The 274174-nt window shown below is 38.5% G+C and overlaps 5 protein-coding genes, 1 non-coding gene and 1 pseudogene across 6 annotated transcripts; 2 read left to right on the top strand and 5 right to left on the bottom strand.

Moving 5' to 3' along the window:
* Positions 1-89489: 89489 nt before the first annotated feature.
* LOC119783662 lies at positions 89490-91960 on the bottom strand (annotated as a pseudogene).
* A 54711-nt stretch (positions 91961-146671) lies between these two features.
* gna12a (guanine nucleotide binding protein (G protein) alpha 12a) lies at positions 146672-188142 on the top strand. The gene is made up of 7 exons (XM_038285332.1): positions 146672-146806; positions 147014-147439; positions 161663-161881; positions 182863-182913; positions 182996-183196; positions 186453-186659; positions 187786-188142. Exons 2-7 carry the CDS (start codon positions 147122-147124, stop codon positions 187945-187947), a joined length of 1158 nt encoding a protein of 385 aa, XP_038141260.1. The 5' UTR covers positions 146672-146806; positions 147014-147121; the 3' UTR covers positions 187948-188142.
* Positions 188143-201333: 13191 nt separating this feature from the next.
* Positions 201334-226083, bottom strand: ern2 (endoplasmic reticulum to nucleus signaling 2). Its single transcript, XM_038285296.1, has 24 exons — positions 225784-226083; positions 221928-222045; positions 221810-221843; positions 218584-218656; positions 218437-218509; positions 217971-218093; positions 217795-217896; positions 216134-216193; positions 215838-216054; positions 213566-213644; positions 213271-213421; positions 212932-213074; positions 212654-212839; positions 208967-209120; positions 208681-208785; positions 208446-208545; positions 206723-206912; positions 206545-206641; positions 206245-206444; positions 206006-206153; positions 204593-204720; positions 204371-204494; positions 202741-202808; positions 201334-202650 (listed from the first exon to the last, which is right to left on the bottom strand). Exons 1-24 carry the CDS (start codon positions 225847-225849, stop codon positions 202468-202470), a joined length of 2922 nt encoding a protein of 973 aa, XP_038141224.1. The 5' UTR covers positions 225850-226083; the 3' UTR covers positions 201334-202467.
* A 1671-nt stretch (positions 226084-227754) lies between these two features.
* Positions 227755-240351, bottom strand: LOC119783669 (carbohydrate sulfotransferase 12-like). The gene is made up of 6 exons (XM_038285297.1): positions 240251-240351; positions 236123-236721; positions 232565-232707; positions 230895-231023; positions 230610-230802; positions 227755-228428 (listed from the first exon to the last, which is right to left on the bottom strand). Exons 2-6 carry the CDS (start codon positions 236603-236605, stop codon positions 228156-228158), a joined length of 1221 nt encoding a protein of 406 aa, XP_038141225.1. The 5' UTR covers positions 236606-236721; positions 240251-240351; the 3' UTR covers positions 227755-228155.
* A 3713-nt stretch (positions 240352-244064) lies between these two features.
* Positions 244065-260919, bottom strand: eif3ba (eukaryotic translation initiation factor 3, subunit Ba). Its single transcript, XM_038285293.1, has 19 exons — positions 260690-260919; positions 256975-257167; positions 256761-256880; positions 256620-256677; positions 256414-256542; positions 256183-256340; positions 254641-254772; positions 253267-253333; positions 253133-253179; positions 252842-253052; positions 251608-251680; positions 251022-251144; positions 250856-250934; positions 250524-250662; positions 248582-248707; positions 248424-248501; positions 247234-247342; positions 247024-247136; positions 244065-244595 (listed from the first exon to the last, which is right to left on the bottom strand). The coding sequence occupies exons 1-18, from the start codon at positions 260787-260789 to the stop codon at positions 247036-247038; spliced, it is 2043 nt and encodes a 680-aa protein (XP_038141221.1). The 5' UTR covers positions 260790-260919; the 3' UTR covers positions 244065-244595; positions 247024-247035.
* On the bottom strand, positions 250735-250815 carry LOC119783721. Its single transcript, XR_005280842.1, has one exon. It is a non-coding gene; the product is annotated as a small nucleolar RNA SNORD60 (small nucleolar RNA).
* Positions 260920-261054: 135 nt separating the features above from the next.
* brat1 (BRCA1-associated ATM activator 1) lies at positions 261055-269772 on the top strand. The gene is given in 12 exon segments (XM_038285295.1): positions 261055-261337; positions 262283-262431; positions 262507-262654; positions 262746-263157; positions 264247-264369; positions 264472-264588; positions 264590-264749; positions 264839-265025; positions 266227-266300; positions 268426-268510; positions 268587-268861; positions 268947-269772. Coding segments are annotated over 12 exon segments (2664 nt in total). The 5' UTR covers positions 261055-261210; the 3' UTR covers positions 269754-269772.
* The last annotated feature ends 4402 nt before the right edge of the window (positions 269773-274174 follow it).

The raw sequence follows: 274174 nt of genomic DNA, 5'->3' as shown, positions 1-274174 counted from the left end.
ACAGGAACAGGCAGGTCCAAGGTTTCAAGAGTCCAACAGAGGTTTCAGGCAGAACGTTCAGATGGGAACAGGTAAGTTCAGTAGTTGAGAGGCAGAACAAGGCATGATATCAGGAAAAACTAAAGAATTAAAAAAACTAGCTCCCACCACTGAGCCAAAACTAGGAACAGGGCACACTCAGTGGATAAGAGGCAGGACATGATAAGAAACACTAAGACAAAACTAAAAACCACTGGCCTCCGAGAACGAAAACATCAAAGTCAAATCTCAGAAACAATGCTCTACAGGTGATCTCAGCAACAAGAGTCAGAAATAGCAACAATCATGGCACTGATAGCTGAGCTGAGCCCTATATAAAGCAACAGGAACAGGTGGATGAGATCCGTGATCATTTCTGACTGGGCAGAGTTAAGGCTGGTTAATGCTCAGAAACCAGGTTGTCTGCGTGTTTCTCGCAGTTAACGCAGAATGCCCCCTACCCTTCCGTTATGCATACACTCTGGTGCACCTTTTCAAAATTGTAGGTGGCTGCAGAGGGTGCCGCAGACAGGAGGCATCTGATCGGTCAAATCTACATCCGCTCTACAGTATGCGCATCTCCTATTTGGTACCTTAGCAGCTTGTTTCGTTTGTATGACCGCCAGTGTGGAAAACGACTTGTGAAGATGTACCAGCTAGAAGACCGAGGTGCGCGAGAACGCTGGGATCCTCTTTCCACCTGAATCTCTGCTCTTTTTCACCCTCATGTCCCTCCGTTGTCCCAAAAACTTGACCCCTGGGTTTTTCCACTTCCTCATCGCCTTGGCCATATCTAGACCCGCAGCTAATTGTCCCTCTTGAGTTGTGGCGTGGAATAACATAATGCAAACCATGCTTCAAAATTGGGGATAAATCAAAATTATCTGTGACAAGCTCACTGCAACACAATGCTGCAGGACTATAACCAGACCTTTAGGCAGGACAGTGAAATTAGCAATTAGGTCAGCTATCAGGGAAGATCATGACAAGCCTAACTAAATCAAGGACACACACAAAAATATATAAACAAAATCTGCTTTATTTCTTGGCATTTATTTGGATAGATTTAATCTTGAGTTTATTTACTTAACCCAGATAGTAGACTTGACATAGTCAAGAAAAAAAATTAGGAATAGCCCCAAAAAAGTACCTTTCACAGGGCCTGTAAAAGAGCTAAAAAAAAAAACACTCTAATTATAAAAAAAAAGTTAAAGAAACAAATAAACAAACAAGATACATCAGCATAAAGTCTTCATGCTAATGATCACAAATGGTAGTGGAGCGTCATAACATTGGCTTAAAGACCCACAGTCTTTAAATCACCCAAGAACCAAAGTATTTCAATGTGAAATATGACCCTAAATGTTTTGTTGGGATATGGAGAGAGCTTTGGATGAGCAGTAACCCACAAACATCAAAGAAGTGAAGCAGTATGGTTGAGAAGAGTAAACCAAACTTTCTGCACAATGTGTCAAAGCTACACAGTCATACTGTACTGAATGGGAATTTTTCCAGATATTGCTGCAAAAGATTTTATATAAGTAAGTGAATTATGGGATCTACATTGGTTTTCTTATACTGGTTATTTTAGCAATCAACCTCTTAGTTTGTAGCACAAAAAAAGAGTTTTTATACATAAATCAAACTGAGATCAGAGATAAGTTCCTCAGCATCCCGACCTTTACAAGCTGATCTGGCTCCATAAGCTTCATCGCAATTAATTTACCAAGTTTTAATTATTGTGCAGGGCATGCTTTCATTAGTCTAGATCATTATATTGCTTTCATTTTGTTTGTCTGCAGTCAATAAGCTGTCAAACAAACTTGAGCTCGGAAGTTCTCTAGTGGGAGGCTTGGAACTCATCAATCCAAATGCAAGACGAAACTAGAATGTTTAAAAGTAGTTTGAGATGGATTTTCAATAATGAAACTATGCTCCAAACCTGACTTTCAGTTTATAGAAATATAATCACTTGTACTCGAATTCAAACCAAAACGTAAGTATGAATAGTGTAATTTTTTTTTTCCAGTAGTGTCATTTTGGATAGTAATACCTGTAAGAAAAACAGTTTGGAATGATAACGAGAATGTGTATTTATTCTATACTTGTGGGTATAGGCTGACATTTTGAAAAGCTGCAAAGTTTGATGAGACTTAAACCTATGGTCTGTTCCCATGGTGAAGATCAGCCTGCTGCGAGCAGCTGGTTTCTGTAGCCGAGTATAAACATTAGAAACTAGGGAGGTGGTAAGGCTGAGTCCAAATGTTATGAAATCTCCCAACTAGCCCCTCTAAATCTAAATATTCTGTAATACTTGCCATCATATTCCCTAAATGTATTGCTAACAGTTGGTATAGAGCAGAGGCTGCTTATTTAATCTGCCTTCAGAAAATGGTTAAATACTGTAGGTTGATTAAAAGATGCAGCACTATTGATTGTTTCCGTTTTGTCGCAAAAGATACAATTTTAATCTTTTAAGTTGGAAAAATAGATCAGAGGTCAGGATTCCAGCCCAAATATCCTATATATCTGCTGTTAGTTTAAAATACAGTGTTGTGACTCAACTTTATTTCTATAGCACTTTAAAATCCCATAGTGCATTGTTACACAACCTAAATACAGCTATTAGGTTAGAACATGACCCCCCCCCCCAAAAAAAAAACAACAACAAAAAAACAAAACAATGACAAATATTATCAGTGTTCAACAATAAAAAAAAAATTCAACTGTGTTTTGCAGTTGCAGCTAGAACACGGTAGAATAGGCGTCAGTACATTTATTCAGAAATTTCATTCCTGGCTTTGTTGATTACAAAGCATAGCATAAACACAAGGCAGAATTTAGTTGTGGTTAATGTTTTCTTTTTTTTTTTTTTTAGTTTCTGCTGGAGATTTAATAAAGTCTACTACAACATATTTCCCCTTCATATTATATCTGTTATCGTCAACAGTTGAACTAGGCTAGACATCTTTTACACTTTTTAGATCCTTATCACATCTAATTTATTTTACGGTGGAATTTAAATAACCGTTTAGTTTAAGGAACATTTTGAACACTAAGGTTATCCAGTTACCACCACTGGTTCGACAGTTCCACAGCCCTGCTATCAGAGGATACATGGTACATATATATTTATTGGTTCACCTGACTGAGCTGGACGAAGTTGTGTTCGCACCCCTGACATGCTTTCTACATGCACATCTGTGACAGATGCACAACACAGCTACATACCAGCAGACCCCATTGTTTTCTTACCGTCTGTGGGTTTCTACTCCTTCAACCTACCTTCATTACAGTTGTTGGATGGAAAAAAGAAACTCAACTGGGAGTTGGGCCCATGTCAAATACTCTGCAAAGTGAGCAGCAGAGGCGAGAGCAAAAAGTGACAGCTGCACGCTCTGCTGGTATAAAAGAGTCGATGGAATCCATCAGCGGTAAAGATTATATTTCATAGTATGATTTGTTATTATTGTGAAAGGCTGTCGTTTGTATTCACGGTGCAATCTTTGAATGGGAGTCTTACATACAGTAGGATGGATGTTCTCTCAAAGGTAAAAGCGCTTCATATGCAGGAGGCACAGAAGCAAGAGAGTAACACCCAGAGGTACTCTTTTAAAGATATGCATTTTACTGAAACACAGCATAGGGTCCTGTACCAGGCAATTCCACCATGCACAACAGAACCACACTGCCCCCCTCAGGCCAGCCAGTCATACCCACATACACGACATTAACATCATGAGTTAAGACAGGGGGACAGTTTCCATCTTTGTGCATAAATTTATCCATATTTTTTTTCAGAACAGAGACATCAAAACTCAGAGTCCAGCTCAGAAAGCGGACTTTCATCCTTCTGAGAAGGAAATACAAATAGAGTTTGTATTTGAATGTGATTTGGCTTCCCACCTCTTAGCCTGGTCACAGGAAACCTCCCAAAGCCCTGTGTTCAGCAGATGACCTGACTCTGGCGGATTGTTATCTGTCGGATGACTGACTAATGGCTGAAGTGTTTTTTACACTCCATTACTTCAGATGCTTGTGCACACCTATGCACACAGACACACACCCAAATTAGCTCCCAGTCGCAGCCAAGAACCTGCCTTCTTACCCAATAAGAGATATGATTGGTTTTGTTTTTAGGTTACTATGCAGCTGGAGAATAAGGGACCCTCTCTCCTTGTGTTTATTTATTCTAAACTGCTCCGGTTGAACATTTATTAACCAGAAACACTTAATCATAATTTGCACCACTTCCTCCCTTTTGCTCTGTTTCATTATGCATTATGCATCTTTTTTTCAGCTGCCATTAAAGAACACACAGGTGGGAAAGCTTTTTATCCTGACTGCCCACAGTGCCTCATAGATATAATCATAGACCATTAAATTTCAAACATTCAAACTCATTACAAAACTGCAAACTTCAGTGTGTTTTCTTTTAAGTGTTCTTTTAAGTGTGTTTTCAATTTGAAGTAGTGCATGAATGGATCAAAGAAGACGATACATTTTGTTTGGGCAAATACATTTCTGTAAAGGGTCACATGCAAGTGTATTACACCCCATTTATTTTGATGTCCAGGAGCCCCGTAATTAGTATGTACGGATCACCATGTGTAATTTTACATTAAACATAATTGTAGAATTGAATAGAACTCATTAATACCCAGATTGGTACCCCTTTCTTCTACAGTACATCAGTAACCATGTAATAAAATGGTAATAACATAGCAAGTTACATTCTATTACTAGGTAACAAGAAACACTTTATGCACTATATTGGGTAATATAGTGCAGCCTGTTATGTTACTACCATGTTATTACATGGTTATTGGTGTACTGTAAAATAGGGCATTACTGAAAGATGTGAAAGTGAACAAACAAGATCATAAAGAGCAATGAATTGAGCAGAAAGGTCCTATTCTTAAGACAGGCTGAGCAAGGAAAGAATAAGTCAGAGAAAAATAAAAGATGATGCCCACAGTAACTCTGGAGGAGCTGCAAAGATTAAGTTTTTAAAGATAATCTAATAGGCCTTGAGTAGAATTAGCTTTCAGGGACTCTTCCTAGTAAAACACCCCAAACAGAGCTTAAGTATACATTTAATGGAATCTGGGAGAGGCAGATGAATTTAACAAGCTGAGTGTAATGGGGACCAGGAGTCCCATTACCCCATGAAATGTTATTATTGATTTTGTGTTATATAGTATTAAGTTGGAAAAAATATTTGGGTTGTTTAAGTTCTTTATTGTAGATTTGTTTGGAATATTTTAGTCACCTAAACATCAGCTTTGTCTTGTCTCTCAGTTAAATATTGGATTTTTAAGCTGACATTGAGCTTATAGGCAAAGAGAAAATATGTTATAAGGAAGAATTAAGCCTTTAGCATCAATTGTAACCGTGCCATGTAATTCAAACAATGAAGAAAGATTATTATTCTGCATTGCGGCCCAGGGCAGCTGTGGCTACAATGTAGCGTGGCAAATCTGTGTGAATGGTTTGAATACTGAGTGTAGTTTGAGGAGCTTTGGAGTCCCCTACTTAAAAAGTGCCATATAAGTATGGGATATTTACATTCAAAGAGATGTGGATCAGAAACATAACATCACCCTGGATATACCATGCCCACTTTGAAGCGTGGTAGTGGCAGCATTAGGCTGTAGTCAGCCCTTCTATCAACAGAAATCTGGCCAAAGTTAAAGGTAGGACAAAGCTTTATGCGGGTACATCTTGAATAGTATAGTATTAAGGAGTGGAAATATGTCCTTAAAGCATAATGAACATTCATATTCTACACAGGGACAGTCAAAGTCTAGATCTATTTCAAAATTAGAATGTTGGTAAGGCCTAAAAATGGCCTTTTAGAGATTTTTTTAAAGGAAGCTGGACTGAGCTTGAATAACTGAAAAGCAAAAAAAAAAAAAAAAAAAAAAAAAAATAGGAGAAATTTCACAGCTTCAGATCATGGTGCTGTTTCTTTGTGAGCTTTACTGCAAACATTGGTCAATCCAGCCAAACGGCTAAATCCTTCTCGAACAGTTTACCCAGTAAGGCTTTGCTTCTTTATCTATAAACTGCAGTTAAAGCTGGGTATTTGTATAGACTCTGCTATGAGACACAAAACCTTTTTTATTTCCTGACAGTTTCACATTGAATTAGACAGTGCACTCAATAAGAGGCATGGCTTACAGTCATTCTCTTTATTTTAGAATATGCATTGTGATGAGGTTTGCTGGTCAGATTATATATTTTACAACCTTTAAGCAAGTATTAATGTAAACATACCTTTTCTTTATGCCTAAAATTCTGCATAAGAAGTGTTTTTGTTGCTCTTTTGCAGTATTTTTTATCTTAATGTGTTTTCATTAGCTGTAAGGGTCGAAATTGTCATTATTAAACGAATAAATGCTTTAAAAAAGCAGTTTGTGTGTAATTATAAATAAAATTTATTTTTCTTATCAAGCAGTTTCAAATTAATTGAAAATCCCACTAACATTCAATGTCATTAAAATGCACATTTAGAATTCTAATTTTGAGGCAAACAATGTTTTGCCTCTAAAATACATAAAATGACTGGTTTATTTCTATCTAAAATGTCAGAAATAAACCATAAAAAATACCACTATGTGAAATGTATTTACAGAATGAAATATATAACTATGATTTTTTTTTTGCTGAACTACTGAGGTCATTTGAGATTTATGATATTCTCACTCATTGTGGTGCAACTCCATGCTTTATCACAGAAGACAGAATTCAAAGCCAACCACTGCCATGACAACCTTAACTTTAAAGTATGTTATGAGAATAAAGAAAGCTTGATTATTCAGTAAATAACATACCAAACTCAACATTTTCAAGAAAAAAACACCTCCTTTCCAGACGACATAGCTCGAGGCATATATTGCTTAAATGAGCTTTCCCTCTTGTCGTTCTTTGACATCATTAACGAGGAGCACAGTCAAAACAGTAGCTGTTAAGCTGCATGTTAAGTCCACAGCATGTGATTTATGTAATTTTCATATTCAGACAATCCTTAAATGTGCCTTTGTGCCCTGCGGATTGAACCTTTGCCATGGAAGAGGGCTGAAATGTTTCATCATGGTGTGGGGTAAGAATAATCACCCAGATTAACTTTCTATTGATTTTTGGCCATGCTTTTTTCTTCTAAGAAGACAAGTGATCTCAGGGCATGCCAGTAAATTCCATAAGGAAGCACATTCATTCATTTAGGTTTCCCTTTAATTTGTTACTGGTCTATCGATCATCATCTGCTGTTGTGGATTAATATTCCTCTTTGAGCCACGATGACAGGCAAAAAATATTAAGAAACAATCCTTAATAGCTTTAGTGGTTGATTGAGTCATTTTTGATTTTTAATGTGTCCGAGGCTATGTGTTTTTTATTTATTATCTTTAATAATAAAGCTTCCTGTAGTTTGTTTCAAGGTTTATCCTCTTCCGGTGGACCTCCTTTCTGCAGTACAGCTGGTTGTGATGTATGGTGCGACTACCTGTATTAGAAAGTGTCAAGAGAAAGTGATGGAAGGCGTGTTTAGATGATTAATGAAACATTGCACAGGATTAAGAATCACTGACCCTGTAAGCAAGGAAAGGACATTTAACTTTGAGTTGCTCTTATGAAAACATTGTGCTTTTTAGGGGGTATGGGTATTTGTTTTCATCCCTGGTTTATGAGGTTTCTCTTAAACTAACCTCTTTCTCAGCATCTCTACTGTATTGTTTTAAACTTAGTTTTGTTGAGAGCCATCTATTCTGTTTACATATTTTTTTTTCTCTTTTTTTTAATACTTTTGAATCAGTCTTTTTACTAGGTAATTTTAATATATAACCCCTGATACAGATTATCAAAAGGTTAAAAAACAATAATTTATATAAATGCACACACACGCACACACACACCCAAACATGTCTGGTTCTCTATCCTTGTGGGGACTTTCAATTGACTTCCATTTATTTCTAACCCATTTCCACAACCTAACGATTACAGCTTCATACCTAACCCTAATCCTAACCTAAACTCACTCCACATCTTTGTCCTAAACCTAACACCCAAGCCTAAAACAGCATATGTACCCATGGGGACCAGGCATTGGTCCCCAGTAGAGCACTCGATCCCCACGATGTGTTATAAATCATGGAAAATGATTCCTGCCATGTAATAAATACACCTTCCCTCCTCGCGAATACAGAATATTGGTGTAAAAAAAGTATTTAGTGAGCCTCTGACGTGCCAGTTATCCTATGTATGCAGGTTAGAGAGGTTTTTAATTTTCATCATTCTGTAGGTACACTTCATCTTTAAAAAAAATCCAGCAAATCATATCGTAGAATTTCTAAAGCATTTGATTTTTCAATTATGGCGGAAAATAACAAGTTGGTCAATAACGAAGTTTAGCTCAGGTGTCTTTGTTGGCAATGACAGAGGTCAAATGCTTCCTGTAAGTCTTCAATAAATTTGCTCATACTGCAGCTGGTATTTTGGTCTATTCCTCCATGCACTAGAGGAGCAAACATCTCTAGACCAATGATGTTTTTTGTCTGTCGCTGGGCAATATAGACTTTCAACTTAATTAATTCTTTACCAGTCCAACAAAGAGATTTCCTGGATTTTCTTTGCCTCGTTTAGTTGATGAAAATTACAGACCTCTCATCTTCCTAAGTAGGAGAATTTCACAATCAGTGGCTGACTAAAAACTTTTTTGCCCAACTGAAAGAGCCTACAGTAAAGTCAAAAAGATCAAATTGGTCAAGGGTTTAATCAGTCATGCTTTCTGTGGCAGCACATATAAGAAACTGGTTGACTAATATGTCGTTACTACAGCGGCCCTACAGTAGCATTGGTCAGGACCAGTTCAACTGGGACACTCACATTGCTTAGAATTACTCATACTCTAAATGTATACATGTTCTTGTCAATCTAGATAAATTAGTTACTCTTTTTTTCTCACTATACAGCCAAAGATAGTCCTGTGACTATGCCTCATCGTGTTATCTAGGGACATTTTTCAGTCAACATTGGAGACGTTTGTTTGAATGCTGTTTCTTTGTCTAAACTGGTACTCCAGTATCCTCCAGCTCATGATAGGCAGAGCCTTAATAGTTTTTGGTTGTTCTTGAACATCCTGACTGTTTTGTTTTTCCAGTTGTAAGAGTTGGTCAGATTATATAACTTTGACATAACTGGATGCTCCAACAAAAAAATATACTAAACAAAATGTTTTTTTAGATGAATACATCATGCGACCATCATTTTGTGACAAAAAACTGGGACCAACCAAGGAAAAAAATGCACTTTAAATTATTTTTCCTGATCTTCCAGTGGAGTAGTTAAAAAAAAATGACATTGAACGGTTCCTTCTGGTATTCTCCTCTAACAGGTTCCTTTACTCGGGTGTTCTCTTTCCCCTCATTTTTAACTTTATACCACAAAAATTGTTACAGTGAGCACATACAGTACGGCATTACATTATAAAGTTAGCTAATGATTCTGTTTATCCTCAGCAGTGATTAACTTATCAAGGCATGATAGTTAGAAATTTCAACGACCATTGGGAGTTGTCTTTTTTAAAGGGAAATATCTCAATACAAAAAATATTTATTGATTTAAAAAAATAAAGTACTGTCACCTTACCTGCAGTAATTTCTGGTGAATGTTGTGATTTTAAAGCAATATAAATAACCTGGGAAAAATATTCTAGATGACAGGCTGACCTTTGAAGTCCACGTGATCTCGTTCTGTAAGAAGTTTAATGAGGTTATTTTTATCTGAAACGTTGTGGTGTTAAAGTGAATCGAATTTCTGCATGATTTTTTTATTTTAATCTGACTTCTTTTTCAGTTTCAAGCTTTTAACTTAGTAAACAAAAACAAGATGTCTGGAATTGCCAAAGTATGAGACAAAAGCAGCCAAAAATTAGCCACACACACACCAAGTTTAGCCTTAATATGTTCAACATCTCTGGTGTCACCTCAGGGTCCCCTCAGAGCAGCTGGAGGAAGTGTGTCTGGATAAAGCAGAAGAAAATGGTTGGATGGAAGTCCAACAATTCCTAAGCATCATATTTTGAATTAAAGTATTTATCAATCAATATAGTAATGGGGAATCTAATAAAAATTGAATCAGATCTTTAATAGCACCATACCTAAAAATGTAGATTTCAACATGCCCTTATAATGAAAGTCAGCCGCATAACCTGTTACAAATTTAAGTGATTATTAATGAATTGAGTAAAAATAAAGCTAACTACACCAGAGTCATCTAAGAACTTTTAAAGCTGGCAGTTGTTGATTAAGAAGTCTGGAGTCATCAGGAAAAACAGGAATGGAAACAATTCCTTTGGGTGCTGCCCTTATGCAGACTTCCACACTGCAAAAACAATCCAGAAATAAGTAAAAAATGGCTTAAATTAAGTATATTTAGCCTTAATTTGAGCAGGTAAATAAGATGATTTGCCAATGGAATGAGTATTTTCACTCTTAAAATAAGACAGTTAGATAATATTTACTTGAAATAAGACGATAAAATAGTTTTTTCTTATTTTAAAAGGAAATTGTCTTGTTCCATTGGCAAAGTGTCTTACTTACCTCCTCAAATCAAGGAAAAACACACTTATTTTAAGAAAAAATAACTTATTGAGATTTATATTTTTTGCAGTGCAACCTTCAAGCCCAAATTTTTTTTTTATTGATTTTTGACAAAATACATCTTCCAAGGAATGGATCTCCAGAGCTCTAGAGAAAAATGACAACATGGTTTATAGTAAACAAACTTACAAAAATGAGATAAAGCCAGGGATGAACAAAAACAGGAATCCAAGGTGTGGCAAGGAGCAGGGAAAATACCAGGTTGACTACAACAGAAACCAGCGAAGAGTGAGAGAAGAAGAGGAGTTTAAATACTGTTTCACAATGTGGGTTTACTGAAAACTCAGAGTTTTGTAAACCTGAAATTGGCATTAAGTCTCAGAGAATATTTATAGGAAGAAGGTTCTCAGACACATTCTTAAAGTTATCTTTATGAGCATTAACGTTTCACCTCACAATCCATCACATACTTCCACAACCTCATCTATCCTAACATTAGCAGCATTATGCAGACTTCTTTGACGAGTATCTAACAGAATTGGAAGTAGATGACAGAACATTGATGAGGGAAAATAGCACTATAGAAAACAACTGCACAGTCAAAAGGCAAATTAGTACTTATTGTGTGATGGAAGACAGAATCAAAAAGAGGAGGAATGCCATGAGATGATGCACATGTCCTACCTGTTTGAAAATGTTTTTATATTTCGTCTTCACCTGCTGCAAGGTGAATTTTTCCTCCTAGGCATTCACCTAAATAGAATATTACTGCAATTCTCTATGGCAGGCTGTTTTGATATGTAGTAGTTTGAATGAATATCTATTTCTAATATTAGAAATACTTTATTTTCCTTCTCAAAAAGACAAGGAAATTAATTTCATATCACCATACTCCTATGGTTACTAGTCATCATTTGTATTATCTTGACACAGAAGAAATTTATTTCAAATGTCATGAATACATATTCAGTCAAGCTGATAAATGTCAATTTGTATATGAAACTTAATTCTTACCAGTACAATTTTGTTTTTTAACTTACTGAAATTCAGCTTCTGCTGCCAATATCTAATTTAGAAAATCTTTTATTATAGTTCCAACTAGGAGTGTGATTTTCAACAGGAAGAATACTATTTTAGTATTTTAACAATGAGCCATTGTTACCTGAATATTGGCTAAAGTAGCAGTTAAACACAGCATCTGGTTTTCTGCATTGGTTTATTTTTGTTGTTTTGGGTCAAGTGGATTTGTTTGGGGAGCGGTTCTTTGGTTGGCCACATCTTGTTTTCATTTTTGTAAAAAAGTTAATTGATTTCACTTTACAATATTTTGTTTTTGTTTAAATCTTCATAAAATGGAAATACGTGGATTAAAGAGTTGAACTATCAAAACTCATTGTGAAATACTCACCTCTGCTATTTCACTCTCCAAGCAAGTGTGTACAGGACTGCACCATTGGAGAATTGAAGGGGGAGGTTGAGCTCATGTATGGTGTTTTCTATATTGAGTTTGAATTGAATTGAAATATTTGTTTTCTGTATTTATTGGCAAAAGTATTTCTTAATTAGCTGTTCATTTAAAACAAATGTTGTTTTCTTGTTATTGTGCAGCTGAACATCCTTTAAAAAATGGTTTCCTCCAATTTAGTTTCACCTCTATATAAGAAAAATGTCTGCCATGGTTGGTGTGGTTTGGTTGATGTCCTGCATCAGAAAAAATAAATAAAATAAATTAAATAAAGATTTGTTAGCCGAAAACTCTTTGGATCATGTACTTCTTTCAACCGGTTTGGGTCCCGGTGACAAGCATGAGAGAGGAGAGTGCTTTAACCACATGTCAAAATGGCCTGCCATATAATATATATATTTATGCATTAACTCAAACAGCAATTTTATCCTACTCGTTCTTCCACTCTCTTTTTTTGTGGGTTGTGGAGCCCCATTATCCTACATACAGTAGGCCTGGTAAAGTTATTACAAAGGCTTTTGCTTTTTTCCTACAGTACTTTCATAACATTTTATATGTTAACATAGTCCCCATGAGTCTAATAAGAAGCTACTTAAAAAAAAAAAAATGTTCTGACCTTTACATCATCCGACCTTTGAATGAATTTGCTTGGAAACACAAGCTGTTTGAAGGTTTATCAAAACTGTGAATTGTCTTTTTTTACTGGACAATAACAAAATGTATGAATAAATAAAAAATAAAAGAAGAAAACTGTCATCTGCATAGCCCTGAATATCTTATGCTTCCTTGTCTGCATTTTGTTCTGAGTTTTTAAATCACCTTCCTGTCAAAGACTTCTCAACATTTAATTAAGTTGCACTCCCCAGAGCATGCAGGTTTCTCTCTGTATTATTTGCTCCCTCATCACGACACTCACAAAAATAGTCGCACACATCAATGCTTGTTGTTTACATTTTCTCTCTTAGCTTTGGCTGGTATCTTCTGTTTGATGTAATAAAATGCTTTTCAGCTCAGTAGTTGTGCATTTACTGTGTGTCTACATGCAACAGTGCATGTTTGTGTATGTGTTCAGTCTGTTGATGTTTGAAATTAACTTCTTGCCTCTGGGGAAAAGTAGCCTGCTGAGAGAGATTAGTTTACGTCAATGACTCTTTCAGCCTGTATCACACACATGCGCGCTCAAACGCGACTTGGAAAGAGCATGGAGGAGACAGATGATTTTGGATTAGCTACACATGTGGATCTTTTCTTAGACTCTTGTGCAAGTATCTGATATCACTGCATGAAAAGTGAGATTTTCGTCGCCGTAAACCCCCGTAAACTCCCGCAGATCTGCCTGATTTTCGTCAGTTTCCGACAATTTGCAACCCGTGCTTGTCCGCGTTTGTCGTGCCACAAATTGTCGAAAACGTACCGTGACGTATGTGGAGAGCGATCAGCTGTACTAATGGCCCTAATTAGCATATGAATGCAGCAAACCCGCGCGGCTGGCCAGGTCTGGCTTGAATAACCTTCTCAGTATTGGCTGAAACCACTATTCTCAAACAAATGAAATCGCTCGTGATTGGCAGCAAAACCACACGTGGCCACGCCAGGCTTTAATTTTCTTACTGAGTATTGGACGAAACCACTTCTTTTTAAACAAGTAAAGTCGCTCGTGATTGGTTGGCATATATATATATTTACATATATATATTTATTCATATATATATATATATATTTATTCATATATATATATATATTTATTCATTCATATATATATTCATATATTTATTCATTCATATATTTATTCATTCATTCATATGCTGTGTATTTATGTTATCCTACACTACTACACAATTATTATGCTACCATCAAGGACATGAATGAATTTATACAGGAAATGAACATTTGCCAGGAAGCTGTTTATGCAAAGAAAGAGCTTTATTGAAACACACACAACTATATACAACGCGTATCCAAACACATGCGTTTCTAAAAATTAAAACTCCGTGAACGGTCCGTTTGCTTCATCGGGGTTGGAGGTAACTGGCAGCATTCCCTCCGAGGCAGGTCCGATGTGCAGACGCATACTGTGCGTGGCCCTGTACTTCGGCATCGCTTCTAACCGGGACTGCAGCTTAACACAGAGTTCAGTGAGATCCGGCCTACGAAATGGCGGCGACCGTACAATCCATCCAGAGACACCGCCGACGACGCCGCCATCTTCTTCGTCGGACATGAGGTCGACGGTGGCGGACTTCCAGAGTTCCACTTCCTCATCTGCCAGCACACTCTGCCTCGCCTTCAGCAGCTGAAAAAAAAAAAAACTATGAATCAGCGCACTGCATACGGACACAACACATCTATCAATACACCTGAAAAATAGTCACCAAATAAAGTCTTACCCTCTTTCTTCTGGCCCGACTCCGAGCAGATAGCCTGGCAGCCTCCGCACGCAGCGTGCTGGCTAGCAGCGTGTATCTGAAGCTCCTGCATACCGTCTCATAATACCTCTTACAGGCAGCTGGAAAACAATTAAATGAGAGAGGTATGAATTAAAAAAAAAAATCAAACGCAAGTCACAGTAACAAGGAAGGAGAAAACATTAAAACAAGTCACTTACACACAATGTCGTCTTTATCAACATCGTGCAAATCCGAGCAAATAGGAGGTCACCGCCTCATTGTGAGGCGACTGTAGTCTGTGAAAAAAAAAAGTACAGCTATGGTCGGTATTTATCCGTATCCATGTCCTTTTACCGCAGAATGAAAGCATATTCTTTAAACCTTACCCCTGCTCCGGTTCATAGCGCCTGCAATTAGTCTCCGAGTTGTTAAGACGGCATACTGCATCCTGTGAATCACAAAAAATACACTTTAATAAAGCTTTAGGCTAGGCTGCTTTTAGCTTACCTAGCTAGGCTAGGTTGTCTTTAGCTTGCCTAGCTAAGCTAGGCTGCTTTTAGCATAGCTACCAGTAATCGAACTTATATTTACCACTAGCGTGGCGTTGTGCACCCGTCTTCTCTTCCTCGAGTTCGTATATCCCGCAAAGTTGGTCGACTGCAGAGCCGCCATCTTGTCCTCTAAGGACTACAACCTGGAGTGCATCGAATTCTCCAGCGCTCATTCATGTCGGCAGTATGTTGAGCAAGCTGACAAGACAGTCCGCTGATAGCAATCAGCAGTTTCTTCTCGTCAGTCTGCGGGCTGGCCGAAAGTTGTGGACTAAGAGCAGTTGGAGGCGAGTTGAACGCGAGACGTCGTGCAGCCATTGTTCACGTAACAACAAAATACAAACACGGTAACTGGAGATTAAGTTCTTCTAAGTGTAGTAACACAAACATGTCTGCTAATATGCTGGTCTCGCGAGAAGTCGTAGTGCACAAAAGCTCACACGTGATTGGACGATGGGGCCGAAGGCTCATCAGGCTCCTCCAATCACATACGACGTCATTGTTATACGGAAGGACTCGCGAGAAGAGCTCGCGTCGCTCCTATAAATTGTTTGCAATTGCAATTGTTTGTCTCCATAAGATTGAATTTGAGCAGGTGGACATTAGAGATAATAAATGCAACAACAAGTTTTTGAATGAATATTCTATAAATAATATGTACCCAGGAAGAACAAAAAGCACAGCTCTCTTACAAAATTTTAAGAAATCTATGATAGTCAAAATTAGGACAAATTATTTGAAATTCCCAATTCCTCCTAAATATAAAGAATTACAATTTAAAATAATAAATAACATATATCCTTCAAATGAGTTTTTAAGAGAGAGATTTAAGTTTAATGTTGAGAATTGTGACTTTTGTACAACTCAATTGGAAACAACTAAACATCTTTTTTATGAATGTAAAGAAGTATTAAACTTATGGGATCAACTTCGAACCTTTCTGTCTTCTAAAACAATAAATTTAGATTTTATTTCCTGGCAAAACATTCAATTCGGTTTATCCATTAAAGAAAAAAAAATGGAATTTTTAATCAATATTCTAATAATTGTAACAAAGTATTATATCCATAAATGTCGCTATGCAAAATGCTCCCTCTCAATCTCTGCTCTCAAAAATGAACTTTCCCTTTTCAAAAGATGTCTGAGAAAGATGCAGAATTTAAATGCAATTAAATTGTTTGAGTTAATTGAAGAATTTCAGTTGGTAGTCCCCACTGATTAATTTACTTTAACTACTATTATTATTTTATTTATTTTTATTTATTTTATTTTATACTTTGTTCCAGCCTGTGCATTTAATTTTATTTTTCAAAAGCAGGAGTTGTGATATTTCTTCTTGTATTGAAATATTTGTTATTGACTTGTTATTTGAGATTGTTATTGTTTTCTTATATATTCAATAACAAAACAAAAAAAAAAAAAGTGGAAATCTAAAAAAAAAAATTAACCATTACAGCCAACTGATTCTGATTAAAACTAATTTTTGAAGTAAATTATTTTGTGTATTTTTTTTACATAACATTTGCATACACAGTAATCTAGCGTACTTTAATTAAATAAATCAATTCAAGCTAAAATGTAAGAGTCTATAATTAGGCTATACTGAGCCTGATCTATTTCTACCATCTATTTGGGGGATATTTATTGCCACACTTTGGGCCACTTAAAACCAATTTAGCATGCTGACCTATGTCCTTATGACCACAGTGTACCAATCTTCTGATGGCTACTTCCAACAGGATAATGCGCCATGTTATAAAGTGAATCATCTCAGAATCATTTCTTGAAACTTTTCCACTTAAGTAATTGTGAATTGAGCATATTGACAGACAACATTTTATTTTTTATCTTAAATGCAAATTTAAAAAAAAAAATTACTGCTCTAAATGTATTGCTCTGTCAGCTAAAGATCTGTTTTGGTCTCTATACTTTAATTAAATAAATCAATTCAAGCTAAAATGTAAGAGGCTATACCTGATCTCTTTGTATCAGAGATTTTCTTACCCAGGGTTGCAGGGGGGGTAAAACCCCCTCCTGCAACCCTGGTTTGCATTTGTATAGCTCACAGCATGTTCATTTACATGTTAAAGCCTCCCCTAGAATTCCATGGGGGGGAGGCATGGGGGGAACACTGCCTAAGAAATTCCACGTCAATTTCTGACAATTTCCGGGAGTTTTCGGCGAAGGTTGCAAATTGCCGTAAACTGCCGCTAACCTGAAGTTCCACGACAATCTACAGTGCCGTATATTGACGAAAATCCCACTTTTCATGCAGTGTATGACAGTGTGCTGTTAGGGGTTTTAAACCGCGGGAGGTGCAAATGACGAAAGAAAAGGAATCGATTGGACAACAACTAGGAAAGAAAGGCAGATAGAGACAAAAATGTGAGAGGGCTGGTTTGTGTAAAGAGGAAGAAAAACTTGATTATGCTCAAAAATGATAGAACATGCTAACATTGCATACTCAGAGATGGGTGGTATTTACAGATCCGAGCTTAGTTATCAGAGAAAGAGAATAAGAAGAAGCAATCATGCTTTTTTAAGCATTTTTATTCTCATAAACTGAATGAATGCATGTTTGTTTCTGGAAATCTATTTTCTGCAGGTATTTACTGTACCTCTGTCGTCACAAAATCCATTCAGCTTTCAGGGTCAACATTAAAATAGAGCCTTTAAATATTAGTCTTTTGAATGGTTTTGTTTATTAATTACATTCATTCCAAAGGAACCAACTAAATAACAGATCAAAGAGCAACATTTTTACATGACCTCCATTTTGAAAAAAAAAAATGCCTCAGAGCCTTATTTTGGAATTAGGCTGGTCTTTGAAGACCTTGAACCTTGACGGTTCATGCATAATTGAGAACTTGCTGTAACTTCTTTATATTTATGACTTTTCTTTGCATTTTCTGATACCTTAAGTGATGGATTAAATATGTTAAAGCAAACACTTGCAGACAAAAAGTTAAATTAAAAATGTTGTTTATACAATTCAAATACATTAAATGTAGAGACTAAAAAGGCAATAGCTGAGACAAAAAAAGGCTATCAATAACACCATGAGAACCAAAATCAACTGAAGGTTAACCTCACACTATGTTGCAGTAGATACACAGAATGATGTGTTAAATCTAAATAGCAGTACTGTAAGTGTTTTAATAATTTAAATACTCAAAACAACTCAATTCACAAAGGTTAAAAGTGATCTGGAATGAGATTTTCCCAAAATTCATCTTCACTAGGCACCAAATAAACAAGTGGTATGCATGTTTTTGCAATATCATTTTTATGTTACATTTGCAAGTTATTAAAAAAAACCTAATCAAAACCACTGAGGGGTTTGTCTTTCAAAAATGGCCATACTGTATTTCTCTGAGAAGAGAACTTCAAGGCACAGATTGTGTTTACATCTAAAATGCTATTGTTGTTTTTTTTTTTTTTTTTTTTTTTTTTTTTTTTCTTGTAATGCTTTGATACAACAAAGATGCAGGCATGCTAAATCTAAACTAAAAGTACCCTTTAATTTTGATCTGAGGATGTTGACAGAAAAAGGTAAGAAATAATCCATGTTGACGTCCAACATGTTGAATTAACGAACAGGACAGCCTTCATATTATTGCATGTAAATATTTCAACACTCAATAAACTTAAAAATATACAGACTTGATTTTGTGAATGACTAATTTAATAATAAACAGCTAAAAAAATCTACCTGAGCAACATTTAGAGCTAAAAAGATAAAAAGCTGGTTGAATAATAGAGTGTAATTGTACTGGTTCAGTTTAGGAGAATGATCTTATGTTCATCCTCTAAGGATTGTAAGAGGAGATAATTTGGTTCCTAAAACTCTGTGGGAGAGTATTTCAGCATTTTGTTCACCATTTTTCCCACTTGTCCTGCTTGCATTAATTTCCTTCTTAAAGATTATTTTTCTCTCTGTCTTTACCTATCCCTGACTCTAACCTCTTTACTGCTTGAGGTTTATGAGAGCAAAATCACTTGGCAGGCCGCTCCAGTTTTGCTTAATTGGTGATATAATGACAAGTAGGCAAGGAAGTTACAGTGGCATTCATATAACCTGCTTAAGTCGAGTGTTTTATGTTCAGTATCTTTTATGAATAAGCTCTAAGCATACCATTGGGAACCTCTCAAGGCTCGTGTTATGAAAAGGTGATTTTGGAGGTTTGAATTCTTCTCCCCTGTGCTGCAGCTTGTTCACTCAGCTAGCAATCATATATATATAAAATAAGCCTTTACCTCCTCACCATTCTTCAGTCTGTGCATGTCTATCTTCAGTCAAGTGCTTATTTGTTATTACATATGTAATCCCCCTGCGTGGGAGATATGTCCCATATGTCCTATCTTCTGGGAATTATCAATGCTTTTTAATGTATGTAAGGAAAACAATAACCAGGTAGGTTTTTAATCCTCTTTTTCCTTTAAATGCAAAACATGATTTAAGATTACATGGCTACATAAATTAGACCCGTGATGAACTCAGTGTGGATGGGGCTGCGGCAGGTCTGCTGGGAAAACCCTGGTTGTGGGATTCTCAAAAGATGCAGTCACACATGTGCTTAGTCAGCAGCAACAGTTCAAATCAAGATGTCACCATAAAATACAACCATAAAACTAGAATTATAGTTTTAAGAAGCTGTTAACTAGACAGAAATTTTTGGTGGCTATGAACTTTGGTGGTGACTTTCAGTGAGTTTGGTGTTTGAGTGAAGTAGTTGTGTACAGACTTTTATAAATTATATATATATATATATATATATATATATATATATATATATATATATATATATATATATATATATATATATATATATATATATATATATAATTTATATATATGATGGCTAACCAACCAGACATCGTGTTGATCGACAAACAGCAGAAGAAGGCAGTAGTGATAGATGTGGCAATCCCAAGCGACAGCAACATCAAGATGAAAGAACACGAGAAGCTTCAGAAATACCAAGGACTGAAGGAGGAGCTAGAAAAGATGTGGAAAGTAAGAGCAGCAGTGGTGCCAGTGGTAATTGGAGCACTGGGGGCTGTGACCCCCAAACTGGGAGAGTGGCTACAGCAGATTCCAGGTAAAACATCAGAGGTCTCTGTCCAGAGGAGCGCAGTCCTAGGAACAGCTAAGATACTGCGCAGAACCCTCAAACTCCCAGGCCTCTGGTAGAGGACCCCAGCTTAAGGATGACACATACCACCCCATGAGGGGTGAGAAAACAGTTTTTTATATATATATATATATATATATATATATATATATATATATATATATATATATATATATATATATATATATATATATATATATATATATATATATATATATATATATATATATATACAGTATATTAGTATATTAGGGATGGGACGATTTATGAAAACCGTCCGAACCGTTCGGTTCGACTGTCTCGGTTCGATTCGTGTGTGTTTCATTCAGTTCATGCGCTGCTCCTTTTTCTCATAGGCGAAGTGTTTACACTCCAGAGCAGAAGGTGGCGGTACTGCGACCAAAGCCAACCACCAGTAGTAAACAAGAAGAAGAAGAAGAAGCGAAGCAGCTTAGCCAGGCGTAGCAGGGAAAAAAATTAGTTGTTGTGGAGAATTGTGTCGGAATGGCAAGTGGGAAAGAACTGGAGTTGGAAGACGCGCCAGCAGCACTTTATGGGACCGCTTTGCGTTTAGAGTGACCTACGATGACGGCGGAAAGAAAGTTGTGGATAAAAGTGCAACAGTGTGCAAGCATTGTGCAACACGTTTTGTTTATGCTAACAGCAATATGTCATGCTAACCCCGAAATCCCTCATATTCCGTCAGCAACCCCTGCTCTGCCCTGCTTTGACCGGCTGCTCAAAGCAAAGCCTACAGCCTCCACTGTGGCTCCCTATATATATATATGTATATATATATATTTTTATTTATCTGTTTTGAGCCAAAAGTGTTCTCAACGCAGGCACTGTCAGAACTAGGATCCATTAATTTTGTTCTGAAATAAAATCGATCTTCATTTAACATTATTTTTAGTTGGATATACGTTTATGTTGATTATCACAACAATTATCGCAGAGCTACAGCTGACAAACTGTTATGAGCCAAAAAGGCTGTAATCCACCAATTAAATCCTCTCCCATTAATAGATGCACAGTCACTGCAGTTGGGATCTCAAACACCAACTTCCTGTTACCCTTCACCACCAGGGGCATCAGCTGACCCAATACTATACAGGGGCACAATGGGACCCAAAGAAAATGTGAGCATGCGAAGTGCGCGAGCAAAATATTATGGGGGCAATTATTTATAAAAAAATAAATAAATGGGCACAGATAATTAATGCAAGCATGTGAGCAAATATTTTATAGCACTTATTTATTATTATAAAGCGTCATAAATAAATTGTACAATCAGATTGTTATTTTCTGCATCATAAATATCTACCTGAACCAAACTGAATTGAATTGGCCCATTTGTGAACTTAACTGTATATCTCTAATCCACTACTGATGAAGGCACAATTTTATCTTCATTAAATATCTTTCAGCAAATATGAAATAAATTTGAAAACTGAAAACTTGAAATGTGAAACTGTTAAAGGAAAAACAAACAAAAAAACACTTCCAAATATATACATGTCTGTGTTTATCATTTCTATTTGGGTCCATCCCATGATGGTGTGATGGTGAAGATCCTATGAGGTGTGTATATCATGGCCAGAAAGAAAAACAAAAAAACATTATTAAAACAAAACATAATTTCATGAACAGCTTTACATTTTGTACATAAATCTTGCCCTGCTAAGACTTAGAGAAGGTAAATCTGTGTCCCTATGCAAACCTACGCCCATACTTCAGTGTTTGACCAGGATTCCTAGTCAAGTCGTCTAGTCTTTACAGCATAAAACCTAGTTGAGTCAACAGCCTTATTTCTGCATTTTAAGAGCCTTGGTTCCCAGTGCCTTGGGAGACAATTCTGTCATACTAAATCTTTATTTTCCATAACAAATTCCACCTTGAGTTTTTTCAACAAACTTCCTAGTATTAGTCTCAGTTGACAAAAGAAAATAATTCCAGTTGAAGACTCATTGGAATTCAGCAGCGATTTCTCATTGACTAGGGGGGTCGCTAAACTTCCCTTGTAAATTTGGTAAAATAAGCTTACTTTATTAAACAGTATTTACACAATCAACACGTAAAATTTAAACAAAAACATTAGTTGTTTTACACATATCTTAAGTAAGTGGGGATATAAAAGTACACACTATAATATACAAGAACATATATAGGTGGAAGGGGTGGTATAAAAATGTCCTTGATGAGGAGAGATTTCTGGCCCTCATAGGTGAAGCAGGTTGCAGAGAGCGTGGCCGTCATATGTGGCAATGCAGTGACCTTGGTGGCCTCGGCAAATGGTGCAGTAACCTTGGCGGCTGCTAGTGGTGGTGTAGGTACCTTGGCAGCTTGGGCTCTGGCCAGAGGTCTGATATCTTGTGGCATAAGTCTGGAGGCTGTGGACGTTCTGACTGGGGTGATAGCCTTGGGAGATTTTGGAGCCTAAAACTGTGATTGGGCCATGATTACACCGAGAATTGGCAGGGCACCTGAAAAATTTTGCAGGAGCTCTGATTAGGGTTAAGGGGCTGTAAGAAACTCCACTTGGTCACAGACCTCAATGACTTGGCTCAGGGCACCATGCAGCCCCCTGCTGACAGGAGTCGAGGCTTCTGGAGGACCTCCATTGACCAAATATGTGGCGTCTGTGTGAGGCAGTTTCATCGAGGATCAATAAGATGAACCATTAAAAAAAAAGCTTGAGCCACAGGTTCCAGTTTCTCTGTTGTCTTTTATTCCATTTCAGTCTGAAAAAACATTTTCTTGAGCTTCCAACAGCTCAGTGCTTATATAATCAAGTTGCAACACACCTGCACTTGAGTGGACCAAGCCTCAATTTAACAGGTAAAAAAAAAAAAAAAAAAAAAAACAACAAGCCTAAACAGAGAAACAAGAATAAAATTAATCTAATTTACAAGCTCATCTACATAAAGAAAGAGTCTGCAAAATAAACAGTGTGATACAAGATAACTCAAAAACTCACTAGAAAAATAAATTCCTACTTTACAATTTCTACTTGTGTCATTTACTCAGTTGGACCTACAACAAATGTTGGTGACAAATGGCTTAATTACCTGGCTAGCAGCCATTTTAGATCCATCTTTACTACTTTAGGCAGCAGTTGTTATGCAAACAAAAAACATTGTCTTTGAAAAAGGCGCTCAGTGGGCAAAAGATAGTTGTATAAAATCATGTTAGGGGGGTCTCACTTATTTTCGGAGAGAAGAAAGACCAACTAATTCCTCTGTGCTAAACAGTATGGTCTTAACAAGCTAAGAATGTCAACTTTTTTTGCAGAAAAACTCAGAAATGTATTTTGTTCCAGTGAAGAGATTGAAAATGATCTATTAAGAGCATTCAAAGCAATTTTGGTCCTGTACTGTATTTCTTTAAAAACGTAGAAATATTTCCTTATTATGGGTTTGTCGGGTGAATCTGGATTTAATTCTGTCAAAAAATGTATGCTGTGACAGGCATCTGCTTCCAGCTCTGCAGAAGGGAAGACGTCGGAAAGAAACTCAGCTTGCTGGAGAAAATTTGCAGTTGGGCTCAGATTGTAGGCTCACATGGTAACGAACCCTGAATTTAAGTTTGTTCCGCCTCTGGAATGGGAAACCCAAGAGCTGCCTTCATCCTAGGGTTAAAAATCCACCCTCTGGAAGAGACCTCATGGGTACAGAGCCCAATTAACAGGCAAAAGGTCAAAATGAAGGCGAGCTGAAACAAGCTGTAGAAGCACGAACAAGTCAGCAACTTAACTTTCTGGCAAGAAATGAAGGCAGTGAACTGGTGCGAGAAGTTCATCGCTGACAGGGAATGAAGCACAGCTGGGGAGAGCTCTAGTGACTGTGGAGCTACTGAGAAATCGGTAAAGGTGCGCGGACAGGTCGGGTTTTCATGTGGTGAGGTCTGAAACTAGTCTGAGCACCATGGGTGGAAGCCAGAGGAGTTTCGAGTCTGTGGAAATAAGGGGAGCAATACAGGGGAGAAGTGAGCAAAGGCTGCAGAAGGGGGCCATGGGGAAATGAGAAGCAGAGTACATAGCAGTCAGAGGTGTCAATTTAGTGCTACACTTTATGTCAAGGCCTTTGCAATAATATTTAATCAGTTTATGAGAGAATGCTTAATAGGGTTGAAGACTAAGTGGTTGGTTTTGCAAAAATACATTTTGGATAACCTCAGTATCCTCAACAAACTCAGTACAGCCAGGCAATAAATCACATGCAATGTTCAACATTGCTGAAATAGCTTTAACTTAATTTTAATTTTGAATTCCAAACAGTGATGGTGCTGCTAAAATGAATTGCAATATAAAAAATTAAATAAAGGGTGATAGTAATTGAATAAATACAATTGAGTCCTTCAGAAAAAAGGGAAAAAAACGTTACATACTTTTTCGATTTTCCTGAACTTAAGAAATCTCATGAGTACAAATAAAACACTGTTTAAGTACATATAGATTAATATCGTTAAACAACTTCTACCATCCTTCCATCCATCCATCCATCCATCCATCCATCCATCCATCCATCCATCCATCCATCCATCCATCCATCCATCCATCCATCCATCCATCCATCCATCCATATAGATCGTAGCATAGAGCTTGGAATCCTGAGTTCAAACCCAACATACTGCCACCCTGGGTCTCTGACTAAGACCCTTAACCCCACACTGCTCTCTAGTCGCCCCACGTTGGCAGCCCACTGCTCCCCTGGGGGATGGGTTAAATGCAGAGGTAAATTTCTTCAATGTGAGATCAATAAAGCTCTATTATTATTATATTGATAATATATTGATAATATTATTATATTGTTTTCAGCGTCACTCCAGGAAAGGGTATTTTTTTAAAGTAATGTCACTATTATGCAAGATTTTTCCAGCTCCTTTTGATCTTTTTTTTTTTTTTAATCTTTCTGCAATCTTGGGTTTCAGTTAAATGGTGTAATCCTGAATAAATATGAGGGACAGCATAGAAAGACAGCTGAGCTCTATTTGTGGAATAATCAGATTTACAATAATTGACAGCAGGTGTGAACACAAAGACTCAGATGATATAATTACAACACAAAAAGCTTTGAATAAGTATTAGTTTATGCACATTTATGCACATCTTCCACCTGGAAGGAGTAAAGGTTTGACATTCTTTATCATAATTAATCATGATAGGATTTTTAGGTCTGAGAAACCTGCCATTATCAGAGGGGAGTGTGCAATTTTGAAATTCACTTTATTTAAACCGTGTTGTATTAGAAAGTCCAAGCATACCCAGTTTTAGATGGAGCGAATATCCTATTGTGGTTAAATGAGCTATGAGAAGTAGTTCTGAAATAGTGATAGACTTGAAAAATTATACTTTGTTTAACAGAAAAAACTACCAAGTTTTAAGATGTTAACTATTTAAATATAAATAATTTAACTGTGATTTGTCTCTAAATGATTACATTCAGTTCTGTGCTGTTTTCCACCTTTCGAGGTCTTAATTAGTTTTTTTTTTGTCAAAGTGTTTATTCCTTGGTATTTTTTTTTTCACTAAAAAGATTGAACAAAGTGTGTTTTTGCATGCATGTGTTAAATAACACAACATCCATCCATCTATCCATTATCTGACACGCTTGTCCCGAGTGGGGTCACGAGGGGTGCTGGTGCCTATCTCCAGCTGTCAATGGGCGAGAGGCGGGGTACACCCTGGACAGGTCATCAGTCCATTGCAGGGCAACACAGAAACAAACAGGACAAACAACCATTCATGCACACACTCACAACTAAGGAGAATTTAGACAAGTCACTTAACCTAACAGTCACATTTTTGGAATAACAAAACAAAATTAAAAAATATGCACAATAAACTTTTAAAAATGAGAAAATCTAACTCTATGGAATGAAAGTAGTACAAAAATATGGATAAATATGGAGATTCAAGCCGGAGTATGAAGTAATGATAATTTAGATACATTTTCACACGTGTGTTTGAGTTTGAATGACAAGCAATTTATTATCTGAAGCTTTTGCTTAGTTAAAAAAAAAAGTCCAGCATGTGAGCATACAATGATTTACTTTTTTCTAAGCACAAAGGGATATTTGATGCTGAAAACCACTCAAATCGCAGAAGGCTTCAGTCACTGACGTAACTTTCTGAAGGACTTTGGCATGGAGGGGACAGTACCCACCAATAATTTCTGCTTTTTTCCCCACCTTTCCGCTGATTTACTTCAGCCAACAGTAACTGGGGTTGGGTGCAACTAATTGTGTTCAGAGCATTTTGAGTCTGTTTTTTTCTCGCTCTCCCGCTGCTCTCGAGTCCCACCTCTTGAAATATCATGGGATCTGGAGCTTTGGGACATAATATTATTTGGTGCTATTCATTGCATACAGAGTAGTTACGAGGCAGAGGAAAGACACAGCAGCACTCAGTGAATTTTAACCAGCAGCTGCTTTGATATATGTTTCCGTAAAAGTTAGAGACGGGTTGGTTAGAAAAATTTAAGTGCCACAGAAAAATTCATTCGTTACACATACGGAGCTTTTTCAGCTAAAAATAGCAACAGAGTATACATTTATATAAGTTAAAAAAGCTGGGCTTCTCAGAGGAACATTACTCAGAGTTACAGATCAAAATGAACACATATGTTTTGTTTTCTTATGAACAGAGAATCAGACTGCAGAGCTTCTAGAGATCTTGAAAATTAGTTTTCTCTGGCATATATTGGTAGACAGAGACACAGCAGAGACACAATTAGGGAGATCTGCAGATTTAAAGGTGAAAGAGATTTACTGGGATATGCAACATGCAATAAAATATATCCCCAAGTTTACAAGAAAAAGTATGCTATGCTATAATAAGATTCAACATATCTTTTTGTCTTTTGTAGTTCAACAAGACTCAGAAATACCTGTTCCAGCAACCCAGAGACAGCCAGACTCACAGGACACTGACTAAAAATTTAAATATAAGAAACCTGCAAGAATTAAAGCACAAATATTAAAAATCAGTGTATAAATGATTTTAGAAATATAAGTAAATTGTAATGGTAAATGCCCTGTACTTATATAGTGCTTTTTCAAGTCAGAAGACTTGACCAAAGCGCTTTAGACTACATTCAGTCATTCACCCACAGTGGCAAGCTACAGTACATTGTAGCCACAGCTGCGCTGGGGCTCACTGACAGAAGCCACTGACACTTCAATGCAGGTGAAGTGTCTTGCCCAAGGACACAACGACACTGAAAGTCGGAGCCAGGGCTTGAACCGCCAATCCTTCGATTTCAGGGCAAACTCCTACATCCAACGGCACAAGGTTCAATACATAGACTTTGGCTGTCAATGACTTATCAGACAAATTTTTAAATTTGATTTTGCTGCTTGTGAAGGAAGATAATCACTGATGCAGCTGAAAGGGAAGCCATGCATTGATGGATGAATGGAATTGAAGTTGTGTCCATACTAGGGATGCATGATATATTGCTGTTGGCAACGGATATCGTCTGTTATACGTCATTTTTTATACATTAATGTTTTGAGCCCTTTATAAATAATGCACTAAAGGCAGGCATCTGTCTATAACTATAAATATCAGTGTATTGTGTTTCTCTTGTGTTCTCAACAATAGGAAAGCATTCAATAAATATATGTTTGAGCTAATTTTTTGGAAAATATAAACCCTATTGAAAGCGTTTGGGTTGAGTAGCTGTAGGTCCATCAGCCACTATCCTTAGAGTGTCCCCACCAACTTTTATCGCAAAGTCACACCCTTGGCTTCAGTAATACAGGCAGCACCTGCTGATCGCTCCTCAGAGACTTTCATGTCTTTTGAATTCCAACTTTTGATTTGAAAAAAGTCAGAGGCTTTTACAACAAAAGAGACTGATAAAATGTTGCTGATACAAGAACCCGCAAAGCAGCAAAATTACATTAATAATGAAATTTATTCCAATATAGAACAACCAGCTCAAATGTCAGGATGAAAACATTGAAGACAATGGAGTCTCTGCAGAGACACTCCCAGATGTTCAGAGGGAGGAGATAATCAATGGCAGCCCGCACTCCACTATGAACTCTTTCTTCCACACGCGCCCCATAAACACACACATCCCATCATTTCCCGATTATCACTGCCCCCAACCTGCCTCTCTAAAAGCTCAGATTCAGATAAGAGTAGCCTGGATGAACTTGTCTTTGAACATAAGTGGACTGAGTGTGTGCACTGCTGGGCCTTTCACTGTCTAACAAAGATGCGTGGACACACACACACCACACTTCCACTTCCACAGCAACAGGGTGGTAATGGAACAGAGGTAACTTTATTCTATCTCTTCCCTTCGATCAAAGGCTCTTTCACTTCTCTTCCTGTTTTGAATCCCCAGTTTAACCCTTTCTGCCTTCAATTCTTCACATTCTCTCTCCATCACCTCTCTCTCTCTCTCTTTCATCCAAGTCTCATGTTATTTTTCTCCATCTGCGAAAACATGAGTGACATTTATAATAATTAAAACTTGAATAAAATGTCGAAAAATGGCTACTCTTTTTTTGTGTGTGTGGTCTGCCTACACAATATAACAAACACAAATTATCACTGCTGGGATTGCCGTTTATAATGACCAATATAAAGAAGGCACACAGAAGTGTAAAATATGCTTGAACAGATGCACTCCTGGTCACTATACTGTCACTAACACAGCAGCGCCCCCATCATCTTAATGGATGAAAGCCACTGGAAATCTAGAGTGGTTGTGATACACTGCGTCAGTCATTACCACTTCAACTCATGGATTGACACTGACGTTTGGAGTTGATCCCTCCCCCAGAATCTCCAACACCTTCATGAGTTCTATAATGAGGCAGACATCCCACCTGTAGACATTTTGTGACCAGAATTAATGCCTTCTGGCCAAACACTTCCCCACCAGTGACCCTGCCCTACGGTTTCATCGGAGGCCTTATTGATCGCAGCCAAATCCACATGAGTCATTGTTTCCCTCTGCAGCAGTGAGGGATCAGGTCTGCAGGATTGGATCTGTAGAAAATGGAAACCAGCAGCTTAAAAAAAGGGTTGGAAACCTTTTAGTTTTGTAGTTGTATATCCCCCCTTTGGTTACAAGAGTCCATGTAAAGTAAATGTTTTGTAACCGTATCCTAACTAAATATTTTTAAAGTTAACATTCAATTTTACTTTTTATTATCCCCTTTTCAGGTTCAGTCAATTAATAAACATAAAATGAATTCATTTCTATTAAGCTTTTGTGTGATATAGTCCAAGAGGATGGACAGAAAACAAAAAAAGATTGTTTGCAATAAAAATCCAAAAACATTGGTTCTTTGTTAAACCTGAAAAAAATATTCCAAACATTTCTGCAAACACCTAAGTAGTAATCAGAGCCAATTTGTGTGTGATTTAATCTCAGTATAAATAGAGCTGCACTGCTAGATCCTGAAAATGGCAAGAAGATTAAGGAACACATTAGACAAGTTGTTGATGAAGTTGTGAAGACATTAAAGATAGGATTAGTCTAATATATATATATATATATATATATATATATATATATATATATATATATCAATCAGCATTCAGTGAGAAGTTATTATTGATACTATTGTTGCTATCATAATTATTAGCAAATGAGTTGTAGATAAACAGATAAAGTTTTATCATGGATTAAGCTGCTTTCATTCAAAGGCATTTTTAGACTGAAAGAAGCACTTCAATAACCTCCCCAAACATAAAGATGGCCTTACTGGATGGCCTCCTGCATCTAAGCAGTATACCTCTGCATGCGGTGAAAAAGAGGAACCCCTCCCATATGTGCGAAATGAAGTTTAATATTCAAGCTTGACATCAGTAATGAGATCTTGTGTAAAAATAGAAACCTTTCTCATAAGAAAACGCATACACTTGCAAACATTCATTATGCACAATTGCACACACAACCACGTGCCTGCACCAATCATTTAAACTCAAGTTCTCTCTTAAAGAAAACTGCTCTTCATTAAAAAACTCCTAACCTCTCCGTGCAGAGATAAAGGGTAATTACGTGGCTATCCTCTATTCAAATGTCTCATTTTTCTGAGCACAGGGACCACAGATAAGGTTGCTTAATTAACTTAAGTGGTTCTGTTCCATCACCTCTCATACAGTCGCCCTCCAACCGCTGATGGGAGAGCAGAGGAGGGCTCTTTTATACAGCCATATTCAATCATCACCATTGTCTCATCTGCTCAGTTTCACAGTTAAAGTTAAGAGTTCAGCTTGTTCACCGAACACTTTTGAGTTGTGGGGAGCAGATCAAGGCCAGAAAGTGTTTAACACTAAAACAGGGTGTTAGGGGCTGTGTTAGCGAAGGTGTGATCGTAAAACTTACATTATGGGTATGTTTTAAGGGCATAAAACTCAGCATTTAAAAAAGGTTAAAAGGTAAACTGCGATATTTCCTTCAAACAAAATTGATTTGTTTATAATAATAAAACTGTAAAACTAAACCAAAAAGAAGTATATCTATACCTGTATACAAATGTTCTAAAGTAGGTTTATATGAAATTACAACTTTAAACTGCATCAAAACAGTTTATAAATAATACCTGTATTGGAATAAAATGTCAACATTTTCTGCAGAAACTTATTACATTACATTTTAAATTTTGGCACTGGAAGTTTTTGCCACATAAACGCTTCATAATCACTTTCAGGCTGTACAAACGAATGCCAGGCAGTGGGAAAGGCCTGCGCTAATGGCCGGGTTTGATGGCTCTATCAGTAAGGTCACCAGATTTCTGAAATCAAATCTAGGGACATTTCCAGCTTGTAGATAAAAAAACAAAAAAAGTTAATTTAATCAAGATGAAATTAGGAAACGGGGACAGTAACAGTTTCATTTGTTTTTACAAGTTTAATATTTAATATTTAAACAACAAAAATGAAGTGTAAAACCCAGGAATATGTCTCTTAACACTGGTAGTATTTTCTTAAGATTAATAAAATGAATATATAAATAGTGTTTTTTAAAGAAAACTAGAACTGTCCCTCTGGGTTGGGAGTTAGAGTGAAGAGGTCAAGGGTGGTTAACAGGGCTTTCCGATTTCCGGGGCCTTAAAATCCCCCTGCTTCCCCCTAAGGGGAGAGTGACATGAGGAAAAGAAAAATCAAAAATCAAATTGTTTTTTCTTTTTGTCATTACACTGTCACAAGTACAGAGCAACAAAATGAATTATATGCATTTAACCTATCCCCTTGGGGAGCAGTGGGCTGCCATTGTGGGGCGCCCAGGGAGCAGTGTGGTGTTAAGGGTCTTGCTCAGGGAGCCAGAGTGGCAGTCTGTGGGAGTGGGGCTTGAACTCAGAACCTCAGGATTCCAAGCAGAATGCCCTAACCACTAGGCCACCACTCCCTTCTGACTACTGTCTGCTCTCTTCTTTACCCTTCTAGGTAGATTTTTCTTCCTTCTCTTCAACTGTTCTCCCCATCAGTGTTCCAGTTTTCCTCCACTCTCATTCAGTCTTCTTTCTATCAGTCTCACACTATTCTAAAACAGAGACATCAAAATTACTTTCAAAAATATTAGAATGTACAACAGGAAAACATATTATTATCTCATCTGATTAAACACTAAAAATTAATATTTATTTTGGATAACATTTGGAGCTAGAAGCAAAAACAGCATAATCAATTAACATTCGATAGGTAGTTATCTCTTACTCAATCATTTTCAGATCATGCAGATCGTGTCTGAATTTTCCTGTGATGGACTTCTATTTTTCATGAGAAATGTTCTTATATCCAAACTAATTAGTAGAACAGCACACCTATGATCATAAATCACAACCATAAATGAGAAAAATAACATATAATAACTAACTTTCTGAAATATAAACTAAAGGTCACCAATTAGTTCTAAAACATCTTTAAATTAACTCTTTTTGAACCCTGGAGAACCACTGAACCAGATTAGTGCATTGCAAAGAGTTTTCAATCGAGTCTATTTTACTCATACCAGCAGTAAACCGAGTTCTTGTCTTACTTGTTTTTATTGATTATTTTTTAAACTGGACATGAAGCAAACATTTATCACAGGATCAGCTAAATCCAAATAAAATGAATCGATTAACACACTCACCATAACACAGGGCAGCTCCCAATCAGTTGCGTCGGGTTGTGATAACAAACCTCCACCTTTACTTCTTCGTCTGTTTAAAAAATGGTGCGCTCTTTTTCTTCTTTGTGTCTTAATGGCAACATGCTGTGCCTGCAACATGCTCATGTGCTTTTCTTCCGTAATAACAGTCAATTCCGGTGACAGGTTTAGCTGGGGACAGGTGGCCCATAACTGTGACTGTACCTGGAAATCGGGGACATCTGGTCATCGGGATTCCTACAGCTACCACTGAGTGGTTAGTTTAGTTAGTGTCCTATCAGCAGGGCTCTCCAACTCTATAAAAGTAAATTAAAAAGTAATCAGAATTTTGAACATATGAATACACAGATAACATTTTGAAGTGCACCTTTCAGGCTCTGTTGTTTCAACATTGTCCGGTTGGGTGGAGGGATATGGAGGACCCAAATGCAGCGACTGAAGCTGAAGTGGTTTCTTGCAGATTTCCAAAGGTACCAACTGAGGCAAAAATCACAAATAACAAAATACAGAAAATCCAAAAACTTGGAGATGTCAGGGAGAACACATGAGGATAAAGAAATGACGAGGATCAAGCAAAGAGTGACTGAACAGGAGGTGTATATATGGTAGACAGAAACAGTGGGAGGACTAATTAGCAGACGAGGAGCAGGTGTGGGCAGAATAATCTAAAAGGGAGCTAAGAGAAGAAGGCTGACTCAAGAGGGTAACAGAGGGTAAACAAATAATACATAAGAACTTAAATACAATCAGAAAACAACGCAAAATGGAAATAAAACCCATAAAACTAAAAAAAAAATCTTAAACACAAACATATAATTTACAATAGACTATTTCCTAAAAAAAAAAAAAAAAACTACAATACAGATACAGTTTTGGGGTGTACTTTATACTTTAAAACATCTCTATTTTGTGATAAACTTATTGTATGTGAACAACATATTTGTACACTCATGTTCATAGGTTACTTCCAACGCTGGTGAAACAAAATACCGAAGCTGCAAACAGTCCATTCTCCAACAAACCCAGGCTTTTCAGTTGCAGTGGAACAGGGGCCATACTCTTTGATCAAAGGTTTAAAGGAAGTAAAAAACTAAAAACACTATAATCTATATCATTTCTTTAAGGGTATTGTGGAGGATTTTCGGGAATCTTTTTAAGACTCGTCCTCTCCACTTTAAAAAAAATGCGCATGCGAGAGCATACACAAACCCATTTCTCCTCGTGCACGCTCTGTTTGTAAGGTGCTATTCTCATAGCTCATAAAAGCGTACTGTGCCTTAGTGTCCACTCTAACCCCTAAATCCATCAATCACTATTTAGAGCAGGGACTATGTAGTGGACTTTATAATGAATTCAGTTAACTTACCGTTCAGACAGATGATCACTCCTTTTTGCTCCCCGTTGGTTACGTAACTCCTCCTTCAATGCGCGGTGGCTACGCCATCTTTGTTTTTAGTCGTTGCTGTTGGGTAGCGACACAGGCTTCTGTGACAGCAAATCTCATGCTTTGCGTGGAGAGTTCTCCGCGCAAAGTACCAGAATGCTTTGCACGGTGAACCGCGTGGTAAAGGACATTTTCAAAGAACTGAGCTTCAGTGACTATCTAAAACCGTAGCTCACCACACGCCTGAAAGTGCACATGCACAGAAAAAGATAGCTTATTGGGGACGAGCACCTAGGACCACCTTACATAAACATATCACCAGAATGATTGACAGTAAGGAGGACCACTTATTTAGATGATCCAGCCGGGAAAAAAAAGATGTCCTCTATACCTGGAGCGGTTTCAAGGCAACATAATTTACAACACAACATATTATAATTCTTAATGCCAAAAGTATGATTGCATTATTGTGGCTAAATCATAGTTGGAACTCCAGGGATTCACAAATAGTACTTGATTTTATCCAGATCTAGTCACAGACAGTACTTGCTCTGGTTGAAGCAGACTTGAATGGCATTTCTGCTCCTATGGAAAGGTTTTCACCGAGCACTAACCTTTTAACCCAGTTTAATATACAAACTGAGCCTGAAACTGTAGAGAATTTCCACTCTGTTCTTTCCACCTTTCAGAGCATCCTTTCAAGCTTTTTCAAATGTTGATGTATCACACAGGAAGATTCAGGAAGACTGCAGTGTGTGCTACAAATTGCCTGGAGACTCGTTAGACTACTACTTCCTACCTTAAACATTTTGAAAACATGCTGTATAGTGAGAAATCACTCTCACTCTTCTCGTGAGCTGGTAAGCATCTTACCATCCAAAAGACAGCATGACACCATTATATCAAGAACAAAAACAAGGTTCCCGAAAAAGAAATCAAACAACACAAATATAAAATTTCAGAATAAAAACTTATCTTTTCTAAAGTAAAAATATATGTTTGTATTTTCATGTTGTACATGGCACCGTAGAATGCTGATGCAATAATGCAATCACCTAGTTAATAAGATCCAACTTGACTTTAAAGATTAGACAGATCATCAATAGTGTCTCCATGGTTTTTCAGGATTGCTGTGGTACATTCTGAGCGTTCTGTCTGTTCCCCATTACACAATATGGCACATGAGTCTATCAACACCTTGCTGCAAATCTTCCAAACAGATTATTAGACATGGCTGACACTGTACTCCACATGCTTTCACTGTCATAATCTCAGTAAATTGGGGCATATTTAGGAAGGAGCAGAACAGGAGTTTAACATTATGGATGTGAAGCTGACTAAGCGCTGTGAAGACATGTCAATTATGGACCAAAATCTCTGAGGAATATTTTCATCACCTTGTTAAATCTATGTTGTTAGAACCGATGTAGTTCTGAAAGAAGAATGGTCCAACCTGGTGTGCTAAGTAGGCTAAAGAGGCCTCTGTTTGTGCTTTAGTATTCAGGAGGCAGATTCAATAGATGGCGAGGCTGTTTCTTCATCTGGAAGTAACATATTTATGTTTCAAGACAATCTGGTAGCAAATCTATAAAATGGGAGGCTTCATAATTTAGGATGAAATTGTCAAATTCATGCAATGCTATGGTATAATAAATGTCTCCTTAAATTTGTACTCATTCTTTTGTTTTTGCAATCTTGTTTATTTTCTCATGTTTATACATGTCTTTTCATTTCACATCTTTATTATATCTTATCCCAAAGTCTGTCATATGAAAATATTATTCATTGTGTTATTGTTGCAATGCCTGATAAAACACCGCTCTTCTCTTCCTTGGTTTTGCTGTAGGGCTATAAGTTGTAGTGAGGTTTTTTATTTTGCTTTTGATCTCAGTGCTCAGCTGTCTCTGTAGCTGAGATTTTAAAGGTCTGAACTGAAATACAAACATTTACTGATATCCAGCATCTAAACCTTTCTGATGGTTTGTTTGTTGTTTGAAAATGTCTCTAAATCCTGATTGGATTACAGAGTTTGAACTTGGATAATGTAAAAGAAAAAATATGAAAAAAAAAACATGAGTATACTTTTTCATCAGCTGTCAGTGCTGAGGCACAACAGGCTCATCTGATGTTGGAGGGATTCAGGGTCACAGCTCAGTGTTGATTACCAAGGCTGCTACTTAGCTAAACACTGTTACTCTCATAGTTTCTGAGAAAAATGTATATATTTTTTCTACCCAGAGGAAAAGCAGCTATTGAATCTTCAAAAGAGCATACTTGACTTAAAATAAGCTAATTGGCTTTATATTTACACTACTACCTGTACGTATAAAGACCTAAGATGGTAGCAGGTATATTTTTTAAACCATTTTTCATTAATTACATGAGAAAGTTTTATTTATTTATTTATTTAGTGGCTTTTTATGCACATGCAGTCATAATTTGAAGATATATATATATATATATATATATATTTTTTTTTTTTATGTGTGCATTTTTTCTATTAACTGTTCTCCTTAAATCTGTCCTTGTTTATTATATATATATATATATATATATTTTACAACTGTTTATTTACTTGTACAAGAACTTTTGTTCTATTTCTTACTTATATTATTTTATTTCAATGTCAAATGACGCCGTTTTTAGATGCATTGCTTTGAAATGTCACTTTTTTTGGTAAATTTACTGTACAACACTTCAAATTCAAAATGTATTTTACAAATATGATCCATTAGAGAACAATATGCAAAATATTCTTTAAAGTTATTTATGTAGATATCTGCTTGTGAATCCCTCATGTTTTCTAGTTTCCTTTATGTGTTAAAGGCAAGGCAGGTTTATATGTTTATATCAGTGCATGGACAATTCAAAGTGCTTTACATGAATTAAACAATAAAAGAAGAAAAATAACTGTTGGACCACAAACTTAAACTAACGATACATCAAATATTAGTTTAATTTCAACAGTCAAAGACAGTTCTAAACTCCATCTTTGGTTCTAGTTCTGGTTGAACAGAGTAGGCTGGAACTAGAAGACCTGAGTGGTCTGGGAGGTTGATACACTGACAACAAACCTGTTATGTATTTAGGTTCTGAGCCATTCAGTGATTTATAGTCTAACAGAAGGATTTTAAAGTCTATTCTTAGGCAACTTTTTCATGACTTAGACAACTTTTATCATGATCATTTTGTATACACAGAGTGTATAAAAAACAAAATTTTGTTTTGTACTCATGACATTTCCATCCATAAAATGCAGCAGTGATCAAATGTACACAATGTGGGGGAAAAAAAACATGGTGCATTAAAAAAGACATATGTATATATATATATATATATATATATATATATATATATATATATATATATATATATATATATATGTATATATATATATATATATATATATATATATATATATACTCGTACATGGTGTAAATATGCATTGTTTTGGTTTGCTGTTTTCAGTGTGATGTTCCGAGTATTTGACATCATTTTAAATTTTTTCAACAGCTCAGAAGTCTGATGAAAGTGGTGTAGAAGCTGTTGCAGCTTCTGCTGGACCTGCATCGAATGCTTTGAAGCCCCTTCTCAGACGAGAGCAGGGAGAACAGTCCATGGTGGGGTGTGAGGGGTCATTTATGATGTTATGGGCCTATGGACACGGAGCACTAGGATGAAATGTGTTTTATGGAGGGAAGAGGAGCCCCAATGAACTCTGCTGTTCTGACCACTCTTCTCACTTTCTTCCAGTCTGAGACGCTGCAGACTCTCTATTGTGATTCTCTAGAAGGTTGGGAGGATGGGTCGAGGCAGGTGGGCTCTCCTCATCCTCTGTAGGAAGTACATGTAACTTTGTGCCCTTTTGACCAGTGAGGTGGTGTTTACAGACCAGGTGAGGTTGTCATTGATGTGCACCCCCAAAAATTTGGTGCTGCTGACCACCTCTACAGCTGAGCTGTTGATGGGCAGTGGAGCGTGGTTTGGAAGATTTTTCCTGAAGTATTCTCTGAGAAAAAAGGAGCCAGTGGAAGGACCTCAGAACCGGGCTGATTTTCTCTACTTTCTTAGTTCTAGTGAGAAGACAGGCAGCAGCAGTTTGGATCAGCTGCACCTGTCTGATGGACTTTTGAGGCAAACCTATTAAGAAACTGTTGCAGTAATCAATTCTACTTAAGATAAATGCAGGAACTAGTTTTTCTTTTGGAGAATAGTTCTTTAATCCTGGAAAATGTTCCTCATGTGATATAAGGCTGACTTAGTAACTGCCTTTATGTGCCTCTGAAGGTTCAGGTCTGACATTTCAGCCTTAATCATTGGTTTCCAGCTGTAGTAGATGAAGCTGTGACCTATCTCTGCATCTCTCCTCCTTTGGTCAGAAGATTATTACCTCAGTCTTGTTTTTATTCCGTTGGAAAAAAGGAATTAAATAACTAATTTCTCTTAAATCGACTACCTTTGCTGATAAACTGCAAAATAGATGTCTTATAGTGCTGTCTATATTTACCAGGCATTATTTTGAAAATGAACTGTACATTTGTAAAAAAAAAAAAATCCTGCTCATGCGTCTGAAGCAGCCTGTTTGGTACAACATTGTATTTTTGCTATTGGCTGAATCTTGGATATATTGTAATCTAAGACAACTGACTTGAGCTCCTCCACCCTAGGCAGCTGTGGTTTGCGTAAGGATTGAAAGTAAATTAAATGACTGTTATGGGAAATGAAAATAAATCAAGGTCCTCTCTCCATTTTAAGGTTAATATAAAAATAATTAATGCATTAAAATTTGGATTTAAGCAAGGCTGCATTATCTGTGCAGTCTGATTTGATAGGTTTTGTGTCAGTCACTCACATGAGCTACAAGTTATTGGAAAAATAATTAATTTTGAAAAGAAGAATTAATGAAAAAAGTACATCAAAATTACAGAAGGGAGAGCTTAGTCTTTCAAGCCTGAAATAATGATTTAGCTTCCCTTTTATGTCAGTGGTTCACAAGACATGAAAGTTGTTAATGTTTTGTTCAAGGGTGTTTTGTTGGGATACATATTGACTGGCCTCATGAGAATGTTTTAAACCATTACAGCACAGGGCTGTGAGGGAGGGGCAATAGTGGTAATATCCCCATGGGTAATTAGCGGTATGGTCAAGACTTTACCATACTATGGAATGTAAGTCAACATATTGACTTCATATTTTGCATTTCCTCATTTTACCTGTATTTAATCAACCTGTTTCATGGACTATAACCTCCAGATTTGGCTCAAATGACCAGTGTGTTATGCCAAGATACAAGTGGCTGGATGATGAGATGTCCAGAGTTTAACCCAGGACCTAATTTCTACAAGGCAGTAAATATAACGACTGTTGCATCATGCATTCCATGGTGAATAATGAGAACAACTACAGTAATACAGGCTGGAAAATTGATGGTTTTCCATCTTGTTTCTTCTCCTTACCCACAAGCTGGATGTTAACTTATTATCAATAACATGGATGCAGAATCAAACATTATAAAATAACCCAACAGTTTTAGAGAATACTAAAAAATACCCACAAACCTTACTGGAAAAAATACCCACTTTCTGGCTTTGAGAGTTCATTTCATCCCTGGCAGCTGTCCTTTAGGTGCATACATGGTGGGACCAAGTGGTGAGAATGGGCTCATCAATAGTCTGTCTGCCTGGCGATAACTCTCAACAGTAGTGGTGGGTGATGCGGGAGTTCTGCAGTTCCCATCATGATTCCTAATAACAACTTGGCCCAAAATTATTGATGCAGTGTCTCAGTGATAAACGCTGCCCATTCTGTCCTCCTTGGTTCTCTTCACATAATACTTTTAGGTGTATTACTGATGCCGAGTTATGTGAAAATCCAGGCAATGTTCCCAGTGTTCTCACTTAGAGGTTTTTTTTCGCAGCTGTACAAAAGGGCTGTGCTGTAAAAAAAATTCCTTTTTCCTCTATCGGGTTTCTTCAAATTTTCCTTTTTTATTTCATATGATCATATATATTTAATAGCTGAAAAAAACGAGGGTAAATACAAAATGCAACTCGCAAATGATGATCTCAGTTATTGATAAAAAAAAACTAAAAAAAAAAACTAACTAAACTAGCCTTTCCAGTTTAGTAGGAGTTTGTATTTTGTAATATTTACAACTGTCAAGGAAGTTACGCTCTCTGTAGCTTTGTTTTTTTGGGTAAGCAAGATTATGGAGGATCATGGACGATTGCTAAAATTTTCCCCACCTCAAAATCCTTTTCTTCTTATTTAAATAATTCTTCAACATCATGACGAAAGGCGGGGCTTCTCAAAGTTTGAGGCGCACCAGAGGTCAAGGTAAAGAAACTATAGACATTAAAACAAGGGGAGTGGTGGCCTAGAGGTTAGGGCATAGCGCTTAGAATCCTGAGGTTGTGAGTTCGCAATCCACTCCCACAGACTGCCACTCGGGGCCTTGAGCAAAAACCCTTAACCCCACACTGCTCCCCGGGGGAAGGGTTAAATGCAGAGAGTACATTTCTTTGCTCTGTACTTGTGACAGTGGAATGACAATAAAAAAAACGCTGAAAAAAAAAAAAACTTAAGGTAACATATGACAACCTTTACCTTCCCTGCTAAGGACCCACACTAAGATGTCTCTCAATTCTCCAATCAATCTTATCCACTTTCCATTTCACTAAAATCACCTCCTCGGTAGTTAGCTTCCTGGTTTTTCAGAGATAACTTTAAAATATTCACTCATCATTTAACTAATTCCTTAAATTTTGCGGTCTAAATTATCCTGTCAGGGTCGCGGAGGGGCCAGTGCCTATCTCTGGCAGTCTACAGGCAAGAGGTGGGGTACACCCTGGATAGGTCACCAGTCTGTCATAGGGGGGGCTTAAATTACTAAGAATTGTATTTAATTCAGTTCATTAATATAGAGCCAATTCACAAAATGTTATATTAGATCTTTACAGAGGCAATTGTACAGACAAATTGGTAAAGTTTTCTGTCTACTGTAACCCAGCTGATTGCATCTTTTATTTATATTTATATATATATATATATATATATATATATATATATATATATATATATATATATATATATATATATATATATATATATATATATATATATATATATATATATATATATAAAAGATACAGAGAACAGGAACCTAGGAAAATGGTAAGGGTAGCGAAACATTTATGACTAATTTGATTAAATCAAAACAGAGGAAATATTGACAAAAAGGCTTCACCTGGGTCATTATCTGTAAATAGAGTGTAAATTAATGGTTTATTTTGGGCAGGGTTTAGAGTTCCTTTGATAGAAATGAAAGAAAGTTCTACATTTTCTCTCATCATCAAGTAAGACATAAGCTATTTTCTACATGGCAGATGGTGTTGATCACCCACATATAGTTTAATTACCAAGAGTAGAGACAGTCGAACAATAAGCAGGTTGAGGAAAAAACATTCCTACAGCAGGTTCAAGGCTTTCTAAAAGAATATTGTGATTAACTGTATAGAATCCAGCACTAAGATCTAACAGGACAAGTACAGACAAGTACAAGCTTTTTATCTGAGGTTATGAGAATATTGTTACTGTGTTTCACTGCTATGATGAGCTCTAAAACCACGGGCTGAAAGACCCAGGCTTGACTTGGGAAACATGAAAAACGGGATGGACCCGAAGGTGAGAAGGGAGCTTCAGGCGGACAGTGGTAGGACTGATGAAAGTTTACGGGAGCACCCCTTAAGAGGGAAGTTCTTTGATGAGAGCCAGACCTGTTGTCCAGGGGAATAGACTGGAGCAGGGACACGCTTGTGGTCAGCGATCTTCTTGTTGAGGGCAGCAGTTCGGTTCAGGGCTGCCCTGGTCTGGTCCCAGATCCGGCGGCAAGCCTCCATGTGGTCCTTCACAGAGGGGATGACGGCATCTGGAAAAGAAGAGGGGATGAGGGATGGCTGATAGCCAAGAGAGGCTTCAAAAGGGGACAACCCAGAGGCAGCAGAGATGTGAGAATTATGGGCATACTCAACCCACGGTAAATGTGTACACCAGGAGGAGGGGTGGTTGGCACAGACGCAACGAAGTGCGTTTTCCAGTTCCTGGTTCAGTCTCTCACATTGCCCATTGGTCTGGGGATGAAACCCTGAAGTGAGGCGGGGTTTGGCTCCCAAGATAGAGCAAAAGTCTCTCCAGACCCGAGAAACAAATTGAGGACCCTGGTCTGAAAGAATTTCTAAGGGGATGCCGTGAAGTTTGAATACATGAGAAAACAAGAGGCGAGCAGTGGCAGCAGCAGATGGAAGCTTGCTAAGAGGGATTAAGTGGCAGGCTTTGGAAAACCTGTCGATGATTGTCAGTATAGCCGTCTTATTTTTGGAGACAGGAAGGCCAGTGACAAAATCTAGGGCAATATGCGACCAAGGCCGGTTAGGGACAGAGAGAGGTTGCAGGAGACCAGCTGGAGGGCGGTGAAGGTTCTTTCCACGAGCACATGTGGAGCAGGCTGAGACAAACTCCAACACATCTTTGTTGAGAGAAGGCCACCAGAAATAGCGGCGGAGCAAACCAATAGTACGGCTTGTCCCTGGGTGGCAGGAGAACCGTGAAGAATGTGCCCATTGAATGGCCTGTGAACGGGTCTTAGCCGGAACATAAAGGCGGTTGGGAGGTCCCCCCCCTGGATCGGGATCGGCCTTCGAGGCTGCTTCAATGGCCTTCTCCAAGTTCCAGGAAAGCCCCCCAACCACACAGGATGGTGGAAGGATCGGCTCAGGGGTTTTGGAGACGTCATCAGAGGCAAACTGTCTGGACAAGGCATCCGGCTTAATGTTACGGGAGCCAGGACGATAAGTGATGTTTAGATTAAATCTGGAGAAGAACAAGGTCCAGCGGGATTGCCGGGAGTTCAGTCTCTTGGCATTTTGGAGGTAGGACAGATTTTTATGGTCAGTCCAAACCACCACTGGGAGTTCTGAGCCCTCGAGCCAGTGCCTCCACTCTTCCAGTGAGAGCTTGATGGCTAGGAGCTCTCTGTCCCCAATGTTATAATTTCTCTCAGAAGGAGAGAACCTCTTTGAAAAGAAGGCACATGGGTGGAGCTTACTGTCTGCTGGGGACCGCTGGGAGAGTACAGCCCCAACACCGGTATCAGACGCATCCACCTCCATGATGAATTGAGCCGTGGGAACAGGATGGATGAGGAAGGGAGCCTTTGAGAATAGGGTCTTCAGCTCGGAGAAGGCCTTCTGAGCTTCAGGGGTCCAGATGAAAGGTCTTTTGGTGGATGTTAAGGCAGAGAGAGGAGCGGCTATGACACTGAAGTTTCTTATGAACCTCCTGTAGAAGTTGGCAAACCCAAGAAACTGCTGGAGCTGTTTTCTGGTCTCTGGGGTTGGCCATTCCAACACTGCCTTGATCTTGGCTGGGTCCGTCTTCACCTGTCCACCCTCAAAAACAAAACCAAGGAAAGTGATTGAAGAAACATGAAATTCACACTTTTCAGCTTTGACATACAGGCGATTTTCTAGCAGACGATGGAGCACCTTTCTTACGTGGACCTTATGTTCCTCCAGATCTCTGGAAAAGATCAGGATATCGTCAATGTAAACAAAAACAAAGACATTTAGAAAGTCTCTCAGAACATCGTTTATGAGAGCCTGAAAAACTGCTGGGGCATTAGAAAGGCCAAAAGGCATGACCAGATATTCGAAATGACCAATGTGAGTCTTGAAAGCAGTTTTCCACTCATCCCCCTCCCGAATACGAACCAGGTGGTAGGCGTTTCGGAGGTCGAGCTTGGAGAAGACGGTGGCCTGGCTTACGGGTTCAAAAGCAGCTGATATGAGCGGAAGAGAGTATTTGTTCTTGACCGTGATCTTATTTAGGTCCCGATAATCTATACATGGGCGGAGGGTTTTGTCCTTCTTCTCGACAAAGAAGAAACCGGCCCCAACTGGAGAAGAGGAGGGGCGGATGATACCTGCTTCGAGAGAACTGTTTATATAGTTCTCCATGGCCTGACGTTCAGGTCTAGACAAGTTGTATAATCGGCCAGAGGGAAGTGGGGCGCCTGGAAGAAGATTGATGGGACAATCATAGGGCCGATGAGGAGGCAAGGAGAGGGCTAAATCTTTACTGAAGACACGTTGCAAATCGTGATAATCAGGTGGGACCTTAGAGAGGTCAGCTGGAGGTTGCTGAGGATTGGACATGGAGCTCTGAGGGGGGAGAGCAGAGCGGAGGCAGCAATTAGAGCACTCAGGGCTCCAGGACTCAATGCGGGAAAGAGACCAGTTAATTTGGGGGTTGTGTTTAATTAACCAGGGGTAGCCCAAAACCACTGGGGAGTTCTTGGTGGGAAAAACTAGAAATGATATTTGTTCGTTATGGTTGCCTAGAGACACAAACTGAAGAGGGACAGTCTGATGAGTAATGGTCTTGAGAGCGCTACCATCTAAGGCAGACACAAAAATTGGAGTAGGGAGTCTTTGAACTGGAATCTTGTATTGGTGAACAAGATCTGGGCTTATAAGATTCTGTTCAGAACCACAATCCACCAGGGAGAGCACGGGGAGGTTTTTATGATCAAAGCAGATGGACGAATGAATAGTTAGACGGAGGTTGTTTTGAATCGTGGTTTTGCCCGTCAGCACCCCCAGATTTACTGACGGGCAAAGGCTTTTGGGCGAACCGGACAGGCGGAAATCAAATGACCAGGGTGACCACAATACAGACAACAGCCAGATGACAACCGCCGTTGGCGTTCCTCAGGTGAGAGCCGAGCTCTACCGATCTGCATGGGTTCGGGAGACGGGGGGCGAGGCTGAGGCTGAGGCTGAGGGTCTGGCGTCATAGCATAAGCATGGTGTGAAGTTGCTACATTTCGCTGACGGTTTCTTTCTCTGAGCCTATTGTCAATCCGGATGGTGAGATTAATTAACTGGTCCAGGGCTTCTGGTTCCTCTCGGCAGGCCAATTCATCTTTTAGCCTTTCACTGAGAGAATGTTGGAACGCCCCCTTGAGGGCTGTCTCGTTCCAACCGGATTCTGCTGCAAGAGTACGAAATTCATTTGCCAATTCTGCTGCTGACTTGTTTCCTTGTTTTAGAGTCCACAATTTTTTGGCTGCTTCTTCCTCTCCAACATGTAAGCAAAATGTCTGTTTAAATAATTCTAGAAATTCTCCAAAGGTGTACTCATAAATGTTTGAATCATCAATAATTGCTTCAGCCCACCTTAAAGCCTTATCTCTGAGCAAGCCAATGACGTAGGAGATTCTGCTGGCGTCATCCGGAAATGACTGCGGGGACCGCCCGAACACTAGGGAGCACTGTAGCAAGAATCCCTTGCTTTTGTTCAGGTCGCCGGCGAATGGCTCAGGAGTGGGCAAAACAACGTCTCTGGAGATGGGAGACCTGGAAGAGGCAGCAGAACCAGCAGATAGGTTAAGTCTAGGAGGAGGAGGAGGAGACGGCAACTTGCAGCTAAGTTCCTGTACTTGGAGTGACAACTGGCTAAGAGTCTGCATGATTGAGGTTTGTTGTTGAGCTATTGTTGAGATAGCCGAATCATGACGGCCAAGGAGAACTCCTTGTTCGGATAAAGCGGTTCGTAGTTGTGCTGCAGAGTCATGCTGGCCAGTCGGTTCTGACATGATTCAAAAGTTGACTCTGGCGCAGACACAATGCGAGTAGGGAAGCAGTTAGATAGTTTATTGAAAAGTTTTACAGAATAAAGTTCAGCCTGGCGTGATGGTTCGGATAACAGCGGCTTCTTCAGGAACTGCACGGAGAGAGATATAAGTTAGATGCAGGCAGGAGGATCCGAGTTATTTAGAGAAGATGCTGATTTCTTACAGTTCTTGGAGAGCGGTGCAGCTGGAGGGGAGGTTGGAAGAGCCCACTGAGATTGAGTCTTAGACAGAGATGGAGGGCTTCGACTTGGGAGCTCCAGAGGGTGGACAGGCAGGCGAGCAGTCGAGGGGAGGATCCAGGAGGACTGAGAGGAGGACCGGCTTAGAAACAGCAAGGCTTCACTGTGTGGAACTTTAACCGACTGGCGTCCGTCCCAGGGAATCCACTCCTCTAAATACTGCTCCCTGATTGCGTCCAATTGGAACCAGCTGGAGGCTCGTCAGGACTGGAGTCTAAGGAGGAAAAGGTAAGAAAGAACCCTAACACAGCTCAGCACACAATCCAGTGAGCCCAACAGTACCTGTAGTTGGGTTGCTGATGTTTACAGGTACTTGGAGGCCCCTCCTCCCAAGGAACATTCCAAGTCAGATACAAACCAGTGACCCATTTCTCCTGGGTCATTGGAGTCTCTTTTTTTGTATGGCTTTTGTGTTTGGCCATATAAATCCTGATGAGACTGCCTATTTACTCTCTATGAAATGAACAAATTCCAAATGACCAAAAGGAAGACTATGGAGGTGGAGGTTAGAGAGGCCTTGGGTAGGAGAGTAAATTACCAGGAAAAGGGTTAGAGTTAGGAACACAAAAAAACTATTACGGAAAATAATAGCAAAATATTCATACAACGAAAGAATGAAATGAGAACCTAATCCATAAATCAAATTTAGAGCAAGCAGAAAACATAAACAACAAAGAAGAAGAAAAAAAATATTAAGAAACCCAATAAATCTCAAACAAAGGATCATGAAAAAGGTACAATAACTACAAATCCAGGAGGTCAGAAAATAACCAACATGTGAAGCCCTGCATGTCTCACTTGCCACAGCTAATGTCAGTGTTTGTAATTCAGCAGTCAGAAAGAGACTTGACAAATTGGTCATGATGCTGAATGGTACATCTGTAAACAATGAAGAATCAAATGTACCCAGGTCAGTCATTAGGGCCATGCAGCATAATGATACACGAGTACATATTTTTATGCATTTTCTTTTAAAGTAAAGTTCTCCATACAGAATAAAGACTTAAGACCATAAAGACCATCTCCATAAAGAGTTGGACTGATTCATTGCCAGCTTATTTCGAAAGCATTTAAGGTGGCTAATGATCAACATCTTTTGTAAATTTGGACCCACGTTGTGACATCCAAAAAAAACCAGTTCAACCTTTTTTAAGCCACAATAGAACTGGCAGATCTGGAAAAAACATGCATGTCAAACAAATCAGCATTTATTCTTCTTTTCTTTTTTAAGGAATTAAATAAGCAAAAAACAATATTAACTCATAAGTTAAGCAATGTTTTTTCTGATGGATTTTTCTCTGCCATATCCTTGCTTTGAGTCACCATCCTTTGTCAAGTGAATAAAAGCTATATTGAAGCATTAAGAATTAGTATTTTTAAAAATATATCCTAATTCTAATGTGATTTAAAGGTGGAAATTAAATAGATTAAAAATTCCTAGCATGTATTGTCTTAATATTTTCATGTATTTGGACGTCAGCGTCTCATTAAAGTCAACCCTTGGCTGAGCTTGTCACTCAAAATCTGAATACCCTTTAACAATTTTCTTACTCATTTATATTCATGCACAACTGGTACAAAAATGTAATCTTTGTTTTTTATTTATTCTAATTTGCTTGTGGAATTCCTAATGTAGATTTACACAGGATCAACTTAAGATTAGTAATGCTGTTTTAAACCAAATCATTTTTGGTAAACACACTTTCTTGCAGCTTGTTGTGTATATTGTTTCCCCTTTCCCTTCTTATTTGCCCCTCAGGTAACCTGTAGAAAAAAAATAAAAAGAATGATATACAATTAAATGAAACAAATTTAGATTAAATACCATTTGGATAAAACCAAAATGTTTTGGGAAAGAATCTTCTATTTTTCCTGTTTATTTTAACACAGTAGATTTTGGATCATTATCCTTTCAAGTTTCAGGCATCTAGTTCAGGGGTTTTTATTCCTCCCCCTCAACCCACAATCTCACTCAGGTTTTACACGTCTCTACATCTGATTCGAAAGATCTTTCCATAATTAGAACCGGCCTAACCACACTCCACTGCTCATCAGCAACTCATCTGTAGAGGTGGTTAGCAGCACAAAATTCCTGGGGGTGCACATCACAGACAACCTCACCAGGACTGTAAACACCACCCCACTGATCAAAAGGGCACAGGGTTTGTACTTCCTGCTCAGGATGAGGAGAGCCCACCTACCCCAACCCATCCTTACAACCTTCTACAGTAGCATGATAGAGAGCGTTCTGACCAGCTGTCTCACTGTGTGGTGTGAGGGCTGCAGCGTCTCAGACTGGAAGAAAGTGGGCAGAGTGGTGAGAACAGCAGAGAAGATCATCAGGGCTCCTCTTCCCTCCATTAAAGACATTTCATACCAGCGGTGCGTGTCTCGAGCTGGAAACATCATCAGCGACCCCTCACACCCCCACCATGGACTGTTCTCCCTGCTCCCCTCAGGGAAGAGACTCCACAGCAACCGCTGTAGAACGAGGTTCTGCAACAGCTTTTCCCCCGCTGCCATAAGACTGTTAACACTAGAACTCCTAAGGCCGTCATTTTGAAGGTTCTGATATTTTAAATGGAAAGAACTTTATTTACATTAATATGTTGCTCATGTTAACTGACTTTTCCTATTTCTATATTTGCTTTATTTTCAAGGAGTTTTTTAAATGAAATAAAAACAAAAAACAAAAAGAAATATGGTTAAATTTACCTCGATCTCCCAAAGCTTTTGACAGCATTTTGATGACTCTATTACGGTACTTGCTTTATACATTCTTCCTACAGTTGATTGACATTCAGCAATTAACATTTTACCTAGAACTCTTTGGCTAATATGGAAAAATGTCTTTCAGAAGAAATCTAACTGTGAAACAGGTTTTAGAAGTGCTTCAAGATATCGATGATAGAGATTCGGGCGGAGAGGGAAGGACCGAGGAGGGCGACTGGGTAGGAAGTGGCTTAGATTCTGACAGCGAGTCCGAGGATGATCGCCCACCCTTGGGAAAACCCAGATGTATCAGTGACCCATCAGACAATAGCGAAGCTTTTGTTCAATGTTATGAGCTGGTACACTCAGCGACCAAAAGCCAAACCAGAGCCCGTGGGCGACTATAATCACACAAAGGTTGGTGTGCCGCCCACATGCGCTTGCAGGTTATCAGCCCCTCCATTACTGAAGAGCATCTTCTGCGAGGAGAAGAAAACAGCTCCAGGTGTGTTACCGCTGCACAAAACCTGCCCATATGATGTTTGTCACAAATGTGAAAAGGTTGTGTGGGGGAAATGTTCGGTGGGGTCAATACATTTCTGTAAATAAAACTGTAATTTCAAACTTTGAACCTGTGTGAAAAACTGTGTTATCTATTTTACGGATTTATTTTGAATACAAATTTAGACCACAAATAATAATATCATACAATACAGCCTTTAAAAAATTATATTAGACAAATAAATTTGCCTATACAAATAAAAAAATGTGCCTATACCATTTCAGTTGATGACATCATCACTACTCATGCTTTCCATTGGGAAAAATGTCACCCGTCAAATTGACGGCCAGTGGGATTTCTAGTAGGATCAGACCTCTGGGTGTCCTAGTGTTAAACTGTTCAAACTCTAATCACACCTCCAAACATTATAATTGCACTTGTTCATTTCACTGTTATAAGCTGCTAATTCACCGTTGAAAAGCTGTATGCCCAGATATTTCGTTATGTATACACCCTGTGTTTACAAAGTGACAATAAAGTTTGAGTTAGTCTAAGTTTTAGGTTTTGACGGTTCAGAACTGGGGGATGAAGGAATGCGTAGGTTGCCATGTAATCAATAGCATGGAGTGGTTTTGTTTGGAGCAAACAGTTTCCTTCAAACCGAGGACTGAGTGTATCTCTTTGAAAAGGCACAGACAAAAGCATGAAGTAAAGAAGAGGAACCATGGATCCCTAAGAAAAAGGATGAATGGACAGAGAGATGGATGAATGTGCTGCTACCACTTTAAGACAGCACAATAGCAAAACAATTGAAGATATTGCATTGTTTTACTTATCCAGAGATGTAAATATGTTCTCCAGACGTTTCCATCCCCCTTCGTTGAGTGTCCAACAGTTGTTCTACAGGTCCCTGTTTGGTGAAACTTTGACACTAGGATTCTATACTGTAAGATGAAGTGACTAATATTCAAATATTAAATAATTATAAATTGAGTTTAAGAATGTTCTGAATTGAAAATCAAAAGAAAACTGACAGTTTTTTTTTGTAGCTGCCTGCTCCTCAAATAATCCCACATAATTAAATTTCTCAACCAACTGAAGTCGCTCTGCTTTTCTTTCAGAAATCTAATTTGATCCCTCTCCTAACCAGCCTCTTTGTGTTAAGTCCACCTTTGTATCTCCCTCTTTTTGAATCTTCGGTGCACTTATAAGGAACAGGTGGGATGACAGATGCCATTGCTCCATTTTATTCATTCCGATTCAACTCATCTTTTTTCCACCTCCCCCTGTCACCCCATCTCTTTGCATCCTAATTCCTTTTGCACCTTCTGTCCTTTCATTATTCATCATGCCACTCAAGGCTCTTCTCTCTGTCTTTTTTATGTCCTTCCTCCCTTGCTTGTTACTTTTCAATTCAGATGAATTAACTGCAGCCACTCTTGTCTCTCATATCCCATCTTTCCCTCTATTATGCTGCCTTTTTCCGCCTTCCCACTTTACCACCTTCCTTCCTTTCATCTCTTCCTCAACACACCACGCTGCTACCCTCAGGTTTTCTACCACTGTTTTCCGTTGTACTTCATCTTCCCTAAGTCTTTTCCTTGTCTCTGTATCCAACCCTATAACTCCTCCCCACCAGCATATTTTCTTCTCATCCACCCACTCCAGTCCATCCATTTGATGATGATGATGTGTGTGTTCATCATTGTTCTCACATGTGAAGAGATGTAGGTGTGTGTGTGTGTGTGCGTGTTTACACATGTGTTTTCTCTTCGGGCAGATTGCTCATTACTGTGGAGGTTAGAGTGATGACGGTGGTAATAAAGGGGAAAAGTCGTCAGAAACATACTGATCAAACACTTCTCAGAGGCAACGTGCATGTAGGTGTGTGCAGAGAGTTTGTGTGCCTGAGTGGGTCCCCTCGCTGTTTTGCTTAAGGCCAAATATTCCCCTGAAAGGACAAATTTTCAAAGCAGGTTCTTTTTTTTTTTTTTAAAGCATCTCAGATTTTACAGAAATGTGCACAATTCTTGTTTGTTGAGCTCTGCTGTTAATTGGAGCTGCTCCAGGCTATCCTCAGGCTACGGGAAAGTGTGTATGAATTCATAAGTGTATGTTTGCCTCCATGTGTACAGTGTAGAAAACACTGTTGCCTTCTACAGTAGTCGATTTGTTCTGTTCTTGCCTCTTTTTGTCAACCTAAAATGTTTAAGATCATCAAATACATTTTGATATCAAATCATTTCAGCTATGTAGCTGCATGTGAAAAAAAAGATTCTGTAATTTCCATAAGCCTGGGTTTAGTTTAATTAGCCATGTCTGAAAGAAGATCCTTTATCCTTTCTGATATAAAAATTCAAGCAAAATACCCACATCTACACTGCAAAAAATAGAAATCTAAGTAAGTCATTTTTTAATAGCTAATAGATAATGGAGACACTTGCCAATGGAATAAGACACAATTTAGATTGAAAATTGTGTGTGTGTGTGTGTGTGTGTTGGGGGGGGACTCTTACAGAGTTTTACTGCAGTTCCAAGAACACATAAATCATCAAGAGTCACGAAAGAACACAAAACAACATCTACAACATGTTAATGTTAAGTGATAGACTTTGAGACTCAAACTAACAAGTCTTATTATCCCTTTAAATAGAACTCAACTCTATGTTCTACTGGGTTTTGCACTATATTTATTTATTTGGCTCTTCACCGAGCCTTTCCATAACAATGGCTTTTGCACCAAGTCTCAGAACCGGTTTTCCTTTTTTCCTACACTATCTACATTCTGATCAGTGCTGCACTTTATAAATCTAACTGTGCATTTCAATGTTTTAAGCTGCTCCTTCAATGTTTAAATGCTGTATGCATCAAATTTTCTTTTGTATACACTCTGTGTGTGCAAAATGACAAATTTTGCCAAAGTTTTGTCTAAAACTTTGGCAAAATTGTCTGTTTAAGTTTATTAGAGAAAGAATCATTATACTTACAGACACACATGATTCGAGTGTGATGCGTTTGGACTTTATTGCTTCTTTCAAACCTTCCAAAAACATCCATTGGACTTTGTTTCCAAGTTTGAAGACGTTTTGCTTCCCATCCAGGAAGTTTTTTTTTTTTTTTCAAATGTCAGAATTAGTGTTGAGTTGGAGACTTTATAGAGTGGAACCAAACAAAGCATCGGGTTTTACTTCCTACCAAAGAATTGTGTAGAAACAGATCCAACAATCCATTTCATGAGCTTGAGCTTATCCACATTTACTGTAGGTTCTGCAGCGGGAGCCCAATCCAAAGCACAGCTACATAGGTATATCAGAAATACACAACTGAACCACTTGGTGTGGCCTAATTAAAGTCTGGACTAAATCTAATAGAGATGCTGAGACCTAAACTTCAGCAATTTGTTTTCAAAAAAATCTTTAAATGTGGCTTAAACAAAGCAATTTTGCAAAGAAGACAAATAGCAAACAACTAACTGCCCATTATCAAAGAAGAGTAGCAATACCAGTTATTATTAGGTAGACAGGATCTCTTTTTTCATTGGATCGGGTTGGTTTGGTCGCTTGTATTCTCTTAATTAATTAAAACCCTCTCTACATACTGCATTTTTTTTAGCACCTTCATTTGTTGATCTTAAACTTGTATGTGTGGAAAATGCGTAAAACAAGAATCCTGTAAGGGGCAGGTAAATCTTTCAGCACTGTATGCATTACACAGAAGCTGATACCAGGCAATGCAAGCTTTCACAGTGAGGAATGAAAGTACGGGCTGCTGCTGTCACCGCTCCTAACGCACTAATGATAGCACTATAAGAGGACTTGCAGCAGTGAAAATTGAATTAGATAAAAGCACTCAAACTCATAATTGCAAAACAAGCTTGCCTTAAAAACATTAGCAGCACAGAGCAACAGGCATGTGCAAAGTGATGTATGCCGATATAGAAGGTAAATATTTGCATTTGCTGTTATTTACAGTTGGGTGGGCAGTCATTTTTACATGTTCACATAAGTGTCTTTGTTGGCTGTAAAGCACACCCAGACACATCAAACAGAGTCAGGAAAGTTTCCTCGATATTGTGACAGATAAAAAAAATGACTGAGGGGGAGAAAGTTTGGTCGACGGAAGACTGCGGGGGGGTGAATGCATTTTTATGGAAGGGGAACGGGTAGGTGGCAAAAGACCTGATGGCAGAGCAGAAATGAGGCTGAGTTGGAGGAATGACAGAGGAGAGTTTGCAGGGAGGCTAGGTAAATTGTGACCAGTGGAAAGGGAAGATGGATTGCACATACCATGGTGGAGGTGCAAGCAGCTTTTTAGAGGCAGGTGGGTGAGCGACCTGCCAAAGAGGAAACTTTAGCCCAAGAAGTAAAAGCAGGGAATAAACTTAGAATAAAGTTTGGCCTGAACGCATATAATTACCACATGAGGTGACAGTGATGTCATGCCCCATTAGCTACAGAGTGGGAAGCAGCGCCCTCATCTACAGAGATGGAAATGCAGAGAAAAGCCCAGCAGAGACAAGAGTGTGGGGTAAGACACGGCAACGAAGGGACACAATCAAGAAAACAACAGAAGAAAGAAAATACTGAATTTAAAAGTTCTAGCTAATTAAAAAATGCTATTGGTGATGTCCAAAGCTTAAAAGAAAACATTGCCATATAATTTACAAAAGCTCTTTGTGTTTTTGTTCAATGACAGTGATAAGAAAAGATATTTAGGAATATATATTGAACTCAGGGCTGCTCAGTGGTGCAGTGGGCAGCACTCCTTCCTTGCAGCAAGAAGGTTTAGGGTTCGATTCCCAGGGTCTTTCTGCATGGAGTTTGCATGTTCTCCCTCCCAAAGTCCAAAAACATCACTGTTAGGTTAAATGGCTTCTCTAAATTGTCCTTAGGTGTGAGTGTGTGAGCAAATGGTTGTTTGTCCTGTGTTGCGATAGGCACCAGCACCCCTCGCGACCCCACTCGTGAAAAGCGTGTCAGATAATGGATGGATGGATATATTGAACTCATTAAAGCTGAGATTTAAAATTATTGAATTAAAAATACATTTACATTTTATTTCACTCAACTTAGTTTGTTTATATATGCTGACTGATGATAAACGTGATCTCAAGTTACTCTACAGCACCAGCAATCTCTGTTTCTATACAGGAATTTAATTTAAAAATGGAATTTTTTAAATTCCAATTTAAATTAATTTTCATTTATGACCTAATGACATAATCTTTTTCATAATATATCAAATACCAACCAATTGCATTGAGACTCTTAAACCAACATGTCATGGCATTGGACTAATTAATACATGTCAAGCCTTTGGTGAGACTTATCTACAGTACCTGTTTGTTTTCCGATTGCCTGATCTTGACCAGTTCTGCCTTTGAACATCTGATCCTGTCCAATCTGCCTGACCTGTCTTCTGACTCCTCCTAGATTCTGCCTGTTTACTGAACATAGAACTGATTCCTCACACAATCTCTGATCTCCTGGCCCTGCCTCCTGAGCACGTCTTTAACACTGGCTATGGCTTCGCCCTCTGTATTATCCTGCCTATCTTCGTCTGTTCAGTTTTGTTCTCCTGCCTGTCCTCCGACCTTCAGAACTTCAGCATCTTGAAATCTCTGGGCGGCGCCCGCTGCATCTTGTTGTCATCCGACTGGCTGAAACCAGCCTCATCCTCTGGGATTTGACTGAACTTTAATACCAGAGGTTCCTGCCTCAGACGCTGATGCAGTTCTCTACAATTGGGTCTTAAATAAACATTTTTTGTGAAATCCAACGGTCTCTCCACCTCGAAATCTGGGTCCTCTTGTTCTGAACTTGATATTATGTTGAGTTGATAAAGCTGTAGAAAGCCCCTATGGTTAGCTTGCATGTTTCAAGAAATAAAATAAATTCAACTAAATTAAATATCAAAGGGATACCAGTTTGTATGTATTCTATATATAAAGGTAGGACTTGTTTTTCCTCCTTTCTGCCCATTTTTTTCCACTCATTGATTTATTTGTTCTTATTTTACTGTTATGAGTTTGTATGTATGTGTATTAGAGTAAAATGATACCAAATAGAATACATTCAACTTATCAAAGTGTGTCTGAAAGACACAAATGGATGCTGTGCTAGATTGTACATTAAAACAAGGAAAAATTGATTCACCGAGCAAAGAAGGCTCCTTTCTTAGGAAATCTTTATTGGTCTGAATATGAGCGATTCACTGGAATCATCATAGAGAACATTTTTATGTAGGAGGTTTCTTTGGCAGCGAGGATTGATTTGTTCATTTTTATGTTCAATGTCTGCTGGGATGACATTAACATTTTAGAAAAACAACCTTGTTAGACTGTTCACAGGTTGCAAAGTTCACATTGTTTTTATTCTGTATTGAACATGAAGCAACTGTCGAAGTGATGACAAAAGGATGAGCATGGGGGTCCACTTACAGCAACACATGCCACCCTGCACGACCTGGTAGATAATATGTAGTATCTTGTAAAAGTAATCACATTCATCCTACTTTTAAGCTATTTGTCACATCACAGCTGTAGTCTGCAATATATTTCATTGCAATTTGATTTGATAGAACAACACAAGTCCTGAATATTTAATGAGTGGAACAACAGACTTCTTGTTTTATTCTTTCATTTTCACAGAGAAATATAATTTGATCAAAATCATTATATTGCAGCTCTGACTGTATGTTAAGAGTTGTTCTGAGGAAATGCTCAGCTTAAATTTTTTGCAGAACAACCCAGACACTCACCAGTGCCTGGAAGGAGGCTGAACTAAAACATGGAGTGACCGGTATGAGAGTATAGCGTTGTGTGATGCCCAGCAGTGTCAGGAGTGAGCTGTGAATGGCGCGCAGATTTATCTTGTAATGCTCAGGTCAAGGCAGGCCAAGAAGTGTTACAAGTGAAGGCCAAGATGGACACCGTAATGGCTTGTTGGCGAGTTGAAGGCTGGTATACACAGGCTGAAGAGAACAGGTCCAATGCACAGAGAGAACCGGAGATCATGACATGAAGGAACGATGTCCGAGCGATAAGCTGAGAGGCGGAACCTCCATAGGAAGACAAACTCTGTGGTCACCTGCTGCTACTTCCATGTTTTACTTGCATATCCAATACTGTAAAAATGTCCATTGCTGCTTATTGATTATTATTCTCAAGATACACCACAGTATTTATAATGTAAAGCACTGACCAGTACAGTATTTTATTTGTTTATTATCTTAATTCTGTCACTTATTCTGTTATTTTCATATACTTTTCTAAGGTCCACATTGTGTTACCACTTTTACTTTAAAATGTTGCTGCTGCTGTAACACCACAATTTCCCCATTGTGGGACAAAAAAGGGATTTTTTGATCTATTCTATTCCACTTTGTGGATAGTTTTTATGTGATAATGGCAAATAATTCTCTCAGTTCATCCATAAAGGTGAGTATTTTTTTCCGGCCACAGATTATCCCACCATAGCCACACATCTCTGCAGCTCCTCCAGAGTTACTATGGGTGTTTAGGCTGTTCTGTTGGCCCAGGCCATCAGCTTGCTTAGGAAGCTGTGACTTCTTATGCTCATGGATGGCTGACAACAGAGATGTCACATTCAAAAACAAGGTAATCATTTGTGTCAAAACATTATATTTTCTGCTCAGTGTTACATATCACTAAATCAAGCTACTGTAAATTACCCACCAAACTTAATTGGATCTTTTAGTAATATAAGCCAAGGAGTTGGTGACACTAAATGTCACACATTTCCACCTAAATAGTTCTTCCAACTCCCTTTCCTGCTAAAATCAGGCAAATAATAAATATTTTATAAAGTAACAGATACTTCTTAAGGGGAAAACATTGATATTTTTTCTCCAGTAGGCATATTTTGACTCTGTGGTGTTATCTGTTGGAACAGTAGCTTATCTACAGCTCAGGGGAAATGATTAGATAAACTTAAAAGGAAGGCACCTCTGCTCTAGGATGCTAAATACAATAGAGATAGTAGGAGGCAGACAAATCTGTACCCTAAGTGCAAAAAATGGCATTATCACATATTTCTCTTTCCAGTTGCTAAAGTTTGAGTTTTCATAACCATCACTGCTCCCTACAAACTCAAGAGTTGTTTTAATACCTCGAAGCGGTTCTTTTTATACAAGGCCTCTTTTTTTGAAATATAATAAAAGCATGCATGTACATTTAGTACATTATCTTCTTCTCAGTTGCACAATTTTTTTGATAGGAGTATATAATTTTTGTGACCATATTAAAGTATTTTTCTCATGGTGTAAACATTTTATGATACACCCAGATTTTCTTAATGTGTTACAATAAGTGATCTATTCTCTTCTATAACAATAAATAAAGACAGTGAAGATAGTAGAACTGGCTTAATGCTGAACCATTTGTTTCTACACCATTGTGGAGAAATTGGGGTGTTACACTGCATTATATATCTATTTAAGTAAGGGGAGCTGCAAACAGCCATAAAAGTGGAAAAGTGAGAAAGTTGCTGTACAGGAAATAAGTAAGGGATTTGCTGTGCTGGATTCAGTCACTAACTCAATTGTTCTTCCATTCTGTGTGTGGTGCTACTCTACAGGGTGGTTTTATTTCACAGCTTGATGCAAGAAAGAGACGGGTGAATTGAGCTGATTTTCCAATTGGATTTGGACACTAGTTAATCTAAAAATATAAGTATTTCTACAACTACAGCTGAGTGTTGCTGTAACAAGTTAACATAGGTCTTCTTAAAGATACCCTTAACAGAATAGAATCAGGGAATAAGTTAATAGAGATAATGAGTAATGATTCCAAAATCAGTAAGTGATTAATGAGTTTTATACAATACAATTATGAATCACCCATCGCTATATGGGAAGAATGGACCATTATTCTGATGGCCTAGAATCAATTATTCACCATGACCCTGATGGCAAAGACTTAACAAAAACTTTTATAATAAAGAAGGCAGATTGCAGTGGTACATCGAAATGATAAGAGGAACAGAGACACAGGGAGGCTAAATTAAATCGAACGTATCAAGTAAAAAGTGAGAAAATGAGCAAAAACTGAAAGAGGAGAAGCATGGGTCTGCAAAGCAAAGTGTGAAATTAGTAAAGGAAAATACCTGTCAAAGCAGGGTGAACAAACATTCTGCACAGACAGCTGTGGTTTGGACCTCAGCAGTTCATTTAGGTATGAAAATAAATATGGCTTTGGGAAAAATAGTACAGAAAAAAAATGCTTATCAACACAGATGTCATTCCTAATTGCTTAAATTTGGCTGAAAGCAAAGGCTCCCAGAAATACTACATAAAGAGCCATTTGGGAGATGCAAGAGCTGGGTTTATGAAAACAGCCAGACCTCCCATCATTTCCCTCCTCAATGATGCAATGATGCATTGTGACTGTATGATCTGGTTGTATTGTCTCTGTCTCTGAAATGACATGTGTTTGTATTGGGCACCATATAAATAAACTTGTCATGATTCTGTGTTCTGTGCTCTGCTGATTCTCTTCCACAGGTGGCTGTTGACAGGTGGGCGTGGCCCCGCACCTGTGGCTCATTGGGGCTGCTCTGGCTGGAGCTTAAAAGGAGTGTCAGTTAGCTGAAGGATTCCAGAGTGTTAGACCGCTGTGGTACGCCTAAGCCACTGTCCAGTCAACAGTTCTTCGTTCCTGTGAGTTAAAAGTTTTGGATTCCTAGTTCTCTGTTCTCCTATCTCTCTCAGTTCGTCATGCTTTGGATTTCTCACCTGTCGTGTCCCCGTGCGCTGAGGACTGGTTCCTGAATCTCAGCTGCTCAGATTCTGCTCTGGTGTTGCCCTCTAGCCCCCTTGGTGTTACCAAGCCGGACAAGAGTCCCCCGTTCCTGGATTCACTCTGGTTCCTTCAGCCGCTCCTCAAACCTGTCTCCACTGTGATGCTGTTTAGGCTCCCACCTATGTTCCATCCACTAAATCAGCTGTCGCTCAGCCATCTTCTCCCATCGGAAAAAAGTGAGTCGGAGAATCCCTTCTTCCATTCACCCTCCCCGGATAGGTTATCCGTACCTGGCCGTATGCGAAGCGGCATCAGCCCAGATCTCCTTAACTTTACTAGTGTTAATCTGTTTGCTCTTTCCTCCCACAGTGCTCCTAACTCTGACATTCCGAACCTCGCCGGCATCTTGCCTGTGTCTGCATGTTGGCCAAACACCTTAAAAACCATGACAAAACTGAATCTAATTGAATTGATCAGTGAGGTTCAAAGATTAGAATGTTTTTTTTTTTTTTATAAACTAACCCTCCAATATTTCTGGTCTCCATGATGTTGTTAGTTCTCATCCTAGACTTTGGACTATCTTTTTAGTGCTTAGTCCTGTTTCATTCTTGGACATAACTATAGAAACACCTTTTACTATGACTATGACTACTGTGTGATTTCTTCCATCCTTCTTGGCATGAAAACCAATTCAGAGCTTATCTTCTTAAATGTTTCTTTCCTTGACAGAGCCACCTACAGTATGGAGCTTATTTGCTGTTTGCTTTCATTGCAACTCAAAATTCTGGGGCTTCTGAAAGCCTGGGTAGCGATTCTTTACACATTTACCCTTGTAATTTCCTTTTCCTTGGGCTTTACTTTGCGTCTACTACAGACATAGTGCATTTCAGCTTTCCCGGGACTTTTGAATGGTGGGGTTGTCTAACGTACAATACTTTTTTTTTGTATGTTTCTCCTCATCATTATGCAGATCATATTCTAATGATCAAATCAGCAAATCAATCAGTGGAGGATATACAAAACTAGCCTGACGTAGTCCGACTCAATTCTAGTCAGAATATGAGTCTGATACTGCTCCATAGAGCTGTGATTATGGGGCGTGTTTTGAACGAACCAGGAAAAAAATGCCTCTGCACTCAATTGGATAGACCTACAACCAATAAGAGCAATGGAGTGCGTGACGTATGTTAAGCGAGGCATAGTTGTTGTCCACAAAAATCAAAGCGTGCAGATTCACGCCTAGAATAAGAAGATGAGACTTGATCGCGTTTCTCTGTTCCTCTTTTAAAATTAATTTGCTGTCGATATCTTCTAGAACAGACCTAATAGCAGAATCTACTCACCCAAACTCTCCAGCGGCAGCCATTATTGTTGTCACCCAAGCGCGCTTTGGTCACGTGGTTGATTACGTTACTGTTGATCATCTGTCCATCATCGTATAAAGCCCGCCCTGACAATTTGATTGGATCGCCTGACAGTGGGCTTTAATACTCGCGCTACTATGGAGCAGAGCCAGACCGAACTTCCCCGAACTCAAACCTTGTGGGCGGGACTAAGTTCGGACTGGCACCCAGGCTAATACAAAACACTAACCAGGTGAAAACTGATTTTTCCAAATTGGTAATGCAACTGCTCCACAGTAATAAACATATTGAGTTTTTACCTTTTTCTGAAAATCAGGTGTAAACAGAAACACGGAAATATCTGCAGTCATTGTTTTCAGCACTGGTGCGATGACAGATAATGGAATGAGATTCTGTGCACATATAAACATATTTGGGCCATTAGAAATAACAACAGAAGAAAATATTAATTAGGAAAATAATAAATTCACAATACACAAAGTAATTTTGGCAAAAAAGGCAGACAATTTTTACTCAATTAGAATAAAACTGAAAAAAAAAATGATTGAAATGAATTTTGTGGCATCCTTATAAAATAAAAAGAGCAAAAGAGACTTAGTATGGTGTGGGCTGGCTACTCCACCAGGATGTGGAGTGGGACTTCCAGCTTTCCCTCCTCAAAGCTTTCCCCCCCTCCATTTTAATTGAGTCATGATCTGACAGAGTAATCTCCATTTTGTCAGAGAATGTATGATTCTTGTAGAAATAATAAACATACATTCTCCTCAGACTTACTTTTCATGTAAACCTAAACAGAGTGTAGTTTATACACATCTATAAATATATATTTTTCCTAATAATTCTATTTACCGGTATACTACTACTACAACTACTAATCATCTTCTAAGTCCTTCTTTTTGACTATTGAGCCGATGTGACAAGTGGATTTCTCCACTGTGAGATCAATAAAACCTTTCTTATCTCATCTTATCTACTACTACTACTGGGGGCAGGTAAAACTGACATTAGAAATAAAACAAAATAAGAAAAAATAGTTTACCTCATGAAACTTGCCAAAGGGAAAACAAGTGTTTCTGTAACTTTGTTTTTTAAACATGTATAGAGCATGACTGCCTGACATCTGAAGAAAGACGGTTCCTAAATATGAGTACCTGAGAAGAAAAAGCTTTCTCTCTGACCGTCTTTTTCCTGACCTTAGGCAAATCTCTGAGAAAGCGGGGCACAAGAAGGTACATGATAATGATATCAACAAATCACATGGTCTTTAATGAGTTAGCTCTGACACAATTTCAAGGGTTTTATAAAGCAACTTAATATGCTGTTTTGGTTTTCCAAGAACTCTGTTAAGTACTATTATTTAGGTCAGACATACAGTAACTGGTAATAGCCATTAAATGCATTGTTATATTACTATTACATATTATAGAAGACAGTCTTTACTCACATTTGAAAATCATGTTTAAGTCATTCAGGCCTTTCTTCTCCTCTGACTTTTTGATTTGTAATCAGACAAACCTTCCTTATTCCCCCTGCAGTGACTGGTTAAAATAGATCTGATAAACAATAATACAACGCTGTAGTATTAGCAACCACACCTGCATTATGTTGCATGGAGCATCTCAGATAACCTCTGATTAGTTAAGAGCAGAAGCAGAACCTCTCATGCATCTGAATTGTTGGCATATTTTCTTTGAAGTGGAAACAATGCACTTTACATTTTGAAGAGCCTAAAGAAGAATAAGAACTCCTACTAATAAAACTAACAAGAATTGCTGTGAATACACAGAAAGGTTTGGTGTCTGAGCCTAAATTCAAAAATCCAGAAGGAGGAAATACATATCAAAATAATTTTACCTCTTCTGAGCTAAACTAAAACTCTGAGAACAATAAAAATTTGAAAGCAGTCTCGAATTATCAAGATGGTAAATAGCCTGTACCTATATAGCGCTTCTTTAAGTCAGAAAACTTGACCAAAGCACTTTACACTACATTCAGTCATTCACCCATTTGTGCAAACACTGATGCCACAGCTACCCTGGCACCATCAGGCCCTCTGACCACTATCAGTGGACAATGCAGGTGAAGTTTCTTGCTCAAGGACACAACACTGAAAGCCAGAGCCAGGGCTTGTACCGTCGACTCTTCGATTTCAGGGCTAACTCCTTCATCCAATGCCACTTTGGCCCCACTAAAGACAAGGACTATACTTTTTAGGAGTGACTGATGAATGGCACTAATAATAAAAAAATGGGCCTGATTGTGCATGGTCACCTTCTACCATGCCATTATTCAGACTATTTTGTATATATCCACCACAGAGGGGTTTGGCTAATCCAAAAACAGCACAGGTCCAGACTACAATGAAATTTCCGGCATAAAGAAGGGATCATAAGGGATAATACTCTTCCTCCATCCAGGACTAGTGCAGGTTTAGGGTCAAGAAATAGGCAGCTCACATGCTGCAGACTCCCCATATCCTGTGCACAGTCTGTTCATTTATTTTTTAACCTCAGGGTGGTGCTTCACAGTATAACTTTCAAAGACAAAGTCAGTACTTACAAAGAAGAGAAAGTGAGAAAAAATCATATGTGTGTGCCCCAAAAGAGACAAGGTAGGTAAATAGAAAGTGAAACTTGTTGTATACATGGCCGAGGCAGCTACTATCAGCGATAACCTGCATATTATCAGCCAAAAACCTGCTAGAAGGTAGTGGAGGCGCAGTCTGAAGCCATTCCATCAGACTAATACCCGCTAATAACGGCCATTTAATGGTCGATCACATCTTAAACGGGTGCAGCCCAACGGGTGAAATTTAGAGCAATTGGTCTGTTTGTTGATCAGTTCTGCAGATATCTAATATGAATATTTCCATGTGAAAGTAACATGCAACTGTAACTTGTTAGAAGGCATTATAAAAAGAGGCACTGCTCCTGCACCATCAGTCTTTCCCTTTTTGAATTTGCTATGGGGATAATTTGGTTCAGAGGCATCCTGGGACTCCAATTTGGAAAAACAAAAGATCCCTTTTGTTTGAAAAGATGATAGTTTAAAGTTTCATCCAACCTATTTATTTCCTACAAGGCCTTGTGGGGTTGCGGTCTACTGTATCTCAAGTGGGAAAGAGGCAGGGTACACTCTGGACATGTTACCTGTCTGCCACAATGCAGGGCAGACACCCCGAGGGCAAGGGTCCATTTATGTGAACAGCATGCTTTGAGACTTAAGACCTGAAGAACCTAGAAATAAAACATTACATTGGTCAAAAAATACCAAAAATTAACCCAACTTACGTTTCTCTAAAAACCTATTTTTGCAATGGCTGTCATTTCCTTAACTCTGCAACTTACCACCAAACCTCCTTTCCCTTACATTCTTGGAGACATTATGTAAGTGTTTACTGAAAAATATCTTTAAGGTAACCTTTTTATTTTACCCTTTGGGACTAAAATATCTTTGGTGACCAGACTCAGTAGTTTAGTGCTGATGCATCTATAAGTCTCTAGCCTATTTTCCTGAATGTACTTCGGGTCAGAAGTTCTGACACTGTTCAGCGGACTTTACATCAAGCATGTACGTCCATGTTAAATAGGTTCGACCAACCAAAGAATTAGAACGTTATAATCAAGATGGATTTTGTGGATATTGAGAGGCGACAAGCATCCACCTCAACTCAGACAACAAAGGCAACTCCACGTAAGGTGAAAAAAGTAAAAAAAAAAAAAATGGAAAACCTGGGCATGTGTGAATGCAAGCTACAACAACAGGCAGAAGAGTGCTGCAGTTCGGTGTTTTGACCACAGATGGCAATACCATTGGAAAACGAATGCCTCTTTAATGCTTGACTTAAAGAGCCTTTCTGTGCCTAAACATGTAAGTTATACGTTTATTTAAAACAAAACTACCATTATACTGCAACGAAAAGAAGAAAAAATGTGAAGAATTACAGATCTGAGAACCTAGAGCAACAGTGGCATGTTGATGATCAAATCAAAGAATTCTGCCGAAGCTATTATCATTATGTATTAAATCAGAATCAGAATCAGAATCAAGTTTATTGCCAAGTAGGTTTGCACTTACAAGGAATTTGACTTGGTGTTGTTGGTGCAGACAAAAAACAAAACAAAATAGCAAAATAAGATAGAATATATATAAATATATAAATATATATATATATATATATATATATATATATATATATATATATATATATATATATATATATATATATATATATATATATATATATACACACAGAAGCTATATACAAACAGTAGACTGTGCGTTAATGTAACGCAGAAATCCTGAATGGGGGAGAGAAACATTGTTCAGTTTCACGGGCGGGTTAATAATAATAATTAAAGGGATAGTTCGGGATTTTTGACATGAATCTGTATGGCATCCCCATCACCAGTGTCATGCAATCACACTGACTTACCCCTGGCAGCATCCTGTGAGCAGAGTTATCGTCCAGCTTTGGTCAAGCCGAAAGTAGTCCGGCAGGTTTGCTAGACCCAGCGAAATAAAATGTTTCTCTTCCCAAAACATTATGTGTTCAAAAGAGTGATATTTTTGCATCCCAAAAACATTGTAGTGGAAAAAGTCACACGTCGTTATCACTTGGTCCTATTTTCTCTCTGTTCGTATCAGTGCGCGCCGTCATTCTGACAGCGAGCTCAACTTTTCCAGCTCATTTCAGTGCTAACTTAGCAGCTGCAGACAGCAGCTGCTGCAACTCCGACATCCTCATCAATGGAAAGGTTCTGTATCTTGGGCATTACTAAATCCCACTCGTGGCAACAGTAGCATTCCACCTCTGTCTGCATTAATTCGCACTTGAAACAAGTGCACCATGATTTGTCGGCCACCCTGGATATCGCAGCTCCAGCTGTAGCTCCTGCGGCTCCGGCTTCAGCTTCCATCACTTCTCTGTCCACCCTCTCTCTTTCTGCTCGATCTAACTCCATTTGTCGAAGTTCATCGTCAGTGTACTCGGGTTCATAAAGATATCCCTTTGGCTCTAAGTGGAAGTCGATGTTTTTCTCATCGCTCTCGTAGTCAGACATCTTCCCCAGTAGTAAACAATCGCGAATCAAACAGGTAGGCCCTAGCTGTCAGGTCCTGGTGTCGCGCGTACTGATACGAACAGAGAGAAAATAGGACCAAGTGATAACGACGTGTGACTTTTTCCACTACAATGTTTTTGGGATGCAAAAATATCGCTCTTTTGAACACATAATGTTTTGGGAATAGAAACGTTTTATTTCGCTGGGTCTAGCAAACCTGCCGGACTACTTTCAGCTTGACCAAAGCTGGACGAGAACTCTGCTCACAGGATGCTGCCAGGGGTAAGTCAGTGTGATTGCATGACACTGGTGATGGGGATGCCATACAGATTCATGTCAAAAATCCCGAACTATCCCTTTAATTGATGATTTTGCAGTCATGTAAAATACAGCAGAATTATACCCACATGGCTGTTTAAAGGGATGGGAACTCCATCATTATCCTATTAGAACACCCAGTTGTGTTTACATGATATTTTTTAGCTTCTTTATACATTTCACTGTTCCCTAGTTTTGGACAAACAACCCAAATTGTTACCCTAACAAGATCAGTAAGTTGGTACTCTACTTCCATGGTGCTCACAGAGCCGAGGAAAACAGAGGAGGCAACAACCACAGTGTTTTTTTTCCCAAACAGCAACATCTAACAAGGTACCATTGCTTTATTTTCAACATTGATATGGTGTTAAGGTATCTTAATGTTTACAGATCCTCTCTTCACACTTAAATAAGATATGGATGAATGGTCCTTTGAAAACTAGCCCCTTGTGTGTCTTACTGTACTGTATATAGTTTGGTCCTAGCTCCTTTATTTATTCACTCTGGATAGATAACTTGCCTCCCAGCTTTCTTATACACATATTTGATGCTATTAATAGTGATAATTGTACTTTTGTGAAGTCTCTTTTTTTGTCCCCTGGCATTAATAAAAGAAGAGTTTTGGAGAGTCCCCAACTACTTTCGGTTATTACATCAGGAACAATTACATAGCAGTTTGGGAATTGTGTAGTTGCACCTCATTAATATTGTGCAACAGCAGGTGTGATAGCCCAATGGTTAGAACAGGTTGATTTTGTCCTAAGAGCTGCAAAATCCCTGCAAAGTAAGACCACTACTTATGGTGCCTGAGCAAAACCCCTGACCCAGAATACACCCTGTGTGCTGCACAATGGAAACCCACTGATGAATTGAATATAGAAGAAAAGTTGGTTATAATATATACAAGTTCTGGTGATAAACAATGATTATTATAAAAGGTTAAAAAAAAGACTCCCATACAACTCCATATTTGAACGTGCGCATAGACACATTGTCATACTAACCCTCCACCTCAATCAATTATTATGAGATTTATCTCTTTTAGTGTCTGGACAATTTTTGAAAGATGCTACATCGTTAAAAACAAAAAGCTGCTAAATCAATAAGACTAATATGTGGTGTCAGTATTTTTGTCCAGACTATTGGCAAACTGATACATCTCATGTTAAGGTTATATTGAATTTGGCCTTGTTTGTTTCTCCAGCAGAGCTGACTACGATTAAAACAACTGTAAAGCACAGCTTGATTTATTTCACTGTCTACCACCTGGTGTACTGCGGTGAAGGCTGGGGCTTTAAAAGGAAAGACAAGTCAGATTCCATCAAGGCAGAACAAACAGTGATTGAGTTTATAGCGGGACGGTCTAAATATCGACAACACTGGCTCTGAGTTTCCATGAAAATGGGCTGTAAAGATGGTAAAACGGTCCATTTAATGTGTGTGGGGGGGTTTGTTTGTGTCTTTCATATCTAAAGGTCCATCAATTTCACACAGTGCATTATAAATCTCTTGAGTTGCTGACACTTTGTTCACTCATTTAACATGGTTCCTGGGTCAAATGCTCTATTTCTCTTTTCTGCAAGTTGAAGAATGCCATACAGTGCGTCAATGGAAAGCAATTTTGGGGCAAACTACATTAAAAACCTTACACATCCTCCTCCAACAGAAGGACAGGGAGGAGGGACTGTAAAGACTTTGGGAGGTAGGCGGAGTGGGGATTGGTATAATCTGCAATTGAAAGATTCCATTAGACATCTGAGCAAGGACAATCAAATCACATCTTCCTGACCAGTGTTTATATCACAGACTGTGATAGACTGACATATATACACACACACAGAGGGGATTGTTTTTCCTATACTGTGGAGATCAATGAGATCACTCCATTGCTCAATTTAATGCCCTCGCCTTCCCATGCACACACAAATAATACCTTTCACACCTGGTGATGATAGTACAGGGTAAGTGGCCACACAGTAGATGGGAAGTGTTTTGTTGCCCCCCTCTGGCGACAAAAAAAGCTGGGAAGATTAACAATTTCCTCCTGTTCACTCTTTTACTCACACAACATCCACGGCTCGAACATCCACGACTGTTCCACCCAGGTCCGCTGATCGTAAAGCGGGTCGTTCTGTTTTCTGAAGTCATCGCAGGTCACTCTGGAGTCCTGACTATGCGTCTTCTTATATAGTGTATGTGTGTGTCAGAGGCATTGAGCCAGAGTAATGGGTTTGTTCAGCAGGCCGTTGCAGTTGTTTTGGCATTGAATGATTCAGCAAACTGGTCAGAATCACCAATTATGTCCACAGACACATTTACCCACATACATTCAATGCCAGTCTCATAGCCAGCCAGCTTAGCCGGTTTTTAAATACAAACACTTATGTGCATGACAAAAAAGGACAAAAGTAACACATCTAGGTTTTTAATGGCTGGAGGCTGTTCAATTTTTTTTATAAGATACAGCAAATTATACTCCCCCAAAGTAATGTGTTTATACAGGCACTGCGTTCAGCCAACTGTATACTGTGCAGTGTGCTTGATTTCACAGCTTCTTCAGGAAACAAGTAGAACAAAGTGACATTGAAGGTGTATTTGAGGAATGACTGCATGGTGTTTATGGATATTGTAAGATTAAGCTCCGCTCTACTCTGTGGATGTATTTTCTTCCTGGATCTGTATAAAATTCTTCTGTGGCTATGGTTGTGTTTTGTTAAGCAACAATTTAGTACAACAATAAAAGGTTTACCTGGAGATACCTGGAGACAAGAGAATAAATATTATGTTTTTCTGTGTTCAGAGAGTGAAATCCAGAAAACACTGAGAAGAATAGGTAGGTGATACTTAGAGGAAGAACTATATCACTGCAAAAAATCTTAATCTAGATAAGTCATTTTTTCTTAAAATAAGTGCATTTGTTCTTGGATTGAGGAGGTAAAAGAAACATTTTGCCAATTGAACAAGACAACTTACACTTAAAATAAGAAAACAAGTGCATATTATCTAATTATCTTATTTTAAAGGGATAGTTCGGGATTTTTGACATGAATCTGTATGGCATCCCCATCACCAGTGTCATGCAATCACACTGACTTACCCCTGGCAGCGTCCTGTGAGCAGAGTTCTCGTCCAGCTTTGGTCAAGCCGAAAGTAGTCCGGCAGGTTTGCTAGACCCAGCGAAATAAAACGTTTCTCTTCCCAAAACATTATGTGTTCAAAAGAGTGATATTTTTGCATCCCAAAAACATTGTAGTGGAAAAAGTCACACGTCGTTATCACTTGGTCCTATTTTCTCTTCGACAAATGGAGTTAGATCGGACACTGGTGATGGGGATGCCATACAGATTCATGTCAAAAATCCCGAACTATCCCTTTAAGAGTAAAATTACTCATTCCATTGGCAAACTTTCTCATTTACCTGCTCAAATTAAGGGTGAATACACTCAATTTAAGAAATTTTTTACTTATTTCTAGATCGTTTTTGCAGTGATGATATATAGATTTATAGAAATGTATAGAAAAGGAAAACATTTAACTGCTGAAGAGGCGGTGAAGTTCCCAGGGATCAGCAGGTGATGGTGAATTGTGCTTATTGGTGATGGATTCTTTGTTCCTCTAACTGGGAGGAGACAGATAGAGAAGTTGAGCATTGGAGGGTGAACAGTAAGGCGGTAGAATGTTGAGGAATCCAGACAGGACTTACTAACAGAGCTGCTGTTGGAATTGTAATGTTATAAAGGGAATCTTAAGGCAGGCTTGCCAATGGACCGTTGAGAGCAAGTAGGCAGAGTGCTGGAATCAATGAATGGAGGGTAGACTGGAATGTTTTATTCTCATGGACAAAACAACCTGGCACCTGCCACAGGGAATCTGCTCCACTTTAAGATGAATGAGACTGACAAGCTCCAGATTTAAGGATGCACATGCCAGTTCCACCTTGTAGTCACTGAAGGGGAAGGCACAAAGACAAGCAAAAACCTACACATCACCCTTATTTAAACACTATTAAAAAAAAACATGGAAACATGGACATTGAAAACATGTGATAACCATGTAACATATGTAGCTCACATAATCATTCTGTTTCTAAACTTATCACTAAGGTGGAATGCTTACTTACTTTATCATAATATACCTAAAGCAACCAGTGCACATATAAGCGGATGAATGATATTATAAAGATTTTTATGCAATGAATCATTTATTTCATTCTTTAAAAAAACAAATATGAAATGCTCAAAAATTTTGGTTTACTGCAGAATGTTAAAAAAAACTGAACACTCGATTTTAAAAGTACAAAATGAATATGCCTGGAATTTGTGTCATTATAATGTTGCTTTTTTCATCCTGAGTTCATTTCCTGGCTAAACTTGAATGCGGATTTAATTTAATGCTGGGGAAATTCCACCCAGTTTTAATTTCTTTATTTATCCTTTCCTTTGTCTTTTAGCCACAACATCAGTGGACCCATGACCTATAAGATATAAATGAAAAAAAGAATTATTTTTTATTTTGAGTATTATAAACCACCTTTTCAATTTAGGCTCCTGATAATTTGTCAACCTAATAAATAATAAACTTACGTAGTAAATGCAATTGGTAATGATATTGCATGTTGTGAATGGCACATACTAATGTCTAACTCTCATACACTGTGTAAAAAAAAAAAACTGTCAATAACGGCAACTCATTTTAACTAAATCAAATACCATAAACCATTTAAAACAATTTTACACCTTTTAATATGTACATTTTTTACTACTGGTTCTTTTTTTTTTTTTTTTGAGGTTTCAACACTTTGAAGCAAAATGAATGCGAAGCAAAGGTGAGCAGAATTACTTGTTGAATGTGCAGGGAAATGAAAAGCAGAACTTGGTTTTATGTAAAACTTACTCCAGTTATTTGGGTAGTGAGAACGATTTACTGATTTAATTTGGCAGCTATAATTACACTCCTAATAAAAATGTTAATCCCAGTTAAGAAATACTTGAATGTGCAATTTGTTAGATCTTACAAAGGTTCTAAATAGAGCTTAACAACAAAAAAAGGAAGAAATGGAAACAATAGTCCAAAAGTTGTCAGTTGAGAATTTATTGAAGCGAGTCACTTCAAACAGGCTATTCATCACATGTTCCAGAGTTGAAGACCACAGCTCAGAAAACTCTGAAAACCTGATAAAACATTAAAGTGTCAAAAACAGACTAAGACAGTAGCTCCAATATTGTTGATCTTTAAAAATTCATGTTTCTAAACAGCTAGTGGAAACGTTGATTTGACTGGTGAGGATGGTTTCACAAAGGGCATCCTCTGTCAGGAGCAGATATCTGTTTTTGTAAACCTGCCTTGCTATCCATCATCAAATGGGCGATGGTCCAAAACAGTGATGTTATTCTCTTGGAAAAAGTCTTGGTCAGATTGGCATTGTGAATTTTACCATTGTCCTGATAAATAATCCAGACATTGCCACTAAGATGAAGGCCCTCAGTCATGAGGGATGCCAGCTGCAACATCTCCACATAGCTGCCTGATGAGCCCCTGTGGCGCCCCTCCACTCTGCCTCATTGAAAATATCTCAGGCGGTATTTTCTTGTCATGGCAGACATGTTGGAGCCATCAAGACCGACAAGGTTAATTCATTGTCAGTGAATTAAAGTTTCTTCTACTTCTAAAATTTTACATGTATCATTACCTGCTCTAACATACAAAGTATTTATGGATTAATGTTTCTGTGTTCCTTTTGTATTTGTGTCGCTGTATTCTCAAACTCCAAGGATTTAAAGTTTTAAAACCACAATAGATACGTATCAAAGGAAATTTCAATCTATAAAAAATGTTTTAACTGATCCATGTAGTATTAACATGGATACAGATTCAGTCAGGGTAATTCATACAGTATGTAGTTGTGATGGAACAAGTTTCTTCACATAAAGATCTCACTTTAGACTAATAGTAAAACCAGTTTGAGATTTAATCTGGTGTATTTGCCTAACATTTGCATGGAGGCTGGGTAAAAGAAAACAATTGCTTATCATCCTGTGTTCAAAAAGGACATCCAAATTGAGATCCAAAGAGCCATAGAAGATGAGACCTTGTTGAGATCACTTTTTTAATCGACATGAAAAAATAGGAATTTACTCAACTGGTTGCTGCTGAGACAACAAATAAACAGTGTTTTAAAATCATGTTTTTATCATCTCCATCTTTTATTTAAAGTAAAACCATTTTTATCTTTGAACCTCTCCGAGCAGGTTTTACAGGCTTTTATTTTTGCCGTCTGGACTATTGCAATGCACTTTTTTCAGGCATTAGCCATTGAGTTTGCTCCAGTCTGCAGTTAGTCCAAAATGCAGTGATACATCTTTTAATGGGGACCAGAAAACATCAACACATTACACCAATTTTTGTGTCTCTGCACTGGCTCCCTGTAAGTTTTAAAATAGATTTTAAGATGTTATTGTTTGAGCTTTGAATGGGATGGCTCTCCAATACATTACCAACCTCCTCCAGATTTACTGTCCGGCTCGTGCTCTTAGGTCTGAGGGCCATCTTCAGCTAATAGTGTCTAAGAAGAAGCTAAAAACCAGAGTGGACAGGGCGTTTTCTGTAGTTGGCCCCAGGGTTTGGAATACTTTGCCCCTCCATATACAAACAGCCTCCACAGTGAAATGTTTTAAGTCTCATTTTAAGATCCATTTTAATTATTCGGCTTTTACACCACATAATTGTGTGGTTCTCTGTATCCTTTTTATATATTTTTTTTTAAATTTTTCAAACTCTTACTGTTTTTTTGTACATGTGTTGTTTTTTTCTTTGTTTTTGTGTACAGCACATTGGAAACGATAAAAGTGCTACAGTACATAAATAAAGTGGATTGGATATGATTAGATTGAGCATGGCACATAAGTAACAACCTCCAGTCTCACTTTGGACTCATGTTGATCTCATTGTTGTCCAGAAGAAACAATAGAGATGCTTTCCAGATCTTGCTCCCAGTTTCATTTTCCACAACAAAACGTAAAGCTTATGAAGACCAATATTAAAAAGCAAAAGCAATCATAAGGGCAATACTGTTTTTTTTTTTTTTTTTTTTTATAAAATGAATGAGAAAAATAAGAAGTATTCTGGAAATATTAGATGTAAGCTCAAAGTAACAGAGCTACAAATCAAAATTACCAAAATGAACCTAAATCCTTTATATTCTAACAGTATAATAAAATGGTTCTACGTATTCTTCTGCCTACATCTGGTGCATTTTGCTGTATGTAAAATAATTTTGTGAACTGAATCTGCTTAAAAGAAATAAAACTGAAAGTCCCACTGCTTTTAGCTCTTTAGCTGCTTTAGAATGAATAAAGACAGTGTTTTAGCATGCATGTGTTTATGACTTCTTCAAAAGGCAGCATATAGCAGGATAATAGTTCCTTATTGTAAATTCAGAAACTACCAGTTACCTTCTGGTTCTTTTTACTTTTTGCTTCTTTATTTAGTTCCTACTCTTTCCATATATGAAATAGACTTATTTTTATTTCTTTGTTCAGCCTTACTGACCATTCAAAGCCCTTTTTTTTTCATAATAGCCATGTTCACCTATTCATAATAGGCAAATATGGCTATTGGAGGGGGAAGGAGGAAGCTGGAATCGAACACACTACTTTAGGTTTTACAAGACAACTAATCTATAGTTTAAGCCTCAGTTGCTGCTTTATATTCTGTCTGTCTCTCATCCTTGTATATTGTTCATGCTTTGTAGTTTCTACCTGACTGCACTTTCAATGTTAAGTCATTTGTTTCTGTGTGAGTTCTTCCTATAAGAGGGATTTCCAATGCTATTATTTTACCTGGATTTTAAAAATGAAAATAAATTAAATTGCTGGGACTAGGCAGTGAACATCTCACATGTTTTTTCTTTGTATTTGTTTTTTGTAAAAACAGGTTTTAGCTTTGTGGCTTGCCCTGGAACACAACAGGCTCCCCCAGAGGAGGAGGAGGAGTTTTCTGTGTAGAGTGAAGGTCAGTGGGTCTTTGCTAAGACTGGTGCCCTCGTGACTGAGAGGAAGATGAGTACGAGTAAGAGGTTTGGGAAAAACCTCCTGCTAAAGGAAGAAAATGATTCAACACTAACCCATCGGGAACAAGCAACATCTTGGTTTTAGTTTTCATTCAATTTATAGATTTAAAAGAAGAAAAACAAAAAAAAGATGACTTCCAATTGACGGCTATCTTTCATTATCCTTCACACTCCAGTTGACAGGCTGCCTGCCACAGGCAACACACCACTCTAATTAATATCCCCTCTTTCCTGTTCAGGGGCATCTGCTGTCTGACACACTCATATGAGATAACACCAAGACCAATCAATGTTAGAGTGAAGAATATAAACAGGCAAATATTCACACTTAACCAAAACCTCAGGGGAAATTTGGAGTTTTTAGCTGACCCCCTCACCTGATTTTGCATTCACGGATTAAGATTCATTTTCAGGGTCAACCTGATGAGAACAGTGAAATTAACTAAAATCCTCTTAAATGTGGAGGGAATCACTCACTGGCCAGCCACATTTTTCATGTATCATGAACTGGACTCTAAAAAAGTCTTTCACATAATGGTCAAATTTGTATTGAGGTTCCAGCAGCTTGATGCAGGATAGTAAAATAGATATATTATAGTGTTCATCTGATTTTTTTTTTATCAGATGAATACATCTTTTTTTTTTTTTTTTTTTTTACCTTTATTTAACCAGGAAGTCCCATTGAGATTCAGAATCTCTTTTTTAAGAGAGACCTGGCCAAGGTAGCTTATGATTATCACCAACTGGAAATCTATTGTACCTCACCTAATAGAAATGCCAACGAGTTTTATCAGTTTGTTTTTATTTAGTCAGCTCAAGTAGATCTCATTACAACAGCCCGTTGTGGGTCCTGGTCACAGTGTAACCTTTTCCAGCTTTTGCTTAATTAATTAGGGCTCCTCTAGGTTGGAAATACATCACCAATCTGACAAAAAAAAAGAACCAGCTTTACTCATTGTCATAGATTAAATATTTATCTTGCACGTCTAAAAATATATATCAATATATTTTGAAATTTTTTTTTCAATCATTTCATGATTTAATTCTAATTTGTTTTTAACGTCTTAATCAAACTCATTGGGTGGGTGGCCAGCTGCCACTGGATTAAGGGGAGCCATATGTTTTGTAAAATGCTCTTACAGTAATGATGGGCAGAAGTCCTCCTCTGTAACTCCCCTAGCTTGCCAAAGAAGATGGTATCAGACATACATAGGAAGATATCATCTGGTCGAGGATGCACTGATGTATGATGTTTATGACCAGCCATTTATAGGGATGAAAAGCATACATAAATAAACAAATAATTTCTGACCAGAAGCAATTAGAAACATTTTGTTGTCCAACAAACAGAATTGCTACTGTACTGTGAGGTTTTCCACCAATATTTCATAAAGAGGCTCTAAAATTTGATGCATATAGTGCTGATGTGATGCTTCAGTCCTTTTTTCACAGCCAGTTTTATTTTTACAAACTTACTCCTGCTTGCATTTGTGATCCAGGAAAGAATCAAGGAGGCTGAAATGCATCTCTACTTTTTCGACTGAAATTGGTTTCAAAAGAGGTTTAAGGTGAAGCTTTCTGGCATCCATCTTTGTTGGATGTGTTCAAAAATACCTCAAGCTCACTGTTGTGTATGGTGGCGTATCTATGATGATTTGTGTCTATTTGTTTTCCAAGGTTCTGTGAACTCTGTTGGGTTGCATGGCTTGAAATCTTTTAAACACCAAAACATTTTTCATTAAAATTCTGAAGGATTATATCACCAAACTGAAATTGGGTTATCATTATGTCCCTTAGCAGGAAAAACATAAAAAACAACGTTTCTAATCAACCCCCTTCCACATTGTCTCAGTTCCTAGAACTGAACCACAATGAGAATTTCGGGGTCAGCCTAAGAAAACGGGTAACTAGAAGCCTGACTTATCTGCAGCAATTGTACAAAGAAGAAAGATCAACGATTTCTAGAAGTGTTTTACTACTTTGTTTTCACTATCTCTACTCTATAATTTTGCATACAATTAACTCTTCAGGGCATATCAGATCTGTAAATATAGCTGCCCATGGCCAGCAAAAATAACTATCAGTATTGCAAGCAAGCAGTGGTCCAGGAAGACAAACTGAAGAAAAGACTTTCATTGCAGGTTACAGTTTTTTTTTTGACCTCTTAACTGTATATTCAATAAGCAAAGGAGAAACCTGACAGGTTCATCTTTGTGCCATGAGCTTTTATAGATGCAGGGATGAAGATTTTGTTTGGGGGCATTTTTCCTTTTATTACATACTGTCAAGTTTAGAGAGACAGAACGGGGGATGACATGCATTTAAACTCCGACCCGAATCGAAAATGAAAACTCACTGCTGACAGCAATTGTGCTCAAACTGCATGCACCTTAGCTACTAGGTCGCCTGATGCATGGACTCAATTTTAACTTTAAGACATGTGAAATGAAAGTATTTACAGATGCACACTGAGCTGTGGCAGAAAGCGAATGACAGAGGAAGAGGGTGCCTAGCAACCCGTTCTTATAACACACACACACCAGCTCTATTGGCAAAGTCGTCTTATTGACTCTGATAGCAGCTCCTCCATTCACTCTGCACAACAGCTCATTTGACCCAGAGTGCCTCTCATCAGTCACAACACTTCCTCTGTAATGATTAGCAGTCAATGGGACAAAACAACCGTAATGCCACATAATCAGTAATATTCTTTTGTCTGAGGAAACAAGTGACATTTGAAGAGAAGCTTTTGGATGTTGCAAAAAAAAAGTGCACAAAGATGTGACACAACTATTTAATTTAAACTGGTAAATAATTCCAAGGTAGCATTTTGCATTGTATAGATGTTAGCCAGGCAACAGTTGTATATTATTGTCTGCTGCTAATACATCAGCTTACTGTACATCTATATGCAGGAATGTTGCAAACCTGCATATAACAAGAAGGGGTATATGTGCTACTTTTGCAGTCCAGATATTTATTTCTTTGTTTTTGTGCAGGTCTAAGTGTGGGTGTGTGTGTGCCGGTGTGTGTGTGGGAGAGCGTGTGAGTCAGTCTGCACGCCTGTCTGAAGAGGTGTTGTCTTTGACTTGTTTGTAGATGAGTAGGTGTTACATTAAAGACATTCCTTGCTTCACTCACTTTGTCTCTGAGCTCCACTAAAACATGTCACAACATATTACATCAGTGTCTCCCCCTTCGAGCGAGTATGTATATGTGGTTGCAAGAGAATAGTTGAAAGCTGTTTATCTAAAGAGCATGAGTAAAATATGAGACATGTGAAGCAAAAAGGAAAAGAAAAAGATTTTAGCACATTTAATTTTACATTTCTTCCCTAAATTAAGTCATGTGCAAGTTTAGTATTTTTAAAGTTGTTTTTTCTCCAATTTTTCTCATTCTATTCTCAGTGCTTAAAAGCGTTGATCATGGACTGATGGAGGATAAGAGTTTAAAATAATAATGATATTTCATGTCATCAAGCTTATCGTCCAACCTGAAAATGACTTTTTCCACAAAAATCAAGTTGATCATTTAATACCAACAGTAGCACATGCCAAAGTTATTAATCTAATGAAATCTAGTCAGATAGTGTTGTAGAGATCATTTATCTTGAGCAAGCATGTTGTGACAGTGGAAAGGTTGATATTTATAGGAAAGGAACCAGAGTACAGAGAGTTAATGGCAGATGTAACTTTGTCAGTTATTTCAAAAACCAGGAGAGAAACACAACCATACAATCTGCAAAATGAAATATTGACCATGCTTTATTTAACGGTTGCATTGTCAGGTTTGGTGGATGTTGTTATGGATCCAAACCCAGAGTAGATGGCAGTAGAAGGCAGAGGTTAGTTTTTGCAGGTTTGATGAAATGTAGAAGGCAACAAAAGCAAAAATCCAAGAGCAGTTACAAAAAACCAAAAACCAGGGGGCATCAGGGGAAAACATACATGTGGAGCAAAGCAATGAGGAGAAATCAGCACTGAGGAACTGCACAAGAGGAGTATAAATGGGAGACTGAACAAAGACAGCTTATCAGCTGAAAACGAGCAGCTGTGGATGGAAGCAACTAGAAGCTAGGGAAAAGGAGACTGGCACAAAGGGACAACAGAGAACAAGACAAAAATCAACACAACACTGCCAGAAAACAACTAGAATGACACAAAATAACAGTGAAACCTAAACAAAGAGCAGAACCATAATATTTATGGTGAGATTACCACTAAATACCATTCAACAGGTAAGTCTTTATAATTGCAGAAACACTTGGTCAGCAGCAGGGATGAAAGTAAGGGAACGGACCTGTACTGCGTACCAGTAAAATATTTAAGGGTGGTGCACAGTTGTGGGAAGATGGAACATTGGAACAGTTGTAGATTATATCAGAAAACAAAGAGAATTAAAACATCTTTAAGTGTTAAAAGATTTTTTTCCTGTGATGTTTAAAAAAATCATTGATATAAGCTTAAATGCATGAGGAATTCTTCACCTTCTTTGTCTTAGAGCAAAATGGCCCAGATCTCAGGGTTTTTCATGTATTTATCTCACAGCTACAACCTCAAGGACAGTTATCTGGGTCTCCAGAGTCTAAGAGTTGCACAGAATCAACACTACATCCCTCCCCAGACCACTAGGTTTCCGAAACAGATCACAGATACCAGAGCACACAGATAACATATATTAACATTTATCTTTAACAGGAGTTTTTGTAGTATTTTACTCCCAGAGTGGCATTGTTTATCCAAATTAAAGATGGGTGAAGAGTTAATTAGCAAGAAAAAGAAAGCTTTCATTTGTTTCCCAGCAATGCCTGGATAATTATTAACGAATGGCAAAAGAAGAATTTCACATCATTCAGCCAAATCCAAGAACGAACCATAGCAACCACCTTAGAAACCAAATGCTTTGACTCTAGTCACAAAACCAGTGACATTATACCAGGACATAGCTCTCATCTTGCAAAACATATAAAGTTATTGCTTTTATCAATGAATGCTGCTATCTGCTGGTAAGGAATCTCAGTCATCTAGTTCATAGTCTTTCAAAAAAAAGTTAAAAAGCAAACCACTGGACATTGTTTTCCAAGTTTTAAGAAGTTTTGCTTCCCATCCAGAGAGTTTTTCAATTCAAAATGTAAGAATTAGCGTTGAGTCCTAAGCTTTATAGAATAGCTCGAAAAAGCCTTGTTTTGGCTTGGAAAACCAGACAGGAGGACCAGAATTTTCACATTTTGGACAAAGAAAACAAGCTGTTTGAAAGGGGTGTGAAGGAAGCCATTTAGGGAGGGGGTTGAAAGAAGCCAATTATGTTAAGAGAGAGAAACCAACCTCAAACAGAGGTGGTGGACTCAGGTTTCAGCGCTCAAAACCCTACAACGCACTGATAGAGTTTATTCTTTCCCGCTGTTATAATCCTCATTGCCATGCCGGGGACCAAGACATCTTGCCTGGTCAGCCAGTCCAACAATGCCCCTAATGGACCCCCTTTTCAGAGGCATAGACCAGTATTGGGTACTGCAGGCTAACAAAGACCTCAACAACCCCCCATTACTAAGTGGCAAACCCGTTCTTCCAGTTCAATTTGCATGTTTTCTAACCCAAAACAAGGCTTTGTTGGGCTACTCTATAAAGCTTGGAATTCAATGCTAATTCTAACTATTTGAATTGAAAAAGCTTCCTGAACGGGAAGTGAAACATCTTCGAACTTGGAAAACAAAGTCTAGTGGTTTGTTTTTCAACTTTTCTGTTATGCTGCTATCTGTAATGTCACTGAGATGTGTTGCATTGCGTTGTTCTAAAGAGTATAGTGGCCTCTTTGAGTGGTCTAAAAAGAAGTCTAGAGGATGGATCTGGACAATAACTATGCATTGTCTGAGGCGAAGGGAGACGTGGTTACAAAGTAAAATGCGTTCTCTTTTGGGGAAATGCAAAAAGTCTCAATTGCAGTGGAAAGGTTTTTGCTCCACGTGGAGTCACACAGCGTGCATATAGCTGTGTGGTAGACTGACATAAATAATCAATAAAACAATTCAATAAACAGAATACCTTATCTAAGAAAAAAGGAGTTCAGAAAGACAGAAAATGGATAAACGGAAATAGCGGCCCTCTTTGAGTCTCAAAAGAAACAAGAAGCGAAAAGAAAAAAACAGAAAAAGGATGGACAGAGTTCTCTCCTCTTAATGAAAAAAAAACCCAACAAATTTCCTAGATCGCTCTCTGTGAATTTCCTCTCACCACCTCACCCAGTAGCCTACCTATTTATACCATCCCACAGTCTATATTGCTGGATTTTCATTTTGTTTAAAACATAGTCCCAATTATATCTACAATTCTCTATCTGCTCTACTCAGACCATGCTGCAGCAGACTGGTCATGGATTCAGGCTTTGCTTAGCAATTGCACCAACTGTTGAAATAAAAAATGTCATAGTATGAAGCTGTCAAATGCGGGATAATGTTTCATTTTGTGGAGCGCTGTGACAGAAATAAAAATATATTTGCTTGGAAGGGTGATCTGCTCATGCTGTGTAGAAGTCTATGCAACCTGTATGACCCCCACTCTTGTGTAACAGAATCCAATAGTTTAGAATATCCCTGCTGTAAATTATTTTTGAATAATGTCTTCAGTCATTTATGCCATGCAAAGTTTTAAATACGTACAGTAGGTCTACAACAATTTGGTTAATACATTGGTCTCCAATATATCAATACATAGCCAATGTCCCAGAGTGATGTCACACTATGGGCTTGGTATGGGCAAAAAAGCATAACCTGAAAAAGAGCATTTTCATAGTTTTGTTTTTTATGCTTTATTTTTAATCATTAGTATCTGAATATTGCAAGATTCTAGCATTAAAGGCAATTAACAACAGGAGAGCATTTTCAATATAACCTCTAATCCCACCTTTAAGAATGACCGGTAGATACAAAGTCTCTAAACACATTGTTTGCTGAAATATTTAAACAATACAATATCTCAAACAGGGTAAAGTGACAAATAGAAATAATAAACCCTGATTTTACTACGATCAGACTCATCAGAACAACAATTATTATTTCCTTGTATTTTTTCTGTAAAACCACACATTTAAAACTACTTTGAAAAGCCACCCTTCACCTCAATCAGGAGGTAGGAGAGTTGAATTTAAAGTCCCCTCCTTCAGCATGCACACAGACACACTGAGAATAAAGTGTGATGACTATCCAAGGTGACCTGCCTCATTTTTTTGCAGAAAGGCACAGACTTTTCACATTGCTGAAATCCTGTTGTTGTGGCCAGAGGGGTTATAATCTGGCCTCAAATTTCGTTTTGATTTTCAAGCTTGGAACAAAAAATGTATGCTTGAGTAAATCTCAGTGACACATTTTCCATTCTAATGCGGGCGGCCCTTGAAGAACCAGTTAAGTAGCAGTGATGGACGTACATTGACAGAGTCTCCACCATAAGCCACCACATAAGCACATATATTAAATAGATTCTCATATATGAATTACTTGTGATACGATTTGAAGAGGCAGGGATATGATTATTTTTTTTATGGAAAACATATTTTGGGCAATAATTTGGTAGGCCAGACGTTCCAGGGTTAGGGTTAAGTAACTATGGAAATATCTCAACACATTTTTGGTCAAACTTTCCTTTGTAGTAGTTGGAGGGAAGAGAAGATACAGAGTTTAATAGCACAATATGTTTGTTTTTGTGGAGAATGTCCCCAAAAAGGATCCAAAACACAAAGCACTGTTTTGTCCTTAAGCTGTGTTTCAACTACTCGTGGGTGTTATGGTGTGTTCAATTTACCTCAGAACTTGGAAGTTAAAGGGACGTAATCTGTTCCACTGATCCTTCCTGTGGAGACACTTATTAACCATTGCTAATATAGAGCCACCATGACCACTGTTACAACCTTAACCCCTCAAAACCCACCCGATCGCTGCGACTGTCTTTACAACTAATAACTCAGAATGCATAAAAATTACAATGGTAAAATTTTTACCAATATATAGTTGAAAAGCATCGATTCTCCACAATTCCACCACCTAGTTCATTTTGGGGACACAAGCACAAAAGGACTTACTTCCTCAAAGATGTTTCTGTGATGTTTGGTATGTTTTTTACATCGTCTTCTTACCTACATGACAAAAGTATCTGCATCTTTGTATGACTCGATTTCAGTCAGGGACAGCTGATGAAGTCTCACAAGTGCCCCATGCCTGTCAGCCCATGATGGACCGAGTAGAGCTATAATACGCAACATAGAGTCCTGCTGTTTTTGGCTTTATAGTCAATGAAATATAGGCATTTTTTTTATTTTCTAGAGCATGAGTACAGACTCGTGTTCTCGCCAAGTATGTTCTTGAGAAGAAGGGCGACAGTGGCGTTGGATGTAGGAGTTTACCCTGAAATCGAAGGATTGACGGTTCAAGCCCCGACTCCGACCTTCAGTGTCGTTGTGTCCTTGGGCAAGACACTTCACCTGCATTGTCTACTGATGGTGGTCAAAGGGCACGGTGGCGCCAGTGTACAGCAGCCCCGCTTCTGTCAGTGAGCCCCAGGGCAGTTGTGGCTACAATATAGCTTGCCACCATCAGTGTGTGAGTGTGTGTGTGAATGGGTGAATGAATGTAGTGTAAAGCGCTTTGGTCAACTCTCCTGACTTGAAAAATGGCGCTATATAAGTACAGGCCATTTACCATTCAAGAATACAGGAAAGTCTGGACTTGGTGAGAACGATACAAAATGACAATAAAGGTTGTTTAAGTCTACATTTAAGTCTGTTGAGGAACATACCCAGGGGCCCTTCCTCCGACAACAAGAAAAAAGGTATTGAGCTTTTATTTTGAATTACACTTGAACAGAGACCGTCTTACTAACAAAAAAAAAAAGCAGGTAAGGGAAAATCTAGTTATGGTCTTTCTTTTTCTAAAATTTGTAATCAGAAATTAAAGATCAGAAATTAGGAAATTCTTGATCGTTGACATTCCTTCATCCATTACCTAAAGTCCTTTTGCAGTAGGAGAGGAACTGAGTCAATCACAAAGTTAACAAAAAGACACACGGCATATATAAACATGCATGGTCACACTTGGCAATACCCAGCGGCACTACAGAGCCTCCAATTAACCTTTTATGCATACAGACTGTGGAAGGAGACCAAAGGCCCTGGAGAGACCCCATGCAGTCATAACGATATCAAACATTTTGAAAAGAAAAGCTGCTGCAAGATTTGATCCCAGGATTATCTTGCTGAGTGAATGATCAATGCACTCCTATAATGCAGAGGTCTGAAAAATAGTGATCTCATCAGAATGCACAGAAAGATACACTGCCTGGCCAAAAAAGAAGTCGCCACCTGGATTCAACTAAGCAAATAGGTATGAGCCTCCTATTGGATAATTACTGCATGAGCGATGATCTTTCAGCTGGCAACAAGTTTTTTAATCCCAACTGGTGCAATGACTTGCTTCTCATTTCCTAAACAACCATGTCGAAAGAAATATCCAGGGGTCGTGGAAAAGATGTAAGTCTGTTTGAGAAGAGTCAAATCATTGGCATGCATCAAGCAGAGAAAACACCTAAAGAGATTGCAGAAACTACTAAAATTGGGTTAAGAACTGTCCAATTTTGTATTGTTTTTAATACTGTCCATTATTAAAAACTGGAAGGATAGTGGGGATCCATCATCTTCAAGGAAGAAATGTGGCAGGAAAAAAATCCTGAATGATCGTGATCGGCGATCACTTAAACGTTTGGTGAGATCAAATCGAAGAAAAACAACAGTAGAACTCAGGGCTATGTTTAATACTGAAAGTAAGAGCATTTCCACACACACAATGTGAAGGGAACTCAGGGGATTGGGACTGAACAGCTGTGTAGCCGTAAGAAAACCACTAATCAGTGAGGTTAACCGGGAAAAAAAGGCTTCAATTTGCTAGGGAGCATAAAGATTGTACTGTGGAGCAATGGAAGAAGGTCGTGTGGTCTCATGAGTCCAGATTTACCCTGTTCCAGAGTGTTAGTCGAATCAGGGTAAGAAGAGAGGCAGGTGAAGTAATGCACCCACCATGCCTAGTGCCTACTGTAAAAGCCTGTGAGGGCGGTGTTATGATCTGGGGTTGCTGCAGTTGGTCAGGTCTAGGTTCAGCAACAGTATGTGCTCAAAGAATGAGGTCAACTGACTACCTGAATATACTGAATGACCAGATTATTCCATCAATGGACTTTTTCTTCCATGATGGCACAGCCATATTCAAAGATGACAATGCCAGGATTCATGGGGCTCAAATTGTGAAAGACTGGTTCAGGGAGCATGACACATCATTTTCACACATGGATTGGACACCACAGATTCCAGACCTCAACCCCATTGAGAATCTTTGGGATGTGCTAGAGAGGGCTTTGCGCAGCGGTCAGACTCTACCATCATCAATGCAAGATCTTGGTGAAAAATTAATGCAACACTGGATGGAAATAAATCGTTTGACATTGCAGAAGCTTATTGAAACAATGCCACAGCGAATGCATGCTGTAATCAAAGCTAAAGTGACCTTTTTTTTTGGTGGCAACTTTTTTTTTGCCAGGCAGTGTATATAGATGAGCACATGCAAAGTCTGATTTTTTCAAAGATAATCTTTCAGCAGATAAAAGGCTATCTGCCAAATACCAAGTATTTAACCCATAATCAAATCAGGAACTGCGTGCACTTGACCTCAGAGGGTAATGTTTGCAATGCTTTTACAGTACTGTAAGTGGCAATCACCTAAAAAGTGTGAATCTCAGATAGAAAAAATACTAGTTTGTCAACTAATAAGAATGGTTAATTAAACATTTACAACCATAATTAAGAAGTTTAATCTTTACATAGTAATAGGAAATATTTGGCAAATTTTAGATTCACATATTAAAATAGCTGACATTATATTATTTAATGTTGTAGCATTTCATAATTTTTTATTACGTTTATAACATAAAACACCAACACTTTCATGAGTTGTTGTTCTAGACAAATATGCAGATGAACACTTGGGGGCAACTAGTGAGAGAGATATCAGAATTACAAAAACACAGTGAGGAGTTAAAAAACCAGAGGCCTGTTTCACCAAGCAGGTTTAATCAGGGCTTAATCCCAGAGCTAACATGGTCCGGGAGCAGGTTTCCCACAACATACTGTAGTCTCCTCTGTTTCCACGCTCCTTAAAGCCAGTCACGTTGTTTTATTACCCGATTTATTTAGAAGACTTCTGTCGTATTTCTGTGTGAACAATTAAAAGAAACCATTTACTAGGTCCGTTGTGTTGAAAACATAAAACATAGCACATCCTTTAGACGAGAATCCAATCTATAGTGGAAATGAAATGGTCAACCAGACTAACTTAATTCATGAAATTGTGTCTTACTCTAGTCAATAATTATTTAGCAAATGTAAAAAAATATAAACATAAAAGAAAAAACAGCTTTGTTTCATAATTTCAAATGTATTCATTGCCAGCTGAAGCATTTACCAACCCCATGACGTCTCCATTTGAGTTACTGCAACATGGTGGCGCCCTTACCATAAAAATATAAAACAAGCTCAGTTTTTCTCTTTTACATTTATCTTTATTTACATTTGTAATATGATTTTTTATAATAGTAAGACACAATCTCGTGAATTAAGCTAATTTGCTTGACCGTTTTCATCTTTAAGCTTTATTTGTCAAAAAGGAGGCTAAATAAAAATTTATTAATTAAAAACTTGGTCAAGAACATGTTGTTTTAACTACTTTTTGGTTTTCAAGTTCCTTTATTACCTCCGCCAAGGAGGTTATATGTTTTTGGAGAACTTGTGTATGTGTCTGCTTGTCTGTCTGACTGTGTACTGTACAGGAAACCTTAAAAAATATGGACGGATTTTAAATAATTTTTTATCAGTGTCCCTCAGGCCAAGGAAAAATTATTTTAAACTTGGTAATAATCCAGATTATGTGTTAATTTTAGCTATAGGTGTAGGTCACTATTTGGAGCAAAATTCACTGCTTTGCTGGGTTCTGTGCTCTCTGAGTGCTTTTAGAGTTTAAGTTCTTTTTGTAGTCTGAATTAAATTCAGTCTCCAATGAAAGGGCATGTCATGTTTTCCAAATAGCTGACTGGCTGCTGCTGAATTCTAAAAGCTAGACTGCCCATGAGCAGGTTTGAACTTCAGAGTACATTACCGTGACGACTAGCATCACTAAGAATGAACCCAGCTTCCTGGTACCAGAAATCAGGGTTAAACTTGAAGTTGTTTCACTAACCAAGTAATCCTGCTTTGCGGTACAGGGCATCTGTTCTATTATGGTTTTGATTCGGTTCTTGATGGTTTGCCAAATAACATGTTCTCTTATTTTTGTTATATTAATTCAGTTTACTTACTTTTTCCAGGTGCTCTGGTTTATTTCTCAGGTGCATGGACCCTACTAATTATCTGATGACTATGGCTAAGAGAAAAATTATTAAAGGCAACTAAAACACTAGGAAATTCACCAGTGTTTCCTCGTTTGTCTATTATGCACCTGTTTCCCCCATTATCCAAGCCTTCAGTCTGCTGTGTTTATTGGGTCCCTCAGTTTTCTCCCTTTTTTCTATGTTTTCCTGCAATTATTTATTAATCAAAATTCTCAATGGCTAACTATGAAGCTTTTAATTATCTGTCTGTATTTTGGTCCTGAACACCAGACAGTAAATTCTTAGGTCATTTAAACATTTGTTTAATCGAGCAATTTACATGTTTTGTCTTTAAAGGCTTTTCACATTTTAATTCATCTTTTCAACTCTATCATATTTTATCTACCACTGTTCTTTGAGGACGTTAACAATACTCATGTAGTTTGGTTTATCTGGTCTCATATTGGCCAGAGAGACATTACAGATTGGATACTCTTGTACTGCTTATCCTGAGCCCAGCCGGCTGGTGCTTGGACCGCTGTAAGCCAGTAAGGAGGCACATGGTAAGGCCACCACTGGCAAGCCAGGGGGACAGAGCAAATCCTCAGTGATGGATGGCGGATGTAAATTCTGCCAGGGAAACATTTACATGCAAATAATGGAATCTGCCATGGGGCCACTCCTGCTTGCAGTGCAGAGGAGCATACATGTATGAAACAGCAGACAGCACATAGACAGACATGTGAAAACACACAAAGAGAAATGTGGAAATACAGGCGTGCACAGCAGAGGTAATGAGATGATGTATGAGAGCTTTTAAGCCCTTGTCCAGAGCCTTTACTTTGTCTACTGCCCAGTTGTATTTTCCTTTTTCTGGCCACCCCTCCTGTTCTGCTATTATCCAACATCTGTGTGTGATCTAGGGAGATTTTGCAATATTCATATCTGATCTATTGGATTAGACCTGATCAAAGCATTAAAGCAGAACAGATGCAGCTTTTGAATATTAGCTGTAAAACCCAAGACTTACTGACAGAGAACAGGACATGGATCTGAAATAATCTTAAAAGAAGTATTTGGTATTCAATAACGGAAACCAAGGTGTGTGTATATCAAGGAGAATGGAAGAATAATATTGAAGCAAGGTGAGTCTTATAAGGGGGATGCTGAACTGCGGAGGGAACTTACTGAGGGACAGAGACTAATTGTCACAAAGAGCTGAACTAAATTTGGGACACTGGGAAACAAAAGCCAAACTCTAATATGATGAAAAAATTATTTAATTCTATTCAATCCCTTATTGTCATCGACAACATTTTCTTCAGAGTATTCACAGATGTAATAAAGCCAAATATGTAATAAATCACAAGATCTGTGTGAAAACCATTCACCAAGTCCCATAACCACCCACTATATAGACAATAAATATTTCAGTGCAGGCAGTGGGTGTAATAAACACTTACATTGATACTGCAGCAAACGATATCAATCCAGAAAGACTTTAAATAATGCAGCACTGAAAAATCCCCTTCACAGAGATATGGTGACAGTCTCTTAATGGGATAAAGAGAGCAGGGGGTCAAATGTTTAGCAGCCTCACTGCCTGAGTGTTAGGGCTCTTAGTCGGGCTGGTGGTTCAAACCTAAAAACCCTACCTTCTACCTGAAGACAGCAGACAGGGTGTTGTTGGTCACTCATGATTTTGTGAATTCTTTTCAGACATCATTTGCGACGTAAATAGTGCTGATCACTCGTTCATAATCATCACCCCTCATCATACTGTCGTGGTCACTTACCTGTGTTTCTCTAATGTAGAGGTCCTGCCTTAGACCTAGCTGATTACTGCAGATCGGATGTTTTTATATAATGGTATATAATGATGCAGCTTACAATGGAAAATGGCTAGTCAGTAACATCAAATATGGTCGCTTAGTGAAAAACTAGGCCCGGATACTAGCTGGCTGATTGACTGATTGCGCAGGACTCCTAAGTGAATTCTGGCTTAAAATTTGTTCTAACCTGAAAGAAGATTAGAAGTAGGTTAAAAATGGGGATTGCAACAAATTCTCCTAAATCACTCGTATGAAAGATTTAAGAATGAATTTGTTCATATGAACGCTTCTTGCAAGAGGCCCCATTTAAAAATTTTCTATCTTTATTATTTTTTTGACCTGACTGATCATACAGTTTCATTCATGCTGTTTGTGAACACAGGTCTGCTGCTGTCGTTTTCCAATGCTAGCATGTCCTGTCTCAGATACAGATAAATATGAAAATGCTTCGAACATTATTTTGTATATCAGCCGATCTTTGATGGATGACAAGAACTGACAAGAACATGCAGGAGCGAACATTGTCTCTATTTAACTGAGCAATTTAATCAGTTGATCTAAAAGGTTTGTTAAGCAAATGTGCATAATTCCAACAACTGACAGTATAATATTGGTGAAAAAGGTTTTTAATTTTGTGTAAAAACTTCATAATTCGGTTAAAGTATAATGAATATGATGCATTAACATTTAAAAATCAATAGTAATTTTGAAAAAAAAAAAAGAAAAATTACAACATATTTTCTTTTGATTTGTTGCAAAAGAGACAGGTTGTTGGAATCTGGAGGTCTGTCCACCTTCCTCCAGCAGAGGGTGCCCCTTGGTCTCCTGGAGCTGAGCTGAGGACCACACCTGATATCCATCAGTCATCAGGAGACCAGCTTTATAAGCAGCGGCTGAGCTTCCCTTCAGTGCCAGAGTGTTTAATAAGTCTCGGTAGCCAACCAGCCTGCCAAACTCTCTGACTCTCCTGAAACCTTAAACCAGATCCTGATCAGTTTTGTCCTCTTGCTCTTCTAGGAAGATCCTGACTGAAACCTGGAGCTCTGGTGGAGCTCATGTTTGGAAACCAGCCTGCCTGCTCTGAGAAGCCAAACCTGAAGACCTCAACCTGCGTCTCCTAGCCAGTTCTCTGGAGAGAGCTTGGAGATCCCCTCAAGGTCTGAACCTCACAACTCTGAAGCCAGTTCCTGCCGCTGCTAAGCCCTCTGCCGATCCTCAGTCTCTGGACCCAACCGGTACTCTCCCCCTGACGCTCAGCCTCTGGACAGTGAACCGGTGTTTCCTGCCTCGAACCTGTTTCCAACACCTGTCATAACCTTGTGTTTCCTCAATAAACAGTCAAACTTTCCTCCTGACTCCATGTGTGTTCTGCATGTGGGTTAGGAACCTAAAACCCATCATGACACAGGTCACACTGAATCAACTAATGAAGAGTTAATGAAATGTTATGCAGTACAAAACACATTGTTAAAATTTAAATAAAATAAACCATTGCTCTTATATGTGACAAAATATCAGCGTGAGGTCTCTCTGATAATAAGATAATATTACATTATTTTTCCATTAAGGTAAGTCGCATAGATATGTGCGTCTTATTGTTTGAAGTGTTATGGGATTTGTGTTTCCAGTGAGTGTGTAGGTTTTTACTTTGACATCCTTAAAATAAATTCTTTAACTTAAAATTGACTATCAGTAAAAGAAAGACTGCAAATTGTGTTCAATACTGCAAAGGAAACATAAAAAAATTATAGGGAAATATCAATGCAAATATCACTTCCTCAGTGAGGTCTAGAAGCATAAGATCTATATTTTAATATTTGACCAATTAGATGAGCCCTTCAAAAATATATATAATATATTACCTACTCTTTCTTTGTACATACATCAACTAGTGATGCAACCTGGACACATCATCAGTGATATTACCTGGTATCATAGAGTGTTTCGGGTCTTTCAAACATCATACACTCTCCTCCAGGCGACCCAGCCAGGGTTGATCAGACCCCAGCTCGTGTCCAGGTAGCGCTACCCTACCCACGGATCTCCTCTCCTGATCCACAACCACCGCGAGGCAACCTCTGCTGCCTCTGTGGCCTCCTTGATGGCCCTTCGCTTGCTGGCCCCTGTGATGCCCAGCATGCTGTACACCCTGCAGAGGGACTGGCCAGCAAACCCTCTGCATCCCACCTCAATAGGCTCGCACCTTGCTCGCCACCCATTGAGCCGACGCTGCTCCACCAGATCGCTGTACTTAGCCCTCTTTCTCTCATTGGCCTCCTCGATGCGGTCTTCCCAAGGGACCGTGAGCTCCAGAAGCACAACCTGCTTCGATGTTGCTGAGGTCAGCACCACGTCTGGCCTTAGTGATGTTATGGCCACATTTTCTGGGAACTTCAGTTGTTTCCCCAAGTCTGCCATCAGCTCCCAATCCTGTGCCATTGTGAGCAGGCCAGAGGAAGAGACCCTGGCAACAGCTGGTGGTCCTTCTCCAGCTCTGATGAAGGAGATAGCCGTGGGCTATTCCACTGCAGATGGAGTTCGCTATGGCCTTCAAGACCTGGTCATGACGCCAGCGATAGCGCCCCTCACTCAGGCTCCTCGGACAGCAGCTCAAGATGTGCTCCAGGGTCCCTCTCTTCTGGCACAGGGCACATGCTGGTGACTCCACCTTCCCCCAACAGAACAGGTTAGACGGGCTTGGCAATACGTCATATACAGCCTGGATCAGGAATTTTATGCGCTGGGGCTCGGCTCTCCACAGCTCAGTCCACGTGACTTTGCGCTCTGCTGCTTGCTCCCATCGCGTCCAGGCTCCCTGCTGCCGCATTCCAAGCACCCTGCCGGACCGCTCTTCTTCCACTGCTGCCCGCACTTCTTCCTGGAGCAGCGTCCTCGTCCTCTTCTCCTTTGCCTTCCCGCAGCAAGGTGTTGTGCTGCTACCAAGGCCTGGTCTTCCCCGAGCCACTGTCCCCACCAGAGTCCTGTGCCGCAGCCGTGACTCCGCCACTTCCACAGCCTCTGCCGCCCTCCACTTCCGCCCCGTCCGGACCTCGATACCAGCCTGAGAGACTTTTGGGTCACATGACTCTCTGTATTGCAGCACCTCCCTAGTTCGGCTCACCTTGAATTCCTCATTCAGGCTGCTAAAGGGGAGCTTCAGCATGTTGTTCTTTCCATATAGGGCGATGCTGCTCAGGCTCCGCGGTACACCCAGCCACTTCCGCAGGAACCTGCTGACTCTCCTTTCAAAGCCCTCAACTGTGGAGATTGGGACCTCATACACAAGGAGGGGCCAGAGAATCCTTGGAAGGATGCCATGTTGGTACACCCAGGCCTTGAACTTGCCAGGTAGACCTGATTTGTCCACCGTAGCTAGCCAAGCCTCCAGATCTTGATTGGTTGCGTTGATGGCTGCTGTGTCTCTCAGGCTGCAGTTGAAAACTTTCCCCAGGCTCTTCACCGGCTTCTCGGTGATGGATGGTATCTGGGTGCCGCCAAGTGTAAAGATGAACTAGTTGGTGACTTTTCCTCTCTTTAGCACAAGGGATCTCGATTTAGCGGGCTTAAAGGTCATGCGGGCCCTGGTGGTCAGTTCTTCCAGCACCTTCAAGATCCACCTGCTCCCTGGGACATTTGACGTTGTCACGGTCAGGTCGTCCATGAAGGCCCTGATGGGCGGCTGCCTGACACCAGACTTGGTTAGGGGCCCTCTGCACTGAACCTCTAAATTAAGTTGAAAAAAGTAAACAAGTCCAGAAAAAAAAGGTTAAAATCTAATTGAAAAGTTAAGTAAGTAAAGTAAAAAAAAGAGTTAATAAGCCTAGTTAACAATTATATTTAGTTGTATAGACTAAAAATGTAATGCCAGTATCAGCATTCATGCCTCTAAGGTTATGTTGTACAGAAAAAAAAAAAAGTGTTTCTGTCACTCTCAGTGTTTTTCATGAATTTCTTATAAGCAATTTTGTTATTTTTCTTAATATATTAAGGCAAGTTGGGGTTTCTTGTTATTACATTGACATAAATTATTGCCATTAAAATATCCATGTTTTTTTATGTTACAAAGGTAATAATGCCTGGATTCCAATAACACTATTTGCTTGATTTTCAAAGTATTTCACTGAGTGCCCTATAAAGGGTTAAACATTGAAAGCTAATTTAAACAATCTCAACATTGTTTTAAGGTTTTTACTGGTCTTCATCAGAGACGTTAAAAAAAAAAATCTCAATTTTGGATAATGTTGCTCTTCACTGTTTCTGTACTGGAATAATATGACATACTTTTTTGTTTCGCTTCTTGTTCTGAAATTTGCAAGTGTTGAATAGTTACCCTGGTAATCGCACCGAATTACCATTTGCCATTCACTTCAATATCCTGGCCGTCATTGTGTTCTGTTTCAGAGAGCATTCGATAAGCTTTGTTTTCAACAAGTACAGCTGCTACTGTTATTAACATCACAATTAGCTGCTGGAGGCAGAGGTTTATTTTTGACCCATAAGAACACGCATATGTGATAAAAGAGCCAGCTGTGCATGTGTAAATCAGAGACATAAAAAAATCTGGTTCCTTATAAATATTTTCTTTTGTATGATCTCACTATTCTTTGTGAGCTTATCAAAACACATTTGACTACTATGATTTTTCAGGACAATAGTGGGGTTATAAATCTGTATTTATTGGCATATTGTAGTTCACTGTATTCGCTGTATTGAACATGCAGACAGGATTTCTTTTTCTTTTTAAACAATTAGTTTGACAGCAGACAATAACATGGAACAATGAGAACATTGTCTAACAAACTTTGTTAAGATCTCTGAAAAATAATTGACATTTCAAGTTCATTGTTGAAGAAACGTTTGTTGTATGACCACCTGGCTTAATACTTTAAGTTGAACCTAAATTATTAAAATTAGATAAAAAAATGTTGGTTTAAATGCTCAGGGACAGTCTGGAAAATTTTAAGACCCAAGTCAGCCATGAACTGCAAACTACTGGAATATCCCAATTATTTTTAATGTTATCAAGATTTACATTACCATGAATTTTGGCAGGTGCTTATCAAGAGGAGACTTTTCCCCAAAACCTTCAACCACTTTCCACTCGCAAAAAAAACACATCCCCTATTAGGAAAATAAAAATTGTAATCAAACTAAACAAATTTTTTTTTGGCCTAAAAGACAAAAATATGTTTAGGAATCAAAGTAAGGCTATTAACATTTTTAACAAGTGATCCTGAATGTTAAGCAAGGTGTTTGTAACATCAAGGTCTAGTGCTTTTTCCTTAACAATGGTACTGCTGCATTGCACAGAGGGAATGCAGTGAAGAAGGCTTACCTCCAAAATATACATTTTTGCCCAAAACCAGCAATAAGATGAGTGAAAGCACATAAACTAATACAAACATCCCAACTGGTTTTGAAAAAAAAAAAACTGAGCCACTGGATTGGCATTTAGTGGAATATTGCAAAGTTAGAAATCTCCTGTCCAGGGGTGATGCTGAAAAACTAGTCCATGCATTTGTTACGTCAAGGCTGGACTATTGTAATTCTTTACTATCAGGAAGTCCACAAACTGTAGTTAAAAGCCTTCAGCTGATCCAAAATGCTGCAGCCAGAGTTCTGATGAAAATTTTAAAAAGATCATATCTCTCCTATCCTGGCTTCTCTTCATTGACTTCCTGTTAAATTCAAAATATAGTTTAAAATCCTCCTTCTCACATATAAAGCATTAAATGGACAAGCTCCATCTTATATCAGAGATATGATTGTTCCTTATGTTCCTAACAGAGCACATCTCTCTCAATCTGCAGGTTTACTAGTGGTTCCTAAAATTTCTAAAAATAGAATGGGAGGCAAATCTTTTAGTTATCAGGTTCCTCTCCTGTGGAACCAACTACCAGTTTTAGTCCGTGAGGCAGATACCCTGTCTACTTTTAAGGCTAGGCTTAAAACTTTCCTTTTTGTTAAAGCTTATAGTTAGAGTGGCTCAGGTTATCCTGAACTTTCTCTACAGTAATGCTGCTATAGGCTTACATCGCTGGAGGACATAGGGATCCCTTTTTCATCATTCTACTTCATTCTCTCTCTATTCTCCCATTCTGCTGAATCTGTTAGTTCAATCTCTGACATTCTGCTCTCTCTGATTTTTCCTCACAGTAGCTTCACCTCGTCTGTTCCTGTTTGGCTGTGATACCATCCTGGAGATAAATATCAGCTGTGCTGCTGCCATCAACACCTTTTTTTATAGATGTTACTTTATATACTTTGACCTGTTTTTCAGTGTAGTCCTGTTTCTCTGATGCTGAATAACTGGATGTTCTGTCTTCATCTTGTGAGATTGTAGCTGGCTCAGAGCTCATCTGCTTGGCTGTGTGTTTCCTGGACGGGGCTGCCTGTGGAGCTGGTTTACAGTTGGCTTTTGTATCTCAGTTTTTTCCTGTATCTCTGCTTCTGTCTCCTGGAACCCCAGTCAGCCTCGGCAGATGGCCGCTCACACTGAGCCTGGTTCTGCTGGAGGTTTCTTCCTGTTAAAGGGGAGATTTTTTCCCCTCACTGTTGCTACAAGCATGCTTAGTGTGAGGGATTGCCTTTGTGTCAAAGAGTAGATCCTATCAACTGGTTTTCCTTGGTTGAAAACTTGAAACAATTTAACTGTATGATCTGGTTAAATTTTCTCTGTAAAGTGTCTTAGATGACAGGTGTTGTTAATTATATATATAAATAAACTGAATTCATTATTTATTATGCTTAACGGATGACCCTGTGCAGACAAGCCAATCGGTTGAAAATCTTCTACCAATCTTTCAAAAGATTGGTCAAAAATACAGAAAAAATAAATAAATTTTTGATTGCTACCAAAAAATAGCATGTGATTGAGTGTGTGGTGGATGATCCTCCCACCACCACATCGTGTTAGTATTTTTTTCTCTTGCTTTATATTATATTACAATTTATGTTTAAGTTGGTTATTTATTTTAGACAGGTATTTTATAATGGGTGCACACTTTAGTTAATGTCTGTCTGAATCGTTTATTTACACTTGTTCTTTTGTTTGAGGTGCTGCTGATGCAAACCAGCTGGAGAAGGAAACCTGGAGCGTACCATTTTTGAAAAACTGACGAGGGAGACTTGTTTCAAGTTGTTTTCAATTAGTTTGTCACTTAAATACTCACTTATTGTTTCTGCTAAGTAAAAGTTAGTTTTGCTTTATTTGTTTCAGAGACTGGTAAATCTTTTGTATTTATTGGTTCTTTTGTTATGTTGTGCCTCCCTCATTTGGTAGACTTGGGCTAGTCCATCCCTTTTTAAGCAGCCTTTAGTTCTTTGTTTGCAGGTCAGTTTTTTTGTTTGAGTTGGATCCTCAGTTGACCTCAGGTAAGTTGGGCCCAGTCCCATGTTATTTTGTATTTAAGTTATTTTGTATTGCTTTTGAGCCTTTCTTAACTATTTTTACACAATTAAATGAAAGCACTTTTTCAATTTTTGAACACCTTTTGTCCTTATTTAAGTTTGGTCCGTCACAGAGGGGAAACTTGCTGAGAAGAATTCACCCTATAAAATTTAGATTTTTATTATTATCCAAATATTTGTGGGGGTGTATGTAAAGATTGGGTCATTATTTATAATTATGGCCATGTATGTATTGATTGAAAGAAATCCAGAATAAAATCACCAAAATAAAAATAGTAAGTTGTATAATACTTACACTGCAAGAAATGGGACACTTTTAGTAAAAGCCCAACATTAATATAAGATTCATTTATGGAACTATTATTTATCCTGCACTTGCTGCTATTTCACTTCTGGTTAGACCTAAACTGCATTTCGTTGCCTTGTGACAATGAAGTTGAATCTAATCTAAGATTCATACTCATTACCTTTTGTAGGCATTTCACTACAGCAGGTTTTTGGGGCATATTATCTGTTTTAATTGAGTAACAACTTTAGTATATAACTGCAATGAACAGAGGGCAATCTCATAAACCTTCAGAAACAGATTCAGTGAGTAGGTTTATGGAAATTTGATGACAGTCTAACACTGTTTGCTCAGCAGAGTCAGCCATAAAACGTGTGTTTGGTTGTACTGTGCATCACCTTTTTATCTATTTGCAGTTACCTGTGGGCCTGTTCAGCTTCACACACACACATTTTCTCACATTAATTTGTCTGTTTATGCTAATGCACTTGAAATATCGATATTTATGGTTCGTGGATTCCTGCCTCTGTGCTGTGGAAGACAGGTTTGTTGGCACTGCAAAGACTTTTCTGATATCTAGCTTTACCTTCTACTGTTGCAAAATACTTCCCTCATTGTTTCCTTTTATTGTCCTTATATTTAAACTGACATATTTTTTCTCTCTTTGCAAAGCCATGTTACACCTTGCACCTCTTATTCAGCAGCCTTCTGTCAGTACAATCTCATCCTGCCTTAACGTGTTCCTCCATTCCAGTCAATGCCCTCTCCTCAGATCTGCTCTCCTTTGCATACAAATTGCTAAACATGGTTTCATGATGCCAGTCAAAATGCACCACCTGATTTCTAAAACCAGAAACAGATGATGAAGCTACAAAGCAAAGATAAACCCACTAATACTTATGCCTGTATGTGGGTGAGCGTGAAAAACAGTAACAGTTTGATTTCTAATTGAGAACTTGTCTAACAAATCTCACAGGGGTGCAATAATAACTTGTGATGGACAGTCCACTTTGTCTGCTTCAATACAGCAATCAAATGACCAGCAATTCCCCTTTTTTAATGAGTTCCTTTGGATGATAAACGTCTGCTTTGAACAAATCTTATGGGGCCTCTGACAAAAGGAGCGACAATAGAAACCTAATAATGTTACAAAGGTGGTCTTTACTCTGATTACTGTGATTAAAGCGAGTGGGTGACATGGCTGTGTTTTTTTCTCCTGTGAATGTGTTCCTGTTGGTGAAAGGCTACCGTTTTCCACTTCAAAAGAATTTAACAAAAGACTATAGTAAGTTGTTGTGTCCTAAGAGGAGTTCAGTTCAAGTAATCCAAACACACACAAAGAAAGTAATTGTGTCAAAACATTAAGTTAGTAGTAATACCTTGGAATGAAGCAGGTGACAAGGGTTGACAATACTTACAGAAATTAATCAAATACTTTTTTGGAAAACCTTTTTTCTGGTACTGAAGACTTCAAACATGTCCTGTACATGTCAACTAGCCTCTTTCACCACTCAGTTGTTGTAATGACCCACGCTTTCACATAAACTGTCTTTAGAATCGTTCACAATCACTAAATGCTTGTTCAAGAAGCCTGATGCTTGCAATGTCCATGAGCAGAAAGAGGCTCTACGCACATTCATTTTTAAGAAGGACGTATTCGCCATTTTACTAACAGGCTGTTTGTTTACACTCCCCCACCAGCTTTCTGTCACACTTACTACATCACAGTCAGTTGCACTCAGAACGTTGGCCAATAGGCACAGACATGGTTTGAAAGACAACAGGTTCTCATCACCAATCTTCAGATGTCTCATTTATTGGGGCCAGACTAAATTACACATTTAGTCCGATTTATTAGTTTTGCACATTGAGGGAAGTTTAGAAATGCAGCTGTAACTATTGCTGTTATTGTGTTTTGCAATAGCTATATGTGTTATAATTAATTATAACATGCTTTGGTAATGAGAAACTTTTTCAGTACTGTTTTTAATAACATTCAACTCGCTAATACTGATTTACAGATAGGAAATTGACTTGTTTCTAATTACTGAGAGCTTATGCTTTCTTTGCTTTTGTATATGTTCTTCATGGTTTTAGAACGTATTCCCTATGCTCTTCCACCTAACTTAATTTATGGAGGAGTGTGTTTTTTGCCTGTGTGGATTACTTAGGTAAGTATCAAAAGCTGTTGCAAATATCATGCTAGTAGAAACTTTATAAATATATTAGAAACTTTTTTCTGGTTTATTTAAAATATAACTTTTTTTAAACTATCTGATAAGACTGTGATTGAGGGAGATCTATTTTTTGATCACTGCCTGCATAAAACTGCTTTTCAAAATTGGCAATTGCAGCATGCAGGTGAGGGTTAATTATATGGATTCTTGTCAATCCGTGACTTTGAATGCTGTAAAAATTATGCATAAATGAATGGGAAAAAAAACATACCGGTACACATATATAGATATATATATATATATATATATATATATATATATATATATATATATCGGAAAGCATTTAGAGACAAGTTATGTGGACTTCTACTGTATATGAGAACTGTAGTTTAAGAAGCAAAACTCAAGAATTTTATTGATATTTTATTGATTTTAAGACTTTGGGGCTCAGACCTCTGCAGGAGACATAAGCACTGAATTGAACTTTAATATCTTTAATTAATCTTTAATTAATAACTTTAACATCTCTGTTATTCGCAGATGATGTGGTCATGTTGGATTCATCAGAGCGTGATCTACAGCTCTCACTGGAGCGGTTCGCAGCCAAAGTGTGAAGCAGGATGAGGATCAGTGCCTTCAAATCAGAGAGTATGGTCTTGAGCCGTAAAGGGTAGAGTGCCTTCTCCGGGTTGGGGAGAATGTACTGCCCCAGTGGAGGAGTTTAAGTATCTTGGGGTCTTGATCACGAATAAAGGGAAGATGGAGCGGGAGTTTAATAGGCGGATTGGTGCAGCGTCTGGTGTAAAGCAGGCCCTGTACCAGTCTGTTGTGGTGAAGAGAGAGCTGAGCCAAAAAGCAAAGCTCTCGATTTACCCTTCAATCTACATTTTTACCCTCATGTATGGTCATGAGCTTTGGGTCATGACCAAAAGAATGAGATCCCGGATACAAGCAGCTGAAATGAATTTTCTCCGTAGTGTGTCTGGGCTCTCCTTCAGAGATATGGTGAGGAGCTCAGTCATCCGGGGAGGACTCAGAGTAGAGCCGCTGCTCCTCCACATCGAGAGGAGCCAGTTAAAGGGATAGTTCGGGATTTTTGACATGAATCTGTATGGCATCCCCATCACCAGTGTCATGCAATCACACTGACTTACCCCTGGCAGCATCCTGTGAGCAGAGTTCTCGTCCAGCTTTGGTCAAGCCGAAAGTAGTCCGGCAGGTTTGCTAGACCCAGCGAAATAAAACGTTTCTCTTCCCAAAACATTATGTGTTCAAAAGAGTGATATTTTTGCATCCCAAAAACATTGTAGTGGAAAAAGTCACACGTCGTTATCACTTGGTCCTATTTTCTCTCTGTTCGTAACTAGTGCTTCACTCAGGACCTGGAAGATAGATGTCCAGTTTTGATAAACACAGGTTTGCATGAAAATGTTCATGATCAGCAAGCATGAAGTGACAGTGGAGACAAAAAAATCCCTTTTGGGAAGAAACCTCTGGCAGAACCAGGGTCAACATGGTGTTTTTCTGCCAGACTGGTTGAGATATGATATTATACTGATAGGGATGAGGTTAAAGAAACCACCGCTGCTTGCGCTACTGGATAACAGGCTGAGTCATGGATCTGCAGACCTTTTAAGATGAACTGTGGATGCTGATTCGGATTCATGGAGTTGCGGTTCAAAGCTGATTGCTTTGCAGCAGAGGATGATGAGCCTCTGATGATGAGGCAGGTAATTTAGTTTCTTCAGTTGAACTTCCATATAGGCTTGATTTGGAGATTTAGATCTTTTTATGGTTTCCATCAATTTGAAACACCTATGGATTCCATGGAAATGGATCCCATGGCAAGAACGGTGGATTTACATAGTATCCCTATGCAAGCCTTTTTTAAACAAAATAGAATATACAGAAAATACATTTGCAAGTTGTAAATCTAGTTTAAGTAAACTTTGCCACACCATAGTCAGCTTTAACCATATTTAACATAATTTTCTAACAACAAAATTGTTGCTAGTGAAAATGTTAAGTGGCTAGTAACTTTGGAAAACTCGCAACAGTTGCCAGTGAGCAAAAAAAGGTAATGCCACACCCTGCACCTTGATGAAAATCTTATAGCTATGACCTTTGAGACTGAGGTAAAGGATCACCCTTTATTAGGACAACTAAACAAAGAAGAGAGTTTGGGCTGCAGCTGAATGGTATAGAGCAAAGTACATTCTTGTTAGAGTTTTCCAATCAACGTTCAAACACAAATTCAATATGAAAATCATTTGGATGGATAGAAAAATAAATGATTATAGAATCTCCATCCAATATGACTGAGTCTGAGCTATTTCAAAAAAAAAAAAAAAAAAGATAACAGTCTTTTAAAAAAATCCTGTAATCACCTGCATGGGTGTGACTGATATAGACATACCCCCAAAGCCTTGTAGCGATAATTGCAGCAAAGATGACCGCATCTTAGTTATTGCAGCATATTTACTTCAAATAATCAACAAAGTGTGGCTAAATCCAAATCTATGTAGTACTTTCCAGATTTTATCTTTAGAAAATCATGCAACCTTTTCCTTGCATTTCATAATTATGTGTTACTTTTCCCCCGGATACCCAGATGAAACACGTAGAAAATTTGAGTGGTAATAGTTCAAGGTGTGTGAATAATTTTGCAACACAAGTAGGTTCGATTTGATACAATTAAAAAAGCTATCGGTAATTCAGTAACATGAGCAGCATAAGTCTTTGAAAAAGCTCTTAAGAAAAACTGGATAAAACCTACAGGAAATTAATGCAAAACACATATTTGGGTAAGAGTATTTCATATTGTTGAGCTTTGTTTTCTGCTGCATTTAGAAAGAGTCATTAAGCCTAACAGTATTGTTTATTGCTTCTATTTGGATCAGTTGCCACAAGAGGAAATAAGTCTAGTTTTGTGTGATTGCCAATCACACCAACTAGATTTCTCTAATAATGTCTTTTTTTGGTTGCCATTGTTATTCCCACAGCCTCTATAGAAATATGGATAAAAACAACCATGTCTTTTACTTACATATTGATATTTTTCTGTACTATAAAATATTGTCAGAGCTCTCACAGGAGTATTTGCACAAAAGTAGCACTGTTCACTAAAAAATGCCATAATTAAGAGCCTCTATGGCAGAGATAGGAACACACACAAACATTTGCTCAAACATTCAGCATTAATTATTAAATGGCTGATCACAGAAAATTGGGGGGAATAATCTTTCTGTTATTTATTGTTGACATAGTTATGAACATGAAAGCCTGCTCTCACGCTCAAACACACAAGCACAGAGGGAGAGTAAGAATAATGTTTTCTTGTTTGCTGGCTTTAGCCCTCTCATTTTCCCGCTGTTTTATTCTGACTCATCACGAATTCAGTCAGAAGTCTTCTTTGAAGATTTTGGCTCACTGCTATGCTCTCTTGTCCTGCCTTTGTTGATATTTTCTCTCTAAATGTTAATTTGATGCTTACGCATGTGGGAGTTACTCTGCGTTTGTGCATGTGTGTTCTCCTGTGGTTTGTTGAATCCTAGGAGAGGTTTACTTATACAGGCTCAAGCTTCTTCATAACAGTTGTAGTTTCACTCCAGCACTAATTAACTAATTAGAATATCAACAACAACATAAAAAAAAAAATCAGAAATCTGATGACTGAATGAATTGTATCAAAATTAAGATTTGTGGGTGCACAGATACGTCCCATTTTTGGAAACCTTATTGTACTAAGTCCTCTTACAAATAAAGGCAAATCTTCCTGTTTAAATTAAATACATATGATGCATTAAAAACATTTGTGTTTTTACTGATTATAGATTTAGCTTTTTTGGTCACATGTGAATGTTTGAAATGCTCAAACTCATTGGGATATCAGACATAAATTACGTTAGCTGACATAAAAAGATTACAGTATTTTTATTTATTTTTTTGCCTTTTTAGAACAGTGAAAGGTTCCCCAGCAACAGAACCTGGAGCATTAGTGATTCCACTCCCCATTACTAAGGGATGGACCTGCTTTTTTCAGTCCAATTTGTGTTTCTAAGCAATAACAAAGCTTTGCTGAGTTACACTATAAAGCCAGGAAATCAGCGCTAATCCAGACATTTTGACTTCCTGGATGGGAAGTGAAACATCTTTAAACTTGTAAAACAAAGTCCAGTGTTTTGGGTTTTTTTTTACTTTTTAAAACTTTTTTGTAATTAATGGTTCACACATAAACATATCCAGTTGGTAGAATGGCCAAGTCAAAGTATAGACCTAAATCCAATCGAGAAACTGTAGAAAGTACCGAAAATTGCTGTTCACAAACACTGTCTGTCCAACCTTACTGAGCTCAAGCTGTTTTGCAAGGAAGAATGGGCAGAAATTTCAGTTTTTCAACATGCAAAACTGAGAGACACATCCCAAGCAACTTGCAGCTATAATCACAACAAAAGGTGGAAATGCAAAGTATTGACTCAGGGGGGCTGAATAGTTTTGCACACCCAATTTTTCAGTTTTTTTATTTATTAACAGTGGTGTCAAAAATACGCACATTTGTTTTTTTAGTATAGATACTGCAGCTTAAAAACACTCTGGTAAAAGTTGAAGTATCAACTGGACCTCTTTACTCAAGCTAAAGTGAAAAAAAAATGATGTGCTCCAAAAGCTCAATTTTTCGACTACTTCGTAAAATTCTTTGAGATAGGGCCAAGGATGAGGGAGGTCTTGTTGGTCTCCATCTCCCGATACGCTCTCGCTTGTGTCCAACCTTTCAGACATTTCAACATCTTTTTTCTGAATCCAACATTGTAGCATGGCATAGACAATTGTGTTTGCAGTTTGAAGAACACCTGCTTGCTTCTGATGATTTCCTTTAGCTAACCAATGAGTGTTTGCGTTATATGACTCATCCAATTACACTAGTTTTCACTAGATGTGGATGGCGCCAATGTATTTTTTACTATATTCAAAAAAAGAGTATTCAAAAACATTTCGGTTAGTGGAAAAAATTGCAGGGGGGGATTTAAGAAAAAGTCAAATCAACCAAAACTTTCGTGACCTCTATGCAGTACCTCCGTGGACCCCCTAGGGGTCACAGACCCCCTGTTTAAGACCTCCGGAGTAGAGGTCAGAAGTAGCAAGAAAAACAAGTAATGGAGTAAAGTATATATACCTAAAAAGTGTACTTAAGTACAGTAACAAAGTATTTGTACTTCATTACTTGAGACCTCTGTTTATTAATAAAAGAATTACAATTTTATATATTTATGACTGAAGTCTGAAAAGTGGCAAAAGGTAAAAAAGTTTAAGGGGAGCAAATACTTTTGAGAGGCACTGTAACTCAGAACCATCTGGTATGTCCTGCTGGGTGATTTGAATATAAAATTATATGGAATCAAAACCCCATCATCAACCATTTAATGTATTTCTGTGTACATCCCCAGCTGATCAGAAGGGTACAACTAAATCAGAACCCAATCATCCAGGTGATGTAGAAGCTTGAAAGGTTCAGTTTAGACAACTGGACATGACGTTTTCTAGAAGACGTTTCCCCTCTCACCAGGAGGCTTTTTCAGTTCTAACTAGTGGTGGGGAGCAGTTTATTAATCTCAGTGCTCCCTACCACTAGTTAAAACTGAAGAAGCCTCTTGAAACTGAATCTAGCCTGCTTGAGCCTTTGTTTCAACCTTTAACGGTACGATGTCCTAACCTTCCTGCTGTCTGCCTGGAGTTGTATGAGTAATACCACAACATGCAGCCCAAAGAGGTATTGCTTGGATAGAGAGAAGGTCATGTTTCCTCTCTTCCTCAGAAGAGACAAGCCCCTTGAGGACCATTGACTCTAGAATGAAGCCCTCCTACTGGTCCTGGAAGGTTACCAGCTGTTGTTCTCAGTCTTTACAAATTTCCTATTTTACACCCACTATACAGACTCAGTGTACAGTGTAGTTTTGCAGAGGCTTCCTGATTCTCACCAGATGCAGATTTAAGATAAATCTTGAGCTGAGTCTCGTATATCACGTATATCTCGTATATTTGTGTGGCCGTTGTGTAGTTCATTACAAAGACAGTGTTAAAGATTCACGGGAGGTCACAAAACACCTAAAACAATACCTATAACAGCCCAGGCTTGTTTTAAAAGAACATCAAACATTTGAATAGAGACTGTCATAATTGGGGCTCATTGTTCAATCAAAAAGTTTCATATACAAAAATTGTGTTTCAACAAGATACCGGTATATATAATCAACTAATGAGGCTGGAACTGTTAGGATCAGAGCTTGTCTTTTTTTTCTTTTTGTGGAAGCAGAATGTTTTTATAGTATCGTTTAACTTCTCTAGAGTTCTCATTTGTAATAACTGACTCCAAGATGTGACTTAGAAATTAGAAATACTTTGGGTTTCACAGCTCCACTATATTTGCAATAGCTATTGTTTATCTTACACATTGATTTAAAATGTCTCCTTTTGTTGACTGTGATTTAGTAATAAAACACTCATCTGTGAATAACGGACTGTATTTTGTATCATTACAATTATTTTCCAGTTGGTTTAAAAGAGATGAAATCTGAGATCTTAGTTTTGCGTCAACAGAGTATGATTCATGTCTTTTCCTAGAACTATACTATAATTCAATATATTAATTTTATTTATCCCTCTATTGAGTAGAGATTGTGTTATTAGGAAGATCGTAGTCACCCATTCATAAAAATGTATTATTGTCTGCTTGTTTTGGGTCAGCTCGGTCAGGATAAAGTGTGTTTTGTTTACTTTAGGTTGTAAACTTGAATTAAAGACTTAGGGACGATTTGCCACTGTGACATTTGATTATTTTAAATACCTTCAAACATTCTGCTTAAGCTGGAAAGAAAGTTTTTAATATAATTTCATGAATAATGTTAGCCATCAGTATGTTGCTCAAACACAAGCAAAATCATAGGACAGCATAAGAAATATTAATAAAGTATTTGCATTTCGTGCTCATAGATCATTCCAAGGTTATAAGCACAGGTTCAAACTTAAAAAAAAAAAACACACACAATAAGTATAACAGGACACTTATTGAAAACTGCTAAAAATTACAAATCTGGAAGAAAGATATAGCTTTCATCTAATTTCCTATCAGACATTTAAAAAAAAAGGGGGGGGGGGGGGGGGAGGCTCTCTCTTTTTGGTATGATTACTGAACAACACAGCCAAGGCCTTTTAAAAATGTTTCATCACTGCCTAATTACGATTCAGTTATACATTACCTATTTTAGTTTCCACAAAAGATTCTGAGAGGAATCATAGAGAAGTCAAAATAGACACGAAAAATGTCTTCTGTCCTAAATCGGAGAATCCAGCACACTGTCTGTGAAGGCATGTGCCACCCAGAAACATTACACAACATTAGAAGAAGAAGGGGTTAAATAACAATTAATTGTCCAAAAAAGCTTTCCACATGGCTTTCCAAGGAAGACATATGAAGTTCTAGCAAAAAAATGCAAAAAATTGTATTCCCTTACAAGAACTAACACACAACTATCTTAGATTTTTCTGAGGAATTTAAGATGAACAGAGCAGAGTTTAACTCGTGGTTAATTGCTGATGCAATTAAATAACTAATAGAAAATAATTAAGTGAAATGATGATTAAGATAAACGTGTAAAATGATTATGAAAACAGGAAAATGGTAATAAAATTATTGTGCAGGTAAAGAAAGTTGGACTACCAACTTAACAAATGATGTTTAGATAGCACAACAAGGCAACTCTAAGCAAAATGACTTTCAATCTTGTTTTAACCCATCTCGGGGTTTCAGCACTTTTACAGTTTTCTAGGAGATTGTTCCAGATCAGTAGAGAATAAGAACTAAATGCTGCTTCTCTATGCTTGGTTCCAGTTCAGGGAATGCACAGTATACTTAATCCAGAATATCTGAGAGGGCTGGATGGTTGATACACTGACAGCACGTCTGTAATTTATTAAAGAGATAAGCTGTTTATTGGCTTATAACTCACGGATGTATTTTGATAGTCTGTTGTCTGAAATACATTTGGTGAGCCTGTAAAAGGACTTGTTGGGTGATGTACTCTACTTTCTTAGCTTTAGTGAGGACGCAGACAGCAGCACTGTGGATTGACAGCAGTCTGATTTACTTTTAAGCAGTAAAGACACCATGGTAGTAATCAGCTTTACTAAAGATAATGATATCAATTAGTTATAGAAGCAATACAGCTAATAACAAAAAAAGTATTTAAACTTAGTCTGCACAGTGAGTTAAGATCACATGTTCAGCTTCAAGGTAGACTTTCACAGCTGGCTCTTTATGCCCTTGACCAGATAGGAAGATTTTTGTAATGTGGGGATGATGGACCCTGATGCCAGTACTGTATTTCACTCTTAGGACAACATATAAATAAAAACTGTCTGAAGTGTAGTATGGGCACTGCTCATCGACATTCCTTTGAAAACACCAGTGACTACGTGGTGACAGAAGTTATATTATCATATATGTGCATTCACATATTTACAGTTTAAAGCATGCTTATTGTAAGATATAAACATTCTTAGTAGGAAAACAGTTTTTATAATTGCCTTTTAAAGTTTGTTTTAAACCATAGACTGTTCTCACTGCTGCCCTCTGGAACAAGGCTTTGCAGCATTCGCTGCAGGACCAGCAGATTCTGCAACAGCATCTTCCCCACTGCCATCAGATTGTTGAAACTCTAATTAGGTCTCTGCATCAGAATCGTTAACATCATATTTACACCACCAACATGGCAGATTTTTTTTCATAATCCCTTTAAATTGAACACAATTCAATTTTCTACTGCATTTTGCACCATATGTATTTATGTTGCACTGTACTGAACCTTTCCATATCAATGCCTTTAGCACCATGACTTTAAACTGGTTTTTCTTTTCCTCCTAAACTGTCTACAGTCTTGATCACTGTTGCATTTTATAAATGGTATTGTTCATTGAGTGATGTAAGGTGTTCATTTCACTGTTGGAAGCTGTACGCATCAAAAATTTAATTTTGTATACACTGGGTACACAAGATGATAATAAAGTTTGTCTACATTTCCATTAAATGAAAGTCTCAAAACATAACCTTTTTCTTAAAGAGAATGTTAGATTAAAAAAAAAAAGCTTTTTGTTTAATTAAACAGCCGTTATGCATGTTTATTATTAAACTTTACCTGAGAAAAGGGGGGATGAAATGCCATGTTGAAAAAAAAGAAATGCATTTCTTTGTCTGGCCTGGCTTAGATTAAGTGTATGATTTACAGCCGCTTGCAGTATTAGAGTCAAATAGAAGCAAAGTAATCAAGCCACAGTGTGGCTATAAGTCATGGGCACTCTGTGTGTTAATAGAACTACTGAAGAGTGAGGAGCACAGTTATAAAGTTCACAAAGATCATGCTCATTGCCCACACTAATCAACACCAACTGTAGGCTAAGCTGTGTTTCTGGTGAAAAACTCAGCTTCAAATCCAACCACTCTTCCTGACCTCCTCTCTAAGTGCTTTACCTCTCTGCACTTCCATTATCACCACTGAGACAGACCATTTCTATTTGTCAGAGATAACTTGTAACTAATAAAAACAACAAACACTGGGTATTTCGACTATAAACATTTTCTACTTTAATAGTGACCTTAATTTTCTTTTAATTATAGAAATTTCTGTGCAAAAGTTTTAAGCCCTTCTGTCCTTAATGGAATCTTTAGGTCGTTTAAAAGGATTTTAGATATAAAGTGGAGGATGATCTTTTTCTGGGTGGATCATCAAAATAAGTAGTCCTCCAAATTGTCAATCATTCTGGTGATATTTCAATCTGAAAAACTCACACCAAGAGAAAAGATGATTAGGAGAAATTTATTGATAGAATTACTTTAGTCTTTGGTGCTCAGACCTCGGCAGGAAACATAGCACTGAATTTTGATAGATATGCATGAACAGGAGAAAAGAATAGGGCTGTTTCCCCCCAGGCCTTAAACTGGTGGTGGAGGGGAGATGATGAAGTTGGTCAGTCTGTAGACTGCTGGTTAGCGAGACGGTCTGCTGAGCTTTATGGGGAAATCCACTGGACTGCGTGAGCTGATACTAGAGCTTCACTCAAGGACCTGGAAGATGGAAGTCCAGTTGGATGACACAGGTTGAGAGACCCTGTCCTTGATGAGCAAGCATGAAGTGACAGGGGAGAGAAAAAACTCCCTGCTGGGAAGAAACCTCTGGCAGAACCAGGCTCAACATAGCAGTCTTCTGCCAGACTGGTTGAGATGAGACAGGGAACGTAGTAAGAGTGGGAGGAATGAAACTGATGAAGTTTTAGTTACAATGGCGGAGGAGGGGCTGGAGGTGGGTTGAAACGGGGTCATATGAATGAAGTCACACAGCGCAACCACCGCCTGCGCACAGGAGTAGACAAGTACGGACGGGAGGCCTTTTAAGATGAACTTTGGATGCCGATTGGCTTTCGCGGAGATGTGGTTCAAAGCTGATCGGCTGTGTCGCAGGTGGATGTAGAAAAGCAATAAGTTTCTTCAGTTGAACTTCCGCCTAGGCTCCATGTTTACGTAAGGCCATCCTACGTGCTCAACCCCATTTTCACTTAACGATGGTGAGTCTGACATAGTAGAAACATTGCAAATCCTTTGGAAAGCAATCTTGTATGAACGATGCAAACTGCAACTTTTAAACAGAGCATGCACGAGGAGAAATTGGCTCATGCATGCTCTAGCAGGCGTTTAATAGGCATTCCCTCTTGGGAGCGGGTACAGGGTTGTGGATGTGCATCTTTTTTTTAAGGTGGGGAGGACGGGTCCTTTAAAATTTCACAAAAATCCTCCACCATACCTTTAATAAGTTAAGATTTTCAGGTTTTCTAAAGGTTTTGCAAAGCTTTTCTTTGGAATTGAGGATTATTTTTAGTTCATTTCCTGTCCAGTCCTAGACAATTACCAATGAATAGTTTCTGAAAGTCCAATGTAGAAAAAAAAAAAAAGTATCGAGGCTTAAAAAAAATTTGGGTAGGGACATGTCCCTACCAAAATTTTGGAAGGACCTATTTGTCCCTACCAATAATTGGATGTAAACAACATGTTTATAATTTACTATACAGCAGCCGCTTCTTTTCCTCTCGCAGCTTCTCTGCCTGGTAGCTGCCGCTGCCTGCTCTTTCCTGCCCCTTTCACATAGCAGCGCATCAACTGTGCTGCGCGGTTTAACTCTCTGATTATTCGGCCTTAAGTTCCGCCTTCTCTCTTTCTGATTGCGTGTTTTCTAGATCCCAGCTCTCGCTGCAACCGTAAGCTGGAATGACCCAGATGCAAAAAAGTGCAATGTTGCAAGGAGTTTTGTGATATCTGGTATTGCGTGGGTCCTCCTTGTTGCTGGCTCCAAATCCATTCGGAGTTCCCCCAACAGCTCCAAAATGTCAATGCTGGATAAACGATATGTTTTGATGATCGTTTCCTCGTTCATTCCAAAAATATTCACACAGAGTGAAAAAATGCGTTCTCTGCGTCTCCTTGCTTCATTTCCATGTCTCCTTCTTGCGACAATAACCGCTGCCATGTGTGCGCAATTACGCATACAGACCATTTGCACCTTCTTTTGAAACATGTAAAATATAGAGTCAGATACCGTTAGCAAAATTGCTTTCAGGTTTGATAAATCACTTTGCGAGTGCTAAATTAATATATTTACATGTTCTCCTCCCACAAGACGCACTTTTGCGTGTAAACGCCCCATATTGCATATTCATTGCAGAAAAAGTACTAAATGGATAAGAGGCGCTATTTAGCACGTTTTAATGACCAAATCCTTTTAGCACGCGGTTGATAGATCAGTTTGTAAATTTTTTAGCATGCGCAGTGAAATAGCTCACGTTTTTATACACGCAAACCTTTGATAGATCCAGCCCTCAGTGTCAGTTCCTCTTCTAGTTCCAGTGCACATGTAAATACAATACATTTATTTGCCGTCCCTTGAATGTATTATTTTGCATGATCCAGAGAGAGCATATTAGATTAAAAAAGATAAGAGTGGGGTTTACCTCTGCACAATTCTCTATCTTCAGAAGAAAACACAGGATAAATCAACATATTATAGACTTTCTTTGGTTAAACAGACTGTCTTAGTCGCAGGTAAATTTAAATGCAATCCTTTTCAAAGTGGAAAAAGTCCTAATTCCACATTCATCAGAGCTAGTTATGCTTTAAATATTGATAAACAGCATCTAGTGCATGTAGTGCTTATAAGATTTGTATTAATGTAGCAAGAAATGCTGCTGTTCTCTTTAAACAAAATGAGCCCTGAAGCTCACATTAAGCATAAAAAAGAGCATGCATATTTTTTGCAAAGGACCAATGAAACTGAAGAATAGTGTCCCTACCAAAGTTGAAATCAAACCTACGCCCTTGCTCTCACCAACAGACTTATAGAAAATATGCAACATCTTCCTGCAAACACTGATGGGCCTAAGCTTTCTCAATAAGTACAATCTGCTCCGTCCCCTCTTGTAGACATCTTAACAGTTTTGTCTTTAGTCCAATCTGTTGTATATACAGTAGTACCTGCTCTGATCCCCTCAGCTATCTGGATTTTATATATTTATTTTAACTGCTTTCCAAAAGAGACTGAACATAGTCAGAGATGGCTGTCAACGATCAGAAGGGCTGACTAGACGCAGACTGTAGCAGCCATATGTAGTGTGCATTTCATATTAGATGAGTTTCAAAAGTCAGGAGAGCTACTTCAGGCTGCCGTCTACTGGATTTAATGCGTTGTACAATATTTTCCCCCCAGAAAATTAAGTGATTAGATTACACTGATTGGACACCTTGTGAAAGAAGTAGATTTGATATTAAGATCTGAAGATTTTCCTACAGACATTACAGTTGTGTTTAGCTGTTTACATAGAGTCAGCAGAACCATGCTTTTTTTAACATTTGCTTTACGTAGGAATATCTTGTTTTTCGGATTGAATATTTTCCTGTAGAGTAGTCAACCATTTTATGACACAGACGTTAAAAAGGATTCAACGCTTCAAAAAGCCTAATTTTGCCATCACTAGCGTTCAATACTCAATATGGTGGTCGAAAGGTAGAATCTTCATGACGTCACGCTTCTAAAATGCATCTATATGATCATCAATTGATACATACTATTTAAGCCCCTCCTTTTTTCTCACATCACTCATTCAGAATCCGATGACTACAAAGTGATCCACCAGATTTCCTGTATTCGGCTCCTTGTCTATCTCTTATGCAAATGGCAAATGCAGAGTCATCCAAGAGTTTTTCTTGTATTTAGAGTCAGAGGTGTTTATAGTGAGAAAAAATGGTGAGAGCAAGTTTCCCTTTGGTGCTCCTATGTTGCTGACTACCTAGCTAGATGTCTTACCCATTAGTCTCAAATCTGAACTGAATAATGTATTCGATTTATTGGCTCTGTCAGACTTTTATCTGTCCAGCCCTCTGTCTGAAGCCTGTGGTCTGCTTTAACCTTGAATACACACGTCTGCTGCTGTTATGCTGGAACTTTCCTTTCAGATTCTTCCTGTAAACCTTCTTGTCTGCACAGGTTGCACCTGATGGATCCTCCTTCAGATATGTAACCAATAGGCCAGGCTTCCTCAAAATCACTATGTTGGTGCTAAACTTCTGTCTGTGTTTAACATTTAGCATTTTTTATTAATTCAGGTAAGTGTCTCCTTGATTTGCAGATGAACATTTAGAAGAAATGAAACAAAACAACTAAAAATCCCTCTGAATTTAGACAGGTACTAGCGTGAAATTTGTTAGGGAACATGATGGCCAACGTTACCCAAAGAAATATTTGCTTAGTAAATAAAAAGATTTATTAAGATTAAAAGATCAAAAGAAAGTGTTGAGACCTTAAAGCCAATAATAAATAAATAAAGGCTAAAAATGATAAGATGATGTCCAATGCAATGAACATGGCTTGTGAATTTATGTTAAAAATAAAATGCACTTCTTCACCTTATATCCCTTTCTGCTAATCAAAGTACTTCAATGATTATATTATTAAATTAAATTCTATACAATTCAGTTTATGTTTATAGCACCAGTTCATCACAGATGTCTCAAGGCACTTTACAGAGACAATACAGGCAGAATAGTTAGAAGTTTCTGTCAAGGAAAACCAGTTGATTGTATCCACCCAGTGATTTGGAAGACATGTTCCTCCTGGATGAGCTTGCAACGGCATATGTTCTACAAGTGTCATTAAAAAAAAATAAGTTGAAGAGAAACAAAATCTGACTAATTTTAAATAGTTTTATTGACATCAACATGGACTAGAACGTAAACCCAGGGTATTACACAGTCATGTATTTAAAGTAAGACTTTCTTTAAGTAATCTAAAACTTTGGATATGTGCAACTAAATATGGAAAAAAAATTTGTATTCAAACAGTTGTTACATTTTCAGGACATAAAAATCTAACTTAACTCAAAAAAAAGTTGATATAACATTTAGAGACAAGTTTTTGTGCCATACAGTAATTTGGATTTTGCAAAATAATTAAACAGTTATGACAGGACACAAGCCCAGGGTATTATTATTTGAATGAAACTGTCAATAAAATAAAACCAAATCAAGATGGTATTTTCTTAACATGCTCTCTCAACATTGGATCATAATTATATGATAACAAACTGTCACTTGTAAAAACAAAACAAGCTTGAAATATATTTTTTATATTTTATTTGTTTGTTCTACTGTTTGGAAATATCAGTACCCTGATTTCTTGTTATCTTAGTGCAATGAGGCAATTAAACAAGCTTATTGTCTATTTCTAAACATATAGAAAGGATTTAGGACCCTGTGAGTTTTGTTTAAATTTTATGTGCTTCTGCAAAAGCATCAAAGTTAAATTTTAATTACTGCACTTAATACATTTAAGATCAGACTGAGAGCATTTAATATGGCCTCCTTAAATTGTATTTGTTTGTTTTTTTGAATGGTATTTTAATTGTGTAGTGTTAATTGTGATGTAACATGTGCTGTGTGTGGCCCATGACCCCCTTCAAAAATTGGTTTTAAAAAATTTAGTTAAACAGTGACAAACACAAACATATTCCACACTAATGGATTTTTGATACTGCTTAAAAGTTGAATACCATCTAAATAAAAAACATACATGTTTTTAGGTGCAGTGTAATAATAAAAAAAAAAGAGTTTTGACTGCTTTTATCAGTCACTGCAAAACCATCCTACATCTACTGTCATAGATTATCTCATATCTATGCTGGTATGGCTCAGAATGTTTAAAACATTTTATTGACAACAGAAATCTTGAATCTAAAGAGATGTGGGAGATTTCTGGTAACTGGGATAATATGCAGGAATATCAGCCTGGTGTTAATAAAAAGCTGCAGTAGCAAAAAAGTATTTTCAAGGAAAGGATTTGTTTAGACATAATATGTGTGCTGTCATGAGCGATACAGAAAAGGAGGGTAAGGAGGAGAGGAGGAGGGAGAGTGGAGACAATTTGAAATAAAAAGTATAGGCAAAGATGGCAGAGAAAAGAGCTGAAATTAATAAACGCTTTGAGGACATGAAAAAAATGTGAAACAGATCAGAACTTAATGAAGGATTGAAACAGGTAAATTCCTGTGACAATATGATAACCCTCCTGTCACGTCCACCGCCTTCCTCCTTCCCCCCTTTGAGTACTTTTCAATCCACCAGATTTCCTACAAGCTATAGAATAAATAAATGTATGAATGAAGCTATACGATTGTTATTTGCCTTCCAAATAATCTGTATTTTATTAGAAAATATTTTAGGACAAACTCTTAGTAACACAGCACCCCATAGAAAAACTTGGGCCCATGGTAGAAGAACTTACCGTAATAAGTGAATTAAACCACTAGAAAACCTGTTGATGTTAACAATGCAAAATTGACAATTTTAGAAAAAAAAATAAGCTTAAGGTTCATTACAGAAAATTAAGGTTTATACTGTAAAATATGGGGAGCAATGTTGGAGAGTTCCTGTGATTTATAAGAAAAGAACACTGCGAGTCAATGTGAGTGTAGAAGGGGGTTTAAGTCTCTATATATTCATTGGTTGGCTAAACTTTAGATTGAATGGTCATATTATTTGCTGATGGTAATTGGTTTTCCCAAATGGCTGCTTCCCTTACTACACACACACTAACAGACACACACTTTTATATAACTACACACTGTAATAAAGGTTAGGACAAAGAAGATGTAATTTTAGATAAGAGGGGAACAAAGCCAACACACTTGCCAAACACACAAGCATGCCAAACTACACTAACATTCATTTATAGATGTGTGCGTGCGTCTGGAACTTCAGTGATGAATAGGCTAGGGAGGCACACTAAGTCAAAAATACATTAACATGAAAGACTGTTTTCCATTTAACTTAATTTTCACTGAATATTGACCAGGTTCAAGTAGGTCTTAAAGTCTGTCAAGAAGACGTTAATCAGTCATCTTCAACATGTGTCCATGGTCATCCAGAGAAGTGGTCTGTTCCATAAAACATGCCCTGATTATGGTAAATATACCACATTATGCAAAAGGATTCATACAACCTGAAACTTTTCCACATTTTAAGTGACAACCACTAGATTTAGTGTATTGGATATTATGTGATGGACAGACGCAAAGCTGTTTGTTTGTTTAATAATGTGTAAGGTAGATTTAATGTTGTCTCGTCTTACCATGATGAAACCTGATTACACATCATCAGTCTGGTAAAAGGTGCCAAAGTCTTTTAAATTAGATGGAGGTAAATAATTTATAACCGGCCTTCAGAAAAGATATTTGGGCATATGACTCACAACGTGTCCCTCTTTTTTCCATTCTTTTCTAATACCAGAGATTACAGCCTCTTCCCAAGATCAGGTATGATGGTATGTCCAATTAAATGAATCTAGCATTCTATAATACCATAACTTTGCCTAAGCTAGATTGATATGTTTAGATCAATTTGACTTCTATACAGTATCCATCTGCAATGGCTTCTGTGGACAAAGTTTGTAAAAGGGAGGAACACGTAGTAAAAAAAATCTCATTCCATCGTGTTCACCGGCTTAGAGGTAAGAGACCCAATAACAACCGACCTAAAGCTAAAGTTGCTCAATTTGAGCACTATAACCAAAAATAATATGTAAAACTTCAAGGCAAAGAGCAGCGAGGAACACAGCGTTATTGATCAGAGAGAAATTCTCGAAGAAGATTTCTGCTCCAGATTAGAAGAAAATATCCAAAGATCATGTTTTATGTTACATATATATATATATGTTTTATATTACATTTTATGTAAACGGCTTTACAGGAATCAGGAAAAAACTGCATAGCTTTATTAAAGAAAAAAATATTTGAAACCTTCATACATATATATTTTTTAAAAACAATAAAAAGACTCGATTATTAGATCAAATTTGTTTGCCGGTAACTGTTATTAATATAAACCACAGATTAGTATGATGCTGCACGGTGTATGTGATCAGATCAGAACCTTTTGGCATCTGTGTCTACTTTCTCCCATACTGTCTGTCTCCTCTCTTTGTCTCATACATTCACTGTCAGACACAAACACTTCTACTTCCTCTCTTCATTTTTCTCTGTATTACTGCTGCTTATAACCCTTCCTTTAAAACAATATCTGGACAACCGTAGGCTTTGAACATGATTTCAATGGATCCCATATGCTTCTAGGTTGGTACACGCTGCCACTCACGCTTCAATATGGGTAAACTAAGGTTCATCACATGGAATGTGCATAGAGCAGACACCAAAGAGAAAAGGTTGAAAAAAAACTAACCAGCTTTCAAGATGACAGGCAGATGTCGTCTTAATACAAGAGACTCATAAATCAGCTGCAACTGAAAATGGTCTTAAATCAACTGAATTCCCTAATGTGTTCTCTGCCTGCTATAACACTAAGAGGCGTAGCTATCTTAATTCACAAAAATATACATTTCCCTGTATTGACATTAATACACATGTATAGATCAAGAGGGTATATGTATAACATTGAAGATATCTGTAGATAATCAAAACTTTTTTATTGTTAGATTTACACCCCAAACTTTGATAAGCCCTAATTCTTACACCCCTTCCTCACAGGTATGTTGGAATATTTATATATTCACCTATTATTAGGGGGGAAATCCATAAATAAAAGGCTTTACATAATGGCAATCAATAGGTAAAGTTAATCAGTAAATTAAGGATTTTGGACTTTCTGATGCATGGCACCGTCTTCACCCTTACGGCAGGGAATATACTTTTTTTCACATGTACATCACTCTTACTCTCGTTTAGATAATGTTCTAGTCAGCAGCTCAATGTTGACTAACATCCCAGGCAGCAATAAATTTACCCTATAGCTGCCTGTTTTAAACTGGAAATTAAGAAGGGTAATATTAAGAGTAAAGGCTGGAGGTTTAATACATCATTGCTTGAAGATGTGGATTTTATTTAATATTTTAAAGAAGCATGGGCTTCATATTTAAAATATAATGATCTCAAAAGGAACATCAGCATCTTTGCTGAGGGAGGCTTGAAAGGCATTGAGATGTAAAATAATGCCTTTCTCATCACATAAAAAAAGAAACCAACAATTGTAACATAAGCTTTAAGTAGTATTGCCTTATACTGAGTTGTACCATTGCTTGTGGTGTCAGCTGTAAGATATGGACTTCCAATCCTGAGAATGTTGGTTCAATACCCATCTTAGATTTTGAAAGATGTGTTAATACGTACCAAGCATTTTGGCTAATGTGATTAATTTGTATTGATTTGCCCTTATACAAATATAGATTGGGTAAAAACACTATATATTATAATTAAATAATTACAAAATAACAAATAATTAAAACCAAAAACTGTGGAAAAACTATTATTTTTGAATAAAAATTACTAACAACTTCTCTTGTCATTGCCCGATTTGTACTAGCACTTTCACTGTCTGCCTGAGCATATTTCACTAAAATGGCAGAAATACAGTGCACCTTAAATGATTGTTCTCTAAGACTTTTGTTCTCAAGATTTTATCATACATTTTTATTATAAATTATACACACCAATTATTAACAATTTCAAAGGAACATAAATGAGGAAAAAAAAAGAAGAAAATTAATAGCAAAAAATCAAAGATTATATCACTAACTGTAGTTATGCACTGCACTTGCACATCTTACCAGAACTACTGACAATCATAAAACCAGCAAACATCAAGGAAAACTCACGTGGGGAGCCAGAGATGAGGAAGCAACTAACAATCAACAAGGAACCAGCACTGAGTGACTGCAGAGGTGGTGTATATAAGGGGAACAGAACAAAGGATGTGCTAATGAGCTGAATATGGAGCAGAGTGGAACTAACTAGAAGGAAGCCAAGGGGAAAGGAAACAAGCACAAAGGGGCAACAGAGAGTAAATAAAGACTGCTTGAATATAAAATAAACCAAAGATCAACAAAACAGAATAACTGAAAACTAAAAGTCCCAAAAGGGGAGAACCAAAACAATTACAGGCAAAATTCACGTCGGTATCTCTTTTAAATACACGCAATATTGAGCATGACATCAATTAAGAGTAAACACGTTTATTCTACTAAGTAAACTGCATTATTAACTCTAGATATCACTTACTTCGATTTCCACGCACACCAAGCAAATGAGGTGGAAAGAAACAGTGAACAGCAACTGATAACAAAACAAACTTTAACTATAAACTCAAATGCAGCTCTTTTCTCATCTCTGCCTGCTCTGTCTGTCTGCTGCTTTCTGACTACCTAAGCGCCCCTTAAAGAGCCGCCAGCAGACTTCTCCACAGATGGGATGGTGTGAACGTGACTAGGTGAATGTGAATTTATCTTTGTCTGCTTGTCAGGTTGAGTGTTTGCCTCCCTCCACCTACTGGAACATTGTCCTCAATTCAGCTTTTCAATGAATTGAGGAAGCATGTTTCTCTCTTCAACCACCAACAATTTAGAAAACGCGCATATTATTCCTTCTGGCTCCAGCCTCCAGGTTAGTAACCTTTCACTGTGAGCCTTTTGCTGGTCTAGGCTGTACAGTAGCACAGCACCTTGGTCACCTCTATCAACCACCGCTCTAACTACTGCCCCCCATCTTCATTTCAAAACATTGTTGAGACAGGGTCTGCATGTCTGTTTTCAGGCTGTCAAGTTTACCTACCGTTGAGTAATTTAATTTCCCAGATTCACCTTGTCCCTATTGAGGTCTTCTTTGTAAGCTATTGTTGTTATCCGTTCAAGGCTATGTCCTCACCCGCAAACTGGATGCGCATCTCACAGCTGAACTCGGTAAAGCAGAGGTGAGCCGAATCAGCAATTTTTTTGAAAACGTTTTGGACTTCAACCTAAGTACCTCATGTGTCGTTCACATGTAAATAAACAATATTATTATGGCTTTCAATTTGGTTTGCTATATTTATCAATACTAACCACACAAGTTTGAGCATATTTTTTTTAACAATACTTCCCTTGCGAAGGAGGGATTTGAATAATTCTGGCAACGGCCGAACCTGATGAGCGTACACGCAGAGGAGGGACAGAGATGAATGCATCTGATTGTTTTTTTGCCTTCAGTCCAAATGGCAGGGATTGGTCAGTGTTTTTAGAAGCTTTCAGCTCTCACTGACATCAGATTTTTTCGTTCCTTTTACTGAATACATAAGGTATTGACCACTCTCAGGATGGAAGCACCACATCAATATAACAAAAAGTATTTCTACTGTTTTTTTAGCCCTTATGTCAGCAGAATACATACTTGCATTTGTACTAGTGTGTGCAGCTTCGGCTTTAGCTTTCATTGTCAGGAAAAATTTATCTTTGTTTTTTTCAATGTTGTTTGGTTATAAGCATTTCTTTTCCTTCATTGTGGGTTTTCTCTCTGAGTGATATTATGCTGTCAAGTTGATTAGAGGGATTTATGTCGTCAACTCGGGAGAGAGATTTCTCGAGTGTCTGTCGGAATTGGAAAATATCAGATACGAGTGGTGAATGGGCCAAAAAGATTGGATTTGAGGGCATTCACCTGCAGCTTAGAACCATCTTTACTACAATTCAGTTTAGCAACATCAATTATATATCAGGATTTTAACAAATCCAATCCTAAAAAAGTAGAAAAGAAGAATGTGTAAGACAAATGTATCATCAAAAATATGAAGAATTGCAAACATTTCTTGTTATATGTCACCAATGCTGTCTCATCTCTCTGTTAAAAACCCAATAACATGGTACTGCTGAAGCTCTTTAATGAGATAACTAATTTGTTTGCATATTTATGGATGTCTGGTCCAAAGATTTGTAAAAAAAAAAAAAAAAAAAAAGGCCAGAATCTCTGGTTCTAGAAATCCTTAATGAGAAGAAGAAACCCACTGTACAGGCCAACAGATCTGCATTATATTTTAAATACATGTCATTGGGAAATTCTCTAGATAAGTATATTTATTATATCTATATGAAATTTGGCAATGTTATTAGGATGAAATACATATTATGCCCAACTGAAATAACATTCCTATTGCAGACCAAGGTTAAATATGTGAAATTCCAGATTTATTGCAGTAATTATATTTTTCCCAGGGAAAGTTTCCAACTTTTGAAAGTTCCATAATGTTGCAATCCCAGCGGCAAGATATAATACTGTAAGTGATGTTGAAACAAAAATGCAAATTGAAAATATACTTTTTCAATGCACCATAAATACAAGAAACCTCATTAAGATTAACATACCTTAAATGTCTTGTATTATTATTCTTAAGGAAAACATGATACCTGATAAAAAACGAACAAGTGAATATTAAAGTTACATTTAAGACATTACAAAAAATTTCATTAATTAAGGCTCAAAAGCCCAGAAATCCTTAGTAGATTAAATTAAATAAATTCCAAGTGCCCACTGCCCAGTAGCTCAGCAGTAATAAACCAGATAATGTCCAAATGAGTCCATTTGTGTATACAGCAGGACACCAAAGAATCCAGGCTGAACTAATGTGTGTCAGTGATATTTTTTGTGTTTCATTTTAATGGTTTGTACTTTTCCTCTGCAAATTGAGATCAGTGAAAAGAAAAAACAATATTTCTCCACAGATTACTTCCGAGGCATGCTTTTCTTGGATTCCTAATGACATGTAAACAAAAGATTACATAACTACAGCATGTTTTGCATCATGTCCATTTGGTCCTGTAATCACTTAAAAAAAATGAGAGAATGTAAGTGCACTTGACGAGGTTGTTATCACTGAATTAATCCAATTTTGTGAAATGACAGTGCATGAGAGTCTCCTGTCTGTTTTGAGCTTAAACTGATTTACGATGGTGTAGCTAGGGCTACCTAATTGGGCTCATTCTGTGCTTAAAGCACCCCAAGTCAACAGTAATACCGGTGACAGGAGTGTCATGATAGGTTTCATGATGTTCTTTGATCAAGAAGTTGTCAACATGGATTGTGACAGATGACGGTCTGTGACATGTGGAGAGGCCTTACATGATGAGGGTGCTTACTGATTCTTTGATGCAGATACACCAGGAAAAAAACTGAACATGTTTTTCTGGTTTTAGAAGCGCCATGATTCCCTTCACACAGAGAAAGATTACAATCTTTGTTATAACCTGTCACCCAAACATAATCTATCAGCAGATCTGTTAATAATCAACTTCTTGGGTAATAGGTAGTGAGGACTTCTCCCTTATGGTTTCCACACTCTTTGTAATGGTTACATAAATAAAGCCCTTCAGTGATTATTTCAGGCTTGCTTTACATTTTGGTATTTACCTTTTAAAAAATCTGAAACTTAAATGTATGGCACTCCAGACTCCCCCACATAGAAATCCTCATTGCGAGATATGAACTTACCTTTATAGAAGAACCTGCTGGCCCTTCTTACCTGGACAGTGTCAGGGTTTGGTTGTGGTTTGAGGACCCAAATGCAGAGGCAGGGAGGCAGAGGTGAGACTTTTGTAGATTTAATGAAAGGTTCACAAACAACTGATGCAGGAAACCAAAAATCCAACATTAAAAAAGTAAAACAAACCAGAACCACGGAGACATCAGGGGAAACCAATCAGAACGAGGTAAGACGAGGTATGACAAGGAACCAGAACTGAGGAACTGCACAAGGAGAGTATTTATGGGAGACTGAAACAAAGAGAGGACTAACGAGCAGATTGGGAGCAGGTGTGAAGAGAGCAGTCTAAGGAGCTGGAGAAAAGGAGACCAACACAAGAAGGCAGCAGAGGGCAACACATAAAAACCTAAGAACTGAAATATAACCAGAAAACACAACAAAATAGGAATTAAACCAATAAAACTAGAAAACATGGAGCAAAGTAAAACTGAATATTCAAAAGAAAACATAACAGAACCAAGACTGTGACAGTTTCTGTGTCTGTTGCCTTGCTCAGTGTTCCACTTTAGGAAGCTGCAACAACATATAGACAATACTCACCAGTAAAACTTACCTGTATGACCAATCTGCAAAGAAAGCATCAATACTTTCTTTCCAATCTTCCTCTGCTACCACTCCCCAATCAGCAGCAAAAAAGAGAACGACCAAAATCGGCCAAAATATAGCAGATATTTACCATAAATACTGACCCACTCAGTATCTTTTTTTCTAAAAAAAAAAAAAAAAAAAAGATATTCTTATCATTTCCTTGAACTGACTTTTATAATTTGTTGAGCAAAGTGGAGACTTGATCTAATCTGAAGACATCTACAGTGGGGCAAAAAAGTATTTAGTCAGCCACCAATAGTGCAAGTTCTCCCACTTAAAAAGATGAGAGAGGCCGGTAATTTTCATCATAGATATACCTCAACTATGAGAGACAAAATGAGGAAAAAAAATCCAGAAAATCACATTGTCTGATTTTTAAAGAATTTATTTGCAAAATATGGTGGAAAATAAGTATTTGGTCAGATACAAACAAGCAAGATTTCTGGCTCTCACAGACCTGTAACTTCTTCTGTAAGAGGCTCCTCTGTCCTCTACTCGTTACCTTCATTAATGGCACCTGTTTGAACCCGTTATCAGTATAAAAGACACCTGTCCACAACCTCAAACAGTCACACTCTAAACTCCACCATGGCCAAAACTAGAGAGCAGTCAAAGGACACCCGAAACAAAATTATAGACCTGCACCAGGCTGGGAAGTCTGAATCTGCAATAGGTAAACAGCTTAGTGTGAAGAAATCAACTGTGGGATCAATTATCAGAAAATGGAAAACATACAAGACCACTGATAATCTTCCTCGATCTGGGGCTCCACGCAAGATCTCACCCTGTGGGGTCAAAATGATCACAAGAACGGTGAGTAAAAATCCCAGAACCACACGGGGGACCTAGTGAATGACCTGCAGAGAACTGGGACCAAAGTAACAAAGGCTACCATCAGTAACACACTACGCCGCCAGGGACTCAAATCCTGCAGTGCCAGACGTGTCCCCCTGCTTAAGCCAGTACATGTCAAGGCCCGTCTCAAGTTTGCTAGAGAGCATTTGGATGATCCAGACGATGACTGGGAGAATATCATATGGTCAGATGAAACCAAAATAGAACTTTTTGGTAAAAACTCTACTCGTCGTGTTTGGAGGAGAGAGAATGCTGAGTTGCATCCAAAGAACACCATACCTACAGTGAAGCATGGGGGGGGAAACATCATGCTTTGGGGCTGTTTTTCTACTAAGGGACCAGGACGACTGATCCGTGTGAAGGAAAGAATGAATGGGGCCATGTATCTGTCATGATTGGTTACAGAGTAAACCCATTATGCAGAACACACACGGAGGCTGATGAAAAGTTTAACAAGGTTTATTGCAAACACAAGCACATGAATATTGCACTGGAACTGGTTCAGGCCTGGGGACAGGTTCACTGGAGTCTGCAGGGATGATAGTTCAGTTAGCACAGGGACTGATGAGTTATGAGTCTTTGAGTTTGCTGAGGAATACCTTGAAGGAGTCCGGGTTTCTCTTTGAGAGAGGTAACTGTTGGGTCCAGAGACTGTTTGTTCAGCAGAGTCCAATAACTGCTTCAGCGTCTTACTTCTGACTTTGAGGGCAGACCTTGATTTGGGTTTCCAGCTCTTAGCCAAGAGCTGCAGGGGAATCCAGAGAAGAGTCTTCAGGTTTGGCTCACGAGGGCAGGCTTGGCAGGTTAAGCTTATCCAGAGCATCAAGGAGAGACAGGATTCCTGTGAGGCAGAAACAAGGAAGAGTTAGAATCTTATCTCAACAGGAGATAGCAAAGATTCTCAGGTTTACTAGGCTCAGGTTGCTAACCAAACTAGATCAACACTGCGGCGTTGAGGCAAGGTCTGAAGGCAGGTTATATAGTAGAGGATCCTCTGATGATGAGATGCGCCACAGGTGTGTTGGGGGCTCAGCTCAGGAGGATCCACGGCGCACTCTGCTGGAGAAAGGTGGTACAGCTCCAGATCCCAACAGTATCGTCACATTTTGAGTGAAAACCTCCTTTCATCAGCAAGGGCATTGAAGATGAAACGTGGCTGGGTCTTTCAGCATGACAATGATCCCAAACACACCGCCCGGGTAAGAAAGGAGTGGCTTCGTAAGAAGCATTTCAAGGTCCTGGAATGGCCTAGCCAGTCTCCAGATCTCAACCCCATAGAAAATGTTTGGAGGGAGTTGAAAGTCCGTGTTACCCAGCGACAGCCCCAGAACATCACTGCTCTAGAGGAGATCTGCATGGAGGAATGGGCCAAAATACCAGCAACAGTGTGTGAAAACCTTGTGAAGACTTACAGAAAACGTTTGATCTCTGTCATTGCGAACAAAGGGTATATAACAAAGTATTGAGATGAACTTTTGTTATTGACCAAATACTTATTTTCCACCATATTTTGCAAATAAATTCTTTAAAAATCGGACAATGTGATTTTCTGGATTTTTTTTTCTCATTTTGTCTCTCATAGTTGAGGTATATCTATGATGAAAATAACCGGCCTCTCTCATCTTTTTAAGTGGGAGAACTTGCACTATTGGTGGCTGACTAAATATGTTTTTGCCCCACTGTATGTATTTCCTCAACCATTGTATGTTCTTTGTGCACATGTTCACGCCAAGTTCCTCCTACAGTACATACCAGGGGCATATGTGTAAAGTCAACTGTTTTCTTCTACTAACTGCCTATGGACATGTGTGTGCTCTTGTTTATAATACATTTTGGGGCCCATTTTCAGGAAAAATGGCATGTTGTTGGAACCACTCCTTGTGGGGCCCAATGCCTGGACCCCACACCAGGAATTGCGGTTTTTGGGACAGGGGACATGTTTAGGACTAAGCTGTGATTTGAGTTTAGGTTGGGGCTAGGGTTTGGTATGAAGCCGAATTGGTAAGGGTAAGCTGGTTAAGATTCTCGGTCATCCAGGTCATAGTCATTCTAAAAAAAAAATAAAATAATAAAATAAAAAAATTCACTGGATTTTGTGTCCAAGTTTAAAAATGTTCTGCTTCAAACCTAGGAAGCTTTTTCAATTGAAAATTTCAGGAATAGCGAACTCAACGCTATTCCTGACATTTTGAATTAAATATAAACAGTGTAGGAGAGACATTGGCAAAAGGCATTGATGTGGAAGGCTCAGAGCAGTGCAAAAGTAAATAAATATATATGGTGCAAAATGCATTAGAAACACTGAGTTGAGTTCTGTTTTGAAGATTCACCATGTAGTGAAACTATAATGTTATCATTGGGATTTAAAGTCTCTATTTGTGACATGCTTCAGAGTTTTTCAGCAGTTCAACAATCTGATGACAGTGGGGAAAAAGCTGACGCAGAACCTGCTGGTCCTGCTGAGTAATGCTGAGAAGCCTCTTCCCAGAGGGCAGCAGGGAGAACAGTCCATGGTGAGGGTGTGAGGGGTCATTGATGAAATGTCTTTAATGGAGGAAAGAGGAGCCCAGATGATCTTCTCTGCTGTTCTCAGCACTCCTCTCACATTCTTCCAGTCTGAGGCGCTACAGCCTCCACACCACACAGTGAGACAGCTGGTCAGAACACTCTCGATGGTGCTTCTGTAGAAGGTGGTGAGGATGGGTGGGGCAGGTGGGCTCTCCTCATCCTCCGCAGGAAGTACAAATGCTTTCGTGCTGTTTTTGATAAGTGAGGTGGTGTTAATAGTCCAGGTGAGGTTGTCTGTGATGTGCACCCCCAGGAATTTGGTGCTGCTTGTCACAAAGGGAAAGTGAATAAATAAACAATAAATTGAATGCTGAGCTTGTTTACGCTGAATCTCAATGCATCAACCAGCTTTGGAAATTAATTTTTTTTTTGTGAGCAAAGCTGTAGCATCAATTCTATGAATTAAATAAATAAAAGAAAAAAACAGACTCCTGGTATACAGTAGCTAGCCTTAGCAGAAAGACTGGCAAAGAACCAAAATTAAAACCATTTGGCCAGCAGAGTATTTTCAAATATGTCAGTGAGTGTGGAAGCTTTAGCCTAAAGCCAAACAAAGGCTATGAGGAGGCGAAATAATGGCATCCTGATGAAATATGCTTAAGGTGAACACATTTGTATTCATTGTGTAGAACATTTCCGCTGTAATTATTCAGACACCATGGAACAGTTGTCTGCCTGTGTGTCTTGTTTGTATTGATCAACTTTTAAATGTATATATTAAAGAGGAGCTGCAGAGGATTCAACCTGCTGTAGTCATAACTGATTATGTTTGGAATACACAGGAGACCCAATTTGACAACAGACGTACCTCTGTTTATCTTTTGCACTCTGAGGTTTTCTATACAAAGAAACCATAATAGAGAATTCATTAAAAAGTCTAATCTGCCAGTTTGGAAGTAAACACCTGTGTGAATATGGCATGGATATCTAGAGGATAGATAAACCTTCCTGCTTCACTTAGATTAACTTTTAAGCTGCAGCTTAACACTCCAATAGCCCACCATATATCATTCTTGCCTTTGAATGGTGAGATCAACATAGAAGATACCATCATACTAGCCCTGATTTCCTGAAGGGATGTTATGTTTTTTTGGCTTTTCATTTTACATTTAGGATTTGATACTTGTTTTTCAGCACATTTCTTTTTTCTCCCTGCTAGCAACAAAGTCCTATGATTTTATCTTGATTGTTTGCATCACCAGTTTAATGCTGGTCTGAAAATAAACACGTAGCTGTTTTGCACAATGACACCAATGACTAAAACTTTATGTCTCAGTTACATTTGAAGCCATTTAAACCTCTAGACACCAAACTAAGGACTTGCAAGTTACAATTTAGTGGGCTCTTTGAGAACCATTTGACAAGACCATCCAGATGTTTTCTCTACTTTCATTTTCTTTTAACCAATTTTTGTCGGTAATCATCTGACAGCATTTTACCCTTAACAGAAAAAGGCTTTAGAAGTGCCAGGAAGAAAAAGTCACATTTACTCAAGGTTAAGATTTCTGGTCTTTACTTGGTTGCTACCTCCAGATATGTCTCTTAAACCAGGCTAATGCACTTAAGATTACCCAGTAACTGCCTTTGCTTTAAAAATGGTCAACAGGGGTAGACAAAAAGACGGTGAATGTTTTTCTGTGCAGAAAAAGTGTTATTTTTGAGGAGGACACAAGGTGTGGGTCCAGCATTAAAAAAGCAACAAAAAAAATCCCTTTATTGTCCCACAATGGAGAAATTCACTCTCTGCATTTAACATTGTGTGGCGCCGGGGAGCAGTGTGGGGTTAAGGGTCTTGCTCAGGGACCCATAGTGGAGGCTGTAGGGATTGAACTGGGTACTTTCAACCTTCTCCGGGGACAAGTGCACCGCTCAAACCATTATTTCAACACTCCCCATTAGATGTGTTGTTTAGATTAGATTTTGTGCTTTCTTTGAATAGCTTATTACTACGTACTGTAAGTGATAAGGTAAAATATGTGGTTAGTGTCTGATAGATCTATGTTAGAAATATTATGCATTTTTTAAATTGGTCAGCAGTGCATTGAGCTGTTATATTGGTTTGTAGTTTTTCGACCCACATGCAGAATCACACAGAGAACCAGTGAGTGTTAATGTTTTATTTACAAAAAGCAAAAAGAATCAGGAATAAGAAAACTGCAGGAAGTTAGTTAAACTTTCTGGTTGATCTAAGGGGGGAAAGCAGACTGATCAGGAAGGAGAGGAGAAGCTGCAGACTGTACCACAGAGGTCTAGGAGAATGTGAATAAGATCTGAGGGCATTTGTACTTGAAAGAGACGTCGCTGGAGAGTGGGCGAGCAGGTGTTGAAGACTGAGACCTTTTCCATGAAGATCAGGGATAAACTGGTTATTTGGAACAATAACAGAGTCCAGATTAAAAGAGATTTACAAGAAACATATTCCTGGTTGACAGAAGGTCTTTGGCTAGAAAACATCAGACGTAATCATCCAGCAAAGAGAGATGATCCATCACCTCCTTCTATAAACGCTAGTCATCTTGATTCAGAAATGTTCTCAGGTGTGCAGCAACATGGGTCGGTCCAGCCACCACCAAACATCCTCTCTTTGACAGGAAGCTCACTCAAACCAGAAAAACAGCAAAACCCGGAGACCCAAACATGAGCTCACTGTTTCACCCCCTAAAGAAATGTTTTTGTCCTCTGAAACCTGACTTGACCTCATAAAACTCAACTTACATAACCCCAAAATTCAGAGCAAATATCAAAGATCCTGAGTTTAGAGTTGAGAAAAAAAATACAAAGGAAAAAAGAAAACAATTGCTTAAGTGCAACTTATTTTATTGAAGCACTAACTTAACCAATAAAACAAATGATCCATCTAGTATATTTAATGCAAAAATTATTAGAATGTAAACAAAAGCCTTACCTACAAATGTTTGATTCTCACAAAACGAAGAAAAAAAGAAAGAAGTTATCTCAGTTAAATTCAGGAGTTCAGCTTGTATGTGACTGGTTCCTGTTGTTTCAGGTTTGCATTTGCATGCATGCATTCATGACAGTTACAGGCCTTCACCTAAAAACTAATTACCAGAAGTTAAAGAGCAGACTTTGTATGATGGATGTCATTTGACAGACTGTACATAAACTATAATAAGGTTTCTGGCAGCATATTTCAACTGGGAGTTAGTTTGTCGCAATGCATTACTAATGATGGCATTGGTGCTGTTGAGTGACTCCTGGGGATGTGATGGGCTAGATTGTGCCAGGGCTCAGCCCCCTTGGTTGATGTAATTGAAATAAAATCATGTTGACTGCTGGCGGAAATAGGACATGAACAATCTCCTGTGTTGAAGTCACATTGCTCAGTGCAGTAAAAGTGACCAAATCGGGGCCACAGAGAAGTGGATTAAAGCAGCACCACTGCCAAGACAGCCAATGATCTTGCCAGCTATAAGCTCGCAACCAGAAATGTAAAAAAAATAAATAAATAAAAATGCAATAGCCTCTGCCATAGACTACAAAGGCACTCAATTCAAATTCAGTCGAAATGAATTTCATTTACCGTCATGATTTTAGTTGTGAAACACCAGAATGCAGTTAGGCTGAGGTTAAAAAAAATATTTTTTTTAATAAAAAAAATAAATGAGGATTTGCAGATGTAGCACAACAAAAACAAGACATCAAGCTCTGTCAAAGTAAGAGGCAGCAACAGGGGAATGAGAGAGTATAAAGAGTCGCACTTTAGGGTGTCACACATGACTCCCCTGACTCCCCTGAGTTTCTACTGTAGGCACTGCTACATGACAAAGACATTGGTAGAGTACTGCCTGAAAACAGAAACACAGGGATAGTACAGTGCATAACAAGTGAAAATAAAGTAAAAGAGAGAAAAAAATGCTTTAAGTCACACGCCACACAGTTGCCTGGGCGATTGAACATATTTCTTATTAACTTGACTCTGTTTCTTGCGAAGGTTAATTATTAAAAGAGTAAAACAATTAATAGAAAACATCTTTTTGATCTTTGTAAAGGACAAAAAACTGTAACTAGATATAATTTCAGAGGCTATCATTGAAAAGTTATATAACCTTTGGTCGCTGTTGGTGTATAAAACAGAAATGTATAACTTGTACTAATGTTTTCTTCCGATTCTCTATTTGTTATTACATTTTTTAGAGTTCAAACTCCCCTCTGTTTGTGAACAAGTGTATGTGAACTGTTTGCATGTTTCATGGTCCCAGCAAGTTATATGAATTTGGAGGTGCAAGACAATGGACAACACAGCATCAATGTTGGCACCAGCAACCCTGCTCCATCTACAGGGTTTCCGCGGGTCATTAAAAATCATTAAAAGTCATTAAACTATTATTTTTTATATGAAGGCCTTAATTGGCATTAAAATTCGTTAAATTTGATTATTGTGGCATTTAAAATGCTTTATTTAAAAATATAAAAACATTTATAAAAACAATTTCATTAGATATATCAGATATAAGTGGTTCAGCCTGTTTGCACGGACCTGCTTCCGGTTGATCTTAAAGCCGTATGTTCAGAAAAGAAGATAGAGGCAGAAAAAAAGCTAGACAAAGGGAAAATGCAAAGTGTGTCGATGGTAAAGATGACAAAAGATTTTGTTGTGTTTTACATATATATATATATATATATATATATATATATATATATATGAGAGTCATGGGTACTTGTTGATGGCATTAAAATTATTTCTAAGAGCATGAATAAGCATTAAATTAGAGTTACTCATACTCATGGGTCAAAAATAAACTTAGTTTAACAGAAAAAACTATCATCGAGCAAAGGAAACCAATGACTTAATATAATGGGTAGACAAGTGCAGGTTGGCATTGAGTCAGAATAAAAGGGCATACATGTGAAACAGCTGAGAAAATGTGCAAGCAGGGAGTAATTAAAATTACCAAGAGCACAACTACAATACAAGGTACTAAAGAAATGAATTAAAATTAACTCTTTTCAATCATAAGAAATCCACATTGTTGCAAAAATGACACAACACAATACACACACAAAAAACCCAAACAATAATCTCACATGTATATGCAAACCAGGTCCCTTGAGTTCAACACTAATTTCCAATCTCTTCCCAATCATATCAAACATAAGCTGTCAGAGTTTCTATTTAGCTTATTTCAGGTTATCTAGTTTAGTATGATGCACTCTAAGAAAGTACAATCTAATACATTCAGATTCCAATTAGAAAAGCTTCAGTTCCTATTTAATCTCAATGCAATAATGCTTAAATGCCAATCAATAATGACCTACATTCTACTCTGTTATTTATTGTGTAACAGGAAGTAATTCAAGGGAGTGAGCTAAGAACTGGTTCAATAAAGTAATCCTCCTTCTGCTACCTGTTGAGAGACAGAAGCTTCCATCAGTGAGGGGGTGACTAATTAAAACATACTTGCAGGGATTTGCAGAAGTCCAAAACAAGTCAAATAAGAAAAAACAGTAATAACTGTTTAAAAATCTCTCAAAAAGTCAAAGATGGACAAATCTGATGCTTTAACGTTAGAGTGCCATTAATGATCAAATCCGGGTTCCAAATATTGCTATAAAAACATTTCAACCCTGGAGCGGAATGTAAACTGCTATAATATAGTGGAGTGGAATATAACTACTATAAACTACTAATACTTTCGGGTTATTTCAACCAGGTTTTGTTCTCTGAGTAGTTCAAACAATGCTACAGGTATTGTTAATATAATAATTATATAGGCTGTATACCTGTATTTTATCTACATACCTGTAAAAAAAAGTTATATGTGTTAAATATTCATCTTAAATACAGCATTAAACGTGAGAACAGGACAGTGCTGAGAATGGACACTTGAGGAACTACACATAAGAACAGCAGCAGAGAGGCAGAAAACATTTAACAATGACCTCTTAAAAATCAAATTTAGTCATTTGGAGCCTAATAACATCTTAGCAAACTATTAGTTTTTGAGTTTTTTTTTTATTTAACAGAAAGCTAATAAACAGGTGCTGAAACAATTCAAAACATATCTCTATTTACAATGTTCATTAGAAAACACTAAGCCACTTTGCGTCATCAAAAGGGTTAAAAAGGTTTACAGTTTTTAAGTTCAGCAAAACTTATTTTGGGAAGAGATGATCCTCATTATTTATCATGCATGTGAAGAAGCAGGCTAAGAGGCCATTGAACAGGATTCTACTGGGATTTACATCTATATTGCTAGATTCAAACCTGACTGTTTTAAACTGTTTGTTCTGACCTGCATAGCCTGTTTCGGTTCAACTGATGAAATATTATCCAACTGGACTAATTCAAACAAATTTGTTCATGAGATTTGTAGCAGGTTGAATAAATATATTTATTCATGTGAAGATCAGACAGTTTAGAAATGTCTCATCTTTAAAATTTTTCATGGATTTGACTAAATAAACAGTAACAGAATGTGTCTTTGTTCCAGACTGCTGGCAAAGAAAGAACCGATTCAAAAATGGCCCTTTGTAGAGCTATATTTTATATGTGAACACAGCACTGGTTTATCTGTGAAATCTAGCAGACTCTTTATGACACGAGTAATCCATTGAGGGTTATTCATCCACAGTTAAGTGCTTTATCAACTAAGAAAACCTTTACAGCAAATTGTCTTGAACTGGACAGAAAATTGCTCAAAAACTGCCTGAAAAGAAAACAAATGAAAGATCTTCAGAAAGCCTAGAAAGCTATGGATCGAGCCACTATCGAAGATCAGAGAAAAGCTTAGTGCTTGTAAAACGTATAGAGAAATAACAGAGGACGAAACTTTTCCCCAGCTCTCTGGCTCATCTGAGAACTTCTGGAATCGTCAAAAGCAGACGTATTCAAACACAACAGAAGCTGCAGATCCAGTCTGCTGACTGCCACTCAGCCCACTGGGCTTCATCTTGCAGAGCGCCAAGTGCAACTCCAACGTCAGAGAGTGAAGAAGAGGAGCCTGTTGCTCTGACGGGAGTGTGGGCCTGTCAATCAGCACTCGCAGCTGCATTTGCCATTTCAGTCAGGTAGAAAAGGTGTGTTACGTGCCAAAGTACCTCAAGTCAGACAGGCACCCAGACAGCATAGCTGAATAACAATATTTTATCACAGTAAAGTGGGAATAAGCAGGAAGAGGATGAGAGGGGTAAACATGGTTCAGGATGGGAGCTGTGGTTATGTGGTTATGACTCCTAATGGAAAGCCTAGACACTCACACAAAGATATATCTTCAAGGTTCTTCTCTACCTTCTATGCCTCAGCTGCAACAACTCCTGCCTTCCTCTCTTCTACTCAACATGCACTTCCTGAACAAGTAGGCCTACCTTATAAATAACTCATAAAAGCATAAAAAAGCAACAGTGTCATCACCCTGATGCCTTTTCTAGTGTTACTAAGAGGTAAATGTAAAATATTGTAAATTCGATAGTGTCTATATCTATGTGTGTTTGAGAGAGTGCAACCAAACCTGATAAAAAAGCTTTTAGTCTAATTACATGAGCACATTGTGTTTCTATGCAGATTAATTTAATCTCATGCTCACATCCATCTTTCTCTTCCCCTCTTGCAAGCCAATCCGAACAGACCAAAAAGCTGAAATATCTGGGGTTATATTTTTGTTTTTTTTTAACTGGAAAGCCACTCTAATGGGATAACTTGTTCCTTGGGTGTGTATTGCAATCACGTCTTCCACAACACTGAACTCCACAATTGAGGCAATAAAAAAACATGACGTTCAGAGAGTGACCTATGCCGTCTTGTCATGCTTCACTGCTGATACCTTGCCTGCTGATGTAGCACACTTTTCGATGCCTCTCTCTTTTTATGCACTTTCTTTTCTGCTCTGTTGAAAACTGTGAGGTAAAAGGGAAGGATAGAGAAGGGGAGGCAGCTACAACTGTATGTTTTTTCCCCTGTTCAAATATGATCAAAAAGCGCCCTCTGTCAAGACGAGGTTACAACTGCAACTGAGAATAAAAAGAGACTCTGCCCTGAAGACAAAGTACAGTTTTGTTCACTGCTAATTAAATTGTATTTATAAAGGGTAATTACATAACTATTTCTAACCCAAATAATTAGGGGTTTTTTTTCAATGATGTGAAGACCAGCAAAGAAAGTGTCCCTTTCCAATAAACAGATGCTTTATCACATGTATGAGATTAAATAAACTTCTTATTTCCAAGGAAGCACTCCGCTGCAAAAAACAAATAAAAAATGTCACTCAGCACAGTTCAGCGACTCTTTATTTAGTCCCTCTGACTGAGGCGTGTAAATTGATCTCAGATGTTTTAACGTATTACGTTTATAAATTAGGGTTGATTTCTCAGGCACTGGGGTATTACATTTCTATCTTTCTTTATGTTTTGCAAGTTTAAATGACAAATGTCAATGTTGTCAGACAGTGGAGGAAATATGTAACATATGCAACTTTCCTCTGTCAGTATATTTCTAAGGATATTTATGAATGTAGAATTCACATCAGAGGTCAGTATAAACCAAAGCAATCCATATTACATGTTTTAAAAAAGAATTGCAAATGGAGTAAGAATTAAACACATGAAGAAAAACAGTTTCAAAAGTATAGAATACTGAACTACATACTGATTAGATTGATGGAAGTATAAAATGAATAACAATAAACCTATTCTATTCTACTGTAATGAATTCAAACACCCCTATAGTTGCACAAGATGTAATTCCTAAGGAGAAAAAAATATTTTGAAACTTGTTTCACTTTTAGTGCAGAACATTTGAACAAGTCCATGTAATACTTAGATAGTGGTTGGATCCTTTTAAACCATAAGGGTGTCATTAGATATTCACTGCTTGGAGGAGTAATCTTCATTATACGGTACTAATATCAAAAAATTCTTTTGGATAATATTAATCTGATAACTTTACTAAAATGCTCAGAACAGAGGACCCAGACTTTAGGCAAGACAGACAGTGGAATGACTTAAAACGTTTTTACGTATTTAACCAATTGCCCATGGATCTGTGGCTTCAGCGGCTAGGGCGCCTGTAACAGAAACGTCTATAAGAGAGAAACACAGGTTAGTGACCATGATAATCTGTTAAAGGATGGTTATAAACACGTGAGTCACTAACCTGGTTTGACAGTTCAGTCTGTCCAGAGAATGAGGATGATTCCAGCCTCAACATGCAGCGGACGCTGCCAGACAGCTCGGACACAGAAGCCTAGAATACTGCATCGCTGACAGGAGATCAGATCCGAGCTGACAAAGGAAGGCAGGATAATCCACAAGGCTAAGTCAAGACGCAGATCCAGGTTCAGTCTATAGAAGAATCCAACAGGAGTCTAAAGATAGGCTGGGCAAAAAGATGAGACAGGGGCAGGCAGGCTCAAAGGTCCAAATACAGAAACGCTATAGAAATGCTATCATTAGAAATGTGTTTAATGAGAAAAAACGTTGCAGTCTTACATACCCATTTACTGGCTACATTTAGCTGGAGAATTTCTGTCTGCACACAATTTAAGTTTCGCTTCCACTCCAGGAAGCTGCTTTGTGACAGCTTCCTGGAGGGGAAGCAAAACGTCTTCAAACCTTGGAAACCAAATCCAGTGGATTGTTTTTGTTTTTCTTAAACTTTTACAGAATTACTGTGACCTGGATGACTGAGAATCTTCATCGACAGACTTTTACTCTATTATGTTTTTTACACTTTTATCTTTGAATTCTGCATGGTTGTAAAGCATTGTGTGCCCCTAATGTCTGTTAAAGGTACCAATAAAGAACTTTTTACTTTACTTTACTTAATTTATCCTTTTTTCACATTAGTTGATTAATTATTAAGCATTGAATTTTTCATTTGTAGTATAGTCAGACAGACATACAAATTCTTTTCACAACCTATTATGTGTTTGTTGGTTTTCTTTTTTTCTGGTGAGGTTGGATGACTGTATGAAACGGTGATTAGTTCCCTCCTCATCCAAAAGGATTCTCTCTGATAGACCTCCATGTCTACAGCTTCATCCAGCTGGCCCATTTCTGCTGGGTCCATTTCCTTTGACTCACACTGTTTTCATCTTGGGAAAAGCAGTTGATGGGAAGGTCTGCTGGAGCGATGAGGTTCTGCAGAACCAACTGGCGCGAATTAAACCGATTTTCTCTGCCTGCAGCTGGTTTCATTGGCAGGGACTTCATGCAGCAGAGGGTGTCCTGATGGCTGAGCAAGTGGCTTGGTCCAGTTCTTCCAGGCATGGATGCTGTGCTGCACCTTACTTAATTCAGAGGAAGTAGTGTAGAGGAACCGTGACATAAAACTAGCATTAAGGAAACAGGTTTAAAGAAATGCATCAAGTAATGCTGGTCAAAGCTATAATGTCTAATATAAAGGTTTGCTCTGACTTTTCACTCAATAATCCTGAAATAATCACCCAGCTTTGGAAGGTCATTTTCACTCAATCAGACAAGAATTGCCAGAAAGAATATGACTGTTGCTTTTGACTGTAACAGCTTCAGAGACGATTGCCAAATCTTTTTTCCAGCTTTTTATATTGTGCTGGTCCGGAACCAAATGACTAACAAGAGCAACAAATGCTGTGTCCGCCTGTTAAGATAAATTACAGAAATCCGGAGCCAAGTTACTGTCTGACATGCCAAAACTATAAATTGACTCATAAAATACTGCACTATAGATGTGATATTGAAACAGTGATTTACAGTTCTGTATTTTAACACAGTAGAAAAAACATTTAAAGTCTGGCTTTAAATCTTGGATCTACAAAGAAGTGTATACAGTACTGTGAAAAAAGTGTTTGCTCCAGTTTCATATATTAAAAAAAAATTTATAACAAAACCAACCTGACCTTATTTTGTGATTCACCAGTTGCATCCAGGTCTGATTATTGCAAAACCTTGGAGTCAAATAATCCAATCACAAAACAGAACCTTGGTGACAACATGAAGTAGGATAAGCAAACTCACAAAAAAAGCACATTCAAAAAATGCAAGAACAGATTGAAAAGTAATTGTCTAGTGTTAGGGTAGGGTAACACTGCCATTTCTAAGGCTTCAGGACTTCAGCAAACCACAGTGGGAACCATTATCCAATAATCAGGAAAATATGAAGAGTGCATCAATGTCTAACAGTCATGAATGAGTCTGGATAATCATCAAAGCAGTGCAGGCTAAAGTTCAAGATCTTTATTCATGACTCAAATGTAAGAAAGGGCCTAGAAAGGAAATACTATAGCAGTTATGGGAAAGATTCAAGCCAAATGCACTGTTCATCAAAAAAAGAAACTATTATTTTCCCAGAATTATCAAAATATTTGAGAAAACATTCTCTGGATTGCTGAGGAAAAAAAAGTAGAACATTCTTCCAGATCTATATCCAGTTATAAAGCTGTAAAACCAACAAAACATTTTAGAAAAGGAAAACCAAACTGACAGCGAAGTATGGGTAATCTGGGTTTTCTTTCCTGTTGTAGGACCCGGACAAAATGCTGTGATGGACAGAAAAACAAATCACTCATTCTAGCACAAATCTTTAAGGCTGGGCATACCAGTATGATATTTTCAATCATTGTACTCAGCTACAGCTCAAACTGTACGACCAAACCTCATGGTTTAAAAGTTCACAGCCCACAATGTATGTTTTTACACTGTAGGACCTGATGCTATCATGTGATCTAACTGCACAAAATAAACGTCCAAAATCCCCATGTGGACCTCTGTGCCAAGAGATGGCGCTGGTTGGATTCGTCAATCTAAAAGATGAAGAACTCCCTTGTTTGCAGATGCGCAGTGCGCAAGGTTCTGGTAAATCAGCTCTTTGACACTCATACAGTAGCTCTGCTTCAACAGCAGGATTTCAAACATGTTTGATTTTATCCCGACCTTACGATTCCTTGTCATGATAGGCTGATCATCCCTCGTTACCCCTGTATACTGCATGACGAAGGACGCATGATGAGGCTGATGAATTCTTGCACGATTGGAGAATCGGCTCATGCAGTGTATGCCTAGCTTATGCGGGTTCTTTGGCTCTTCACAAAACCTATTGAGCATTTTCCCCATGGGAAAAACCTTACACACACACTCTCACAAACATCTACAGGTGCTTGAATCCAGTTACTTACTCGCCACTATTTATCTGCAGCTACCACTTATGCATTCCATACTGATTAACACTGTATATATTTCAGAGATGGTATTATGGTGTTGCTGTACTGTATCTGTAGTTGTATATCAGTTGGTTGCGCTCTTCTTTTTACGCCTCTCTTTGCAGGTGATGAAGCAGACTGATTAAATTTGTCAATTGCTCTCTTCTATCTCCTCTTTCTTTTCTCCCTTTTTTCCTTCTCATTTCTCTCTTCACTTCTACTTTTTCAATGTAGCATCTACATAACATGAATTATTCCCTACATTAATCATAATAAAACTTAGATACATACTTACATAAATCAAGCAGAGCACTATGGCAAAAGCGTTAATGTCCCACTTTTGTAAAATATGTTGGGCTCTTTCTGGCATTAAGACAACCGCTCTTATTGCCACATTGCTAGACTAACCTTGGCTGGCTTCAGTCTCACATCAAATCCATCTTGACAGACCACTGTTAATATGTCCGTCTTGTAACAACCAGCAAGTCAGACCAATGACATACCATTAGTGGTTTTTGGGGACGAGTCATGTGGGAATGATGACAGTCAGAAGGACCTTGCGAGAATTACGAACATGGCTACACTGAAGAACTCACCTGTCTATACAGTTGACTCAATTTTAGAAAAAATAGTGACCATTTCTTGTTTTAAAAAGGAGCAAGGAAAAGCCCTTCGTGCATTAGTAAATTGGAAAGATGTCTGTTCTTTTCTTCCGACAGCATTTGGAAAAAGTTTGATTTATCAGCTTACTCAGCTAGTAGTGAAAACACTCAAGAAGCTGCAGATGAATCCTATTGTGATCATCGTGTCTCCGTTGGTGGCTCTCATGGATGACCAATTTGGCTGAAAGCATATCATGGTATTATGGTACTAGCTGCCATATCTCCCAATAAGGTCAAAGCATTGTACTAAACGTCCCTCCTTTAATCAGACAGACTGAACGACAGCCATCCCAGATTGATAACTCAACTTAGTTCTACACACCAATCTGGATACTGCCAGGTTATTGCCCAACAGGATATTATTTTTAAAAAAAAGGAAACTATGTTCTACTTCTACATGAAGTGTGGTGTTGTAATCTTCCAATCTGTGTCCTACACTGTCCTTGGTGTTGATCAGTATATTAGTTACAAGTGGAACAGAGGAACAAAATATGCATGAAATGGACACCACCATGCTTACCATGCAGAGGGGCATGGATGTTAAATATCACATAATTTGACTGGACGAACCTTTTGGACATGTCAAGCATAATCCAAACTTTAGTCTTCCTCATTTAGCCGCCCTCCCTTTACTCTGTCTCAGATTCCCCTTGTTTAGTCTAGTCTTTATAATCCAGAGGGACAATTTGTCATACAAATAGTTCACTTATCATCTTTAATACCTAATTCAATATATAAGCTCATCTGGTTCTGTTGTTTCATGGCTGCCTCGTTTCCTGTGCTTAATGTCTGTTCTCCATATGCAAGACTGCCAGGGACCAAGCAAGGGACCAACAAAAAAAAATTAAAAAATTCTGAAAAAACATGGGCCTATAAGAAGATATCATGTAGCATGTAGCAAATTTGAATCAATTTGAGTGTATGATCTGGTTGAACTGTAAAGTGCCTTGAGATGACATGTGTTGTGAATTTGGGGCTATATAAATGAACTGAATTGAATTGAATGTAGCACAAATCTAACCAAGGGTAAAAAAAAACTGAATTGACTACTCACAATGAAACCAGCAGAATTTATACACATCAGCTAGCCTACAAACAACGAGGAAGGTAGGAAGAAAATTTCAGACAAACAACAAATAAACCTAGACAACCAACTCAAACCTAAACATCACAAATACAACACACATGTATAACTAAGACATTCTAACACCAAAATGTCTCTTTAAACAATAGAGCATTCAGTGTTTGACAACTTCTCCAGAGACAAGTGCCCAACTTTGCTGCTTGTTGGATTCCTCCACTTCCTGGTGCTTCCTGAGCTATTTCCTTCAACCTCAGGAAAAGAAAAACAGTTATTGATCTTCAGATACCGTACATGTTCGATTTCAGAGGATGCATCCTCCAAGGACCTGGTCTAGCTGAACTGGCTCCTTCAAGGTCTGTGAAAATAAGGAGGCCCTTGTCGCCATCTTGGCAAGCTGCTTGCTCTCAGTCATCGGTACCAGATTATTTGAGCCTTCTGTGAGAGTTCTCTAGTGTACTGGTTGTTCTAATTGCCGGATCCTGACAAGGTCTGCCCTCAGACCTTTGAGATTAGTTTACCTGATCTGTCTTCAGACTCCTGTTTGTTTCTGCTTGTGGACTGTATCTGGATCTGTCTTCTGACTTCGACTTGGATTTCCCCTCAGCACCTCTCTGATCTTGTCTAAACTCCTGTTAACCTCTTTGACACCAGGTAGGGCTTCCCATTCAGGATACACCTACCTTTCTTCGCCTGTTTGGGTCTGCTCGTCGACCAGTTCTGCAGTCTTCAAGCTCCGGTGTCCGGAACTCTCTGGGTGGCGTTCCATGCATGCTCTTATTAGCTATCAGACTGGATTCTACTCCCCCTTCTGGGCACAGACTGAACTCTAAAACCAGAGATTTTTAACGCCTTTGTTGCTAATTTCAGCTCCGACGTACATCAACGTTTTTGTGAATTACACTGATCTGTCCTCTTCGGATTCTAGGTCCTTAGTTCTGAGCAGTATTGTGTTCTCTGATTGCAGTTTAAATAAATTACAAATCTTTACAATACACTAAGATTAGGTACATAAGCTATTTGTGTAAAATTATTTTCTGTCTATCACATAACCTATAAAAAAAATTTGCATTAAAGTGTGAGAGAAATTTAATGAAAAATTAATCTACACCAATTTCATCATGGGATTCATGAAGTGCCTGAAGTCAAATAAGAGCAATATAAGGGGGACAAGCCTGGAAACATAATAACATACTTTTTCTAATCACATGCAAATGTATTACTTCAACCCAGGGTATGGTGTTCTTTGCTGAGGTAGGAACACAACAGGGAATTTAGGCTTTTATAGTCTGGTTAAATGATTCATTATTCTCCTCTGCAATCATTTTTGACATTTACTGAAGCCAGCTGTAGTTCCTTCCTTGGATTTTGAGAATGATTTTTTTAAGGAATAAATTTGACATTATGTTCAACCTTTTATAACATCATCCAGGGCTATGTAATGCTGCTTATATAACCACTGTTATTTCACAGGATTAAAGAGTCATCTATAGGAGAACTACAGAGGTTTTTATCACAGGAGAACACTCATTTTAATCTCATTTAGCCTCTTTAAGGAGGAAGTATTCATATTAGTAATAATGGCTTTTGTTGCTTTTACTCTAATAAAATCTTATTTTAATTATAAGATAAGATGTTTGCTTCTATGTTGTATTCAGACTTTTAATTTAATTTTGCAATTCTGACTTTAACAAAGGAAATAAACCACACCAAGCCCATAATCCTCACCCTACAGTATGTGGAACCTTTTTGCCAGAAACTAATAGGTAAGTAGAGTAGCACTACTTTAAAATAGTTTACTTGTAGAAGAAGAGGTAACTGTTGTCCTCCAAAGAATTACTAGAAAAGAGTTACCATGTTTCTAGTTAAAAACATGACTCAAGTACTGAGTAGCTGTTAAAATAACATCTTATTTAATCTTAAAATAACTTGAATCATGAAATATAAATCACATACAAGTTCTGTAATGTAAAAAATAAAAAAGGGTTAAAATTTTAACAAAAAATTCTATTCAGGCTGAGAATAGGAATATTTCTAAATTACATTTTTCAAAAAAAAGCTTTTCAAACCCCTTTTTTATGGTAAGTAATGCATATATGTGTAAGAACTGTACAAAGTTATGCCAGTGAAAATATATCCTGTTTACTGTATATTCATTAGAGCTTCAAATGGCTCAAGAATCAGAACAAAAAAAACTCTAGAACAGGAAGTTTTTTATTTATTTCACCTTAATATAAAGAAAAAATAGTTTGTGTTTGTCTCTGAAAATGTTTTCGTTAAACCAATCGTTTCTTTCTAAGAAGCAGCCTGAGTGAGATCAGCATTGTTTTTAAAATGTAACTTAAGTAAAAGTAAAAGGTACGTTGCAGTAATACAAAAATCCCTTCGACAAATACGCATGAGTAAACACATAACTATCATCAATCTCTGACTTAAATTCTAATTGTAGTAAGGTTTGGTGGAAATGATTTGAGTACCCAAATGATGTAGTGATGAGATAAGGAGACGGAGATTAGTTCTTGCAGATTTAATTTAAATGCAGAGGGCAACAGAAGCACAAATCCAGGAACAATAAAAAAGAAACCAAACAAGAGATGCCAAGGAGACACACAAATGAAAAGAAAAGCAGTGAAGAGGATACAGCAATGAGGAACTGCACAGGAGGTGTATATATAGGGAGCAGAGCAAAGAATAGGCTAATGGGCTGATATGGGGCAGGTGTGGATAGAGGTAACTAGAAGGGAGCTAGGGGAAAGGAGACTAGCACAAGGGGGCAACAGAGTTCAATCTGAAAAACTCACAGAGAAACGGCAATTAGAACAAAAGTATTGACACAATTACTTAGTCTTTGGCGATCAGACCTTGGCAGGAAACGCGCTGCATTTTGATTGGTATGCATGAACAGGAGCAAAGAATAGGGCTGTTTTCCCCCCCAGGCCTGAAACTGGAGTTGGAGTGGAGGTAGATGAAGTTGGTCAGTCTGTAGACTGCTGGTTAGCGAGACGGTTTGCTGAGCTTTATGGGGAGATCCAGTGGGCTGCATGAGCTGATACTAGAGCTTCACTCACGGACTTGGAAGATGGAAGTCCAGTTGGATAACACAGGTCGAAAGAACCTGTCCATGCTGAACAAGCATGAAACGACAGAGGAGAGGACCAGCTCTCCATTGGGAAGAAACCTCTGGCAAAACCAGGCTCAAAATGGTGGTCTTCTGCCAAACCAGTTGAAATGAGACGCGGAATGCAGGGGAATGAAACTCTGATATTTTAGCTACGATGGTGGAGTAGGGGCTGGAGGTGGGTTTAAACGGCGTCATCTGAATGAAGTCACAAAGCGCAACCACCATCTGTGCACTAGGTAGCAGGCGAGGTGCAGATCGGAGGCCTTTTAAGACTAACTTTGGATGCCGATTGACATCCAAAGTTAATCAGTTGAACTTCCGCCTAGGCTCCATTAACTCAAAAATGCAACACAGCAAATATAACACTAAGTGTTAACAGAATGACATAAATAACAGAAAACTCAAAAATAAACCACAAAGGGCAGAATCATGACATTGTATTCTAGAACTAAAACAGATATTTGAGAGAGACTCCATTCTCCCTTCAGCCAGTAATACTTTCTGTTTGAGACCAAGTATTACTTACCGAGGTTGAAGCCTGTTTGAAAGTTTCAATGATTAAAAAGGAGAATAGTAACACTTATTAAGCTGGTCATGCAGAAAGGAGAGACTCCAAGCGAAAAGAAGGCATAGAGATACAGGGTGAGTGGGATTGGTGTAATATGCAGGAACAGGTGGGATAAATGAGCTTAACTACCAGATGGCAGTATATAGGAAAGGGTAAGCATCTGATGATGGAGATGAAGGGTAAAAATCAACAGATAATTAAGAAAGAAAAGAAAAACAGAAAAGGAAAGTAAAAACCAGAATAAAGATGGAAATATTAATCACAATAAATACAAAAACAGAGAAGAGCAGAATAAGGACTCGAACAGAACTAAAATACATTAAGAACCAAAGATAAACACTAGACTTGCTAGATTGTTACACTTGGTTCACAAATTGACAAATGAGGAACACACAAAAGGTCAATGGAGATTGTAAAGTAAAAAGAAAATGCAAAAACAATATGAAAACAGAGCAAAACATAAGTAAAGAGAATAAGGATTTACTATATTTAATGTGTGATTAGGAGAGGGATTTATAATCAGATTTATGAGTTGTGGTTTTCAAATCTCTTTAGAAATAGGGTTTAAAAGTACTTCATAATTCTTTAACAAATACAGTTTACAATTCCTCTCACATGTTTCAATTTAACATTTACAATCAGAACATTTTTTTTTACATTGGATTTCTAATTGCATGATTTAAATGTTAAATTAGAAATGACTTTTTTTCTTTGTCAGTCCCTCTCCTGGTCCTCCATACTTCTCTACCCCATCAGTCATATTCCCACTTGTGGCATGTGTAAAAATCAGCTCTAGCTGTGAAACCTTTGTGGACTTGCACACCAAGATCTGCAGACACACTTCCCTGGATTTTGCTTATAGCTTTCCAGCTTCTTTCAGTTAGGACAGAATGTCATGTGCTAGCTGGACACACCGATTTTAGCACATGCTAAATGTGCAACTTTGAAATAAACAAAGTTGTAATGATTAAATCTAACTAAGCTGTAATCAATTGATACAAACAATCAGCACAGTCCACATGAAAACAAACCTGTCAAGTTTTGGATTTCATAATAAGGAACATTTTATGACATCCATTGCGAACTGATCCCAGTCAAGCTCCAGTATCCATTACATTTTAAGATGTGCACAAGAAATCTAAAATATACACTTTCAAACAACTGCAGTCAACAATAATGTGATCAGATTTTGACTTGTGATGTTAGCAATAGTTCTGTTTGGAGAGGCAGATCAATTTTGATATACATATAATTTTATCAGGGGTGCAACTACATACTTTCTGAGGGGTACGCAGACACATCATTTTGCCCCTGCCACACACACAGCTAATGTTTCTACTAAAACAAATATTGAGGAATCACTTAGTATCAAATACAAAAGAGAAAGGTTACAAATATCTTTTTATGATCAAGCCTTGAAGAGTAAATGTTTGTTTAGACAAAAAAAGAGAGAATCAAGTTATTAAAAAAAGGGCTGCTACTCTTTGTGGAGGAAAATAGACAAGCATTCCTCCACATGGTATTTCAAGGTTGGATGCTTTTAAGGTGATTATAAACCATGGGACAACGTTTTGTCTTGATTACCATCACAATAAATGCTGTCATCAACAGACTGGAGGGTTTATATGTGTTTACACTGTAGGCTATTTTGTGTGATCATTTGTGCTATTCTTTATATCTAACCATAATATAAATATATATATATATATATATATAATCATGTGAAATGTGAAAATAAGGAGGGGAGGGAATCTGTGGCAGGTTCCAGGTTCTAAGTTTAACAAATAAAGTTTCAGAAATGATCTAGACTGGTGTTGATAGCAAAATGGGGAATTGCCATCCACTGACTATCCACCAAAACTATCCATTTTAAGGCATTCATGTATAAAAAATATGAAAACATGTTTAAAATGTCCCTTTTCCTTCATATTTCTACCTGTTTTCTCATCAGTGGGCGATGTGAACTCCACCTACAGGGGGGGTTAATTCTCTGTACAACAGATGAAACCTGGAGGAAAGAATCGAAAGTTTGAAAAATGTATTTTAATTAAGCAATTTAAGACACATGTTAAGATTATTATCTTGAAAGAACTGCCAAATGTGGTGTTAATGTCTGGCCAATGGTCATAAATGAATTGAATCTTGACATCTGACTGCAAGTCCCTCGTGTGACTTGCACAATGCCTGTTGTCTAATCAATAATAAATAGCTTAGTTCAACTGACCTGTTAGAATAGTTTTAACTCCTTAATTGTCAGCATGTTGCCTAGCTTGCTTTAAATCAGCCAATAGAAGCAATACTGATTTTCTGATAAACAGTCTATTTTATAAAATAAATACTCTAAATTAATATTCGAAAGATGAGTAAAATTATTAGATTTTATACAGGCTTATTTCATTTTCAGGCTAATCCTAATGTATTTGAATTCGTAGGCAGTTTTTTTTCAGATTGTTTCAGTTTAATTGATTGAATTTGAATAAATACATACTTGACTTGAAAGGATTCATTTACAATGTTTGGTGAGGTTTTGTTCCAAATCTTTCATTGCCAAAATATTTTCCAAAGTAAAAACACAGAAGTGGCCTATCATGACTATAAAGCTGATCCCAGTGGGAAATTAGTCCCTAACTAATTATCGGCAGTGATAGCCATGCCAGTCCGGGATGCATATTGCTTTAGGTTAGTAGAATATATTAAGTAGGCTGTTTATGCTACCAAAAAACAAACTATGACACCATCCCCCAACTCGACTACTACATATATATATATATATATATATATATATATATATATATATATATATATATATATATATATATATATATATATATATATATATATATATATATATATACAGGTGCTGGTCATAAAATTAGAATATCATGAAAAAGTAGATTGATTTCAGTAATTCCATTTAAAAAGTGAAACTTGTATATTATATTCATACATTACATACAAACTCATATATTTCAGATGTTTATTTTGTTTAATTTTGATGATTACAAATGACAACAAATGAAAATCTCAAATTCATCATATCAGAAAATTAGAATATTACTGAAGACCAATAAAAACAAAGGATTTATAGAAATGTTGGCCAACTGAAAAGTATGAACATAAAAAGTATGAGCATGTACAGCACTCAGTATTTAGTTGGGCCTCCTTTGGCCTGTATTACTGCAGCAATGCGGCGTGGCATGGAGTCGATCAGTCTGTGGCACTGCTCAGGTGTTATGATAGCCCAGGTTGCTCTAATAGTGGCTTTTAGCTCTTCTGAATTGTTGGGTCTGGTGTATTGCATCTTCTTCTTCACAATACCCCATAGATTTTCTATGGGGTTAAGGTCAGGAGAGTTTGCTGGCCAATTAAGAACAGGGATACCATGGTCCTTCAACCAGGTACTGGTAGCTTTGGCACTGTGTGCAGGTGCCAAGTCCTGTTGGAAAATGAAATCTGCATCTCCAAAAAGTTGGTCAGCTGCAGGAAGCATGAAGTGCTCTAAAACTTCCTGGTATGTGGCTGCGTTGACCTCAGAAAACACAATGGACCAACACCAGCAGATGACATGGCACCCCAAACCATCACTGACTGTGGAAACTTTACACTGGACTTCAAGCAACGTGGATGAAGTGCCTCTCTTCTTTTCCTCCAGACTCTGGGACCTTGATTTCCAAAGGAAATGCAAAATTTACTTTCATCAGAGAACATGACTTTGGACCACTCACCAGCAGTCCAGTCCTGTTTCTCTTTAGCCCAGGCAAGACGCTTCTGACGCTGTCTGTGGTTCAAGAGTGGCTTGACACAAGGAATGCGACAGCAGAAACCCATGTCTTTCATACGTCTGTGTGTGGTGGTTCTTGAAGCACTCACTCCAGCTGCAGTCCACTCTTTGTGAATCTCCCCCACATTTTTGAATGGGTTTTGTTTCACAATCCTCTCCAGGGTGCGGTTATCTCTCTTGCTTGTACACTTTTTTCGACCACATCTTTTCCTTCCCTTCGCCTCTCTATTAATGTGCTTGGACACTGAGCTCTGTGAACAGCCAGCCTCTTTAGCGATGACCTTTTGTGTCTTGCCCTCCTTGTGCAAGGTGTCGATGGTCGTCTTTTGGACAACTGTCAAGTCAGCAGTCTTCCCCATGATTGTGTAGCCTATAGAACTAGACTGAAAGATCATTTAAAGGCTTTTGCAGGTGGTTTGAGTTAATTAGCTGATTAGAGTGTGGCACCAGGGGCCATCAATTTTGAACCTTTTCACAATATTCTAATTTTCTGATATGATGAATTTGAGATTTTCATTTGTTGTCATTTGTAATCATCAAAATTAAACAAAATAAACATCTGAAATATATGAGTTTGTATGTAATGTATGAATATAATATACAAGTTTCACTTTTTAAATGGAATTACTGAAATCAATCTACTTTTTCATGATATTCTAATTTTATGACCAGCACCTGTATATATATATATATATATATATATATATATATATATATATATATACATTTCTTTTTTGTTAAGAAATACATTCCTGATGAAGATTCCAATTCAGAAATAGTTAAGGTGAACTTCATCATCACATATGTGATGTTCCTAGACATTGTCACGGTGGCGCCCCCTTTCGGCGGGTGACGGTGCAGCATCGGTGCCCTTATCGGGGTGACCGTCCCACCGCCGCCCGCAGGGGCCGCGTTCTCAAGTTCACTGAGCGCAGTTGCCTGCCTGTCCGGATAGCTTGGACCGGGCTGTCCTGCTGAGAGACATTTCACAGCTAGAAGCACTGCTGTGCCTCGGGCGGACAAACCGTTTCCAGGTCTGTTAAAGTCCTATTTTATTGCCTTTAATTTGGCTATTCAAGCGGTTAAACTTCAGCAGTTTTTTTTGGCGTCGTTTATCCTTGAAGAGTTTTTTTTTTGTTATCTTGTTCGTTCGTCTAACCAAGATGGACACGGCTTGTCTGCCGGTCGGACCGTAAATAAAGACATATTTCACTAAATGTAAACTTTTCTGATTTACACAGCTGTAGCCGAGCTGGGCCGTTCCCATCCCAGAGGTCCTATAATGAACATTTTCCCACTGGAGTTTCGGTAAACTTTACATTTTTTCACCCCACTTGCTTTCCCGCACCATGTCGGGAGTGGTCCGCACCCTGAGCCGCTGCCTGCTCCCGGCGGAGGCCACCCGGGAGCCGGGAGGCAGCAAGCAGGGCAGGAGGGAGAGGGACGCGCCTCAGGAGCGGGAAGCCAGACGCCGGAGCCGGGAGATAGACGCTATGCTGGCCCGGGAGAGGAGAGCCGTTCGTCGGCTGGTGAAGATTCTGCTCCTCGGGGCCGGAGAGAGCGGAAAGTCCACATTCCTGAAACAGATGCGCATCATTAACGGCCAGGAGTTTGATAAGAAAGCGCTCCTGGATTTCCGGGATACTATATATGAGAATATACTAAAGGTAAGGACTGACTTTAATAATACATGACTGGATCATCTTATGTTTACTCTGATTGCTTATACTTCTAAAGCTGTAGAACCAAATGGACATGGTGTTTGTGATACAGCAGTTAAAAAGGCTGATTTTATCCTTTAGTTGATTTTATTGCAGTTGATCAAGTTCCTTCTGTCTATAAAAATATCAAATATAGAATATTTCCTAACTTTATTCCTTTTCCCAATTTTTATTAGTAGCATCCATCCATTCATCCTTGCGGTTTAACTTTTATGCATGTCACATATTTAATTTCTAACCACTAAATCATCAGATCTCTGCGTTTGTATATGAAAAACATCTCAACCAGAGGCGTAGCCAGAAATTTCTAATAAGGGTGGCCAGGCAATAACCAATGTACACTGAGGGGTGGCCGAAAGTTGAGAGGCACCAGAACCTCAGTGTCAGGAAGATTGATGGGCACAACATCCATGTTTTCTAAATAAGGACTAACTATACTTTTCTACAAACTTTGCTGACAAATAGACACATAAATATTTAAACATCTGTGCTTTCTAGCTAAAAGGTATAGTGGATACAATTCATTGAGGTTTGAGTTTTAGGCGAACATCTTTTCCATTGTCATTACTTACCTACTTTTATCAATAATTATTCTGCACAGAATTGATATTTACAAATACTAATATCTACATAAATTGATTATTTAATAAATTTTATTAAAATAGCTATTTATCAATTATTTTACTGAAGACTCTTAGGTTACGTTCCCACTGCAGCCTGAAGTGACCCAAATCCGATTTTTTTGGCCCATATGCGACCTGGATCTGATCTTTTCATGTCAGTCTGAACAACACAGATCCGATTTTTTTCTAATCCGACCCAGGCCACTTGGCTATGTGGTCCGGAATCCGATACGAATCTGATCTTTTCAAATGCGACCTGTGTCTGAACGGCCAGGTCGGATTCATCCAACCTGAACGTCATTAATACCCGACAAAGGTCACTATTATGCTACGCAGAAGCGGCAAGAAAAACAACGACCATGGCAGATGATGATGCGGAGAGCAGTATTTATGTTTAAACATATTGAAAAGAATGTGTTTTTATAGTTGGAAAAGATCGCTAGAAGCGCGCCGGCACTACCATCCATGTTTACTTCCATAAACATAGCACGCTGGCCTGTGACGTCATTGCGTCCTCTACTGCGCATGCGGGTCACATGTGTTGTATGACTGCAGTTCATACAGAAGATCACATACAAGTTGCATATATTTGGAAATATGAACAGCAACGCAACAAAATCGGTTTTCTCAAAAAAATCGGAATTGAGCATCAAGGCCTGCAGTTTGAACGTAGCCTTAGATGACTTGCAGAGACACATAGTTCCGAATAAAGCATGAATTCTGTATTTATGATCTTCAATGTTAATGTTAATATAATGTCAATTAGGGCTGAAACGATTCATCGAGTAACTCGATTACAAAAAATCCTCGAGGAAATTTATCTGCCTCGAAGCTTCGCTAAATTTATTGTATTGTAATAAGCAATGCTGTTAAATACGCAGCACACTGGTCTAGCCGGAGGGTTTTTGTGTTGCACAACGCTACCACTTCCGTTAGCGCCTGGAGCGCTTGTGCTAAGTTTGTAGCTATGGAGGGAACCGGAGAATGCTCAGAAGGAGAACCCCGAACGCGACAAAAAATGTCAAAAGTTTGGGAACATTTTAGGCTAAACAGAAAGGACAACACAGCGCAATGCATCCACTGCAAAGCAGAATTGGCGTACCACAACAGCACAACATCAATGTTGCAGCATCTGAAGAGAAAACACCCGCTACATGCATCCAACTCGTACACGGTAACGTTTAAGTTCTCTTTGCTAACTACGTTGTGTGATAATCTGCCATGTTATAGATGTAAATTGAGGCACATTATTTTGCTAACGTTACATCTAAACATAGCGGTTACTTAACCGGGTGTAGTGTAAATTGTATGTGAGGGTGGAACTGAGAGAAATTATGCAGGACTTAATGTAAGTTTTTTGATAAAAATACGCAGCAACAGATTACAGGCATAAGCTGAAAAGCATTTATTTATTGGTGTCTTTCCATCCTGAAAAGTTACAGTCTTTTCTTCTCGCTACTGTTATGTATGAATTAGAAATTTTTGATTAATATTTTTTGTAGTAATTCTATATTTGTTTATACCTAAGCAATCAAGAATAAATAATAGCATCGTTTTTATAAAAATAGCAAAATTTTTGCATTTTATCATGACTAGTTAAGGCTGCAGAACTCTGTACAAACTCAAACCTTTACATTTTGAGTAAGTTTATTTTTTTCCTAACATATAGATTACATTCTGTTTTCCAATACATAAAAAAACATTTCTCTGCATTTAGATTTTTCTGTGATGGTTAAGGGATGCTCAAAAATGAGATATTGGACTGATCTGGACTAACTGGTGTTATTGCAGATTTGCCAATAGTTTATTTTATAAATTTTTTTTATCCGATTACTCGATTAATCGTAAGAATAATCGATAGATTACTCGATTACTAAAATATTCGTTTACAACAGCCCTAATGTTAATATATAAAACATTTAACCTCTTACACCCTAAGGGGGTATAAATAAATTTCTGCCTGACAAAAACACACAAAAGTAAATCACTTATAGCCTCACAGCTATTAGATTTAAGAAGAAACTTTTGGTACCTCTGTAAAGGTAAGATGTCATAGAATGGTTTTCTGGTGTCAGCACCATTGTAGCTTTGACCCTGCCTGAAATATTAGGGACAAAATACAAAATATTTTGCATTTTTTTTAAGCTCGCCAAAATTTTCTTTGAAATAAACATTGCAAAACACTACCAAAATATTATTTATAGCACAAAAAAGTAGTACAGACTTTTAAATCTAAATGTTGTGTAAAAATATACCAAATTTGGACTCAATCAGATGAATCATATTTATTTTAGAATGGTATTAGTGAGAAATTTCTTAGGGCGGAGAGGCCATTTTGGCACATTTATCCAAAAATTTCACCAAACTGTGCCAAATGTGTTTTCTACATCAATACTGGGGGTTTGTTAAAATTACGAGGTCACGTAGCAGCTGGACCCACCGGTGGGTCCGTAGGGTTCTAGGGGTTAAATTATTTAAATATTCTACTTGAGAGTATTACTGCTGCCACTGTCTGGATTAGAGGGAAATAAATGGTAGGGGTGGCCAATGATTGGCTAAGGCTGGCCATGGCCACCCCTGGCCCCCAATCTAGCTCCGCCCCTGATCTCAACATGACTGTTCTTTGTTCTCAACTGATAAATAATGGTGTAATCTTTATCACAAGCAGACTAAATCCTCGTGAAAATAATGATTTCATGTTGTGCTATACAGTTTTTATGTCTCTAGAAACTCTCTCTAACAGGCACCTCCAGCTCTGTTGACATAGTGCATATTTTTATCCTGAAGTCTGTGTGTCCCTGTCCTTTTGTTTGCTGTCATGGCTGGGCCTCCTTCACCAGCTAACAATACCAGACTATTCCTGAGGGATGAGCACATCCGCCCCGAGTGCCACACAGCCCAGACAAGCCAGATAAGAGCCTGCACTCCAACCTCAGACAAGACAGCATTCACAACCCTCCCCCCAAATGCAGGCGTATAGCCACAGCCTGTCTCAGGACAGATTCTGAACACAGTCCTCCCTGAACCCGCCCACACTTAACCACAGTTTAATGTAAACTACACACACCAAAGAATGCATGTCTGCTCATCAGAATGAGCTTGTAACAGAAGGAACTGCTTTGCAGACAGCTTAACATGAGGGTTAGCTGCAAACATGAAAGGATGGAGGTTATTTTCAAAGTTCAGAAAAAGGTCCCACAGCTTTCTTTTGTGAACAAAGCGAGTCCTTCCATGATGATTATACACCTAATAACCACTTTATGTTTCCCAAAAACTTGTACATTTGGTCCAAGGATCATTGGTTGCTTCTATAGAGGCACCGACCTGTCATGGTTCAGTCACAATCAAACATTCTCATACATGTTATTATAATAATTTTTCTTTTGTATTGTCCTGATTAAAAATCTCAGTGACTTTAGATTTTGTTTCATGTGCTCCTACCAAAATCAGCTTGTTGGAGCAATGGTTATTACTAGAAATTGTGTCTTTTTTTTAGCATTCATTTATACTTTTCAAGATGTGTGATTTGAAAGATTCCGACTAAAATATCATCTTTTAAAATTAAACCTAATTTCCAGAGCTACTTTTTGCTTTCTGTTACAGAGCTGTGATTCAGTGCAATCATGCCGTGTTTACTCGGATTGTCTTTGTCTGACATTTCTACCAGTATGATGATCTAAATGATTTAAATGGGATGGACATGCAAAATCCCACCAATGATCTAAAATGGCAAAATAACATTCCAGAGGAATTCTATTCAATTCAGTTGTTTAGCGTCAAATACAACGCATGTCATTGCAAGTCATTTTACAGAGACATTTCAAACAGATCATACAGTTACTGTAAATTGGTTAAATGTTTCTGTCAAGGAGAAGCAGTTGATTGCATCCAGTCATGCAAGACATGCTCCTCCTGGATGGGCTTGCAGCAACGATTCGGGAGATTGGAGATAGAATGAAGCAGAAAGATAAAAACAATGATCCCTATGTCCTACAGCAGCCTAAACATATAAAAGCATACAGTTAATATAAAAAATTACTTTGGATAGCCTAACTTTTGGATGAGGTATGAGAAAGATTTCCGAGTCTTGGTTTAAGGTTCATAAAAAGCTATATAGATGTTTTTATATATATATATATATATATATATATATATATATATATATATTTTTTTTTTTTTTTTAGGGGTTCAACTGTATATACAGGGCTCTGAAGTTTTTTAACCCCACAGATACAGCTAATTGTTTCAGCTAATCTGTTGTATGGATTAAACAATCAGATTAATCCATTATTGAAACAATCATCAACTAATTTAGTAATCGATTAATCATTAACTGGAGTATAGAGACTGTAAATATTCCTTTAGGTGACAGAGCGACCTACTTACAGCAAAAATTAAAATTGTAAAACATAACAAATAAAGTTATATTAAATCGTCTTGCATTTATGATAAAATCTTTTTTTGTCTGTCAATACGACCTTTCCAGAACTCATCAAGTGATAAAGCTTTATTTTCATTTGGTTTAATTTTTGCAAAAAATCTTCTTTAAGGAACCATTTGCTTTCTGATTATTAATCGATTAATCGGGAAAAAATCGACAGATTAATCAATTTTTTTTTTTTCAAAATAATCGTTAGTTGCTGCCCGAAACTGTTTAATTTTGTCTAATTCTAATGTCTTAACCAGAAAATTATTTTTGGGATGAAAACGTTTAGCCGTGTTTTTGTTATTCATGTATAAAACAGCATGAGCTTTCTTTGAAAATGGCATGATTTGAAAGCCAGTTTCAGAGTGTAACTTTTGGGGAAGAGAAATCCTTGTCCATGTTCCTAAACAAGGCTGCTCAGTGGATCAGTGGGTGGCACTGCTGCCTTGTAGCAAGAAGGTTCTGGGTTCGATTTGATTCCGGGCCTTGGGTCTTTCTGCATGGAGTTTGCATATTCTCCCTGAGCATGTGTGGGTTCTCTCCGGGTACTCTGGCTTTCTACCACAGTCCAAAAACATGACTGTTAAGTTAATTGGCTGTAAATTCTCCTTAGGTGTGCATGTGAATGGTTGTTTGTCCTGTTTATCCAGCACCCCTTGGGATCGAAGTGTGATGAAAAATGGATGGATGTTTGTAAACAGACAAATCTGAAATCTGCACGAACGGAGAAGCCATAACTGATGAACAGTGTGACTTTGAGGTGTGGCCTTTTGGAGCAGGCGTTATTTGTAGGCAATCTGATGTTGCTGAGTTTCAAAGACTACTAACTGTTCACTAGTAGCGGGGCAGGTAAACAACACCATTTTTAAAGTTTCATCTAGTGGTAGTTCTGAGGCGGCCATAACCTAAAAAGTTGTGTAGGTTTGTTACATTAAAAAAAATATTCAGTGAATTGTTTATGCTTAAACAACTGAAGATGGTCACAAACAAAAATCTAAAATTGGAAATAAATCTCAAGCTATTCTCTTCTGTAGTAAAATATTTTTATTGTTTTTCACTCACTAAGGGAGTGTCAGGAATATGGAAAAGGATCTCTTAACTTTATAAACAGCTAATCTTTTACTACTTTACTTTTTAATGTATTTCTTCTTTGTAAAGCACCTTGTGATGATATCTGTTGTGAACTAACAATATATACATCAAATATTAACACTAATGATATTATTACAATAAGTAGTTTTTTTATATTTAATAATCTTTATCAGTCATTCCCTATAAGATACAAGCCTGTGGCCAAGCTAACTGGGCCCGATGCTAAATGTTGAGTTGTCAGCACATGTTTCACACAGGAAGATCATTAGTGGTACACTGCTTTCTACCTCCGTTTCCAGTGTAAATAATCATTGGTCTCTGTGTAAATATCAGTCCCCTGCTAACCTGATAATGATTATATAGTTTATAGAAGAACTTCCTTGTTAACGTCCAGGATACTTTTAAGAATTGAGATGATTCAAGACAGAAATCCAATTCCTGCTCAGCCTTTCTCTGAGTAGACATTAGCTTTAGTCTCAGCACCAATTATTTAGTATATCAATGTAAAGCTACCTGCCCTGTGTAAGGTATTAAATGCTTTTACTCTTGTAAGATTTAATATCTTCACAAATCCTCTTTTATCCATTTAAACATTCAAGTTGCACAGAGCTACAACTTGATATAATCATTAAGAAAGAAACTAATCATCAACCTGCTCAATATCAACTTACAGTTAGCATTTTTAACCTAAGAAAGAACTGGAAATTAGTCAAATAGCGCAGCAAAATTTGCCTAATTAAATGTTCAGCTTTTCTTTTATCCATTTGTCTAAAATTAAACCTGGCTCATAATTATGCTTATCCTTTGTTATGTGTGGTTTTGTCTGCCAGTGGAGGATCAGCGTCACCTGGCAGGTGTAGAGAATCCCCTTCTTTCATGGGAGCCTGATGACAAAGGAAGGGAATATAGCTGGAAAGGAAGGAGGAATAAAACCGGCACAGAACACACAGGTGCTGGTTTTAAAGACAGAGCCTGTGGGTGTGGTGCTGCTCTGTGAGTCTATAATTCTGCATCCTGTAAAGTCTAAAATCTCTGCCTTAATCCTCATCAACATGGAAGCATTTGTTTCTCACACGACAAGGTTAAACAAAAGAAATCCCACTGGCTTAAGCGGAGCTGCAAATATCCATTATACTGGATTCATTTTAGTCCTCTAACTTGCATGCCAGAATGGAGGATAAATACGGACAACAAAACACGGCTGGTCCTTTTCCACTTTTCCAAAGTGAGCATGTGATATCTTATCTCTTTGCTCTGACAGCCCCCGCCATCTGTCACCAATAAATATGTGTGGCCCCAGTAGTCAAGGCACATTTTTATACAGCCATTGGACTTCTTTTTTTTTTTAGCAAATGCAATTTCTTTTAAGTGTTATGCTTTTTTGCCCATATGCAACTCATTTCTGACAATTTTATGGCAGTCAGAACAGCCCAATTTCCATCCTGTCATCTTCAAAGAAAATCTGATTTTCCACATGTACTAAATTATATACAATCCAATAGCTTTTATATTATATTTTATAGCTCATCACGTTATCATCCAGGCTTTGACTACTCATTCAAACAAACCTCAACAGTTGCTGCTCCACAAAAAACCCACTGGAAATATTTCAGCTATCTTTTAACATTTCTTTGTTGTTATGATGTGATGGTAATACTGTCGACAACTTATAATAACAGAGATGCCAACACCTTTTATCCCTTCTGTAAACAGTGTGCTGCTGTGTGACGTCTACCCTGTCCCTTTGTGGGTCGCGTTGGGGCTGTGAAATGTTCAGGCGGGGTCTGATGGTGAACACATTTGAGTAATAGATTAAAAGCCCAAGCGGAAAAAAATTTGATTGCATCTATAAATCAGAATCGAGCATCAAGACATGCATTGTGGATGTAGATGAAGATCCCCCCGTCCCCCCTCCCTATTATTCTTCTTTAGACTGACAAAAATCACACACAAAGACCCATCACGTCCGGAGCGCATGATGAGGAGACCATGACTCAGCATTTTGAAAGAGGTTCAGATATTTAGTTTTAACTTTGGATATTTAGCTTGCTTTTCATCTTAATGTAAGAGTGAACCCTGTGGTTGGATCCAAACAGCTGCCAGAAGCTGTCAAATAGAAGATTGTTGCAGTTTGTGAGTTTTTTAAAAAGGTTTAAAGAAGTTTAAAAAAGTAATTTGAAATATATCAGCAGTTTAACTTTAGAGGAAATCTCTGAAATAAAGATAAACTAAAAAGCTGTCAGAGCAACTTCAGCTTGAAGGCAGACCACAGGATGTTTATCAGGTTATGGAAGCCCTGAAATGTCATCACTGAAGTGCAATCATGACACTTTTGATTTAAAAAAAACTTTCATGGTAAATGTACAAAATTCCCATTAAACATCAAATTTAGCAAGTTGCGATTCTAAAAATGAGTTAATTAAAATAAAAACACTAAAAACTGCAATTTTAAAAAATGTTCATGTTTTCTGGTTGTATTGAAATTCTTGTGTTTTGCAAAATTCTACTAGAAATGCTTTTTCACATCACAAGAGTCACATGATCTGAAACCGGACCGTACTGCCTTGTAAAAAGATAAAGAAGAGTGGAAGTAGTTGGAGGATGGTGCAACATATTTGGATTCATGAGGACATTGAGTATTTTTTACATTTAGTTACCAACGGTTCTGGTTCTGCTGGAGGTTTCTTCCTGTTAAAAGGCAGTTTTTCCTCTCCACTGTCGCTACAAGCATGCTTAGTGTGAGAGATTGCATCCAAGTCAATGAGTCAATGCAATCAGCTGGTTTTCCTTAGATAGAAAACTTTGAATCAATTTGACTGCATGATCTGGTGAACTGTAAAGTGCCTTGAGATGACATGTGTTGTGAATCAACGATATATGAATAAACTGAATTGAATGTGTTTACATTCCTCCTCTGCCATGTTGTTTTTCAGAATTATTGCATTATTAAACATATTTACATGCAATTTTCATTGTATTTGTTATTGTAATGGAAATACCGCAATTGTGAATTTTTTACATTTTCAAAATAATAAGAATATCGACATAGCTTTGCACACTATTGTAATGGAAATGCAGCTACTGACCTAAAACATACAAGGAAATCCACCAACGACTCACTGAGACAAATGAACAATCGAAAATCCATAGTCCTAGTTAAAGCCAGGACGATTATTATAATGAGATTCTGTGGGGTCTCACAGATTCCACCCCCCCAAAAAAGAAGGTACAGCTCAAAACAGAAAAAAGGGAGCAGGTTCGTCTCAGGCATGCTAAGGGAAATAGAAGTAGCTGTTAGGGGGAGAATATACTAATTTCTCATGTAAAAAGAACAGTAGAAGTATGACTATGTTCCATAAAAGCAGTTAAGTTAGTTTTTGTTCCAATGACTAAAACATGTGGTTCGACATGGACCTGAAAAACATTTCTTAATAGATAACTTCATATTCAATAATGTATCTGGCTTTATTTCTCATCAATGTGTAAAATATAGTGTTGTTGGTTGTGATCTTGGAGTTAGTCAGTCATATTCCTCTTGGGGAATAAAAATGCAGGTTACGTAATCGGCAGCATTAGTGCAGGAAGAGAGCTGTCTCATAATTGCCACACTCTGATAAATGAAAGAGTTTGGAGCCAGTCTGGGCCGTCGGCTGGAGAAAGCTGCTCCTAATGCTGCTGACCGCGGTGACTGTCACAGGTCACCAGTTCAGGCTTTAGATACTGGAGTCTTTAGGCGTCTTTGTCTGTAACTTTACCGTGAGCTGGTCCTCTGTCAAAACTGGACTCTGTTTCAGCTTATTGACTTCCTTAATGTTGGAGCTGCTCGTTAGAGCTCTTTAGAGATGCCTAGCTTAACTATGAAGCCAGTCCAACAAAGGAAAAAGTTCGGAAGCACAGAAAAATAATCCTATACCTAATATTAAATTTAAGGTAATATACGGGTGTCTCAGTTAATGAGAAATAAATCGTAAGGGCTAATTTTAGAAACACTTTTTAATAAGTAAACATCATATATTTGTTCATTAATCAAAGATTGGGCTTTTTTAGGTACACCACTATCTAACACAAATTAATATGATATTGGACCAATGAGAAAGAATGCTTGATAGAAACCTATAGAACCTATATTATGGCCTTCATAATAATGACAGGTGTCTAGTAGATACTCATCATTTACGCAAGATATAAGTCACAAATGGTTTACTCATGTCTTTGTGCAAAGAACATTAACTGGAAGTAATAGAAGCAGCAATAATAAGCACAGCTGTGTAGTGATTCCCCTTTAAAACTTTGATGGAAATTCACAAGGCATGAGCAACGACTGGAGTCTGTGCTTTTCTTTTCTGAAAAAGGTGATTAATGCTTTTTGTTCGCTGTAAATCATAATAATATTAAATCAAAATTAATATAAATAGAGGCTGAAACTGTAGCTGTCCTAATGGAATTAATCTAAACAGGTTTCATATTTTAACAGAATTACAGAAATGAATTCTCTTTTTGATTTAAAATGTTGAGACACTGTCCTGGTTTCTCAAACTTTTGACGATTTACCGCGCATTTATTGCTTTTTTTTTGTCCAAAACCATCTGTTTGGCGCCTTTCTTGTGTTTAAACAGGAAATTGCATCTGAATTTGAGCCAGTATTAGAATCAGCTCTTCTGTTATGACATCATCTAGAAAAACTGATGTGAGTAGCTCTGTCACTTTGGGCTATAAATGTGGTCTTCCCCTATTTGCGACTCCAGATACAGCCAGGTTTATTTTTATTATTTATTAACTGGTTAAGCTTCTTGAAGTTTGGCTGGATAGATGTTCTGTTTACTATGAAAGCTTGGTTACAAAAGAATTATGTTTGTGCTGTACCTTACATGTTCATTCATCTGTAATATTTTCACTCTGATTAAAGATCAAAGGTATCTCTGCATAAATCACCTTTGCTTTAAAGTTGTTTTATATCATTCTTGAGTTGAAGGGGGTGCAAAATAAAATCAGTTCCAGAGCCACAATTTGACCCCATAGAGATGCATCGATCAATAAATCGCAATCGGCCTGTAGCAGCCTTATCGGGATTGATTTTTGTTCTAAGAATAGGTCGAAGGAGGCCAATCAGATGACGTTTATCACAACAAACCTCCACCGGGGCATGCGTGCATTTCCAGTTCAACTTATATTAATAAAACTAGAATACAAGTTCATTAATTCCAGTAACTTCATTTAATAAGTTAAAGACATTACATAGATTAATTGCATACAAACTGTTTTCAAGCATGTATTTATGTTAACTTTGATATTTTTACACAAAACTAAGGAAAACATTACATATATAGAATAATTATTAGACAACTGAAAAAGGCAATGGAGGAACGTTTGCTTTATTGAAAGCATTGTATGTGTAAACCCTGCTATAACTGTAGGGTAAAACTTAGAGTTTCATTAGTGGTACAATCAGACAACAAACAAAGCAGACTCTTCAGGAACGATGCCGTTTTTTCTTCTACTCCTCCAGAATCTTATGACCATCAGAGCTGTTGTTGGGCCGCCTAAAGATGATGTTGTCATGTGATTTTTCTTCACTTTCTGACTACAATTACCTAATTACCTCCCTTTAGCTGAAATGGGGTAATATATTTTAATTTTTTTAGAAAATGAAACGTGTGAATTTGCCTTGTTTTTTGCTGCACTTACTGCCTCCTTGCAGAAAGACAAAGGCCCACAAACAGGAAAACGGAAAGCTATTTAAACATGCAGGCATACAGGAAGAGAACCAGACATCAATATGAGAGTTTATGCAAGAGTTTGTTCAGATTGGTGAATCAATAAGAGGCCGTGTGAGCTAACAGAATACCTGTGGCAGCGGTCTGGAAATGACTCAGTCTTTGTATAAAGAAACACTGATTTTGTATTTTCGTTCCTGACACCTTGCTCTTGTGGGTCGACATGTCGACTTATTGTGAGTATTGGTCTTAAACATCAGCGTCTAACTTCCTCACTTAGTTTTTTTTTTTTTAAAGTTAAATCATCCATTTGTACTTATAAAAAAACCTCTCATTGTGGGATTAGCCTTAAAAGCGCCCCACAGCACTGAGTCAGAACCCCCCCCCCCCCATCTGTCTGACTACAAACATACACACATCGATGATGCATTAGTGAGAAAAGCATCTTTGCTTGCTCAACCCTCCATCTTCACTGTGGAATCCCCTCTTCCTCCCCATCTACGGTTGTTTGGGCTTTTTAGAGGATTTTCTAGCTGTCAAGAAAAAGTCTATCTGGCTGAGGCGAAGTTAACATTGTGGGCGTCTAAGGGCTATTGGATGTGAGATTGGGCTATACAAACAAACCTGACTAGACATTAGTGTTTCAAAGGGATTAGGTGGTCTTGAATCATTGAGACACACCACACATGTAACGTCCATTTAACCATAGACAGAGCTGGACTTGTGGATCCAGCATGTTGCTGAACATTGAATTCTTCACATAGCAGTTGATTATTTAAAGCCATCGATCAGAACCACTTCAGTCCTTTAGGGGTCCAGACTTCTTTCCAGTTAGCTTTGCATCTCCAGGCACAGTAGAATAGCTATGCCAGTTTGTTCTCCTAAAAAGTGACAGAAAATATTTATAGAGAGACGTTAAAAGATGGTGCCCTGCACACCTCTGCTGTTTTTAATCTGGGCACAGTTGAATGTTTCAGATCGGAAAGAAAAGTTAGGGTAAAAGAGTAAATCTAAAACTGATTAAGTTGTATATATAAAAGTTTTTAAATGTTTAGCTTGTTTTCAAGGAAAATCAAATCAGCTATTCATATAAACTCAGCCCTGTCTGAAAAGGCCAGCGTCTAATAATAATGGTTTCACCATTTGAAAGCAACAACTGCCTCAAGCAGCAATGGATCTTCTACATCCCTCATTTCTCTATGCAGAAATATTTTAATCAAGGCCATAGACTTGAGAACAGATTGAAAACCCAAGACACTCACACACTTTTTTGTTTGTTTTTTTGTGTCTTTTTTTGTATGTACACTGCATATCCCAGCTTTGCTTTAACCTACACTAACACATTGACAGCTAAACACAACATACGGAGCAATCTATAAAAATAAATAGCACGGTTTAAAGGCTGTTTTGTAGGATGTACAGGGAGAGACGGTAAAATCTTAAAGCATATTCATGAATGCTTTTTTTTTTTTGCTCTTAATATTCCCATGACAATAGATAAGATGTTAAAGCACACCGAGGGCCTGATCTCTAAAGATTCACACTAAGAGGCACTGAGCTGAATGTGCAATTTGTTTCAGTACGTGCAATAGGTGGGTGTGTTGCAGGTAATTTACAAAGATTGCTGCGCAAATGTTAAGATATGGAAACCTGTTTGGTTAAAATGAGCAGATTCCCTGTTCTGCAGGAAGTTTGAGACGGGCTGTAAAAGATGGAGTTCTGAGCCAAGTATTTAGAGGAAATAATTATTGTTTAAAAAAATTATGCAAAATTATATTTATAGTGTGCCTTGTATATTATCTGTAAGTGTAGAAATATTCCTGTTTCAAAGAGATGCATACATTTATCCCACTACTACTTTCAGAAGTACTAAAAAAGACCAAAAAAGCGGCGTCTGCTGTTGGAAAATGGCTTTTCACGAAGTAAATGTTTATATTTGCATTTCCTCTAGCTGTAAGTGTACTCAGTTTTGTCATTAAAATATGATCTGAATAGTGATGAGGGCAAATGTCCCAAAAAAAAACAATCTGTCTGCTGAATGGCAAATGTAAATAACTTTGGACCCTTTTTAAAGATCTGCTCCCGTTTTAAGGCAAACAAAACTTTTTAAGATGAGGACCTGAGAGTGTTGCAATTTCAATTGTTAAACTTTTTTTTTTCTTTTCACGCAGTTCTTTTAAAGATTTTCTTCAAAATATTTTAATGTATTTTTTCTCATAAAGGATGACCTCATCATTGTATAATAGTGGAGGCTTTGAGAACGGCAGCTGATGCTTCGCCATCCTGACGCTGTGTGATGTTTTGTTGTCTGCAGGGCATGCGAGTGCTGGTGGATGCCCGAGACAAACTGGGCATTAGCTGGCAGAGCTGTGAGAATGAGAAGCAGGGCATGCTGGTGATGTCGTGGGAGGGGCGTGTGGGCGCCTCGGGGGTCGAGCCCAGTGAGTTTCAGCTCTACGTGATGGCGCTGAGCGCTCTCTGGGGGGACGCAGGCATACAGGAGGCCTACTCACGACGCTCAGAGTTCCAGCTGGTAAGTAGATTAAAGACAACTTTCACCGTTTGGTTGTGCGTCCTGCTGCCTCTCATCATTGCAGCTGGATGGCGTTTTACTTTAAACTTTTATTAATCTGCACTTGCTATAAAATGATAATATAAAAGTAACAGTCCCAGTTTTATCATGCCAGAACCAGGTAATCCAGCGGCCTTTGCACATGTTCACACTGCCCTGGCATTAATAGAATAAATTCATCTTTTATTGCAGTAGCGTATCCGCACCTAAGAGAAGTGAAGTAAATACACAGCTTTTCCAATAGATACACCAGCATTGCTAGTGTTTGTCATTATTTTACATAAATATTAATTTTCACCTTGTTGCAGTTTGTGTATTTGTCTCTGAAGAGGGTGGAAAAAGCGTTGTGTTAATAGTTTGGTATTGAAAACAATATTAATACTGCGCAGGACTAAGGAGTTTTTAACTGAAGAAGTGAAAGTGGTTTGGTTGTTTTTTTAATGGTATAAATAGAGTAGCATACAGTGGGGCAAAAAAGTATTTAGTCAGCCACCAATAGTGCAAGTTCTCCCACTCAAAAAGATAAGAGAGGCCGGTAATTTTCATCATAGATATACCTCAACTATGAGAGACAAAATGAGGGGGGAAAAAATCCAGAAAATCACATTGTCTGATTTTTAAAGAATTTATTTGCAAAATATGGTGGAAAATAAGGCCTCTCTCATCTTTTTAAGTGGGAGAACTTGCACTATTGGTGGCTGACTAAATACGTTTTTGCCCCACTGTATAAAAATACATATTTTATATGGATAAATATGGGTTAGTGACCTTAACAGTAATATGAAAAACAGATTTTATTATCAACTCTCATTTTCACATGAATGCCTCCTTTCTTGTTAAAGGTATCGCATCATGGACATTTTAGAACACCAGAAAAACTTAGATAAGAATTTACTGAATCAGACTGCTAGGAAACTGAAATTAGTCGTCTGTTGGTCTTTTAGTCTAGTAATGATCTGAAACATATGGATTAGTCAACACAGAAACATAACAATCAACCTTCTTCCATGGTCACCTCAGTCCTCTGACCTACATCCTATATAAATAAAGGAGTGGGGGGGCAGAGATAAGGTTGCTGATCAGAAATCCCTCTCTCTGTGCTTTAACCTTGTGAAATATGAGGAATCTAATGGTTGTATAGATGAACATTTACAGGGTTGTAATTAGGTGAGAAGCTAGGCTTTTCATTTTAATGGAAAGTATCATTAAAAACATATTTTTTTAATGTGGGTTTTAATTCCCTCACTAAATAAATGTGGTCAGATTAAAGGTGGATGTTTTTTAACTATAATGTGAGGATTTCTTAGCTCAATAACAGATTAGTTGGCTTTTCTCACATCATTACCTGCCGCTTGTTTACTTCCTGCCTGTGAATAAACCAATGTTTCTGTGTTAGTTTTATTTTCAAAAACATACAGACTTCCTGTTATTTTGTTGGTTGGTTTTTGATTTGGTTTGTTTGTTGTTGTTTTTTTACCCTGGTGCTTTTAGTCCCTTTTTGGGATTGGTTTTGGCCGTTAGTACTTCAGTACTGAAACGTTATATTATTGTTGGGATTCTTGGAAAGCTTCGTCCCCAGGTGGCTTACTTATAAGGGATTTTTGATCATGTTGTAGAGTTATTATTCGTGAATTTCATTAACCTTCCATCAGATTTGTTGACATTTTCCTTCCTGAGTTTGAATTGTTTTGTAAAGGAGCACTCACTCACTCACTGATTCACTCACTGATTCACTCACTTGTGAGTGTTGGGCTTATGCTACTTCCGCTGTGTGCCTTTTCATTGCATAAAAACTAAAGATCTCCAATAAACAGTAATCAGTCATCTGTCTGCTTCTAAGTTTTACTAACAAGTGGATGATTTAGATAAGGTTATTGGTTGTGCAGATATGGAGGATGCACTGCGTGGGGTCCAAGCTCCTTTTACTGTGAGTAAATGGATAAAAGGATGGGGGAGTATGTGAATCAGTGTTCTTAGCTGTGTGCTCTGCTCTGGAGCTAAATTCGCTGACCTAAGGGAAGAAAATTTGATCAGAACTTCTTAACATGTTCTGCAACACTTCAACTACGTTTCTATATCAAAATACTGATGCATTTCAGTAGGGGTTCAGGAAATACCAAGTGGAGGGTCATTAGATGGTTTTCAAACTCATTGAGATGTGATCCCTGAGGTTTATGGAGGGCCAAAATATATCTAGAAATAAATGTAAATGTAATAATAATAATAGGTTTGATATATAAAACACTTAACACTTATATGCAAGTCTCAAAGTGCTACAAAGTGACTATAAAAACATCAATCACCTTATATAACAACAGTAATTAATTATCATTTAGATAAATTAATATGACTTTCTATTTATGCATAAACATAGAGTGAAGTAATAATTTTTAGGGGTGAGAGGCCTGTTGGAACCCCTGACCTAGACCCACACATGTGACTAGAAAATGTGTTTTTTTAGACTTTTTGGGCTATTCCACAGATAAAAATTATGATTCAAAAACTATTCACGGACTGATATGAAGATTAGGCTGATATTGATCAGTATTAAACCAATTAGCTGTTGTTATTTTTAGCTGTTGGCTGAATTGGTTATGCAACATATTGATATTAGTATTGTATTAACATTCAACAGCAAAATAATAAAGTAATTGTAGTTCATGTCGGCTGTAGGGACAGTGGAAAATGCATTTCTTAAATTTTGAAAAGTTCGGTTTGGAGAAATCATAAGAGAATGATCAGAGGAACTACATTTTGGGTAAGAAAGCCTTAGAATAATACGTGGTTACGAAAAATTGCTTAGGAAACTTGCAGATTATAGAAACCATCTTCATTTCAATTTGTTGTTCAGTTTACATGTTTTCTAAGCTAAATCAAGTTTTTGGGGTACTATATAAAGCTTGAACTCAGTGCTATTTCTGACATTTAAATTAAAGAAGCTTCCTGGATGGGAAGCGAAACGTCTTCAAACTGGAAACCAAGTCCATTGGAATGTTTTTTAACTTTTTTGGAATGAGAGAATCGATTCAGAATATGATTTTTTTATTTTTTATTTTAACACAGTGACTTAGACTGTGGTTCACCTGGAGTCAAAATGCCTCAGAAATAGTTTTAACCTTTCCAAATTATATATCAGATAATTTATCTCTCCTGTATTCTGTTTTTTTAAGCACCATTTGTTGCTTTTGGGAGCTAAAATGAAGGATCAAACAAAGCGATCTCTTGATTCTAAGAGTCATTTTTCTATTCGGCCTGTGTAGAGCCTTAGAAATTGACCTCTCGCTTTTCTATAACTGTGGTTAATCGTGGTTAAATCATTTAATAAGGCAGCTGATTACGCTTTCACATAGGGACAGATTGATTTAGATAGCTTTTTCTGTCCTTATTAAATGAAATCATCATAAGAAAACAGCTGTTTGCATGTGTGATTATTGTCTTTGTCTTGTTTTATGTTTAATTGGTTGCATGAAACATTCAAGAGTAAAGGAAAAGCAAAAACAGTGTAAATCTATAACGGGGCACTTTAATGATCCATGACAAATCAGCTCTCCATAGAAAGTAACGGGATCATATGAGAAATGTTGAGACCTGAAAACTGTATAAAAATAAGTCACGGTGATCTGCTCTGAACAGCAGCGAGGGAAGCTAGAGGAAGAGCAGTTTTCTTTCTGCATAACTTTTTTTCTTTTCATTTGAAGACACTCCAAAGATGTAATTATTGTTCTCCAGTGGAAATGAAACCGGTGAAGTGGAGCCCCGTGGAGCTTCATCTCCCTTGTCACATGCAGCAGAGCCAATCTGAAATATCTCTTTGACGTCATTGCGATGCATTTTCCTGATGTATTTAATAAACACTGATAAACAGTGTGTTGCACACAGAACAGAAGTTTTTTTTTTTGGTTGTTTAGTAATACAGCTCGTCTCAAAGGAGAAAACATGAAAATAAAACAGTTTGGGTTGTTTTCTAAAAAATGATATTATTGATAGTAGCAGAAAGCATTTTCTAAACCTTCTTCTTGAAATGAATATTAAACAGCCTGGGGTTACTTTTCAGGGAGTCTTTTTAACACATGTTGTTTTTAAAGAGCCTCCCTGCTGCCTTCAGGGACCCAAACAAACCGAGTCATTTAGAGTAAACTCTTATTTCAGTTTACTGAAGGGTTTGTGACAAACACAACCACCAGTGAAATCATTAACTCAACAAGCAGCTACAAATCTGCTGTAAAGAGGGTCCAGACAGACTCTTAACGGCTCACCAGAAGGTTATGAATTACCACAAGACGTATTGTGAGCAGGGAAACCAGCTGGTCTTGTTGTCAGCGCCTTCTCCATTGTTGGCAGCAGTCGGATTTTATTTGGACTCTATGGAAAGTGACACGGCGATGCTGCAGTTTGCTCAGGGTTGTAAATTTGACCTTTTACCTTGTTTGGCATTTATCAGTGACATAGCAGTGTGGAGTCAGGCAGATGCCACTTCCTCTCACTTAACATGCTGTGCGTGGGTGTAGAGGAGATGCACAAGTTTAGGTCAGACTATCTGGACTCTGAGCCTCTATGTGTGCCTGACTCCTCTCTGGCTTTAAAGCCGGGCCACAAAGAAAACACAAGCAGCCCCTTTTATTTGTCTCTGTTTATAATCAGCACTTAAACATGGGAGTGTTGAAAGTGTAACAAAAGGGGGTGGGGCTTCCTGTAGAGGACAAACGGAAGCCAGAAGGAGCACTGACCAAAGGAAAATAGTTAAAATATGAATTAATAAGCCTATTAATATTGGTAAGGCTCTAACCCTGCTGCCCGCAGGCTTCTATTTGTGCATCACAACACGCACTACACACTGAGAGGTTCTCTGTTCTGTTGGACAGAATGGTTCAAAACTTCGTTAGGTTCTGCCTTGAATGCATCAGCTATATTTATTAAGATCAGTTCATGGGTTGAAGCTTGCATTCAATTCAATTCAATTCAGTTTATTTATATAGCGCCAAATTCACAACACATGTCATCTCAAGGCACTTTACAGTTCAACCAGATCATACAGTCAAATTGATACAAAGTTTTCTATCTAAGGAAAACCAGTTGATTGCATTGACTTATTGACTCAAATACAATCTCTCACACTAAGCATGCTTGTAGCGACAGTGGAGAGGAAAAACTCCCTTTTAACAGGAAGAAACCTCCAGCAGAACCAGGCTCAGTGTGAGCGGCCATCTGCCGAGGCCGACTGGGGTTCAAGGAGACAGAAGCAGAGATACAAAAAGCAGCTGTAAAAGGCGGCCCCGTCCAGGAAACACGCAGCCAGGCAGACGAGCTCCAAGGCAGCTCCCATGCCAGAGGACGAAGAGAGCACATCCACTCAGTCACGGTCAGAGAAACAGGACCACACTGGAAAACAGGCCGATCTCCAACATCTATAAACAAGGGTGTTGATAGAAGCAGCACAGCTGATGTTTCTTTCCAGGATGACGTCACAGCCAAACAGGAACAGACGAGGCAAAGCTACTCTGAGGAAAAGCAGAGAGAGCAGAAGGTTAGAGATTGAACTAACAGATTCTGCAGAATAGGAGAACAGAGAGAGAATGAAGCAGAATGATGAAATGGGGGTCCCTATGTCCTCCAAAAGTCTAAGCCTATAGCAGCATAACTATAGAGATAGCTCAGGACAACCTGAGCCACCCTAACTATAAGCTTTATCAAAAAGGAAAGTTTTAAGCCTAGCCTTAAAAGTAGACAGGGTGTCTGCCTCACGGACTAAAACTGGTAGTTGGTTCCACAGGAGAGGAGCCTGATAACTAAAAGATCTGCCTCCCATTCTACTTTTAGAAATTCTAGGAACCATTAGTAAACCTGCAGATTGAGAGCGAAGTGCTCTGTTAGGAACATAAGGAACAATCAGATCTCTGATATAAGATGGAGCTTGGCCATTTAAGGCTTTATATGTGAAAAGGAGGATTTTAAATTCTATTCTTGATTTAACAGGAAGCCAATGAAGAGAAGCCAGGATAGGCGAGATATGATCTCTCTTTTTAATTTTCATTAGAACTCTGGCTGCAGCATTTTGGATCAGCTGAAGGCTTTTAACTACAGTTTGTGGACTTCCTGATAGTAAAGAATTACAATAGTCCAGCCTTGAAGTAACAAATGCATGGACTAGTTTCTCAGCATCACCCCTGGACAGGAGATTTCTAATTTTTGTAATATTCCTCAGATGAAAGAAGGAAATTCTAGAAACCTCTTTGATGTGGGATTTAAATGACAGGTCCTGATCAAAAATAACACCAAGATTTTTTACTTTATTATCTGAAATCAGTTTAATCCCATCCAAATGAAGTGACTGGCTAATCAGTTTCTTTTTCAGAGACTCTGGTCCAAAGACTATAACTTCTGTTTTGTCTGCATTCAGGAGCAGAAAGTTAAGAGTCATCCAGGTTTTTATGTCTTCAAGACATGCCTGTAATCTATGTAATGGGTTAGCTTCATCTGGATTTATAGACAGATATAGCTGGGTATCATCAGCGTAACAGTGGAAATTAATCCCATGCTGTCTAATAATTCTACCAATTGGGAGCATGTATAAAGTAAAGAGAATTGGTCCTAGCACTGATCCCTGTGGTACTCCACAGGTAACCTTTGAGCGTGTTGAAGATCTATCATTAACATGAACAAACTGAATTCGATCAGATAGATAAGATTTAAACCAGTCTAGTGCTGTTCCTTTAATTCCAACAAAATATTCAAGTCTTTCTAAAAGAATATTATGGTCAACTGTATCAAATGCAGCACTAAGATCCAACAGGATGAGCACAGATACAAGTCCATTATCCGAGGCCATGAGAATATCATTAGTGACTTTCACCAGAGCTGTTTCAGTGCTATGATGAGCTCTAAAGCCAGACTGAAACTCTTCAAAAAGTTCATTATGGTGGAAGTGATCGCAAACTTGTTTGGCAACTACTTTCTCAAGAATTTTGGATAAGAAAGGAAGATTGGATATAGGTCTATAATTGACCAAGTCATCTGGGTCAAGAGACGGTTTCTTAAGCAGAGGTTTAATTACAGCAACCTTAAAAGCTTTAGGTACATATCCCTGTAACCGAGATAGATTAATCACATCTAAAATGGAGGAGGAGATCAAAGGGAATACCTCCTTAAATAACCTGGTTGGAACTGGATCTAACATACAAGTTGAAGGCTTAGATGAAGACAATAATTTTGCTAATTCAGAGAGTTCAACTGGATCAAAGCAGTCTAAACCCGGTTCAGATTCCATGACTACCTCAGGTACAATCGCGGATAGAGGAGTGCTTATGATCTTATTTTTAATAAGATCAATCTTATTTATAAAGAATCCCATAAAATCATTGCTGCTAAGAGCAGGTGGAATGGACGGTTCAACAGAGCTATGGCTCTGGGTGAGTTTGGCAACTGTATTAAAAAGAAATCTAGGATTATTCTTATTCTCCTCTATTAATGAGTAGAAGTATGCTGCTCTTGCTTTACAAAGAGTCCTCTTATACAGCAGTAAACCATTTTTCCAGACTAGGAAGGACTCTCGCAGGCCTGTGGAGCGATATTTTCTCTCCAGTTTCCTAGCATTTTGCTTCAAAGTACGCAGCTCTGCATTAAACCAAGGAGCAAGCTTTCTATTTTTAACGGTTTTCATTTTCAAAGGAGCTGCGTTGTCTAAGGCAATACGCAGAGAACTAGCAACCCCATCAACAAAATCATCAACCTGTGAAGGGGAATAAGCTAAGCTTTTGCACTCTGCAGCACTGCTCAGTGACACAGAGGAGAGAGAAAGTGAAGCAGATTCTTTAAAATTTATAACTGCACTATCTGATAAAGATCTACTAAAATTGAACCTTCTTTTGGGGGAGGAGAACTCTGTTAAAGTAATCCTGAAGGTTATTGGAAAGTGGTCAGAGAGGACAGGGTTGTGAGGAAATACTGTTATTTCTTCACATTCTATGCCGTATGTCAGCACAAGATCCAAAGTATGAAGATGAGAATGCGTGGGACTATTCACATTTTGAACAAAGCCAATAGTGTCTAAGATAGCAATAAAGGCTGCTCTTAAGCTATCGCCTTCAATGTCAGCATGGATGTTAAAATCTCCCACTATGATGACCCTGTCAGTATTTAATACCAAATCAGAAAGGAACTCTGAAAACTCATCTAAAAATTCAGAGTAAGGACCTGGTGGACGATACAAAGTTACAAAAAGAAGAGGTTTTCTTGCCTTGAAATTTGGATCAGGGAAATTAAGGGTTAAATGTTCAAAAGAGTTGTAGGTATTAATTGTTTTGGGAGTAATCAGTAAGTCAGACTGGAAGATTGTTGCTACTCCTCCTCCTCGCCCAGAACTTCTGGGGATGTGAAAATTTAAATAGCTTGAAGGAGTTGCCTCATTTATGCTCACATAATCCTCTTGCTGCAGCCAGGTTTCTGTAAGGCAAAACAAGTCAATGTGATTATCACAAATCAAGTCATTAACTAGTAGACTTTTAGAGGAAAGCGATCTTATGTTAAACATGTGCATGTGGTTTGATTTCCAGCGCCACTTTATAAAATTATTTATTGTCTAGTTTTTTCTTTCCTCAATCCTCTGTAGTCAGATAAATCCACTACAGCAGTGATCTTCAATGTTTTCCAGGCCAAGGACCCCCAAACTGATGGCAAGATGCAGTGGGGACCCCCTAATTATGTATATTTTGTGAAATTGTGTTATATCAAACTGGTCCTATAGTCACTCTGTTACAGATGGAGTAATGTAACGAATGTAATTTCTCCCTGGGATTATTAAAGTATTTCTGATTCTGATTCCTCCTTGAGGGGACAGGTGTTGTGAATGAAACGGTGCCCAGCTTGAAAAAGCTCCTGTGTGTCGCTGAAATTGAGCATTGATGACTGAAAGACACCTTCTGCCTCCATTTAAGTTGAATTCATATTAATGTGTATTTAAAGACATTTCAATTAGTGGAAAAAAGTTGCAGGAGGAATTATAAAAAAAAGTCTAATCAACCAAAACCTTTGCAACCCCCATGCAGTATCTCCGTTGACACCCTAGGGGTCGCAGACCCCCTGTTGAGGACCTCCGCACTACAGGGTTGATCTTAATACATTAATCAACTCTTTTAATAAATATTGATTCTCTGTTAGCTGTAAGTTGGTTTCTCGAAAAACATTTTATAAAGAGGGCCGCAGTGCATCAAAGGAGCAAGTATATCAGGACTAATCTGTCATGCTGTTGTTCGCTGTCAGCGATGCAAAGTTGCTACAGGCGGGTGTAAAAAAAAAAAAGAAAAAGAAAAAGAAAGCATCTTTTCTTGTGCGGGTTGTTTCAATACGGTTGAAATGTACAGAATTACAAATGGTGAGCGTAGATTAGCTGTAAACAGCATCTGTGAGGGCACCTCTGGAAGTTTTAACACTTCAAGAACCATTAAAATAAACTGCAACTTTCTACGTCACTGAATTGTTTCATCCTTCCCTGTGGAGGTTAACCCATTTTATAAAACTAACAAAGACTTGATTTTATTTGGTTTGGTTATTTCTTTAAAAGTGATCTAGGTGTAGTTTTTATTTAGTTTTAATCTGCTGCTGGAGCTGCACAACTGCGTGTTCTTCAGGGTGTTCTCCTGTTCTTTGACCCCACACTGCATTGATAATTACATTTAGTGGGTAAACTAAACAACACAACCTCTTCTTCTTCTATGTATGAAGACTGTTTTTCCAAAACACTCTTCAAAGCTTCAATTATGATGACTAGAGCTTGTTGTGACATCCTGTTCAGAAGAAAACAAGTCAGGACAGCGGGCCTCACAAACAGCAAGCAGAGATGATGGAGGTTCTTGTGTAATCTGAAAGCAGCCCAGCTTTACTCATGATATACATACTTTGTCCATCGGTCCGTCCATCGACTGTTTAACCATCCATCCTGATTGTCAGGGGGTTTTCACATAGGAAATATTTGAAATTGATGAGGCTAACTAAGAAATCTAGAAAGATAAATGTGTAAAAAAAACTGTTATGGGTTTTAACTCTAGAATAGAACTGTGTGTGTTTGAAATTAACCACATATTGGAAATGAAAGTATAATTTTTACTGAAACACTGATTGATCGTATGGCAGATTGATCTGCCCTGATTTTTGGGAGATCGGCCGATGCTTATCTACCTCTGCAAAGGTCTGAACATAACCCCCCGTCAATGCCTTCAGCTTCAATTTATATTTGACAGCAGTTTGTAGGAGTACTGATTCTTTTCTTTCAGTAAGATAAGATTGGAATACTGAAGGTGACTGTGTCAGTTCGGAATGTCAGGCTTTTTAAAGAACAGGAATCTGTGATCGACCAGAAGGCTGCAATAATTTTTTATACTTTTATGTGGCGCGTAAAGCGTTCATCCAACCACAGGGTTTGACTTGTGAGCCCTGTGTGCAGCAGCCTGGGTTCTGTGGGTAGCTGTGGCCGTAGTCCAGCTTGCCACCATCGGTGTGTGAATGTATTTGTGAAAGGGTGAATTACTGAGTGTAGTGCAAAGTGCTTAGGAATCCTTTGACTTGATGAAATGTTTTATAAGTACAGGCTGTTTGCCATGTGTTGGGGATTGCAAACTTGTCTTTTTGATGATATACAGCAGTGCAGCAATTAAAGATTCCTGAATACTTAATTAGTAAATCATGCCTAATTATAACTGTAAGTCTCTCCTGAGGCTCGTTTGCATACTGAGCATGAATGGATAGGGTGTTTATTTGCATTGGATGATTAAGTTATGACCTCCAGGATGAGTTTGACACCGATCGCTACAGTCGGGTGTATCTGGTTTCAAAGAGCCATAATTGCTTCCAGTAGCTGTTTTCCTCAGTCACTGCTTCTGCTTCAATGGCCGGCCAAATCAGAGGGGCCAGGTACAGCTTAATTCCTAGTTCTCGAAACTTTATATTCTTCTTTTTTTTATTAAGAAATGAAGGAGAACGAAGGCTTCGAGATCTTTTGATATAACCAGCCCTTCTAAAGTTATTTCTTTATATTTGCTTGAATTTTTGTTAAGGACTCAAATTCAGAAGAAATCATTAAACAGGGCTGGTGAGCCAAACAGATGATCTCACACCAAAACCCGGAACTGTTTATATCTGAAAGTTTGATTGAAGCTAGGGAGCTGTGTGAAAGTACAAATCAGGGGCAAAAACAAATTATTGTAAAAAAAAAAATAAAATAAAATAAAAAAATAGAAATTTGTATTTAGGAAAACACAGAAACCAAATGCTGTTCACTCATTTCCAGGCTAGTCCTTGTACCTGACCACCAGAGACTAAAAAAATAACTAATAACTGTATCTGAAGCTAATGTCTTAAAACTGCTGCTATAATCAGACCCAGCACCTAAGAGAAACAATATCCCTCAGTCTATTGAGTTGTTCATACTAAAATTAACTATTTAAAATATGTGGCTGATAATATCCAAGTCTCAGTATTTTAAAGGATTAAAAATGTTATTTATTTAGGTAGTTCAGGTTAAACAATACATCAATATATTAGAAGTATTGATTTCTGTTTCTAAAAAACTAAAGAAATCTTCCATACGATCAATGAGAGCTGTTGTGGCCTTATTGATCTGAAGGCTGCTCTGTAGCAACAGCTACTGACCCACTTCAGTCTGAGCCCCAAAGCTCTGGCTGAAAGCACAGGCTTTTCCCAAGCAATGTTACCAGAAAGTTGAGTGGAAGGAAAAAATGTGGGTGAAAAAATATGCTCAAGCAACAGAAATTATATTGGCCTTGAGGGGATTGTCTAGTAAAACGTGTTCAAGAATTTGGAGGAGCTGCTCAACAGCCACCATATAAAGACACACATGGCTTATTGGGTTTGTTCCATCAATATTTAACTTGATAAACACTATTGTATGTTTGCATCTCTTCAATTTTCTGCTTCAAGGATACAACATTAGATTATGAAACATTGGGCTGATTTTAACGAGTTAAAAAATGCAATGCAATTAATCTCCTTTATTATATACACACTGAGTGGTAATCTTTGTATTTGCTGTTTTTTTATACACACTTTAAGTCGTAGGGAAATATATATAAATTTTCTCTTATTTTCGCAACTTATGTTGAGGCAGACATTCACAACTCTTAATATCAGCATCCACAGTGCAGCAGCCAGCCCACATCGGGCCAAATGAGCTTCACACCCTGGTAAAACGGGTCAGAACAAGAATTTGGTGTCTCAGAAACTGATTTAGAGCAGAAAAGTAGCCTGTTTTAATTGCAGTAAACTTTGCATTCTGAATAGAAGATGTTATGTTTTGCACAGCAATACTTTATGCACAGCTCCACAGTTATATTTCTGTGGTCAGTATTAGAAATAGAGCTTTACCTTCTGTTTACAGCAAATGTTAAACTCTTTTGTGCACTGTCACTTTTTTTTAGAGGAAGAGGAAGGTGTATAAAATACGAGGGTTTCTAAACAGAGCTAAATGATTGTAAATAATCTGATGGTTGAATAACCTCCATAATGGATTAAAACCATAAATATTTGTGCGGCTTTAGCCATCTCTTTATCCATTCAATGAATTAGGGTCAAAAATTCTTTTTGAATTGAAAAGGAAAGTTATTTAAAATTTATTTTTGATTAAAAATGTGGTTCATTGTTATTAATTTGTTACAGACCTTGTAATTAAACATTTTAATCATGTTTCACAACAAGGAAAAAAAATGTCAGATGAGTGACCCAGTCCTTGAGTATATTCAACTTTCAGCTTATTTGTCTTTTTGTGCAACTTTGTTAAAAAAATAAATAAATAAGACTTTTATCATAGGTAGCACAGAACCAGGAAAACAGGCAGAGAAATAGGAGAAGTGAAACAAAAAGCTGACAAACAGAGCATCTTTCCTGCAGAAGAGCAACAGACAACCAGAAAGTTTGAATACTAAGGGAAGTATGGAGAAAGTAATCAGGTGGAAAACGAGTAACAGCTGAGTGCAAGGGAGCTGAAGGGAGGAGAGTAATAAATAAAATGGAGCTGAACAGAGAAAACTGAGGAGATACTATAACAGAAAATAAACAGAACACAAGAATAATTTAGGAGCAAACTGCAAAAAACAAATAAACTACAAATGTGAGCAATTAGAGAACAGAAACACCAAAGAAGAAACCCCAAAACTCAACACATAAGGATCATGACAGGACTGGAGTATGGCTCAGTGGTGCAAAGTGATCTGTTCACATCAAAGTGATCTTTATTTTTTATTGGGAAGTTCGGGCCGCTGTGTTTTACCAATCTCTTAGTAAGTGCTTCCTTCTTCCACAATATGTCATCCTTCTCTTTGCATCTAACCTTTATGGAGGTGCTGGTTTTATATTGGCCATCGCCAAAATGCATTTTAGCATACATTTATTATTCAAATAAACAATCAGGAATCTATGCTTGAAATATATCATTCTGTGTTTATTGAGTCTGTGTGATTATTTATGACTTCTATGCTTTTGATCAGAACTGCTGAATTAGATTAGCCTTTTAGTTATTCCCTATATATTCAAGTTTAATGTGTTTCAAACTACACAAAAAATAGAGGAAAGGAAACCATGGTATACAGTAAAAACATTAAAAGAATTGTTAAAAGAAAGTGATTTAAACATACTATCATCCTATCAAAAAAGTGAATATAGAGGGTGAGCAGTAGTTGAAAATAAACTGACATTTAGAAAAATGCATTTTGTCAGCCCTTTGCTTTAATAAAAAGCAACAGAAATGTCTGCTCTGGAGCAAATGTGCTGACTTAGATCCTTTCCACCTCCCCCTTTCTCTGCTTGGAGAGGTTTTCCGGGGATACCAAAGTCAGCTTTTCCCAGGCACAGCTGGAGCTGTGTTGCTGGCAGGCAGGGTAGGAGAAGGAGGTAGGAAGGAAGGAAGGAAGGAAGGAAAGGAAGCGAGGAGAGTCCAAGGAAAGGAAGAAAGAGAGGCAGTGAAAGACGCAATGGGACGGGGAGGTTGCTATAGAAAAGGAGAAGAGTGACGGGGAGGTAAAGATCGAAGGAGGAAAAACAAGTGAGCACATGCCTGGGTTTTGTTTACTTGTTGGCTTTTCTGTTCCCGCCACACCCAGATAGCACTCTGTTAGATATAGGATATAAACACATAAACCTCCTGTGCCTGACCAAAACAAGGCTGTACATCAAACCCTGGCGGTAAACCGCTGCTGCTGTCCTCGGCAGCAGAGACGTCACAAATAAATTAGGTTTGCATTTGCACAGGATATGAATGTAGTGCCTCTAGAAAAGTGCAAAGAAGCAGTTCTGTCCGTGTGCATTCAATCTGTCCTGATTTAATGGAAGATAACCTCTATCTGTGACGGGATATTTGATCCCTGCCTCTATACCTCAGCTGTTCCAGCCTGGTTCTTACAACAGCTCAGAGTTAATCATCACTGATATTGAAACAGGATTAAAAGGAGGTTACAACTTTGGACTTTGACAGCACAACTTTGCAGCTCAAAAGCACAGCAGGGCAGGAGAGATTTAGGCCTAGTAAACCATATGTTGCCAATTATCTTCAAAGCTAATAAATGCAATCTTTAGGTAAAAGATAATACATTTAAATATTCTGTTTGGAAAAAGTGATATGATTCTCATACTCTATGATCTCAACAGGTTTTCTTCTGCAAGTTCAGCCAAAATGAATGTTTGTGATGTTCCTGCAGATCAAAGGCAAATTATTTTCTTTCTTTTTTTTTCACTTGATAAAGGCAAGCAGGGCTATTTTTAAAATCTGCTGCTGAATATCCGCTTTTGCACATTTTTTTCTTGGTGTAATGAATCTGCGTTCTAACAATTTGATTCACTTATAGTCCCACATAGAGTAAAATAGAGACTGTATTGGCTGCTGATTCCTGCCTGTGCCCTCAGGCAGCAGATAGAAAGCTGAAATACAGCTTATTTGAATTTTCCAAGTTTATAAAGCAGAACAACATTTCTGTTTTCCACACACTATCTGGAAAATATCCAGTTTCAGTTGGAGTAGTTTACAAAATGAAAACTGCAACAAGTTTTACTTAGATTCAACGATAAAATTCAAAGTTGCAGTCATTATGCAAATTGTCCGGAGTATTTTTCTTACCCATTTCAACATATGGATATTTCATTTATTACTTATTTAAAACTGCAAATAAATTTAAATAATATCAACAATGAGTAAAATAAATATATATATATATATATATATATATATATATATATATATATATATATATATATATATATATAGAGAGAGAGAGATTAATAAGGTCCTTAGGAAAGTAAAACTACATTTTGTAAAATTACATTCCAGAAAACTAGCTCATACCATCTGTGAAACATGGAGGTCATAGAATCATGGTGAGGGGATGCTAACTTTGTAGAATTATCATAGAGCCGCTAAAAGAAGAATTTTCTTAAAGTTATTCTAAATCAGGAGCTAACAACGGAGGTGTAAGGTGTTTAGGCACTCTGCATTCCATTTATTTCTCAGGTCTAAATACAAAATGAGTTGGACATCAACATGTGAAAATTTGTTGCTAAATTGGTGAGTCCTTCTTTGAGATTTTCCATGTTCGTGTTCCGTCAGGGTTTCATTGGATGTATTCGTTAAAATCATCAAATATAATTTACATATTGATAAGACTTCTGTATACATTATGAATATGGAGTTGAAAAATAATCAACAATGTAATTAAAACCACTGCGTTTCACATGTTGGTATTCAAATAACGACTTAATTGTCTTTCAGCTGTTCTACATCATGGAATACTTGAATTTACTTAGTGATGTATTTATTCGTTTGAATTACGCACTCTAGAACCTCTATAAAAGTTTATACAATGCGAGATTGTGAATCCTTTCCACTCGGGGAAGTCCCCTTGCCATCCCTCTGAGACCCCATCCACCCACATCCATCCCTCCATTCCACCGCGCGCTACTTGTGTCCTGCTGAGCCAATCCGAAGCCCCGGCTTTGTGTTTCCTATTGCCGCGACACCGTAGGTCAGTGGCAGGGTCATTGCCTCACATCCCACCCGCCATGGGGTCATGTTTCCTGGTTGCTAATCTGTACGCCAGGGCCGACACAAAGAGGGCTCTCTGTTATGGCTGATCAGTCAAAGAGAAGAAGAGACTTCTGCAAAGTTAGCAGAAAGCTGCTGTCAGTGTAAGTCGGTGGTTTTTATGCGTTCCTGCCATGCAGTTGCTAAAAGGGGATTGTGATTGTGCTCTGTCGGTCAGTCCCTCCCTCCCGCTCGTCCCTCTGCTCTGTGTTCACACACACAGCTGTTTCCTGTTGAATGAGAGGGTATTTAAAAGAAGGAGAAAGGAAGAGAGGAAATCAGTCATTAACTATTGTTGGGGCGAAGGTTTGATTCCATTTGAAGCTTTTCACAACAACCGTTTTCGGTTAAAACTGAGGTTTGAAGGCAGTGAGAACCCTGCAGCGAGTCATGCTGACGTGCTGGGTTAACCCAATTAAATCATTTTCTCTGTTCCAGGCCCATGCTGCTTTCCATTCAGAAATCAATTAGCAGCCTCTTCAAACTGAGGTGAACTGTGTAATCCATCAGAGTGAAGACGATTGTGCATTTAAACTACATTATCGCTCAACAGTGTGTTGAGGAGCGTAGAGAAAACTGTAATGGATTTCAGAACTCGAGCTTCGAGAACCGGCCAATTGATTTTTATCCCCCCGCAAGAAAGAAAGTGAAATCAGTTGTCTCTAGAAATGGTAGGAAGCATTCATCCTCGAACTTAAAACTGCACAGAAAGCGTTCAGAACATTCAGCGAAGTCAAAGATTTTTATGCTTTGATGCAGGGAAACATCTTCTGATTTTCATCCCCAGCCACCGGGACAAAACAATACTCTGGCAGGAAAAGGGTGATCTAATGCAACATGAGGTACAATTTAATCAGCATATTTTTTTTTTATTCCCGTTATAAAGTCACAAGGATCTCATTTATTATTCAAGCGTGAGCATTTTGACCATTTCCTTCCTGTTTCTGTGCAAAGTGGAACATGTGGGAAACAATTTCGAGCGTCAGCAGCAACCTTCAGCTGCGTCGACCTTTTTTCACCTTAAGGGTGCTGAAATTAGGGTTTTACATAAATACCAAAGAGAAGAAAAACATTGTAGTAACACAAGTGACCAGCTATCAACATTTATATCCTTTCATGTACTTTACTTGAGGCTCCTTTTGTCCAATTGACTGCATCAATCCAACGTAGCATAGAGGGAGCCAGGCTGTGGCTCTTTTGAGCCTTTAGCTTTCTTCTTTCTTGGCTCTGGTGTCTATAATTCTCTGCCTGCAGCATTATAGTTTCTGTTATATATCAGATAAATGGATGGATGACGGATAGTGACAAATAGGGAGAAATAAATTGATTATAAACTATGGATGAACAAAAAGATTGATGATAAAGGTAAAATATTGTTGTTCCATCTCACTTTTACCTTCCAATTCATTTTTTTACTAAATGCTAGGATACAACTCACTGTGACCAGCTGACTTCCTTAGAAATCATCTTGTCTGACTTCTCTTTGTGGCGTCTGTGAGGGTCTGTCCAGTCTGCAGTCTTCCTCATAAACATGTCGACCTTAGCATAATATTTCCAACACCCCATTATTTATTGCCGGCATGCTATATTTAAATTTCCAAAGAAGTTTGCTGGGTTTGGCTTGGCTGAAGGACATTATCTTATAAATGAATATGGATCAGTGAAACATATCTGATAGCCTTTTATATTTTTCACCACTTTATTTTTATTAATAGATTCAGTTTTTTGTTAGAAAAGACTTTGTTAGCATGCAGGGTTTAATGATGTCATGTATATCATATTAAATGCTGAATTAGTGACCTGGCTTCGATCTCTATCGTTGCAGAGAAAGGTCGGAAGAAGCTTCTGTCCGTCGAAAACTGGATTTATGTTGATATTAATATTTAAGGGAAAGGTTTTACCCCGTTACCCAAAACATCCCAGTCCACTGTATCTCTCTTTGAGACATTACAATGTTTTAGTGCCAGAATGAAGCAACAGGGTTTTTTCTGCAGTAAAATCTTTCCAGGCATGGATGACTTTAGTAAAATGAAAATGCCTGGTAATCCTAGATGTTATATTCTGTCCCATCCATGTTTCTGAGTTATTTTTTGGTCTTATTCCTAAATGACCCCTAAATTCAGCAGGTGTTAAACACAGCAGCACTCTACAGTTGTTGTTTTTGTTTCCATATATATATTTTTATTGGGTTATGAGGATACAATATATGCCTTTTCATGAGAATCAGTCAATGCAATCAAGTGGTTTTCCTTAGATACAAAACTTTGAATCAATTGGACTGTATGAACAGGTGAACTGTAAAGTGCCTTGAGATGATGTGTGGTGAATTGGCGCTATATAAATAAACTGAATTGAATTGAATAAATATTAACGATGAACAAACACGACTCTCTCCCCCAACGAGAAAACAGGAGGGGCAGATGGTTACCAACAAGAAAACTACAACTAATAAATAAATAAATTAAAATAAATAATACTAAATGACAAAGCAACATGTAGAGGAGGAACCTGAAATGCTTGGAGAACAAAAATGTCACTAATAGTTTTTACATGTGCTTGTAGTTCTGCCACCAAATCATCAAACCAACCCACTGGCCTCTCACAATCCTGACTGGGAAAAAAAATAAAAAAGATAATTAAGCGTTATTCAATTAAAAAACAGTTAGGTAGTGTATATTAATAAGAACCATCTTCTTTAATCATCTAAGGAGGGACTTAAATCAATTAAGGAAAGAATGGGAGTGCAACTTTTCTCAAATTTGTTGGCACACCCCCTAATTATAGATGAGTACTGGCATGGGTGTTGCGATACGATACGTCTCACGATACTTTGGTCACGATGCGATATTATCATGATACTGCAATATCACTATATATAGTGATATTTTACCCAGCTGTCAAAATATATTGATAAAAAAAGCAAGTTCTGTATATGTTTATTAGAATCCATGTTGTTTGGGATTTGAGTCAGTCCACGTGTTCTACAGTGACTGCCTCTACTACAGAAATGGTGCTGTGACACACAGACAGGGCTGCACACTGCCATCTGCCAGAGAAGCTGTGCAGAAGAAGCCCATTTTCACTCACTATTTTAGAGAAAAAATTCTGCTTTTAAAAATCGATATTAGGAACTGAAAGATTAATATTATATTGGGCAGCCGCAAATTACGATAAATCACCAAATCTATATTTTTTTTACAGCCTTCTCCCTAATACTGTACTTGTTTTTTTTCTTAATGTAGAAGCAAAATTAGATCTTTCAGCCTAGAGTCAGGGGAAGGAGGGTTCTTATCCTTGCACTTGAGTAAAATGTTTCTGCATGCTAGCAGAGCAATAGCGTTACTTTCCCTGTTGGTGAAGTGTGTAAATTCTTCAAGCACACCAAAAATTGAGGTTAAAGGACTCTGCCGCACTGCTTTGATTAGGACTTTTAGAAAAGTATTGTAGAAAGAGGACCAGAATGAGCTTACGTAATTTGGGACAGGAAGAAAAAATGTGCGTATGACTGGCTGGTGACAGAGAACATCTGTCACATGTATCACTTGTATTAAAAAGTTTTTTTTAGTTTAGCTTTGGAATAATGTATCCTGTGTAGGACCTTAAACTGAATTAATGTCAGACTGGCACAAGATGAGGTGGAGTTGACCCTGTCAAAGGCCCCTCTCCCATCATTTGTCTGCCAAGGGACAACTCTTGTACAAGGCCACCCTTGGCCAATCATTGGCCACCCCTGTGGCCACCCCTACCTTTTAATTTCCCTCTAATACAGATGGTGGCAGCTGTAATAATCTCAAGTGGAATATTCAAAACATTTAAAATATTCATATATCAACAATTACTTGACAACAAAAACACTGTGGTTAATTATGCACATTAAAATACTCAAATTAAAGATGATAAGTACAGAATTCCTGCTCTTTGCAGATTTTGTGTTTCATGGGGTAAAGAGAAAATGTGTCTCTGCAAGTCATCTATGAGTCTTCTGTTAAATCATTGATAAATTTTAATAAAAAAACATATTAAATAATCTATTTATGTAGATATTAGTACATGTAAATATCATTTTTATCCAGAATTATTGTTGATAAAAGTAGGTAAGTAAAGACAATGGAAAAGATGTTCACCCCAGAACTCAAACCTGAAAGAATTTTATCCACTATACCTTTGATTTAGAAAGCACAGATGTTTAAATATATGCATCTTTTGCATCAGTTTGTTTTTATTTAGAAAATATGGATGTTTTGCTTGTTAATTTTCCTGTTGGAAGAGTGTAGGTCTGGTGCCACCCCTCTGTGTACATTGGTTATTGCCTGGCCACCCTTATAAACATTTTCTGGCTACGCCTCTGCCTGAGGCAGAGACTAATCCTAACCTGGAGGCTAAAGTTAACCTTTCAGGGGTTGAGAACCTCACATTCCCTCCAACGGACCAGAGATACTTTGCCTGAATCCATTAAAATCCCAGACTCCTGAATTCAAACTGAGTTAAAGAACTAGATGAAGAAGCTGTATTGATAATCGTTCTATCAGGGGGATCCTGATCCATCTGTGGGAAGCTCTGCTGGAGCTACAGATGCAGAGATAGAGACAACATTTGGCTCATCTGGTGGAGCTGCAGCATATTTAACAGAAATATAATGGGGCTGATATGATTATGGGGGCTATGTGGTCTCTGTTGCATTGATTTGTGTTTTATTTAATCAGAAGCCACTTCTTTAGAGTAAGAATCTTTTCAGGCAGAAGTCAAAATCAAATTGCTTTAATAATCAGATTAAGTCCTCTAATTTCATTTTTTTTTAGCCAGTTATGTTTCCCTAGTGTTTAAAAAGACATTTGAGTCTAAGCTCTTTTTTTTCCCTTCTTGTCTGCAGAGCGAATCAGTCAAATACTTCCTGGATAACTTGGATCGTATCGGACAGCCGGTGAGTCCCGCTTAAATGTTCCCAGCGTCTTTTTGTTGTTTGTTTCAAGAATTCACGAAAAATCTTTCTTTCCTTATTATAGAGCTACATTCCAAGCAAACAAGATATTTTATTTGCAAGAAAGGCCACTAAAGGGATAGTGGAGCACGACTTTGTGATTAAAAAGATTCCTTTCAAAATGGTGGACGTTGGCGGTCAGAGGTCGCAGCGGCAGAAATGGTTTCAGTGTTTCGATGGGATCACATCGATTCTCTTCATGGTGTCGTCATCAGAGTACGACCAGGTATGTTCATGTTGAAGCTCACCTACATGCACCTACATGCATAACGCATAACAAGTTGAAATATAAGATTTAGAGCCTCTGAATTTATTTGCACAGAAATCTCAGAAGGATGATCTTTGATCATTCCTGTTTCACACAGTCCTGGTCCCTCACTTATGTTCTCTTTAGCTCAGCAGTTGTTTTCTACTGGTTTTTGAGGCTAGAGATGAAAATGTTTCTGGAAACAGGTTGATTTTCTGTCTGATGAACCATTACTGTCTTTGCTAAAAATGTGAATAATTAATCATCCTTATTTAGGTCCAATTTTTCGTTTTTTCCCCATAGACAGTAAAATTTTACAGCAACATTTCTTTTACACATTTATCCCTTGTTACATCCCTGGAGTCTTTGCTGCTTTAAAGCGCAACCTCAGCACCATCTGACCAAGGTGCTCCTTTGCACTTCACATGTTTATACTTTTGACTTAAGGACAGAGATGCTTTTATATTTTTAAGATTTGCTCTAAAACAACCTGCTGGCTTGTAGATAACATCTAATTGTTGTTATGTAAACCTGGTGACCCCAGGAGGACAAACTTTGTGTCTTTTTCGAAGTGTGGCAGCAAATGATACTTTTGCTCCTTCAGCTTTGTGATTAGGGAAAATAGCCTGTAGTCCTGTAGAAAAGTAGTAAATCCCATTAAAGATTGAGTTTTTTTTCTTAAAAAAAGTTCCCTAATCAATTTTTGGTTTTTATTTATGACCATAAAAGTCCTGCGCCTAAAAGATCCAAATCTGAATTCTCAGATTTCCTTCCGTTTTAGGCTATTGTTATATTCCCAGGTCCATTTGCTCTTAAGGTTTCATTTTCTTTACAGATTATCTTTTATTTTCCTCCAGTTTCCTGGAGGAGGGGGGAATATCTGTATATGATTTAGGTCAAAACCTGTCTTTTGTTTTGTCACTAAGATTATTTAACTTTAGGCACATCAGTACAAAGAACTTTATCCCAGCAGTCCCTTTTTTCTTTTATCACTTTGTCAAACTTAAATCTGGCCTCTGTGTTTTTCTCGGAAAGCAAATGCTTCATATCATCAGTAACGAAAGAGAAACAGTGACATGTTAGCATCTTGCTTTCAAAGTGAACTTCCAGGGACTATCAGACCTGAACATGTTGGCATTTGTTTGGACTGTCCTCTGCCTGTTGAATCATGTTTCTCAGTGGAGGGCCTGATTCCAGTCCCTTAGAGTTATGGAGGAATGTCTTGCTTCCATCTCTGCTCTATCTTGATTATGTTTATTCTCTAAAAAATCAGTTAGACTCATCTATTTAGACTGGCTTTTAGTAAGTTTTATCTGTGATTGGTGCTATTTAGATATAGATTTACTTGAAGCTGCTTTGCTGCTACAGTCCTTAGTCTGAAGATGTCAGATGTCTCCTTTGATCTCACCAGGGTTCACCCTGACCCCAGCAGTGACAAGCTAACTGAATATATCTGGGGATTTTAGTAGGCAAACCTCCTGTAAAATGCAGAGCAACAACGCACTCCTCATTTCTTTCAATTAAATAAAAAAAAAAACATTTTCCAAACCTTTTCAGAAAGCGTTTTTCTTAACAATTTCCCATCTACTACAAAAACACGCTTTTTTTTTTAGTGTTTTCTCATTTTTATTATCTCCCTACATAATTACTGTATGTCCAAGGGCAACAAAAAGTAAAGGATTCCTAAATAGAAATTATGAGAAAATTAGTTGCTAAAAGACATTTATTTTATAAGAATTGTTTCAACAACTGTTAATTTTAGATATGTCAATTAATGCTGGTTTTTAAGCAGAGGGCATAATTTGTTGTCATACCAACAATATCTGTCTGCAAAATCATATCAGACGTTAAAAAGAGAACTTTTCCTCCGGTCTAAACCAGGCATGTCTCTCGTTTTTCCTCCAGGGCAGCTGTCCCGCAAGTTTTCATTGTCTCTTGGCTTCAGCACAGCTGATTTAGGCGACTGTAGTTCAAAATCTATTAATTAGCTATAAATGGAAATCAGCTGCGCTGAAGCAGGAAGACCTGCTGCACAGCGTCACTCAGGACCTTCAGACACGCCAGGTCTAAATGTTGTGAAAAAAAGGCTTTTTTTAATCTATTAATGTCTATCCTGCTGGTGGAAACGACATTCCTTTGGAAGAATCTTCTCTTGGTTGCATAATAGATGACGGTTGTCCAGCCTTAAGAAGTCCAATAGTCAGAAAAAGTCAAATATTTTGTGGAAAGTCTTTATATCAAAGCTGAGATTTGGTAATTCAGTGATTAAATCAGTCAGTATCTTGTAAAACAGAAATATTACAGTAGGACAGCTTCTATCTGAATTAAATCCTTGCTCTTAGTGTAATGGCTGGGAGCTATTTGATTATAACTCATTTAGTGAGTTTAAACACTTTCATTAGTGGTAAAAATCATTTAGGTTTAAAAAATCACTGAACTGTTGCCTTGCAGCAGGATTGTCAAGAGTTTGAAACTTAGCTTTCCATGATCTCCATTTGCAAGAGCAGGCTCTCTCTGGGTACTCCGGCTTCCTCCCATGATGCAAAAAATATCCTTGTTACATAACCTAAACTCTCTAAATTAACTTTAGGTAGGACTTTTTTTTCTCCTATTTGTCGGTTTGTTCTGCATCAGACTGGTGACCTGTCCACCTCTCATCCATTGACCTCTGGACACAGGCGGATAATTCTGGTCCAGAAAATAAGAAGCTTGTTTGGAGATTAGATCACCTGGTTAAGGGAAAAGATGAAGGAAAACTAAGCAGTGTTTAATTTCTAGACCTGGATTATCTGTCCCTGGATAAAGGTTAGAGATAAAAGGAGGGTTAATTATTAAAGGTAGTTATTAACACTGCAGACATGTTGGTTATGAAAGGAAGACCGGTTTGACTCATTTAAACATGAAGGTACTTTAAATAATTAGTGGTCTAAATACATTCTATGATGCGTTAGGGGAGTCTCAGGGTAGACATTGATGTTTATGTAATGCTGATACTGTGAAAATCTTTTTTAGACCAGCTCTTGATTTCTAGAGTTATGAAATGCATCAGAGACACAGCTGGGTTCATACAAAGCTGTCTTTATGGTGAACTGAGGAGCCCTGCTTGTTCTTAGAGCTGCGGCTCCAGTTCAAAGCAGGGGTCATTTTTATTGCAGCACATCCATTAATTGCTCTTCTGATAAGACTTGTTGACTAAACAGACCAAGGCTAATGTTGAGAGTGTGTTTGGCTCCAGCTTTTGATGGAGGACCGCAGGACGAACCGCCTGGTGGAGAGCATGAACATCTTTGAGACCATCGTCAACAACAAGCTCTTCCTGAATGTCTCCATCATCCTGTTTCTCAACAAAACGGACCTGCTGGTGGAGAAGATCCGCACCGTGGACATCCGCAAGAACTTTCCCGAGTTCAGAGGAGACCCACGCAGATTGGAGGATGTGCAGGTACATGGTTGATGGGGATATCTATAACATCTCTTTGTTTCCATCCCAGGGCAGATGGAGAGCGTCTTTGGGACTTCTGAAAGTCAGAATAAAAGGAATGTGAATCACAACAGGTCGTCTTCAGACTTTGCATTTGGAAATTTTTTCTTAATATTGCGTCAAAATACTGTCCCCTTAAAAAGTGAAGATTCTCTTTTTAAGGAAATCACACTTAACTGCTAAATAGAAAGGAAATTACAGATTAAAGAAACACATTTATTTGTATTCAATTTAGTTTATTTCTTCCAGCTTTGACTTTCAGGGGAATTTATTATTTTTTTTTTTTTCACATTTCTATTTGCAGATTAGTGTATTCTAAGTCCGATGGGTTGAAAACCATCTCTGAACAACAGTTTCCAAGTTTTGACACTGCTTTAGTCGGGCTTTCACTTGGCCTTCCTAATGGATCGATATGCTTTGATCTCTCACTGCAAAAAATAGGAAATCTAAGTAAGATTTTTCATATGAGCCTGTTTCACCTTGTTTTGAGCAGGCAATGTAATAAGCAGATTTATTTTTTTAAAGTTATTCAAGACATTTTTGTGCGCATGTAGGTTGTCATTCTACTCGAATGCAAATGACCCACTGAGCGCTCAGAAAACTCTGCCGTGTCGCATAGAACAGGATTTACCTGCTGCTCGCTCTGTTTGCCCTGAGAGATGGGAGACAGGCTTGTCAGCTAGCGGTAGCTTGCACCAAGTTTACTGCGACCGCATAGCAAGGCTATGAAAACAAAGCAACCGAGATATTATATTTTACTGAATGTTACCTTCTAATGGTTAGCCAAGCATTTCTTCTGCTTCTTCTTCCTCTCTGATCGATTATAGCAGAAAAAAGGGAGTGAAATCATTCCATCGATATACGTTATGATGCCAACATGATCCTCACACCAGACTGCTAAAAGTATTCCCGCGAGCAAGAGAAGCGTTCCTCTGCTTGCACGCATGCTGCAAATCCTGTGGACTTTTCTCTAGAGCTCTCAGTCGGGTTTCATTCCATAACTGCATGGTTTAAATGCCATATTGAAGCTGTAGGAATACATTTACACTAAACAGACCCTTATTTTTCCTGCCCTTCCTTCTTCCAGGCCTTCCTGGTCCAGTCATTCAGCAGGAAGAGGAGAAACCGAGGGAAGCCGCTCTTCCACCACTTCACCACTGCAGTGGACACAGAAAACATCCGCTTTGTTTTTCACGCGGTCAAGGACACGATTCTGCAGGAGAACCTCAAAGATATCATGCTGCAGTGACTTTTATGTTTATGTCAGTCCAACTGTGAAAACCCGCCACCATTCCAGCCCGGGAGGACTTGGCTCTGACACCACAGCCTACAATGTGTTCATATTACCTGTGGAGCCAGGAGTTCCTGCATGCCTGTGGATACCCTGCATTTAACCTGTGTAGATGTGCAAATGAGCTGGGAAGGAGAGCTAAACTCTGGGGGGGGGGGGGGGGGGGGGGGGGGGGGCAACACCAGCTACACCTGCATTAGCACCAAAAGGGTTGTTCCTCTTATGTACATAAGACTATGACAACATTGTCACTAAAGTGAGTTGAATGGCTGCCTGCCAGAAGCAGGATAAAGGATGGATAGAAGGACTGAGAGCAAGATGGAAAAGTCCTCATCTTCAAGTATGCGTGATGAGAGGGGAAGAGGGGTGAGGGTCTGGCCCCAAACTGGTCATATGCTGCGTTACGTGATAAGGTTGCACAAGTGTTCCTGTCAGTGAACTTTAACAGAGAGAAGAAGCGAAACCCTCTCATGCTCACTATCTCCCTGTAATTTACTCCCAACGTCACACGAGAAAGAAACGGCTGCAGAGAAGAAGTCTTCTGCTAATCTCCTCTCCCTCATCTCTGGTCCTCCGCAGCACAATGGACAGACTGTTTGTTTCCTCCTTCTCCAGCAGAAAACTGCAGACAGACAAATTAGAGATTCATCTTAGCTGAAGGAAATACAGAAGTCCTGACTTATACTCCACTCATGATTCCTCTCGTCCTCTTTGAATGCACCACAAATGCCCCAAACTTCACATAGGGCATGTTTGAAGTCTTTAGTAGTGGTTGTGGTAGAATTTTACCTGTTGTTTTGGGTAAACCCGAAGGGAACAGCAGTAAATAATGAGGCTGAACTGCAACTGACCCATTTCTCATGCTTCTGGGGGAGATTTTAGGCTTGTTTTGCAGTTTAAACACTGCAGCTATATTGAAGACAATTTAGTGTTTACACAAGTTTTGGAAATATTTCTCCTTTTTTTTTCTTCTTCTTCCTAACGGGGAATGTTGTTTTAAGAGTCCTGAAATAAATTAGTACTTCATTGCAGTAGCATAATCCTCAATTTTAAAAGTAAACACAATTCAGGCTTAAATTAGGATATATACCAGAAATCTTGCAAACCAAACTGTTAGGCTCTGAACATTAACAACCTTACAGCTTTTCTGTGGGGTGTTGTTTCTGGCTCTGGAAGGAGCCATTTTTGTTTTGATTTTCTTTTTTCCTATTTCTTTGATCATTATCTTCCAAAAAAGGATTTATAATGACTCCGGTTAAATTGGAGGCAGAATGTAGGAGATTTATATATTCTGTTATTTCAAAATGTCCATCATGCCATGTAGGGTTCTCTAAGGAGCAGAATCTGGCCCATTAGTGGGAGTTTGTTTGTTTTCTTTCACATTTTCTAATCTCTTAACCAGAGTGTCTAAAGGTACGTTCACAGCGGATGCCAGTCGTGCGAGTGAATTCCATGTTTTTCCTATACAGAGGTGTATTCAGAGGCGACCAAACAATCAGCGATATGAAGGGCACATATTTGGTGATCGGAGCGAAGCTGCACTGTGAGAACATGTGACACTTAGTGAAAAGTGAAATTTTGCAGATGTGGAAAAATCTGAACTTCTCTGTTAATTTGCATCGTGTTAATCAATCAGGGGCTGGATGATGTGAGGCTAAATAGCACAGCGGAACCCCTTTTTTTTTTTTTTTTTTGTTAAAACTCACCAGAACGGATTGATCCGTCCTCCTGCAGCAGTGGAGCAGCTCATGATACTTGGTCCTGGATGGAGGGAGGTACTATAGGAAGCAATTATCTGGCTGGGAGCAGATCTGATGCACCCAGAGACGCTGGTTTTATTCAGCTTTCCAGGTTCAACAGTTCAGTTCCCCTGAACTCTGTAAAGTTGAGGTCAGGTAGTTTGAACATTGAATTTCTTTTTTTTAACAAAAAACAAAACATCGATCTAGTAGATTAAAGTCACTGTGAAGCAACTTGTCGTAGAGCTAATCTTGCATTCTTCCTGTATCTGTTCCTCACTTTATACAATGATGCTTGAGTACCGTGGAAACTAGCTGAGATTGTTCACATCTGATTATCATCAGTGGATAGTAGTGATACACAAATAATAATCCCCCATAGGAACCAGGAGAGAGGAGCACATCTAAAGGAAAGCTCACTAACATATAAGCGCAGACTGATGAGTGGCACAGTTTAAAAATGGTAATATCTGTTGCAGAAGATCAATCTAAAACTCTTTTAAAATTTAGTTTAAGGAGATTTTTGATTAGTATTAAAATATAATTAAATTGTAAATAATACTTTGTACAATACACAAGATTTAATTTCAAATGGAGCATATTTATTGAAGATGCCAAAAATTATCTCATGAAAATATCCCATGTGTACTTTCAAATGTTGAGAGGAATAAAGGAGCAAAGTGAGCAATACCACATGATAAAATATATCTGTCTTATTGACGAGGGGGAAACCCTGGCCTTTTGCATGGGTTATTCATGCAGTGATTTAAACTTTGATTTAACTGTTTAGTTATTTTCAGAAATATACATTACATTTATATCAAGTGGGCCTTTCCGTCCCCCTGCTGCAGCTCCCAGGGTCGAAGGACTGTTGACCCCTGGTCTAAAGATTTCACAGGTCAGAGTCATTTTGGACACAGGCAATCTTGGAATTTTATGGATATGAAATTATATACATTATATACATTATATATATTATAAATTTATAAATTATTTAGGCAAACCATATCATACATATAAACTCTGAGTTTCAATTTCAAGCAGAGATAGCCATAAGAGCTGCAGTAGTGTGTAAACGTACTTAAGAATGAAAAACATGCTTTTTTTTTTATGTTTGTCACACTTAAGTGTTTCTGAACACCACAATAATTATATTAGTCAAAAGACAAAAGCTGTTAATGCAAAATTCAGGTTTTAGCCAAAGGATATTTTATACAGAATCAAACCAGGTGAAACTAAAATTTTTAAACTTGAGGAATTCTAGGTACAGCACATTTATTGACACATTTTGAAAAAAAAAATATTAAATTCCAAATATTTGTGTCTCTTTTTGTTTTACAAATTTGGTATAATCACGATTAATCCAATTAATTGTTTCAGCCCCAGACTGAATAGTCATTACTAATATCTGCAGCAGAATTTCCCTAGTCATATTAAAGATATCTAAAATTTGAAATTGCCTAGTCTTTGATTAATTGTACTGATCTATGACTTCAGTTTTAAATACAAAGTCATTCCTATAAAGTAATTCCAACTAGTGGGGGAAAAAAAAGTTCTACTGGTATATATATTCTATATATGATTATAATTACAGATAGTTTAGCTTTCCGTTTAAAAAGTGAAACCGGCTTGCCGAAACCACAGAATCTTTATGATGAGAGCTGAACTACATAGCATATTTTGCAGCATTCGGTGTGAACGTACCTTAAGAGTTCTGCATCTCTGATTTATTTCTAAACCAGAGAAACATGAACTTAATTATGTAACACTTTGTGATCTGATAGCTGCCATGATCAGCTAGGATGGTTTAGTTCAGATTCCTGATGTATCCGTCTTAAAGAAAATTTAGAAAATTAATTCATACTAACTTGTTTTGTCTTATTAGATAAGTATATCTGTGTGTCATCAGCACAACTATTCAAAATGACCCCTTTATCTCCTCTAATTCTGCCAGGTGGAGGCAAATCTTTATAGGAAAGAGAACTGACCTGAGCACTAAGCTCTGTGGTACTCCATAACTTATTGGGTGTTTGAGAAAGATTTACTAATAGATTATGCTACTGCAACATAATTTATTTATTTTCATGCATTTAACATGTTTACTAGAGTTGCCAATAAAAGGGGAGGGTGTAGCTTGTATTTTTTTCAGAAAATTTCCTATTTAAACCTGAAATTGAAATAAATATCTCAAGAAAATAAAACTGAAATATTTAATACAGAGATTGAACTAGTGAGGTCACGTTCAGAAAACTGAACAAAAACAGTTCTTCCTAGAAAAGCTCCAACATTTGTAACTGGTTGTAAATAACATTGTTTGGTTATTTAATGAATAGATACAGTATCAGTGGATGCAACTCTTTGAAGCATTGCACATCAATATACTTCAGAATAAAAACTAATCTGGACCTGTTTTTTTTTTTTTATCATTTTAATATTTCTCTTACCGTTATTTTTTTTATATATCCCATTTTTAATAAGAACGAAACCACTTTAAAAAAATCCAGCAAGTAGGTCTATGTAGCAAACACTTAAGCAGCTAAAGAAGCAGATGTTTTCCCAGAAAGTGGACAGAAAAGATGGAAGAAGTGGGTTGATAGCAGAGCAATTAGCCAGAACATAATAGCCTATATGTGACTAAATATCCCTTATTAGCTCACTTTGTCACATTTATAGAGAGGGACAAAAGGTCTGACCCAAAATACTTTGAACACCTGAAGGCTCTTCATTATTCATCATCACTAATTCAAATTACTATTCTCCCACACGGACATTTAATCCTCTGCACCTTTAACCCTCGTCTGGCATGAGGAGCCTGACATTACAGCCCATTAACTGGGCCTTCAAGGTTCAGCTGATGAAGAACGCACTCAAGTCCAAAATCTATCGAAATAAAAATAAATAAAAGTGTTAATGTTTGTCAGGTTCACCACAAAATGTTAACCGGCTATTTAGCACAAATAAAAGTACAGTTACTATAGTTACCTGCCGCCACAATTAGCCTGTGCTCTGATTTATGGAGGTGGTTTAACTGGCAACCTGAAACACTTGGTCACTTCACAGCTGCCTTCATAAATTTGCAAAGTTTAGTTTTATGTAAAATGTGTTGCAATGAGTTGCATTTTGGTACCACAGCTGTAGGGAACCGGGTTGGGTCTGGCCGCTTTTTCACTCCTCAGTGTTTCCTCTACTTGGTCTTGAGGGGAGAGAAGGACGCAGCGTGAACGCTTCACTCCACCTCATCATAAGAATAATACTGTGTTAGTTTGTGTTCAAAGTGACTTGTACTTCCTTCACACTGAATACTGTAAATTTCTGACTGACACTGTATGTACATATGTAGTAACATGGAAAAGTTTAAAATGATCTCAGTTCTTTATATTTTGCTTCCAAGTAGTCAGATATCATCTGTTTAAAAGTTTCTCCGGGCTTTCTGAAGGTCTCAACTGGGTCTCATTTCAAGGCTACGTTAAAAGTAATAATATAATAATATTTACAATAAAATTTGTTTCTTTTTTGGTATCAAGCATATAGATAATAGAAATTATCCATTTAAGTTTTCATCTTAGTATCCAAATTAGCCCAATTAAGCATAATTGGATGTGACCACTAATGAGCAACAGAATGATCCCACTGTGATCTTTGGTAATATACATTGCTAGCTCTGCGGCATTATAATGCATAGTTTTCTCTTTTTTTTTTCATTTGTTTCCATGTATTAATCCTAAACGGGTTTAGGCAGGGCAAACTTAAAAAGTGCAGCTCTGACATGGAGTAATTAGTTTAAGAAAGCAGGTGTAATGTTCAGACGCACTTCATCTGAAAACTACCTCGCTGTATTTTCTTCTTTTTCTGCAGCTATGTCTCTTTCAATACACATACAGCTACAATCTTAAATAAATTAATGTCGTTAACTGTTTCATATTAGTGCTGCATTGCTAATTTGTTTCTATTTCCGCTGCTTTCTGGGCAGCTCGGCTCACACATAGAGCAGCAGCCGATAGAGTCTCTGTTTGACTGCCAAAGCCGACGGAAGGTGGGATAACTCGGTTTCTCATAGGAAAACCTAGTTTTGATATTTGTATGTTTGCAGCATTCAAATTTTCCTGCACTGACTTTTGGCAAACATTAAGCCACAATGACTAACATAAGCTGTTTTTGATTGATTGAATTCAATTAGGGACTCTTCATGGAATCTATAAAATAACATCAATAATAGCAGATAGACAGGAAGACCAGAAAAAAACTTTTTTGCTCAAACTAGGTGATAAAAACCTGGCGTACAGTAGAAGATCAGATAATGGATGATGGATTTCATAGGATGTGTGTCGCTCCAACACATCTGCTTTTCTCTGTACTCATTTTGTCTAATTCCCTAATTCTATGTGCAAATATTAAAAGACATGATGTCACAGTCCTGTACAATGAATTGATGAAAATGAGTGAAAACCGTTGCTAAGATCTTCAGAAAGCCTGGAGAGCTGAGAGTTTGGAAGACCAGCATTAAGAAACGAGTGGGCCTTTTCATAAAACTTTTGCACATTGCCCTAACAGTAAAACCATATGTAAACCAACTGTATGTTTTTGTTCCCATTCTGGTTCACTAACCCTCCTTCTCTCAAACTTGTTCTTATATTTCCTGAGTGACTGTGTTGCACTGGATGTTTCTTTTTGGGAGGAAAAAGCAAAAAAAAAAAAAAAAACATTTAAAAAAAGATGCAGATTTTTTTTTTCTTACAAAAAGCCAAGCAGGAAGAAGAGAAGCTAATGAATCATTGCAACCTTTGTTATTTCCATGTTCTGTTTTGTTGTTTTTTCCAGGTGCCTTTACGCTGTCCTCTGTTGTGAAATACGCAGCCTTTTGCTGACAAGCTGTTTCTTTATATTTTTGCCATGGGACGTCAGGACAGAAATAAAAAAAAGAGCCCTCTGTCAATAATTTAAATGTTGTTTTTTTCCTCTCAATTCCAGATGGAATCAGTATTCCTATATGAACAAAAGGAGCTTTCATAAGAATGTAAAAAGCTCCTGATAAGTAATGTCAGACTGATGTTCTGTGCAGAGCGACTGTAGGCCCTTATTCTACATAATGTAATCTGAAGCTCATCAGCGAGAGCTATCAAGCCGCTGGGCATGAGAGCAAAATTGAAGTCGGGCGATATCTCTTTTACCCTGCAGAGTTTGACCTTTGCTTTGGCTTTTAATCAGAGCGACTCTGCTGCATTACAGCCCCTGAGTCTCAGGAGACGGGGAGGGGGTCCAGAAACAACCAGACCAGAGCTTTTTCACTGTTGTTTTAGAAATTGCCGGTCAACTTAGATTTATTTACACAGGAAGTGAGCCGAATGTAAATTAAGGTCCACATACATGCATGTCAGAGAAGCCCATGTAAGACTGTGAGATCTCTGGCACCAGAAAAAGAAAGACCAGGAAAAAAAAATCCTGACCTTGTGAATGAGAATGCACAGACTGGGGGAGGGATGGACAAAGGGAGGAAGAGGAAATACAAGAAAAAGTAAGAGGATAGCAGGAGGGAGGAGGAGGAGGTTATGTTTCCTCTCAGCCCACTTCCTGTCCTGATCCTAAAATGGAGCGACTGTAAGAACGACATCCCTCAGCCTGGTTCTCCTCCCAAACACACACACACACACCAGAGAAACCCGAAGCAGCCTCCTGTGGGATCCTGCAGAAAGCATATCCCCAGCAGACTGAAACACAAGGAAGCATGAGTCTACAGCGAGCAGGCGGCACTGGACATTTTGTCCTAATGTTTCACTCCATGTGTACAACCTATCTAAGCTTACTTGTGCGAAATGTCAGTGATGACATCCAGACACTGACCTGTGTGAGGAGCAGTCCTCACTCATTTTCTTCTGCTCCTCAAAAACAGGAGTGCTTGTTTATTTCTGTAAACAAGCAAACATGTCCTACATCCCATTCTAACACTAACTATTAATCTTTTACTGCTTGAACTCATCCACATCTTACACAGATTTTCATGCTTTTTAGATTTTTTTATGTGGTAGATAAAATGCAGCTTGAGTCCAATTGTAAAGACATCTAAATATTTGTCTTGGAGGACTTAAAGTGTCCAGAAAAGTCTACACATGTAGAATTTGTAGGACACTAACCATATACTAGAAAGAGATTTGTTTTCTTCCAGGACTGTGATGTATTAATCTCCTTCCATCGTTCCATCAAGTTTGACCAGCTTCTCTATCATTGCTGGAGAGAAGCATCCCCACAGCATGATGCTGCCACCACCTATACATTTCCCTGTGGTAATGTGTGTTCAGGTTATGAAAGGTTCTAGTTTTTCACATGCATTTAGGCAAAAAAAAAAAAAACTGGTTTGTTCTTTTTTTACCTAGGTCTAATAAAAAGACGTACCACCTACATGTTTCATTGTATTTATATTTAACACTGACATTTGAGTTAGTTCGGCTCAAAGAACTTTATCATTCTGAGAAGGAAGTAAAAAAATACATTGTTTTATAACGTTTCTTTGGACTGTGCTATCTCTATAGTTATGCTGCTATAGGCTTAGACTTCTGGAGGACATAGGGACCCCTTTTTTAATCATTCCGCTTCATTCTTTCTCTATTCTCCCAATCTGCAGAATCTGTTAGTTCAATCTCTAACGTTCTGCTCTCCCTGCTTTTTCTCATAGTAGCTTTGCCTCGTCTGTTCCTGTTTGGCTGTGACACAATCCTGGAGAGAAATATCAGCTGTGCTGACACCTTTGTTTATATATGCTGGAGATCGGCCTTTTTCCAGTGCAGTCCTGTTTCTCTGACTGTGACTGGGTGGATGTGCTCTCTTCGTCCTCTGGCATGGGAGCTGGCTCGGAGCTCGTCTGCCTGGCTGTGTGTTTCCTGGACGGGGCCGCCTTTTACAGTTGCCTTTTGTATCTCTGCTTCTGTCTCCTTGAACCCCAGTCGGCCTCAGCAGATGGCCGCTCACACTGAGCCTGGTTCTGCTGGAGGTTTCTTCCTGTTAAAAGGGAGTTTTTCCTCTCCACTGTCACTACAAGCATCCTTAGTGTGAGGCATTGCATTCGAGTCAATGAGTCGATGCAATCAACTGGTTTTTCTTAGATAGAACACTTTGAATCAATTTGACTGTATGATCTGGTTGAACTGTAAAGTGCCTTGAGATGACATGTGATGTGAATTGGCGCTATATAAATAAACTGAATTGAATGAAGTTGAATTGAACTTTACTACTAGAAGCTGCTTTGTTTTAATCTGTAACATTAAAGCCTAATAATAGAGGCGGTTTATGCGTGTGGACATAGTGGAATAGGTAAAAGGGAAAAAAAGGGCTGGTAGGGGAAATTACATTAAAAATTCTTTGACTTTTATAGATACAAATAACTTCTAGGGTTTGAAATATGTTGGAGGTCGTAATCGATTCCTTTAAGTGCCTGCTTCGTTTTAATCTTTCCCAGTTTTTAAGGTGCTCTTACACCAGAAATGTAACTGTAGAGCCAGTCATTCACCCAGAAATTACTTTTTTACTCTTAGGCTAAATTCACTTTTCTACATAGAAATCCTTTTGTAGTATTGAGTTAATGGGGTAAGGAAAGGGACATCCAGCAGCAAGTGCACAGGGAGAAAAATAAAAAACAGTACTAGTTGTTCCATCGCCTCCGGACCCTGGGAGTCCCATAGATACCGGCTTAATTGTCCAATGTGCCACTGTGCAGCATGAACTATGTCCTGCTGAAAACATCTCAGCACCTGGAGAGCAGAAAAAACAACGCTAACGCAATACAATAGCAACCAGAAGAAAACTGGTGCCCTAGCAACTGTAGATGATTAGACCATCTTCTCAAGACACCGTGGCAACCACCTGTAAAAGCACCTCCAAACACCACAGAGATTCGTTTTTATACTTTATGACGCCTTCTGAACAAGAGGTAATCTGACAGACTTTGCCAGAACATCTCTTTCTGTCCCACTGTGAAGCCTTTGAACAACTGAACGACTCAGTGTCTGAAAACTAACAGAAGGTAGAGGATTGATAAAACTCATTGGGTCGATATCAATCCATCCTGGTGTTCGTTAAAGATAGACACCCACCAAAAGTAAACATGAGGATGGTTTAAATGCTCACAGATTAGACTAAACTGCTTCTGTGTTTTAGAGATTTTAGATGAATTAAGATAGAATAAGCCAATTTATATGGTAGATTAGGTCAGACTGGTTAGCTTCAACGTTCAGGAACAACTAATCTGGATTTTAACTCAGTCTTTTTTCATGTCCCACTTCAGTCCTCAATAATTACTGTCCTGCAACTTTTAATGAGCATCCCTGATTAAATAAACCTGGATCTAATGAAATGTGTTGTTGCCAACCTCTGCAGAGGTGAATGACTGAATCCTAAAGAGGGAAATAAGTCTTTTAAAGCAGGCGCGTGCAGGATAGGGGATGCATGCAGAAAGTGCAGGAGGTTTGGGAAACCCTATCCTAGGTCATGATTGGCCAGCTCCAATCCTCCAGAGATGCCATCAGATGTTTCATCATTACTGTTTGAAATACATATGTCATCATGTTCTTTAGAGGAATGCTAATGAACCATCGGTGGATCTGTGGATTTAGGGGTGTTGAATCCTAAAACAGGAAGGTGAACCAGGCTGTGGCTTTGATAGAATCATCCAATGCTGCGGTGAGAAGATCCTGGTGATCGGTTTTAGATCTGCTCCCTTACATTAAAAACACAGTTCAACTGAAATCCTGTCTTTATTTTGACATCTTTCAGCTTAAAATTCTAACATAAACTACTTGCAGCACAGCAAACTGTTTTGTTTTTATTTTTGTCACCTCCTGTTTGTGTAATTGGTTATTTACTCCATATAACAGACATTTAACATCTCAGGAAGGTCTGCTAAACACAGACAGATCTGCCAGCTCATTGGTTTGTGTTCTGACTCTGCGTGTGCGCTGCTGATGGTGTGCGAGTAGGTTTGGTCTCATGACTGGTTAGGCTGATGTTTCCCTGAGGCTGTTTTGATTGGACCTGCAGCTGAACTCTGATATTTAATAATGAGCAGAGCCGACCACTGACACACACACACACACAGACGAGCCAAACGACTGAATCATAGTGTGAACTATAAACAACTAGTGGCTCATTAGATGAGGATTTGGCCCTGACACTTTGCTGCTCCCAGGTCTGCTGCATCATTAAGCCATTTCTGTTTTAGGTTCAGCCTGACAGGGAAATAAACTTAAGTCTGACATCCTATATCTCTTCAGTGACACGTTGGGTATAACTGAATGAGGGCAAAGAAATGTGATTAATATGCATCGAAAGATTTGATGCTTTGTTGTATCATATTCTTAAGTATCTAGCATAATCAAAATCAGGCAGCTGTGTGGTTGCCTTTGAAATAATAACAGGTTAAAGAAAATGAAAGCTCATAAAAGATGTGCTGGTTGAGGTCTCCCTCTGCAGGTGCAAACAGAGTAATGCAGAAATGAGTGTGAAGATTTTAGCTGCTGTTTTACATTGGGAAAGGACACATTATACCTATAGATCTGCTATAAGGAAAAAAACAGGATGGTCAACTGCAGCAAAATGATGGAAAGAAAGAAGAATTGTGACAAATGTTAATGTGATGACCAGGACACATGCAAACAGGCAGAGAATTTCTACACTCAAACAAGTGAAACGTTTTACACAAGATCATGAGGGCAGTCACATTTAGTTGCAGGAATCTGCAAAAAAAAAAAAACTAAAGACGGGTGGATGGACACACTAAAGGAAGCCATAGGAAACACCTGGCAAATTATCATCAAGATAAAATAAATAACCAGAGGTTTGTATTGCATTTTAATGAAATGAAAGCATATTACTACCTCTATACTTATACTATTTGGTTTAAATCATTGCAATGCAGCTGTTTTTCATTGTCCCAATAGCCGGTAAATCACTGCACTGAATAAAGCCTTTGAAGCCTTACAGGTTTTCTGATAACTCAGTCCAGTTCCCATGTCCTTACTAAAGAAAATCCTCCCACAGCACCATGCTGCCACCATCATGCTTTCTTTTTGTGTTTAGGATGACCTTCTGTTTAAATGTATAAAACTGAACATAATAAAATGAGACATGTTCATTGAATTCTTTGGCACAACCAAAGCATCACTTTAATTCGCTCATCCAAAAAAAGTAGAAAAGTTATATCAGTTATTATTCATGCTAGTAAAGAAATACAAATAAACAACCCTGAAGCCAGCAAATTTAAGAGGAGGGAAAAAAGCTTTTTTCTGGCAGAAAAGTTTAGATCTTTTTTGATGTGTAAGTGCAAAATTCGTGATCCATCCAATAGAAACATCACGGGTCCAAAACTGTTAGCAGTTACACTGGATTAATATTGGTTGGATTTAGGACGTAACGTTGGACAAAGGCCAACGTCAAAAGTTAACGTCAGTAAAACGCAAGTTTTTTTTAAATCCATCTGACGTCGACATTTAGATGATATCAATTTCTGTTGGCTAGTAACGATTCTCCAGCGTCTGCTCAACCTTGAGGTTAATCCAACTTTTGTTTTTGCTTCATTATCCAATGGTTAGCAACGTTGGGGTACGACATTGTTTCAACGTTACATCAACATCCAGTAGCCACTATATTGAGGCAAGCAGCTTCATGTTTCTACATTCAGTCAATCAGTGCCAAATCATCCCAGCTGCTGGGTAATCAGGTTTTGAAGAAGCTTCACATCTTCGTCTGAGATTACGTCTGTACAGATGGAAACCGTGATGCTCTGTGTTTTCTTTTAATGAGGAAATGAAGATCGCAGCTGAGTGAGCGCAGTCAGTGTAGCTACCATTAACGGTTCAGTGCAAACACAACCTGAAATCAGCCAACAAATATCACAGTCTATGAGCAGCAACAGGAGGGCAGCATTTCACTGCTTAAATGGAGTGTCTGTCTTTCAATATGCAAATAGTTCCTACATGAAATAAGGCGTATCCAGTTTTTCAGTGACCAAAAGTGCTGCAACCAAGTTTGTTTCTCGGTGTTATTCTGATTCTCTCATTTTTAAAAAGTTTGTTTTTATATAACTAAACATTTTACACCCTGAATATGAAAGGTTTAACACAAAAGTGCATATTCTCTATTATTGGGGACATTTTTTGCTTTTCTTCTGTCATGAAACAGACTTATTTTTATTGTCTGTAGTTTACTTATGGGAGATTTTTCACTAGTAGACTTTTTTAAAATTCAAAGGTTCTGATAAGGATCTAAAAAAAGCTCGGAAATCAAAAAAAATCTTTCATTGTAGTAATCTCACAGCAGAAAATATTTTAAAAACATTAAAATAAAATTCAAAAAACATCATAAGGAAAATGAAAAGTCTCTTTGTGGAAATCTGTAAAAAGAAAAAAAAAAAAAAAACAGAAAAATATTAAGAATCCTGTCAAGAACAAAAAAAAAATCTAAAGAAAGAACTGCCTGTAATAAATATTAGTACTTTAGCTTTTGGGGGTTGAGGGGAAGGGGTACGGAAGAGGATTAGGGCCACTGGAAAAAATAAAAAATATATTAACTGATTTTTAAAATATTATTTCAGTTTAATATGGAAAAAAGTATTTTTTGACTTTTTTCTCAGAATTCTGACTGTTTTCAGACAGCTAACAAACATGTTAGCATCAAGCCGTAGCCATTTTTTAGAGACTAGCTCTCTTGTTTTAATCACCTTCTGCTCTTCCATTAATGAAATACCATCACCGGGGATCCCTCGAGTATGTAAAAAGTTGCCTAATTCTGTCATTTTCCACCAATGTGTTATAGTTCTTCCCAAACAACTCACATATTTATCAGTGAAGCTGAGTGCTCCCACATCTCTTCCTTCATGGGGCCCATCTACATTAAGATATCAAATTCTGAGAAAAAAGTCAGAAATCTGACTTTTTTTCCATATTAAACTGAAATAATATTTAAAAATCAGTTCACTTTTTTTTCAGTGGCCCTAATCCTCTCCCATAGGGGGTAAATTTGCTTCACGTTTAAAAAAAATATAAAAATGGACAAATAAATGAGTTAATGTAAAAAAAGAACCATTACCTCTTACATTAAATCAAAAGGGATGATGTCTGTATGATCTGAATTAATGATATATAAATAATTTGGATTATTATTGTACTCAATAATAATTATTATTTCATATTAAATCATTGCATAAGATTCTACAGAGGTCTCTTTGTCTTAGACCTCCTTCCAAATGGCTTCCATTCATTAAAAAAAGGTTTGTGCTCATCCTTTCTACTCTGGGGATGGCTGCAATATTCTTCTTAACCAAATGGCCTAAATCGGCTGTCAAGAAATAATCAAAAAGGTTTAAACAGCTGAACATGTTAAAAACGAGTCTTAATGATGACCATCGAGTTCACTGCAGGCAAATGGAGGCAAACTGTGAGATTATTTAACTTTAGAAGAAGACGGATTCATTTTAAAGCTTTTTATAAACCCTTACCAGCAGTCAATGATATTATTATTATTTAGCGTTTCATTTTTCAAAAACACATTTTTAATAAAAGGTTTTAATAAATAATTTAAAGCCTTTGTAATGAGAATGTATAATAAAGCACAATAAAATAATTTATAAATCTTCCAAAGGCATATAAAAACTTCTTTGGCGTAACTTCCCCCTGAAACAGTGAAGGCTTTACAAAAGCGATAAAGGGGTCAAAGGCTTTCCTCCTCTCTGTAAATACAACATGGAGTCATGTGAAAGCTATTTGGCTGCAGATGGCAGATAGTAGGGGTGAAACAGCCTCTCCTGGGCGCAGATTTGCAGGGCGGCATGCGTGTGCATCAGTAGCTGTGGAAACCGGGAGGTGAAGTAGCGGACGAAGCCTTCGGGCAGCTCGCCGAGGGTGTCCTGTACCTCCGACGGCAACTCGTGGTAGTGATGTTTCTGTAACATTTTGAAAGCAAACCAAAATCTTAGAAACAGGCTCCAGATGCGAGGAAGTGGACTGGGTAACGAGGCGACGTGTGGGGACACCTTATTCCTCATGGCTCTGAGCAGATCCCGAACAGAGTTTCCTTTGTACGTCCTGAACCGCCTCAGATCTGAAGGGAACAAAAACACAGATCACCAACTAATAGATCTGTTTCTATGCTCAGATGTGCAGGTAATTGTTTTCTCATAGCAGATAGTGCTTTGCAAAAAAAAATAAAAAATTCCCACCCCTTAAATTTACATCACATTACACCTGCAAACTTCACTGTTTTGTTGGGAGTTTGATGTTAAAAACACAAAGTTAAACATAGAGGCTGTTCATAAACTTAGCTCATAAAAATCAAACCATGAAATGTAGCGTGTGCATTACATTACATTACGTTACCTAGCAGTTACCCTCAGAAGCACCTATTTGATCTAATCTCAGTATAAATGAAGGCCTCCGAGAGCATTAGAAAAAGGTGGCAACAGGCCAAGTAAGCAACAGCGTAAACAGACCAAGGAGAGGGAAGAAGAGATATTTAAATATATATCTATATAAAACATGATCCCATCTTTTAAAACATGCTACCATGTTATGTTTGAATCGTCTGTATCCAAAAACTGCAAGGAGAGCATTAATCAGAGGTACCTCTGGAGGAGCTGCAGTGATCCACTGCTCAGTGGGTTTATTCATTGGAAAGAATAACACTGGATTATTGACTCTGTAAATCTGGCCTATATGCCAGGAGGGAAGAAGGGAAAGATAAGAGTTTATAGAAGGTAAGAAGTACTGTTTGCCAGAAACCAGCAGGGAACACTGCAACGCCCAATAAATATGTTGTTGGGGAGAGATGGGAAATGACTATACCTGAACATAGATCATTGTAATTAAAACTGATTAATGAAAATGAGGGAAACAAAACCTGATTGTGCTTTCAAACCTCTCAGCCTGGCTGGGACTGACAGATGTTTTTTTAAGGTTGGTTTCCTGAGTTCAGACAACAGCCCTGTCCTTAACACAAGCCTTTAACATCGGACCACCACAGCAGGCCATTGGCTTCATAGAGACTGATTAGATCCAGAAGTATTGCTACAGACCCATGCAGGCTGGCTATGGACTGTTTCTAATGTCAACAACTGAAATCAGTGCAGAAATATAAAAATGTGCAGATTCTTTGAATCAGCTGTGAAATCCTAACACATATCTGCTCACACCAGATCCCTCATCCTCCCAGACCTTTCTGACACAGACCTCGTGTTACTAGATTACTGGACTATCTGTGCATGTTTGTTCTGTGCAGGTGCACAGGGTTTATTTTAGTCCCAAAAAAACCCAAAGGCCTACACATCACCATCTGCACAGTGAAGCATGGTGAAGGCAGCATAATACTGTGGGGGATGCATTTCTGTAAGAGGAAACTGGTCCATTTTTTTTTTTTTTTTGGAAGAAGGAGGAAAGTTTTCAGTGTTTAGATGCTTAAACCTGGTAGAGATACGCCTCAAAGGACTTGCATCTTTGCAAAAGGAATAAAGGAAAAGAATAAAGTATATATATTTTTTCTATTACTTTAGAATTACAGGCTTTGTAGTGCTGGTCTCCCCAAACACCCCCCACAAAAACGCATAGAAGTTTACGGGTTGTTACTAATAAAGCTGGAGGTGTAATGAACACCTCTGGATGCCACTGCACCTGTCTGTAGGGGGACAGAGATGTGCATCCTCCAGTTGGTTCGGACTACCGCTCTTCCTGCCGTCTCCAACCTGACCACGATGGGACTCTCCGCTGGCTCCTTCTCTATGCGGTCACTGACGTCCTTTCAGGAAGGAGGAATACCAAAAGAAAAGACACAACAAAACTGAGCATCAAGGAAGCAGACCCCACTCTTGCGATTGAATAAAAATGATCAAGTACCTGGAAAAAGAGCAGCTGCTTCTCAGGGCTCCAGAAGAAGGGATGTTTAAGCACACAGGCGGTGGAGGGCCGTGAATCTGCATCAGAGCTGATCATTTGCTCAATCAGGTCCTTCGCTATGACGTCATCTAACAGACATGAGATTTCCAGGATTGTATCATTTCAGTTTGAATATGTGGACATTAGAATGGAGAGGCTAGCTGCTTTAAACTCAGATCATTACTGATCATTGAAAGAGTGATCAACAAATCTGCTATCCAGGTAAAGCTCTTTCCTAAAGAGTGGCTGCAGGCTAAAAATAAAAGTCTTAGGGTGGATAGTATGAGGGGATCAAAATTGTTCATTTTGGTATCTGATCTGAAAATATTTTAGATACAATTTATTTGACAAACCAGGAAGCTAAAAGGAATCAGCACTGGGTGAAACACCAAGAATATCCAGACTGCTGTAAGCGGAATTAGGAGATCAACTCATTGTAAATCAAATCCTTTTGATTAAGAATCAGTAAAGTTTGCTGCCTGGGGCGGTTTAGACCTGCTCTAATACTGGCAGAGAAAGACATAGCAATGATCTTTCAAAAGGTAATAATTACTGTAATGAGATAAAAATCCTCATTTTTACTCAATCTGAAGTCAATCTGTGCCGCAGGAAAATATGAGGAATAATCAAAGCATCCATTATTCTCCACAACCTAGAGGCCATATTTTACACATTCAAAATTATCTCTGTATAAACAGGACAAGGTTTAAATATGAATTATTAATGATTATAAATACTTAATAACGCAGCTTCTCTGCTACAGGACTTGAGATTGGCCAGAGTTTGAACTCTGGAAGTGAAACCAGCAGGAAGAAGAAAGCTTCCAATTGACGCTGCTAAAAGTGCAAATTCATCACATTCATCACCAACGTGACAGAGATGGCTCTGCTTGGTCCAACTCTATTTAAAGACATCAAAGCTTACATGTAATTGGTTTTCTGATCCAACAAGTCTTTTCAACATGTCAGGGACATAAGGGGGTTTGGAAGATGAAGAAAAAAGCCTGTATTGGTTTGAAAGCCCAGATTTCTGTCAATCATTTGTAGCAAACCAAAAACTGATTTAGATAGATAAGTTTGGTTTTTGCCATTTTGCTTAAAAAATGTTTTTTACTGCAAGAGCAAAGCAATTAAAGGAAGAGCTACAACAAACTGTAGCTCATTTTCAGAGACATCAGTCAACAAAGCGATTCTCATCCTTCAAAAACTAAAGCTGGTCTGCATGAGACAGCAGGACAACAAGTGCATCAGTTAAGCCACATCTTGCTAAATGAAAGTAAAGAGAACAAAAGTCTTGTGATGGAAAATATTTCATGTGAGGTTGGGTTAATCTCATCGTAAAAAATGAAAGGAAACGCGTGAAAAGTGTCCTCACCGTGAATATCATCCATGAAGTGTGAGAGCGAATACTCTCCTGAAAGGATGTTGACCTGCCGTCTCAGCGCATCGCCGAAAGGATGCTGCCCTCTGCTGACCACGTAGTAAAACACGCAGCCTGCAGAGAACACGTCCACTGCTGAGGTCTGTGGAGATTTGGTGAGAAGAACAATTGAGAATATCAAAAAAATAATAATAAACACAAACAGGAACACACGTGTGTTCAGTTTTACTTACAGGTTTATTCCCTGGTATATCTCTGAGTACTTCAGGAGCTATCCAACCCTCAGTTCCTGGTATTCCAGAGCGTAAAGAAAAGCTGCTCCGGCCGTCTGGGATCTTCTTACAGAGGCCAAAGTCAGAGATGAGAGCTCGGACTTGACCCAGAGCGTTTGGACCAGACAGGAGAATGTTTCTGGGCTTCAGGTCACGATGGACTATATCAAGAAAGAGACGGACAAACTTAAATTTCCAGCCAAAACAGAGTTTCTATGGAAGCAACAAATGGTCAAATCAGCACATGAATCCATTTCAGACCTATGTTGAGAGAGTGCAGATGAGAGAGGCCACACATGGTCTGCTCCAGCAGCGTTATATGATCCAGTTCAGGAAAGCAGGACGAATCCTCCACATACTGCAGAGAATACACACACACCATCAGCTACTGGTTTAAAGGATGCAGAAAGCACTCCGCTAACTATTGTGCAGCATTGACCTGTTGCAGGGTTGCAGCACAAAGCTCAATGGCAATGTATGTGAAGAGGCGGTCCCTCTCTGTGCAGAAATATCTGATGACATTCGGATGCGTGTCGGATTCTCGGAGGAGCTGCACCTCTCGCTCAGCCACCTCAAAACTCTCTGGCAGGATTCTCTTAACAGCAATGTGTCGTCCATCAAACCTTCCCCTAAAGGTAAAGATCAATAAGAACATTTATCAAAGGAAGCTGGCATGGCGCAGGAGTTCACCAATTTTTTTGTTATTTGAACACAAATTCAAAGAAAAAACTGTGTATCTTGGGGATTTTATGTGTTTTACAACCATAATATAATTAACAATCATGAAATATAAAGGGAATTTTTTTCATTCAAATGTTAAATGCTTCTGATTTAAAAATCTATCTAATTATCAGAGCCGTTAGTCTTATGGGGTCTGTCTCCACCAACTTGCTCAACTCTAGTTTGCATAACAGATAACGCTCAGTCAGATTGTGCAGTAAGCTTTATTTTCCAAGGCTTACCACAGCTCCTTATTAGAATTTAAGTTTGAGCTTTGACTAGGCCATTCTTAATACATAAATATGCTTTCATCGAAAGCAATGTCCTGTAGCTATGTTTATATCTTTAGGGTGATTTCCTGTCGGAAGATCAACCTCTACCCCACTCTGAAGGGCTCCAACTGATTGCCTTGCTTATTTTCGTAGGATTTTTTGCATTTTTGTTTCATGCATTTTTCCATCAGCTCTGACCAGTTCCTGTTTAAATTTGGTCTGATCTGACCAGAGCACCATGTCCCATGACCCCTACCTGAATCAATGCAATCAGTAGCTGCATTTCCATTAAAAATCTGAGCAAAACTATACTGATATTCTGCTCATTTTGAAATGCAAAACTTTGTGGCATTTCCATTAAATAACAAAGACGATAAAAATTGTGTCTGAATACATTTGTTCATGCAATAACATTGCAGCAAAACCAAATGCATCTCTATGAAGCCTGCATGACCACACGACACATCCTGTCGCCTCCGTCCAGCAGGCTGCAGACAGACCCTGTCACGTTAAAACAAGATAAATCCACGTTTTAGCCATGGGTTAAAGGGGCACCATCATCCTTCATCTTCATCTTTTTACAATGCAGTAAAGTCCAGTTTTCAGATCACTGACTCAGGTGCTGCAAAATAAATGTTTTTATTGTAACTTTGTAAAATATAAAAATGAGATGACCAACAGATCACCTCAGTGAAGCGTTAAAAACTTTTTATGGGAAAAAATCGGAGGTTTTAGTTTTTCAAAATTGCAGTGTTTCCATTTAGCATATTTCTTTTCGTAATCACAATTTGCCCAATTTGAGGGTTAATGGAAAAGCAGCTACTGAAAGGAAGTACTCCTGGAACCAGGGACAGGTTTGCCCATCTGAGAGGCAACGGATGGCCACGTTATAGTAGGCCTGCTTTTAGTTGTCCAATGTTTTTAGTGTTATTATCTTAACCTTGAATTAAGTTAGCGCCTAATTTAGACTTAGCTACTCTTTGGTTTGGTAAATCACATTTATGGCATTAAACTTTATGTTTTAATCAAATACAGGGCTATAAATCTATTTTAGCAAGTCATTCTATGCTCTCCAGGAATAGTACAGAAATAAACATCACCGTCTTCTGTGATTCGTTCAAGAGCAAGTCTTCCCTTTCTGAGTTTCTTATTATCAAACAAATACTCTACCTAAAGACAAAGGTGCCAGCTGAGCCATGTCCGAGCACATCGGTTGGTGTAAAGGAGATTTTTCCTACCAGCACTTCATTCCCGGTTTCCACCAATAGAGCTAAGGAAGAACAAATGAACAAATATGCAAATGTTGCTTGTTTTGTTTTTTTGTTTGTTTATTAATAATTTTTTTTTTTATTACCTAAAGTACTTGAAAGGATTTAGAAAACAATCTGATGGTTTTATGTCTCACCGGCTGAAGGTTTGTGATTAACTGAGCCGTTTTTATCTGAATCTGAAGTTTTTCTGTTGTGATTCTGAAGATTAGATGAATCATCATTTGATGCAGGTGGAGAATCTAAACAAAGAAAAACAGAAATACAAAAATAAATTGAATTCAGTAATGAATAAAGAACATTTGGTTCAGGAAGAGCATAAAAAAATATTATTTTTTGCAGAAAATACTGCATCCCATTTCTGAAGTAAAAAAGGAATATCACTGGTAAACACAGGAACAGGAGCCATTAAAGGTTATTTACCGCTTGTGCTGTTTGGGTCAGTCGACATGCTCCTGTCTGCAGAACCCACAGAGACCGGCTGAAGGCTTGTCTGAAAGCTGGTCTGCATTTGCTGAAGACGAGACTGAAAGACCTCCTCCAGCTGCCTCTGAGCTTTAAGCTGCTGGGCTTTACGCTGCAGAAACAACCATTGAAACCATTACCTCAGAGCAGGATTACATACCTGCACTTTATGTTATGTTGTTTTGTGACGTTTTCCATGTGCTGCACTCCAGTAAACACATTTCTTTTGTATCTTTGTGTTTTTGTGGGTCCATTTTCTATGAGGTAGAATTACGCACTTATGATAAAGAATGGAATAAAGCTTTGTTGGAGTACAGAAGATTGTATTCCTGCTTATGTTTGTTCCTTTTGGCCATTTGGACCTTGATAGAAGCAAAACAAACTGAACTGGATTTCCAATACAAAGCTCTGCATGGATTCAGGGTACAGTTGATTTTTCTATTTCACATGCCATGCATTCAGGCTGTCCTAGCACACAAATTGTTTTAAATGTCTTATTGTGCTCAGCAGGAACAGAAGAAAAGTGTTTTTCCCCAAAGGTTGATAAAAAAGAAAGATGTTATTGTGCTCTGAAAGCTTTTTCATGCATTGTGTGGGTTAAATTGTATTTTTATTTTAAGCTGTGAAGGAAGTATTGCAGAATTTGTCACAAATTTGAAGTAGGTGTGGAAAGTAGAAGGAGCCTATGAGGGTTTCCCAGCAGGTCTGCTCTGGAGTGTCTTATGAAGTCTAAAATGTCCTGACAGGAAAGAACATCATATTTTCCTCCTTGGATAAAAGAAAATGTTCTTGCAGAGTTCCTACCCTGCCTTCAAGCCTACATCTGCAATCAATCTTAGTAACCAATATGCTAAAGATGGCGATTAAGCGTGTGTAGATGGCTAAGAAAGAGAAAAGTGGGGGCAATGTATTAATCATAATCAGTATCGTGATTGCTATGCTATTAGAATTTCCTGTTTAGTTTTTAATACCATGCATCTCTACTAACCACTTTAGGGTTTCAAACAATCTGGGACCCTGGAAGAACATCATGTTCCAGATATGGTAGGAGCCAGAAAATTATGGGCTAGGTTTATGACCCCAGTCTGTACAGGAAACCAGTCAGTGAGCTGGTGGTCAGGTATCACGCCAGGATAATCCCAGATGTTCACTCCAGGCTATGCTAAGTGTGTGGTTACTGCGACTTGCAAAGGGATGTTTAATGTTCTATTTATACTACATTGCTATATCAAATCTATGGCACATTCAAATATATACAAACATAAAATCATTTGATTTGTATATTGTATAAAAGGTCAACCCTCTAAAACCTCAAATTACTGTACTTGTGTTATGATCGAGGGCTCTAAACAAACTGTTTTTCTTAGATAAAAAAAATCTTAGCCACACAAAGGATTTTGGTGCCTGTAGAGAAATAGAAGCAGCTACCTCATATCTTTCACCTGCAGGAAGGAGGTTAGCAAACGTCTTTCAAAACTTAAAGCACTCAACTCTATTTGTTCACTGGATTGCTGAAAAGGCCGAAAAAAGAGAAGTCATCCGCCGTCATCTTGGTACTCCCTACTCTCACGGAATCACACCATAAAAATGCCTGTAATGTCAAGTAATGTAATCAATACATGTATATTAGATGTACATCATCAATTTAGCACTTTTGTCACACCATCAGATAGTATGTGTTTGCAGTGTTGGGAAAGTTCTCTTTCTACGTGAACTAGTTCAAAGTTCAGTTCACACATTTTAAAATGAACTAGTTCAGTTCATAGTTCATAATTCAAAACCAAAAAATGAACTAGTTCAGTTCATAGTTCATAATTCAAAACCAAAAAATGAACTAGTTCATAGTTCTTTTTTTTTTTTTTTCATATATTGCTCAATTACACCATAGCCTACTGTAGAACCCCAGACAGCAATTATTTTATCAGTTGTAACTCTGAAACTGTGCATCAGATTTCATCTTCATATCCAGTTTTGAATCCTTATCCAACCAGGGTTTACATTAGCATTGAGGGGACAGCATTTCCCCATTGTTGCTTTAACGCTTTGTTGCTGTCCATTCACTTCACACCAGTAGCAGCTGCAGCTTTCGCCCCTACAGTATATTCTCAAAAACATCAGGAAAAATGTGCTGCTTGAATGGTCTTTTTTATGAGTAATTATTAAAAGAAAAATAGGAAAGTAGTCTTTAAGGTGCAAATGTTTTTTTTTATTTTAATAATTTTTTCCATTTGAAATTCCATTTCAATACATACTAAAAAGGAATACTGGAATCCTGGAAAATTATACCAGGCAGGTTTAACAAACAAGTTACATGGATAGTAAAACCCTCAAGAACAGGGGTCTTCTATGTTTTCCAGACCAAGGACCCCCAAACTGATGGCGAGATGGAGCGGGGACCCCCTAACTATATATATTGTATGAAATTGTGTCCTATAGTCACTCTATTACAGATGGAGTAATGTAAAGAAATTAATTTCTCCCTGGGATTATTAAAGTTTTTCTGATTCTGATTCCTGGTTGTTGTGAAGGAAACGGTGCCCAGCTTGAAAGAGCTCCTGTGTGTCGCTGAATGTGTGCATTGATGACTGAAAGACATCTTTTGTCTCCATTTATCTGTTTACTACAGTGTGTTGATTTCATGTTAATGAGTATTTAAAGACATTTCAATTAGTGGGGGAAAAAATTGCAGGGGGGGAATATAAAAATATCAACTAACCATGCAGACCCTCATGCAGTACCTCCGTAGACCCCCTAGGGGTCGCGGATCCCCTGTTGAAGACCTCCGCTCAAGAAGATTTTACTAACACAAACTGAGGGACCAGGCTGAGGTAGGAATTTAAGGTTGCTGAAGTGCGGATTTTTTTACTGAAAGCCGGCGGGCAAACTTGTTGCCATCATTCTCACCGACCACCTGGTCATAAAACTATTTTAAGTGATCATACTGCTGCTGTGTCGCCTCCACGCTGCTGTGGCTTCCACACGGCATTTTGTTTTGATGACGCACGCGGCTGTAGGCTACGACACTGGTAGCTGGTGTTGCCAGATTGGGTGTTTTTCCCGCTACATATTAAGGCCTGTTTACGGTTTGATTTAGCCGGGGTTTCGCCTGGAGGACTCTATAGAAATTTGGCAACCTATTGAACGGAGCTGAACTGAGAGAGCGTGCCGTTCACAGACACCAGAATGAACGAGTTCACAATAACGTTCATCAGGCAATAATGCAGTACGTTCAGTTCACGTTCGCCCAAAATATGAACGAGTTCATGAACTTTCTTTCAATGAACGCGTTCAGGCACAACACTGTGTGTTTGTGGGTGTGTAATATTCGTAAATGATTTATACACTTTATACTGAACATGCAATGTGATGTGCCTATTTTGTACCATAAATTACAGTAGTTTACTGATGCTATAAAGCAGCAAGTGGTTGTCCAACCGATGAATTTATCTTTAATTTAAACGTTTCAAGGCCCCCTTGAAAATGAGAAAATGATCATTGTTTACATTCCGACCGGCCTAACTAGGGAGTACCAATATGGCCGCTGGTGACTTCACAGCACCATATACTACCAACAGTCTATCAGCAATCCAGGAATACATAGAAATCAGTGTTTTAAAACAAATGTAACATCACACATCAACTCACAAAAGGGAGAGTGAGCATGAAGGCAAGCCATCCTCCAACCAGCATTGTCAGAACCAGTGTCAGGTGCTCCTGGGTCAGGTATCCGGGCAGCAGAGTGGCCGGCCTCTGAGTCTGCCCTGTGCTCTTCCCGCTAAGCCCTCCATTCTTAGCATCCTGGTCACTGTGGTCTTTAGCAACGGTTTGAAACTAAAACAAACAGAAACAGACTTGTGATGAGAATCTGAATCCTTTCTTTAAGAGATTTCATCAACCCAAATGTAGATGATCTGTTGACTCACGTAGCGCTGATGGTAGTAGGAAGCAGAGGAGATGGGAGAGGCAGAGGGTCGAGGTGGGATGACCGCCTCAGCAGAATGCTGCAGGTTGGCTGGGAAATCCCTCAGCATGGTTGTGTGGGCTAATGGGGGGACCTCATGGTGGCCTGTAGTATTAAAGATCATATTGTCAAACTAAATTGGAGGGTTTAGTTCCCCAGGTCTTCTGAATGTCTTATATCTACAAAAGAAGACTTTTCATTGGTATAATCGGTTTCTAGTGAGCTCATTGGCAGGCATCCATGTTTTTCCCATTCATCATTGTTTTTCACTGGCTGCTGTCAAGCAGAGGTGGGTCTTTACCTATCAGCAGCCAGTGGTTTTTCTGGCTGGTCGTGCTCCCTGGTGGGTATTTCACATCAGTGGAAGGAGTGATTTCACATTCTCCTCTCTGACTGACCGTCACCCCTTCCGTCATCGGACCCTCGATCCGAGCCAGCGTCAGTCCCCGAGGCTACCATGGCAACAGAAAGCAAAGAGCAGTCACCGTACTGGGATCTTTATCCCTTACTCATCCTGTCATACCTGATCTGACCTGTGGTTGAAGCAAAGAACGTTATTACGTCCGACTTTTAAGGTGTTCGTGTTTCATGCTTACCACTAACGACACTCCACGATGGACCAATGAGGTTGAAGCATAAAGGTGGGAATCGAGTTTTCCCACATAGAGAGTGGGGCTGAAGAAAAGAAGATTTTGGTTTTTATTTAGGTGGCATCTGTACTTGTGCCTTTTAGTTCTCAATTCAGTTCCATCTCAGTATCTAAACTACATCTGGCTCACACAGTAGGTTTATATTAGACCAGACACATGCAGCGCCTTGAAAAGTATTCATACCGCTGTTCTCCTTGAAGTTCTCCACATTTTGTCATGTTTTGCACACAGTGTATGTTATGTGATTGTCCAGATAATTGTGAAGCAGAAGGAAAAATATACATGTTTTTAAATAAACATAATTTTGTTGACTGCATTAATCCCCTCTATCCCCCAAGAGCTGACTAGGCTAATCTACTAGATAGACAGATTTTTATTTCCACTGTCACAAGTAAATCGAACGTTTAATGGGCCTCCAAGTAAAAAAATAAGTTTAAAACATTAATAAAAAAGGGTATTAATGCATGCATATCAGAGTCTGATTCCATACTGCACATATTTTCTTTCTTTGCATTGAGAATTTTTACTGCACAAGTATAAAAACAGCTTGAATTTAATGGATTTGTACCTTTTGCCCGAAGGCAACAGTTCAAAGAAAAAGTGATTAAGATGGTTGGTGAACCTGATGAAATGTATTATCTTTCCAGTGTGGGGAGAAAATTATCTTTTCTTTTTCACTGAATCTTTTGGGCAATCAATGGGCCACGATGCAGCTGGTGTACAAGACACACATATAACATGTTAGTTTGCTCTGAATGGAGGCCATGGTAGGACTCCAGCAGTTTTTGTTTAATGCTGTTGCTCCTGATCGTTCTCAGGAGCAAGAGAGACTTTCTAGTAACAGAAACATGGCGGTGGCAGCATTATGCTCTGGTGAACCATTATCTGGTATCTGGAATTTAGAGAAAATTAAACACTCATCAGTTGCGCATAGCCTCGTGCGGACTGGAGGTTGACCTTTCTGCAGGAGAACTGTGCTAAACATGCAGCCAGTGCTACCATGCAAAGGTTCTGATCAGGACTCAGCTCTAAAATCCAATTCAGACAACCTGCATGGGGATGAGCTATTTATATAAAACTTCATCTCTGGATGTGCACAGCATGTAGAGATGTACCAAAAAAAAATTATAGCAGTGAAGGTGGCTTTACAAAGCATTGTGAAGATAAGGCTACAAGCTATGAGCAGAATTCCTTAAATGAACTGAAATATTTCCACATAAAAGAAAAAAAAAGTAATCTGGAAACAGTTCAATATAAACTCAAATCTAAATAATCCACTCATAATGTGTGTTCATGAACTCTTACATGCACAGAGTTGTTAAAGTTCCCTAAAATAACTGCACAAGACATGTTGTGCCCAAAAAAAAAATGTTGTGCACAAAAAAAAAAAAAAACAGAGGTGCACGTATGTTGGCTCTGACTGATCAGAGAATGGACCGCCTCCAGGTTCTGATAGTGGTTAACGTGTATTTCCTTCCTACAATTAAGCTGCAGGCTTAGCAACTCATGACGCCGTTGTATCTGCATTAGAGGAAGAGAGAGCAGGAGGAAATGAACCTTCGCTGCTCCGTCCTGCACAACAAGTTCAGTTTGCTCCAATCCAAATCAGAACCAATGTTTGGGACACTGACAGGGCTAAGAATCAGCATAAAGCACCTCTCTCAATCAGGGTTGGTTCTTTACAAAGATTTAAAGGGATTAAAGCAAAAAAAAAAATCCTGAGCCTGTATATTTTTTAACACAGGCAAGAAACTCATATATTCCATTGCATTTTCTTTTATCCAAGGGGGAATAAGTGTAGCAATGTACCATAATCTATCGACTTGAGCGAGAAACGAGAGGAAGTACCGCTTTCCTAAGACCCGCCCCCTTCTTCTTCTGTTTGGCTAAAACTGTTAGTTTCAGAGCAACCCTTTGATATCATTGGCTGACAAACATAAGGGGGATTTCAATTGTCTCTTTTTTATTTATTTACCGTCAATTTATTTCCAAGTGATTTTTTTTTTTTACCCACAGGCAACCGCTACGAGCCGGAAATCCAGCCTTGGGCTGGAATACTTTAATCCCTGGAATTAAAATTGTAAATCGTTTTTGATGGCTGAAATGTGGCAAAATGTCGAAAGGTTCAAGGGAGCCAAATACTTTCACAAGGCACTGTATATTAGTCAGGGACTAAGGATTTAAGATGAAAAAGCTCAACCTTTAGTGTTGATCTTACACTAGTTGGGTTTGTGCACTGGCTTGCTCTGTCACAAACTGATAGCTCCACTTTAACGTAGAGTGAGTTTCTGCCTGGTCTTTGGCAGAGGAGAAGGTGAGGAAGCGCAGCGTCTCCATGGCGAGCGAGAGGTGAGGGGCGTGTCTCAGTGAGTCTTCATAGTAGAGGTAGACCCCTACAACTGGTGAGCCGTAGTTTTGAGACCACAGGACGTCGCCTGAAAAGCGAGATAACAAAACACTTTAATCCCCAGACAGCTGAGATAAGAGTGAGGCAAATCCCATCAATCCTCCTACCTGATTCCCTGTCAACCGTCACCATCAGACCATCGCCGCTCGACACTAAATGAGCCATTTCTGGAAATATATATCACAAAGTTAGTCCTAAACTGGAAATAAATATAAAAATTAACTACAATCAACTTCCTTCCAGCAGCAGGTAGACGTTTTTTTTTTTTTTTAAAGAAAGCCATACAGTGACCTGCTTGCAATTTGCTGCAACGGATGTAGACCTCATCTTTACAGTAAAGATGAGGGCCTGAATTTTTTTTTACTTTATGCAAAATGGTTTCAAAATAAAGAGATGATGGGGAGTTTGAGGTACAGTATGTGTGCATCACTTTGATGTGCTCCTGCACTGAATAGTCATGGTTTGTAGGAATCAAGGGTGAATAATTTAAACAGTTTTTGTGCATCTTGACTTCACAAAATTAAATTGCTTCAAAATTTTAATGGGTTTTTATTTTTATTTAGTTTTGACTTTCTTCATTTTAGTTTCCATTCTTTTTTGGTATTTTTTACCTAGCTTAGTTTTTAATTTTGAAAGTGCTTACATTTCAATATTTATTGGTTTCTGGTGTAGTTTTAGTGTTTTTTGTAATACGACTTGCATATTGGGGGCAAATTGATAGAAATGCAATCCCAAATAAGGACAGCCTGCTGCAGCAATGATCTCCAGACCTGACTGGCCTACTTGCCATCAGCTAGCACAATGGAAACTAAACCTTATATTAATGCGAAACCAAAGAAAACTAAGCACATTTTCCCTTAAAATTCAGTTCATTTTAATTTGTTTGTAAAATCTTCAAAGTCTACTTTTAATTTTGGGATTGTCTTCGAGTCAATGAGTCGATGCAATCAGCTGGTTTTCCTTAGATAGAAAACTTTGAACCAATTGGACTGAATGATCTGGTTGAATTGTCTAGGTAAAGTGCCTTGAGATTATGTGTGATGTGCATTGGCGCTATATATATAAAAACTGAATTGAATTTTATTTCAGTTATTGAAACGTTTTTTTAATTATAGCTTTTGTCATTTTGTTTTAGTTAATAACAATAACCTTGCTGCAGTGAACTCATTATTTTCTTAGGCATCACTAAACTGTCTGCAAATTACATTTTAATACATTATATTACCTTTTAATAACCCTGCACGTTGAGGTAAGTGAAACCTCTGTACTGAAAGAGTGAAATTAAGTGATGTTATTAAGTTTTGCTGTGCAAGTTGAGCCACAGTTGCCTCTTCTGTAGCGGTGGTACATCTATGGCGTACACATGGCATGCGAGGAGAGCTACTTTGCAAAGAAGAAGCGGTTAAAATCTATTCTAAAACTAAGTAAAGTGGGTAGAGTTATACAGCAACAGACATCAGCTGTAACTCTGTCAAAAGGTGGTCCTGCAGCGTACTGACTCAAGATTCACAAATGCTAATGCTGCCACATTTTCAAATTAGTTTTTTTCTTTCACAAACTGAAAATTATACATAATTTTTTTTTATTTTGTAATTATGTGATATTAGGGTGTTTCTACCACAAGTCATTGAGGTTTACGGTTGCATTTTCACCAAATGTTTAAAACTTCAACAGGAATAACAACTTCATCAGGTAACTGCAGATTTCAAACATGTTTAAGTCTTTGAGGTTGCAGAGACGCAAACTGAATGTGCGTTAGGAGACGTACTGTAGTCCTGTTTCTCATCGTACGGATGAGCAGAGTAATCGTTGTACGTAGCGTTCCATCGAAGCTCCTGCGTCTTTGTATCAAACATGGTAACCATATACTCTGAAAGTAAAGACAAACATTAGCTCCAGACTCGATAGCCTTGCTTGCGAAGGTGCCATCTGTGTGTAGCTAACCGGTGCGTCCGATGTAGAGCAAGGGAGTGTTGGGACAGATGGACTCAGAGGAGGACGTGGTTAAACTCGTTTGCTTTTCGCCCGTTTCAGGATCCACTACAAACCAAACGTCGTGTTTTTTTCCTGTGCACACAAACGGTAAAGAGGTGGGTTATTTGCAAACAGCAGTCAGGTGAGTCACCTGTTTAAGCTGCACTGCTGTTTAGTGTTTAGTACAAGGTGTAGTGTTTAGTGCAAGTGTAGCTTACATAGAGCCAGGATATCTTTAAATGTTTCTGAATGTTTTCATAGGATATTTAAAAGCTACCGTTCAAAACGATGAGGCAGAAAGGGCCATCTAAAGCACCTAAATTGATCACAAAATGTCCTGGCTCCTTGGAAGATAAATACAGTTTGCCTTCATGAAGAATAATATCTAAAAGCCAAACAAATATCCAGAATTAATACGACATAGATCATCTCTGACCTGTGTACAGCATGCCATCAGAGCTTCTGCAGGGGGCGGACTGGACCAGCTCTGGGATGGTAAAAGGAAGTTTCTGTAGAGACAAATAAGCTACAAGTTTGCTTTGTACAAAAAAAAAAAGAAATAGACTAAACTACACTATCTTACCATCAAGCCCTCTTTGTGTTTTCCTCCAAGCACATACAAACTTCCATCATTAGGATCTGGGAGAAAACCAGGTCTAAATACAAAAAAAAAAAAAAAAAAACATCTACAATTAGCGGATAAAATCACCCAAATGGAATAAATGTTAAACCTGTGAGAATATGTCTTATTTTTAACAACAGCGCTGTATTTACAATCAAAGTGAATGATAATTAACTACAACTGACCAGACAGTTCTGCACAAATGTTACACTCCTTACACAAGCATTACAAGATCAGTAAATATTTAAGTAAGGAAGAAAGCTGGACCTCCAGAACTTTTCTACATTTTACTTCACAGCAAGCACTAATTTCAGAGTATTTCTCTGGGATTGATGAAAACACCATAAAGCCTTTTGAAGAAGCAACCAGATTTTCACATAAAAAGACTAAAATTGCGGCAACTTCTTTTTTTCAAACATCTCCCACTCAGTCAAAATTCAATTTTTGTCATTTTGATTAAGTTCTGAACTTTAAATGTTCCTTTCTAACACATGAGTCAGTTTTCCCAGCTTAAAGGGTTCTTTAAACAAGTTTTACTCCTGGATTTTTCCAATTAACAGGAGTAACATGGGCCTCTTGGTTGCTTCTTGAATGAACAATCTCTTTGCACGATTCTTCTGGTGAGGGTCATATTCTTTTTCCAGATTCTTTCAGAGTTTGGTGATATGCTCAAATCTTGAGATGTTTTATAAACTGCTTCTTCATAACTTTCCCCTTGACCTATCTGCTGTGTTCATTAATGTACTCAGAACAGCTGGATTTATACAGAGCTTAAAGGAATAGTACACCCAAAACATGATTAGCCTTCATTTTCTACTCACCCCCATGCTGAACAACACCCTGGAGTACTTTTTTGATATCTCAAATGCATCTGGAGATCTGGGAGGCTTCTTGCTGTCTGCTGACATTCAAATAATGGAGGTACCCAGTGCCCGAGGCAGAAAGGTCCATAAAAGTCCACAAAAAACGTCTCAATATTCCTCCATACTGCTCGTCCAATGTATTCCAAGTGTCCTGAGTGGGTAGCCTCCAGAATTTACTCGAAACAAAGTCATTTAGAATGTTTTTAGAGCATAAACAGTAGTGTATAGGATTTCCTGAAAGCGCGCACATGCGCAATCACGAGCCTACGGAAGCCGGCAGACCAAACCAGCGCATTCAGCTCGGCAAAGAACTCATGCTCTTCCTCAACACTGAAGTCCTCAGACATTTTTCTTTCGTTGTTTCTTTCTTTGCACAGGTAAACAGCACATTTCTTCTTCTACGCTTGCATTATTGGAAGAGCAGACGCTGAATGCGCACTTTCATCTGGTTTGGTCTGCCGGCTTCCGTAGCGTCGTGATCGCGCATGTGCGCGCTTTCAGGAAATCCTATACACTACTGTTTATGCTCTAAAAACATTCTAAATGACTTCGTTTCGAGTAAATTCTGGATGCTACCCACTCAGGACACTTGGAATACATTGGACGAGCAGTATGGAGGAATATTGACACGTTTTTGTGGACTTTTATGGACCTTTCTGTCTCGGCCACCGTAGACCTCCATTATTTGAATGTCAGCAGACAGCAAGAAGCCTCCCAGATCTCCAGATGCATTTGAGATATCAAAAAAGTACTCCAGAGTGTTGTTCAGCATGGGGGAGAGTAGAAAATGTAGGCTAATCATGTTTTGGGTGTACTATTCCTTTAAGCAGACAATATTCACTAATTAGGAGAATTCTGAAAGCTGGTGATTACAAAGAAATGTATACTGGAGTATCAGAGCAAAAGGGATTGATACAGTTGAGTGGTATAATTGCCAGATTTCTAGCAGCTCCAAGGTATAAAAACTAAAGCAACTATCCTGTTCTTTCTATTCCACAAAAATGCACCACTTTGTGTTGATCTCAGACGAGAAATCCCTTCAAATCCTAGATATTAAGATAAACAAAAAATAAAAATGGAGAAAACTTTAAAAGGCTTGTGGCAAACCCAACTCTCCTCTAGCTGCAGACGTTGTACCAAAGGTAACATACAGCATGTGTCAAAAAATACCCAGAAACCATTTATGAATTTAGAGGAGTGGTGAGAATCTAAGGACAGAGCTGTGTGTTTTTGTTTGTTTTTTGGGGTTTTATTGGATGGATAAATATGCAATTTCTTGATAGGGTTGGACGATATGGCCTAAACTTATATCACGATATATTTCTTAATTTTAGTCAATACGTCATAAAGAGAATCAAGGCCTCAGAAAGACAGCCAAGACTGGCCCCAACAGCTGCCTGTCCAAAATGATGACAATTATTTTGCAATCTTTATAAAATTCTTCTAATATAATATTTTTAAAACATCGTCTTTAAAATAAAAAACACATAAACAACAACAAAAAACAGAAACATCCATCAGTGACAAAAGCTGCAAACATTAACTAATGTATATGGAAATACTGAAAATGTCATATCACTGTAATTGAATGAAAATTTATATATTAATGTAAACTCTTGATGCTTCGATTAGTGGATTATTATTTGTCAAATGATCTGAGCAGATGCCCAAATATTTTTCAGTTTTAAAATATATATATTGTTATTAAAACCTCATTATGCCACTAGACTGCTAAATGTTATCTAAAATGGGTTATTAAAAAAAAAAAACTGAATGTTAGAGCTGTAACTATACAGTCATATGTTTACATCACTTTTTTTCATCACAATGTTTTTACCACTGCTGCTTCCCTTATCAAGGCTGCACTTTAAAAAAAAAATGAAATAGTCTAGAGCGCTGTACTTAACGAAATTTCTTTTTGCTCACACTTGTCTACAAAATGACAAAATAAAATCTGTCTGATGTCATCTAATATCTAATCTAATCTTCTCAAGTGCTTGCAATAGGTGAGACTTTGTCAGGCAGCAAACGGCGTGTGGGTCTTTTGTTTATGCAGGGTTTATTTGCCTTTTTACAGTTATAGTGTAAAATTTAAATAAGATCACAGAATTTCCATGAAGAAAAACCCTGCTTCACATTAAAGGCAGGCATAACCAGAGCCATAGATACAGAAGTGATTGCATATCATAATTATCGGATGCAAATCAAGCTGGAACCCTAATGAGAAATTCTTTATGCTAACTGCAAAATGTTTCATTAAGCTAAGGTTGTAAAGGATTTCTGCAGTAGAGAAGGATCCAGCCAATCATGTGTGTGTTACTTACTCTGTGAGGTAGTTGGGCACTTGAATAACTGGATCTGAAACATGTTTGAAATTATTATTTTTATAGAAACTTGCCTTATTACCATTGAAAAACTGAATAGAAATAGAGAAATGTAGACCTTCTCTTAGCGTCCACTTGATGTCTCCTGTCTGCTTAGAGACAGCATGCAGACTGCCATCCAGGGTGGAGACAAACAGAAGGGACTCTGGGAGTGTGACTGACCGGACTCCTCCGACCTGAAGCAAAAAAGAAAAAAAAAAAAGAAAAAGAAAAGTGATGACAGTTGCGTCAGGAGGCAGACGGGGTAGAGGTTGAGTCGCGCATTCCAAGATTTCCTGAACTGAACTGTCCAGCCCCACAGGGAGGAGGCGGTGTAATGTTATGTTCCTTATTGTGCAGGATATCCTGGTTCTCCACACCTCCTCTTACAAATACAGCAGTCTGTGATCAGAGTTTGAATGAGTGTGAGAAGGAAAAAAAAATCAATTTAACTTGAATCAGTAATGTCTTGATTTTTTTGTTTTTTTTTTATTTAATTGGAACTCATTATTTGATTTACTCTCTCAAAGGGACAGGAAAGGATGCATAGTTTGACTTTGAAACTAATCAGAGCTGCTCTTTATGTCTATTTGTTTTTTCACCACTTTCAAGTATTAATAAATTCATCCTTTCATATGTCACCCTGTGGCAGAACGCTCGAGCCATTTGTTAGAAAACTGTATGGATTAAAACGGTTAGAGAAGAGGATCAAATGTAGACTGATATGACTATTCTTTGTAATCAAAGATCTTGATCCAAGTTGTAATAAATACCATATGATCTGGTCCAGATGTTCTGTGATATTTTCCAAACTCTAACCATAATGAACTGGTACTGTTTTAACCTGCACTGAGACTAATAGCTAGGCAGGGCGTTTTCTTATGAGCCACAGCCAGCATGCATCTGCAGTACAGCCAATATACAATCGACATTAACAATAAAAGCCAGATGTGTGGCAGTGAAAATCACTACAGAAAACCATCTAAAGAAGACACACCAACAAATAACAGGTGCTGAAAACTTGTTTTATCCAAATAGAGCTGCAACTAACAATTATTTTGCAAATCGATTAACCTGTCAATAATTTTTTTTCAATTAATTGATTAATTATTGGATAGCCAAAGGTTCCTTAGAGAAGATTTTTAACGAAATTAAACTTTTCCTCCTGAGACGTTCTGGATAGATAATATTGGTACATGAAAACATTTCTTTTTATCCTGAATTCAAAATGTTTATACATTTTTTTTTTTTTTACAATTTTGATATAATTAAGTGGTTGCTCAGCTAAAGGCATGTTTCACAGTCTCCATACTCCAGTTAATGATTAATCGATTACAAAATTAGTTGACGATTATTTCAATAATTGTTTAATCATGATTAACCCAATCAATTGTTTTAGCCCTAATTCAAACCAACTTGTACCAGTTAAACCTGTGCAGAGAATCACTGTTATAAAGCTGCCACACAGTGGCTAAGGGTCCACAGATCAGCAACACCAAATAACATTTTTTTAGATTTGCTGATTGCATTGCTCAAGAATCCCTATATGACTATGTTTTAAAAACAGAAACTAATTAACTTTGAGTTAAAAAAATCTTTATATGTTCACAAACTTTCATTTTTTTTTTTTTTTGTCATTACACTGTCACAAGTACAGAGCAACGAAATGAACTCTGCATTTAACCCATCCCATTGGGTAGCAGCGGGCTGCCATTTTACGGCGCCCAGGGAGCAGTCAGGCTTAGGGACCCAGAGCGGCAGTCTGGGGGAGTGTGGCTTGAACTCAGAACCTCTGGATTCCAAGCTCTATGCCCTAACCACTAGGCCACCACTAAGCCACCACTCCCCCAAATGAATGAACATGAAGTGAAAAATGCGAGTCAGGAGAATCCAACCATGTGATACAGGCCTGTTAACAAAACATAAAACCCATGTTAGATGGCAAAAATCACAAACAAGCAGGCAAAGGTAAACTGATGGGGGGTGATCTTAACTGGAAGCAAGGCCCACAAATGTATTGCTTCAATGTTGATTTACATGGTAGCATCAGGCTTAGCCGCTGCATCAATTCTTACTTTACTCACCAGATTAGTTCACTTCTTTAGTCTTTTGTGATGTCATCAGCCCAAATATGCAGTTAAAAAAATACATGAATGTATAATGTCTTTAATAGATTTAAAAAATAAAAATAAAAACGTTAAAACATTTGCTAAACAGATTTTTCAAGAGTTTAAACATTCAAATTACAGCTATGTATCAGACTTGAATCGTGTTACCAACAAGATGATATTTATTATGTTAATGATATTTAACTTAGAGCAGTGGGCCAGTCATTGTTCTCTCTGTATCCGTGTGTCTTGGAGATAAACTGGTGCAATGTTTACCCAGTGGGCGTCAGCTGGTTACCTCTGTGTTCAGATAACAGGTGAGGCGATGGTCTGCAGGGGCGGAGCTAGATGGTGGCCAGAGGTGGCCATGGCCATCCTTAGGCAATCAGTGGCCACCCCTGTGCCACCTCTACCATTGTTTTCCCTCTAATACAGGTGGTGTCAGCAGTAATACTCTCAAGTGGAATATTCAAAACATTTTAATTTTTTATTTATGAACAATTACTTGACAACTAAAACACTTACGTTAATTATGCACATCAATATACTAACACTAAAGATGATATATACAGAATTCATGCTCTTTTCAGAACTAGATTTTGTGTCATATGGGCTAAAGAGAAAATTATGTTACTCTGCAAGTCATCTAAGAGTCTTCAGTAAAATCATAAATAACTATTTTAATAAAAACATATTAAATAATCAATTTTTGTAGATATTAGTACTTTTAAATATCAATTTTATGCAGAATGATTATTGATAAAAGTAGGTAAGTAATGACAATGGAAAAGTTGTTCAATCCAGAAGCCAAACCTGAAAGAATCATATCCACTATACCTTTCATTTAGAAAGCAGGGATGTTTAAATATATGTATCTAATTGTTAGCAAAGGTTGTAGGAAAGTATAGTTTAAAATATGGATTTGTGGCTGTTCATTTTCCTGTTGGAACATTGTAGATTGACCCTGAGGTTCTCGCGTCTATCCACATCCGGCCACCCCTCAATGTACAATGGTTATTGCTTGGCCGCCCACCCTTATAAAGATTATTTGGCTACGCCTCTGATGATCTGCCAAAAAACAAATGTTTTCAATGTTCCTTAGGGAAATTTGCTACTCCTTCTTAAACTAAAATGTGTTTATTAATGTTATGCTGTTTATCTTCCCTAACCTAACAACCCCCAAGCTTTTATTAGTGTTTAGTTCATTAAAGGCTACTAAAGCTTTTAACAGACCAGGTATTGGCGTTGGTCCAGTTTTAACTCGCAGAAATAGCGCTGATCAGTATGGAAGAGGATTAGGGCCACTGAAAAAATAAAAAAGAGGTAACTGATTTTTAAATTCTATTTCCGTATAATATGGGTAAAAAGTCCGAATTCTGAGTTCTTTCTCAGAATTCTGACTTCTTCCTCCAAATTCTGACTTCTTTCTCAGAATTCTGACTTTTTCCTCAGAATTCTGACTTTTTTTCCTCAGAATTCTGACTTTTTTTCCTCTTCCATAGATCAAGCTTTTGCAAAGTGGACCATTACTTTATGGAACAATTCCCCCGGAACCAAAACATAAGCAGGGACACTAAGCATGCAGGGTATTAGAAAACGCACGTACACACTTTGCTTTACCATCTTCAGGGAGATTTTATTTAATTTTATTTGGCCAATCAGCTGGAAAAAGTCTGCAAACGTCTCATCATCGAATAACTGACAACTTTTAGTAGAGCCCGAAATAGCCGCACAATCCCGTTGCGCAATTCCCCAGAGCGCAAAACGGCAGGACACCATTCTTACTGACAGCCGCAGACACAAACAGCCAGAAGTTACTCAGTTTACCTGAAGTAGTTCGCTTCCCAAGGACGACAGGAGCAGAGTCAACAGAAGGCGTCCCAGACCCCCCATGACCCCTAAAAAGCCCAGCTTCTCGGTGCTCCGTCACAAACACACACAAAGCTGTTAAACTAGCGACAGAGGTCTTGCTCTCTCTTCATATCATATCTTCATTTCGAACCTTCAAAGTCTCTAACGAAAGAGGGGAAAAATAAAAGTGCCGCTTTAAATCCATGACAACTTCCTTTCCTGTCACTTGTCCAACATTTCCGTGTTGGGACGGAACCTGGAACGTCCGAACTGTCAAGACTGAAGGAGAAGTGGGAGGAGCACAACTCGCGAAACAAATGTACAGCTGGCTTGACCAATCAGAAACGGCGTTGAGAACAGCGAGGGAGGGGCTATGGAAACAGCTGGAACACGTGGAGATAGACAACAGGACAAGTGTAAACGCAACAAGAACGAGTTTTTGTGCAATAGAAAAGGGTAGAAGGATTACTTGTTCTCTTTTTTACACATCCAATAGACACACATATACAGCAGTGATAGAAAGGGCTTTTTACATTAGAGATGAAGAGTTTGGTGGTTCTTTCTTCGTTTTTCTTAACTTTCTATTTCCAGAAGAGGACTGCAGTTTGTAGCACTGTTGTCTTGCATAATGAACTGAAGGTCCTGTGTTTGATCTTTCAGGATGGAGTTTGCATGCTGTCTCTCTACATTTCATGGGTTCTACAGTAGTCCAGCTTCCTCCACTCTAAAATAGAAAAGGACTGTCAGGATAACTGGCCCCTGTGATAGACTGGGAACCTGTCCAAGGTCTTACTTCTCAGTTCTGTGCTTCTCCATAACTTTGGGATTAGGGAGTTCTGTCTTGCAAAATTATTCTTTTCTACAGATGTTTCTCGACATAAATCCCAGCTGGGATATAAGACAAAATCCATAATAACAAAATCCAGACCCAGATTTTTCAGTGGAAATACTCAACTGGTCTGTTTTTTTTAATACTTGTTTTCTGCTTTCCTTATTAATAGAAAAATAGCTTAAAGTCTGCTTCATTACACTTTATGTAACAGAATTTTATTGACAGATGTAATTAACATTTGATCTATTCAGTGTGGACTTAAAGATGATTGAGCTGTATGTCATGACCTTAAACACTGAGTGCAGAAAACCCTCCAATGCACTATGATGATCATAATAATAATAAAAAAATCTCCAAGGAGTGGGGGTGGGGAATCCCTCTGATAGGATTGTAGGCTCCTCTCCTATCGGATATACTTGGGGCAGCCAGATGTTTAATTTAAGACCTGGTTCATCCAGATAAAATTTCCCCATCTTGATAGAATAGAAATTCACTTTGATTTAATTAATAAATAAAAGAATCATTCAAAAGCTGCATTTTGTATTTATAAAATAGTCTATCTTAAACATTTGACTGTGATGGAGAACAATAACAGTGATACTTCAAAGCACCTTACATGGTTTGTTTCCAACTGAAAACTTAAATTTTTGTCTCTTTTTTAAACAAACTCTTCTATTTAAGTAGATTTATTTCTAAATGCTATCCTTAAAGACATGCCCCCTGAGTTTTGAAACATTTGTCAGGCCTGTCAGTTTAGGTGGAACACTATAAAATATGTATATATTTTAAATATTTGCTGCAATCACACTAAAACGGATTTATACCACCCAGTTACAATTGAGTGCAGTAGTGTTTACAATTGGATATCCACTTTTCTCTTAGATTTAATAAGAATTTATGCAGCTTTTCTTTTTCTACCAACTTCTAGCAAGAATTCCTCCTTATCAGATGCTTGACCTTCCTCAGCCGGCTCTTTTTGATGACATCGGAGAGGCAACTTGGCCCTAAACTCCTCCAAGATAGAAGGTCATGCTCAAAGTACTCATTCAATACATCTCAAATAACAAAAAGATACTGACACAACCTAAATTAATATCTCAATAAAGGACAAATGATTTGATAAATTTGTATATTGCTTAGAATGAAAAAAAAAATGTTTGTCACGTAATACAATAAGTTACTAGTATGGGCTCTCTCTTCATTTTCTTGTAGCATATTCCCCTTTAATACCACCTGATCTTCAGATGCCTTACTAAAAATAGAGTACTATTCAGAAAATACTCTTCAAAGTGCCTCTACATGGGGAAAACACACAGAGTTGATGATGAAATTATGTTATAAAAGCAAAATAAAATAACACTGATAGGCACATTTTTCATTTGAGGTAAGCTCAGAAACTGAGACAGACAGCATCACAGACTGGTGCAAAAGTGGCAGCATGTGACTGTGTACAGGTAGGCAACATGTGGGTGTCCAAACAGGGCATGGCTCACGCTGTTTAGCTCCATGCAGTCTGCTACTGGTGGAGCACGCTGTCTGGTACTGGGTAGCCGAAAAGCTTAAAGTCCGGTTCATATAGTTTATAAAGCTCTCTCCTCTCTGAAACGGGGATCTGTGCAAACCAGTCCCTTTCCCAGCTTGATGCCGTACGATTTCTAGGCCCTGAAGGGAACCGCACCAGGTGATCCACTTTCAGCAGCTTCAGCAGTTGCTCTGAGTCTGTTTCCAGGGTTTCTAGTCGTCCGATAAAGTCATACTTCACCTGACAAGGATGACACAAACGGTACACCTGCAAAACAGAGAAATCAACGGCAGTGGCGATCAGGGAAGCAGATAAACATGATAACAAATCACTTTTATCTCTGATAGCTTTGAGTAGGGTCTCTTCATCAGTGTGACAGCCTGCTGTGTGGTAACTTTTACATTTTTCATTTTCAAAATGAGTTGCACATTTCATATATTTTCTTTAGCCTGACTTTAAGTTAGCTTTTTGCAGTGCACACATTTAGTTAACTTTATTTGTCAGGTTGTTTTTTTGTCAAGATGCAATTGATGAATTTCTTTTTTCTTTGTGTTGCCAGTTTCCTTGGGATCTGCTGGTGGAGGGCTGCAATGGGCTCTAGCTTTCCTCAGTTGTTGCAGGCTAATCAGCGGGTCAAACCATTTGTAATGGGAAGGGACATTTGTTTATAATTTGTTTAAATTCTTAGTGTGGGTAATGTTGTTAATTAGTTAAATTTAAAAAAATATTTAGTGTCTGGCCAGTATTTATCTGTTTAATTAAGTTTATTTGTTTATTAGTTTGTTAGTCAGTTATCCCCCTTGTGTGCCAACAGTGGTCTGATCCGCCACTATTTAAGTTTCCTTCATGTCCTGTTTGTTAGGTCAGTTTGTTCTTCAGTTCTTTATGTTAAAGTCTGAATTGAATTCTGTTTTGTTGAATTCTGTATTGTTGACCTCTGTTTTTGGGCCCACTTCATCATTTTTTGAACATTTTGGGAATAAATGAAGACTTTTTTTGAAACATTTCAGTGGTTTTCTGGCTGGTTTGTGCAAATCCCTCACAGTCAGAATACTTTAAGAGTTTGACCTTAAAGGAAAAACTCAAAGGTGTTGAACCGTTTCACAAACTGCCGTTTCGAAGCAGAGGAACAATACTTCTCTGATACAAAAAAATACTTTCGAGGCACCTGCTTCTAAGAGATTCAAGGATTTTTTTTATTTCTTTGCAGGAGTTACCATTGTTATAGTATTGAATTGTCAAAATGATGTGGGGCTATACCATTACCTTATCATTTACCATATATTAAAAAGATACTGCTGGGTAGGAAAATGGTTCTGGTTTGTGGCTGACTTTCCCCCAGTGACCAAAAACTTGTTTCATATGCAGAATCTTGGCTTCAAACACACAACCATAAACCAGGGAAAGAGGAGACAAGAGTTCCTTCCACTGTTATGACAGATAACTCCAGCTTTTAGTCAACAGCCAGACCATGGAGGTAGATGTCAGTTTTAAATTGAAAATTTTTCAGATAGTAAAATGCTTAACTTTGTTTTAATCACTTTGGTTATTACCTTGTAGTTATAATTTTTTGACAAAAATGGGAACTTTTTCTATTGTTCTTCAAGCTTTTAAACACACTTTTTATTTTGAAGTAGCAGATGGCCATTTTCATTTGAGTCTCTGAGCTAAATAACAGTCATTTTACTATATCCCCAATGAAAACTAGCGTAGGATTAGCTTAAAGTGGGATTCCTTAAGGTTTAAACATGTTCAGAGAAAGCTAACTGCAAGTGGATTTAATGTTAGAGCAGAATAGCAGACAGAGTCCTTAAAAACACTGAGATAAGAAACACTGCAGTACATTTTTATGATTATATTTACTTGTCTGCAGCTGTGTTTTCCAGATTGCCTGCAAAATGTACTCATGAAGTCTTCATTTCTAGATTTGCAGTGTAAGGTTATTGTTCTAAGACCTTTCTCCTGAAATCCTCACTACCACAAAAAATAAAAATAAAAATCGGTGTGATTTTTACTTCATAAAGTCACTTGTTCTCTTTATGCTTGTTTTTGGTTGGCCTTTTCCTTTTATTCATTCTTCCTTTCATGTTTTCTGACATATTCCTCGACTTTAAAAATCAGCTAAAACCATAATCACACTTAAAAAGGCTATAAAGATTAACCTGTGCTTAAGTTCCTCATCCTTTAAAACTAGCATCTTCCAACAGACGTTTTTTTATTTTTAAATAATATGCATCCCTTAGATGTAGAGAATGATAAATGTCTGCACACTTAAGTCCCCTTTATGTCAGCATCAGTGCACTTAAACGCAATTCACATATAATAATACAAAAATCTATATTTTCTTTAAGAAGAAAATGACACTGAAGAAACAACCACATTGTGAAAAATATATTTTATAATAGTTTATCCTGGATATGTTGCCATGAATATCATACTGAGCAGTACCTGCCGCCAGTGCTCGTTAAAGATGCTCTCCTTCTCCGTTTGTGGATCCAGGAGGTATGTGATGAACTGATGAAACGTCGGTTTGAGTCCTGCTGCGAACGCCTCGGCAGCTGACTCTGCTAAGCTCCCAGACACATTGCCATAGCGACGGAGCATGACTGAACCAAACTGCCGGAAAAAGTCCTCGTTGGGCCTTAATAAACACAAACATACACTGATACGTGTGCTTCAGCGGTTCATTAAATGAGTGTCAGGGTTATGTTTACATGGACATTAGGTACACACCTCCCAAACTTGTTCCTGAACGCAGAGATAAGGCGCACAAAGGGGTCTCGCACGAACAGAAACTTGGTGTAGCGCTGAAGCTTGAGCGCCATCAGGTGGTGGGAAAGGGAACCGTAACGACGCCAAAACCTAGACACACACAGAGCACAAGAAATAATTCATTTTCCTCTTCTTTTGATTTCAAAACTTAAGCAGCTGAAAAACTTAGAAGATGAGAGGAGCCATCTGGGAAACCATGTTAGATCAGTCCTGAACAGGAAAAAGGTCTCTTTTATTAGAAAAAAAAAGAAAATCAGATGCACAGCTCCTGAGAAAAGGTAAAGAGAAGTGCTTGTGTGCTGCAGCACTAAGTCAAGCCTTGTTTTTTTCCACTCTCTCTTCCAAGCTCAGCTCACTAAATGCCTCTTTTAACGTGCAGATAGTCTGTCAACAGCAGCTTTAGCAAACATTTTGATTAAGGCAACAAGCAGTGAGGAAAAATTAAACCCTGCCTGACAGAATGCTTTCATTTACTTCCCTAAATCTTACATTTCAAGTAATGTTTAAACACGGACAGCCTGGTTCACAAATCCAAACTATATTAAGCATATTTTATTATTCTGCTCATTGCAGGATAATTTACTGATCCTTGTTTTGTGAAAGTATTTAAACAGTTCTAAAGTATTAAAAAACAGCATCCCTTAAGATGAGTGTTGCTGTGTGCAGATGTCTTTTTTTTTCTGGCCTCCCTAGAGGAAGGACATGTGACCACGGATGCATGAAGCGATTCAAATTGTCTTCTCAGGAAATTAAAAGGTAGGAAAAAACCACTGAGGACACTGAGGTCAGTCTAAATTCTCTCTATGTTCCATAAATCAATCTCAGTTCTGCACAAAAATGAAGAAAAAAAAAGAATCTTCTGTGTAATTTGGGTAGAGATGATTAAAATGTAATCATAGTTAAATTTGACGTTAGCCTTTAAATCTGATTATTCTAAGCAGACCAAGTGTCTCAGGTTCATCAGCTTGATGAATACAGGAGGTAACTGAGGATTACAGGTTGAAAAATTTTTTATTTTACTTGTTTTTTTTTTTTCTCCCTTTATCCTACCTGTAGACAACCCAACAAATAGCATTTTATTCTTCCTGAAAACCATTTCTGGTACATTTTTATAAATGTTTACTTATCAGCACCTTTGGCAAAGATGGGTAAAAAAACAATCTAAATAAATTAATCTTTCAAAGCAGTACCATCATTTTCCTCCTTGTGTTATTCAACCTGCCCTTAGATTTTTAGCAAAAAGATGTGATACAATTATTTCTATCCCTAACAGTTCCTGTGAGACACGTCTGCACTTTTTAAAGTTTGTTAAATGGTCTTTAACTTTTCCCCTGCTGTGTAAATATGCTGCAAAAAATAAAAGTCAATTCCTGTAACCTGCTCTTTAAAAGGAGAAAGACAAGGGAAGGTGTCATTTATATAAGGCAGGTGGGTTTTGATCCTTTTAAGCAAGAAAGTTGCTAGGAAAATATCAATGTCCCTCATCGTGTACATATCTGGAGTTAGAGCGATGAATAAAATAGTTCATTCACAATTTTAACATTTCTAAATAAAGATTTCAATGTATTTGATGTTGGTTATCATTTGTATTCAGCCTAGTATAAAGAAAAAGATGTATGTGAGTTTCATACTTGGCAAAAGTGAGGTGTAGAGAGGAGTTGTGCACCAGATCAGCAGGCACAGTCTCTGGGTCAATGTACGGTCTGCCTGTGGCGGGTGAGATCAGAGACTCAGACAGGACCACCATGATTCTCTTCCAGTTGGTGCAGGCCACCTGAACAGAGACCAGAGGATGTGAGAATGGAGGAAACATGAAGATCAAAGAACAATCTGTGTAAGTACGAAGAGCATAAAACCCAAAAACCGATAACAGAATCAGAAAGTTAATGTGTTTTTAATGTATTTATTTTTTGGGGGGCAAAAACAATGCCTGGATGTATAGAGCCATTTCGTTTACAACGTAAAGGAGAACACCAGAGGAAGGAAACCATCAGAGTCTGCGGCTTCAAAATGCCAGGGAAGAACACAACGAATCTCAAGCAACATCTGAAGTGCCAACCTGCTGCCATATGGAAGAAGGTGAGGAACGGGTCGGCCTGTAGTAGTAGGAATGGGTGGGTGGGTGTGAGCGCGCATGCATGTGGATGTGTGTGTGTGCGCCTTCCTGTGCCTGTATCTGTCTCTCTGTCATAGAAAAAAGATGTTCTACTGATACACTGGACATTAATCATTTATAGGGGTGTAAATAATAATCGTTTTGTATCGATGCATCGATCCAACAGCCGACGATCCGATGCATCGACACGTCCGCAAGAGAATCGATTCATGTTTTTTTTTTTCCTCCGGTCTATTTTTATCCATTTGCTCCTGGGTGTAATTCTCCCTCCCGTGCTGCGGTGGCGTTAAAACTATTTTGCCTTCCTACCTCGCTTCCTGGTTATACTCTTACAGCAGTGTGTTGCATTAAGCTTCACACAGACATTTTTATATTATGCTGAATATTGAAGCGTGGTCTGTGCTACACGCTGTGGGTCTAGATACGGCCGAGGCGGCGAGGAAGTGGGGGCGAGTTTAGTCCGACGACGGAGGAACGTGAGGGCCAAAAAGAGCTGAGATCCAGGTGGAAAAAGGGTCCCAGCGTTCTCATGCACCTCGCTCTTCTAGCGGGTCAAACTTCACGAGTTGTTTTCCGCAATTTCGGTCATAAAAACAAAACAGGCTGGCCTCCTGTCTGCGACACTGTCTGCGATCATACAATTTAGGAGAGTTGCAGCGGAGCGTCTGTGGAGGGGGGCGGGGATATCTGGAGCAGAGGTATTGCATTGCACTCATTGCACTGATTTTCTGCAGTATTTTTGCAGTTTTTTTTTTAATGCAAATTTTCTACTTCTGTTATTTGCTGTTGTTTCTAAAAAAAAAAAATGCATAACGATATTACAGTTTTTATTGATTTATTTCAAACTTGAAACTTTGTTTAGCCTGTAAGGTGTAAAAAAAAAAAAAAATTAAACGATTAATCGAATAGAATCGCATCGTGGTGTATTCTTGAGTATCGAAAAATAATCGAACCGTTGGGTCAGGAAATCGATACTGAATCGAATCGCCATGATGGATGTGATTTACACCCCTAATCATTTACATTTCTTCCTCCCAACTAGATTCCTGACACAGTGACACCACAGCCAGATTAGAGGTTGGGGAATTGAAGGGAAGTCTGTTTGAGAATGGAGACTTTGTGGATATGATGAAACAAGCCGACAAAAGGTTCAATGTGTGCAGTGTGATATATGTTAAAAAGAGAATCAGTGTGTGAAGAAGTTCTATTCTGCACAGTGTTATATAAATAAAATAGAAGAAAAGAGAAGTTTCATTCTGTGGAGTGTGATATATATGTTAAAAAGAGAAGCAGTGTGTGGAGAAGTTGTATTATTTACAGTGTTGACTAAAATGACAAAATATTCTAAAATGACTGAAATGACAAAAAATGACTAAATATTACTAGGACTACAATTGATTTTTTTCTAATCATACACTCTACCTTTCTCATACCTTATACAGAATAGTTAGGTTATCCTGAGCTATTTTCTATAATTATGCTGCTATATGTTTAGGCTATTGGAGGACATGGGGTCAACTTTTCATCATTCTGCTTCTATCAAACTCTATTACCCAATTTTCATAATTTGTTCATTTACACCCATAACTTTATGTTCTCTATGCTTTTTCTTGTCTTTGTAGCATCATCTGGTCTACAGTAGAATTGAAACATCAGCTGTGTTGCTGCCATGAACTTTGATTACAGATGTTAGAGATTGCTCTGTTTGTCAGTCTAGTCTTGTTTCTCTTACTGTAGCTACCTGTATGTGCTCTCTTTCATCCTCTGACATGATAGCTGGCTCTGAGCTTGTGTGCCGGGCAGTGTCTTTCCTTGTGCAAACTGCAGAGCTAGTTAACAATGACCTTTTGTATATGTCATGATCTTGGCGCTGATGACTGGCTGAATTACTCATTTCATTCACCTGCCTTGCCCAGCCTGTTTTCTCATTACCGTGCATCTTATTCACCTGCTCCAGCTTCTATTTAACCAGCCATATAACCGGTCATCAGCGCCAGATTATTCTCGAGCCAGTGGTGAGACTGTTCTAGCGTATCTTAGTGTTTCTGATTACTAGATCCTGACCTGTTCTGCCTCCCAACCACTGAGCCTGCATGTTCCCGTCTGATCTGTTTGCCTGACCTGTTTTAGGACTCCTGCTGGATTTTGCCTTTTTTCGAGCTTGGAGCTGCTTCCTGTCACCGATCTGGTTTTCCCTTGGGAACTTCTTCAGGCTTTTGATCTCCTGAGCATATCCTCGACACCGGCTTTGGCTTCACCCTCGGCATTATCCTGTCTTCCTTCATCTGCTTGGATCTGATCTACTGCTTGTTCTCCATCCTCTGGAACTACAGTGTCTGGGACACTATGGGCAGCACCAGCCGGCTGGAATCTACCTTGTTCTCTGGGCATGGACTGAACTTCAAGACCAGGTTAGTGACTCACACGTTCATAATCATCCTCCGTCAGATTAACGTGGTCACTAACCTATGTTTTCCTCTATGTTTTCCTCTTGCAGAGGTTGCTACCTTAGATGTCTTTGCTGTTACTGTAGATCCGTTGTTTTTAAATAAATGCTTTTGAGGTATCTGACTGTCTGTCTTCCTTGAATACTGGGTCCCATGTTCTGAGCTTCTGCAGAAAGCCGCTCACATTGAGCCTGGTTTTGTTGAAGGTTTCTTCCTGTTAAATGGGTGCTTTGTAAATAAGTGTTTTTTTCTAGACAGAAAGTTTTAATCAATCTGACTGCACTGTTTCTGTATCTGTGACGTGTTTATTTTTGCAATACAAATAAACTAAAGTGAATAAAATTTTATCTATCCCAATACAGTGCCTTTATCCTATTTATATTTTATACTTTTTTACCGCTTTGCGTATTTGGATGTTATTGTTTGCATTTCACTTTACTACTACAACACCTGAAATTCCCAATAGGGGGACAAAAAGGGTGTTTCTATTTTGCTTGTTTCTATTCTTTAAAATGTAACAAGAAAGTGAGCCTGAAGCTAAATATCAATTTGAAGACTTGTAGACAGGAGTTTTTGTAAACTATCAATGTTAACTCAAAAACACACAGTACAGCAAGCGACCGCACCTTGGGAACGTAGCAGTAGATAATCTGGTGTGTATCATCCACTATCAGATGATCCAATTCCCTGAAGGGGATCTGTTCAAATGCCCGAGCCCTTCCAGGAAATTCCAACGCCTCCTTCCCTGAGCACACATCAACAATCCTCTGCTTCCTCGCCTCCTGTTCCTGCTCTTCTCTCCTCCTCTCATTTCCTCCCTTCTTCACTTGTTCTTCACCTTCCGTTTTCTCGGCTGTATCTTCTTGGATGAGGTTGCCGTTGTTGTAGGCATTGACAGAGGCTCTTGGCTGCACCTGAACGGTGGATAGAGACGGCGGAGAGACGGTGGTACTCTTGGTCCCCCAGCCGGGGAGAAGCGATTTGTGTTTTAAGTCTTGAAAGGGGTAGAGGCTGGGTCTGCCGACATCTTCCCAGTAGGCAATGATGAGCAGAACCATGAACAAAGAGCCCAAGACGAAAGCCACTTGTAGTCCGCGCCATGTTCCCATGACTGTACTGCATTAAAAACTGGGGTTGGTGAAAAAAGGATGAAGAACTGATTATGTCCATTCCATGGCGGCCCGCAGAATCACAGAAGGAGACACTTCTCGCTTTGCAGCTGCAGCTAAAAGAAAGAGGAAGAGGAAATGAAGCAAAGCAGAATTTCTTAAATTTAGAACCAGAAGTGAAATCTACTGATTAAGATTGCAGATAATACACATGTGCAGTGAAAAAATGATCTGACAGCCACACTACAAAGTAGCTCACTGGAAAATGTATTTTAAAAAACTGTCAAATAGACTGCATGGACTACTACTGTAATAATTATTGAAGAGCCAGACATATATCTCAGAAATAACTTTTTTGTTGTGTATATTTGATAGGTTTTGCTAAATCGAAGGGAAATAAAAAGGATAAATTGTTCAAAATGCTGCAATAAAAACTAGAAACAGAAGATGTGGATGGTTTTAATATCCTTCTCATGCTGAGTTGTGGGCCTCTGTGGATGCTTCGCTCTTTTTATCTAGATACAGGTCAGAGCGGATATTTTGGGTAAATGATCTTACACCTCTGCATGTTCTGTGGTCATTTTGGAGTTTTTGTGTGTTTTTGATATAAAAGTCCAGCTTTAATTGAACGTTTTTATTTCAGTGTTTTTTAATATGTGCTGTTATTTAGCAGAGATGACACTGTCGCCAACCTGACATTTACCACTGTGGTGAATTACAGAGAAAGCATTTTAGAGTGCTTTTAAATCCCCGAGCAGTGTGCTGGATTGCTGGGTCTTTCAACCTGAGCGGACATTGATTCCAAATGTCTAGAGGAGTTCTTTGGCACATTTAAAAAAATGTAAAATCACTCTACTCCATATACCATACCATTTACATGTGTGAGTTTGCAAATAACATACTAGGAAAGTAAAAACAAATATATAATCCATGTAAATACACACATGTATTTCTTTGTTTTAACATTTCGTGTCAGAACGTTTGGGGAGATTCACATAAAACACACTTTTGATGTGCAGTGTTTCAAGAAAGTTATGCGTATGTACACTTTTGTTGTGTCATTCCCAAAAGAGCTTATTGGCCGGAAAGAAAATAAAATAATGTGAAGGTGTGCACAGCTGATCGCTGTGAGCAAATGTTAGTTGCATAATGGTGGTGAAGTGTTTTCTAAAAATCAAGGCTTTAAAAGGTTGAGTGTTACTATGGATGGATGGATGGATGGATGGATGGATGGATGGATGAGCGAGTGGATGGATGGATGGATGGATGGATGGATGGATGGATGGATGGATGGATGGATGGATGGATGGATGGATGGGTGAGTGAGTGAGTGAGTGAGTGAGTGAGTGAGTGAGTGAGTGAGTGAGTGAGTGAGTGAGTGAGTGAGTGAGTGAGTGAGTGAGTGAGTGGATGGATGGATGGATGGATGGATGGGTTGGTGGATGGATGGATGGATGGATGGATGGGTTGGTGGTTGGATGGATGGATGGATGGATGGATGGATGGATGGATGGATGGATGGGTTGGTGGGTGGATGGATGGATGGGTTGGTGGCTGGGTTGGTGGATGGATGGATGGATGGATGGATGGATGGATGGATGGATGGATGGATGGATGGATGGATGAGTGAGTGAGTGAGTGAGTGAGTGAGTGAGTGAGTGAGTGAGTGAGTGAGTGAGTGAGTGAGTGAGTGGATGGATGGATGGATGGATGGATGGATGGATGGATGGATGGGTTGGTGGTTGGATGGATGGATGGATGGATGGGTTGGTGGTTGGATGGATGGATGGATGGATGGATGGATGGATGGATGGATGGATGGATGGATGGATGGATGGATGGATGGATGGATGGATGGATGGATGGGTTGGTGGGTGGATGGATGGATGGGTTGGTGGCTGGGTTGGTGGATGGATGGATGGATGGATGGATGGATGGATGGATGGATGGGTGGATGCGTGGGTGGATGGATGGATGCATGGATCGGATGCATGGACGGATGGATGGACGGATGGATGGACGGATGGATGAGTGAGTGGATGGATGGATGGATGGATGGATGGATGGATGGATGGATGGATGGATGAGTGAGTGGATGGATGGATGGATGGATGGATGGATGGATGGATGAGTGGATGGATGGATGGATGGATGGATGAGTGAGTGGATGGATGGATGGATGGATGCATGCGTGGATGCGTGGGTGGATGGATGGATGCATGGATCGGATGCATGGACGGATGGATGGACGGATGGATGGATGAGTGAGTGGATGGATGGATGGATGGATGCATGCGTGGATGCGTGGGTGGATGGATGGATGCATGGATGGATGGATGGATGGATGGATGGATGGATGGATGGATGGATGGGTGGATGGATAGGTTGGTGGGTGGGTTGGTGGTTGGATGGATGGATGGATGGATGGATGGATGGATGGATGGATGGATGGATGGATGGATGGATGGATGGATGCATCATCTATCCATCTATGGATGGATGGATGCATGCGTGGATGCGTGGGTGGATGGATGGATGGGTTGGAGGGTGGATGGATGGATGGATGGATGGATGGATGGATGGATGGATGGGTGGATGGATGGATGGATGGATGGATGGATGGATGGATGGATGGATGGGTTGGTGGTTGGATGGATGGATGGATGGATGGATGGATGGATGGATGGATGGATGGGTTGGTGGGTGGATGGATGGATGGGTTGGTGGCTGGGTTGGTGGTTGGATGGATGGATGGATGGATGGTTGGATGAGTAAGATAAATAATGATAAACCTTTTAGGGGCAAAAACCTTTTCCAGAGAGAATCAATTAAGCATAACCAGTGAAATGTTGTTTCCTGTAACAGAATATCTGGTCATAATGTTCTAACAGCAGGTTTAACCGAGGAACAAAAACTATTTGGCGTCCAAAGCTTCATAATGAGCTGCTCTGTTCGTGGGTGTGGAGTTATCCGCGGACCGTGGGAACCCCGGGCTCCGAGCGGAGCGCTCAGATCACACGGAGATGTGAACAAAACCAGGCAGTGGAGGAAGGAGGAGGAGGGAGGCTGATTGAGAGCAGAGTGAACCCTTCATTGTCTGACCCACAAAAACATCTGCTGTGAGCAGTGAGCGCGCGCCGGTCCAAATAAACCCAGAGAAAATTACTGGTTGATCCACATCTAGGAGGAGCGCGTTTTTTCCTTTGCCACGCGCTGAACACACGCGCGCACACGCCTTCCGAAGAAAATAACTGCGCCCAGACTGCTTTTCTTCCATTGGAGGATATTTTTTAAAGCACCAGTTTTATCAAGATACTGTGTTATTATTTATACGTAATTAACTATTAACAATGACATATTTTAAAAAGTCATCATCGCTGGAAATAAACTAATTCATAGAGAGGGCAGGTCTGTTGGGCTCTCTGAATATTCATCCCCACCGCAGCAAAGAACAGACAGACTTCCTCTCATATTTAATCTTTCACTCTGATAAACCGCAGCTCGCTCTTATCGGGTCCTCCATCTAACGAAACATTACAGCACAGAGAGATCGTGATTCCTTCCATTAGTTTTTTTCTATAATTAGGTCTATCTATATTTATTTTCAAATGTTCTGAACATTTTTATAATTTTGTTTAAACTTACCCCGCAAAGGAGGTCCATCTCGCTGTGTGTGTCCTCTCCCCGACAGCTCGGTGATGAGACCGGGCGGGTTCAGCAGCAGCTGCTGCAGCAGCGGGGTCTGCACAGAAGGAAACCGCAACTCTCGCGAGATTAGAATCCCATAAGGTGGTTCGCCTCGGCCTACTGCCCTTACTATAGAAATATTTAGTGACCAAAATTCCATTTAGAAAATATATATATATTTATACTGTACCTGAAACTTAAGTTTTCTTAAATAAAGTTGCAGAAAGACTCGATATTTGCACATTTCCTTAATAAATATACACCAATAAATTTAAAATAACAGCATGTACCCTATGTATAACTTTGGTCATGAAATGGTTAAAATACTTCCTGATTAACAGCGACCTATGAGTCCATATATGGGTCTGATGCAGGGATTGTTTGTGTTATGTTTCCTAAATTAGAAACGCAAAGAGTATTTTTATACTCTAATAATATATTAGTACTTTACTAGACCCAAAATTCAGGGGCGGAGCTAGATGGAGGGCCAGGGGTGGCCATGGCCACCCTCAGCCAATCATTGGCCACCTCTGTGGCCACCCCTACCATTTATTTCCCTCTAATACAGATGGTGGAAGCAGTAATACTCTCAAGTGGTATATTCAAAACATTTATTTTTTTTGTGGTTAATTATACACATCAATAAACTAGCATCAAAGATGATAAGTAGAGAATTCATGCTCTTTTCAGAACTAGATTTTGTGTTATATGGGGTAAAGAGAAAATGTGTGTCTGAATTATGTATCTCTGCAAGTCATCTAGGGCTACGTTCACACTGCAGCCTGAAGTGACCCAAATCCGATTTTTTGGCCCATATGCGACCTGTATCTGATCTTTTCATGGCTGTCTAAACAACACAGATCCGATTTTTTTCCAATGTGACCCAGGCCACTTGGCTATGTGGTCCTGAATCCTGATCTTTTCCAATGCGACCTGAGTCTGAACGTCCAGGTCGCATTTATCCGACCTGAACGCCATTAATACCCGACAGTGTTCACTATTCTGGGTCTTGCTACGCAATAGCAGCAAGAAAAACAACAACCATGGCAGATGATGATGCGCAGAGCAGCGTTTAAATCTAACCATATTGAAAAGATTGTGTTTTTATGGTTGAAAAAGATTGCTAGATGCGACCCGGCACCACCATCCATGTTTACTTCCATAAACATAGAGCATGCTGGCCTGTGATGTCATTGCATCCTCTACTGCGCTACTTGCGTTCTACGGCAATGCAAAAAAATCGGATTTCACAAAATAATCGGAATTGAGCATCTAGGCCTGCAGTGTGAACATAGCCTAGGAGTCTTCAGTGAAATCAAAGATAAATAACAATTTTAATAAAAATTTAACAAATAATCAATTTATGTAGATATTAGTGCTTGTAAATATACATTTTATGCATAATGTTTATTGATACAAATAGGTAAGTAATGACAATGATAATTGATTTATGCCACAGAACTTAAAACTGAGTTTTCTCCACTACACCTTTTATCTAGAAATTCCGGATGTTTAAATATATGCGTCTATTTGTTAGGAAAGGCTGTAGGAAAGGATAGTTTGTCTTTATTTAGAAAATATGGATGTTTTGCTTGTTAATTTTCCTGTTGGAACAGTGTAGATTGACCCTGAGGTTCTGGAGCCTATCCGCTTTCGGTCACCTCTCAGTGTAAATTGCTTATTGCCTGGCCACCCTTTTTTTTTACTTCAATCGCAGCATAAGTCTAATGGCCATGATTCAGAGGATTTCAGGTAACATTAGGTGTATCAGGTAATGTATAAGGTGGAAAATGGTAAAAAGCACAGACCAGAGAGAAATGAAAGTGGTTACTCTGTAGGAGCTTGATGCTGGACAAGTAAAACATGCTGCTTCAAACAATGGTGAAAATATAAAATCAGAAAGGACTAAGAAACTGGACAGAAAGCAAATTACAGTCCACTTATTCTAAGTAGTTTTACCAGATACATAAAATGCAACTGAGTATTATGACTATAGAAATGTCCATCTTGTGCTTGTATATCCATACCCCCACCCCCCTGCTTACATGAAATTGAGTAAATAACAGCAGGAATGTTAACACTTATTGAGATTGTTTGGTTTTAAAGGCTAACAGCTGCTTGGAGGAAGGATCTGAAATGACACTAGAGCTGTGCAACTGCTTCTTGCATGTGGTGGTGGGAGACTTATGTCCAACAGTGGTGATATTTTTACCAGAGTTCAGTCTTTCACCACAGGGACATCCTAGAACAGAGCAGGAATTCCTGATGAGCTCATTTCACCGCTTCCTCTCAGCTGGAGGTAGATAAAATGCTGCTATAACAAACTACACCACATTAATGATGTCATCATAGAGGGATTTTGTTAAATGTATAAGCGCTGTTTGCAGTTTAATCGAGGAAAGAATAAACAATAAAGATGATTAGGGTCAAATTGGACAAAAACACTCATTTACAGTGGAAGACAATTATTGATGTATAGCAAGCTGAACCCTCCTTTTCCTCTCCGAGTTTTAGTAGTGGCAGGATTACGCTGTGTATTTCCTAGGGATTGATTTCAGTAGATGGGGGAAATAAACACAGGTCAAACAGGGATAAAACAGGCTAAAAACAATAATTTAGGTATTCAGTGAATCTGATGACGTGTCACCAGAAAAGATTTAGAGTTTAATACTCGGTTTTAGTTTAATAACCTGATCAAAGATCATTAGTGCGTCTCTGCTGCTTTGCAGCAACATCCTGGGTGTGAATGATGTGTGGAGGATACTAGGTCTTTCTGTTGGTGCTTAACTTGTGCATCCAACAACAGCAAACACTGAATGCTTTAGTGTCCATCTTTATATCAGACTGATCATAAAAAAATAAATAAATAAATACAGCATTTTAAACCTCCGGGGGAAAAAAATAGCCCTAATACAATTTGGCCAATCAAAAAAAACAGAGATGGTTAGACTACCCAAAATTGTACCTAAGATTGTGACAACTTAATCCTTTTTATTTTTCTTAAGTAGAAAATCATCATCCAAGAAATTACTCAGTAAAAAACTATTTGGTACAACAGCTGCTTCACTATCAAGTAATAGTTCAGTTGCTGTAACATCTAAATTGTCCTTTCAGCATAGATTCAGCAGTGGTACGGAGATAGAGCAGCCCGACTCATACTTAAATCTGTCTGACCCAGATTTAAGTCCCAACCTAGAGACAGTCGCTCTATGTCCCCGCCCCTTTTCATTTGTTCTGTTTAAAGGATACTAGGGCAACAAAATGAAAAATCAAACACCAATGAGTTTTAATGTAGAGCCGTTGAGCAAAGCATGTTCAATGCTGACAAAAATGGGGATATAGAGGGATGAGAACTGTTGGTTCCTACACATTTGAAGTCATGATGGACCCACACTTCAATACAAATGTTTTTATATCTTTTCCTAGACTCATGCAGACTTGGAAAATACCCACATTCCAACTGTTTTCCCAGTCTTTGCATAAGTTCTGCTTTCTGGATGTGTTTATAAATCATTTGGAATGTCTGAAAATAATTTTTCTACTAGGGTTCAAAGTTATGCATTTCTCTGGAGCTTTGAGAATAAAAGAAAAAGAACAGTCCAAAAACAGAATTCTTTTCTATAACCATGTCTTCATGGGAATGTTATCAGAGGAACACTTTATTCCAGAGTTCATGTTTTTTAATAAACTTCTATCTAGATTTTATTGGCATTTAAAACAAAACATGAAAAGAGCCCTCCCTCTAATAAAGAAGCAGTAAGACAGAGCCAGGTGGTACTGTAGTTTAAATGTTTATTTAATGTTATTCCCACTGCGCACCCCCTCCCTGTGTGAAAGCATAATCTGAAAGGAGGAGGAAACAGGCCACTATAACGCCACATCAGCACGTTTATTGACAAGGCTACGTGTGCAGTCTCTAAACCTTCTCTATGCATTGGAATGGCACTCTGTGTCGCCTCCAAAGAACACACAAGCATGACGAGGCTTGTTAGACAACCCCAACAGCAAGAAGGTCCAATAAGCTGAGGTTCACAGTTGGTTGAGTCCTGAAAAAATGATGATTACTAAATATCAAGTTCCACAGAGAAGATTGGGAAAAAGATTTTGAGGGACAAAGAGATGCAGCTTTTATGTTCTCTTTCCCCTCAAAGTGGCTGCTGATCCACAAGGCCTGTTGCTATGATATCGCTGAAGGTGAAAATCGAAGCTAGAGAAGAGCTTGAGATTCACAGTGAGCCGTCGTCCTTCTCCAGTCAGATGCTCCGTTCCTCTCTGCTCGCTCTTCCACACAAAAACGGATTGGCTGCAAAACAACACAGAGGGAGGTATTAGACACAGGGTTCATACGTCTACGTATAACCTAAGCCTAATAGCTCAATATAAACTCAGGTTAGGAGTTTTACAGCCTACAATTAACAGTGTTGGATTATATGACGTGATTATTTCACATTACGCTGTTTTGGGGACATAGGTGCAAGACCAACGACAAAAATAGCTTTGCTCTGTAAAAGCCAAAAACATTCTTAAGATACATTTACATGGAAAAGCTTCACGTTTGTCATGTAGTTTTTTAAAGAGCTGCTGAATTTATTTAAATTGTGTTTTTACTTTCAATAATGGAAAAAATAATTTTAGAAATCAAAACATTTTTACTATATTATCTTTTCCATTATAAGCATCACACTTCAGTTTGATTGGCATTTTCTTTACCATTTATTCAAGTTGCTTTCCATTCAAAAAATAATTATACAAATGATAACGTGTATTACACTACATGTTTTGTGAATATATTTGATATAAACACAGAGGTTCAAATTCATACAGGTGCTGGTCATAAAATTAGAATATCATGAAAAAGTAGATTGATTTCAGTAATTCCATTTAAAAAGTGAAACTTGTATATTATATTCATACATTACATACAAACTCATATATTTCAGATGTTTATTTTGTTTAATTTTGATGATTACAAATGACAACAAATGAAAATCTCAAATTCATCATATCAGAAAATTAGAATATTGTGAAAAGGTTCAAAATTGATGGCCCCTGGTGCCACACTCTAATCAGCTAATTAACTCAAACCACCTGCAAAAGCCTTTAAATGGTCTTTCAGTCTAGTTCTATAGGCTACACAATCATGGGGAAGACTGCTGACTTGACAGTTGTCCAAAAGACGACCATCGACACCTTGCACAAGGAGGGCAAGACACAAAAGGTCATCGCTAAAGAGGCTGGCTGTTCACAGAGCTCAGTGTCCAAGCACATTAATAGAGAGGCGAAGGGAAGGAAAAGATGTGGTCGAAAAAAGTGTACAAGCAAGAGAGATAACCGCACCCTGGAGAGGATTGTGAAACAAAACCCATTCAAAAATGTGGGGGAGATTCACAAAGAGTGGACTGCAGCTGGAGTGAGTGCTTCAAGAACCACCACACACAGACGTATGAAAGACATGGGTTTCTGCTGTCGCATTCCTTGTGTCAAGCCACTCTTGAACCACAGACAGCGTCAGAAGCGTCTTGCCTGGGCTAAAGAGAAACAGGACTGGACTGCTGGTGAGTGGTCCAAAGTCATGTTCTCTGATGAAAGTAAATTTTGCATTTCCTTTGGAAATCAAGGTCCCAGAGTCTGGAGGAAAAGAAGAGAGGCACTTCATCCACGTTGCTTGAAGTCCAGTGTAAAGTTTCCACAGTCAGTGATGGTTTGGGGTGCCATGTCATCTGCTGGTGTTGGTCCATTGTGTTTTCTGAGGTCCAGGGTCAACGCAGCCACATACCAGGAAGTTTTAGAGCACTTCATGCTTCCTGCAGCTGACCAACTTTTTGGAGATGCAGATTTCATTTTCCAACAGGACTTGGCACCTGCACACAGTGCCAAAGCTACCAGTACCTGGTTGAAGGACCATGGTATCCCTGTTCTTAATTGGCCAGCAAACTCTCCTGACCTTAACCCCATAGAAAATCTATGGGGTATTGTGAAGAAGAAGATGTAATACACCAGACCCAACAATTCAGAAGAGCTAAAAGCCACTATTAGAGCAACCTGGGCTATCATAACACCTGAGCAGTGCCACAGACTGATCGACTCCATGCCACGCCACATTGCTGCAGTAATACAGGCCAAAGGAGGCCCAACTAAATACTGAGTGCTGTACATGCTCATACTTTTCATGTTCATACTTTTCAGTTGGCCAACATTTCTATAAATCGTTTGTTTTTATTGGTCTTCAGTAATATTCTAATTTTCTGATATGATGAATTTGAGATTTTCATTTGTTGTCATTTGTAATCATCAAAATTAAACAAAATAAACATCTGAAATATATGAGTTTGTATGTAATGTATGAATATAATATACAAGTTTCACTTTTTAAATGGAATTACTGAAATCAATCTACTTTTTCATGATATTCTAATTTTATGACCAGCACCTGTATATTTGTCCTACACAATATCAAAAATCATATTTCATTTAAATCTTAATGTTTTCTATACTCATTTAGAACTAAGAATTAAAAAAAGAAAATTACCTTTCTGGACTTTAGGACTAACAAACCTGTGATGGTTTCTAACATTACAGCAGAGAAATGCATTTCCAGCATAGAGTGCACCTTATGTTTATTAAATCTGTGTATAAATGCATCTATAAATCCTAAAAATCTAATGTGCAACATTAATGCATCCCATTAGTAATTATTATTCCAATAAGTTCAGCATCTGCTCAGAACTTACCTGCGTAGCGGACTACAGATCTCCGAGGGGAATGATTTCTTCGTTGATAAAAAACTCAATAGTCTCCTCCTCCCAGTCGTCCACGTTGCTGTCCAGCTCATCGGTGTCCACACCTGAAGACACGAGGAGAGCTCAGCGGTTTCCAACCTGACCCCAATGACCACAAAGGGTTGATTGATGGTGGAAAAAATAAGGAGAGTTATTTCCCACCTCCTCTGAGTTCAAGGCGGATGCTCTTTTGGTCATGGTAGAGCTGCTGCGCCTCCTCCCGGTAGCGACGGTACTCCTCCATCATGGCCCTGCGCTTGTCCACCAGCTCCTGCTCGCACAGTCAGAACACACAGAGAGCTCCATCAGAAACACCATGTCAGAATTTCACAGACAAAATCATCAATTAAACTACCAAGTTTCTTTAGGATCAGACATTTAGACAAAAAAAGAAACAAGCTCAATGGACAAGAAAATAAGAATTTTTTTAATGGTAAACCCCTCCCTTTTAAAGACTTCAGATTCCACAGTCTGAAGATCGTCTACTGTCAGGCTTTCCTCTCACATAGGAAGTACTTCCAAATCAGTGCTAGTGTTCGTTTTGTCTGCTCCAACCCTCAGTCGGCAGAAGGCCACTCACAATGAGCCTGGTTCTACTGAAGGTTTATTCTTGTTGAAGAGGAGTTTTCCTCTCCACTGTCCCTTCATGCATTCTTTCTTTGTCAACAACTCATTGAAAGAGACCACCCAGTGTAACTAAATGCTCTTCCAGGAGGAGCAAATCCTGCAAAGTCAATGACAGGATGTAATCATCTGGATCTCCTTAGATAGAACGCTTTTAATCTGTCTGGATGATCTCACTGAGCTCTCTCTGAAGTATGTTGTATTAATGTGTTACCCTCCGGGGACGTATAAATAACATGAATTAAACAGAATAAAGTTGAGTGGATTGTTCAGGAATGAGGATGTAATTAGACCCAGTCTGAAATGAAGGATGGAAAGATTGATGGAAGCACAGATGCCTAAACTTTAAGACTAGAAGGTTAGGATAAAATAAAAATACTTTCTATATATTGACAAACAAGAGAAAGGAAAAAGGCGAACAGATGAACAGATTGATAGAGGATGAAGAGCAAGCCGATCAGACTGACTGGTGTGAATGATAGACAGAGGAACAAACAGATGGAATAATTGATTAATGGAAAAATTGACCACATGATCACAAATTATAGATTTGTTAGTTTGTATTGGTTTGACAAAAAATAAAATAAAAAATTGTTTATTCATATTCCCTTTCCTCTTACGCTTATCCAGATATGAATATACTAGTTTCATACTTTTAATGAGTCTAAAAACCCCTTCCAAAGAGCATTAATATCAGAAAAACAAAAAAAAACACAAACAAATCAAACCTTTGACGCCTTGGACTGGCTGAGGCGATCCTTTTGCTCAAAGATCTTGGAATATTTCTTCAGATCCTTTTTGATCATCTGTAAGAGATTTAAGAAGGTTTAATCAGAAATCTCAGGTTGCAGCTGTAGAAGTGCAAATTGTTCAGGTCCAGCTGTACCTTGATCTGATCCCCACTGAGCAGGGTCGGAGGTCTGGGTCGCCACAGCAGCTGACAGAAGCGATCCTTGTTGTTTTTCTGAAGCAGACGTCCTTGGAAAGTCCACAGCCAGTATGCGTTGTCCACCTGATCCCAGAGAGGAGGCAGAGGACATTAGAGAAAACCAACATTACCGTATTTTCACGACTATAAGGCGCACATAAACGTCTTTTTTTCCCCTCAAAATGTGCGGTGCGCCCTTTGGTGCGGTGCGCCCTATGTGTGTTGCAAGTGCGACTTTTGAGACCACCTCATTGAGGAGATGATGAAAGAGTGGCTGAATGTAAGGAGACCAGGTGTTTTTTTTCCACTCATCACCACACCATCGCTGTTAATCTGACTCCATGCGTGCCCATCTCACAGCTGATGTGAGCTGATGTGAGCGCGTTTTGAGCAGCAGGCGCAGCGCTTCGGGAGCGCGCCGCCAACGCGCTGCTGCTGCTCGAGATGGAAAAATTGAAGTTTTGCTGCTGGAAGCGCCGCATCAACAAATCAGAGAAGCTGATCTGGGAGCTGACAGCGAGACAGACACAGCGCTCTGATGACATATTAAGGCAAATGGAAAGGGCTGGATGGATGAGGAGATGATGAAAGCTTGGCTGAGGCAGGTATGTGAGGAGAACAGGTGTTTTTTTCCACGCATCACCATCGCTGCGTGCCCATCTCACAGCCGATGTGAAAAAAAAGGTGAATCAAATGAACGCTGTGCTCGCCGTTATCTCGGGGGTCTGACAAAGGAACTTCAACCGCTCGACATCGGTGTGAAGCGGCCGTTCAAAGTAAGGCTGCGAGCGGCGTGGGAGCGATGGGTGACAGACGGAGACCACAGTTTTAGGATAAGTGGAAGGCAGCGCCGGGCAAGTTACGCCACCGTTTGCGGATGGATTGTAGATGCTTGGACTAACGTGTCTGCTGGCTCTGTTGTTCAAGCTTTCGCAAAAGCAGGCATTATTTCTGAGGAGCCGCGCTGCACGGAAAGTGACTGACAGCGAAGAAGGGGAAATTGGCATGTCTGATTTAGCGCAGCTGTTTAATTCAGAAACAGAGGATGATGACTTTGATGGGTTCGATTAATACTTTGTAATAAATTAATGAATAAAGCACAAACATACTCAGTTTTGCTCCCGCTCTATTTTTCTACCTGAAAACTTAATTCAACAGCAGCCTCTGGCCGGGTCTCCTCTGGTTTCACCGCGGCGGCTGGCAGGTGTTTTTTCATCTAAATAATCTAAATCTTGCAGCTATATTTGCTGTGATCAGTGGGAATAAAGTAGTTTTAATATATTTTTAAGTGAGAAAGGCCACCTGAAAACTTAATAATTGCAGTCAGTTCATCCAGATTATCTATTTCTGTCGGAGGCGCTCAGACCCCCACATACCAGCGGTGCACCGACAGTAGGAATCCTTTCATCAGCAGCCTCTAGGCTGGGTAGCCTCCGGGTTCATGCAGTGGCTGGCAGGTGTTTTTCATCTAAATAATTTAAACTGCAGGCACCAGGATACCGGTAATAAAAGCGAACATATTCCGTCGGCAGGTTTCAGGATTTTACGTTAATTTAGGAGTGATCACAGCGCTCTGTCATCTGCGATGTGTCTGACTCACGGCCAGCTCCCAAGTTTGATTAATACTTTGTAATAAATACATGAATAAAGCACAGTCATACCCAGTTTTGCCCCCGCTGTATTTTTAAATACGCAGTAGAGGTATTTAAAGGTAGTAGAGGACATGTACCTGTATATAAAAAACGCGCCCTATAGTCCGGTGCGCCTTATGTGTGTGTTAAATACAGAAATGGCACACATAACTGAGAGTGCGCCTTTTAGTACGGTGCGCCTTATGGTCGTGAAAATACGGTAGTCCTGAGGACAAGTCTCTCATCTACCAGCAGGAGGCACTGCGTACCTTGTGGCTCCACCAGGAGACCGAAGTGACAACGTATCGCCCAGTTGGGTCCCACTCCACGTCAGACGCCATGTAGTGCTCGGCTATGTTCATCATGGTGCAGTCCGAGGTGTCCACGAAGGCCAGAGCTCCGTTCATACTGAGCACAGACATCAACATGAAGATGAGCACATTTCCAGGCATCGCTGGTGTTCAGAGGAAACAAACCGGGAAGCCTCAGAAAAGCGTTAGAATCAGGAGCTTAGCTCTCATATGAGGTGTCAGAAAAATGTTTGGTTTTTCATCAGCGGCTGCTTTTTTTTGTTTCACACAAAAACACTTTTAAATCTGACCTCCTGAGTCCTGCCAGCACCAGGAACTGTCCCTGTGGGCTCCAGAAAATACTGTTGGCCTGCTGCTTGTCAAACATCTCTGCAAAGAAAACAGAACCAAACATTACCTTTAAAAAAGAAGTTTAGAAAACACTGTTTTCTTCTTGTGTATCTGGGATTCACTTACTTATCAGCTCTATCTTGCCGTTGTTTTTGACGTGATAGAATGAGGCGTTGATTCTCGGAGACTCTCCGTGGAGAACTGCAAATTTGCTGCCATTTGGCTCCCAAGCAAATGCGATGATGCTTTCTGGAAAGAAAAAGGTAGAGAGAAGATTTACAGGGCACAACTTTAAACTAGATAACTTCTAAAGTATAAAAACTACACTGCATATCTATACGACACTTCTTCAGTGATCAGTCTTCAAGCCTTCATTGACAAAACTAATAAAATGGAGGAAAGATTGAAGAAAAGCATGACAGAAAGAAAAGGGGATAGAGGAGCCAATAAACAGAACCTTCAGAATCGAAGAGCGTTTCTGCTCTGTCCAGCTTAACAAATATTTTTTACAAAATATAAAAACATTTTAACCAAATATCAAGAAAAATAGATCTTAGAAAGTATAACCGGTACTTTTCCTGGTTGTGGATATTCAATTAATTGAATTATCCAAACTAAAACAAATGTTCCAAACTTTTCCTTACCAGGGTTCTATGCTACTTTTTTTTTTTTAAAGGGGGAAGAATTACAAACACTATTTGTGTGCTCTTACCCTTCATCTCCACCACATCAACAGGGACTTGTTTTTCCCTCATCCGGAAGATTTCAAAGTTGGTCACAACACCCTGAAAGCATGGAGACACACACACACACAAAAACATTAGGATATTTTCTTAAAGGCACACTATGCAACATTTTTCAGTTAATTAATGTGTTCCATAACGTTTTGGATGATTAAATGAGTCATTTCAGGTTGAACAAAGGTATTCTCGGCCGCCCTGGTGGTCTGTGGGGGAAATACTGCACTTGCAACTGCAGGAGCACCGACCCGCACCCACAGGCTCAGAAGTCTCGTGAGAGTCAGTCTTGCTTTACGGCGAGAACTGCTACACCCCCCAGTTAAAAGCATTCTCGTTGCAAGCACAGTGGCGATCTTTGTGCAGTTATGCTACGTTCACGCAGCAAAATCGTGTCTGCTGCTTCATTTTTGGTGCTTGAACCAGTTAGTTCTGACGCTCTGGCTGTGCGGTGCAAAAGTGTGTCTGACGCGCGTTGGGCGGAGCTTCACTATCCTTTCTCTGCCTTGCAGCTATATTTGCTGTGATCATTTGGAATAAAGTAGTGTGTTTAAATGAGAAAATACACCTGAAAACGTAATCAGTGCCGTCAGTTCATTCAGATTATTATCCTGCCTTCAATATTTTTTCTGTCGGAGCCGCTCAGACCCCCACATACCAGCGGTGCGCCGACAGAAGGAACCCCTTCATCAGCAGCCTCTGGCCAGGTCACGTCCTCGCGGTTCACCGCGGCAGCTGGTAGGTGTTTTTCATCTAAATAATCCAAACTGCATATTCTGCCGGCAGATTTCTGCATTTTAAGTTAATTTAGGCGTCAATAAACTGTTTAAGAGGAGAGAGATCATAGCTTCTGATCATCAGCGCTGTGTCTCTCTCCCTGCTTCAGCTGCTCAGACGCGCTGGGCCTGCTGCTCCTTGACGCGCGTCAACCATTGACTTTGCATGTAAACTCGCTGCTTCTGTCGCGCCAGCTGCGGTGTGAACGCAGCATTAGTCATTCGTTGCGTTCGCCTGTCTGCTAAGCTCAAAACAACCGCGCCTGGCTTGACGGAGAAACCAGGAGAACAGCGGTGCATATTTACGACAGTGCACTTTTACTTTCGCCCTCTGGGGGGAGTCTCGCTGGAAAATCAACACCGGTTGCATAGTGTACCTTTAAGTTATTTGCAATCTAAAATGTGAGCAGCTTCCCCATTTCTTTTCTAGTACCTGTGTTCCTTTAGGAGTCCTGTCCACTTTAACACACAGGTAATCCCCATTTCTCTGCCAGTGGAGCTTGCAGTCGACGACGTTGAAGAGATTGCGGACACGGATCTCCTGCCGGGAAGGAAGCTGCATCAGAGTCACTCTTGCAGGGATGTTCTTGTCCTCGGGTACCCAGAATGCGATGATGTTGTCTCCAGGAGACCAAGAGAAATCTCTGCAGAAAAAAAGTAAATACTCTCTATGCATGCAAAAGTTTTTTTGCAAAACTGATAAAAACATTTCAGTATATCTTACTTGATCCCAGTGATCTTGAGACTTTTCTTATCCAATAAACCCATTGACTACAGAAAGAAAAAAGCAGAAATATTCCTTTAGGATCATGTTTCTACATATGTTGAAAATAGAACTCTGCTTTTTAGATTGCCTACTGGAGTCTCATAGATGCTTAGCGTGTCTGTAGTCATCCTTGCAAAGAACTTCCCATCATGGCTCCATCTGAAAGCAATCATTTACAATTACACTCATCACTACAGGAGAGGCAAACCTTTGTTATCAGTAGGGATGGGGATCGTTAATATTTATTGATATCGATACCTTTATCGATACTTCTTATCGATCCGAGTCTTTATCGATGCCACTATCGATACTTTTCTGTTATTTGGTGGAAAGACGATGCGACAATATGTTTTTAACAGACAGAAAGGAAGTGGGAAAAAAATTTATTTGAAGAAATGTCCTATATTTTGAAGAAAGGTCTTCTTTTGGTTTAAAAAAAATATATACATTTTCACAATTGTTGGTTAATGTATTGTCTACTGTCACTTTTCATCATGTTTTTAGTGATTAGGAAAATATTTAGCAAATAATCATATTCTAAATTAAATGTAATTTTTAATAAATGTTGGCATCAGTAGTTTAATTATATATTCTAAAATAATTAGAGCAATATACAACTTTATTACTCATGTTTCTCGCCAAAAACTCAATTTCCCTTTTCTTTACGTTGCACTTGAACGCATCATGATAACCTAATTGTCGTTTTACTGAGCCAATCTGAACACATCATCACGCAGCACGTCTGAAACTGTTTACTTTTCAAGCTAACTAGCTTGTATGCTGCCGATTACAATACGGATTTCACAATTACTATTTTTAACTGACCGGACAAGCTTCAAAGTCTGTGTGCGCGCTTACCAGCGGTACTCTGAGTGGATGATGAAGACGGGTAGACAATGGTGCGGCAGCAGCAGGAGGAGGAGGAGTCTTTTCAACCCGGAGACAGTCGAAGGTACTGCATTTGGCCTTTATTTGATGCACAATATTAATGTGCTTGGCCATTGAGGTTGTGTTCCCCTCTTTAAAAGAGATGATTTTGCAACATAAGTTGCATTTCGCTTCTTCTTTATCTTTGAGCTTGGTAAAATTAAGCCAAACTATAGACCTTTTCGTCCGTTCATTCATCCTCGAGTCGCAAGCGAAGTTAACTGCCAGACTTCACTTGTTTTACTTTTAATATCTGTTTGCTTACAATTTCATTCCAAAACATTGGTGGACATGCTGCAGTGATCGGATTGATTAGATTTAAATGCTGTGACGCGACTCGAGACACACACAATTATGTTACAGGACCTCCGGGAGAAAAAAAAAACAAAACGACCAGACTCGATAGCGGTATCGATAAGCCCAAACGTTATTGATTTTCGGGTTTTGAAAAAAGTGGAACCGGGTCCTTGATGGAACCGGGTTTCGATCCCCATCCCTAGTTATCAGGTAGCATTATAGAAAGAAGGTGGAGTTCTGACTTGAATATCGGCCAGTGTGCTGAGCTCTCGCAGTGGAAGCCTCTCTTCTTCTGTCCTGTCAGGATGTCCCAGATGATGATGGCCTGTGGATCCTCCTTGGTGTCCATCAATGGACTAAATGTCACTACATACCTAAAAGGAAGAAACACACGCAAACAAGATTCAGACAGACGGTGATGTTTGGTTTCAACTCTACAGGGAACTCAAAGGATTTACTTCCATAATTCTCTGAAGGTGTGGTTCCACTATACCAACAAAAACCTCAATTACCCTGAGCCTCCTGCTTAATCTCGTCTTGGTCTGATTGGTGTTAATGTAATCACATCTGCTGAAGCTGTGTGGGCCGATCCTTCTTAATGCTCCCTAACAGAGTTCTGCTGCAACAATAGAATCGGAACTTTTAGGAGTTCTGGATAGCTTGTTAATCTAATGAATAACCGCTCCATGTTCAGCTTACTTGATGGGATTTGCAAAAGACCTTTCAGTTCAGTCGTCTGTGTGACCTCGCCCAGCAAGGGAGGAGGGGGCAGCTCTAGGATGGGTCAGAAATAGGTGAAACAAGACCAGTAAACCGTTGACTTCAGAATGTTTCATAGCAGCTACAGCCTAAAACAGCAGTGAAACGGTCTATTATGGGAATGAAATCCGATTATCCCACCATTATTTGGGCAGGAGAGGAGAAAGATTTCAGTCAGAGTAAGTCTGTTCTCTTCCAGAGAAGAGTTGCTTGGTATACCGCTACTAATTTGGTACTGAAATTGAAAAAGGGTGCTATACAGCATTTGGCTGGGTTCAGTATTTACAGCACAGAGGACGGGGAGCAGGTTGGGGAGAGAGCACGAGACCCGACTGCCAGCGAAGTTGTTGCTATATTTAGAGAGGTTCAGGAGGAGTTTCAGAAAAGTGACTGGTGAATTTCCTCTGTGCTGTTTAAGACTTCAGGAACAACACATAGGAGCACTGATCGTTTTTACCGAGCAGTAAGAAAAACAACCCACAATATAAAATATCTATTCACCCGTTCTGTTAATGAAGAGCTAAAAAGACATGGATTAAAGTATGAAGCTTTAGTGTATTCTTCAACACGTTCTGGTCATTTGAGGAAGGAAATTCAAAGAAGACAACTAAAGGTGTGCAGAGTTCTGAAGTGGTTGTTGGATAAAGTTCCAAGTTACTGCAGTGTAAACTGAGGCGGTTATTGGAACTATAGAGAAGGTTGCAAAGATTAAGGAATTAAACCAATGCAGCATCCTCTGAGAACAAAGTGATGGCCAGTTGATAAATCAATCCAGATTACGCCACGAGTGCTAGCAGACAGACTTTTGACAAAACAGGTTTCCAGTTAAATGTGCTGAGTTTACAGAGAACATTCATGGAGGCAGTCTTGTTGATTGCATCGCCATAATCTAAAATAGCGATGATTATTGACCCGGATGTGCTTGTCAAAAAGGAGAAAAGACTTTATCTTTTTTAACAAGTCAGACAATGAGAGTGCAAAACCTGATGTGTTGGAGCCACCTATCTAAAAACCTCATAGCTTACCTCTCACATGGTGAGAAGTCAATGAGGGACACGCCTTGATGACTGAACCTCTGGATCTGTTTAAACTTCTCTCCGCCCCACAATGCAATGCCACGCTGATGGAAGGTGGCCAGGTAGGTGCCTTTGGGAGACCAGCGAACGTACGTCTCTGTCCAGCGCTGCATCCAAACACAGACATATTTAAGGCTTCTGCATATCCTCTCGCCCTACGTAAGGCTGCAGGCTACGTACCGCTCTCTCCTCAGCCAAGATCGGGTCTTTGGCATCATTTGCGAAAATGGCCGTCCTCTCGCCGGCTTCATAGATAACACTGTACTGGTCCCGGCAGTCTGAGTCCTCGATCCAGTGACGCATGTTACCCTGCATAGAAAAAACAGTTAACAACGATTTCCTGATTAAAACGACACAAATCAAAGAGATAGCAAAATAAAACTGACAAAATCTTTGAAGGGCTGTTTCTCTGGAGCTTCCCACTCATCAGTGATGTTCATATACCTGACAACAGGATAAAAGAGGGAGAACTTGTTAGTTAATGTGATAGGGATGCATGCAGGCCAAATGACCGATGCTTCACGTACTTATCAAAATCAGTGAAGAGGTTGACTCTGAATGTATGCTGTTTGTCCAGTTTGTAACCATCTGCATTCTTCACTGCCTCCGCAGCCTGAGTGGGAGCAGCGTACTCCAAAAAGATGTACCTACCAAGAGAGAGAGTCCACTTAGCATCTTAAACTCCAGCTACTAAAACAAACAAAGAAAAAGGTGGGAGCAGAAGGCCCAGACGGGTCCTACCCTTTGGTCATGCCTTCGGCTTCAGGATAAAACTCGGTAGTGATCTTGCCAAACTTGGAGAAGATCTTGTGTATGACGTTTTTCAGTTTATCCAGCCGCTCTGGGCCGACCTGCGGGACGTTGTCCACCACAACCACAGAGTCGATCCCATCAGCCTCCTGAGGTTTCTCCCTTAGGACGTCCTCCAAGAGCTCTGAAATTAACAAACAGAAGTGACTCATTGGTTCAGCCAGTGAACACCAGCTTTTTTTGTTTTAAATAACCCGTTAACTCGTCAATTATCTTCAAATTTCTTTGGGCAGTGGGACACTATTCTTTTGTAAGAATTTATGCGACTGACTATCTGCCAAAGAAACTGTTTTACTCTCTCTCTTTTTTTTAACTATAGTTACAAATAAACATGGGTTCTATAAATATGTTACTAGTATTTAAAGCATCAAAACTTATTTTTGGTGCCATTTAAATGAAGAATGAATATCGGTGAATTGTTTCAGGACCATCCAGTTTAAATCCATCATGTCTACATTGCCTCATGCATGATAACAGTAAAATCCTTAAATCTTTGGGTTTAATGAACATGTGAACTTGGATTCATCTCATTTTGGACATTCATCGCCTACAACCTGCTTTTAACTCATTTGATAACAAGGTTCAACTTTCTAAGACATATCCATGTACTTAACTAATGCATACCATCTTGGATTTATTGTTTTCCTCCTGATGATCACCTGTTAGTCATGTTGTAATCTTTTTAAGTGATTTATTGGTATTCATCCACTGTTAAATATGGAAAAAAAAATCCATTACATTTTGTAAATCAAAGAGAATATAAAACCCTTCAGGTGGTTAGAAAAAAGGTTTTTGTTCCAGAGTGCTGCATTTGCAATCTGGTATAAAAAAAGGCTAAAATAAAATTTGTATTAGATACTATATAGACCAACATGTATCCAATGATTTAATCAAACAACCTAAAGCAGGGTTAGATTTTGGAATCCCTTTGCTCATAAATGTGGGTGTGTTCAAATTAAGAAATGGGCTGATGCTTTCTAAATCAGTTATAAAGGCAAAATTATCCAACGGCCGCTTTACCTCTGGCGATCTACAGGTACAGAAACATTTTTTTAATCTTCAAATGGACCAAAACATAGAACTTCCCCCAATTTGCGTCAATGACAACCAACAGCCTGCATTTGAATACAATGCAAAAATGGTTTAATTTTTAAGTAATTGTACAATAATGTATTAATTTAGGTTATTTTCTTCCACACAATGTGGTCTGATAAATAGTTATCAATCTATTCCATAAACATACTTCCATCTCTATTTAACTAAATACCCAGCCCCAGCTATAGGTGAACGCTTTTACAATAAATTTCTAAGATAAAATTATTCATGTCACTTTTTGAAATAACTTGTAAAGGAAAAAAAAAAAGATGTTAATGTAACTGGAGAGAAAGTAATACACATGTTTTGGTTTTCCCTGTCTCTGCTATCTTTTGGCTTTGGAGACATTTCTTCTATTTAAAATAAATAACAAACACACCATGTAAATCACACCTTAATATGTTATAATCAAACTAGAAAATATAAACCTTTAGACTTTATTACAGATTCAATACTCCTCTTTGGAAGCAGACCGATACATTGGCCGACGAGTAGGGCTGAAACAATCTTATTTATCATGATTAATTAATTATTGAAATAATCGTCAACTTATTTAGTAATGAATGATTAACTGGAGCATAGAGACTCTAAAATGAGCCTTTAGCTGACAAAGAAACCCACTTAGAGCAGTAATGACATCAAATTTGTAAAAAAAAAAAAAAAAAATTCTTGTAAACAGACTTTTACGTCAATCAGTATGCTCTATCTAGAACTACTCAAGTGGCAACATTTTAATTTCACCTGGTTCAATTTTGTAAAAATCGTCTATAAGGAACTGTTGGTTGTCCGATGATTAATCGATGAATTAAAAAACGAATCGATAGATTAATCGATTTGCAGAATAATTGTTAGTTGCAGCCCTACCAGTCAATATTAATGTTTTTTCTGTTGGATGTCTTACACCATACTGGCAGATATTGGCTAATTCATTGGTGCATTCAGCAGCCATGCCTTGAGGTTAAGTAAGCTCCTTACATTTGCCGCCAGTTATCAAAGTTTGCTTTGATTTGTTAATAAATGTTGCTATTTGTTTTAATCGAGACTTGCGTAACATTTGTTACTATAAGTTCATCTGTAATCATATAAACGGTGGACCAGGAGGTAATATTAGCTTCAAAAATCAGCCCTTCAAAATAAAATAAGCAGTATTTAAAGGGGATTGGTCAGGCAGATGTCAAAAGAAATCAACATCCCCCTTAAAAAAACAAAACAGTATCTGTGGATCTTTACTTCTGCTGCAGAAAGCAAGTTTCTCCAGTCCTTCCCAAGCATCTGTAGCTTTTTTTGTGAATTTCTTTCTAGTCAATTACAAATGGAAACACTGCTGCATTTCTAACCCTTTACAGGGCAAGTTACTGTTTTTGATCACTTGCATATCTCTAACAAATGGAGTCCCCCGCTTCCCTTTGTGAGGTCTAGAAGCACAAGATCTATATCCAGCCATTCAGCAAAGATACTGCACATCTTATTTTGGCATTTGACCAATTAGATGAGCCCTTGAATGATATATTACCTACTGTAAATTAAGTGGAAAAAAAGTGGAGAAAAAAAAGGTAAAAAGTTAATTGAAAAGTTAAAAAGGAAATAAGCCTAGTTAACAATTATACTTAGGTTTATAAACAAAAAAATGTCAGTATCGGCATTAATGCCTCTGAGGTTATGTTGGAGCAAAAAAATTAGTTTCTTTCACTTTGAGTGTTTTTCATGAATTTCTTCTAGAAGCACTTTTGTTATTTTTCTTAATATTTTCAGGCAAGTAGGCGTTTCTTGTTATTATATTGACATTGTTTGCCATCAAAATATCCATATTTTTTTTTATGTTACAAAGGTAATAAGGTCTTTTCCTGGATTCAAATAACACTATTGGCTTGAAATTTGGATTTTCAAAGGATTTCATTGAGGCCCTATAAAGGGTTAAAACTCCTTGTTCTTCTGATTAAAAAGGCTAACATTTGGGCCTTCCTTTATATTTTTCACTTTTATTTCTTATTTGCAGAATATTATTTCATATACATGCACTGATGTCAAACAAGGGAACAAATTAAAGTTTTACTGGGGTGGGGGGTGGGAGTATGTTTATAATAATTAAAATGAAGTTTTAAATATTTTATGCATTACTTATTGGTGGTTTTTAAAACATATTTAGCATTTAAATAGGAGGAATTCTCCTAAATGGGTCTGAGACCATTTTAACCATATGTTTCCTTAGGTCAAATAATTGGAAATGTAATGCTTTGAATTATTCGTCCGATATACGCCAAGACTTAAAAACATTCAGTTTAATAGTAAAAAAAAAAGAAAAGAAAAAAACGGATGGACTGGGAGAGGCTACAACGGTCGTTTAAATGAGGGGTCCTCAAGGAGAAAATGTTTATTTCAGTTCGTCAAGACAGAATATCTAGCCATTATGGCATTTATAAATGTATTAAGTTCCAATAAATAAGATGCAATTAAGTTAGTCATCTGTTCGTCTAAATTCCCACCACCTTAGTATATTGGCTAACGGTTAGCAACAGGCCGGAAAGCCGGCGTTTTTCCTGCCGCCGCTCACCCTCATCCTCGATGTCATCCTCGAAGTCCTCCGGGTCGCTGAAGGAGGGCTCCTCCTCCTCGTACTCGGGGTCATCCACCATAGCCGCCGTATCTTGCATTTACCGAGACCAAAAGATGAAGCTTTTGTGAACAGAGGGGAAAGGAATCCCTGGAAAACGTGAGGCTAGCGATGATCGGCCGGTGCGGCACCATGTGCGAAAATGGACGAAGAGGCGGAAACAGAGTGACGGAAGCGGCTAGTAGGCGCGTGAGAGCGCTGCGGAGAAAACACAGATCTATATACTATAGGGATGGGTAGCCAACGGGAAATTTAAACCGTTAGGTGACACAAGAATAATAAAGATCTACAACCTTGCAGCTTTTCTTTTCTTTTTTTTCTCGGCAATGTGAAATTACTTCCCGCGAGATAAAATCGAGATTAACTGAATGAAAAATATAAAAATTTGATTCGTTTTAGCTAGCTGAGGTTACCGGAGTTAAACCGAATGTCGCTTAGAGTTTATTAAACGTGCTATTCTAATGGACATCCAGTGTGTTTCAGTCCTGCCTCGGGTGTGTGAGGTGCTAGCGGCGTCAGCAAGCTCTTTACCAGATGACACCAGTCTGGAGAAACTACTAGACTGGTTCACAGCCACCACAAACACTGGTTAGTAAAGACATTTATTAGAACATCCATCTATGAAAACAGAATCCCATGTTATAGAGCGACTGTTTAATCTGTATCAGAGCTTTGCAGAAGTTTCTTCAACCCTAAACTCAAGTCACGTAACAAAGACAAAACTTCCATCTATTTTAAATAGTGCAATCTACAATAAAAGTCCATCTACATATTATTTGTTTAAATCCAAATGATCACTTAAGGCTACAGTGTTTTGTTTTACTTATTAGTAACCAAATAGCATCATAAGGACCAAGCTAGGCAGCAGAAATGTCAGGGACAGAGTTTTGTACCATGACCAGGTCAGGTGTTTTTAACTTTGGAGGATCTGCAGAGATCCTCAGCTCGGGTAGGAGAATCTTATCAAATCAGATCACAACCATCAGATTGGTGAAGTGTGGCCCCGATTGGAAGGCTGAGCATTAACAATATTCAGAGCAATTCTCTAAACCAGACCCACCCAGCAGTAAAAAAAAAAAAAAAAAAAAAAAAAATAGAACCAGACCATATCGTTGGCCTGAATGGCCTATTCCAAGTCCATCCGTCTAAATTGTGCTGCATCTGCTTTACAAAGAGAAGTGGGCACAATATGTGGAAAGCTGGTAGAGATGTGTCTGTGGTCTATAACTGCAGTAACATGTGGATCTTTAAAGTATTGAATCAGGCAGGGCTATACAAATGCATAACGCATTTCTCAAATTTTTATAATCCTTTTGATTCCGAAAAATATGGATTAACTTTCCTTCTGCTTTACATTGCAAACTACTTTTCATTCGTCCTATAATGCAATGAGGTTTAAAAAGTTAAGTATTGTATTATATTTCCACATAAAGAATAAATTAGTATAATTCGATTTTTCTGGATTGTGAAATAGCCTGATTTACATGCCCCCATTAATCTGCTTATTTTTCTGTGTGTTTTTACTCCATGAAGGCGTATCTCTGCTGGAGGCTGCCCCATGTTTGCTTGATTTTATATCCAACGTCGCCTTCAGCTCCACCTCAGGCCCCGGCATCCTTTCTTTCACCCTCAAACTCACTGGTTTGATTGCTGCTTCTGAGGATGGCTTTAAAGCTCTGGAAGTAGGAACATCCAAGTAATCCTTGATCCAGTATCCCCTTTTCCTCACCCCTTCATCAAGTTATCTTTTTTTGCAGGAGTGCTCTGTGTTGAAGCTCATCTTTGATCCTCATCACTGGAAAGAAGCGGGGCTTTGGGAGGATCCATGCCTTCGGATCGGTTGGATCCAGGGCCTGAGGAAGATGCTGCAGCACTCCAAAGCTCTCAGACTTTTTGTGCAAGCTGGTAATTCATCACGTAGCGCGCTTTTTTATTCCTCTTCGCTCAACAATACTGTCGTACAAGAACACTGGTGTTGTTTCTCTGTTGTCTGCAGATCTTATTGAACCACTCCTCCAGCTTCAGACAGACTCAAGCCTGTTTGTTTCTTCAGCTGCCAATCAGCTGCTGGCTCACGTGCTGCTGCTTTATCAGTCTCTGTCCTCTGTGGGATGTAATGGAGCAAATAAAAGAGATTTAGAGCACAGCGGTGTGAGCGAGCAAACCATCATAAGTTGCAGTGGAATCATCACAAACGTCTCAGAATATCTTAAAAAGTCTTTGGTCCTTAAGGAAAGTTCACACCCCCCTCAGAGTCAGCAGATCCTCAAACTACTGACTCTGCTCCTGGTCCAGCTAAGGCCTCCTCTGCAGGAACAGCTGCTTCTGACTGTCATAGACTCTTTAGAGGAACTGGTGACCAAAAGATGGAGTCTTCCTCTGATGGACGTCATTCTAGCTGCAAACAGGTGGGATGAGAACAACTTTATACCGCTGCTATGTAGCCAGCAGAGACTGTGTTTCTGATTTAGATTAGCCTATGAAAACCAATGATTGGAGTCAGCAGTCAGGAATATTTGTTTTATTTTATCACTTGTACTATTGAATACATCAGGAGAACAAAATAAGAGGCAAACATTTGATTCTGACAAAAAAAATATACATTTATAAAACATCACATGCCTGCTGTGACGCCTTTATCAGTACAGACTAGGGGTGGGCATTCATCATATTGTTTATCATTATACATTTCTAGTCATTGTAATATATTTATAATAAGGTAATCATTGATTTATCATCATAAAATGAGTGACAATAAAAGAAAAACAAAATTATTTAACTCTGGCATTAGAAAAGACAGGGAATATGTTTAAATGCAGCTACTGCAGGATGTTTAGTGATATAAATCAGACTTCTCTATAAAATTAGTGCCCCAAAGAAGTCTATTTTGAATTTAAGGGGTGTTTGTAATTGTAGGGCTTTCAGTCACAGTTAGAAAGTTACCTAAAATGACTTGAAAGTACTAATGAAGAGTGCTTTCATCAAGAATTTTACTTATATAAGAATAGTAGCACTAAATATTCTGATAAGAACCATATCACCCAGACCTAATAAAGAGAGATGCTGGTAAAGCAGTTAGGTTTTAGACAAATTTTATTTTCATTTTGCATGCACAGTGTGTACAAATCTAAATTTCGTTGCATGCAACTTACAAGAGTTTTATTATATTGCAGCTGGACTGAGATAAACATTACCAATAGAAAATGCAGCAGTAATCAGAATGTAAACAATTTCAAGTAAAGGAAACCAGTTTTAAATAATGTTGCAAAGGGCATTAATAGGAAAAAGTGCAGTGCAAAATAAATATGGTGCAAAATGTAGTAAAACATTGAGCTGCGTCCTATTTAAAGGATTATTAAAGTTCAGCAACGATGGTAGTGCAACATATTTTTATATGCTGGACTGATTTAAGACTATATTTTTAAAACTGCAGATAAACAAGAAACCTGAGTCTGAACTGCTGAATTTGAATGAATGAATTCATGTTTGTTTCACAGCAGCCTCGAGGATGATTGTGTCTCAAAAAAGCAGATCGTCCGACTTCTGTCCAGCATGTTGAACATGAAGAAACCTGCTGACGTCATTCAGGTTGCAGCTGCCTTTTTACGCAGCCGCCAGCAGTAAGTGTCCGTTTGCACGCAGCAAAGCTGTAAAATCCTTTGATTTTCCCGTTAAAGCAAAGCCTGCTATCTGGTGTTTTCCTCCTGTGGTTGTGTGTTCAGTGATCCCACCCATGCTGCCTACGCTGCTGGAGTCCTGCTGCTACCCCTGGACATTGTCACTGGCATCTCTCTGCTAAAAACAAATTCCACAGGTGAAACTGACAGACTATCTGGTTTCATGCAATAAATGTGTGTAAAGCCCGCCCCCACATTTAAAGCACATGTTCTCTGTTCCAGGAGTTGAGCTTCGGATTTTAATGACCGAGCAGCTTAAGAGTAAAAGCTGCATCTCCATGATCTGTGTGTGTCTGACAAACATACCTCAGATCACAGTAATGGTGGGTAAAGTTACCAGAAAGCAGGAGCTTCTGCTCTCTTCATGTTCTGCTCAGACCTTCACATGGATCTGATCTGTTTTTACCAACAGGCTCCAGATTGCCTCCCCTGTCCTCAGAGGCTGATAGTCGCTGCAGTTCTGACCTTCCTGAGGCTGTGCCGTGGGGATTCCTCATCTTCATCCACCGGCTGTTGTGAAGTATCCCGATTCGTTACTGGCAGCAGCAAAGTCCAGAAATGTGCCATGGAGGCTCTGTCCGAGCTCAGCAAGAGTCCAGGTAAAACTGGTAGGAAGAAAAACGTCGAAGATCTCTGAAACACTGTGGATAGTCCTATAGGAACGGCTGCTCTGACCTAGTTTTAAGCTTATTCTGTTTTACTTCATATAAACCTCTATTTCATTTAATTTTCTATTTGTTTATCAATTCCTAAATTTTATTTTGTTTAGTTCTGCTGTGTTTTTAATTTGGCTTATTTATGTTTTAGACAATTAATGATCAGACAAAATCTTAACACCTCATTATACATTTTGATATGGATAAAAAAAATGATACTTTTTTTTACGAATTTCTTTTCTATGTTACTTTTTAAATTTCTATCTTTTTGTGTCTTCTGGCTAAAGTATTTTTATAAAATGTTATGTTTTTACGCTTACATTTATTTTAGTTCTTTGCTTTTCCCATTGTAGCGACTATCGGCCACCTTTTTAATCGCTTCAGGGTGCGGGGAATCTTGGCATTAACAAAATGATGTCCAGACTGGGAGATAAGTTATGGGCGTTCCCATTTATTAAAGTCAGTTTGTAAATGAACAAACAATCCTAGTGGCAGTCTTTTACAACAAGTAACAAGATATTCTGTAAAACTTTAAAAACAATCCACTGGACTTGGTTTCCAAGGTTTGAAGACGTTTCACTTTCCCTACAGGAAGCTTTCTCAATTCCTGGAAGGGAAGCGAAACGTCTTCAAACCTTGGAAACCAAGTCCAGTAGATTGTTTTGAAACTTTTACGGAATGACTATGACCTGGATGACAGAGACTCCTCATCAGCAAGTAACAGGATAGTTACAGGTGGACAGGTAATTATGGAGAGTGTGGATATGACAGAACTTAACCAGTGGACGTTGGCTAGTGTGTGTCAAAGAAAGCCGTAAAAACCCTTTCTGCCCTTTATAAAAAAAAACAAAAAACACACACCGCCACCAGTGGTAGAGCAAATAAGGTCAGTTTGTCGACCACCACCCAAACCAAATAAACCAGAAAAACACATAGCTAAACCCCAATAACTATAAATGGCTCCTACACACATTTTAACAAGAAAAGTAAGATTCTAAAGTGAGCAAATTAATTCAGTCACCACAAAAATATTTGCTCTAAACAAAATGGAAAAAGAAAATGTTGTGGAACTTCAAATAAAGTAAATACCACATGAGCTTTGTTAGTTTATCTTTTATCCTGTTCTGTTCTTGTGTTTTCTTAGAAGCTGAGGCCCTGCTGGCTGACGTCTTCAAGCTTCTGACTGAATATCTGAACAGTCCTGATTCTGACCCAACCGTGAGTTTTGTGTGTTTAAACCTTTGTTTGACCGTAGTCACACATCATAAAACACTTCAAGAAGTCTCATTTATCAGGTGGGGAGACATCAGAACCTTTACATGAAGGTGTCTCAGATTCTAGCTGCCAGCTGATTTCCCTCTCTTATGTTTTTAAATAAATTATTCCTGCAGTGAAACGGTCGATTTATTAAAAGATAATAAATCTTTGCTACCCATCTGTACTCCTAGTTAGTTAGTTTTGGTGCTCAGCAGGGTCCTAGTCTTGGATCCTTTTATTTGTGATGTTTGGATCCAATCGCTGTTAAAGTCCCCGATTAATCAAAAGACCAACTTATACTTCTGTCGCATAGCCTCTGCAACCGTCAAATTTGTTTCTGTGCGCGACCACGCCCCCCGCGCAGAGGCTCATCGGACCGTCGCAAACCCGCACAGACCTGAAGCAGAAGTTTGCAGACAAAAATAAGCTGTGATTGGTCCTTGGTATGCCTTTCCGGCTGTCTGTGTGGTCGTCTTCCTCAACTCAGATCCGGGGTGCGCCATTTTTAAAAACTGAGGAGTAAAAACAACAATGGATAACCACAACAAAAGGTTGATCGAGGAGGTTCAGAAGTACAACCACTTTTATGATGCCTCAGACATGTTGTTTTGGAAAATAAGCACTCCCTCCGGCGCCGTCGGACAAGTTCTTGTGAACCTCCACCGAAGTTGTCGCCAGTTCTCAATAGGCTCCCCCTAGCGCTTTGGAGGGAAACTGCTTTGCGTCCCTAGAAATTCCAGACCGACGTTGTAGAAGCATACCAGCAAAACTGGTTCGCGACCAGAAGCAAACGACATTTTATGTGTGCGGTTGCAGAAGTATAATCCGCCCTTAAAGGAATAGTACACCCAAAACATGATTAGCCTTCATTTTCTACTCACCCCCATGCTGAACAACACTCTGGAGTACTTTTTTGATATCTCAAATGCATCTGGAGATCTGGGAGGCTTCTTGCTGTCTGCTGACATTCAAATAATGGAGGTCTATGGTGCCCGAGGCAGAAAGGTCCATAAAAGTCCGCAAAAAACGTGTCAATATTCCTCCATACTGCTCGTCCAATGTATTCCAAGTGTCCTGAGTGGGTAGCGTCTATAATTTACTCGCATGTGAGTTCACGAGTCTACGGAAACCGCGGCAGACCAAACCAGATGAAAGTGCGCATTCAGCGTCTGCTCTGCCGATAATGCAAGCGTAGAAGAAGAAATGTGCTGTTTACCTGTGCAAAGAAAGAAACAACGAAAGAAAAATGTCTGAGGACTTCAGTGTTGAGGAAGAGCATGAGTTCTTTGCCGAGCTGAATGCGCACTTTCATCTGGTTTGGTCTGCCGCGGTTTCCGTAGACTCGTGAACTCGCATGCGCATGCTTTTAGGAAATCCTATACACTACTGTTTATGCTCTAAAAACATTCTAAATGACTTAGTTTCGAGTAAATTCTGGATGCTACCCACTCAGGACACTTGGAATACATTGGACGAGCAGTATGGAGGAATATTTACACGTTTTTTGTGGACTTTTATGGACCTTTCTGTCTCGGTCACCATAGACCTCCATTATTTGAATGTCAGCAGACAGCAAGAAGCCTCCCAGATCTCCAGATGCATTTGAGATATCAAAAAAGTACTCCAGAGTGTTGTTCAGCATGGGGGTGAGTAGAAAATGAAGGCTAATCATGTTTTGGGTGTACTATTCCTTTAAGGCTGTCACTTATATTTTGTCTAGCATTTTGTTATCCATTCTTTTCAATTAATTTGTCATTGATATAGATTGAATTGGCTGCTGCAGCTGTCTGTCAGTGTGTCATGCGACCTGCTTCGATATTCCCATTAAACTCTATGAGTTTTCACAAAATGATAAGGCACCATAAGCAGCCTGAATTATCAGTAGACTACATATTTTATGCTCCTCCCTTTTCCTTCCTCATTGTCTTGCAGCAGCATCTACAGTGAGGCAGTTTTAGTCTGTGAGTTTGTAGCTCTTATTAAGTCATCGAATACCTTTTATGTCTGTCATGTTGATGCATTTTATTTTTCTGTTTGTTATGGTCTATTTTTATACCTTTCTAATAACCTAATCTTTGTGCCCCAGGTGCTCCAGAAGTCATACAAGGCTTTGATAAACTGGATACGTGTTTGCAGGGACTTCTCATGCATTACTGACCAGCTCAGAGAAGGTAGAGCTCCTAGATTCCCTCTCTGGGACAGTAGCCATACATAGAGAGGAGTTATTTACCGCTCTCCTCCTTCTAGGTCTCATGCAGGCGGTGAGGAAGCGTGCTTGTGACATTCGCTGGGAGGCGAGAGACTCCACGGTGGAGTTCTTGGGTCATCTCGCAGAGGTGTGTCCCATTGGAGAGGAGAGAGAACCGTTAAAAACTCTGCTGGGCAGCTGCAGCTTTACCATTCCTCTCCTCAAGGAGGCACTGCAGGATCCAGAGAGTTACGTCAGAGCCAGCTCCATAGCCACACTGACACAGACACTGACATTCAGCTGGCAGCAGGGGGCAGCACTAACACAGGAGCAGGTAGGAAGCATTGCAGTGCCGATTTTCTTTTCCTGTCCCATTTTGACTCGCCTTGCAGTAACCTAATCTATTTCATGCCGTTTAGGTCGAAATAGTTACTCAGCTGCAGGAAATTCTCTGCAAGGACTCAGAGGGATTTGCCAGGAGGGCTGTTGTAAAGTTCTTTACTGCCTGGTTCTCCTCCTGTCCCTCGCCTACCTCCTGCTCGCTCCTCATGCAGTCTGTCCCATCCGTCCTCTCTCAGGGCGTCGCCGACCTAGACTGGGAGGTCAAACTTCACACCCTGGAGCTGGCAGAGCTGCTGCTGGACAAAGCCTTTCCAGAGCGCCCTCCTCTTCATCCCTACGCTGTAACATCTAACCAACCCCACACATGTCATGCAGGGGAAAATGAATCTGATCTGCTCTGCAGCTTGAACAGTCTGGTGGATCAAGGAGTGGTCCCAGCTTTGCTCTGTGGTCTAGTTGACTGTGACAGACCAGTTGCTCTGAAGGCCTGTCAGCTGCTGATAAAACTCAGAGACACGGTTAGTTCTCTGTTGGTGAGCACAGTAGACCCCAGAGTTTCCTGTATGCTGCCTGGACAGAGCTGGGTACAGGAGATCAGAGGGAATAAGGACGCCCACACTCAGGTAGATCCTCATGTTGGGTCTGAAAGCCCCGATGAAGCAGCGGAGGAAACCCCATGTACTGATGGTGACGCTGTGTGTGTCAGTGTGTGTGAGGTGTTGAGGACCCTGGATTTAGACAAGAAGCTGAGCGTCCTGATGCAGAGCAGCGACCACATCTACAACTCTCCTCTCTCTCTGCTGCAGGACATCCTGACAGCCAGTACCGCTGCTTCAAATCCCAACTCTGACCCGGGCCAGGAGGTCATAGTGGACTGTTATTAACAACCAGAGCCAAAAAAAACACACACTGTCTTCAAGGAGGATGCAGAATCACACAGACCAGCTCCACTATCACACCTTCTTTCACATAAACTGGTGATCTACTGTCTATATTTCCCATCATGTCGTAAAGAGTACTTGATATAATGGACACAGGATCTCAGAGGCAGAAGTATGGAGGTTTGAAATCTTTTTCTGGTCAAGATGTGTTCCTTACAGCTATGTGCCAGAAATCTCTAACCAATGCCTCATATATAAGGAGTTTTATCCTTGCGACCAATCTGTACAAACAAAGAAAGACATGTTTGCAACTCTGCTAAAGAAATTTTCAATATATTTGTGCAATAAAATGTATATTTCTATTAATTCCCTGTTCTCCTCGGGTATAAATGTGATGACACAGGCTTCATTCTCTTTGCCAGTCTTCAAAATAGGAAAGTTAAGATAAGATGCCATTCAAGTAAAGGAGGTGTCTTGACTTTCATAAGTCAGGAAATGGGTACAAGAAAACAGTTCCCATAAACTGAAACAAGGCTGGACTGAGACCCAATTTCATATCCATGCACACAGTGAGAGGAGGATGGTGAAGAAGGCAAAAATAAAAATCTCCAAAGCTCATTGCTCATATCATTAGCAAAGAGTTGCTTTATTTCAACTAGTTTTCCTGACCTATCACAAACGTAAACTTGTATGGTTAGCTAAATGCTACTGGGTTTTTAAACGAAAGCTTTGCTTTCTGTCAGGTGAGCCTGTGGTTCTTGGTAACAAATGCTTCATGTTGGTCTGGAGTTAAAGGAGGAATGAGGGGAAAAAGTCCACTGCTCAGTATGATGGAGGATCTATGATGCTGTGGGCCTGTTTCTCTTCTAAAGGCCTTTGGAAAATGATAAAGTGAAGGATGTTAGGAACTCTAGAGAATCCATGAGGTTTGAACAGAACTTTAATGTCAGAAACTTCACTTGGCCTTTCAGCAAGATCATCCAAACCCATAAACCAGAAGCGAGTATATCGACATTCCTTCAATCCTTTCTCAATCTCCAAAATCAATACCTCAGTAGACGTGGCCTGGTTTGAGCTCTTTATTTTCATTGATTTTTATTTCTCGTTTATGCTCACTAGCTAAGTAGACACACCATAACTATTGAACTTTTTCTGAGGAAGACATAAAATATTTAGGACGGGTAACCAATTAAAAATCAGCGGGGTCCGAATAAAGAAAATCAACAACCAATAAAGGTCTGGAGACATTTTTAATTATGTTACTTTAAACATAATTCATCGCTGAAATAAAATGCAGGTGTTTAAGGATCAAGGTGCTCCTTTTGAGCCTGGATCCATATTTATTTTTGATTCTGTTCACGGTGGAGAATCCTGTTTCACAGCAGCAGGTTGAGCCAACCATACTATAAATTGGTAGTGGTGATCTTTGAGCATGAAGCAGTGACCCTGACTGATACAGCTCATTGGCTAATTTGCATCACATGCAGCCTGGTGCCGGACGCTCCGGATAGCTTTATTATACAAACAGGAGAAGCGGCGCAAGTGACGTTTAGACACTGTCGTTGGACAACAAGCTGTAATTGATAAATGTTTTAAATAAGGTTGGGTCCAGATTAGCCAGTGGGTCTGGATCCGGACCACGGCCCAATACTCCATGACCTCTGGTTTAGGAGAAACTGCTGCTTCAACATAATTAAATGAGCTGGTCAAAGGGATCCAGGGGTGGACAGTATGGAACTGGCTATGATTAGTCCAACATTTAGCTAGAAGATACTGCTAATTAATAATCAGAATGAAAATAACGTACACAGATTAAGTAGATGTAGATTTTTTTTTGGTGTTTTCAGATTTTATGTTCAACAAACTTTATTTACATAGTGCCAATTTACAACACATACCATCTCCAGGTGTTTTTACAGAGTAAATTTTGTTAAATCATACAGATTGGTTGGAAAGTTTTTTGTCAAAGTAAACCCAGCAGATTGTATCTAGCCACTTTACACCATGACGCTTTCCCTCTCGGGTTATTCAAACCCTAACTCTTTGAATCTCATTCAGCAATGCACATAACCATCAAACATAACAACAGATTTTGAAAGGTATTATAATCTTACTCAGATCAGAGAAGTTGCTTTGAGTTATAGAAGGTGGCACTTACCAACTGGGCTTACTTCTCGTTGAAGTTGGGTCTTCTGTGTGGATCATCAAAATAAGCGGTCCTCCTAATTGTCAATCATTCTGGTGATATGTTTACGTAAGGCCCCATTTTCACTTACTGGTGGTGAGTCTGACAATGTGGAAAATTTTTAAATCTTCTTTTTGAAAGTGAGCTTGTATGAGTGATGCAAACAGCAACTTTTAAACAGAGCGTGCACGAGGAGAAATGGGCTCGTGTTTCCTCTCGGTAGCGGGTATTTGATTGTGCATGTGCATTTTTTTTAAAGTGCAGAGGGCGGGTCTTTTTAAAAAAAATTCACAAAAATCCTCCACTATACCTTTAAAGAAGCATTTTATAGAACCTCCATATGCCACATCATCACATCATTACCTCACATACATTTGTATCTGAGGAGACATGGCTCGAGCCATTGATGTCAAAATATTATCAACTATCACACTTAGATCTTAGATCGAGGATCCCGCTATCTTTCCATTCCCAAATCTTTGCCATATGCATAATGAACTGACTTCCACTCTGGGTCCCTGAGCAAAGACCAAAGACGTCACACTGCTCCCCAGCGACCGCAGGCACTTTGTGTCCAATTAGACAGAGGAGTCAAATTAAAGCAGGGACAGACAGCTCTATAAACTCTACAGCAAAAACTATAGTTGATGTAGTTCAAGCCTATTGTCTAATCATAATCTGAAAAATGTGTATATTCCTATGTTAGATGTGTAGAGATGATGAGAATACCAATTCTGCCAATATGGGATGAAATAAAACCCCTGATGTTAGAACAAAGACTTTATTAAGGATAGTACAACATAGAGAAATTATAAGTTCATATAAAACACAAATATAGATTTAAGTACTAAATTTCACAGGAAAAAGTAATTTTTCTACTTGATATAGCCTTTAATGATCACACGTAAACGTTTTTTTTTGGTGGGAATATCAGTTTAGCATTTTTGGCCTATTGTTATTTTCAAAAGCGTCATATATTTATCAGTAAGAGCAGGAGCTTGGAGGGATTGGACAGTTGCTCCGCAGCAATCCTTCATATGAAGCCAGCATGTAGCAACAGTGGAAGGGGAAAAAATGGTGTGAACGGCTTTCTCCCAGGACAGACCAGCAAGGACACACAGAAAAAGGAAATTATGGTGGTAAAAGTTCCCCCAAATGTCTTCATTTAGCTAAGCAGATGAGCTCAGAGTCAGTTTCAAATCAGGAGGAGGGAGAACCGTTACAGTTAACCCTCTGTCAACTTCACTAAATGATGGATATTCCTCTTACTGCTTGTGAACATCAATAAATTCCTGATGTATCCATATATGCCTGCTGTCAAATACAAGCCTATTGCTTGTCTGCATGCATGTGCTCCCCGCTATGTCCGCATCAGAACCATTTCTTTGACTGCACAGCGTCTCTGACTGTAAAATAAAGTAATTACTTAAGTGGGCACTGGATGAGGAGATTTAAGAGATTAAATATTACACAACATGAAAGGACCACGCTGTTTCAGGATGCCATGGTTATTCTGCTGCTTCCACCTTAAAATCACAGCATAGTTCAAGACTTAACTTGAATTTAAGGTATAGTTTGGAATCCTGCTGTTGTTCTGAGTTATTCATTATAGTAACAGGTCAGTGCACTTCATTGGAAACACACTGTGTGAGCTGGAGGTTAGAGCCACACCTTACCTTGCAACAGCATCAGGGGGGGAAGCTACAGAACACTGATCACTATGGGTTATATTGAGTGGAATTCACAGGATGGATATAAGGTTACACTTTGAGTTAAAATTTATAGATTTAATATATCAACTAAGTTTTTTATGCTTTACCTATAAAGTTTAAGACAGAACAATTTATTGTAAAGTAAGACTGATTGGGAAGAGCAATTGTTTGCTTACAGATCGAACACATGCAGTGGATAACCTTAGCTTTCTTCCATTACCGTTGTTTAAACATTTGAAAGATTTTTATTAGAAACAGTTTCTAATGATTTTCTAAAATTATACTCTCATTTTGTTTGTCGGCCTGACTTGTGTTGAAATAATATGTGAGGCTTTTTATATCAGATCTCTTCTGGATCACAATCTAATTTATCTTTTTCTAAGATATCCAAGTCACCTTCAATGTTTTGTTACAGGACTTCCACAAATAGAGGATTTGGATAACTGTATGTAACCAACCGTCACAAAGCACTGCACAGCTTTGAAAGGCGGGGTGGGGTGGGGTCAATAGAAATCTAAAAGGAGTGT

The sequence above is a fragment of the Cyprinodon tularosa genome, unplaced genomic scaffold (genome assembly GCF_016077235.1).
Source record: "Cyprinodon tularosa strain WSP-4 unplaced genomic scaffold, ASM1607723v1 ctg21, whole genome shotgun sequence".
Lineage (NCBI taxonomy): Eukaryota > Metazoa > Chordata > Actinopteri > Cyprinodontiformes > Cyprinodontidae > Cyprinodon > Cyprinodon tularosa.
Note: the sequence above shows the minus strand (reverse complement) of the source record. Positions and strands in the feature narration are given on the sequence as shown.

Bases quoted from the DNA above. Each gene is read 5' to 3' on its own strand.
- ern2 (XM_038285296.1), bottom strand. From the start codon at position 225,849: ATGGGGGGTCTGGGACGCCTTCTGTTGACTCTGCTCCTGTCGTCCTTG. The intron at 213,645-215,837 runs GTAAGATCAACA...TCTTTTCTTCAG, and splicing joins AGTGCACAAACCCAACTAGT to CCCCACTCTCTATGTGGGAA. The intron at 208,786-208,966 runs GTAAATAACCTT...TTCTTTGTTTAG, and splicing joins TGACCCAAACAGCACAAGCG to ATTCTCCACCTGCATCAAAT.
- LOC119783669 (XM_038285297.1), bottom strand. From the start codon at position 236,605: ATGGGAACATGGCGCGGACTACAAGTGGCTTTCGTCTTGGGCTCTTTG. The intron at 231,024-232,564 runs GTATGAAACTCA...GTGTGTGTCTAG, and splicing joins CTACACCTCACTTTTGCCAA to GTTTTGGCGTCGTTACGGTT. The intron at 230,803-230,894 runs GTGTGTACCTAA...GTGTTTATTAAG, and splicing joins TTCAGGAACAAGTTTGGGAG to GCCCAACGAGGACTTTTTCC.
- gna12a (XM_038285332.1), top strand. From the start codon at position 147,122: ATGTCGGGAGTGGTCCGCACCCTGAGCCGCTGCCTGCTCCCGGCGGAG. The intron at 161,882-182,862 runs GTAAGTAGATTA...TCTTGTCTGCAG, and splicing joins GACGCTCAGAGTTCCAGCTG to AGCGAATCAGTCAAATACTT. The intron at 186,660-187,785 runs GTACATGGTTGA...TCCTTCTTCCAG, and splicing joins GCAGATTGGAGGATGTGCAG to GCCTTCCTGGTCCAGTCATT.
- eif3ba (XM_038285293.1), bottom strand. From the start codon at position 260,789: ATGCAAGATACGGCGGCTATGGTGGATGACCCCGAGTACGAGGAGGAG. The intron at 257,168-260,689 runs GTGAGCGGCGGC...TGTTAATTTCAG, and splicing joins GGATGACATCGAGGATGAGG to AGCTCTTGGAGGACGTCCTA. The intron at 248,708-250,523 runs GTACGCAGTGCC...CTCTGGGATCAG, and splicing joins TCTCCTGGTGGAGCCACAAG to GTGGACAACGCATACTGGCT.